Consider the following 277,890-nt stretch of genomic DNA (forward strand, 5'->3'; position numbering starts at 1 on the left):
GGAGAAGTAATACCCGTATTACACCAGCTGTGAGAAACAGGCAGGTATGATGGAGCTTGCCTATGTAAATTTATTGGAAGGTCTCACATAATATGTTGTCTCTCTCTAGAGGGCTTGAATTCCTTGTGTCCCTGTAAGGCACATTTAATCTTGCTTTTTAATTTCTTTACTTAGTTTCCTGAGAAGTCTACAGATTCCAAGAGCCCATTGGACCACAAGGCAAAAACAACTCTCTATGGCTGCTACTTGATGTTACAAGCTGTTTGCAATGCGATCCTATGGCACTTCACCAAAGTCTCTCAGATTCTCAGGTGGGACTTACATCAGACTTTAGGCTGGACAGTAAAGATCTAACTTGCCAGTGGTTTTATTCATCACCAGTTCTCAGAAAGCTCAGAGACTAAGATACCTCATCTCTACGTCAGATACCCTGGGTCCTTGCAGGTCAAATGAAACCCAGCAGTAGTTCCAGGTGACCAGCAGCTCTGGGAATCTGCTCACAAGTAACGCAAATTAGGCAGCAGTATCTTTGCAAACTCCTGAAAACTTTCTTACAGTCATAGTTTGAATTAACATTGTCCGTTAGGTAAGTTAGAGAAAATAATTCCTGTGGAGGGCTTCCAAAGGAACAATGAGAGAATGCGAGGACAAAAACCAGCTTGGCAACAACGGTCCCCGTGTACTCGGCCAAGGTAAAGCATATTACGGGGAACCTAGGCAAAACACACTTTGTTTAGAAGCATTAAATATGCTCTAAAAGATTCAATAGATCTACCAGACAATTCCAAAGTGGAAATAGAGCAGTAAGAAAAATGCTGAGGTGTAGTACAGCTAATTCTGCTTCCTCTCTTACAGAGTTATGCTGGTTATCAAAAAAACAAGTAGGAATATTTTAAAACTGTTTGAACTACTGTGATTTGCAAGGATATGAAAGTTAGCTGAGTTCCAATTGTTTTCTTCAATTAATAAGAAGAGAGCATTGTATTAGAATTGCTTTATCAACCCATCTCATAGATGCTGTTAACAGAATGGTTTCAAGGAGGAAGCTATTGTTGTCTACAGAACGGAGAGGAAAACCTGTGTGGGAGCAGAGCTAATGCCTGCGGTATTTAACTGGAGTTGGGGCCAACTCCATTCTGACTAGAACCTCAGTTCCATTTAAAGGAATTGCCAAGTAAGCTTGCTAGTCAGAAATGTATAACAAAGGGTTAATGACTTTACATAATTCTGACTGATGTATCATAATTTTATTTATGCCCATTTATTTCTAAATATCTGTTCTTATTTTTTTCTTAGGTAAGATGCATTCTGAGGCATACGAATAGTTTTTTTATATGCTGCAAGGTAAAAAAAAGATCTTGAAGTTGGGCAACTGTAACTTGCAGTACCAGTGCTCGTGTGGCAGATAACTTGAGATTCCATCAATCTTGGCAATGTTTCCTGGCCCTTCTTTATCTAAGAATGAACTGTTCTTGGATGGTTTCTCTAGGATGCCAGGCATAAACAGAGCTTCTTTTTCCCTCCCTTCAGTGTCTGGTTCATGGTCAAATTCAGGGTTGGGGCTGTTTTGGAGTCTGGGTTTTTTCCTCTCTCTTGAACAAAATGTATTGTAAAAAACAAAAGAAAAAATCTCCCTCCAAATTTCTGTTTTTTCTACATCTATTCCTCTAACATGCAATATCAACACGATGAAGCGTAATACTGTCATGTCCACACTGAGCAGAATTAACTGCCATCTAGGTAATACAGCTCCTAGTTTGAATAATTCTAAAGTTTCGGAGATTTATCTAGTATCCTAAGTAGGGTCAAAGCCCAGACCTACTTCCTTACCAAATACAAATCGCAGTCATCAGGTCAATGAAACAATGAGTTTTTCAACTTGCACAGCAGGCAGAAGCAAAAGTCAGCGTATACCATGAAAGGACAGATACAGGTCCAAGTGCTGATCAACAAAACAAGGAGCTTCCCAAATCAGACAGCAGATGGAACCAAACACCCTACCTTCCAAGGGGCAACATGTTTAAATACTTTCATCCCCCGGTGGCCCACAGAATTAAAATTTTCCTAACACGGAGATTCAGAAAGTAAATTAAATGCACTGCTTTCGATTTTATTTAACTAAATGTTCAGTAAAAGCAGCCTTCATCCACTGAAGCAGTGATATGAATCACCTGCCAAGCTACAATGCAGGATCAAGGTTGCACAATTACTCGCTTGTGTCAAGGGAACGATGATATTCTGACTGGGCATTGGTTTGTGTTCGTTTTGAAGGATGGTGAGGACACAATTTGCAGAGACAACTACTCAGACCCAAAACATCACTTCTGCTTTCTCACACCTGATACCGAGGAGCAGGCGACACCAGTGGTACTTAGCTGTGTTCCGGACTCCAGTTGCTCCATGTGAACACCCTATCGAGCAGATACATCAAGCTAGTGCTTCCTTCATCTTAAGTTTTACTTCACCAAAATTTCCATTGAAAAGAAGCCTGAATAAATAAGTCCACGCCTGGACACTTTTCTTTTTTGTGTTATAACAGTATCTTGCGGTTGCTGTTTCTGTGTTTTTTGGGGGCCAGGGGTTATTACCTGAATGGGAAAAGCCCATAATTCTGGTAATTTCTTCCCTTTTCTCCTCCTTTGAGTTTGGCACGATCGGAGTAAGGACTCCAAAAAGATACCGGCCCGTCAGGGTAGCGAAGATGCGGCCTCGGACAGGAGGAGCGAGGGCAGGGAAGGGCCGGCTGGATCCCAGCAGGCCAGCGCGGCACCTCTGGACCGGGTCTAAGGCAACGGCGAGGCTATTTTTTTCCAAAATTTCTGTGAAACCGTGTGCCAACGGAGCCGCCGCTGCAGCGGCCTGACCTGACCTGCTGCCGCCTCGGCGGGGAATGGCGGCCGGCGGAGCCGTCCTCGCCTCAGCTGCGCGGCGGCGCTCGCCATCGCCGGGCTCACACCACCACCTACCGTCGCAGGCGGGTGAGGAGCCGGCCGCCGCCGAGCTCCCTCAGTGAGGGCGGCAGCCGCGCCTCAGCTTCCCGCCCTCAGCCCCGCGCGCCCCTCCCTTCCTCCCGCCCGCCGGCCGCGTCCCGCCCCCTCCGCGCGCCGAGGCGGGCCGGCTCCTCCTCCTGCTCCTCCTCCTCCTGCTCCCCGCCGCCGCCGCGCCTCAGAGCCCGCCGTGCTGGAGCGCAGCCTGGCCCGATGGCCCGCGGGGAAGCGGCGGTGGCCGGCGACGAGGCGGCGGCGGCGGCCGAGGAGGGCGGCCTGCTGCTGGAGATCGTGAGCTCCCCGCTCAACCTGAGCCTGCTGGGCCTCTGCCTCTTCCTGCTCTACCAGATCCTGCGGGGCGAGCGGCCCGCGGCGCCGGCGGGCGAGGCGGACCCGCCGCCGCTGCCCAAGATGAAGCGCCGCGATTTCACGCTGGCGGAGCTGCGGCCCTACGACGGGGTGCGCGACCCCCGCATCCTCATGGCCATCAACGGCAAAGTCTTCGACGTGACCCGCGGCAGGAAGTTCTACGGGCCCGGTGAGGGCCGGGGCGGGCGGCGGGGCGGGCCCAGACCGGGAACCCGCGGCTCTTTGTGCCCGCGATCCGGCCGGGGCCGCTGGCCGCGGGGATCACGGGGGCCTCGGTGGCTCGGCCGCCGCTCGGGCAGGGCGGCCCGCACCGCCCTCCGCGGCCCCCGCTCGGGCGCCGGGCGGGGCGGGCCCGGTGCTGGCGGGGGAGTTGGTTCCCTGCGGCGCGGGGGTCGGCCTGCTGGGCGTTAGTGCCCAACCCGCCTCCCGGCCTGCGGGACGAACGCCCGGCTGAGCTGCCCGTGCCCTCTCGCCCCTGCTCACGGTCCGGAGATTTGGAAAGGATTCGGCTTAGAGCCGGGCAGGGTGCGCGCAGCTCGGCCTGGGAGAAGATGGCACAACCAGCCGCGCTGGGACACCGGCCTCCCCGCTGTTGCCTGGGCTCCAGAGTGGGCCTTGGTGTTGTAAAAACTCCGGCTTTGGTTCACTGTTCTCTTTATTTTCCCACGGCAGGTTACACATACCCCAAGGCCCGTAAGGGGTTGTGCCGCTGCTGGGTTGGGCGGCTTCATTGGCCGCGGGTGCCTTTGCCTGATGCCGGGCAGCAGAAGCGAAGTGTTCTCTCAGTGTTTACATTCCATTGCCAACTTTTAGTGGGCATCACTCTATTGCATAATATTTACACTAAATACTTAGAAATTTAGATTAAACCAGCTACTATCAAGAGCGTAGGCGGTTCAGACATCCAAAGACTGAATAAGCTATGCAGAGGCTTGTAGAGCAGCTAGTGATGAGGTGGGTGAGAGTACGTGCACCCCGGTATAAGAGTTTAATCACCTCCACTAGGCCATTTTTATTTTTAACTGAGGCCTCCGGCTCACTGAGGCTTGCTAATTTGTACCAGGGTCCATCTGGCATAACCACTCTTGAGCTGTCTAGAGAGCTGGTAGCTGCAGTAGGGAGCTGCCAGTGCTCCTCAGAGACAAGGAGAATGGTGCAGGAGACACCACATCTTTGGAAGCATGATGAGATTATTACTTTTGGTCCAAATGTAGACTGTTGCTGAATGATGCTGGACTGTAACTGTGCATTCTGCAGCAGTCAAGGTGATACGTACAGCTGAGTTTGATGTGCAGTTTTGTATTTATAGAAACAAAAACCCATTTGACTTAAAGACCGTGCTTTGGATGCTACCTTCCTTGACAACAGTAAAAGCTGCCCGTTGTATCTAATTTGGTAATTGCTGAATGGTTCATCACAGTGTCTAGCTAGTTTGGTTTTCATTTTAATGGAAAAGTAAGATTCTTTTGATGAATTTAGGAAAAAGCTCACTCTGGGAGGTGTGGAAGATGGCATACTTTCTAGGTAACCAGAGTTCACATCTAACTTTAAGCTCCCTTAAGAAGAACTTTCAATGTCTAGTTGCAACATGTGATATCTCCATTTTCGGCTTGTCATGTAAGCAAGTTAATCATTAAGTTAGAAGTTTAGCAAGAGTCTGTCTTGATAAGATCTCTCTGATCTACTGTGAGTTGCATGTTTTGATCATTTGGGTTCATCTTGCATTTTGAAAGTTTGAATAGATGTTTCTTCCAAGCTGGTAATTTCTAGTATCTCCACCACATATTCCATCAAGTCATCCTTTCAGCTCTTTACGTCAGGAGCATCTCTTAGAAAACTTCCATTTCACCTCAGACTTACAAATCCTTGCTCTGTTCCTCTTTCTGAGGATGTGCTTCCTAGTTTGTATGCTTATTCTTACCCTGTTTGTATGTTCTCTCCACATTGTCCTGCTGTTTGAGCAAATTCAGTATCTCTTCCCATGGTTTTGTTTCTTGTCCTCTTCCTCTGTTTTCCCTTATTACCAAGTAGAATAAAACTTAAAAACATTTCAGAAGTTTGAGGCACCTCTGACCCACAGGTCAGGGTAGAAACTCATCATCTGTTTCAGTCTGGGGACTCTGATCCATGAAGATCATACAGCATCCATTACCTCTGTGATAATGCTGCTTATGTTTTTATTTTAAAGACGGCCCGTATGGGATTTTTGCTGGAAGAGATGCATCCCGAGGACTTGCCACTTTATGCCTGGATAAGGAGGCTCTGAAGGATGACTATGATGACCTCTCTGATCTCAACGCTACGCAGCAAGAGACCTTGAGGGACTGGGAATCACAATTCACTTGTAAGCAATTTTAAACCTATTTACAAAGAAGTGGCTAACTAACTAGTGTGTAATAAGGGAAGCAATGGTTAAAAGGCTGTTACCAGCTGGAAGCATCAGTCTGGAAACTTACTTTGAGTTAATACCTGAGTTTACGAAGTATTACTAGAATTACTGTTACTCAAAAGAATTAAGAGAAATGTCAGGTTTTCTTTCTGTGTTCTCCCTCCCTCTGATCCTTACAGAACAGTAGGAGAGATGGAAGCACTCTGTCATAGGATAAGATCTATAAGACCACCCAAAAAGTTGACAGAAATTGGAAATTAAGAGCATGTTTTCGATACAGTTAAGACACCATCTATAGAGACAATTAGATTTTAATGTTCTGAAAAATGACGCTTATGTCCCATTCAGCTTCTTAGAAATAAGAGTAGCTTGAATTATTACTTCTTGGGTTTTTTTAGCTTTGAAGACTGTTTAAACTAGGCCTTTTCCCCTTGGAGCTCCTGATATAACTTTTTTTACTCTAAATAAGTTATTCTGCGTGGCTTTATCAGATTCATGAACAAGTGTATCCAGCTGACTTTCTCCCCCAGAAGGTGATCAGGAATGGGCAAATTGCCACCTCTGTGCTTGCAAAGCAGCCTGGTCATTACTGTGCCAGTGATGGCCAGAGTGGCAGAAGAAAAAAGGCAACTTGCACGCTTGAGATGTTTGTTCTAAAATTAACAGGAGGAAGTCACTTTCATAGTTGCCTTGTTTTTCTGTGCTTAGTATTAAAAGTTTAAAAAAGGCAATTCCAACTGTTTTGTGTCATGTGCCTCAACTTGCTGCTCAAAAAGGAGAATGTCAAACCACAGTTTTATGGAAATTGCTGTCTTGACCTTGTACCAGGGCATGCCCACTGGTATGATTTTTTTTCCTCCTACTGTGTATCTTGTTGATGAAAAATAATTCCTCCATATCCCATGATGCCTTTTAGGCAAGTGAACACCAAAGGGAGTATTTCTACTCAGATGATAAGACAAAAAATAAATGTATCAGTTGTTTGTCTTGATGTTTATATATATATATATAAAAATATATATAAATATATAATGGAAATTGCATATACAAAGAAGTAGCATAGTGGAAATCAGATGGGTTCTGTTTTTAAATCTACTGTTCGATATTAAAGATTTACTATCGCTAGCTAGAATGGAGCTTTCCTCCACATAATGTCATTAGAACGTCTCAGTCCTGACCTGATCTGCCCCTACTATTTTGGCGCTCTTCCTGTCTTAATCAAGGCTCTTAATCATGCCACGCTGAATGGCTGTTTTATTGTGCTAACAAGTATGTCGCAGAAACCAGAACTATGCTAACAAATATCTGACCTAAACTAGTGTTTAAATCTACCTTTTCAAGAGTTGGGCATCAGGACTGACGGTGAACTGCACTCTTTTTATTACTGTGTTTCTAGTGAATTTGGCAATTAGTTGCTTTAAATTCTTACTAATTATAACAACAATGCTAATCCAAAATACCTGTAGTCAGAGGCATCTTTTGCTTTGTTGAACTTGACAGATGGGCAACATAGCATAGCTTTCAGTTCTTACATGTGTACGATCGTGGCGTTTTTACATGTTCAAAAAGAGATATAAAATAAGGCAGAGGCTTAGCTGCATAATCAGACAACAGATTCGTCTTTATCTTTGGGAGAAAGGATCTCTCTTCTGTCCTATTGGATATTTTCAACATATATTAAAAAAATAAAAACCCTTGAACGCTGTGTACATGTGTGCACATATGTATGTGCATGCGTGTATAATACATAACGTAAATGTTCTAACAATGCCATTGGTTGAAAAACTAGCTTTGACATTGGCAAGAAAAATAATCCAGGATTCTGTTTCTTTAGCGGGATGAGTCCCTCAGTTTACATGTGTCTTTACATTGACTCATCTTTTGGCTTAGGCAATAGAAGAGTTATAGTTACATTCAATTTGCATGTTTCTTACACTTACTATAACATTAATAGTAGTTCAGGTAGTTGATTTCAGCTTTTCTCCTTCCCCCCAGTATTTGGAATAAGTTGCTGAAAGCTGCTTTGTTATAATATAGGCATTTTGTTAATTCAGGAAACAGACATAGGAGTTAAAAAAGGTACATCTTCAGGGCAGAATAATGACTTGGATTCTTTTTTTTTTTTCCCCAGTTAAGTATCACTATGTTGGTAAGCTGCTGAAGGAAGGGGAGGAACCCACTGTATACTCTGATGAAGAAGAAAAAGGTGCCCACGATGCAAAGAAAGACTAGAGGGTGCAGTGAGGAACCATCTATTTTTGAATCATCAAGGATCATTTGTAACATTCCGCTTCTGTTTTACAAGTTGCAACAGCAGCAATGCTTGCAAAAGGTCCAAAGTTACAGTGAACTGTCTCTTTTCAAAGGTTTCCTTTTCAAATTCAGTGGTAAACTACTAAAGGTTTAAGACCGGTCTTCCTTTAAACCTGCGTAATCTGAACTGTGCACGAAAAATGTCTGTGCTAAAGTAAATTTTGGCAATAAAGGACTACTACTGTTTTTCTTCTATCACCATTTAGTGCAGAGTAGGTTGAAATCCAGTTTTTCATTAACAGCCTAGCACTGTGGACACAAGCACAAGAGTAACTTCGCATATGCAACACAAATTCCATTAAATCTTGTTTTGTGTTAGCTTCTGCAGGATCTGGACCTTGGGTTGTAATTCCTTTAGAGAAGGGACTATATTTTATTTGTCCATGAAGCATCATACTCATTTGTGGTGCAATGTAATTCAGTAGTATGTAAGGTAATTTGGCTTTTAAGGAGTTACATAGTGGCTTACAGATGAAACACTAACTGCTTTAAAAAAAGATAAGAATTTTGGGGAGGTTAAATCACTTTTAGATACTTACAAAATTAATAAGGACTGATGAATACTTGATGTATTCGGTCATGCATAATTATGCATGGATTAATATTCTTTGTTTACTTCTAAAGCACATCTGAAGCATTACAAAGGTTTAGATATTGAGTGTAACTAGGTATCCCTAAAAACCAAGTGCACCATGAAGTGTGACTCGACTGGACTACTATTCATTCACTTTTCCTCTTAGTAAAACGCTTCTGTGAATTTTAATGAAATGATATTAAACGGGGAAGATCAGCTGCTCTTGATTCCTAGGCCTAAAACAGACTTGCCCGTATGGCACGATTAACAAATGCTCTTGGTACACGCAGCTTTAACTAGCAGAAAAGTGTTAGTGGTCAATGATGTAACTTACCCAAGTTTCCTATACAAAAGAAAATAACACGGCGTAAGCCGTTTCTGTGCTGAGGCCTTTGTTGCTTTGGAACGTTGCCATTAAAAGAAACGGCACAATCAATCATCTCATGCGTAACCAGCAATGCTATACCTGGGGGACCTGAGCTTTGAATTGCTTTTTACTTGTGTGCTCTCTTAGCTCCCATCTATGCTTAATTACTAGTTTTGTTCCGACGGTGTAACCTAGTCTCCTGCCAGAGGGGGCTGGGTAAACGGATTTGACCAAGGAAAAATGCAAACGTGCTCCTTCATCATCCAAAATACTTCTGCAAAACTTTCTCAGAAATTCCAAGGAGAGAACGAATGATTTGCTGATCACTCGTAAACGTGTTTCTTGTCCAGGTGATTCTGCTTGGGTGCCTCCCTGGTACAGTTCCCTGTATTTAATTTCTCTGGTTTGGCTGTTCAGCCGGCTTGTTTCAATTTGGCAACAGGACCAAAATGATGAACCAGAGTCCCGAGTGGGCAGGCGTAAACAAGGCGAAATTGTTTGGAAGTAGAGTGCATTGCACAACAGCAGCTTTCATAAACAAAGTGACATGACACGTTAAAGTGCCTGAGCCCATCTGTGGCGAGAGCAAATGGCTTTCCCTCAGTCCGAACACCTTCATGGCATTTTCTTTTGGTGGCACTGGGCCCTCAAATGAAGAGTGCGGTTGTTTCAGCCAGACAGCTTGCGTGAAGTGGTACCGTGTGAACTACCTAATGAAGGTCTAGAGACAAATGTACATCTTGTCATGACCTTTGTGTTGCTATTTTATTTTTAGAGACATTTATACTCTTTGCAAACTACTACTAATGGTTTACCTCAAATCGGAAATGCGCTTTTATTTGTTTAAGGCAGAAAATAAAATACTCTTGCATAACGGTGGTGTTTGTTTTTATTTACTGCAGCTAAATGTGACACTTAATCCTCCCCCAATGTTTCAAGTCTTATATTGCCTTTCTCCAATATCTTGCATTATCCAACGCATAGATTGAGTATATGTTCTCGCTGAATGCCTGTAAATGCGGTTCTGTATTATAACTTCAACAGAATATTAAATAGAGAACACGTTCATGTTGTATAATACTCTTTGCTGTTGCAAAAACAGAGTTAGGCATAAAAAGGCCCAGGTAATTGTTAACACGGAGCAAAAGCTGGAGCTTTGGAAGCCGGTCATGTAGCGGAACGAGGCGAGGCTGTAACCTGCCCTTCAGTGGACCCGACCTCTGACTCTTGATTAGTCCACAACGTATCCTGAGGAACTGAGCACGGTTTTAAGTATTAATCTGTATGTTAAAAAATGATGCATCACAAAGAATAATGATAATAAATAAAAACTACTCATAAAACTGGCAGTAACACAAGGCAAAGCTGCATGTTAAGCATCCACGCCTCTTGGGAAGGAAGTATTACACTTTGGTAAGGCCACTACTTTTTCAGAGAAAATAAAGGGATTTTTTTGTGAAAGGGGAAGAAGTGAATCACAAAAGCAGTGGTTTCATGAAGCAGCAGGCACCGATTTTATTTTATTCTAAAGTGCTGGGGAAAATGGACTGGTTTTAGCTTCTTTTTTTACTCTGTTCATTGCAACCTGATCCCTTCCTTCAACAGCAACTGGCTGCAATGACCAAGCAAAAAGAACCATGCCACGTAGCTTAACAGACTGTACATCGACCGAGTAGGACACGGTGACCAACTAAGAGCAGAGAGGGACAGCCGTCTCCCTCATCGGAAGCGTCCAAACACCCGTGACCGGTGCGTGCCACGAAGGCGTACGCGAGGAGCTCTGGGACAAATCCAAACAGTCGAGTAGCATCTCATTTCCAACTAGTTCTGGCATGCTGTCAGCTGCTTTGTAAAATCCCGATATTCTTTTATCTGGACTCTACCTGCCCTTAATCATCTTTATTGGCTCTTACTTGTGCTGTTTCAGTTAAACAAAAAAAGTTCAGTAATGAATGCCTGTGTCGTGAGTTATGTAAAGGGTTTTACAGAAGGTGAGGCATTTCTGCGCGCTGTCCGGAATCTCCGGATTAAGAAGAAAGGGCTTTATATCCTAATTGCTGTATTCTATTTCAAGCAGATGGACTGATGTAATAGCAGGCATCGTGTATTTCTGCTTTAAGAACCGCCTGTAGGACTTTTAACTTCAGCATTCAGCACGAGGCGCAACCAACTGGCCATGTGTGTCTGATAACAAGCTCAGTTCAGAGCGCTCCCCTGAGAAGACTCCTGGTCTCACCAGCTCTATTAGGAGGCATTTTCATTAGTTCCGTACGGCAAGTCAGACTTTATCGCAAGAGCTGCAGTCTCAGGGCCCTACTTCATGCGTGTCAGAGTAAACAGTGTTTCCATAAAAAAAAACAAGCCCTTGAAACACCAGCAGCGTACAACAGCACACGCCAGGCTCAAACAGAAAGGTGTGAAATTATGCCCGCAATATTATACATTTCCATTGCTGAACTATATAAATGCTGCTTTTAATGCATCTTTTCACCTATTAAATGTTCTAATTGTCTAAACATTCTGTAACTTTCATACTTGAGATGGACATCTATTCCTATAACTATTGAAATTTAATCTACAAAGCTGTGTATTTAAAAAGTTTTAAAGCAAGCTGTTATATGTATCTTTAAATTAGCCGATAATAAACAAAATTATACTGAACAGTCCAGCATATGAAAGGACGGGGCTCACATTAAGTGTGTCGATAGGAAAAGTAAAGAATTAAAACACCTGAAAACAGGTTCTAAATAACGCCACCTGTAAACAAACAGGAAACCCCAAGGTTCTGTTTCAGTATGAAGATTACAATGGTGTCTCACATTTTGAAGCGCACGCGTATTTTATTTCCTAACAATATTTTACACCGAACGAGGACTTGGAGATAGAGGATTTGCTTTATCAATTTCAATCAGTATCAGGGAACGCAAGAAGCGATTACAGAACCAGTGAATTTATTTGTTACTGAATATTGTGACAATATGTTGATAAGACACTGGAAATTTACACCGAAGGAAATCTTTAGCTCCTGCTCCCCCAGACTAACAAAAAGAAATACTTCCTCACCTGTCGCTGAAAGGCCTGTCTCATGGGAAACGGGGACTTACGCACACAGAACTGTCTATAGATTGACCGAGGGGGAAGCTTTGTCATCTTTAATCTGCAAATATTGCATAGAGAAAAACCAGCCTTGGTAGGTCCTATCAGTGCAACTGAAACATTTTACACAGTCAACAAATACAACAGTTGATCCTCATTATAACTGTATAAAATACTAAAAAGGAGACTTAAGAGGGGCATAAATGTTCTCCAAAATAGTCAGAAAATATTTACGTCAAGAAAATAAGTTTTTAGATAAAAGTAATAGATGAACAGTACTTTGAGTAGCAACCATTTGTCATTTATGACCCTGAAAAGGCACTCAACATCTGAACAGAGAAGACTGATAAAACCTGGCTTAGAAGCCTGCAGGAATCGCCAGTGTTGAACACTGGGAGAAAACCTATCTACCATGAACAATTACAATTTTTTTTATTACTATTTATTAGAGCATTAGTTACAAACATGGGTAAGATTCTATGTAATGAAGGCAACATCGTCACATTAACTTAGTATATTGACATGTAATAAATAAAGCATACCAAAATGAAAGCTGAAATAATCAGTGTATTGAACTTAGAACTGGTCCTCTATATCTTGCTAAGGGACTTTGTCCAAAAGCAGTTGTGGCTGTCTTCTAAATATAGCCAGCTGAATAAATATGGATATAACTCAAGCTCCTATACTGTGTTTTCACATTTTTACCTACATGCAGCACAAATCTGACAAAACTTGACAATTCCTCTGGAAATTATTTGTAAGCAAACTCATACTAAATAGCTACCTCACTGCACGTGCCTTCAAAAGGGCACATTTTGAAATCTTGTGAACAAATTTTCAGCCTGCCTATATATGGGGACTGTCAGCACGCTGACAAGCATTGCCCTTTCACTATCTAACATTCAGAGCTTTGCTAAAACAATCATTTGGATTCCTGGAAGCACTACATCTACCACAAGTTCAGTGAAATCCGTCCTCCCAAAGACCAGCAAGTTTTCAGAAACACCTCTAGAATTGTAAATAGAAAACGAGCATTTTTCCAGTGTGGGTTTTACAGAAGACAGGATTTTTTTCATATTTGGAAATCTATTACTTCCCACAACTGAGTATAAATGTCCCCCACACCTTCCAGTCCCATCATTGTAACAATCTGATTGAGGAGGCACTTCATACGCTTGCTCTAGGATTTACATAGCTGTGTTTTTTCCAATGACTCGTTATTACTAAATACTGTAACTTTGATATTTACATGGTTCCCTACATTTAATCAGAATATAACACTCTGAGATCTCAATCTGTAATCTTTCAAATTCTTAGCAACTGGTCCACAGAAGTTTGTCTGGCCCTGGGAAAAGTTTTGGTCCTCTGTCATCCAAAAGACAAACACAGCTTCTGGTTTTGCGGCTCACTACACCAGTTACATATTCTAACCGAAAGAATTACCTAAGCAAAAAACCCCCAGTTACTTCATACACCATTTAATGGTCGAAGGGCTTTCTTCTCCCACTTCCATATAAAAAGAGCTATTACATAGTAGCTGTTCAGCATCCTCTTCTGGGCTCTGCTCCACAGAAAGTATCTGAGCAGGGGTTTGTCTGAATTAACTCAAGAGGAAATAGAGGGCATCCTCTGACATCTGCATCCATCTCTCTTCTCAACATTAATTTCCTCTCATCTCCTGTAGATAAGTATATGAAAAAGTTACTTGAAATGCATTTGCTGGGGGGGCAAGGAGGGAAAGGGTATGGGGAGGTAGCCGTAAGGTATCTGCCAACGAACGGAAAGCATAGTAAATTGTGAAAGGGCTGTGACTAACAATAGCCAGAAACGTAGCAATCCTGTATGGAGATCAGATGACTACCTATATGTAAATTCACTTAATTCAGACAGTACTTCCCACCCAGATGTACATGTTGAGTTGCCTAACAACGTTTTAGTTGACTAAAGCATGTTGTTAGCATGCATGTTGTTATTCACAGAATAACCACCTATCTGCTAATGCCCATGACGGATAGTTTGCTATCCAATTAAGTAGGAAAATACTACTCTTCAACTGCAGCTGCCCATAGTGTTTCTGAGCTAAACTGAACAAACCTTTAACTGCAGAGAAGTCGCATTATTTTTTACGCCACGTTTATACTTTTTAAAATTCTTTTTTAAAAACACTTACCATTCATCGCTGTAAGAACTGTGGCAACTAACCTCACCTGCCAGAGACCTGTCAAATTCAGTCACCTTAGTTCTGGTGTCCCTCTTCCTCACCTGTCCTCTGGAGGGTCTCCTGAAGTGGCGAGCCATCATGAGGGGTAACATCTGGTCCTGCCACGGCGGTGTGAAGTGTCTTGAATTTCATTTTGTTGTGGAACATTTTCTTACATTTTCTTTGTATCTTTCTGAGCGACTCCAGCTGCATGCAACTGTCCGTCTCTGAAAAGCCACATTCATCAGATAAAAGATTAGAAGAAAGTTTTTTGCGCTTTTTCTTCATTTTGCAAGCATTTGTCTCCTCTTCCCTGGATCGTCTCTCACTTTTCTGTCCTTCATGTCTTAATTTACTACTAGACCTTTTACACGACTTTTTAAGCCTATGTTCACACTGCCTTGCCAAGCCCTCATGGACAGAATTAGAACAGAAGCTACATTTGCTGCTTTCCTTCTCTTGACCTTCCAGAGTTACATTTTTAAGGTAAACCAGTAATTTTCTTTCCCCAGCTCTTGCAGGCAAGCACCCTTTATTACAATTGCTGTAAATTTCTTCACACCTTCTTTCCGTTCCCTTCACTGGGCTGCTACGTGCCTCTCTAAAGTACTCGGAATCACTGATCTCTTCCAACAAATCCTTTAATCTGCAAGCAGATCTACATGTCTTGTATGGTACAGTACCTTCACTGCTACCACCTTCTTGTTTGAATTCCTTATCACGAGTAACAGCAGTGCAATCCAAAGCATGATTCAGTCCAGCATGTGGTAAGGTATCAACAGTGAGTGAGTTGCTCCTCTGCACTTGCAACTTTTTTGCAAACCTATCCCCACAGGCCTTGTTTTCTAACACTCTGTCTGTTGACTCGAGTTCCCCAACAGTGATCACCAGTCCATAATTGTCATCGCTACTACAGTTTCTCTGGTTGAGGTTTTGTAGAGGGCTCACTTCTCTGAAGTGCTGACCATGGTTGTTACTCAAGCTGATGCCAAGATCACCGTCATCATCAGATACCACCCTCTTCCACCAGCACGTGTTCGCAGTGGGTTTTGGCTCTAAGCAAACACGCGCATAGCGTGGTGTCTGATAGTAGTTTAGTAAATAATGGATGAATTCATCAGTCTCATAAACCTTTTGCTTTTTGCAACCGTCTTCATCAGACGCTGTCCGCGTGTGAACTACGTTCGATGTCGGGTAGCCCCTTCCATCGAGAGGTTCAACGACCCTGCAGTCTTGCGTAACAGTAATCAGTAAAGACCCACAGCCAAAGGAGTTGCTCGCTTCTCTGCCAGGCAGTCCGTCAGAACTCGGGGCTGTCGAGGGATCGTTTAAAATCGTCCTGACTACATGACAAGTCGATGCACGGAAGTTACTCACATCTCCTTCCTCACTACATAAGCCGCTACCTTTTTGAGTTAATGGGCACTTAAACTCTTCCTTATGTTTCACCTCTTTGTGCGCATGATAACAGGAGTTAATCAGTTCCTGACGTATGCCTTTTAACGCTGTTTCAGAAACGGAACTGTCCTTCCTTACGCCCAATGAAGGATCCAATTTTTGACTTGCCAACTGTGCAAAATCCTTCAAATAAAAAATCAGGAAAATTATTATGTACATTTATTGAGCGCTATAAAAAGAGTGCTAAACTGCAAACTCATAAGCAAGCAGCCTCACAGTCAGAAGAATTATACAGGTGAGGGGTAAGTTTGGCTTAGTTCAGAGCTCGATCGTACAATCTCACTATTCCTAAGTTAGAACTACAGCTATTTCATCATCTCAGAAAGCTGCATTCTCAATTAAATAAGAAAGTGGTCCTTTCAGCCAATTCATCTATCTCACTGCAACTACATAAGAAAATATTTATTTTTTGTTTGATCACAGCATCACAACTAGTATTGCATGCAACAGTAAAATTACTACACTTTTGTAGATTGAACAGTTTATTTAGAATAAATTGCTTTGTTATACATTGTTTTAAATGGGTCCAAATACAATGAATCTAAAGCTTTCCAAGTGATGCAACCAAGAAAACAGAAGTTTACTTAACACATCACCTTCATAACTCAAAAGGCCAGTGTCAGTTGTTATGAGGCCCTAAAAGTCACGCAGAATGGCAAGGGTAGCCTCTGACTTCAACTCTTAGTAAATTATAGTCCTTTAGAAATCTTTTAACATTAGGGATTGAGGAAAACAAACACTTGCTAAAAGCTGCAAGCAAATTTTTACTTAGCTAATAGTGAAGACAAAGCCATGTTAGCACTCCTGAGAAATGAAAACCCTTGTTTTCATTTAAAACTTCTTTTAGCCCAAAGCACTAAAATAAACCTCCAAACATTAATCTGCATGCAAAACATTCAAATTTTTATCACTCCTCTGCTGACTTTCTCAAGAGCTTAGCTGAATCAAACTGAAATAAAACTGATAGCTTAGTGTTGGCCACAGAAGAGAGGCTATTAGAAATGCAATGGGCACAATCCGTGTCAATTTAATTCTGTCACTTCCAGACCTGAGACCAAAATGAGCAGAGATAGCATCATCTGCATGCCCGCCCCGAAACTCCTTGTTTACACCGCTGGATCAAGTCTAACAGAGCTGATACAGCAGTTCCAGCCCAATTTTTACTCCGTAATGACAAGGCCTTGAACAAGCATCTAAGGCAAAGTTTCTGGGTGGAAATGCACTACCTTTGCTCTCAGGACAAGACTGAGAGCAGACTGTCATGAGACTTAGACCTCAGGCCTTCTCAGTGTTCAGTCAGTCCCAAGGCATTCTTCTGAATAGCATCAAGACATCAAACGTCTAGTGAATTATTCAAGCTCTAATAAATACCCTTCAAAATTTAAAATATGTTTTAAAATAGTCTTACTTTCACACGGTTTAACAGCACTGTAAGCAGTCTGACAGACTCCACTCTTCTCTGAGCTAGCAGGGATTTCCTTTCTTCCCATTCAGGCATATTCTCTGGCCACTGCTGTTCTTCAGGTGGTACCTTCTGCTGCTTTTGGGGATGTTTCTCATCTCCATCTATCTGCCTCTCTTCTCTCCTCTCGAGCTTAGCTTTCTTTTTTCTCTCTTGAACTTCTTTTCATCACCACGTCTTTTTCTAGGTAATTATCAATATGGGACAATTTAGATGACACTTGTTTTACATTTTGAGTCCTGGGGAATTGGATGAGAGTCTTTGAAGTGCTAATAACAAGCAACCAGTTGCCAAGAATCCACACGTGGCTAACAAATATCCTGTTTGTTGGAATAACATGTTTAAAAAAACGCGGCACATAGATGACATGCATCCAACTGATGCATACATTTAGAAAGTTCTTTGCCTCTTCAAATGTTTTTTGTTCTAGGGTTTTCTTTGTAAGCACTGCCAAGACGACAGATTCGCATCATTGTTTGTCTCCAAGGACACAACTAGAGACGGATCATTTGGATCTAATTCTTAAGTTAACAAATCTCCCCTACAGATTAGCATGAGGGTCCCATTTAAGACCTATTACAAGACAATTTCTGCTGTTCTAAAAATTAAAGTTGAAGCTGTGTGCTGGTTTTGGCTGGGGTACAGTTAATTTTCTCCACAGTAGCTGGTATGGGGCTGTGTTTTGGATTTGTGCTGGAAACGGTGTTGATAACACAGGGATGGTTTCGTTACTGCTGAGCAGTGCTCACACAGAGTCAAGGCCTTTTCTGCCTCTCACCCCACCCCACCAGCGAGGAGGCTGGGGGGCACAAGGAGCTGGGAGGGGACACGGCTGGGACAGCTGACCCAAGGGATATCCCACACCGTATGGGGTCATGCTCAGCATATAGAGCTGGGGGAAGAAGAAGGAAGGGGGGGGACATTGGGCGTGATGGCGTTTGTCTCCCCAAGTAACCGTTACACATGATGGAGCCCTGCTTTCCTGGGGATGGCTGAACACCTGCCTGCCCATGGGAAGGAGTGAATGAATTCCTTGCTTTGCTTACGTGTGCGGCTTTTGCTTTACCTATTGAACTGTCTTTATCTCAACCCACGAGTTTTCTCACTTTTACCCTTACAACGAAGTGTTCACAAAAATAAGTGTTTAAATTTTTTTTAAAGTAGTTGCATATGAAGGTATTAACAATGGAAGCATAGCAATGTTTCCGAGTCGCATTAGAGTTGCTATGCTCCGCAACTGGGAGGCACCTAGAAATGTACATCACATTAATTTTACTTCAAGGCATAAAGACATTAACTTGTGATGTTGCAGCACAGAGCAATGCAAAAAGCCCACATGCAGAATCTTAAGCCATCAAGCCTCAGAGCAATTTGAGAGCAAGAGCTCTCTGATTTCACTCCAGGCCCACAGAATCACAGAATAATCCACTCTGAAAGGGACCTCAGGATGTCTCTAGTCCAACCTTTCTCATAACCCAGACCCCTCCATCATCAGAGGATTCTCTGCCTTACACAGAGAATTATCATGATGCTTTTCTTTCCGACAGTAACACATATATTAAAAACGACATGGTATTGCTTCAAGTTCTCTGCCTCCTCGTTCCTCAAAGCCTGGATTTTTACAGTAGCCACTGCATTTTAGTTGGTATGAGATAGCGTAACAAGTCTCAAGAAAATGGGACATTCTCTAAAAATACACTCTCACCTTTCAACCCCCTCTCTTTTTTTCCCCCCTTTTTCGAACGTGCTCCTGTTCTTGCAGCTTTAGTCTTTCCAGGCTTCTCTTTCTTATGGCTCCTCCACTAAAATGTCTGGTTGTATCAAAAGTCACCTGTCACAGAAGAAGCAGAATCAGACTTAGCAGTCCAGTTTGCCGTGTATTTATACGAACGCAGACACCTTGCTGAGCAAATGAGAGACCCCAGGTGACTACCAAATACTACTACACTGGTAAGAATATCTCCCTCTACCCTGGCATACTAGAACATCTCTTCTGAAGCTCACGCTGGGTTGTCAGTCAAGCTCAAACACCCCGCTCCCAAGTGATTCGCCCTGCTGTGACATCAGGGGCTCACAATCTGACATCATACCTTTGGCCAAACCCGTTCCTGGCATGCTCTTCTGGGGACTCAAAGTTCAGTATGTTCGGCAGAGCATGCCTAGCTGCAGGATTCGTGCAGGTCTGCCAAAACTAGAATTCAGTGCCTCTCAGAGCAACACCTTTTAGAGCAAATGCTTGCTTGCTTAAAAATTGATGAATGTTGTTAATGTGTGCTGCATTTAATCAGCTCCAAATGCCCAGATGTGAGCACACGAAAAGAAAACACTCAAGCCGATTGCATCACGCTCTATCTACGCTGAAAAAATAAGTAATATGAAGCGTTATTTCCAGCATAGAGGTATATTTTAGGGTCACAGTTTAGAAATCACCTGGTGGGAAAAAATATCAAAACAGGGTACACCCTAGTAAGTACTTATGGAGGTAAGCTATTAGGCTGCTGAAATTAAGCTTACAGATTGCAAGTTTTCTTTTATAACGCCACACTAAGCATAGCACTTAAATGGATTCATCCCTCAACATACTTAAGTAAAAGAGTACAGAGGAGAGAAAGGGCACCCTTTACTAGCCAAGAAGGGACCTAAATTAGAGCAGCTGCTGCACCTACTTCATGCTTAACAATACGAAACCAAGTATCTTTCAGAGTCTCACCAGCTCCTGAGATCATCTCCCAATTTCAGTGCCAACCACACTGAAAATATTTACAACTTTTACTTTACTCACACCAATTTTTCAGGAAATCAAAACAGTTAAATGCCATTTTTTGATTAAAGGACTTAAGTTCAGATACATGAACTTCATGTATCAGTATCTCTATACTCAGTACAAACAGGATATTCATAAGGTTTTTTTTCCCCTCACATGCTTAAGTGTCCAAAAAGTTTACAGAGAGGCTTCCACTGGTCAGCAAGGACTTCTCAGGCCTAACTTCAAGGAAAAAAGAACAGAAGCTGGCAAACCACCATCTGTGCCAGTTTCTTCCACAAAATCTCAGCAGCTAGTAACAAATAAAGTTTCGTATATTTTAATGCTGTCCATATGCTTTATTTTTCTTTCTTTTTAGCCACCATTTTAACATAAATACAGACTAAACCAAAGGGGGGAGGGAGAAGATACATAGGCGCAGAGAACTGCCACATACACAGAGAGTGCCACATAAAAGCTTCCACTGAAGCAACATGAAAAAAGTCTGTAAGATGGTTGTCACAGGTTAAAAACTATACTGCCATTACTTGAGGAATGCCTGTTTGCCTTCAATCTAGGAATCTATAGGGGAAGACAAGTGCAGCACAAGAAGCTGTCTGGTCAAGAGGGTGAGTATACTTTATTCAGAATGATGAATACATACGTACTGAAGGAAAAGCTAGTCTAATTAAAAAAAAAAAAAACAAAAAAACAAAACAACAAAAAAACCCAGGAGTCTCTGGAAGCAGCAGCTACAGCACAGACTGCAGCACTGAATCGCTTCTGTTAAGGAACTGCTGCCAAATGCACTCAGAATTAACCACAACTTTGTCAGGCAAGGCTGAATATCTCAGGATTAACCTCTGAATATGGCCGTGTATATCTAGAGACACACCTTCAGTATCTCATACAAGCAAAGCAGATACACCCAAAGTACTTACTACAAAACTGAAAAAGCGAGTAGTCTCTGTAATCCTTTCTGCCTACGATGCATCAAGATAAAGAGCTTCCTAAAGCTATGATGTTAGTATCAACTAGACTTTTTCCATCACACTAAGATTTGAGGTGCAGCGGGTTAAAACATCCAGGACACTGCTGTTGAAATCTGTAGAGACATGAAAGTCAAGCCTGAAGAAGAGCTGGTGTACCCAAAAGCTTGTTTCGTTTTGCAAGTACATCTTCTGTTAAACCAACTGATATCATACTGCTCTTGCAAATCTTTCTTCACTTATACCCTTACACCATCATGGCTGCAACCATATTCCTAGTCTTCCAATAAATCACCTAAAAGTAAGCTCTGTGAAGAGATTTTTGGGCTGAGCAAGCTACAGTGGTTTACCAGCGCAGGCCATTACCCTTGCTCCTCCCCGCTCTTCTTTGTAGCCAGGAGCTCTTCAAGCATCAGAAATGTATTTCTCATCACATGACCGTGTACAAAGCACAGAAGTATTTACTGGCTGATCCACTGGCTTGCTGCTCAGCAGCATGGCCTTCTGGAATCAACCTTGCCATACCAATAAGCTGTTACCATAACTTGAGGTTTTAACTGTTCCAACTGGCAAATCACAAGGAATCTCACATTCAATCCCTTTACCAAATTATTACCTGTTAGCTGTTCTGCCACGGTTATAACATCAGGAACACATCTGCCCTTGCACTAGTGTTTACTATCATAACTGCAGGCTGAACTGTCCTTTGCTACCTGCATGCCTTTCTTCTGTGATCACGTGTTCTGATAACCCTGATAGATACTAAAAATAAAAAAAAATAAAAAAAGTCTTATTTAAACGTATAAAAAGGAACCAGGATACTGACCTGGGGCCCTGTGATCAATTCCCAGCTCTGCTGAGGAATTCCTGTAAAACCCAGCAACTTCCTATGTCTCAGGGGCCTAAAATAATACAGTATTTTAGAACAAATTCAAGCTGATCAGGACCACAACAGGCCATCAGATCACTTACTCTGGCCTGTGCGAACTGTATTTGGCTGAAGCATCTCTTCCAGGAAGGCACCTGGCTCTGGTTTGAAAACACGATGATATGAAAACCTGCCACTTCCCACGGGCAGTTTGTTCCATTCCTTACTCATTCGCCATTTGAAATGGAAATCACTTCCAGATATTGATTTTTCTTAAGCCTTCCTCTACTAGATTCACATCCTTTTAGCATCTAGGTGGTTTTGTAGCGTTCTTTTGTTTTGTTTTTCTCTTACATGCTATAACCCAGGTGCCTCTCAGTCATCTTTCTTATATGAAATACATAGCTTGAGCTCTTTGAGAGCTCTCTCACAGTCCCTCATTGTGAGGCACTTTCTCCAGCCCCCGAGTAATTTTCATTGCAATATTTTAACACTCTCCAATGAAAAACATATGAATCCCAAACCCACACACAGTATTAATTTGGTCAGTGCCATACATAGTGAATTAACTCCTTTAAGCCTACTTTCTATCCCCACTTAAACATACTCCCCACAACACTGCAATGGAAACCCAAACTGTTACCAATGTACTACAATAACCCTTTCATAGCCTTAAAGAAAGCCACGAGGATAAGTCAATAACTCCAAAATGATTTTTCTGAATAGCTGCACAATCCTTTTTACAGTGACTAAATTATCTTAGAACACCCCAAAACGTGTCACCCAACTTCATACTTTAAAACAAAATTAGACTTCAGGGAGGTATTAACAGCCTGGCAATCTCTAACCTGAAACACCCATATAGTCCATATGAGCAAAATGCAAGGAGTCAGAATAATTTGATCCAAAAGCGCCCCTCACATTTGCTCACAGCACCGCTAGCTCAAACAGCTCTTACCATCCCCAGTTTCCCAGCTGGTCACTCATGCCAGGCCCTGGGCCATCACAACTGTTTTTGAGACCATACCATCAACCGGGTCAGGAAAGAGATCTAGCTTGGAGAAAAAAAAAAAAAAAAAAAGAATAATCGTATTTTGCCAGGTTACTTCTCAGACAGTTGGTTTCCCTGCCCTCGTGCACAGCGTGGCCCCGGAGCAGTTCCACCAGCAGAGCCGACGGAGAGCTCGAGGCAGAGGAACTACCTGAATTCCGCAGAGGCGGGCATGCAAGAGCACCTACGAGCAAACGGCAATGGGGCAAGCCTATGTGTTGACCCATAGCAGCAAACAGTTTGTCACACAGGGAAAAGCGTTTACCGGAGTCATTTGGAGAAGTATAAACAAGAGGTTTAAACAGCTTTCCAACGGGCGGGACTAGTTTATTCAGCTTGCTCTGTGCAAAATTAACTGAAGAGCAGAGATGATCCCAAGTGCTGCTGCTCCTCACACAAATATCGCAGTAAGAGGGGCGTTTTGAAGCCAACGCTGCCGGCGTCGCTGCTTCACGCTGCGCGTTCCGAGGTGGGGATAAAGCCAACCGCGAGCCAACCCCGTCCCCGCGGAGGCAGCTGCCGTGAGGCCGCGGTCCCCCCGCTCAGCGGGAAGGTGCCCGAGCTCCAGCGGCATCAGCGGGCACCGCCAGCCGCATCACGGCACCGCCGGCCAAAAGCAGCCCGGCGGCCAGGGCCCAGCGGCCGCCAGCCCGGCGCCCACCCCCCGAGCGGCGGCTTCAGCGGGAACCGGGGGACGGAGGCAGCGGCGGGGCCCGACCCGCTCTCCCGCCCCGGGTCAGGGAACCCCCCCGGCCCAGCGACCCGCGGCGCCCGCCGCGCAGCCCGGCTGAGGGGGCGAGGGGCTGACGCTCCTCCGGCCGAGCCCGCCGCCGCCCCACCGGAGCTGCCGGGAACCGCTCCACCCCCCCGGTGCCCCGGCGGGCGCGGGCCAGGCCCGGCCGGCGCGGAGGGGAGCGGCAGCCCTCCGGCCGCGGCCCCTTCCCCACACGGGCAGCGCCGCGGCCGCTCCCCGGCGCCGGAGCCCCCCAGCGCCCTCCGCCAGCGGGGCGCCCGGCAGCCGCGGCCGCTTCCCCCGAAGGAGCGGGGCACCGAGCCCCGCCGCCCGCCCCGCCCCGGGAGCGCCTCCCGCAGCGACGGACGCCCTCCGCCGGCAGCGCCCCGCTCCCACAGCGGGCCGCCCCCCCTTACCCCTCCGGCCGCCGCCGCAGCCGCCGGCCGCCCACGCTTCCGGGCGCCCTTCCCGCCGCCACCCCGGGGCGGAGCGCGGCGCAGGCCGGGCAGCAGCGGGGGGACCCGCCTCTGGGGCGCGGCCCGGCACCGCCCGCTGCGCCCGCAGCCGGGCTGGCGGCGGCGGCCGGGCCCAGGTGCCCGCCTCGACCCCCGGCCGGGGGGCGCCGCGGCCGCGGGGGCCATTTTGTGGCGGCCAGACCCCGGGGGAAGGGCGGCCCGCGGTGGCGCGGCTGTGAGGGGTTCGGGGATTTCAGGCGTGGGTTTGAGGAGCGATTCGCATGGCGGAGCCCCGGGAGGCGCCCGCGGCTTCCCGCCACCTCACCTCTCGTCCCACACAGACTTGTGTGGGGAAACCCAGGTGTTGGAGAAAGATGTCTGATAGGGGAGGGACTGGGATGGGACCCCAAACCTGGAGGGGGTCGTCTGGGTACCCTTCTGAGGGGTCTGGTCTTGGGCAAACAAGGAAAAGCTGGGCACAAGGCAACGTTAGAAGCAGCCCGACACCCTTTTAAGGACCATGTGGAAGGAAAACATGCTGTCAGCTCATCTGAGGAGTCCTGTATATGCAACTGTTGAAAGCATGGAGACAGTACTACTTCAGGCACTATGCTGAAGCGTCACAAGCGAGCAGACCCGCAGGAGGGGAAGAACCGAATTCATGGCGTTCTTGGAGCCATCTCTCAACCAGAACTGATTCAAAAAGTTCTCACCTTTGCACTTTCAGAAGAGGTCCCTCCCCAGGACACGGTGTCTGTTACCGGTGGAGTAGCTGGAGGCAGCAAGCAGGGGAGGAACGCTGCTTGGAAATTTGTAAGGGATGATTGGGAGGAACTTTATAATCGATACCAAGGTGGATTCTTTATATCCTGATGACTATGCCAGATGCGTGAGCTGACACGGGCAGGACGCAGGAACAACCACAAAACCACGCGTGAAATGCAAAGAGTAAATTTATTTTTGTTACTTGCGGACTGGGGGATCCCCGACGCAGCAGCCGGGCGGAGGCACGCAAGCGGGAATGCAGGCACCGCAGGGCTCAGTCCTTCTGTTATCTTCCCACAGTAGACACACTTTCAGTATCTCATATAAGCAAAGTGGATACATCCAAAGTACTTATAACAAAACTGGAAAAGTGAGTAGTCTCTAGAATCCTTTCTGGCCACCGTGCATGCAGATCAGAGCCCCGGGAGGTGCTGGCGGCTGTCCGGGCCGCGGCTTCCCGCCCCGTGGTGCCTGACTGCTGCTGGGTGTCTTCGGCCTGCGGTCATCGTGTATGTGCATTATATTAAAAAAAAAAAGAGTTACTTCCTCAGCAGTTGCCTCGCTTAGGCGGTGCGAAGGCCTAGTTACAGGGGTGTGTCGCAATACCGTGTTTTTCTTTGTCCTATAACAAAGGTAGCTCATCCAGCACTGCTTCATCTGAGCGATATGTGTGTGAGGATTAATAGCGGCTTTTCTCTGGTTTTAGCTTGTATGTGTTTAACCAGTGGAAACACGGGGCCTGTGTCTCTTAGTACCGTATGGCAGTCAGCTCCCCGCAGCGGAGCAGCTCCCACGGGTGTCAGCACCCTGCCACCACGCTGTTGAAGGTACCATCCACACTTTCCAGCACTTGGTTCTTCTTTAAGGTCCTCACGGGAATTCAATTTAGGGCAGTCATTCACTCAAATACTCCCTCAGTTTTCAGTGGATTTTTGTCTCTTGTGATCTTTCAAATACAACTGTAAAACATGGTACGTTTTATAGCCTTTTCTCCCCCTTCTTAAGAACAGACACGATATTTCTTCCCTTGTGGTAGTACGGTTGTAACTGCAATGGTTGATGACGGTAGGACACGCACAAGGCTAGGGCTGCAGGCAGAGGCGTGCATGTCTTTTCTCACATGGTCTAATTGCTATGTATGCAACGGCAACCTGAGAACAACTCTTACGGGTATATTTAGTGTGGGAGTCTTATTTCTGTTACAACTTTGTGTGCCAAAAAGCGTGTCTGCGTTTTCTCACTATACAGGTTGATACGATAATGATACCTTTACCTATGAATGTTTCTTGGGTCTCGTTGCCTTCTCCACAGTTGGTTCTCCTTGCGTTAGGAAGGTTTTCTAGGAGTCTATTATATGCTGACATTTGTTTGCGTTTTTCTTTATCTTAAAAGATAAAATTGTGTTTTGATGGTACAAAAGGTTAAATATCAAAGGTACTGTCTCCAAGTTACGTGATTTTTTCCTTTCTACGTGTATTTTTCCAAACCCAAACAGGCAAACTGGAATTTGAGATCAGTATGCAGCTGCAGGGTCATTATATTCATCTACTCCATACCTGCTGCTTTTCCAAAGATGCAATAAGTTGAGAAACTTCAATGTTTTAACTCATAAATAAAAAGTTTAATGTAGCCATACAAAGCTGTTTCTTTCAAGATCTGAGAGTGGGGTACAGAAATAAGAGATAAGAACATATACACCTACTAATTTAGGAGACAAGGCTGTTAATATTTTGGTTTTCCTGTTGTGAGAGGGATTATACAAAAAGTACATTTCCATTTTCTAATTTCATTGGCAATTATTTTGTAACAATGAAATGACAAACAATGAATAGATTTTAAATTTTCTTTTATATTGAGCTCTATTAAACTCTGCCACAAATATCTAAAATTTCTTGTCACCAGCGCAGTGGTTTTGAGGCTTTTGATTTCATTTTCTTAGGCTTGTGACTGGCATAAGAATTCTGTCTTCCTTTTTAAGCAGAACGCATTCCAACCCAACATTGTCACATCTTAGCACCTCTGCTACCAGAGGTACTAACTCACACAAATAAGTAACAAATTCATACTATGCCTCCCGATTGCAGGAAAAAAAAAAACAGTTTCTTACCTGTAACTAAGCAAATTATATGTAAATATAATCTATGTTATATTCTGTATTTCAGGGAGCAAACTACTGGAAACTGTGGTCCTTTGCAATTGCGGAATATCCTGCCTACCAGGATCGCGCACGTTGCTGGAGCAGTATGGTGGGTTACTCTGTGCATAAACAGTAAGTTGTATTTCCTCTGGCAAAGGAGACGGGGAAAACTGGTGTTAAGGAAATCACTCTGGCAACATTCTCATGTTGAGAAGTGCCATGTCATATTAATTAAAAGTACCATATCCAAAACTGATAAAAGGATGATTCACTTTTACACAGTGAATAATAAAACTATGGAAATCATTGCTACAAAAAATAGGGGAGACTGAGCAGCTTGCTTCAGAAGTGGATTTAATGTTTCTAGAGGCAACAAGAAAATATGGAGTTGCTTTGCAGATACAATTTTGAACCTGTCTTGTTTTATGCAAAAGACAAAATGTCTGAGACATTATAAAGAGATCTTGAGTGGCATAATTATCCCCCATCTGCCGCTTGCAAAATAGTTACACTTTTCTCTGCAACCTGCAGTTTTCTAGGCTTTATCCCGTCTGTTACCTACCTAGATTGTGCAGACCCCAGATTTGCTCTACTTTTACAAAAACTTACTTCTTAAAACTGGACAGCAAGGAAAGGTGAAACCCTACCTGCACAAGTCGTGTGATGTCTTTGAAAATCAGTTTAGGCAAAACTGGTGCAAAGGACTGTGTAGAGACAGCTCTTTTTTTTTTTTCTGGGTTTCTTCTCATTTAGCTAAAGTAGATTTGAAGTAAATCAACTTTAATGCAGCGGAGCGTTCACACAGAGATTGCAACATCCTAACCTACTACATTTCAAATGGGTTTGATTTATAGCCTGGCAACCAGTGCATGTAGACAAGCTTTCTCTGGGAGCGTCAGGAATAGGCTGGGGAGGGAGATGGTTGGAAGAAGCTTCGGGAATGAAGCGTGTTTAAGTACGTGCAAGTAAGAATCTTGGCTATGGCTCTGGTTGTGGCTTGGTAACGTCATTCCAGGAATTACGTCTGGATGTTACATACTGCTCAAGTAATTTAAAAGCAAAGATAACTTTCCATGTTGAGACTATATATCTCCCTACCTTTAGGTTGTACAGTCTATAGGAAAAATCAAACCTCCATCTTGTATTTAATTTTGAAATAGAACACCGAGACCTCTTCCAAGGGACAGTAGGAAACTTGCATACTTTTGTTTCATAAATAACAATGATACAACCTTGCTTGTTGCAGATGGCTGTCATTGCAGGTTTGACTCATGAAACTAATTTGTGGACTGCTGAAATATTCTTTTCCTAGATACTGATGTGATCAGTTACTGAGTGAGAAGCAGCTCACCTACACAACCACTTTCTAGCCAGAGACAACTGAATGATGGGTTGCATACTGCCATCCACTGGATGGCTGCACAGAAAACTTGTTGAACTTAAATTTCTTTAAGGTAATATTAAAAAGTACCTGGTGGTGTTTTGTTTTGTTTTTTTAACATGTTTAATGTCCCTGTCAGGACTTTCCAAACAGCCTGTTTGATGATGGGTTTGATCTAAAACAAGGAAATACTGTATATATAAGTGGGTGATTTTGCTTAGAGGCTATTAAAAAAAAAAAGTTCTTAGCCCAACAGGTAAGTTTTGGCTGTAAGGAGAATTAGTTTTCTAGAACATTAGCTGTCCAGCCAGAGGAAATAAAATAATTTATACAGAAAGTCCAGAATATACAATCTTTCTTAATATAACTCTAACATTTCTGAGCTATGCTTAGAATGCGTATCAATGGCATTAATTCTAGCGTGAGCTTTTTGTTATAGACACAGAGACTGAAGAAGTTTCTTGGTTGCTTCCTTTTACTAAAGTCTGCTTTACAACCGACAAAGCCAGCTGGCACTGTGAGTCGCTCTTAGTACAGAAAGGCAGGCTTGCGATTAAGTCACAGGAGTGGGAGTGCGAGGTTCTGTTTCTGGCTCGGTCACAGACGTTATCATAGGCAAATCTGCTAATTTTCACTATCGGTCATATGGCCAACCCAGCTGCTTGCTGGAGTGGCTTCTTCTCCTGCCACCAATGAAGGAGTGGACCGAGAGCGTGCTGTGCTCTAGGAGTCTCCAGCAGACGTCCTGGAAAGCTGCGGTAACTGAACACCTCAGAGCAGCGCTGAATTTAGAGCTTTTCTAACTCGTATGTGGGGATGGCACAGGAAGAAAAGTGGGTTCTTTGACAGCTTTGTTCATTCTCCCTCCCTGATCTCAGAAGTTTCCCGTGAGACTTTAAACATATTCTTGTTAGGTACTGACGTGCCTGAGGAAGACAGTGTCAGGGTAGAATGGCATTTAGGAAATGACAGCAAGCTCCAGCACTACCTTTACTGATAAAACGAGTGTGTGACAGATTTCAGTGTTGTGCCTGATTCTGATGTCAGCCACAGCCGTATTATCCTGAAGCAACTTATCGATAGTGACCAAACTACTTGCAGAGTTAAAAAAACCAAAACAACCACCAAAACCAATCCAGAACTTGATGTTTTCACTGCAAGGGTGTCTGAGGCAAATTTCAAAGATGGCATGATTCTTTAAAAGGTGTATAGTAATACAGGATGATGTCAATGTAGGAATGATTAAAGAATGAACTAGTAGCTACTTTAAAGACAGTGTACGTTGTTCTTTTTTAACTACAACTGTGCAAGACAAAGTATAAAGAAATACACAGCAGTCTTCTAGGAAAGAAAAGTTATGTTCAGAATAGTTCTTACAAAGGACTCGACTGCATAAAATGCATGTTCAATGAAATTCAGTCTCCAACTGTAATAAACATGTATTTTTGTATGAATAACAAAAGAAAATCAGTTCCCTCAGAGGATTCACTTGCTCTGGTTGTTTTTGCGGTGATAGCTTGTGAGATACAGGAAACTAAGTAGGACATAAATAATATGAACTTGATTGGGCTGGCAGAAATGGTGAAAAGAAGGTGCAATTTAAAGTATTCATTTTTAGTAATCAGATCCTGCTAGTGTCATCCGTTTTTTAATTTTTTTTTTTTTTTTTTTTTTAATGACTGGTTTTATTTTGGTGGGTCCCTTTACACAGGAGAAAAAATAAAAACAGACAAACTCACACCAACCACCATCTTGATAGAATCATATAATACCAGGTTGGAAGGGACCTCAAGGATCATCTGGTCCAACCTTTCTCGGCAAAAGCATGGTCTAGACAAGATGGTCCAGCACCCCATCCAGCCAAATCTTAAAGGTATCCAATGTTGGGGAATCCACCACGTCCCTGGGGAGATTATTCCAATGGCTGATGGTTCTCATTGTGAAAAATTTTCTTCTTTTGTCCAATTGGAATCTCCCCAGGAGTAACTTGTACCCATTACCCCTCTTTTCCATGTGACTCCTTGTAAAAAGGGAGTCTCCATCTTCTTTGTAGCCACCCTTTAAATACTGGAACGTGGTTATCAGGTCTCCCCTAAGCCTTCTTTCCACAAGGCTGAACAAACACAGCTCCCTCAGCCTTTCCTCATACGGCAGGCGTCCCGGTCCTTTGCTCATCTTTGTGGCCCTTCTCTGGGCCCTCTCCAGCCTGGCCACATCTTTTTTTGCATAGCAGGGACCAAAACTGAACACCGTATTCCAGGTGTGGCCTGACAAGCGCTGCGTAGAGTGGGATAATGACTTCTTTGTCTCTGCTGGTGATGCCCTTGTTGATGCAACCCAGCGTCCTCTTGCCTTGCCTTGCCGCAGCAGCATGCCGTTCGCTCATATTGAGCTTGCTCTCCACCAGGACCCCAGGTCCCTTTCCACAGAGCTGTTCCCCAGCCGGGTAGATCCCAGCCTGTGGATTATGTTTTCCCAGGTGCAAGACCTTACATTTGTCTTTGTCGAACTTTGTTGAAATTCTCCATGGATTAGATTGTGCTGTGGAAGGCTGAGGTCATCTGCTGATTCATTTTATCAGCCAGAAGAAGTACGTAAAAACTCGACCAAAAATGAGTAATGGAAATGGGAAGACTGGATGGAAAAAAACTGTACTCAGGAAGAATCTTAAGCTGAGGTTTGCCTTGTGCAGACGAGCAAGAAAGGCAAACCCCTAGAAGAAATATCACCCTTTTATGGTTAGAAGTCTTCCATTTCCAAGCGGTATTAATGTAGAGCAAGTTTATACCCATTTATTCTTCTTCTGAATTTTTCCTTTAAATAGGTGAGTTTTTTCTCCTGCTTTGTGATTAAACACCAAGGAAATACAACACCATAAATAGTTGAGTTCCTGGCAACTAGAGAGATGTCTTTTAACCCTTTCATTGATTTGGGAATATTCTCTTGGATGATCAGCAGAGCATTCTTGCCAAAGGTGGGCTAAGGGGCTGCTGCTTATACTGTTTAGTTGGATGCACTGTAAAAAGGTACTGAATGTAGACTAAGTAAGGTTTCAATTTGGGTTTTTTGGTTGGTTGGTTGGTTGTTTTTTTTTTTTAATTAGCAGAAACAGAGCAGACATCCTGTTTTCAAGCAAATCACTGCTACTGCCTTCTTACTAGCTGTTATCTCCTCACTCCACAGATGCTGGTCACTACCTGCATCTCCTTTCCACTTTCTTCTCTCCCCTCCCCATGCCTTTTTCCCCTTTTCTCTGGCAGCACATCAACAAAGCCTGAACTAATGGACCTCGTAAATCTTATTAACGATGTTCACTCAGTTCCTCACTTTCAGCACCAACGCGCAGGGCTTCGGAAGCAGAAGTCACTATTTAGGAAGCAGTATGTTTGGATAGTAGTGCAGGAAGTAAACAGCGACCAGTGGATGCATTTGATCACTGTGGAAATATGTTTAATTTTAAAGGGAAGCGTGCTGAATGCACCTGGGTCACTGTTGAGAGGGCCTTTTTTTTTAACGCTACATAGAGTTACAGAATGGTTTGGGTTGGAGGGGACCTTAAAGATCATCTGTTTCCAACCCCCCCTGCCATGGGCAGGGACACCTTCCACCAGACCAGGTTGCTCACAGCCCCATCCAGCCTGGCCTTGAACGCTTCCAGGGAGGGGGCACCCACACCTTCCCTGGGCAACCTCTTCCAGTGCCTCTCCACCCTCATAATAGCAAACGTAAATGCATATAAACATAAATGCAAATAATGTGATGCAACGCGAATTTAAATGCGGGCAGGAGCAGGGAGCACTCCGCGTTCCCTGCCGTTCCGGCTGCCTCGCCGCAGACCCGTCGAGGCTCGCCGGCCTGCGGAGTTTGCGGGGGCACCGATGGCTGCAGGCCTCCCGGGCACAACGCGGAGCGCCCGCTGCCCCTCGCGGGGGCCTCGTGCGCCGAGGCGGCGCCGCCGGGCGGCCCCGGGCCCCGCTCCGCTCCCGCCGCCTGCAGGCACCGCAGCCGGGGCGGGGCGGGGCCGCCGGGGCGGGGCCGGGGGCGGGCCCGCGGGGCGGGGCCGGGGCGGGGCCGCGGGGGGCGGGGCGGGGCCCGCCTCGCAGCGCCCTCCGGCGGCCGGGGCCGTGGCGGCGCCGCCCCCCGCGTTGGCCGCGCCGCGCCGGGCCGGGCCGGGCCGGGCCGGGCCGAGCGGCGCCGCCGAGCCGGGCCGCTGCGCTGCGCTCCGCCGGCCGGGGCCATGGCCACCTGGCGGCGGGACGGCCGGGTGACCGCCCTGCAGCGGCTGGGCTGCGCCGGGCTGGCGGGCGCGCTGAGCCTCAGCCTGACGGCGCCGCTGGAGCTGCTGACGGTGCTGGCGCAGGTGGGCACCTGGCACTGCCGGCGGGGGCTGCGCGGCGCCGGGCGGAGCCTGTGCCGGGCCGAGGGGCTGCGGGCCCTCTGGAAGGGGAACCTCACCGCCTGCCTGCGCCTCTTCCCCTACAGCGCGCTGCAGCTCGCCGCCTCCCGCCGGTAAGCACCGGCCCCGGCCCCGGCCCGGGCGGGACAGGGCTCCGCGGGGGGGCTGCGCTGCCGCTCCGGCCGTTCGTGTCTGGTGCAACAGAGGAGGGGATGGAGAGGGGAGCGCTTGCTCCGTGGGGGCACTTCGGTGTCTCTGGCTAGCTGGTTGGGTCTCCCCTCGCCCCAAAGACGCGTACCCGGCTGGTAACTTCATTTATTTAGTTCATTCAGCGCGTAGCGACTCTTAGGGCCGGGTGGTGTGCCAGCAACTGCTTGTAAACTCACAGGCGTCCTTCAAAGGATGGAGGTTGGTAGTCTGTTAAATCTCTTCTGCTCAGCCAGATTCCTTTAGAAATGAAGTTACAGTGCTACCTACAAATGTGACTGTGACGTCTCTTCTTTGCAACCGACTTATCTTATTCATTTATATGCTTTCCAGTATTTATATTGTCTCTATCAAAGAAAATAACAAAATCATGATTCCAGTCTTTTACCCTATTATGCAGCGGTCATTATGCAAATTTCATCAGTTTTGAAGTCGATACGTGACATTATGTGTTTTAAGATCTTGTTTTCGATAATACACAGGCGTTAAATTAAGGTAAACGCTGGACAAACTGCAGCAGGATCAACGTGGAGCAGTGCTGGCTGGGCTCTGCGCACCCACGCTCCTTCCTAGGGTTCCCTTTTGCTGCCAGTATCTTTGAAAGGAGTGCCTGACTGTTTGCACGCACCAGCATGTTTTGCCTCTTTGAGGGTTGGGTTACTACTTTTTTTTTTTTTTTTTTTTTTCTGTTAAGGTCAGCTGTGTGCATGCTATGCGCTTGACATTTCCGCCAGCTGGGCGATGGAAGATGGGTTATTCCAGTTTGTGGGCCGTGCTGGGTGGGGAGAAGCATGGGCTCAGCCCGCGCTGGCCAATCCGGCCCGCTGTGGCTCTCGCCCGGGCTGACGCTGCGCAGCCTGCTGGGGTTCGTCATTCGTCTGGCTGAGCAAGAGTCATCCTCCCGGCTCTGCCTGCGCCTCGCAGCGCACGATAGATGGAATCGGGCCGCTTTGTTGTGTCCTTCTGCTCGTAATGCACGTGGTGGTCAAAGAAGGGGAGGGGTGGTGGCAGCGGGAAAGCAGAAACAGTGATCTAAATGTAATTTAGAGTTCCCAGAAGAGTCAATGTGTTACGCCAGTATAAACCAGTTGATTCTGAGCACAATAACTTCATTATTTGTTCAGCTTGAAGCGATGCGTTCCCTTTGCAAGGCTATAGTTTGTCTCTACTTTGCACAGAGTGTTCTTTTGAATTACAAGTGAAAGCAGGCTACCAGGAAAGTAAATAAAAGCTGCCTACACATATTTCTTGATACATTATTTGAGGATTTTTTAATGTATTTTCTAGTGAAAGAACAGTGTATATAAAAGCAAGAAACACAAAAAGAGAAGCGTTACACGGTACCTTAAGTAAATAGTAATGCCAGTTGCAGCAGGACCTGGGCTGAGCAGAGCCAGCAGCCCCAGGGCCGGCGGTGCAGGGGGAGCTGGCTGGGGAAGGGGGGTAAGCTGCCTCTGCGCTCCCTCTGCGGTTACTGCGCGCAGACTCCGTCTTTCCGTGGCAGTTTTAAATGTTATCTGGGTGGTGCCTAGAGACACCCCACCGCCCTCCCCATGTGTTCGTACACACACAGGAAAATCAGGCTGTGTTGCTTTAGGGACTGTACAAGACACGCAGGAAACAAGGTTTATGCCCTTTCGCTTCTGCTTGGCTAGTCCTTCTGCTCTGGGCTCTCTCCAGGGCACGAAACAAGTAGATGCAGGGATCTGCCATGCAGCAGAAAATGCACACTCATGTGAAAAAACATCAGCTGACCAAGCAGTGACTTGTAAACCTTTGAAAATTATTTTTGTTCTGGACCCCTTTGTAGGGGTGCCCTGCGTACATAGAAAAGTCCTTCTGTGCATCACAAGTGCATGAGTTGTAGGTTAACCTTTAAAACCCTGTGCTTCGATTTCAAAATTTCAATTTTAGACTTAACCTCCTGAGCATAATAGTGCCTGGACATAAGCCTTCTCTAGAGAAATGTTCCTGTGGACCTTTCTGTCCCAGCATAAGCAACAGAGGAAGGTTCAGTTGTTCTCAGAAGGCCTGTGATGATGTTATCTACGTATTTCTTCTTACATGATAACTTTGACTGCAGGGTTGGACCCACGTCTCTAAGCGATGACTGATGATCAGAGAATTTCTTGCAGACATGTTTTAAGTCATGGTAATTTTCATCCTGTAGATGGAAATATAAATGAGGATTCTGTGGTCAAAAATTACTTCAAAAGTCTCTTGCAAAGCAAACAAGTAAATCATTTGAACTATTAGTCTGTGTATCTTTGACGATTTTTTCATTGTTGAATTGGTGCTCTGGACCTCCAGCACGGTACTGCAACTCAAGCTATGTGAGCTTAGTCTGTGCTGGGAACTATGGTGCAGGTAGAGCTATGCAAGCTGCCGCTAAAAAAAGCTCTCTCAGGTACTGGAAGTATTTTAGCTCACTAACACTAAAATCAAAGCAAACTGCATTTGCAGAATTATATATTCCAGTCCCTGACTTAGTTGTTAACTATGACTTTTGCATTTCTGCACTTCTGTGCAGCGTGAATTTACCCAAAATCTCTTTGGGCTCCTAGGCATGTTTTTTGGACTCTGCTCACGTTTGCCTGTTCACATGTTCTGTTTCACAGAGGTTCTGATGCTTGTGTGGTGTTATATGTAGTAAGGTCTTGGGTGAAATACATGTTAAAAGTTTCAACTCCTGCTGCTGAAGGAGCTCGTGGGCAGAAGAGCAATTACATCGAGAATAATCTGCCTTAATTTTTCATGTGTTTTGTTCATACTGCCATAAATGGTACCTCTTCTATGTGTTTACTCTAGACTTGTTATACTTTTCACGGATGAGTTGGGTCATATTTCCCACTGGAGAGCCATCATGGCAGGAAGTCTGGCCGGCATGGTTGCGACCATCGTGACTTACCCCACTGACGTAATTAAAACACGGCTCATTGTGCAGAACCGACTGGAACCATCTTACGAAGGAATTCTCCATGCTTTTTACAAAATTTATCATCAAGAAGGACTCCTTGCACTCTACCGTGGTGTTTCACCAGCTATATTAGGTAAAATAATAATGGGGAAAAATCCCCTCATTGCACATTGTTTATTGCAGCTATGTACTGTGTTTGTTTGCTCACTTGATTTCAAAAGCAAATAATATTGTTGTTCTGTAGAAGGTATGTAGATTTATAGGGCACAACAATACTGATTACCTCTGCTGCAGTTTTATTGCTTAAAATTATGACCAAGTGTGTAGCATTTTATGTATGGCTAAGAGTTCCACAAAATACTCTTTTCGTTCTTTTATAGATGATCTAGTTGTGCTCGGATGCCACATTTCCACCGTTTAACTCTTTAAAAAAAAAAAAAACATATACACACAGTGTTCCTAATTCCTATCTAGGCATGAGAGTGTCTCTGTAGCTGTTCAGTGAAACCAGTGTGAGCAGTAATGTATAACTAGTGTGAAAAGTGAAGATTAGTGATATTCTGTCTTTACATGAAATGACTTTTTAATTACTTATTTACTCTCCATACCTTTTTAAAATGCCATTTAACTTCGGGTCCACTTTTTTCACAATATGACATTATAAAAAAATGCATCATAATAATAATGTGTAATCCCACTATAAATTGATAAGAGCATGAAACAAGCAAAAGAGGACAAAAGTATCCCTTATCAGCTTGACTGATGTGGCAACTCTGTTTACCTGTACAACTGCTAGGGTTGGGCTGGACTGGAGAAAGAGCTTGTCACGAAAGAGAGAACCTGGAGAAAGAGCTGACCTGTCATGAGACTGAAGCAGTTAATAATTCTGACAACATGCACATTTTAATATGTAAATATATGCCCCTATCAGCACATCTAGATGCTACAATATGGGTGTTTGGTGGTAAGCCAGTGACTAAAAAGTAAAGTTCTTAAAAATATTGATCTGGTCTGAGCAATGTGAGGTGTAAACTGGCAGCGGCTCATCCCATCTTTCTAGGTTATGTGATGAGCAGCTCTGTTTTCTCAGTGTACAGTGTGTTGATATCTACTTGTCTGGTTTGCTTTCTAGGTGCTATCCCATTTTCTGCGGGCTCATTCTTTGTTTACATCAATCTGGACAAAATCTGGCGAGAACCCATAGTTCATTTCACTCCTCTTCAGAACTTCATAAATGGCTGTGTAGCAGCTGGTGTGGCACAGACACTTTCTTTCCCCTTTGAGACTGTTAAGAGGAAGATGCAGGTACAGAGCATTTGTGTTACGAGTACTTTGTTAGAGGTGCTTGTTGCAGGAGCGTGGGACAAGGCTAGCCAGATGATCATGAGTGCCACTTTATTTCTCTTACCAGTAGGCTACAGAGGCCTTGTTTGAGGTTGGTTGGTTTTTGGGCTGGGTTTTTTGGTTTTTGTTTTGTTGTGTTTTTTAAGTCTGAAAACTATTGTTACAAGTGTACACTTTTAAAGTGGGTTTGAGTACTATTATGGGATATATGTATACTCTTAGACTCTGTGTCTTTAGCTTTATTTCTTTCTTTTTCATAGCAATTCCCACAATTCAGAATTGGCAAACCTTCTGTCAAGTACAGGCATTCAGTCCCCTTGGTGGTAGGCAGGATGAATGAGATCTGTGTCATTTTTCGGAGCATGTCTGTCTGCCATTTATGCCTGACCTGTGTACTAGCAACCACAAGAAACTTGCACAGCAGGTATTAAGTCTGAAGGGTCAGAACTGTCCTCATTCTTATTTTGGACTCCTCTGGTTAACAAGTGACTTCCCAGTTGCTGGTGCTGCTGCTTTCCTGGAGCATCAGCAACATGAGTGTTACTATTTCAAGTTACTATATCATTTTATATTATCGTGCTGATCCTTTCTCCTGAAAGTTTAGTAATAATGATTAAAAAAAAACCCCACAACACAAAACAACACCACCACCACCCCACAGCTTCCATCTCACTGACATAGTTCATTTGATGATGTTGACTTTTCATTAGAACTTCATCAGTAGAGTGACAATGAATAGCTGTCATCATCTGGTGGCTCTCTGGCTGGGGCATATGATTTTGTTCTTTCAGCCTAGTTCATGGGACTGCAGATTTATGGCAAGCTTTTGTGATCTTATGAAAAAAGCAGTCATTTGGTGTGGCAGCATTATATAGGTCCCAGTCCCCCTCATCAAGTGGTAGCCTGATTGGTAAGTCACAAGCTAGCAAAAGGTCAGTGAAACTGTGAATTCCCCTCTCCTGCTCCCCAGGTTCCCTTTTTCAGACAGGGCTGAGATCCAGTGGCACAGAAGCCTTTGTTGCCCTCGCTCCATCTCATAACAGAGGACCTCAGCAGAAGTAATGTCTTTTATTGGACCAGCTCACATAGCTGATGTGTCCAGAAGTCAAGCTTTAAGCTGAGCCCTTTCATCAGGTATCTCAAAACGTCTCAGGTGAGAAGGAGATTCTGAGCATGAAAACTTGATCACTTTTTCCAGCTGTATCAGTGGGTCTAAGAAAAGCAATTACTCCTTACAAGTCCTCTTTTTCTTTATATCCTTAGGCTCACAGCAATACTGTTGCCCTAAAGAAAAAAGAAAAGAAAGGCATTTACTGTGCTGTTTCCCTTTTAATATTTCTGTCGATACGTCAGTTACTTGAACATTCAGTTTTCGTAATCGGTTCAAAAGTAACTTTTAGTGGTAACTGGTGTGGTGTTAAGTTCTGTGTCAAGCTTTGTCTTGACAGGCAAGTAGAGAAGTGGAACAGGCTCACCTTTCATTTTCCTGCCACTAGGCTGTACTCTTTCACCAAAGGAATGCTTAAAACATCTGATTGGCTCTTCTAGAAATAAGAAGGGAACTGGATTTATTGCCTAGATATGTAGGAAGTGGATATGCTAAAAATACTTTGGACGGAAAAAAGGGTCAACAACAGAGAGGTGTTTTTTTTTCCTTATAGATGCATCGCAACAACTGAATAGTGATTTTCCAACCTTCGAGAAACACCTCCTGTTCAGGGAGAAGGCAAAGGTGTTTCAGAAGAAGTAGCTGCCTAGATGTGAAAGCCTGTAATTTGTTTGGTACTGGAAATGGCATAAGTCACAGAGACTTGTCCAGAAAAGAGACCTGTTGAAAATTACATCCAAGCTGATGCTAAGAGCTCACTGGAACTCATGTAAGGCCATCCAAGAAGTTTGTTTTTCACAGTTAGCACCAGGGTATGGCCCAGCTTTGCAGGTATCAACTCTGCTTTGTGCATACTTGCTGGCCTGTTCAGTTTGCCGGGTGGTGGTCAGAAGAGAGAAATGTCTAGGACAGCACCAGAAAAGGTATGATGCAAAGGGAGCTAGAAAGGGGGAGAATAAAGATAGGGCAAAAAAAGAGCTTCAAGACATTTCAGTGTTCTGTAGAAAACAGGGGAGCAGATACTCCTGATCCCAGTTTTTCTCAGACATCATATTCTGATCAGCCTCCAGGCAGTGATTCACCTTTCTAGCTGACAGAAAGAGGGGTGGACCAAAGCCTTCAGCTACCCCGGAGCCTGGTGTGAGTGCTCTGCAGTGCATGTAGGGGAATGCTGGCTTTGTTTTGAAGCAATGAACACTGGTTTTGTGTACCAAGAGGAACCCAGCACGTTGTGGAGGTCAGTATCAGATTACTCTTCCTTCTCTTCTGTCCCACTGATCTGACAGATGAAGGTAGTATATTGCCAGAGAAAACTTTTCTGGTGAACCTGTTGGTGATGGGGAACCAGGGAGTTGTAAGGCAGTCTCAGGAGCTTCAAAAACTGGGAAACTAGGACACAAGGCTGCCTTCTCTGATTCTGGGATGGAATACCAGCCTGAGACCAGAACATCCAGTTCAGATCTTTACCTGGCATGCTAGGCCGTCTTGGAAGAGTTAGCTCCATCCATCTCCTCATCTAGACAATGCTTGTATTATTTGCACAGACCAGAAAATGAATTCTGGTATGGGTGGAAGGATAAGGTGTTATTTTTAATCTTGGTTGTAATAATTTTCTTTCATCCTGTCTCATTTTACATAACTGAATCCTACACTTCTGACGTTGGCAGTTTCCGTCACTGATGTGTGTGGGAGTAGGAGCTGGCTGTCAGCGAACAATTACTCCTCTGTGTTTTGGTGATGATTTATGATGTCAGATTTGCTCTGTAACCATGGCTTCTCCCCCCTCCGCTATTAGAATTATCGCGTTTACTTTTTTTTAACAAAGATGCTGTTTTTGCTAAAAGTACTTGAATGTTTTTCTTAAAAGAAATGTTAATTAACATGAGTGAGTCTTACTGAATATGAGTCCTCTATGTTGTGTTTATCCTAATTTTATTCCTTTGTCTTCCTTTTTTCACTTTGCTCCTGATTGGCATGTTAGAGAATTAAGAGGTACTGTATGCATGTTTTGGCATGGAAATATGGCTTTTGTTGTGCATCTGTAGAAGGGGATTAGTGAAAGAGAGGGTTATTCAAAGGGATGTTCTATATCAAATGCTTTCCTGACTCACACTATGTCAGTTGCTGAACAAAAACTTACGGATCTTTATATCCTTCTGACTGTTATTCTTGGCTTTCCTTCCTTACCTCACAATACCATGTTCTTTGTTAAATCCAGTATCTAAGCAATACTCAAGTACTGACTTTTACCTTGCAGACTTGCATACAAGAAGACTTTTTTTCTCTTTCTAATTTTTTTTCTTACCTTAAGCAGGGAAATACCTGCCTATGAATGAGTCTGGGTCTAAGGGAAGCACTGGTAGTATGTTTCCACTTCCCCACATCATCTTTTTGCCTGCGATGACCTTCATAAGCGCATATTGGACTGAGGTCTGGCATTTCAGTAAGAGAAGATGAATTTAGAGCTGTTATATGCCATACAGAAGATTATTATTAGAATGACACCGATCCCAGGCTATATGTAGAACACATATCTACAAACACGCAAACGGTCAGTGCAAACCTAATACCTAAGTTTGGCACTTCGCTCTGTGCACATGACCCTCAGAGGTAGGCTCAGATACCCCTGGCTGGCATTGCTCAGCCTTCATTCCAAATTGACCTTGACTTTGCTAGTTTTGTTGGGCAAAATGCACAAAGATGGCCCTAAAGCTTCACAGATACTCCATCGACTGTACAGTTACTCCTCACCTGCTTACATGAACAAACTTCGCATGGTTTGCAGAAGCTCAGTCCTGTCCCCATATTTTGGTGGTATAATTTGTTTTAATTTCTGTGACTAAAACTTGTCTGAAACTTTGCCAGTAAATGCTACGCAGGTGTAGTTTTACCGTCAAAACTTTGTAATATAGAATAAGCCTGCTTTTAGTATACTGCAGGATTTGGCATATTTTTGGTGTTGACTGCACAGCATCCTCAAGTTGTGAGGACGTCTCTCCAGGGAAAGCATTGTTCAGCAGTGATCTTTCTGTTTTAAAATCCAGGCTTTGAATTCCCTCCACTGCCATAAACAAACGGGCTCACTGTTCTTCGTTAGCGTAGACTGTTGCCATGCATCACCCAAGAAGTGGCCTCTTTTCAGTGACAAAAGTGAATCAGTTAGGCCTTGGCTGCCTATAAATCTGCAGTGTGATTTTTATTTTTATTTTTTTCCCCGGGGTGGGGGGATGTTTGGTTCTTTGGAACACAAGATGCTCTGCAGGTGTGAAATCTGTTGTAAATTATGTAAATGTAACCTGGAGAAAACTAAGCAGTCATTCCCTTTGTGAGGCAGCCTGTTTAAAGTAAATGCTATCTTGTGCCCTGTTGGCACATTTCTAGTCTGAAGTCAGCTAAAGGAGATACTGAAGTCTCTCTTTAAAAAAAGTAGTACTGTTATTTAAGTATTTATTTAAAAATAGTCCCCTAGCTATGTTCCTTGCATGGTAAAAGTCAGTCTAGCAAGAACCCAGTGGCTGGGTTATAAACAAAGCTTTGGAAAAGAAAATGGTACATGCTCATTAGAAAAGCACCTTCTCCTTGCTGAAATGAGGAAACGGTGCTCCTGCCTTGCTTAAACGTGAGCAACTCGCAAAGAGCGCTCTGTCGCTGGAGATGGTCGCTGATGCTGGTGTGGCAGCCTCTGAAAGCTCTCAAGCTGTGGTCTCCCTGCTGTTTGTGAGATCTGTTTTCTTGTCAGCTGGGAATATGAAAGCTATTGGAGTCATGACCTGGTTTAAAAATAAGAAATCCTTTTTGGGTTATGTGGTTCACACGACATCTCAAAAGCATACGTGCTCTGAGACTTCGTGCAGGGAGACTCTTTAATAGTGAATGGCATGGGAGCCTGAGCCTTGAAAGTTTTCAGAGATGGAGCCATTTGATCACACAGAGTGGCAAATTCCATAGTGTGGAAGCAAATAAGGAGCAGCATTACTACTTTTAGTCTGATTTCCTGTGGAAGTAAGGTTTGTATGTTTGCTAGCTGTCTGTCCTTGCTCCCAATAACTTTTGATCCTGCGGTCCAACTTCAACTAAACTTGACAGAGGAGCGGAGGTTTCAGAGGTATTAACTTCCTTCAAGTTTTGTGAAAACAAGTGCACAGATAGAGACAAAACTCCAAAAATATTTCACCTGAGGGGGAGGCTGCAGTGTGAGTTCTTGCTTTTTTTCTCTCCATGATCTCACGCTCCTCTTCTCCTTGCTGCTGGGGTTCAGGCATCAGCCAGGACCCCATGCCCTGGGTGGTACTTGAACTTGGGACCAGCCTGGCTCCTCTGGTTATTAGCAAATAGGTAATAGGCTTCAGATTCTGGTTTTGGTAAAATCCCTTCCTTCCTTCTCTTTTTCCCTATGTCTAAATGCTTTGAGCTACCAGCATTTTTTTTATTGTTTCGTTGATGTTGCTATAAAGATATTTTATACCGCTTTCTCTGAGGCTGTTGCAGTAATAGCGCCATACTGCTTTGGGAAGTACTTGGTCCAGTAAATGGTTGAGACAATGCCTGAAAAAAGCTACCGAGCATAGCATGGGCTTTGCCTTTTGTAACAGCCTAGATTTCATGCATCTGAACAAACCTCAGAAGCATTTCTCTTAGATCCCCAGACTTCCACAGGAGAGAATCATGAAGACTGACTGCCTGTGAAGTTGAAACACTGAACAGTGCCAGTGGAAAAAGTAGATAAGAGGGAAAAGTCATGAATCAGGAATCAGAAGCAGGACTGGGCTGATCTAAGAGTCAGGTCTGCCTTGTGACAGCTCGTGCTATGTCTAGTGGTCTTTAACCCTGTTCATCCAAGGAGCTGTGGTGTGGTAAGTATGTAATACTTGCTCTGAGGTGGATTACAGCAGTAGCTTAGCACTGCATCACAGTGGTCTGCCGAAGAAAAGCAGGAAAACGCACAGTACGCATTTGAAATGCAGGAGGCCTGAGGGAGAGCAGAATGCAATTCTCTCTGACTGATTTTCCCAGACGCTGGAGTGGCCGCCACGCTCCCCATCCTAGATTTGGTAGTGCCAGCTGAGCATGGCCGCCGGCCTCTTCCAGCTCTGTGATCAGTGTGGTATGAGCGAGAGCTCTCTAATCTGCTTTGGGGCAAACCAGGTGGGTTAACTCAGCCCACCTTTGTAAGCTCACCCAGCTGACGGGGCCTGACACGGGTTAGGGTACGCTGCTGTGCGCACACAACTATTATAGCCATACTTTTCAGCGGGGAGACAGTCATGTCTCCAGAGTGACAGCTGTCACTGTTACCCCTAACATGAGTACTTTTGCATCAGTTACACAGGAGAGCCTTGTATCCATTTGTCTGTGCTTAGAATGACGTGCCTGTGACATGTAAGGTGATCAATTATGCAAAATACTCTGTAAACAGGAGCTAAAACTTTATGGACACTTTCTTCTTTTATATCTGATTGATTTTGATTTGGTATAATTGCTTACCTCATCCACATAAGGCCAATGGAAATATGTCCTCTGTAAAGCCCCAATCCTGTAAAACGTTAATTTTCTCCTCAGTTCCTACACAGCAGGAGATGCGGGAACTCGTGTTGCTGTTCACTGTGTGAAGCGTGGGACCAAGCTAGTCTGCCTAAGGGTTTGCACCATGAAATAAACTAGTGCTAATGTGCATGAAAATGGTGCACCCATTTGTAAGGATGGAGCTGAACCATCATGAGGTATGCGGAAACCACCCAGAGGTGTCCATGCAAGGGGTTTGCATTGCCTTGAGAACAAAAGACCTCTATATTCCATATCAAAGATTTCTTCATCCCGCAGGTGTTAAAAGCAGGGAAAGCTTAGGTTCCATAGCAAAGGAGGGATTCTGCAACAAACTGTGACACCTCAGGGTACAACACAGCCCTGGCGATAATGTATTTAAAGCTAGGAGTCAAACTTTTGAGCAAGCAGTAAACTGTTTTGCTCATTTGGTGCCATTGATCTCAGAAAGGCGAGATGATTTGGCCCCAGTTCAGGTCACAGAGGAAAGGACAACGTGTTCCTAGAGTGCAGGGAGCTGGAGGTCAGCTGCTCTGCTGAGCTGCTCTGGAACCCATTGCCTCCTGATAGCTTGTCATCGTTTACCTTCCTACGTGCCTGAATACCTTTGGTGGACGTTAGCCAGGGGTAGGTCAGCATTACCAAACCACTGACACAGAAAAGGCAATGACTGCCGAGTAAGGCTGTCCTCCAGGAGAAAGGTTTGATTAGCCCAAGAGAATGCATGCTTTTTTCCCCAGTATTAATACTTATTTACATTTTAAATCTTTCTTATTTGAGTGGAGTGAAATACTCTTTCAAGCATTCAGCCTTGCCTTGAGTGAAATTTCTGTTGACTGTAGTGGCATTAGCTTGAATGAAAACTGCAATCTTTGTCCTTCAGTTTCCTTTGAAATACAGTTACACTTGCCCGTTGCATGTGTCCTTATTAACCCAGACTGCAAAGACTTCTTATTTTAGCTTCCAGATTAAGAGCGTGAACTCTTGAGCTGTGTCGTAAAGTGCCTTCCTGTGCTTTTTTTTTTTTTAATTGATCAGAAGTGTAGGACACCTGAATCTGTTGAAAATATATAAATAACAAGCAATTTTACTGTATCTACTATCAGGATAGCATACCACCTATGGCAGCTATTCACTGTTAGTTGATCTTTCATACTCTGTGCCAACAGTACTGCGTACTCAAATAAATAGCAAATCTTTGTACTGACAAACTTTATGAACAGGGAAGGGGGAGAAAAAAAGTACATGAATTGAGAGGGAAGTATTTCCAAATGTCTCCGATACGTGTAAATTCAGATAGGTGCAACCCAAAATGTCCTAAAGTGCAAGCGGGAATTTTGTATCTGCGCAGTTCTGGGCACAGGCTCAAGCGGCCTAACCACCGCGCCTGCCATGTCCTGACCCGGTGGCCTCTGCGTGGTCCCTGTGTGGCTGCTGCGAGCCTTGGAAAGATTCAAGTGATCGATCTTTTGATGGGCACGGTTCCCACCGCCACTGCGGTGAACATCACACTGGGGATGGGGGAGGTCGTTGAAGGGGAAGCCTTTATAAGGGTCTGTGAAATTGGTTCCCGAAATGGGACTGTGTTGTTCTGGCAGTCACCTCGTGATGCAGGCAATGGGAGAGATGGTAGCTGAAGAGTCTTCAGGTAACAATTAACTTTAACAATTAACTTGAGTTTTGTCATGACACTTCAACCTTATTTCAATATTTTGTTTATATAAAAAAACGTGAGTGCAGGTAGTTTGGGTTTTGGGTTTTTTTTATACGTCTCTCTCTCAGGTTTAGATTGTCGAAATACAACAGAGTGCTAACTTTGGGGATGTATCACAGTGACTTGGTAGGCTTGGTGGCCTCTGGCTACTAAAAGACTGTGTTTGTGAGAGAGCAGATGGAGCCAATTCTGCATTTGATGTGCTTTCATCATTTAGAGAACCCATCACCCATCAGAGGTAAAAAGATCAGCAACTTAGCTCCGCTGCTACTATGACTAACAGCTTGGCACGCTGTTGTCAGCGCAGTGAGCTGTACTGTATCTCCAGCCTTCTGCGGTATGAGGCAGCCGTAACGGGGGGAAGGAAGTCTTTGGAAATGTTCATAGCAAACAGGTTTCCATGCAGCAGCCCGTCGTGTCAAGGGGTGTCAAACGAAAGGAATTCGAGCTGCTTTGAGGTGCATGGCGTGAAACGTCTCTGTCATAAACCTGATCTTTTTGGTATGAGATTAGCTGTTTGATTTGTATGTCATAGTAGGTTTCTGCAAAAAAAGGTAGAGAAACTAGTTTGATCTGTTTGGTTGCTTCCATTTTCTGGCTCTGGTGCCGTAGGGCAGTTGCGGTGTTGTAGATGTGCGTAGATGACCCAGAATCACCCAAAACCCACAGCTATTTTTTTCATCAAGAACAGTGCCAAATGAAACACTTTCCTGATTTTTTTCTTTTATTAATGCATTTTAACTTTGTTTAGCTGTGTCAAAGACACTGAAGTTTTAACTGCACATTGATATAGTTTTTAGTTTTCCTTTTGCAGTAGGTGATTCTGAGATTCTGTGGACAATTCTTATTTAAATACTGCGTCTAGGGTCCTAGAAACATACTGCTCCTGTAAAGCAGAAGGACTGGCAAAGCATACTTCACCCCACAGACTGAAATCTTGAAAATGGCTGTAACCGGGGTGAATGTTACTATAAATAATCTTTCAGTAAATCTCTTAGGAGGTCAATGTCTGGGGGCAAATTAGAAGTCTGGGGGTTTGACTTACCTGTTCCTTTTTAACTGTGTTCTGGGTGTGTGTACTGTGTGCAGAATCTTATCGAAACCTGCAGTGTGCTTGTCGCCTGTCCTGGTGTTGTAGGCAGGAGTACTGTAATCAAAACCTGTTGATATGTGCCCTTGCAATGTATACAGTAACAAAGGGGATTAAACTCATGCAGTTAATTCTGGCAGGTCACGCCCTGCCTACCGCAAAGGGACTTAAAAAGGAAGGGAATCGCATGTTAACAGCATTCCTGCTTTCTTGAAGTGTTTTAGAAAGCTGTCCCGCTTCACTGCTTGGCTGCCTATAACTGCCTTTACCAAAAAAGCTCGTGGAAACTGGCTGACAGTCCAGAAGGCAGAACAGCGTTTTAAGTCCAGCTCTCCTACGACTGCTGTTGTGTTTTTAAGGATATTTACATCATTTGGGTGCTCTTCTAAGTATCCCTGGTGCTAATATCACCATTCTTAGTGGAACTGGTCCCTAAAGTCTCAGTTGCAGCACTCAGCATCTTCTACAGTACAGTCAGGACAGTCTTTGTGCAGGAGTTTCTCAAGTACTGTGGATTAAGGCTTGAAAAGTTATTTCCCTTTTCCTTATTTGTGGATTTAGCTATTGTTTTTTAAACCCTCGCACCCCTTAAGTAACAGAGCCAAGCAGGCAGCTGAACTTCCTTGTAGCACATGAACATTAGTGAACATGTGGATGACGCTGGGCTACCAGACTGGCTCTGTTACCTTGAACTACCTGCAAAGGCAGGGCTGGAAATACGGTAAAATCACAGCAGTCTGCTCTCTCTCTGAGCCCTAAGCCAGGAGGCTGTGGGAGCTTGCACCACAGTTAGGAATTGTGGAAACAGCTGTAGCCCTGTGGAGTTAGCAAGGCCAAAGTAGACACAAAGGGGACGAGCAATTAGAACTGCTGAAATACTTTCTCTTGCACAAATGTGATCCCTCTCTTACAAATCAGGTACACTGTTGGAAGGTTTCGAGAGAAGCAAATGCTTCTGTTCTCTCCTCCTTAAAGTGTAAAAGATGGTGGATTAAATCCTCAGCCCTACTCTCGTCTGGGGTAAAAGAACCAGGACATGATAAAGGGGATCCAGAAGATAACAAATCAGGATGTGGTGGAAGCCTGTTGCCTTCTTTCTCAGTGCAGACAGCTGCTTTCCCAAAATCACCTCCCCAAGCCCTGTCCAAAGGAAAATCTATGGTTTTACCTGTTACCTGCCATCAGAAGTATTTCACATGCATTTTGAACATGCACAAAAAAGTGAGAATAAAATCATGCTATGTGATTTTTTTTGTAGATAAAGAAGACTATGCAGTTAGTGTGTGGAGTGATTAGGGTTTTTTTGTTAGCTTCTAAATTTTAGCAGTAGACTTGCCAGTAATGCAAAGGGATGCAACAGCATTAAAACTATTTTATTAGCAACTTCTCTTATAATACCTGGAGCATGAGTTTTGATCTGTTTCCATTTCCAGCATCTAAGCTGCCAAGTATTTGAAATGCTATAGCTGAGGCATCTAGAAAATGTCATCACCACTTGTCGGTTTATGAGAGGCTTGTCATAGGCTTAGCAGCTCTGAGAAGCTGTAGGTTAGTCTGGCCAAGGAGGGAAAAAATGCTACACCACGTGGTGTTTCAGATCAATGAGGGGGTAATGCTATCCATATTCACCCATCAATTCACTGTACAAGTCGCATTTTTATCAAACTTCTGCCCTGTGGTCATCAGCTTGCACACGCAAGTCATCAACCTGTGTCCTGGCGTCCCCCCACGCTCCTGACTGAGAAGCGTCGCTTGCCCTGTGTTTGAGTGAACCCCTGATTTGCCGATGCACAATAAACCCATGGCTGCATGTGCACAGATGGATGAGGATGGGATTATTCAAGGTCAGGTTATCCTGTCTGTGCTAACGCAGTAGGAGATTAATGAAGGAAGGATTTTGCTGTTAAAAATGACCCACTACGCTTCCTCCATGTGAACAGACACTGTCTGTACTGCAGTTGGAAATGTAGCTGCAGTCCAGCAGGATGCTCCCGAGCAACTTTCACCAGGCTGGATCAACTGACCGTATAGCAGAGATAGGGGAGCGCCAACTGCTCACCTACAGCCCTTGGTGAGCTTGTACAGCCTGGGCTGAAATCTCCGTTCTTCCGTTGCTGCTCAACCTGCAGTACAGTTCGCCCTTCTCATTGCAGTGCCGACACAGCCTCAGCAGCCAGAGCGAAGTCGGCGCGCTCTTCTTTTTGATTGGAATTACAGGAAGGCAGTGTGGCGTCTGGGGCCAGCCCCAAGCCTCCCGCTCATAGGTGCTCCGCTGCTGGTGACGTGAAATACCTCTCCCCAGCCCCGAGCAGCTGGCAGACATAGGGCTGATGCGTTATGCGGCTCTGGTTCGGATGGTTTTTTTTTCCCAAGGGTGGGATTTATTTCTAGTAGTGACAAGGCACAAAAGGAAGTGCTGTGTGAAATTACTGCTCTTTCTCTTTCGTACCTGTCAGAGGGTGAATTGCCCCCCTTTTTAGTTTGTATTTCAAGGCAAAATAGCTGATTCTTTTGGGTTGACGGAAGGATCCAGATCAGTCTGTTGAAACCTGGCGTTAAGTGTTCCTTATATACTAGAATGAAGAAAATAATTATCTTTAATTACTTTGGCTTTCCTTTGCTTGTTCTAAATCCCCCTGGGTGTCTCTTGAACAGGCACAGAGCCCTTGGCTTCCCCACTATGGAGCAGTGGATGTCCATTTTACTGGCATGGCTGACTGTTTCCGGCAAACTGTGAAGAGCAAAGGTGTGCTCGGTCTTTGGAGTGGACTCACACCCAGTCTGCTCAAGGTGAGGTTTTGCTTTTATCCCAATCAAAGACTATCCTGAAGTAATCAAGACACGCTTTTGGACATCTGGCATTACAAAGCTTATGACATGCCTCCGTACTTATTAGCAGCTTATAGATTGTTGACAGAGTCCACGACAGAAGAGGTATCGCCTCAGGCAGGTTATAAACCAGCTTTGGAACTTGGTTTGGTCATATTTCCCCAAATGTAAGCTCGGCTTCTAGATGTCACTACTTTCAAGTTCGTTTGAATGTCCTTAGAGAAGGGAGTGCTGCTAACACACAAGCCAGGGTACGGATGGAGGAGTGCAAGTGATCCGCTTATGCCAGCTAAACAAGTTCTACTTCTCAGCTGAGCTCCAGTAATTTGACATGTTGTACCAAGCTGTAAAGAAAACTGCACTTTTGTAAGCCACTTCCCCAGAAGTCAAAAGCAGTACTTTCGACCAGCTATTTAATGCATGCATATCAGTTACTACAGCCCTGGCTGAGCTGAAAGCATGAAATAAAACACAGTAGCTTAAATAGAAGGTAATTTAGTTTACATAAATACATTTTATAGTGCTGCAGTGAGGATTACCTACATGGAGTACTACAGGTCAGCTAATGAGTAGTAATTGAGTGACAACGTGATTAATTGCGATGGCCTGCCTGTGCCTGGCCCTACCTTGGCTGGCATAAAGCCACATGGCACCAGCGCCGCTGATTCTGCATGGGGCAAAAGAAGAAAATTGTTCAGTTTCTCTGCTGTATGTAGAATAAAACCTACATTTCCTACCGGGATTTGCTGCAGTTGCTGAGGATTTGCTTAGGTATTTGACGAGTTGTGATAATCTATAGGCTAGCACAGACCTTGTTCCTCACAATATTGTTACAATTAGTTATGTACCAATAATAAACTCCTACTTTTAGCATGCTGCAGGTGCCAGCCTAGTTTGAGGTGAGACTCTGATTTTATATAAATGAGCACAGCTCTATTAGCAGATCAGATCAGATTTGAAGTCCTAGAAGTTTCCTTTTTTAAAACATGTAAGCTAAGAATGCTGATAGTGAATTTAATACTGCTTTTTTATTTTATGTTGCTTTTTTTATTTTATTTTATCAGATTGTCCCATATTTCGGTGTTATGTTTTGCACCTTTGAATTCTGCAAGCGGGTCTGTCTGTACAGAAATGGTTATATTGAATCTCCTTTAAATTACAAGCTAACTCCTGGCGTGGACCAGAGTTTACAGCCACAAGAACTGAGAGAATTAAAGCTCCTCCGAAGGGAAAATTTTGAATCGAGGAAATCAGCTCTTGAAAACTGACATCAGAGTGTCCATTGCAGATATACACACTACATTTCTTGAGGAACTTTGCAGGAAAGGCATGCTGAACTACAGGTACCAGCATCTCAGCGGATTGCATGGTTTTAGTACTGAGACACCAGTGCCAGGAATGAATGAATCTTGTATCTCATTTGCTGAATGGATATAAACAATATGAATAGCAAGCATATACTGAAGAGGAGAGATGCAACTATTGCAACTTGAAATTACATTATCCTAGGTGCTTTTCAATACTGAATAGCCATTTTGAGATAAAACCACTTGCAGAAAGGCAAGAGAACTGAGATAAGCATATAAATTGTATCTTGAAAAATATTAAGAAAATTCAAATGGATATGTTTAAAGTAATCTGAGATACTGAGTCAGCCAAAAATTATAAACAGACTAGAATACATACAACATGCAAGAATTTCTACTGAAATCTTTTTTTTTTTTCAGTGATACTGTGTGGACGTGACATTCTGCGGATGCAGAATTAGTCTCAGTTCAGTCACACTCCAAAATCCACTCTTCAGTTTTTGAGACTTACTTGAGAATAATAATTTTGTATGAATCTTTGGCGTAAAGATGAAAATATGCTGCTGCAACTGTGCTTTTGCTAAGAGAGCATTGTAATGTGCAAAATGAACTGTAATACACTGGAATGACAATCTTGCCAACTTAAGTGCATACTAGAAAATCTTCCCCCCTTTCTCCTGTGTTGTTACTGCATGTACGTGAATTATTTCAGGCTTTGAAAAATAGTTTTCCTGAAGTTCTCTAACTAAAATACTTCCTGTAAAATGCAGTTCTTAAATGTGTTAGATATTTCAGAGCCACTAGCCTTGTCATGTTGTTTTGGTATTCTTAAAGCTCTATTTTTCTATTAAACTACTTTTTAGTTCCTGTGCACAGACCCAGGCCTACTGTGCTGCTCAGAACTTGCCAGCAGAACAGCACTGTGCACACAACCTGTGATTTTTCCACTTTAACTGCTGTGATCCAGGAGCCACAGATAGTTTCTGTAGATAGGAACCTCTCTGCGAGACCACTAGGTTATTGCCAGTGCAATTGATAGGCCTCTGACCAGTCTAGGGAGCTTTTGGACAATAAAAGATCATCTTGGTATTATACCTGAGGACCTGCGGTATTGCTCTGGTTCCTTTGTAGAAGAACAGCTATGGAACAGCCCCATCCTAGTGCCTTCTGATAGAAAACCTCAAACCCCGTGTCCGCGTGGGAAGGCGGCTCTGCCCGCTGCAGCTTGTCCCACCGGCCTCGGGCTGGGGCAATGCGTGAATCACAGCAGCTCGGCGAGGCGTGTGCGCACCAGCTACGCTCCTGCCCTCGCCGCAGCAGCCTGGGCTCAGCGCAGGATTTGCCTGCTGGTTTACACAGCATTTTGTGTGTGGTTTTTGTACCGTTTATGTCCCTGCTGGGTAGAAATAAGTAAATCTCAGAAACTGCTTGGTTAGGCCAGGTCACAGCGGGATGAGGCAATGGCAGATCGATGGAGGAACAGTTTTTGACTGTGGAGAGAGATTTGCAGAAAGATTTGGGATAATGTAAGGCCTGCCTTGCACCTAGAACTCGACATTGGCATGTCCTACAGCTGAGGTCTTGCAGTATCTCTCTTAATGGGCTGGTTCAGTTTTGCCGCAGTGGTGCTTCATACTGGTTTTCTTCTCAAAGAAGAAATGCAAGCATTGACAGCCAAAATTAAGATGGTAGAGAGCAGATCCGGTGGCTCGTGCATCACACTGATGCTGTAAGTGCTTTTGGCTCTCTAATCAACCTCCCTAGTGAACATGTTTCTCCGTGCCTCAGTTTCCCTATCTGCACAGTGCAGGTAATAATACTGAGACTTATTTGAGATGTATGAATAAGGAGCTGTGACTTGTGAGCGCGTTGGGGAGGAACAGATTTCTAACGAGTGCCCTTACCTTGTTCAGCATACCTGTATGTTTTTTACTAATGTTGAATTTCTAAATAGATTTTAAAGATTAAGTGGTGGATGCATATGAATGTGTGATCAGCTCTTCAAACCTGGTAAGAGTCAAGTGAGACAAAAAGTTACTTCTAACTTGTTTGTGATATGCTAATAACAGTTTTGTATTGTAATGTACTCCTACGACCTATAAATCACTTACTAACCTTTTATCAACCGAGCCTCTACTTTGCGTAATCACATCTATGCATGAGAAATCCCCTAAAAGGTTAACACTAAAATATTGAAGACAGCACCGTGGTTTCAACAAAATACTGAAATATTCAGTATTTGAACAAAATATTGAAGAAGCAAAGTGCTTCAGCGGTGGATCACTAACGTGTAAAATGGTGCATGGTCATGAAGAACCAGTTAATAGCAAGGCTAAATCGCAGAGACAGCTTAGGTAGGTGAGCTGTAACTCAGGTGACGTTGGATGGGGCCGTGCAGTGGAGGTGGTGGGTGGTACGTGGCAGGGCGTAGGTCTGTCCGAGCATCTCGTCGCAGCTGGGCCCAGCAGTGTGACTGGTGTAGGGAATCTGTAGGGTACCTGGGGCTCCGTGACTCCCGGGGCATCACGTAGGGGGGTAGTAATGTCTCTGAGCGGGGGTCCCAGCTGGGGTTCGGTGAGATGGGGCGGTCAGGCTGGATCCTAAACAGGCTCTGAGCCCCCCCACACCCCCATTCCTGCCTAAACCCCAGCCGTGCTCTGCCCTGCTGCCGTCCGTATTGCCGTCATGATGGCACCCGGACGGGGCAGGGGGCAGCCCCGACCCCGTTCCCGCCGGCGCGGCGGGATGCTGGCGGGGTGCCCCCCATCCCGGGGATGCTGGCCGGAGGCCGGGGATGCGGCGGTGTGTGCCCCCCGGGGGATGCCGGGCTGCGTCTGCCCCCCGGGGCCGCCGGCCGTGTGCCCCCCGCCGGCCGCCGCGGCGGCCCCGTCCCCCTGCGGCGGCCACGCCCCCTCCCCCCGCAGCCAATGGGCGAGCGGGACGCGGCGGCGCGGCGCGCCCCCGCCCGCGTGCCCGCCCCGCCCCTATATAAGGCGGCCATTTCAGGCGCCCGCCCCGCCGCCCGCAGCGCCGCCTCCCGCCGCGCCTCGCCCGGCCGCGCCTCGCCTCCTCTCGCCTTCCCTCGCCTCGCCCGCCGCCGCCTCCCGCCATGACCGATGCGGCCGTGTCCTTCCTCAAGGATTTCCTCGCCGGCGGGGTGGCGGCCGCCATCTCCAAGACGGCCGTCGCCCCCATCGAGAGGGTCAAGCTGCTGCTGCAGGTGAGCGCCGGGGGCCGGGGCCGCCCCAAGGTCGCCGCAAGGAGATGGGGGGGGGGGGGGGAGCGGCGGCCCCGGGGGGTCGCGGCGCTGACGGCGGCGTCTCGGCCCCCGCAGGTGCAGCACGCCAGCAAGCAGATCGCCGCCGACAAGCAGTACAAGGGCATCATCGACTGCGTGGTGCGCATCCCCCGCGAGCAGGGCGTCCTCTCCTTCTGGCGCGGCAACCTGGCCAATGTGATCCGCTACTTCCCCACCCAGGCCCTCAACTTCGCCTTCAAGGATAAGTACAAGCAGATCTTCCTGGGCGGCGTGGACAAGCGAACCCAGTTCTGGCGGTACTTCGCCGGTAACCTGGCGTCTGGGGGTGCCGCCGGCGCTACCTCCCTCTGCTTCGTCTACCCCCTTGACTTTGCCCGAACCCGCCTGGCAGCGGACGTGGGTAAAGCCGGGGCTGACCGGGAGTTCAGCGGGCTCGGTGACTGCCTGGTCAAAATCTTCCGGTCGGATGGCCTCAGGGGCCTGTACCAGGGCTTCAATGTCTCTGTCCAGGGCATCATCATCTACAGAGCCGCCTACTTTGGCATCTACGACACCGCGAAGGGTAGGTTGACCAAAACAGCACTCAAAGGGAGATGCTGGGCCGCGGCAGGCCTGTAGTGCATTTCGGCAGATGCTGGTGGCTCACCGGCCGTTCTCATCAAAACCTCTCTCCCGCAGGCATGCTTCCAGACCCAAAGAACACCCACATCGTTGTCAGCTGGATGATCGCTCAGACCGTCACCGCTGTCGCCGGTTTGACCTCCTACCCTTTTGATACGGTTCGTCGTCGCATGATGATGCAGTCTGGCCGTAAAGGAAGTAAGTTTCTACCTCCTTGCGTGGGAAGTGTCGGGCATCCCTGAATCAACGGTGGTGGAGCTGAGGTGAAGGCAGAGTGGCTTGGCTTTCACCAAGCCTTGTAGATATCCTCACCTCTTGTAAGCAGCGGGGCGCGAGAAGGGCTGCAGAAGTGGATGTCAGGCGGGGGGCACAGACGGGTCACTCTCCGCAGCACGCCTGTAAGGTGGTATGCGCGGGTCAGGTATCTGTCAGCAGGTAGGAACAGCACAACTTGCCCAAGGATGTTGCAAACTAGTGTCTCTGGGCCAAGAAGAGATATCCCTGGTAGCAGGCACGGCCTGGCTGACTGTGCAATAGGTTTTGGGTCGGGAAGTGTTGGTGTGAAAGCAAACAGTAGCTGCCTTCTGCTCCAACCGGTCCTTCCAGTGTCTCCTAGGGGTAATGCTGCAGCAGAAGCAGCAGCGTATCTCCTGGGCGGTCTTGTCCTCTGATGCACTAATACTGGAGAAAGTTAGTCAAGAAATGGGATGCGCTTGAGATTATGAAGCTGGGAGATACGTTAGGCCATTTCGGACCTGGATGTTGGGGGTCACAGGCATCTGATTCCTAACGCTGTCTGTCTCCCGCAGCTGACATAATGTACACCGGCACTATTGACTGCTGGCGGAAGATTGCTCGGGATGAGGGCTCCAAGGCGTTTTTCAAAGGTGCATGGTCGAATGTACTCCGAGGAATGGGTGGTGCTTTTGTCTTAGTCCTGTATGATGAAATCAAGAAGTACACATAAGTTGTTTCCTGTTGTGAACTGGCATGTTGTTATATGTAGTCTATGACCGCTCATGGACTTGTTTGAAAACCGTCTAGTTACTCCACAGTGACGGCTGATGTTTATACAGGTTGGCATGGGGCAGGGGCGACTGCCTGCCCTGTCTTTATCAAGTCATTCCCCCTGATGGGACTTACCATGGTTTCTATTTCAGTCACTCCTGCTTAAAGAGTACAAAGAAATAAAAATCTGAAACCAGCTTTCCTCATCTCATGTTTGTTCTTGCAGCAGCTGGAGCATGAGGGGGGTGGGGGTCTCTGCAGTGATTGTAGAGAAGGAGGAAGATGAACCATCTCTATCCTGCACGCCTTGCTACCTGCCAACTACCTGGGGCCTCCAGCAGGTAAACACAGCGCAGACAGCCGAGGAAGCTGGCAGCCAAGGAAGCTGTGCAGCGTTTCCTCCCCAGTGGAGGCCAGTGGTGTGGGCTGGAACGGGGACTGGAGCGCTAAAGGACTCCTGGCTCTGGCCTGTCTGCTTCCCAGAGCTGGTGAAATCTGGTTTTGAACGTGCCAAGTGCCTAAACCTTCTGCACAGCAGAGCCCTGCCCACGGCGCTGAATGCCTGGGAGGCTGGAGAAATGTCTAAGGGGTATTTGCTGCTGTCTGGAGGAGCAGAGCTGGCATCACGTACTCTGGCTTAGAAACTGAGCTGCCTACTCAGGCATGTTAAAACCCAGCCAGAAAATGTAAGTGCAGGTAATTGCTGCTCTTCTGTAGAGCCCCTGGCTGGCCTTGCCCTCGCATGAGGGGGTGTGCTGTGGGGATGTGGTAGCCGAGCAGAGACAGCTCCTGCGCCGGGGCTGTGCTTGCCAGTCAGGGAGCTGCATCCCCTGGCTCATCCCTTACCCCTGGAAATTAAGCTTGTCCCAGCCCCAAATTCTGGGGCAAGGGGGAAATTCCTTTATGCTGCCAGGGCAATTTAGGGAAAACACTGCAAGACTGGGCAATGTGTGTGGCTTGGCCTTTACCCAGACATCTCCGTGGGTCTGTGAGCCGCCCCAGTGAAGCTGCCTGGTTTCTGCCTGGGGAGCTGGGGCGGTGAGTGGATGCTCTCCTGGTCCTCTGCCCTTCAGATCAGCGAGTCTTCCCTCACTGCCCCCACGCCGTTGGTCCTTTCTGGCTGCCCAGGCCTGCTCAAAGCAGTTGACCTCAATCACTGAAACCAATCTCAACCACTGTCCGAGGCAGATAAGCAAGCCCTTGCGTTGCAAAGGGTGGTAGTTGTTTTTATTGCTGAAATCTAAGTGGGGCAGCTGGGCATGAGAGCGCAGCACCGTCCGGCCGCAGACAGCGTTGGCATGCTTGGGTCCCTGCAAATGGGTGTGTGCATTCATGACGGGAGATGGTCTCGTGCCATGCTGCTGAGCCAAGAGCCTTTGCTGGTGCTTTTCAGCTGCCCCTGGGCTCCTGCGGTGTGACATCTCTCACTGCCTGCCATGGAAACGAAGTGGGCTGAAAGTTTCCCTGTGAGACACAGAGCGATGCCACAAGTGGTGGGCAGCATGCTGGGGGCAGCCCACGGCAGCCTGGCAGGGGGCTGTACCCTGGGGCAGCCTTACCAGGGAGCCCTGTCCTGCTGCACAAATGCAAGCTAACTAATTAAGGGCTCTCAGCTCTTACTGCCTCCTGCTGCTAAGCTCTCCTGGATTTCAAGGGCTGTTGTGAAATGCTGTTGGTTGCTGAGTGTGGGGCATCCTTTCCTCTCCTTTACCCTGCAGGGGATGCATGGCCGGGCCTTTACACAGGGAGGTAAGTGCATCATTTCTTCTTCTGCACGGTGGTGGGTGAGCGAGGCGCTGTGCCGGGCTGCAAAGGAGCTGAGCTGGGGACCCGTAAGTCCTTAGACCTACCGCATTTTGCACTGGGCTTGGGGTGCAGGTCTGGCGCCGAGTGAAATGGGTTGTAGCTACCCCCACTAGTTACTGCCTTTGGAACTTGGGAAACAAGCATGTGTTTCACAGCTTTTTTTAGCTTTGGTGGATGGGAGACACAGGGCAGAGCCCACAATGGATTTTCCCTGTGCTCCGCCACCAAGGAGCACAGGCCGGCAGCCCCCTCTGACCCAGGGACACCTGGGGATTTAACCTCTCCCTCCTGGCAGCTCCCCTGGGAGCAGCTTTATCTGGGGAAGCAGGTTGGGGGGTTCAGCTGCTGGTTTTGCCTGCCACAGGAGCACGTTACAGAGCGATTGAGTGCTTTGTTCTTGCGGGGAAACTGAGGCACGGGAAAGGGACTGGGGCAAGGCAGCGAGCTGAGTGCAGTCCCTCCAACACAAGTGTTTTGTCCACCAGGCTGTGCTGCCCCAAGCACGGCAGGGACAGGGGTGGATTTTCCTTTTAAACACGATTCTCTTGTGAGGAGTACCGAACATCTTGTACGTCATAATTTCCACCACGGGAGCCGTGCCCAGCCCGGCGTATCGGCCCCTTTGCTGGCGGGGAAGGGTGGGCGAGCGCCTGTAACGCTGCTTTCATCTCGGCCTCTTGCCCGGCGGCCGTAAATCCCAGGCTTAGGAGCTGTTGACGCAGCACGGCTGCACACGGGATCATATGAAACACTTGGCGGCGGCCGGGGCAGGTGGCGAGTGGTGCTGGATGTTTGGAATGGCTCGGTGTGTGCCAGCCCCGCCGGGCTGGGCTGGCCGTGGTGCTGGGGGGCTGCGGGATGGGGCTGCCCTTGCCTCCCGCCGGCTCCGTGGGGCTGGGACCTCGCCAGCTGGGCTGGAGGCTGCAGGGACCACCCTTCGGCTGGAGGTTTGGGTGCCAGGCAAGGCAAGGCAGGGGCAGCTGCCCTCTTTCTAGGGGGATTTGGGAGGTGCTAATGGCAGCAGAGATGGGAGCAGGGCTCTGGGGCTCGCTCCGGGTGGCAGGAGGGAGGTGTGATGGCTGAGCTTCCCTGCTCTCTCCTCTGCTGGAGATGGATGCGGGGCCAGGCAGTGAGCGGGGAGGACAGCAGTGTCCTGCAGCCACCATCTCACCCCACACCCAGGCTGAGCGGTGGAGACTGCAGGGCAGCATCGTGGCACGTTAAAACCCAGCCAGAGAATATAAGTGCAGGTAATTGCTGCTCTTCTGTAGAGCCCCAGGCTCGCTCTGGCTGCATGAGGCCACATTCCTACCTCGTGTTTCCACCTTCACATCTCTGCCTTCAAAGTGCCGCTGAAGCCTGTCCTCCTCCAAGCCGTGCCCAGTGCTTGGCGCAGCTCGGTGTAGGGTCTGAGCATGGCAAAGCCAAGCCCCAGGGCCAAGACACCTCAGCTGGAGGAGGAGCAGCAGAAACTGTTTATGTTGCATGGAGTTAACGTGTTCCTGAGGAAATAAGGGCTCATCTGAAAGCTCTCTCCAGTGCACACACTGCACCTCTTGCTGCAGGGGCTGGTGCCTTTACCTTGCCAGGCCTTGCAATGGCGAGCGTCCCGCCTCAAGGACCTGACTCACAAAAGGCCAGCACAGCGCCAGCTCTGCCCTCCTGCCATCCCCTTCAGCAGTCGCTGGGCCGCCCAGGCTGTGTCTCTGGGCTCTGGATGGAGCCAGGAGTCCCTCTGCTCCCGTATCCTTGTCACCATGGGCCAGGCATGGCCCCAGTGTCCTCCCTGTGCTGCCTGCACTGCTCCGGCAGTGGCTGGCACAGAGGGGCAGGGGAAAATGTGATGTTTTGGGTAGCGCAGGGTAAAATCAGACGTTCCCAGTGGGGTGGGTGTGTTGAAACCACCTGTGGGACTGATCCTGCTGCTGCCCAGCCACGCAAGGTGTCCCCGTCGGCTGCCCAAAGCACATGGGTTGGGCTGCGGGGCAGGAGCTAAAGCCAGCGTGCCTGCAGGGACACGGCCCCGTTTCTGCACGCCCTGGCACTGTACTGAGCTGCTGGGGAGGGGGGACAGTTTCGGGCACTCTGAGCCCTCAGGAGCTGCCAAGACCCACACCAAGACCCACAGCATCAGGGAGGTTCTGGGGGGCGTTGTCCCACCAGGGGTTTGCCGGTTGTTGCTGTCTGATCCTCCTGGAGTTGACAGGAGTTACAGCCCCGGCTGCAGGGATGGGGCAGCGTTTTTCTGACCACTTGTGCCTGGAAATCCACCCAAAAAACCCCAGCATTCTATGGCCAGCTAGGTTCATAAGATCTCCCCAGTGGAGAGCTACAAGGCTTCCTCCCCCAGCCCTCGGAGCCCAGCTTTGCAGCCTTTTAAACAAGCCCATAATTTTTATCTTTTTAAATGCCTGGATGTGGCAGTGCCCCGTGGACCTCTGGGGCTCTTGAGGATAACACCAGCAAAAGCTGAGTCTAGTTTGATTTAGGCTGATCAGTCCGTGCTGTTCCCAAGCTGATCGCATTGTCATACACCAAAAAAAAGCTAGCGTGCATTTATTAATATTCATTGCAATCGTCTAGGGAGTCAGAGCGAGCCATCTGTGTGCCAGTCTAGCGGGTGAAATAGCAGAAACACAGAGCACAGCCCAAGGAGAGCTGTTATAGCTGACCAGAAATATTTGCCTTCGGGTTTTGAGGCTGAGCTCTGCACGTGGCCCAGCCCCCTGGTCACTGCCGGGCACCACGGTGCCATCGCCCCGCGGGGATGCGTGTGGAACTGGGGAGCTGAGGGCGTCCCAGCTGGGGCTTGCCGCCGCCGCGTCCCGCAGGCAGACCCTCGCTGTGGGGCGGTGGGCGCAGTGCCCCGCAGCACATCCCAGGGCGTGAGGCACCAGCTGTGGGCGCAAAGCAAGGGAACCGTCGGCGCTTGCTCCCTTGAAGGCAGCTTTCTGCCCTGTGGGAACATCTTCCTTGTGCCATGTGCAGGGTTACGGGGCCAGGACAGTGAAGCCGGGCAGCTCCGCAGGGCTCCCCAAAACACCCTGCAACCCTGCCCTGGGAGACAGCCCTTACCAGGCTCCCAGGGCCTGGCTCCCTCTGAGCTATTAACCTGCCTGGAGCCCAGGCAGATAAATGCCAGTAAAGCTGTATACCAGCTTCTGAACAAGCCCTGGTGTTATCCAGCACCCCGGCGCCGCTGCGATGGCACCAGCTGTGTGCGGGGAGGACCCCGCATTGCTCCCCAGGTACAGCTGCAATTAATGCCGACGAGGCTGCATGCACTGTTACTGCTTCTCTTCAGGGTTTACAAACTGCGTGTTGTTTTTTTTTTTTTACAGGTTACGAGGAACAAGGCAGCATTGCTACACGCGGAGCTATTCTAACATGGTAATTCAGACTAGATTCTTGCGAAGGCGCTTGGAAACTGGACTGGACTAAGCCATGAAACACACTAAGGTAAGTCTGGCCATGTGTGGCATTATTTTTGGAATAGATGCCCTCCTCCACTTTTATTTCACATGCTGCTTTGCTTTGCCTTACCTCTGCACGCGGACAAGTTCTTATGTACAATATAGTGCTCAGTTAAATAAACAAATCTATCATCTACCTATATTTAGATTTATATAAACTAATGATGTTAGCTTTTACGGTAAGAGAAAATCTGACTTTTCTTTGGTCTGAACACTGCTGTAGATTACCCAGTTGCTACCGTGGTGTGGGAAACCCTGCAGAACGGCTAGTTTTATCTATTATAATAGGACATTTAATCAAGCATTTGAACTAGGTGCCCCTGCTTCCTGTTGCTATAGTCAGCTAACATCTTTTTAATTCATTTAGATCTAGAAATTAAAAACCCAACTTGATTTAAATTGTTGTGAACTAGATCTAGTTAGGGTAAGAAATACACGCTTAATAATGTATTGGATCAGATTCTCCGTGTTGGAGTTGTTTCAGCCCTTGACTGCATAACTAGAGCCTATTAAAAGTGTCTCAGGGACTGCTAGCGTGACAAACTACATGCTCCTCTTTCTGACTGGGTCCGTGAGCAAGTCCTGAGCCGAACTAGGCAGATCTCCGATGGCAAGAATAAAAACCACTGACCGAACGCGGGCTGCTCTTCTAAAATCCAGAAAGGAGGAGTGCTTGTACTGTGAACACTGCCTCAAGGCTGGAGGTACGCAGCTGAGGAATCTGATGGCAGCGGGTAGCTGCTACTTTGGACAACTTGCACTGAGCTGTGCCCTCCCCAAATTTTCTTTGTGCCTCACCAAACTGCGAAGATGGTCCTAGGCCCACCTGGAAGCCCCTTCACAGCCCCCCGTCAGCTGAAGCCCTGCGTTTCGTCGCTCCCGCCCTTAACCCTAACTGTAAATCATGCTATCCCTGAGCTGGCTTTTGTTCGGGGTGGCACTTGAAGCAGGAGCGTACTTCATCCTTTATGATAACTGGGGACTAAGAAGTCTGCATCCCAGCAGACCTCACACGGTTCAAAACCTATTTTCAAATTTCAAAGTAATTTCCTAGTTTTTGTAGAGACCAGCCGGCGGTTACGCAGGGCTTGGGTGGCTCCCAGAGGAACCCTGAGGCCCTCGCCTGGCTGGACGGTGCTACCACACCTGGAAAAGGGGTTGGTGTAACACAGCCGTACCCACTCATCCCTCCTGCCCTTCCCAAGCGTTCCACACCACCTTATAATTCCTTAACTGAAGAGCCTCTGGACATAGGCTTCTGGAAACAGGCTTAGCAGATGATCAGCAAGGAGCAAGACCAGCGCTGCTCGAGTTAACCCGCACACGCGCTCACCCAGCCTGGCATTAAATTGGCACGCGACCGATGCATCCCAGCCTGCCCACTCTGGAGCAGAGTTCGCTCCATCCCTTACACCTCATGTTCCCAAAGAAAGGAAGGATGCATCCTTAGGCTAAGCAGACCTGAGTTTTCCCAGTCAGGGTTATAAAGCCAGATGGAAAAATCTTTATTGATTACAAGAAGTTTTCCATAATAATTGTGGGAGATGAAGCACCCTGTTCATTGCTCGCATTATTTTACGATACGTGGTAGAGTAAGAACACGCTGGGAAAAGTATCGTAGTTCAACTCCGTAACATGGTATTTAATCCCAAGTAGAGCAACAAAGACGTGGGCTATAGAGCACTGTTAGTACATCACGCGAGAGACACAAAATGTTATTTCCCAGACAAGGTACTTTACACACCAATTCTTGATGTTGTCTTTATCCAAGTCCTGAGTGGTCAGTGCATTCAAAACAATTTTTCCTTCTTCACATTTTACAACCCCAAATACCGATACTGTTTTGCAGAATGGGTTAGTTCAGACGCGCAGTTTAAATTTAATTATTCTACTTTAAATGATCACCAACCCTATCAGTAGCTTCCAACTCTATATTTGTAGTCATCGGTGGTATAATACGCAAGCAGTTTTTGTCTTCAGTAGTTTAAAACAGGGTTGGATTTCACGTTCTCGTATGGAGCAGTATCTGTCGGGACAGTGTAACTCTGTACAACCGTGGCTTTCCGATGTTCAACAGGAGCTGAGACTCAGCGCTGCAGCCGAGCCTGTGCCGGCTGCCGCTGACAGCCTGCCCGCTGGTCAGGGTGAGCAGCAGCACGATCCCCAAGCCTCGCATCCGAGTCGTTCCAGACTGTCGGAATGGCACGTTTGCCAGGCTGCTGCACGTTTTAGACACATTTAAAATAACAAAATGAACAACAGGCAGAGAGCTTACTTTTGCAATGATTTCTTTGTTGTACAGTTGACCTATATTGTTCTAATACATTTATGGAAATCTTACACATTTGAAAACTACCGAAATAAAAAGACAGGTATCTAAAGGTGCACTGAACTCAGGAAGGCACCTGGCGAAGACTTCCCCAAAAGCAAATATTCTGGCTGGAACAGCTTGCTTATAACACTAGGTCTGTAGAGAACTGCAGTTTCAGCAAAGTCTCCAGTGCTGGTGGAGTTTTAAGTTGGTACCAGAGTATCACTTATGACAGAGTCGTACTCGTCCTCCAAGATGGGTGCAGCACGTTGCCCTTGAACGTTGTCTGGTACTTCTGCTTTGTTGACAGATCTGCAACAGATCCTGGTAGCTTTCTCCTGTCTCCGAATACCCAGCAGATGTGCAGCATTTCATTTGAACTGGTTATCAATCAGGGTTCCCTTCATCTTGGCTTTCTTGGCTTCCAACTCAGCCTGATTAAGAAAATTAAGACAGAATGAAACAATGTCTGGACACGTTTCCCTTCAGTGCTCCAGTGAGTTTTGGTCTTCTTGTCTGAACACTGCGAGCTTTTCACACCAGGAGCAAGAGTAGCTCAAGTTCTTTGCTGACTCCCTCCTCCCCTGAGGTACAAAACGAGGACCGCCTTTAAAATTATAAAAAGCCCAAGACTAACTGCACAGGAGACAATTTCATACTTTCTCTCCTCAGGTGGAAGCTGCACATTGCCCCTCCTCCTATCTGCTACTCTCCTGTCACAGCAGGTAAGATCAGCTGTGATGTTCTGGCCATTAATTCTTCAAGTGAACCCTTGTGGTAGCAGCTGAGCTGGCAGGTCCTCCACAAGGGCCTTAGCTTGCCCTGATGCCTCATGGCAAAGATGTCCTCTGCCAAGCAGGCTTGAGAGCACAGCATTAGGGATGCTCTGGCTGGCAAAGCCATGGCCCGGTTTCCCCTTCCCTTGTTCCTTGTCCAACAGCTCACAGAAAGTCTCCCTGCAAAAGCTCTGCTGGCTGCTCTTCAGTTAGCTCTATAGGTAATTGCATAAGATTTGAAGTTCAGGAGGACTAGAAGAACATCTCTACAAAACCTGTAAAGGAAAAGTCATCCTCACAAAGCTACAAGTTACCTGTGACTGTACCAAGACCTCTCTATACTTGTAGTCTGATCTGCGAGATAGCTTTTGTGTACAAAGCCAACGGATCTCAGGGATTTGCATTCAACACCGAAGAAAACACTCACCAACTCCTGCAGCCTTCTTTTGCTCATGCCTTTGCGTTCCAGCTGTTTCTCAATCACTTTTGCATTCTGTGCATAGGAGTCTGCGATCTCCCTCTGAAACACATAGAACGTCACTTTGCAACAGCAACCCCCAAAGTAACAACACCTCATCCAAACGGGGAGACAATCGCTGGCTCTGATCAGCATCGGAGACAGCTGCTCAGTTCAGATGTGACTGCCACTAAGGGCAGACGAAACTCACTGCTTCAATCTCCTCCTCCTCTTCATCAATCGTGGAGACGGTGACAGAACTGAACTTGCCCATGTCTTTGGTCCGTTTGGTCATCATCACCTGGGTGAGAAGCAGAGTATTTTGTTAAACCTTGGCAACAGCTGTGCCACTAGGGATCACTTCCCCCTCCAAAGCTTTTAAGGCTTTTCATGCAAGTCATTAAGATTACCTGAACTCTGTGGGTGGCAAAGGAGAATTATCCCCAGTGATTTCTGGGCTTAGAGCTGTCATGACCAGAAGCAAACTCGCTGACACATAATAGGTGAGCCAGATTTTTGAGAATCACTGTGCAGACTACCAATCTGACCTACTTACAAGTGGAAGCTTTCTGATAACTGAGCCTAAACATCAGGCACAGTCTAGACTTCCAAGTTTATTTTGCTTTCCTTTAGTGCTAGGACTCCAAGCTGCAGTGACCTCTGTAAAGGAACACTTAAGGCAGGCAGGGAGAAGACACCAACCTGAGTTACTGTTTAGAGATCCTTTTCTTTCTTTTTTCTCCCCTCTGCCCCCATCATGAAGTGATTTTACTACCATACCTTTTTGAAAAGCAGAAATAGCCTTTTTACTTCTCTAAAGCCGATTACCTTTTTGGGAGGTTCTTGTTTCTGCGTATAGATGTTTGTTTTCCCAAAACCCTGGCCAAATTTCACCACGGCACCGTCGACAATGAACGTCACGGGGGCGTTTTTCTGCTGGTGTTGATAGAAGAGCAGCAGTCCGCACCTGGAAGCGGAAACACGACGTAGCTGTGAGGACACCCGGAGCCTGGATTCCTACGGTTACCTCACAAAACGATTCCAAAAGTCGCTGAAGGGCCGCCGCGGTCACCCACTTGCCACACTTCTTCCTGAACTGCCGCTCTATGCCTTCTGGTCTGGGGGAGAGAGGGAGAGCTTGAGGGGAGCGCGCAGGCAGCGGGCACCGCTGCGGGGCTGACGGGCCCCCGCCGGGTGAGGAGGCGAGGCCCGGCCCGGGCAGCCCGCTCCCGGCGGGACGGGGTGGGCAGAGGCCGGGGCCCGGCCGCGTCCCACCTGCGGAGGAAAACGCTCTCCTCCTCCTCGGCGTTGCAGAACTTGTGGGCGTGCTTGGCGGCGTCCATCACCCGGGCTCGGTCCCGCGGCCGCATCGGGAGTTTCTCCAGCTGGCAGTCTGCGGGGCAGCGGCGGGGAGAGGCTGGCGGCGGGGCCGGGCCGGGCACCCGCCTCCCGCCGCCGCCCGGGCCCTCCGCGCCGCCGGGCCCGCGGCCCGCCCGCCCGCCGCCGCCCCGGCCCGCGGCTCACCCAGCACCAGCACCATCTGCCCGCACAGGCAGTAGTAGACGTGAAGCGGCTTCTCCCCATCGTCGTACTCCTCGCGGTCACGGGTGTCGGAGCAGACGACGGAGCGGGACACCACCTTCGGCATGGCGGCGGCGGGGCGCGGCCTCCTCCCCGCCGGCCCGGCCCCTCAGCAGCGCGGCCCCGCCCGCCGAGCGTGCTCCAGCGGCGGCCTCCATTTCCCCTCTCTCCGCTGTTTTTCTGGCCCGTTCTCCAGAGGCGATCGTTTCCCCTGAAGCGGGGAGCGGGGGCTGTTGGTGGGCACGGAGGGGCCACAGGCACCCCGCTCCCGAGCCCGGGCTAGCGCAGCGCGTGAAACGCAAATGACGACGGCCACGTTTAGGCCTTACGTCATTTCTCTTAACGAACAAGCTAGGCTGGACTGGGCACGGAGCTGCTCCCGAGCGTGGGGAACCGGGAACCGGTCACGCCGTTCCCCTTCCCAGGCGTTTCCCTTCAGCTCCCTCCAACTCTGGCCGCGCCTCCATCCCTCGCTAGCGAACGCGGGTTCATTTCTTGCGTCCCTAAAGGCAAAGCACTGAACAAAGTCTCTTCCTGACACGCGCCAAGAGCTCACCCGTTTCTTACCGCGTAGGCTGGGTAAGAGCAGGAAAAGTCAAGAACAGGAGATTTTCAGTGCGGCCGTGAAAGCAATATTTTTATTATTTTCTTTCAGCTTCTGCGGGTCTTCCTCCCGTGTCTTTTTCCGAAGCCACCTCCCCACGTGGCTGTATGACATGAAGCTGCACGTGAGGACAAGCTGGAAACACAGGGCCTGTCCAGGCTGCTCTAGACAACAGCAGAGAGAAATTCTTTACTCCCAAAGGCAAATTAAAAAAAGGTAGAAAAAATAAAGATAGAAAAGAGGTTATTTTCCCTTGGAAAAAGCTCTCTGTGGAAGCAGAAAATGAAGGGTAGCAGGTTGTGCTGGTTCTGGCTGGGGTAGAGCTGATTTTCTCCACAGTAGCTGGTATGGGGCTGTGTTTTGGATTTGGGCTGGAAGCGGTGCTGATAACACAGGGATGGTTTCCTTACTGCTGAGCAGTGCTCACACAGAGTCAAGGCCTTTTCGGGGGGCAGAGGACAGCCGGGACAGCTGACCCCGGGGATATCCCACACCATATGACATCATGCTCAGCAATATAAAGCTGGGGACATTCAGAGTGATGACGTTTGTCTCCCCAAGTAACCGTTACGCGTGAGGGAGCCCTGCTTTCCTGGGGATGGCTGAACGCCTGCCTGCCCATGGGAAGGAGTGAACAAATTCCTTGCTCTGCTTGTGCGCGGCTGTCGCTTCGCCTACTGAACCGTCTTATCTCAACCCACGAGTTTCTCGCTTTTACCCCTCCGGTTCTCCCCCCGTCCCACCGGGGGCAGTGAGCGAGCGGATGGGTTAAACCACGACACGGGCGAAGGGACAAGAAGCCTCCTGCCGCTACCGCCCGGCTCCCGGGCCGCAGCTCCCCGTCCCCGTCCCCGCCGCCATTTCCGCGCCCGGGGGCGTGGCCACCCCCGCCCCGCCCTCCCCATGACGTCACACGCCACCCCCGCCGGCCGCAGCCGTTGGTACGGCCCCCTGCCGCAGGCGCCGCCCCTCGCCCCCGCGCCGCGGTGGTAGAGGCTGGGCCGAGGGCTCAGCGGCATCCGGCTCCGCCCCCCCCCCCCCCCCCGCGGCAGTTGGTACGTCCCGGGACCGCCCGGCGGCAGCGCAGGAGTCGGTGCAGCCCAGGGCCTCCCCCCGCGCCCGCCTCAGTGGTAGAGGCCGTGATCGCTCCTGTTCGTCAGCGCCGCCGTTGCCTCAGTTGGAGCCCGCCGCCGCCGCTGCCGCCGTCGCCGCCGTCCCTGGAGCCCCCTGCTCCCTCTGGCAGTGTATGAGTGATCTATAACCCGAGCCCGCCATGTCCACTCCGGCCCGTAGGCGCCTCATGCGGGACTTCAAGAGGTACCGAGGCCGCCGGCTGAGGGGAAAGGGGAGGGCGGGCGGGCGGGAGGAGGGCGAAGGGCCCGGCTCTACCGGGGGAGGAGGGGGGCAGCACAACATGGCGGCGGGGTAGGGCGCGCTCCGCTGATTGCGTAGCGCCGGTCGGCGCTGCCTGCCTGCGGGTTACGCTGTTTGCGCAGCGGCGTGTAGCTACCTGCCTGGGTTACGCTGTTTGCGCAGGGGCGGCCGCTGGCCCCGGCGGGGGGGGGGGGGCGGCGGCGGGGCCGGCGCCTCAGCTCTCTCAGCCCTCCCTGTGCCCCGCAGGCTGCAGGAGGATCCCCCGGCCGGGGTGAGCGGGGCCCCCTCCGAGAACAACATCATGGTGTGGAACGCCGTCATCTTCGGGTGAGTCGGGCGGCGGCGGGGGGCCGGGGGCGGCAGGCCGCGGGGGCCGGTACCGCTCCGCCTCGGCGGGCGGGGGGGGGCGGTCAGAGCCGGGCTGCCCGCGGGGTAACGCTGTGCTCTGCTTTTCCCTCCTCTAGGCCCGAGGGGACCCCTTTCGAGGACGGTAAGTGCGGCTACGTGCGGGCCTGGTGTTTGGCTTTCTGGGGGTAAACTGCTGCAGGTTGACACGGCCTTGGTGTGTCACCGCCGTGGACTTTGCAACAGGTGTGGGCCTGGGGATGGAGAAGGGGCATGGGCGCACGTTCACCTGACCACGCGTCCCTGTGCTGCATCCAGGGCTTATGTAGATATATTTTTTTTATTTTTTTTATTCTACACCAAGAAAGCGTTGTAGATTTAGATTGCTATGTTGATTTACAGAAACATACAAATTAACTTGTAGGGGCTTGCTTGTAATCGCTAAATCTGACTATCCTAAGCCTAATTTAACGTCCCATTTTAAGGAACTCCAGGCTTTCCTGTTGAACCCTGGATCATGTTTTTAGGGACACTCATATTTGGAGAACTGTCAAAAACCTGATATAGAACCGTTGTAACTTGTTTTGAGTACTGGTTTTTCTGATGCTGGAAGTGTTTTGCGAGTAAGTCCCAACGTGAGTCAGCTGAAGCAGGAAATGGGCTGAATGTTTGAGGAAGTTCAGAACGGATCTTTTGGGTTTTTTTTCTTGGCATCTACTTCACTCTGCTACAATCGGTACCATTCAGGGTTAAAGATTTGAAAGACTTTTTAACTTCAAAAGCTGACTAAATAGGTCCTTGTATATCTGTGTCCTGGTAGTTTCTGTCTGGTCTTATTGTCTTTTATAGCTTTGCTGTATGAATACTTCAGCATCTTTGTGAAAACTTGTTAGACATGAAATAGTGTCTAACTGAAATCAGTGATGTTTTGTTTTTTTTAAGATACTTTCAGTGCAGGCTATAATTAATCCTAGATCTCCATGACTCATGACAAAAGCATAGGAAGAATTCCTTAACTCTTATGTTGTTCTTGGCTAACTCCTTTGTCTCTGTTTATCCTCGGAGGTAGCACCTGTGGGCATGCCTGTAAATTGCAGATTTTTTTTTTTTTTCTGTGAAGATTTTGAAGATTTTAAATATTTCAGGCCTAAGAAAACTCCAAAGACTCCAGTTACTTTTTTTAACGTAGTCGATCAGTTAAGAAACTTGCTATAGTAGCAAGAAGTAGCTTCAGAAGTCTGATGTTTAGAACTGCAGTATTCCATAACATCGCATAATAGAGCAGGTAGACTAAATGTATTCTGTTACCTCATCTTGTAGACTTTAAAGAAGGGCTCCCTTAAACTTCTGTGAGGGTTGCTAGAGCTGCTTAGGTTCTTGGTGCGCCGCCACTAATAGTGTGATTCACTGTTTGGAGCAGAAAGCCGTCTCCTTGCAGTGTGCTAAAATGCAGGTTGTTTCCATGTTCAGGCTCTTCCAGCTCAGTGTGGGGTTAACAGATGCTATAAGGGCTTTTTTCCATATATTTCCATTTAGTTGCAGAAGGTTGGAGACTGCTTTTGAGAGCCCTGACATACTGATTTTGTCTGTGCTTTCCACTGTGGCAGCATTGTGTCTTTATCTCGAATACTTAGGACATGTTGCACTCGCAGCAGTTCGAAGCTCAAACAGATGCTTGAGTCTGCTACTGCTGTCTTTCTGCTTTGGTTGATGTAATAATCTCGGTGTGTGATGGATTGCTCTTTTCATAGCAAAGTGTGTGTTTTCACAGTATGCGCTCAGGAAAACAGATATGTCTTGTGTTGCAGGATAAGCTTATCTCCTTTTCTCTGGGACATATCTTACATTGTGCTAGATAACAAAATACTAAGTGGTGCCTAGAGATATGGTTGCATTGGTTCCTCGGCTGTGCTTTTGCATTAAATGAATTGAGTAGCACAGCTCAGATAATGGTAGCACAGTTCAGATGCAGTTTAGGTTAATGTAGGTACAATTAAGGGAATTTTTATTTAACAGCATTGAGCTGTTAGTTTGGGCTTGTTTTGTAACTGTGCAGGCCCTTGTGAGTCAAAGTTACACTGGAGCTCTGCAGTCTTTCTTGTGAAGCCTTTGCAGGCCGGTGTTTTTCAGAAGTAGCTTTGTATTTTCGTTTTTAGGCTCTGTCACTTCCTGGTGACACTGTAAGACTTCAGATACCTCAGCTCTTCTGAAAGTAGCCTGTGATTTTTTTGTTGTTGTTGTTGTTGAACTAAAGTTGTAATAATTTCAACATCGTGAGAATTACTGTTCTTTATCCTCATTCTGGATGAAGGACTGGAGTCCTTCTCCAGTCTCAGCTTCTGAGGTTTCTTAGCTTTGTCTGAACTGAAAACCTGAAGTTCAAACACGTTTGTTTACTTGCTGTGCAGCATAATGCAGCTAACAACCCTGCCTCCCCTCCGCCCCCAGACTTTAGAGGGTGTTTTCACAACTCGGTGCGCAGGCTGACTCGGCCTCGGAGCAACTACTAATTTAGATCAGCAGCATAACTTCCATCCTCTGGTTTAAGAGGATTCGATTGCAGGTGACTGCAGGAGGACCCCAGGGATATTTATCCTGCCCTTCACCATATTCCTAAGAATCTATATGTGTGTGGCGTCTAAAGTGGTAGTGCTGTCACAGTGATGGAAACCCGGGCTCTCCCAGTCCTTGAGACCTGTTTCTCTGAAACTGGATGATGATATTGTGGTTAGTGAAGGATTCCTGGCTTGGAAAGAGTTAAGTGACACAGCTATTGTAGTATCCTGCCTTGCTGTCATCGTGCAGGAGGCCTGAACAGAGAAAGCAAGGCATTTGCCTTCTGTATGGTTTGTTCCTTGCTTACGGAATATGGATTCTGCGTCCTTGTGTGGGAGAGGCAGAGATCGTCCCTGCTTTATGGGCAGTGGAATAGAGGGGGCTGCTCTTGCTCCTTGCAGCGAGGAGGGCCCGGCAGGGACATGGGTGCTGCTCTGGCGGGGGTTACTCGGGCCAGTACGGGGTCATGGAGAAGCCTGTGTTAGCCGTCTGAGAGTCCCGCATCCCGAGGCAGGAGAAACAGATCAACAAGGTAAGTACAAGAGAGAAAAGCGAATGTTCTAAGATCAGTGATGATCCTAATATCAATAATGACAGTGAATATGATAATTTGTTTTAAAATTGGCCGTCTAGGGCAAGTTGCAAGGAATACCAGTTGAAAGCTTTAAAATTAGTGACAGAAGAGACTGGACGCTGAAGGCCTCATCCCCAGCAGTGTGTATCGTGATACCCGTTTCACTTGTGTGGGCTTTCAGTGTGAGTGACCCTCAAACTTTGGTTCATCGAATCTCTGGATTTATCCTTTAATAAAGCTCAGCAACGAGGTGTTGGGTACTGTGGAGCTCTTTCAAAGACCCACTGCTACTCTGGGTCTTGACTTGGAAATGGGAGTAGGTAGATACTCCAGCTGGAAGCTGTCTAACTACTCACTCAGATTTGTGTTAAAAGCAATGCCATCCTGTCCCTGGTGGGACAGATAGCTTCCCCTTCTTTCAGTAGTTTTAAATGGATTCTAAGACCGAAGTGCCCTTGTTACTGCATTTTGGCCATCTTATCTGTCCCCTCTGCTCCCACTTCAGTCAGTGTTCTAGAATAGCATTCATTTTCTCAAGTGTGCTTGTTGAACTTTACTGTTTGATGGTTTGTGCTCAGTTTCCAACCTACTGCTTGCTTAGTCACTCTTCCACAGAAGAAAGTGCCTGCTTCCTACCTCATAAGGAGACTACTGAGAATCAGAACTGGGGCAGGGAGAGCTGGGAATCTCTTTAGGATTTAGAATCAAATCTCTAAGCATTTGATTCTAAGGGGTCAATATTGCTTTGGACTGTCACCGTGTAGGGAAGGAAAGGTAGTCCTGAGCTGATGTTTGCAGCTGGTAGAAGTTGTTTGTAACTTTCCAGTGCTGGCTTTCAGGCTGATCTCGGATCTGGCTCTGTGCCTCTGGATTAGCTGGAGTAAAGCTTGAAAGCCCCACTGCAGACTTCCGCGAATTTGAACAATCTTAACTGTACTGTTCTTGTTCTTTTGTTTTACAGTAAGATAGCATGCTGTTGGCTCTCTGCTCTTAGGCTGCTAATAAAAAACAAACATGCGAAAACTTATTTTTAGGATGTTGAGACTTCCCAGTGCTGTACAGAAGGCTCTGAAGCATCTGTACTTTGTCTTCGTATGCAAACTGGAACGTCAAAGCAATGACCTTCATTTCTTGCAACTCAATGTTATAGTTTATCTATCTCCTTATAAAGGAAGTAGTTCCTGGGAAATACTGCAGGTCCTTGCTGATCTGAAAAAAAGGAAAACGGGTTGAAAAAATCTGTTTTCTGGCTACCAGTTGTTGGCACATGTTTGCCAGCCAAACGAAGGAATACATGAATTATATTAGTGCTGGAAGGCTCCCTCACAGTAGGAAGCAAGGATGAGCTTTATATCTGAGCCCCTGAGATTTAATTTGGGCACTGAGTGTTGGGGGAGAACATGTCATTGATATGTAAGAATGCCTTTTCAAAAAAGGTAGTGTGTCTGCCCTGGCAGCTTGTAACAGCTCTTACTGCAAGGTGCGTTCCTTTTACAGGAGAGCTATATATTTATATGAAGGTGCTTCAGATATTTCTCCCTGGGCATACCCGGGAACTTCATAAACTGCCTCCCGGATTGGTTGGTCTGAGGCGATAGCATGGTAAAGAGAAGCTTGCATGTTTTGAAGTGGAGTATGTCGAGTTCCTTAGTTACTGATCTGAATCACTAGCAGTGCCTTGTCCCTTGGACCCGTATTTATGCAGCTTAGTTGACAGACTTATTCTCAGATTGTCATAGCCTAAGGAGAAGGGCTAAAATAACTTATGTTGGTGCAGGCTGTTAAAATGATTGGATTGGGACTTAGCTACACAGTTTTCTGTTTCTGCTTAATCAGCCTTTCTCAAAGGAAGACTAGTTAGTGTGAAGTAAATGATCAGATTTTTATTTTGAAGTGTCTGATTTGGATGCTGCTTTCAGTACTACTTTTCTGCAGTAAGACCTGATTACCTTACAGTTGTTGATAAAAATGTATTTACTTGAAATTTAAACAGGAAATAAATAAGGTGGTCGTTGTCATGATAGCATATTCCAGCCTCTAGGACTTACTAAATCATGGGCTGTTACACAGATGGTTATACACCCACTTGTGTTGTTTTTACAGTGCAGTGGGATTAGGCTTTGTGGAAGAAAACCTCAAGAGCAGATTTATTTCCTTACACAAACCTTTTGACTGGGGTGGTGGTTTTGGCAATAAAAGTAAGTCACAGGAGATACTCTCGTACCAGTACTGTCTGGGACTTCAGAGTTAACGATTAACTCCAAAGAGAGTAGAAGAATCGTCATAGGACCGAGCAATCTGTATTCCATATCCGACATGCATGTCTGAGCACAATAGTATCAGTTTGTGCTTGTGGAGGGATGCTACTTATTCATCCCTTGTGTAAATTCATTCTGAATAAAGGTTACTTATCTCTTTTTCAACTCCAGGAACTTTCAAACTTACAATAGAATTCACAGAAGAATATCCGAATAAACCACCTACTGTTAGATTTGTTTCTAAAATGTTTCATCCAAATGGTAAGTACTTACACAATGTTTCTTGGTTTGTGGGTTTTTTGTTTTTTTTTTTTTTTTTTTTTTTTTTTTAGTTATAGCTTGCTATAGTACTGTAGAAAAAGGTCTGTTTATTATAAGAGTTTCCACTATCTAATAAGCTAGCAAGATTCCAGTGCGGTTCTATGTAGTTTTGGTAAGGATAAATATGTGAGGAGTGCTCAGGCTTGAAATGAAAGGGGCAATAAAAGGCGCCCCTTGCCTTTCAGGTGTTACAGCACAGTTTTGATGAGACGCTCTTCTCTCTCAACTGCCTGTTGTTAAACCTTACAGAAGAATATTTTGTACTTAAATAGCAGTGCCTTGGACTTTTGTCTATACATATTGCATACATAGCATAATGACACTGCTGAATGCAGTTGTCTCTCATTGCTTTTCTTCCCCAAAATGCCTGTAAGAATGCTATACCTTGAAATGTAGTGCTAGTTTCTATAGCCAGTGATAGTAAGGTCATTTAATTCACCCCCTTCCTTGGTAATTAAAGGTTGGAGATGTATTCCTTGCCTCCAAACAAATACTAGCTTTGTGAAGAAATACTGGAAACTTTCAAATGTAGCAAGTAAGCATGTGTGGGTAAAGTGCATCGAGGGGAGGTTGTTCTAAAGCAGCTGTGAGAAAGGTGACTAGACACTGACTGTTGTAGCTACTTTCTGGGGAAACCTTATATGGAAACAGCCTTTTGCTTGTGTTCTTTATTTGGTTCACTTGTGGGTAGCTTAAATTTTTTTGCCTTAAAATCTGTTCATGGTTTTCTGTAGTGGTAGTTGCAATGTCACAGAGAAGCTTGTTGTTGAAGAATAAGCAGGGGCTGAGTTTAAATACATCAGGCAGCTGTTGGTGACGAGCTTCACCTCTTCCCACCTACAGGCTTGTTTGCTGGATTTAAGTCTGTCAGACAGTATTGACTTTTGTAGCGTTTGTCAGTATGTAGGTTTTTGGGATCAGGCAACGCTAGGAAAAAACTGAGTAGCTGTACAACTTCTGTTTTAAGCCATTCTTCTTGAACCTTTTCTAGTCTATGCAGATGGTAGTATATGTCTGGATATTCTTCAGAATCGTTGGAGTCCCACTTACGATGTCTCCTCCATCTTAACATCCATACAGGTAAAAAGAACTCTGCATGAAAAGGCAGAATGAAATTAGGATGCTTTGACAAAAACAACTCAGGCAACCCTTTTTCCCCCCCTCCTGATAGCCAGCGTAGCAGCTATGCCTTGGTATTTGCTGAAGTGTGAACGCCTCCCAGCCATAAATTGACCAGGCAGTGACAGCAGGTGGTGGCTGAAGGGACCCATCCAGTGGTGGCACTCCTTGGCTATCAGTTAAACAGCCACCTGCACTGCTATGAGTAAAACTGATAGCAAAAGCTTCCAATAACGTACAACCGGAATAACGCAGTGCACCTCTCCTGTATCTAGATGAACTCCTGCACTCCTATTAGTATGAGTAGCTCAAGGAATATGTTGGAAAACTATGCGTACTTTCAAGTGCCTAAGAATCTTTTTCTCTTTGCACAGTCTCTATTGGATGAGCCAAATCCTAACAGTCCAGCAAACAGCCAGGCAGCTCAGCTATACCAAGAGAATAAGCGGGAATATGAAAAACGGGTTTCTGCAATAGTAGAACAGAGCTGGCGTGACTGTTGACCCAGGATGATGCAAATGAACACTCTGTTGATGAGGAAAATAAACAAAGTGTCTCAGTCATCTTTTTCCTCCTAGCATTTACTTTGAAAGCAGAATAGCTGTTGTGCTGTTGCCACCCTCCCTTGCTGAAGCTTCTTCTCCTTGGACATCAGAAAGCACCCACTTTGAAGTCAAATGTTCTGTACTTGGGTTACTTGCAAAAGAGTTACTGATGCTGAATTCATTTTCTGTGGTCCCTCTCCAGTCTTAGGGCAGTATTGTGCATTTCTGTAGTGTACACTAAGCTTTTAATTGTAATTGTGTTATACACAGTGATGCTTATGTGTAGCTTGATAAAAGGGATGTTTATATACATACACATTTTTTAACTGATATTAACTAAAGTGCTGATCTGTCCAGGCTGGTCATTTACCTCTACTATTGGTTTAGACCCCACTGCATTTGTAAGTACTGAGTGAAGAAATAACCTTGTTTCCCTTTTGTATTGGTTTATCAAATCCTTACTCATAAGGGAAAAAAACAACTCTTCAACTGATTCCAATTCAAATATTTAGTAAGACCATGGAATGCTAGTTACTTCAGCACTTCACACGCAAGATTTATGTACAGATATACATAAATCGCTACAGTTGTGGTACTTTGATCTTTGCTGAGGGTGAGAAACAACCCCCCCCCCCCCCTTTTTTTTTTTAATTTTATTTTAAAGGACATGCCTACAGAGACTGCTTCAGTAGGTTTCTATAGTCCTGTCACTGAGGCATTACTGGACAAACCCAGGTAGAGCTGTGGTACTCTGAGCGAAAGACCTTCCACATTAAGGAAGAGGTAAAACCTGAAGTGCTCCAGCGGTGGAATTACGCTCCTCCAGTGTCTTTCTCCTGCCCCTTATCTTTAGCTGAGAAAGATAAGTTCCAACTTTGCCTTGTGGAAAGTTTGAATAAAGTACGGGGCAGGCACTTGAGTCTCTGCAGTTTCTGCTCTTTGTAGAGTACTGTGTGGTTTGTGTGAGCTGCTGCCGCACGCTCGAGTTAGTTTCCCTTCAGTTTTATGAAAGTATTTTTTCAACTCTGGAGAAACATTTGTAAGTCCAGACTCACTTTTTTGGTAAGGCTGAGTTTCTACATTTGGATACATACCTTAAGCAGCAGTGTGGGATGAAACCTACAGTTGTGTTGTCCACTGTTCCGGTGTCTTTTGTGTGCACATTGGTCTGTTAGTTGAGAAGTTTAACTTTGCACAAGTAACCCATGTAAGAAACTGTACATTTTTCAAAAGTTGTAAATAAAGTGTAACCTTAGTGCTTATTGTATAAATAGGCAAGAGGTGTACAACTGTGGTTCTTTTAACTGGGATGCAAGGATTCTGTTGCGGGATCAAGCTCGAGGTAGATGCTTGCAGCAGGATTGTGAAACACTTCCAGACCTCTGGGGGGATAGGTGCTGTGCCAGTTGTGGCGCAGGGGTAATTAATAAATCTGCCCTTCCAGCCAGGAAGAGGTGTGAGGGGCGAAGGAGGGGAGACAGGCCAGGATCAATGGGAGAAACAGAGACAAGTGTTGACAAAAACAGAGCCTAGGAGCCTGAGCAAGTGACACAACCTAATGAATTGTTATTTTCCTACTGTCTTATGAGAAAGAGAACAGGATTTTAAATAACACATCATAACAAAAGTGGGTACTGCTGCTGAGCTCTACAATTAAGACAGAAGCTGCCAGGCTCTTTCTTTCAAAAAATTAAATTGGGCTTTATACCTGCTGTGACACCAGCTCATGGCCCAAACAGCCTTCTACCATTGGAAGTCCTGCTGAAGTTAGACTGGCCCATTTTCCTAAAGGACAGTGTCTTACTGTCAAGAGACCAGCGGGGAAAAGAAAAAAACCAACCCAAAACACCCCCACCTGCAGTGACAGGGACGACTGATGCCAAGCAGGAGCGTCCAAACCCTTGCCCTGCACCAGCTGCAGCGACTTCTGCAAGCAGAACCCTGTCTGAATGGTCCGTGTCAGTCTAATGTCACAGAAGTCCTCCCATCAGTCCCGCCGTGTTTCTATTTGTCTTGCTAGTCACTAAAAAAAAAAGGATGGAGCAGACTCGTAAGGCAGGCAGAAGCAAGAGATGAAAAAAAAAAAATTTACTCTCACCGTCACACCCTCTGGGGTCAGGCCTTCGGCCACGCAGCAAAGGGGGGTGGCCGAGGGTCACAGCCCTGCCCAAGGCAGCGCCCTGCAGGGACTCGGGTGAGACAGCCACCCCTGCCGAGGTACCATCACGTTTAACCCCCAAAAGAGGGGTTTTTCACCCCAAATACCGCAGTGGTGCTCTTGCTGCCTTTCTCGGCATCACCAAGCTTTGAAGACCTGCCGCATCGCCAAGTTAGGGTGGGGGAGCCGCGCTCTGGCTTGCAGGAATATCTCCCTAGAAAGTACCAGGCTTCTTCCACTCCTACATCACCATCTGCTCAAGCCCAGCGTTCCTGAGAGCAGAATTCAGAAGCAGAGGGAATAACACACACAAAAAAAACCCCAAACAACAAAACCAACATACTTTCAGAATTAACCGCCAGATTTTTTCTACAAAGATAGCAGCAGCACGTTTTGCTTTCTGAAGTCCAAGCCAGCAGAAGCTGTCCCGCAGCCATCCAGGCAAAGAGGAGGGAATGCTCGCGCTCATCTTTCTTACCTGCCAGGGCAGCCTCTTCCCTGTCACACCGCGGGGATGAAAACGCCTCTACCGGCACATCAGCGGGGTGTTCGCTCCATCAGCAGAGGTCGGTCACCCTCTCCTCAGCCCTGAGAGGATTTAAAAAGAAAACAGAACAGGAGGTGGGAAAAAAGCTAGAGGATGATGTAAAGGGATGGCGAGGCAAATATAGGCAGCAGATAAACAAAAGCAATAGCTGAGACACAAAGCAATAGGAGGACAGACAAGAAAATATTTCGTTAGGACTGGCTTTGTGCTAAAGAATCACCAGCGGGCCCTACTGGTGACAGAAAAACCCCAGCACCTCCAGGCACGTCTCGCTCGTGGCTCTTCCGAGGTCAGTTCCTCACCTCCGTGTTTCCCAAGCACGAAGCCAGCGCTCCTCCGAGGCTCACAAAGCAGCCGGTACCGCCGGCACAACGGCACAGGCGGCGGTCGGGGCCTGCTTCCCCGGCAAGGAGAGGAGCGCTCCGGCCCCGGCAGCGCACACCCGTCCTGGAGCGACGCCGCACTCGCACCACGCCGCGGAGCGACACCGGAACGTTTACCTGTGACTCACCGTGACACACACAAGCACAGGTACAGTAACGGAGCAGAGAGATCATTAGGCGCAGCTTTGATTTTGCTCAGGATTAAAGAGCTTAAAGTAAAAAAAAAAAAAAAAAGTTATATAACAGTCCCCACAAGCTCCACGAGCATCTTTGAGCGTGGGCTCTGCGTTCACCTCCGGTTTTTCTCTTTCACACTTCCCCATGGTATTTGCACGTCAGGCAGCGCGCCGAGGTAAAAACGCGCTGGAATTACCTCAGTCCAATACGCTGACGATTTAGGTGCAGTCCGTCAGTCGCGGTACGGGAGACTCAAGGTAGACATCTATGAATAAAACTGTACTCCTAAACTGGTTAAGAACATCTCCCTACACACACACACAGCAGAGACAAGACCTCGCTATATATATTTCTCAAGAATAAATGCAGTTTTCACACTTTTTTTTTTTATACAAAGTGTGACAAATCCTGTTTTTTTCCAGAAATAAAACTTTATTTTTATTGTCATTAATACCAACTTTACATACAGGTTTATTCCCCCAGACTGCATTTCCTTTGCTTTTTATTTTTTATTTTTTATTTTTTTTTTTTAAAAAAAAAGGCATTTTTTTTCCTTCCTTGGTCAAGAAGAATAAGGGAACTATAATTTTAAATGGTGTCAAATTCCTTCTCGTTGGACATGTGGTTTTGCTATTACAAAACTATTAAAATGTGAAGGAACAAGTAATATCAAAGACACATACAGTAACAGCACTACTGCTTTTGGGCTGTGCTAATATACTTGAACAGAACTTGGTCAGTTCTAAACGTCTAACAACATTTTAGAAATTATATTAACGAAGTAGAAGACTTTTAACGTTAATATAACCCACAACAAGAAAAATGCAGCATCTTTCTTTAATCGAATACCTAGGAAGCTCAGTCTCTGGTAAAACGGGACTCCTAACCTCAGTTTGCCTGAGGCATAATAAGCTCGTAATGCCCGACCTGGCCTTCTTGCTTCAGCTGGTCTAGCAGATCCTCCTTGCGCCGCTTCCTGCTTACCACCAGGTACCTGTTGTGCCCCTGCCCGTGAGATTTACTTTTAAGACCATATTTTTGGGCGATCTGATGTATCTGCTTGCGCTCATCCATGGTCAGTTCTCTAGAGAAAGTCAAGTCAATGTGACTTTCGGAGCGTGCATAGTTTCGAATGATCTCTTCGATATCTCTTTTAGCGATTTTGTTCACCCTTTCTACGTCTAGCCCGAGTCCTTCCCTTTTAAACTGCTCCTTCACTGAAATAGGCTCCCTAATTCCTTCACCGTCTTTCCCTAGGCCGCCGCCCGTCCAGCCCATCTTTCTTAAAATTTGATTCCCGATGTTGTCTTCTTTGATCTTCTGTTTGAAAGCCTCTTCTGCTGATCGACCCCGAATCTCATTTCTGGAGATGACGTCTTCGACGGTGCCTTTCTTCAGGTTATTAACAACAGTTGGCTGAGTCTTTTTGAGGATTTTCACGGCTTCCTCTGCTGCCTCATGCTTGACAGATTTCTTCACTCCAACTGCTTCTGCAATGAATTCATCTTCAAGCAGCACCTTGCATTTCCATCGCATGCCAGTCATCCTTTCAAAGACATACTCCACCGTCATCTTGTTGAACTGGGCGGTGTCATTCAGCGTACACACCGGATTACTGGAGTTCTCATAAACCACGAGGTCCTTCAGGTCCTTCTTCCTTCCGGAGCCCCGCGACGAGCAGCCCACCTTCTGAACCTGGGTCACTTTGATGGCCGCTATATTTGACTGCATCTTCTGCAGAATTTTCAATGCCTCCTCAGCCGCCGCGTGCTTGCTGGTCTTTTTAGTGCCAAATCCCTCGGCTAGGCAGTGGTCTTGCAGATACACTTGACAACGCCACAGGCGGTTGGGCATTAATTCGTATTTATATTCAACAGACATTTTGTTATATGAGGCAGAATTGTTAAGTATTCCTATTGCGTTGCTGGCGTTCTCTGTGAGGACGAAACTAGTCCAGTGTTTGTTGGTATTAGTGGAACCTTTCGCGGATTCAGCACCAGGCTGCATCGGGACACAGTCCCTGTTGGCAACTACAAACTCCTCATGAGGTTTGAGAGCAGGAGGGAAATCTGGGCGACTCACGCCTGCCTCGCACACCACCAAGTCCTCGTGATACGTGTGCTTGAACTTCCGCTGAACAACCCTAACTTCCACAGACTTCTTCAGCAGCTTGACTGCCAGCTCCACGGCTCGATCCCTGGATCCGTTTTTGCTGCCGGCGTAACCGGTGCTCAGGTAGACGTTCTGACATCGCACTTCACAGGCGAAGCCATCTGTTAGGAGCTTCTTGCTCTTGGGGAGGTCAGCAGGGGCGATTTCTTTCAGAGGAACATAAATATATTCAGGATTTGTCTTGCATGCCTGAATTGAACGTGTCAAAAGATACGTATAGTTAATTTTATCAGTCCCAGTGTTTGCATCTGGGTTAGCAAGATTTTTCCAGACAGCTGCTGACAGTTTCTCGATAAAACTCTGCTTCAGCATTATAGCTGACGGAGGGAAAGTCTCTGATGCGGACTGGACAGTTGAAGGAGAAACGGAAACCTGCAACATGCTGCTTGTGGTAGAGTCCATACTGTTCACAGCCGCCTTGGCTGCTGCTGCCTGGCCTGCAAAGCCAAACCCAGCCGAGTTGGAGAGCTGGGGATCCACCTCCCGTGCACTCGCAAAAGAATCTGTGCAGTTTTCGGCTGGCTGCGCTATGCTGTTTGTATTCGCCTCCTGGTTCACCTCCTGCATTTGGTTATCCAGAGGATCTTCCTTCTTGCCATCCTTCTCAGCACTGGTGACAAAGTGTATGGGTTCAAAACGTGGTCGCACCCGGAACCTGGGGACCATCTTTTTGGGCGGCTCAGGAATCTCTTCCAGCTCTGGACCTACGGGGCAGAAGAAAATGACAAGATTACCAATGTGTGCCATGACAGGGAGACAATGTTTTCACAGAGTGATCTCTGGGAGGAGCCTGCAGGCTCTGAACACAGGATCCCCACTTCTTAGCCGCAAACCAAAAGGTTTCCTTCTGAAGATATTCACAATTGATCAAATACGACCATTCATTCTTGTGCGGGTCACTACAGTGGCATTTCCAGCTGCACAACTACCACACAAAAACCTCTACGTATTTAGTTACGTGGGTTTTAGGTCTGAATCACTTGCTCTGCCCCTCAACATTGCCCACTGAACCCATCCAGTCATTGCTGAAGTTAATCCATTCACAGCTACTAAAACAAGTAACAACGATGGCCAGTAAGACAGAGCACCGGAGCGGGACCGGAGCCTCAGCTCTGACTGCCGCAGGGTTGCAGGATGATCTCAGATAAGCTACTTCATCTTCAGGTCTTCTCATTTGCTGGAGGAACACAGTGATACTGAGCCCTCCTTTCCAAAACACCCAGCGCCGTTGATGACAGTGCAAACAGAAGCATATTTTCTGTAAATATAACTACCCTCGGCTAAAGGACACCAAACATGGAGAAATCTGCCCGAGCCTCAGGCGACAGCTGCAGAGGCTGGGGAAGCCCGTTACACATTACTGGTAGACCTCTGGTTTCTTAACCATAAGAAGTGCAAATGAGGCAGAATGTCCCGATATGCACAGCTACTGCGGAAAATGAGAATCAAACAGCTGATAAGCAAATATGTCACATCTAAAAGACGGTTATACAAGACTTCTCCTGTGGAAGATTTAGCCCCCACAGGCTGAAGTGGTACATGTGTGTAATTTCATCAGAGGAGCAAAAGACCGCCTTGGAATGGGCTGCCTAATCTGATGCCAGTGTGTGCAACCGTAATATAGGTCAGGCAACACATCTGTCTAGACGTCACGCTACCATAGCGTATTTATCATAGCCTAGTTCATTGCAGATGAAAAAACCCACTCTGCATACAGCATAAACAGGCCTTCATATTTAAACCAGGTGACAAAGCTCTTACACATGCGTGAAATCCTTCGGTCGTCAGTTTTGATGAATTATGGCACGGTTTACGTTTCTTGCTCAGTTTGGTATTTTGATGATTGCACTGCAGCAGCATCTAAAGGCTCTCACCAGCAGAGCAGCTCTCTATGCTGTGTAACGTGCAATAGAGAACCCTTCCCTTCAGAGCTGCTGCCTGAGAGACAAACAAAACATGGGAGAAAAGCTGCCTTTTTCTCAGTTTCGCAGCTGGCCCATGGAAGCACAGAAAGATCGCAGGGTGTCAAAGTAAGGGAAGAAACTCTGGCAGAGCCAGGGATTATATCCAAGCCTAGAGGACTCCTGCACTGTCTGACCATTTACTGACAGACGCTGCCTCAGAAAGCAAGGGCTGCCTGCTCCCATCTACAGCCTGCACACATGAACAATTCCCCCATCCCTCCCTCTGGGAGAGGGCAGGGAGCTCTGAAGGTGCTGGGGAGGAGCCAGCGGATGGTGCCATTGAACTGCCAGCCCTCTCTGCCTGCTGCATTTCCTCCGCTGGAAACGCTACAGCTGGAACATCGATCCCCGAGACCATGGGACTGGGCCGACACATGCAGGACACTTCCAGGCCCAGCAGGGAGGGGGGGAAAAAAAAAAAAAAATGAACCCCCCCCCAATGCTCCAGGCAGGCTGTAACTCACAATCAATGAGCTGAACTCCACACGTCCATGCGCACGTACAAACCCTTCTCAGGTCAGAACATCACCCCTCACCACCGGGAAGAAGGGCAGACAGATACTTAATCACATAGATTCGATTCCCTAACACTGCCACTAGGGAAAATCACTTACCTGGTAATTTCAATGAAAAATGATATTTTCTTAAGCAAAAAGAGAACTCTGCATGAATTATGTACGCCCCACAACATGGCAGCGGAGGGGAAACGGCTGCAGTCTAGCAGAGTACACCACGGTCGCTTCTCTTCAGTTTGCCGTGCTGGCTCTCTCGGAGGTGGCCCTGTGGCACGTTGCTCCCCCCACGTTCCCGCTAATGCCCACCAAATACCAACAGGGAGGGGTGTCTCCTTTGACACACAGGCAGATATACTCACTGTCAGATGGAGAGCGGTATCTTTTTAGCTTCCTGCTAGGGACCAACTCGTACGTCCTCATTTCTCCGATATCGATGCCTTCAGCCATCTTGAGAACCTTCTCCATGACCTGCAAGCCGTATCTGTGTGGATTCAACAGCAAACCACTTTAGAGCTGGTCCCACAGGGGCAACACACACACATGCACACACAAGCTTTTATGACGCAAAACAAGAACTAAAGCTGCCTGAGACGCAGTGCCTGGTGCAAGGGAGATGCTCCCCCTGATTCTGCTGGAGCGTTAACACGGGACCTGGCCACCGGCCCCGTGCCGTAGCTAGTTCAGTGCTGGCAGACCCAAGTGAACCCATTTGTGAATAACAAACTGTGCAGCCACCAAACTGATGGTGTTTTAAACTTAAATTTAAATACATTATCTGTCAAAATGTAACATCTGGCAGAGCCACTAGGAACGCTAAGGAGCACAGGGGTGTGAAGGAGTCTCCGTGGGCATCGCAGCTTCAGTGAACTAAGCACAGGAGCGACTGGCTGGCACTGAAGTCTTGTCTGGGTCAGCAGCCACGGACCGTACGTCACCAATACCGACATCGCGGACGTCAGATGACAAAGCACTGCTCAGCCTTTATCGACCGCTCTTTAAAAAGCCATACTAGTTTCTAGCTTGGTAGCTGTAACCGATACATTTGAAGTCCCTGAGCCACGACAGAGGTGAGGTGGCTGTAACCAGCTCTGTGCAAAGCCTGACCCTGCTGCAGCACGCTCGCAGTTCCACCCAGGCAGGACACACACTGTACAACCCCGTCCCTCTTGGCCTTACATTCCCGACCATGTAAGTTTTCCATTGCTCTGGGGATCTGTCACCTGCTTTCAAGCCATTTGCACGGCTGAAGCTGAACAAGAGAAAAACCCAAACCTTTCTAACCAAGGAGAACCTACAAACATGGCCTGAAACTGGCCTCTGACAGCTTCGCACTGTGGTTCAGAAAGGAGAAAAAGCAATCTCGCACCCGTTCCATGGTGTGCTCGCCTTCAAAAGACAAAAAGCATCAGGTCACTGCCCATGGACAGGGAGTCCACAACTGTCCTAACAGCAAGGGCTGCAACAACTTGCACCAGCTTTTAAATACTACTGTTCCAAGGGCTCTGGAAATCTACTCGCTCTCCACTCAAGAAATGCCCTTCCTTACTTAGAGGGCCAGGTAGAAATTACCATTTCAATTACTGGGCGAGAACTCTGAACACACAGCGCTGTGGTCCCTGCTGCACCTGCAGGTACCCAGCACAGCTCAGCCCCCGGCAGAGTGGCAGTGGAACCGTGCATGGGAGGAAAACGCCAAGAGGGATCAAAGGGATGTGGGCAGTGGTGATACCCTCATTCTCCCGCAGCCAGAAGGGAGAGGGATGAGAATCTCTATTCCTCTCTCTGGCTTGCAGGGAGAAGAGTACACTGCCTGTGATCACAGAATCGTTTAGGTTGGAAAAGACCCTTAAGATCATCAAGTCCAACCATTAACCTAGCACTGCCAAGTCCACCACTAAACCATGTCCCTAAGCACCACATCTACCTGTCTTTTAAACACCTCCAGGGATGGGGACTCAACCACTTCCCTGGGCAGCCTGTGCCAGTGCCTGACAGCCCTTTCACTGAAGGAATTTTTCCTAATATCCAATCTAAACCTCCCCTGGTGCAACTTGAGGCCGTTTCCTCTCGTCCTATCGCTTGTTACTGGGGAGAAGAGACCGACCCCCACCTCGCTACAGCCTCCTTTCAGGCAGTTGTAGAGAGCAATAAGGTCTCCCCTCAGCCTCCTCTTCTCCAGGCTAAACAACCCCAGCTCCCTCAGCCGCTCCTCACCAGCCTTGTGCTCCAGACCCTTCACCAGCTTCGTTGCCCTTCTCTGGCCACGCTCCAGCACCTCAATGTCCTTCTTGGAGTGAGGGGCCCAACACTGAACACAGGATTCGAGGTGCGGCCTCACCAGTGCCGAGTACAGGGGGACGATCACTGCCCTGGTCCTGCTGGCCACACTGTTCCTGATGCAAGCCAGGATGCTGTTGGCCTTCTTGGCCACCTGGGCACACTGCCGGCTCATATTCAGCCAGCTGTTGACCAGCACCCCCAGGTCCTTTTCCACCAGGCAGCTCTCCAGCCACTCCTCCCCAAGCCTGTAGCGTTGCATGGGGTTGTTGTGACCCAAGTGCAGGACCCGGCACTGAGCCTTGTTGAACCCCATACAGTTGGCCTCGGCCCATCGATCCAGCCTGTCCAGGTCCCTCTGCAGGGCCTTCCTACCCTCCAGCAGATCAACACTCCCACCCAACTTGGTGTCATCTGCAAACTCACTGAGGGTGCACTCGATCCCCTCGTCCACATCGTTGATAAAGGTATTAAACAGAACTGGCCCCAGTACTGAGCCCTGAGGAACACCACTTGTGACCGGCCACCAACTGGATGGGAACATGAAGGACGATGCCCTTTAGATGTGACGCGAGTGGGTCACTCTTCTTCACAAAGGATGAAGATATTTGGGGCTCAGATTTCTGCCTGGGGGAAGATCAACTAGTCGCAACATGTGTTTGTCTAACCTGGCCTTAGAAATCTGAACTTGTGGAGACTGCACATGGAGGCAGAGGAATCCCATGCCTCCAATGCCTAACTAAAGTCTCCCTGGTGTGACTTAAATATGTTACCTCTTATCCTGATCCCAGTAGCTCCGGAGCACAATGCTCTCCTCCCCCCTCCCAGTTTGCAGCCACCTTTAACATATCTGAGAACACATGCATCTTCTCTCATCCACCCCTAAACTAAACGAATCCCGCTATTTAACTCCTTCCTCACAGACCAAGGTTTCTAAGCCTTCTGGACACACTCCAGATCATCCCCCACCAGAACACTCCCTCAGGTGTCATCAGCAAAGACTTTGATTTGTATTCACTCTGACAAACAGGTTGCCTTCAGCTAGCAAGTGATCAACGTTAAAAAAAAAAAAAAACACCAAAAAAAAAAACCAAACAAGCAACGAACAAGCTTAAGAGAAAACAACAAAAATCCCCCAAACTTTGAAGTTATTCACTTGATACAGCAACAACAGCTCTTCCCGAGCAGCAAAAGGCAGTTCCAGAGAAAGCTGTGGGTCCCCTCCTTTCCCCAGACAACTCTAAGTAAAGCTGCCAATGGCTCTTCAACAGCGCAGTGTGTTGACCGTGCCTGTGCGGCGTGTTCACGCTCGTGCACAACATGAGCTTTGGGGAAACATCCTCGCTGATAATGGCTCTGCACCGCATCAGGCCTAAACCTATTGCTCACGTCTCCCCTGAGAGCTGCAGGTAGAGATGTTCATCACGGAAAGCATGTGCACTTGCAGGCTTAAATTGCATAATTTTTTTTAGGAATTTGGATCTTGCCACACAGTTCTTCACTTCTGTTATCAGCACCCTATAACGATACTATTGCATCGATTCCCAAAAGCACTATCACAAAGCAGGCCCTCTGTTAAGACAGCACACAAACACATAACACGAGCTAATGGACCAAAGAGACTATGTCTTAAAAACATACATTCAATTTTAACATACTACTCGAGCTTTAGAATTTGAAGCTGTTTTAAAACTCTGCTCAATTTTGGTGCTTGCAGAGCAGAACTGTTTAGTACTTGGACCAGAAAGAAATAAGAAAACACGCAGATCTACATTTAAAGACGTCGACTTGGCTCTGTACCAATGACACAAAATATTCCCCAACAAGGATAGTAACGTTAATAAAAGTCAAACTATACGCCCTTCAGCCTCTGTCACTGCACAATTTGCTGAAGCAAAGCAAATCGTTAAGCAGTTGCTTCTGTCTTTAAAGCCTTATGTCCAGTTAAAAATAATCACGACGTCGAAAGTGTCAGTCGGGAGGTGGGTGACGTTTCTGCAGATCTCCACAACCTCGCTAGTTACCGTACCGTAACAGCAACCCTGATGAAGGGAAACCTCGTCCATTCACCGGGCCTATTTCTCTCGGAAAAACCGAGCTTTAAGGGGGTGGTATAGGCAGCTTTATGCTCAGAGGGGCACTTTCTCCTCACTTAAATTACAAAGCACAACACCACATGCTTAACGAGTCCTCCGGGGCGGGACATCAAGAACGACTTTCAAAACACATACGTGCTGTTTCAGCAGCTCGCTCCCCTCCACGTACAAACACGGGCACATGCGAGCACGGGAAGCTGTCCGGGAGCCGGGGCTCCCTGCACCGGCCCCTTCCACCCCAGCTCTCCCGGGGCTACCGGTCCAAAGGCAGCTGGGGCCCAGATTCGGCCGAGCAGCAGCGGCCGCGGCGGGAGCCCCGGGGAGCGGGCGGAGGGAGCCGAGGCTCCTTCTCCCAGCCCGGCGGCGGCTTCAAACTTCCACCCCGGCTCCCGGCAGCCAGACCGGGCCGGCTCCGCGCTGCCTCGGCGGGGCCCTCCCGCGGCCGGCTGACACGGCGGGACGGCCAGGCCTGGCGGCGGGGCCGAGCGGCCGGGGCCCGCCACCGCCACCCCGGGCGGCCGCCTCAGGGCCCGGGCCCTCCCCGCAGCCCCGGGCCCGCCTCAAGGCGCCCCCCCCCCCCCGGTGCCGGGATGCCCCGGCGGGCCTCACCTGCAGCCCATGAAGACGTGGTTGGTCCAGAGGACGGAGAGCGAGAGGAGCTGGTCGATGGCGGCGCCGGGGTAGCCGTGGAGGTGGCGGAGGATGAAGCGGCGGCGCAGCCCCCATTGCCGCTCGGTCTCGTTGTACTGCCGCCACTGCTCCAGCACCGACTCGGGCACCGGCTCCGGCTCCGGCTCCGGCGGCGGCATGGCGGGCAGATCGTCCCTCGCCGAGGGGCCGTCCCCGCCGGTGGGCGCCGAGCCGGCGGGCACAGGCGCGCACACGGCGGCGGAAGCGGCCCGGGCGTGCCGGGGGGAGCGGGCCCCACGTGCGGAGCAGGCCGCGGCTCGCTGCGGGCCGCCGGGGAGCGCCGGTACGGGCCGGTACGGTACGGTACAGCAGGGTACGGCCCGGCCCGGCCCGGCCGCGCCGGTGTGGCGGGAGCTCGCCCCTCCCCTCCCCCCCCCCCCCCGCGCCGGTCTCTCCCGTCGCTCGCGCGGAACGGCCCGGCCGGCGCCGCGTCACGTGGCCGTCTCGTCACGAACGCGCGAGACGCCGCGAGAAAGCGCCGCCACCGCCGGCCCACCGCCGCGGCTCCCCAGCGCCCCCTGGCGGCGGCGGCCGAGGCCCCGGGAAGCCGCGGCGGGGCGGGGCGCACGGGCGGGCACCGGGCCGCAGGCGCCCCGCCGGGGCGGCCGGGCCCCGCCTGCCCTCAGCCGGCGCCCCCCGCGCCCCCGGGACCGGCTCTGGGCGCGCCCCCGCGGCTCCTCCCCGCCGGGCGCCGCGTTGGAGGAGCCGAGGCCTTTCCCCCCTCACCGAGGGCCCGGGGGTCTCCCCGCGGGGCTCGCCCCAGGCCCAGCCGCCCCCGGCCGCTTGCTGGAAACGGGCAGCCTGAGGCTCGGTGCGGAGCCTCGTTGGCGGGCGGGCGGCCCTCGCCCCGGCCGGCGGAGCAGCGCCCGGAGGGGGAGAGCGGCCGGCCGGCGGGGAGGCGGCTGCCCGGGGCGAGGACGTGGCTGCCCCGGGGCTGCACACCCGGCCCCAGCGCCTCGGTTTCCCCTTCTCGGTGACCCCCCGAAGCTCTCCTGCCACAGCAGCCCGGCGCCTGGCCGCCCCGAGCGGCCCTGGCCGCCTGCGAGTTCCTCAGCCCGGCCACGCCAGCGGCAAACACAACAGCAGACGCGCAGGCTTTCGTATTTTTTATTTAAAATTTACATTAAAGTTAGAAAGGTATCAGGCTAAACAGCGCTGCTTCTTCAGCGTTCGTCGTGTAAATATATAACTCGGTGCAGTTCTGGCGCACTTCCATTTGTAAAAAGGAAACAAAAGCAGGAGCGGGGAAGAGAAGATGGCAGCTCGGCAAAGCACGCGGCCAGCTCGGCAAAGCACGCGGCCAGCGGGCCGGAGGGCGAGGAGCCCCTGCGAGGGCTGGCCCCAGGCTCCAGCACGCGCTCAGGACGCTGCACCCTACTCGTGGGGGGCTGGATGGATCGCTGTCGTTATTACACCAGCCGTCAGCATCGCCTCTCCCTCCCGACGCTGCTAACTTTTTTCTAACTTTAAAGAACAAGAGGAGGTTTAGTTAGGGAAAAAATAAAGTACCACTCGACCCACCAGCCGATGGAGCTTGTTTAATAAGGTGGTGAGACACAGGAGGACACCAATGAAAACACACAGTTCTTCTTACTTTATTTCTTTGTTAAAATTAAATATTTCGTGGCTGCCGACAGAGCAAATTGCACCATGTTTATATTTCCTTTGACTCCGAATGCACAGTTTCCAAAACCAATCAAACAACAGCATATTGAAAATATTCCTTAGGCTTCACACCTCACGGAAGCCCATGACATTTATATTATTAAAGACAAAATTAGAAAAAAAAATATGCCCATAACAATGTTTGTTTGAAAATGTATTCGCTACATCGTTAGTCCGAACATCACATTTCTGTTGCTCTTCAAAATTCCAGGTAAACAATCAGTTCCCCCATATTACCCTGTCTTGTCACACAAATTACAAGACGCTTCAATTTTAGATACCATGCAAGTCAGTAAAAGAGCTTCTTTCCAAGACACTAACACCGAAGATTTGCTCCCCCCTCCCCGGACATAAGACCCTTAAACTCTTCTAGAAGTGGCAGTCTTCTCCCTCAGACCCAGTGCAGCTGGCGAAGACAGATTAAAAAAAGCTACAGAGAGAGAAAAGGGGAAAAAAAAGAGAAAAAACCAGAAGATTAGCAAAAAAGAGAAAGACATTCAAAAAGCAGGAAAAAGAGATGCAACATGAAAACAGCTGACAGAGGAGAGAGGGAACCTCCTTGTGGTACCTCAAGTACTTCAAGGGAATCACACAAGTAAACACCTTTTTTCTTTAAAGTTTTTAAAAAGACTTTACGTGACTTTAAATAACATTCTAATAAGGCAAATGGGCAAGAAGAACAGCCAGCGACCTGCAGTATGGTTAAAAAAAAAAAAAGCCACATCAAATGGTTCTTTTAGCAGATAATCTAGAAATCATTGACAGACTGATAGTGACTGGCTTCGGGAGCAGGCCGACATTCAACAGTAAAGGAAGAGGTAAATACTCAAATTATTTTAACTTGTTTAAAAAAAACCCCAAACAACAAAACAGTCGAAGACTTTTATGGGAAATAAAATTGTATTTATGGTGAAACAGAATACCTGAGAAAATACATTGCAATCAAGAGTTTTATCTGCCTTGACTGCTGGAAACGGAGGCCAGACCATCGCTTGATCTGGGTTACTGCATAACGCCTGCTGCTGCCGTGAGCAGCTAGCCAGACTAACACGTTGTATGCAGAAACCGTTCGTGAGGCTTCAGCATCATCCAGACTGCCATTCTAGTAAAATTCTCAGCAGCGGCTTGCGCTAAAACCAGCATTACCTATCACGGCTAGGTCTGAGGTGTGCTTATCTTCCAAAAACCCAGGATTTGCAGGGTTTTTGTTGAAACTGTTTGGCAGCATGCATCCTGATCTTTCAGCAGGGTCAGGACGTGCGGATTCAGCCACACACACAGAGAACTTAGCCTGCGCACAGTGCGACTGAAGGATCGGGGTCACGACAAGCAAGTCTGAAATGGAAATGAGGATTACATGCTAGTCTTCAGGTAGCATGAATTAGCAAAAGAAAAAATAAAAGCAAATAAAAAAAAAGATAGATGATGTCATGAAAATGACACCAAGTGTAAAGAGAAAAGAGGTTTTTATCTCTCAACTACGCGATAATTAAACTGAGGTGGTGGTGTCATTTTAACGTCACCAATAAATACATTTAAACTGCGTTGTTATTTCGCCAGCAAAAATAACTCACAGAACTTATTTCCACATCCCTTATTTATCTGGGTGGAGAGGGACCAGGAGAAAGGAGAATCCATTAATTGGAGGGGAAAAAAAATTGCAGGATTTAAAGTTGCAGCATCCAAAACCTTGTTAGGACTAATGTTACATTGTTTAATAAAAGCAATAACCACCAGTACATAGTAAAGACAGAATCACAATGAGGATGTAGGAGAGAGCAAGGGTAACACCATGGAAAGGTCACAGCTGAAATGCTGTCACGTTTTATTAGACCCTCCGATTTACAAGTAAATGAAGGTCCATTCCAGCCCATTGTATTCAGGGGTAATTACTCAGTACAGAGCCATGGGTTACTGTAAAAGAAGGGCAAAGAAAACAAAAAACAAAAGTAGTAAATGTTAACCAGAATTCACTGTCTGATGAAGTCTTTATTTAAAAACAAAACTCATCCAGAAATACACAGAGAAGACACCTGCAGGCAAACCACAGTTGCACTTGGCCAGAGTGAACTCCTGGCCCCAGTGAGCAAAACGCGCTCCTCTTTAGTGCAAATCTTGCAGTAAAACAAGGCTTTTGCTGCATAGAAAATAGAAGAAGCAATCTGCCAGCATCTGTACACTTCTAAACAGATGCCAAATAAAAAAAATAAAGGTAATACTTTTTGCATTAAAACCAGAAATTGTTGGAATCACTGAGAAGAAAGTCAAAGAAACATCATCGTCTTTCTTCACAAACACTGATATGTACAGCAAGGTGACCAGCCTTCCCTGAGATTGGATCCAGGATGTGCATCCAGGCCAGCACACTGAGAGGGAGACAAGGCAAGAGATCCTTCCTGACCCCTGCAGCATTCAGAGAACACTTAGTTGCAAACCATGGATCCAAGTTTGAGAATCCCCCAAGCCTGGGGACGAGAGGTTTGGACTCGGGCCCACGCCTGTGAGGATGTCAAGTTTTGCAAAAAGTCCTTTAAAATTATTTGAGGCACACGCGGCAGCACGGGGGGGTAGTGAGGGGTTAGCAAATTAAAAAGAGGAGAGGGCAGCCGGTCTCTTGAGACAGCACGTCCCACCCCAGGGCAGCATTGGGTTGCATTCACAGCGGTCCCACGATGGGGGCTAATGCGCAGCACCAAGCAGCCGCGCTCTCTTACCATGCAGCCCTCGCACAAAATGGAGGGAGAGACAAAAAGCCGAGCAACTGAGAAGAGGGGCCACTAGCCCTACGAGCGCTCGGCAGCCTGCTACTGCCCAAAGGGGAAGAGGGATCAGCAATGAGCATCTCTTGCCAGTTCCACGTAGGCTATTGCCGAGTTCTTCACGAGAACAACCATAACCCGGAACAGCCAAGGGTGCGGACTCTTGCTTAAAACAAAATGGTGAGCGCAGGAAGGGAGCAATGAGTAAAGGTGAGCAAACAGGCACAATGGCATAGCTGCATGTTAACCGAATGTGGGGGCATTCGCTTCTGGTGTGAAGGGAAAGGTTCTACAGGAAACCCGAACTGAAAATGAAAGAAAAAGGCAGATTAATGGTTTTATGGATTAATGACAAAAACCAAAATAAGAATATAAATGTTTCCTAACACACCACAAAAAAGAAATGTTGCTAAGTGTTAATACGGTTTAATTTGATTACAAAACATGCTTTATGCAGACACACGCATGCATACACGCACACACACTCAGCAGTGGGATGAATCGAATTTATTTTCTAAAACAATCCTTTCACAGTTTCGCAAGCTACAGGACTCATCAACTGTGACTTGTTTGTATCCTTCCAAAACAGTGGAGCCCTGCAACACTTTATGGATCAATATGGAGAGTATTTTTCTGAATTCTGAAAAAGTACCATATATACATATTTAATTTAGCAAGGACAAATGCCCATTGACAAAGGCACTGTCTGCATTTGTATAGTGGGAACAAAGAACTTCATTTGATTCAAAGCCAGCACACAACAGCGTACAGTTATGAGGACTGCCAAAAGCAATCCAAAACCAACAAAAATCAGTAATGTTCACTCTAACTGCACTTTAGCTGTGCCTTCGTACTCAGCACCAGAATAAACACTGTTATTCTTTGAGCTTATTTTTCCAAATTCGCAGCCTGATAAGCAGAGAATTGTTCTTTTCATTGTTTTACAGTTACCGTTGGCAGCAGAGACATTCATTCAACCGGACAGCTCAAGATGACTGCAAGCTCCAGTTCGAGTCAGTGCAAGACCCTTCTGAAGCTCTTCTGTTAAGTGGAACGTCCCATTGAAATTAAATTCAAATGCCTCTCACTGACAGCGTAATGTTTACTTGCTTTTCCATTTCCCTTGGTGGAGCTAAGAGGGAAGGAATCCTGGAATCAGCTTTTCCCTATTTAAGGGCAGACCGTACGTTAGTTTGGACTGTATCCTGGCGAGTACGTAAATCCTAGCTTTGTCTGCAGGGAAGGGTGGACTCGAGGCTGAGTTTTTAGGGTGTTTTATAGTTAAGTGCTGCTGTTCCAACAGGTCCCTTCTCCGAGAGACCTGCGCGCCTCAGCCTGGGGTGCTGTCGCCCTTGCCTTGGATAATAAGTATTGCTGCTCTGTCAAGAAGCAAGACATTCCTGTGGGAGCTTTCTTTTTCCTCTCACCAGAGAATCAACAGCAAACTAAAAAGGTTCAATTAAACACACTCAACCTAGCTATAAGTAGACCACTGTCATTAGCAGTTTAACTAATAACCTTAATGAGGATGCTGCTCTCCTCCAGGCAGGTGGATTTCTTACGCATCTTTGTTTGAATGAGCCTTCATTTTTTCATTTTACAACAGATTCTGGCACTTCGCGCTGCAGACACTTGCTTATGGCCAGGTTTGTTAACCCTTTCAGGCAACCTTATCTGTTCCACGAGCCTGCCTCTGACTACGTGGCCACCTTACATCCCTGCTCACATGAAGGCAGACACTGGACAGAGTCACAGCAACTGGAGCAGAGCAGACTGACAGCATAACACCACCGACAGGGCTCTGCTCCGGTGGGAACTCTCCACGCCTTGGCAAAACTCCTTGGAAACTCGGATGCTGGCCTTATTCAGGGGCAAAGTGCTCTGGCAGGCTTTCTGGACACATCTTCAATACAGCCCTCTTCTACCACTAGCCTTACCCTAACCATGGACACACTTGGCCTGGCTCCCAGGAGTGTGGGTCTCTGTCTGTCTGCTACAGCTGAACATCCAGTCCATGGGTGACCCATTTGACTGTTAAAAATGTCATAAAGTCCCTCAATCTATCTTCCGAACCTTCATTATCTGCTACATGTTCAGCCCATCATTTCTTGTGGTTTTGGACAATCAACTATAATCAGTCAGCAAGTGAATATTGGTTTGGTTACTCGGCAGTAGCTTCTTTAATGTCCCCTCGTACATACATACACACACACTCATACACACACAGGGTCTGGTGATTCTCTGGTGCTTTGGGACAAAGGAAAGCTCTAGGTTTGGCAGAATTTACCATCTGTTAGTATGTGAAGGGGGGGAATAGAAACTAGTCTTGCATCTACCTTCACCTGCACTGCAACCCCAAGTTAACAGTACAACTGGGAGGGGTGGGAGGGCAGGAGGAGAAAGGGAAAAGACGTTTTCATGGCTAGCTGGGTTCTATCATCAGCACCACATCTCCATAGCAATTGTTGCCATAGTATCAACATGGCCCACGTGATTAAAGTATATAATTTATTTCTAAGGGAGATGGAATAAAGAAAACGGAGCCAGTGAACTGCTGGGAAGATTTAAAAATGAAGAGGACCTAATCCTTTTTTTTCTACGTTTCATGTCCTAATACTGAGTCTCCCTGCATTTTACTTTGCAGGATCTTTAAAGACAAACTTCATTGGATGCTTTTTCTACAACTGCCTATGTAGAGAGAGACTGGTAGAGCATGTAAGGGTGGCAGCAGAGGAAAATAGAGATAATACTTCTAGGCTTCTGGACTTGCACAGGGTCTGCTTTTTTAGGAACTGTAACTGATCCCACTGTGAGGTCTATATTAGTTAATGACGCTTACCAGGACAATGTGCCTCATGCACCATGCAGCCAAACAGCAGCTAACTGTAAAACAGCATACATGTAAGAGCTAATAATGATGATAATGATATAACAACAACAACAAAAAAGAAATCAAGTCATGATTAGTGCAAATTATAGAGCTTGGGTTTAGAAGAGTCACCTGTGAAAGAAAAGGCTAGTGTACTGCCAGCCACTAGTAAACAAGACATAATCAAGCTACAGCTTGTGAAATTCATGGATTGTTAGAGGTATTTATGATCTAAATACTGTAATGAATTATTAAGAACAATTGGAGAAGTTACAGAGTAAAGAAAACAGCACCATTTCCAACACATCTATTTTCCTGGAGGAGAGAGAGGTCTCCTAAGATCTTCCCGAGCCTTACTCAAGCACTGACCTATCTCTTTCATGGAGTTTTCTGTGCCTTTCTGTGTCCTTAACTGACAATGACGGTACCAATGCTTTTCCATATGAGTGTGTCTGGTGTCAAGGAGCTCTTCTGCGATCAGAACTGCTTCTAGGAACACAAGTGTGACTTGGGCCTCAGCAACTAACTGCTCATACTACAGGGCACGTCGTCTCCCTTTTCTGCATTCCTGACCCTGACTGATCTCAGGGCTGAAGTCTGCAGTCCTCAGCGTGCAGATGTCTGAGGGCTCTAAGCATGAAAAAACTCAGTTGTGTATTCCTCACACACTCCAGGCTGGGGAGGGAAGTCTGTCCCCAGTCAGTCTCAGGCTCCTCAGTATGAAAAGATATTAACACCCCCTGAAGGTAACTCAAAAGAGCAAATCAAAATATGCAGTGGAAAAAGAAACGGACAAGCAAGAAAAGGGCAGGAGCACTAATTGCTCATCGCAAAAGAATGTTGACACCGAAGCAGCTCCAGCTCAAAACTAAAAAGACTAAACCACGATCTCGTTCTGGTTATTGGGATTTTCCTCTCCTGTCTCATTTGATTCCAAGCTTAACAGTCAAGGGCTATTTCCCCCGACAAACAGTCCTGTCAGCTTTTTCTTCATATTAACAGCACTTCTCCGTGTACTTAAGACTGCATAGCACAGGCCAGACTTACTCTGGATTTGCCCCAGGGGTGTGCAGAGAGGGGATTATGGCAGTGGTATAGAAACCAGACCCTTGTTTATCTGCATACCACTCTTTGTGCACATGCTAAGGTGGCACAGCACTCCGTTTTGGGAAACATACCCCAGTGAGAAGAAAAGGAACTGCTCATTGCTAGGTGAACCGGGAGGACAGTTTCAGCTGTACAGCCGGTTGCTTTTGAGCAACTGCAGAGCATTAGAAGCCTGGCACGGTCACCGCAGACGGCCCAGATCACAGGACCCTGACAAGGGGCTGAATCCTGTCTCACCAGTCCCTGGCATGGGGAACCCCTGCTAAAGCCATGCAGTATCTCTCACTGTTTCTGTGGAGAGCAAAAAGGTCATTTAGGGCTGGAGAGAGTGCTAGCATTAACAAGGAGCGATGACCTGTCCCTTCATTTTGCAGCCTTACATTTTGCAGATTCCAGAATTCAAGACTATTAGTCTCCCTGAATAATTTCCACAACCTAAACAAGTAAGACCCTGAGACAGGACAAGCTCCTCTCTGGTGGCAGCAGGACATCCCTGCTACCCACACCCTAGCCTTGGCAGGCAATATTGTTCCACTTCATTACAGGCACTGACAGACCAAGGGAGGAGCAGGGAATCTTGGGGAATAAAACCAAGTTCGTCCTCTCCCATGCTGTCAGCAAGCAATGAGGGAGGTTAGCACTGCTCCCTGCTCTTCAGGATGACAGCTAAAAGTAAAATGCTTCCAGCAACTGCTCAGCCTTACTAGGGACTGAATCTGGCTGCAAACCTTCCCCTGATAAGGACTGGCTAGGTTGGGAGAGAGATATGAATGCTCAGAAAAATGGTAAAGGAGAACCATTACCAAACACAAATACGACTGGGTATTGGCAACTTACTTTTTTCTTTCCTTATCTCTTTTAAGAGTTTGCGATCCTCCAGCCTGCTGAGCCTGAGATTGGAGCAATTCAGCTGCTGTCTTCCTTTGTTTAAATGCATTTACTTCATCATCCAGAGACTTCTTCTTATCCTCTAGCTTCTTTTTTTCATCCTGATGTAACTTCTTCAGGCGATCAAACTTTTCATGCAGCTAGAGGGAAAGGAGAGAGGTGAGCAGGGCCCAGACTACCAGATATTATGTTCACAGGAAAAGAGGAAGATGGAAGGATCCCATGAGATCTGAGCCTGCAAGTCTCCGTTGGTCTCTACATCACTTCTAGCTCCCTGAGCTGACACTGCGTAGGCAAAGGGCAGGGAACAGTCTCCTTCCACAACAGCTTACAAACCAGGCAGTGTTCTAGTGATGCACCATTGCACATACTAACAACAGAGGACTGGGAGAGTATAATCGTAAAAAAAACTTTAATCCATTTCTGGTGTCTCTGCCTTATTCCTCTTTAAAGGTCAGTAAATTAATGGACTTTTCACAATGCTAAGGAAGTTGTATGGGTATATTTTTTATATAACAAGCTTGCATCAGGGGCTGTTTCTCTCCTTGAATTTTGCCACACTGCAACTCTCCATCAGAATCAAGATTATGGCACTTTCATGGTGCAGTTGAGTTGTACACTACAAGCACTGTGATCTAGTTCTGTCCTACAGGATGAACACCTTAATGTCCCCATGACCCCCAGTTAAACTTTAGACTTCTTGATAAGAAAGTCCTAAACCACACTCTGCAGAAAGTGCTTTGGCAGCAGCAACCTACTTGAGAGTGGATCTATCACTCACAACCATGAAGAGACAAGTACTGCAGTCTTCACCTCTTTTTCAGCCTCCTTCAGCTCCGCTTCTTTTTCCTTGACCCTCTGGACAAACATCTGCCTCATCGCCTCTTCCTTTTTCTGCAGTTCCCCCAGAAACTCATTTCTTTTGGCTTCATAAGTTTCTTGTAAGCTAAAAAGAAACCAAAGTCCAGTGATATGACTTGGGACAAACTCTGCTTCCCCTGAGCCTCTGAAATCAGGCCCTCACCATGAATATTGCTTGCTCACAGCACATTTGCCACTCACCCACCCATGTGTGCCCAAGGTCATCGTCATCCAGCCATTTCTGGGGTCTGTAAGCTGTTGCACTTTTACGTATGTTGAATGTTCGGTAATTCAAAGAGACCAGCTGGCAACAAACACTAGTTCAGAGGGACACTGCTGTATCTCTGCAGCACAGATATTTCTACTCCTATACTTGCAGTTTCACAGTCAATCCTGCACACACACTCTGTGTTTTCACCTCCTCTCACTCAGCCAACACCTTTGCTGAAGTCTGGATTTATCTGACCTGGCAGGTTTTCTTGCTGCATTGGTTCTTTACGTGCTCTCTCAAGGACACAGACATACACACGTGCATGCAGCACATCCAACAATGCCTCTCTCGAGCTCTCCTGTCTCCTCCAGGGATCCCACCTGAAGGGTTTGCTGTCTGGATCGGTGTCCTTGAAACCCATCTCTTCCAGTTTACATCTTCGGTACAGCTCATAGTGGCGTGTGTGGGTCTGTTCGCGAAGGTCTTCCATGTTCACACGGATCAGCATCTCCCGCAGCTTCACAAAGTCACAGTGAGCTTCATTCTCCACTGTAAGAAGACACAATAAGGAGTAAAATGGGGGCAGTAACAAAGGTCTCTTCCCACATTCCCCACCTGTCTACTCCTCCAACAGGTTTAACAGCCCTTCTGAGCAGAGAAAACTGTCACTATAGGCCTGACACACGGATTTAACAAAGGATAATCCTCAGAGACATATTGAAGTCCAGCAGGCCCTTGCTTCTCTTATGAGAGCCCACTGCCTCCTGGCAGAAGTGTCACCATTCACGCCTTGAAAATCCCAGGGCTCAACTCACCCTGCACTGTGCCCCAGGGGTACTGACGAGCTTTCATCATTTTGTTTCCTATTTTCAGCTCCTCCGTGCTCCCGATCACTGCAAACGGCAAGTGGCCCTGGAACACATTTAATGATACCCACATTAGTCCCTCTCAACTCTGGCTGACTTGCCAGCACACAGAGATTAGCACAGCCACGGAGCAAGACGGTCGTTATGCACATGCTAATCTCGGGGAGTCTAGTCACTGGCCACTAGCCCAAGACAGGGGGGAGAAGGGAGGGTCCTTTTTGGAAACCTTGTTAGTGCTACCACTCTATATCCTCTACCTGGCTGATCCTCCCAGCCACAGGGTCTCAGGTGAGATGAGCCAGTGCAAGACTAGCATCAGAATGACAGCTCGAACAACGTGCTGCGCGGCTCTGACTGCGGTGCTGTCCCGGGGGCTTGCCGTGGCTGAGGAGAACATCTGCACAAGCACAGAAGCAATAAAAGAGGTCTTGGAGCCTTCTTGATTTTATTCCCCCACCACTCCCTCAGCTCACACTGGAGCACAAGACAACAAAATGTTATGATGTTGATACACAGCCACTGCTAGGTGGCTGCACAGCTAGACAACAAAGGAGGCCAAATCCAGGGATCACATCCATGAGGAGGGATCCTGGGGACAGCAGAGCTGTGCCGCTAGCTTAACTGTGCCTTGGTACGCTCTTCAAGCCAAGACACACACTCCACAGAGTACAGTTGTTACAAGTACCTGAAGGTTGACTAAGAACAAGATGGATTTGCTTGTCTAAAACTCAGAAACAAAAAATCATCACTTCTTAGTAAAGAAGATACTTTTTGCCTTCTGCAGAGATACTAAGAGAATCACCCAGTGCAAGCTCAGCAGAGTTGGAACAGAAACACTCCCGACACATATCTAGGCTCAGAAGACCTCACCTTATACTTCCCTCATTCCCCAAACTCAGGCAGCCAAGCGAGCCCCCCAGACACTGCCATCATACTTTGCTGCATTTATCTGTTGTGCAATAAGTGAGATCCCTCCCCACCTCCACTTGCTCCTGGGAACTACACTGCATTCTGCCAAGCTGCAAAGAAGTCAAGTGCAAGGTTTCAGCGCTTAAAAATAAAGTTGCCAGCTCCCTGCACCCACCCCTTCTGCTGAGTTTTGTGCAGTGACATTTGTTAGCTAGAGCTTTTAAAGTGTGCTGAGTTCTGGGCAATTAAAAGGGCCCCAGGAAGCCAATTATATGGAAGATCAGTGACTCTGGACTGATCTCAAGAGCAGGTAGTGAAGTTTTAATTCCACAGGTTATCTGAAAACTTGGACAAGTTCATGACAGCTGGTACAAACAAAAGATTTCAGAGATGATGTCTTCTGCTTTCAGAGTGTGGCTCATACAGTCAAACTGCAAATACAGCAGAACTGCCTGCAAGCACTCACAAAGATGGGCTCTTCGGCTTTTATTCCTCAGCCTCCCAGCTCTCACATGGGACGAATGCAGAGTTAGTGGGGCTGGTGGTCAGTCTGATGGGGCCGTCCTGGGCCACGCAGAGGCTCCCTGCCTCCTAGGTCACTCTCCATGCCGAGTTACCTTTGCAATCGCATTGACACGCCAGCGCCTGGAGGGACACAGGCCAGCACGGTGCTGTGCCTGCTCTGCGCAGGGTAAGTTCCCTGCAGGAGAGGCCAAGCAGCAGAAAAAGGAAAGTGGTCTCCCAGGTTGAAGGAATCTGATTTTCAGCAGAAGGCTGTCTAATCGCAAAGGGCAGGGGATACAAAACACTGGAGGGAAAGGAAATAAAGCTGTCTCAACAGCCTGCATACCGCAACATGTGGGAAACTCTCCTAGCCAGCTTTCAAGGGAATAATTTGCTGCCTCATTTCTACAAGCTGTAGTTTTTCCTGCCTTCAAGACAGACCACACACAAGCAGCAGCACTATCCACAAACACTTCTGCACATGGGGTCAAGAAGAATTGTCAGTGGCCTCTGTGGAGCAGGTCTCTGCCTCTCCACCGGCTCCAAACAGGCCTTGCATGTCCCACGGCGTCCCGTTGTGCAGCCACTGTCAGGCAGCCTGCTGGGGGAGAGGGCAAGCAGGGACTCCAGGGCTAAGCAAGGGCCACACGCCACCTTTGGCTGCTCCGGGAGGAACTGGAGACATCACACCACGGGGACATGCTGGCTATTGCCAGGCACTGGGTGGGCTCTTCACCTACTGCAGGTTGGGCTCCATACCACGGGACATGCTGGAACTGGTCTGTACCTGTGTCCAACTGCTGGAAACTCTGAAACGCCCCAGGTACTAAACCCCACAAAGGCTACACCCTCCTCTGCAGGCCTGCACAGTGCTATTTCCAGAGGAAAAGCCATCACAGTTCTGTGGTGCATGAGGTTTCAGGCCAGCCGCTCCCTGTCCAGGACACAGGATCAGGTGAATGTTTGCTAGTGACAGTGTGCTCCCCACTGGTGACACTCTCCTCCACAGTCCACCGGAGCTGCCCGCTTCTCTTCCCATCTTGCCACTTCTGGGTAAGAGCTTCTAGACCACTCTGTTGGCTTCTTCAGACTCTCCATGAGGAGCATCCCATGGTCGGCTTCTCCTACAGCTGTAAATGCTTTTTGTTTGCTTCATATCCAGATCTCCGGGAGAGTGAAGTAAGGGGATTTCCAAGGGACAAAGGAAGGGATGGGAGCAAGAGGAGCAACCTGATATAGTGGCAGAAACACCATGCTATGGCCACACAGGCACGGCCTGAACCTCGGCCGTCCATGGGCCCAGTTACTCTCAACAGCAGAGTTGCTTCCTCCGCTGGTGCCAACTGTTTGGCTGCTGTCTTTGCCAGGGAGAAAGTGCTGGTGATTTCCTTCTTCCACCAGCAAGGATGTTCCAGCTCCCACCACATGGGTCAACTCATGTGGCTACATGTGGTTTCATTTAACTAGCAGGTGCAGGGAGAATATTTTCTTCAGTAATTACACTAATTCATTCAAAATGGAAAAGCCAATAGGGAGTTGAAAGGAGAGCTTGTTTTTCTTATTTGATTTAAGAATAAAATCCAGATGAGAAGAGACCTAAGGAATTTTGGACAGTGTTTTCTCCAAACTTGTAAATGTATGCTTGGTCGGATTCTCAAAAAGATCAAATCAATTTCAAAGAAAATCAGGCATCTTGTTCTGAAGATTTGTTTAATCATCTGATTACTTTCTAAATACTTCACTTGATACCTTTGTTCATGGTTAAATACTTTTGTTTCTGATTATGACAGCACAGATTTTAAATCCTTCAGTTAATCAACTCCTGCCAGATCAGGCAATATTTTCTCTGTTTAGTGAGCCAATTTGGAATGCAAAATACTCTGGAAAAAAAATTCCTAATGCATCCAGCACAAGGGGATATAATAAAGTAAAATGCATATGAAATAGTGAATTTACATATTTTAAAGCCTAATTTTACTTCTCATGCAAAAGACAACTAATGCAGGTTATAAGCAAACTATTAAGTAATCAAAAGACTAGTCTCAATTTTCAAATTTTCAATTTTCTCAAAAAAAAAAGTAACTGATCCAGAGAAGTTGCTGGTCAGCAAAAAGCACTACTAAAGCATGAAGACTGCATTTACAACCTTTCAAAGATGTAGATCTGTAATAGGCAAAGACAACGAAGCTTTCTGTAGAGAAGTACAAACACAAAGCTTAAGGCAACTGATTTAAATCAAAGGTTCCCATTCCTCAATTTTAAACATGACTAAAATTGACAAGTTAAGTCACAAACCTAAATCAACCCATCCTGGCTCTTTTACTCGTCTCAGTCCCTCCACAAGCTCATCTCCTGACCTGAAGCATAAGCAGATTTGTCTTATGTTGCTAATAAAATCAGTCTTTGGGTACAAGTTTTCCAGGTCTGCAAAACTGCCTTGATCAGATTCAGATTCTGGCCTGCTTAGCCCCCATAAACCTGGTAATTATGATTTATGTCCGTTTAATGGAGGATTTAAAGAGTTGATCTCTCTGTGCAGCGACTGACATAACCCAGAATGTCTACGACCCGAGACAGCAATTCCCTCCCAGGAGACATGTAAATGGCTGAAAGGAAAGACGAGCAGAGGTTTACCTCCGCCCTCAGAAGGGCCAAGGGTAGAGGACTTCTCCCTTTGCCATCACACCTCTGGTTCCATGAGGATGGAGTGATGTTACATCTTCATTTCCAGGAGTAATGGTAGTCCTGCACAGTGAGAGCGCTAAGCACTGAGAAAGATGCCATCACAAAACTACTCTGACCAGGAAACCACCACTGATAGCTCTACGGTAGGACAAACTTCATGTTTCTTTCAGGCCTCTCCACAACACTCTGCAACTATTAATACTAGATCAAGAGATGACACAAAAACACATCAGCTAGACCTGCACTTCATCAACAGCAGTTAAGCAAGCAACTTCCCCTACTTGCTTTCCTGTAAAAAGCCTTCTGGAAAATAGGAGCATCGTCAGGATGTGTTGCCAGAGGGGCCAAGGGACAGCTTGCTCTGTCTTCAGGGAGCCACAGACAGGCACCCACGATGCCGGGAACACCAGAGCCAGAACGAGCACCTGCAGGCACCTCGAGGCACGCTTGGCCCCATTTATGTACTGCTTTTCACACGTTGCTGGTTAAGCTGTGTAACTCCTTGCCACAGGATCCTGGAAGTGCACTGGTAGCAGGGCATCAGGTGATGTGTGGGACAGAAACCTAGAGAAACCCTTGAGCTGAATGTGGTTAGAGGCTAGGGAAGTATTTGGAGGAAGTGAAGCACTGTACACATTCCCTCTCTTATATACTCCAAAAGTGACCAAAAGCAGACGTTTAGGGAAAAGAAGGGCCACTGGGCTGGATGGGCATCTGGTCCCACCCTTGTGTTTTATTTCTCACATCAGCACTTTGATGTAGCTCAAGGGAAGCCACTGCTCTAACCAGCCTCGTTGCATCCCTGTGTGCATCCGTTTTGGCTAACAGCACCAGAGCCAAAAGGCCAAACCAGACCAAGGACCCAGCTAAGTAACTTGATCAATAATAAAACAGCAACTCTGCAGACAGGAGTACCAGAGCCAGCCAGAAGAAGGGGCTCTGCTGCAAGGACAGCTACGGGGAAGAGGAGACACCCATGGAGGCAGGGCTTCGCAGGAAACACCAGCCCAGGAGAGCAAAACTGTTCGGTGCAAAAAACGCAGGGCGAGGAGCAGAGAGGTGTGTGTCTGCAGACAGCCTGCCCCTCACACCAGACGGATAATACCCATCTGATTAATTCATAACCCAGGACTGTCCTGCCCTGCACAGCCAGGCCTCACCATCTGTCCGATTTCCTACATGTCCCTCAACAGATATGCATTAGGACAAGAAAGGGGTTAAAAGAACATCTGTTTTCTGCCTAGAAAAGTCCACCAGAGAGGCAGTAGCCTACCACAAGGCTCTGCTAGCCTAGAATGACACTACAAGGATGGGATCCCTGTGAAATCCTCTGATTTTAAGACACAAAATAAAAGGGAAAGTGGATTTAAGAAACACCCCAATATGGGCCACCAACGCCTACAGTGACAGTGCTTTTCTGGGAGAGGAGGAAGCGCTGAGTCACTTACGTTCATTGTCCCATTTATCTCCGCCACTGATTCATCATCTGTTGGGAACTGGTAGATCTGAACCCCGTTACTGACCAGTTCGCTTGTGATTTTAATTTTAAATTTGGTCAGCTCACTCTTGGAAATGGCATCAGATTTGGCAATGATGGGAATGATGTTCACCTAGAAAGGAACAGAGCGGTAAGAAGTCCTCAGCTTTGCTCCAGGGAGTTTTTCCAAGTCTGCAATACAACTTACAAAAACTTAGAAGCACTCAATAAATCTACAGGATTTATCTGCCAACCCCGTTACCTCCACTAGCATAAGGGCTATTCAAGGTGGGGAGATGTGCCCTGGAAAAGCAGCAGCCTTCCCGCCACGTGCACGGTGAACCTGCCCAGTAAGAGTTAAACGCGCCTACCTTGCTGTCAAGCTTCTTCATTGTTACCAAGTCCAGGGATTTCAGTGAGTGGCCTGTCGGAGCAATGAAGTACAAGCAAGCGTGGATCCGGGTGTCATGGTAGTTGTGCAAGACCCTTTTTATCTTCAGTTCTTCTTGCAAGTAGGCTTCAAACTGAGCATCAATGAACTCAACGATGGGCTTATAGCTTTGGTGAAAGGAAAAAAAAAAACAGTTATATATCTCGCAGTCAGAGAGGTAAACAGACAGTGCTCCTTTACTTGCCTTTAAGAAACAAGCTGCTTGTTAGGTTTCCCTTCCCAAAACCAATTCTCTCAATCTCCCTTCCTCCCCACCCGTAAGAAATTTAAAAGTTGCACTACTGACAAGGAGATGTGGTCCTACATCAGACTCTAGCAGCCTGTTTAACAAAACACAGGACTGGAGATTCAGCAGAGGACAGGAGACACACCATCCCCTCCAGGGAAAGTGGACTCTCATACTTTGAAACGTGAGGGTGAGAGACTTTTAAAAGGAAGGATAATGTAGACTCATTCGCAGCAGTGTGTAACGCTTGCATTAAGGGAGCGAACGGCTTGCTGCGCACACAGCCCCGAGTCCTGCAGCTGGAAGACACATCTCTGTTCAGCACTGCCTTTGCCCAGTGCTCTGGGGCAGGAATCCCTGCAACTCCCTTGCAAGGCCATCTGAAATACAGAGCCTGTCAGACTCGCAACGTAAAGGACATCAGTGCATCTTAAACAAAACTAAAAAAATCTAACGGATCCGCAACAAAGCAAATCCCATCTGCAATGTCTCTGTGAAGATGCACCTTGGAGACAGTCTGGTGGAATCGCACACCCCTTAACCGCCACGCTCCAGCCACGCTGGGACGTGAGCTGCCAGAGATACTTCCCCAGGGTATCTCACTGCACATTTATCGTGATTCCTTTGGCAACATGGAAGAGCCCTGCCAGAAGTGGCTGTTAAGCCAAGCGGTCACTAGACCACGCTAGTGGTTTGGTCAGCAGCTTGCGGTCAGCACAGCACAAGGCAACAAGCACAGATGCCCTGGAGCTCTTCACTCTCCCCACCAGATGAATTTGGGCAGAAGGCTGCCAGCAGGGCAGATATTGCTCTGACAGCATGAAAAAAGCTGCTTTGATAGCTGGAGCAGTGCTGACACCCAACAGCCTCTGTCATCTCTTCTACCTGTCCCATCCCAAAGAAATTACAAGGACAGCCCAGAAGAAGGAAGGAGGAAAACCTTACAGCGCAGTCTGGCCCAACTAGGGCACAGGGAGAGACCCTGCGTGAGAAAACCAGGTCACGACACAGCCTCTCTCCCCCTTCACTCACCTGTCCTCTTTGTTGATCTGATCCCCAAAGCCCACTGTGCTCACAATAGTCAGTTTGAGGTTGACGTTGCTCTCCTGCAGATCGTAGGTATTGGATTTCAGCTGGACCCCGGGCTGTGAGTGAGATGCTGGATCACCTTCAAACTTGGTGTTGAAAAGTGTGTCCATGAGGGTGGACTTACCAAGGCCAGTTTCCCCTAGTGGAGAAAAAGAGAGCTGAAATGTTCTCTTGAATATTAATATGGCTTGGCCTTTCAGCTTCCAAATGTTAACAGGGGTGAAATTGTAGCAGATAAAAGCAGATCTCATGCTCCAAAGGGATCGTCTGGCAAGCAGAAAGCCATGTACAATGGGAGGTCTGTATTCCGGGCAAATTACATTTCACGGTCTAATGGCCATTAATATCGTTAGAAAGTAGAGATGAAAAGAAAGAGGTGAAAAGGCAAAGGGGAAAGCATCGTTCAGATCCTGCATAAACCCACAACTACACTACAGAAGATGCTGTTTTCATTAAAAGGTAGGAGGGGGAATGGGGCTCATTGCCATTTCCAAAAAAAGATGCCCCAGATCAATATGCTTCTAATAAGCAGCCACTGAAATAGCCTCCCTCTGTGCAGAAACACTGAGAGTTGGTTCCAGTCCTACAGCAAGTTGTGCAGTTGGTTTCTTGTACCCACAACAGACTGAGCTGGGAGATCAGCCTTCTAGACTGGGAGGGGACATTTTCTGTAATATCTGGTTTCCGTACCTTAGGGGCTACAGAAGCTATACAAGACTCCAAAATCTGCTTCCAAAAGTTCTGCAGCATTGAACTGCTATTTGGATTCCATCTATCAACTGAGAACTATTTCCTTGTCTGGAAGGAAGAGACAAATCCCAGAGGCCAGTCTTAAATTTGTTTTAGATACATCCCAGGAAGAAAAAAACAAATCCCTCTGTGCACTCATTCCACAGGGCAGCCTCCCTTACCACGCCCTGACAACGGAGCCAGCTTTCTGAGCTCAAAAGGATCTGACTTTGTGCTAAACCCATAAGCAGCCTGGTTTTCTGCCCTGCAAGGGCTGTTGTGTTTTGGGGAAACAGCGATTTCTGAGCTGCCCAGCTGGCTTTTGCTAAAGCTTCAGGAGCTGGCCGAACCCCAGCCACTGCGAAGGCTGCTCCTCCAGCCTGCTGTGGGACCACAGGGAGATTGTGTCTGGCTGAAGCAGCCTTTCCCTCCCTCCCCAAGCCCTCAACTCCCAACCAAGACAACTTCATCATTTTCCTACTTGCTCAGAAGAAAAGAACTTATTTTTGTAGGCTTAGAGCTCTGCAACAGATCCAAACTTGCATGAAATGCCCAGTTCAACAAGGGGAAACTCCTCCCCATCCTCCCCCGTCCAAATCTCTGCGCCTCACCCCTGTAAGCTGGCAAATTCCTCTCTCTTGGCCCCAGAAGGGACTTCTCTCACTCAGGGCTGTAATACATGACAGGCAGGGCAGGGCAAACATCCATTGCTCTGGGAACTGAGCAGGCTCTGATTGCCAGGATCATACATCAAGTATCTTTGCAGAGGCAGCAAGATTCATGAACGTTTGAAAGTCAATGTACACCTTGAGCTGCAGAGCTGCCTGGGAGCCAGCTAAGAGCTTGTGCTCCATCACCGATTGATGCCAGCTATGGCCAGAACAGCCACAAATCCAGTTGCTCTTCGCACCAATCTCATTTGCCATCCGAAGGGAAGAGCGAGTCAGCACTGGGAGTTGGTGTTGCTGCAATCCCTTGTGCTACGTTAATGCATCAGACGTATCTACAACACCGCCAACCAGCACACACCAGCAGGAGGAAGGGAGGGGGACCAATCTCTGTCGCTGCAGGAACGAGCTGGACCATCCAGAAGACTCAAGGCTGATCACAGCAAGCCTTTCATTGACCTGGAATCTCGTAGTCTGGGCTTTTTGGGTACCATTTGCCACAAATGAGGAGGAGGTGCACAAAGCAGAGCAGGCCAGAGCATCGCCACAGCTTGGATGGGGATTTTAAGAGTTAACAGCAGACAGCCTGCATGACCTGCCAGGCCTTTCTCAGGGATTCCAGGAAAACAGCAGCGTAAAAAAAGACAAAAATCTAAACAGCCTGAGAAAGCTGCAGCACTTCCAGAGCCCCTGCCAAGGGACGGGCGGGACAGAGCAGGGAGTTGGCTACTTGCTTGCAAATGCCAGGATCCCTGATGGGGCGTCTCAGGACAGGGGAGCTCGTCAGCCCCGGGGTTCCAGAGCATCGCCCACACACCAGGCTGCAAACCCGCTCCTGTGCTGCCATCCCACACCCTCCTTCCCACAGCCTGGCAGGCCCCAGAGCAGGGTCGGATCCAGCAACCCATGCCCTGAGCCTCCAGGGCTGCAGGACAGGGTGACAGGGGAGCAGCAGCGGCGACCAAGGCAGGGAGCTGCTCTCTGCAGCGGATACACAAGGTCACGTGTAAATCGCGCAGGCTTCCGGACAGACAAAACCCCCTGTAAGTGACTTTTCATTTCTGCCTCCCACCTTCCACTGAAAAGTGTTCACATGAGGCCAAGACTATTGTTTAAATGCATCCTGAACCTGCTAATCATTACCTACTTTAAATCAATCTAATGTGTTGTTTCCAGCAGGAGTGACTCTAACTGTCAGAGGGGCCAGGAGAAGCGTATAAGAGATGCAGGCAAATTTTTAAGACAGAACATGCTTTTGTACTCCATCTCATGCCAGCTACACAGGGCCAGCAAAGGCAACTTTGAATTCACACACCAAGGTTTTCCTTTTGGAAGGGGAAGATCCAAACTGGTAAGGCATTTTTCCATAGGTGGGAGTCGCCCATCTAAAAACCTACAACTTTTGCGTTTAAAACAAAAAACACCCAGTGACTAACACGGCATCTCAAACGTGAAGCCTGCACACCAGAAATGACATTCAGCCAGCAGATACACCCATCCCCGCACAGTGTAACCCCACTGACACGGCACGGCGTTAAAGCCTGCCAGGGAAAAGGAGGATGGAGAAGAGAGGAATGACTGTCACAGCTAAAAGAAACACAATGTTAACACTGATGGGAGTGACACGAGATGGTAAAGATTGAAGATGTTAATAAAGTGCTTCACTGTGTTAAATATGACCAGAGCTAGGCAGCAGTGCTACTCTGAAGGGCAAAATGACAGAAGGGAGGATTTCTGAACCTCCTAGGAGCTTCTGCCTTGCACAGAGGCAACTTTCTGCTGGCTGGAAGATGTAAGTGGTGCCAACCGCTTCTTATAAGGACAGGAGTCCAGATGGAACAGATGGTCTGATGAAAAGGACAAGTAGTCTGTGCTCGTTCCAGCCAACAGCGCTGGAATCTTCTCCAAAAAGCAGAAACGATGAATGGGGATTAAGGGAGGCAGAATTACTGTGGAAAAAGCAGTGGTGTATGCAAACCGAGTGAGAGGCGTCCTTGGCAGGGAGATTATTTCCTGATGTCAGGCTTATAGGCACACATGTGATTTGATCTCCAAAACTGTACTTAAGGATTACGCAACTCGGCAGTGGTCTGTTCTCCCAAAGCAGGGCTGACAAAGCGCTGTGGGGAGGACGGGGCAGGGAGGGTGACCTTTATTGTCAGAGTTCTGCACCAGGAAGCTCTGACAGCTACTGAAAAGCTGTCACATTGTACCTTTCATCATGGGATGGATTTTTGCTGTTAAGTCTGACAATTTTCAGAGATGTGGGAAAAAAAAAATGGCAAGAGACACCATACCAGTCAGGCTCTGGACACGCAGCAACACTACACCAGTGCCCAGAAGGCACCATCCATTCTTAACACCCAACACCACCCATTCTTAACACCCAACAGCCTGCCAGGCTAGAGACACTGTGCCGGGCTCCCCACACCTCCTCTCGGTCTCCTGAGACATGCTCCCTGCTCCAACTGCACATGTATGCGGTGTCTTTGGTGCTCGATGGAAATGGTTCACCAAATCCCTCATTGACAGAGCAGTGGCACCGCTTGCAAAAACACAGCTGGGACAAGTGCCACGCTCCTCCCTTCAGCTACTCCATGGAGATCCTCTGTTCTGGGACCAGACTGCGCTCCCTGGGCAGGACGTCGCTCACACTCTGGGGTTCTCCAGCTGGTGACCAGGCGGAGCCCATCCCAAAAACCAGCAAGCACCAGCACTGCAAGGAGTGAGCAACCCTGCCATCAGTAGTGCAAAGCGACACGTCACGCTGTGCAGGCAAGCACCAGCACCAGCTATCCTGGGTGAGATGGAGACGAAGTGCAGTGAGAGGTGGAGGTGAGGTGCTACCACACCTGCCTCTGACACTGGCCAGCAGCTAAGGCGGAGGAACAGAAGAAGCTGCGCCCACAGCAAATGCTCCTTCCTTTGGGAAGCTCCCAGCTTCCCAAACCAAAACGGGTATCTTTGCACTGAATGCACCTTCATGGCTTCTTCCTTCCACAGAAATTTTGGCACCCTAAGCACCCCGCAGCAGTAAGCTGAATTATACACCACAAAAGCTGTACTTCCTTTTTTGTGCCTGGCGATTTAATTTGCTTTTCCCTAGTACGTGTTAAGTGAAACAACAAACAGCTTCTTGCTGGCTCCCTTCTCCATACCACTCAGGATTTAAGAGGCCCCCATCATATTATCCTCAACTGACTCTGTGGGAGGACAGAGGAGCCCTTGGACTATTTCCCTCTTCAAAGACATGGAGCGGCTTTCATGAGAGCGCCCTTTCATGAGAGAGTAACACCTGTCCTTCATGAGATTAACAACCGTGGCTCCAGACATCAAATAATTCAATCTTAAAGAAAATGTATACGCATGCACAGCCCTTTCATGTGAAGAAATGGGAGCTAATCCAATGTAGCAGGTTTGTTGAGACAAGCCCTGAGGCCGCTCAGCCTGATAAGGCCATCTCTCATGGAGAGAGGAAAAAAATAGTTCTTTTTATCCGACAGGCGTGCAGCAACGCTGCACAATTCACCCATCGCAAGGCAAAGGCTGGGCTGCGGGGGAAAGAGGAGCAACACGGGCTCACAAAAGATACTGAAGCGCCTCAGAGGACTACCCAGCTCCCGGCCGCCGCTGGCCGCCCCAGGGGACCAGCGGTGAGGGGGCAGGAGAGGGCTGAGGAGACCGACAGCTTTTCGGTTGGATAAACCCTGTTCTCTCCTCAGCTGGTTGCACCAGTGACCACAAAACCAACCATTGGGCAACTTCCAGGCAGTACAGCTCATCACCCCACGGAAAGCTGCCCGATGGACAGCAGACGGCAGCTCTGCACGAGGAAACCTGTGCACATCCCTCCCTTCCCCAGCTGGTGAGAGCTCCCGCGTGCCAAGGGACTCGCTCATTTGGAGCAAGAGACCTCAAGCAGTTTTGGTACAGCCCTTGGGAAAAGAGAAGGTATTTCTGCCCCAAAATAGCTGTTTCTCATTGCACTGAACAGGCTGCTTAGAACAAATCCCCTGCAAATCCTGGGAGAGAGGAAGGGGGAAACTCCTGCTTATAACGGCACACTAGTCTAATGCAACTATAATCCATCCTGGCCAAAACTGAGAAAATTTGCATTAAAAAATGTCAGCCTATTCTTTCTCTCTCTTTCCCCCATCTCACTGAGAAATACAGTCAGCACAGAAGATCTCAGCCATTAAATACCTCTCCAGCCTTTGCACTGAACTAAGAGGCAACTAACGTTTTATCTCAGAAGCTTTAGTGAGAAAATGTTTGTGCTGAGGAATAAAACAGCAGAGAAACCATCCCCAACCCCCAACTCCTTAGGAGAGGTTTGCTCATTTACTCTGTCTTTGGCTCTAGTCTCAAAGGGGAGACAGCTTTCAGCAGGAGAAGAGCTAAAAATTGCTCCACTCTGGATGTGCTGCTGAGAGTCATTTCTGAAGCTTTCCGTGGCTCCTCCACCGGGAGCTGGAGGAATCGGTGGCTCAGATCCAGTATGGCGCAGACCAAAATTGTCATTGGATTTTTCCTCCAACAGATGCCACACACAGCTGAAAAATGGGGGGCAATGAAGTGGCCTATGGGATCAGTTCACCTGTTTGTTGTTTTGTTGGCTCCAATCCTCAGTTGCTCCCTGTTCTTTCAATTTTTCAGCCTAAACTCCTGCTGTACAAGTGAGACCCAACAGAATAAATGACAGAGGGACTCTGGCACTTTCTGTTTTCTTTCTCCTGGATGTTTAAGAGTTTAACTTTGCTATCACAAGTTAACAGAGGCACCAGACAAGACATTTTAAAGCCTGACCTCCTCAACTTAAGATTTGCAGATCCTTTTCTAAGGAAGCTTATTAAATTTTTCTATAAAGTTTCTTTATTTCAAGATTGACCATGTCTGTGTTATTACTATTCATAGCAGACTGACATTAATAACTAATGCGCATTGATCTTGGCGAGACCTTGTTATTCAGATCAACAAGCAATTAATGCATTCCATTTCTGTCCTGCAAAGAGGAAAGCAGAGGCATTCAACTCCTCTTCACACACCAAAGTGAATGTACAACCACAGAAGGCATCCACTGCTGCACCTATAACTTGCAGAAAAAAACACAGCAGCTCGATAAATGCAAAAGGAAATACTATAAGACTTCAGTCTTTGGGATAAGAGTTTCACTAGGTCATATCACATTCACGTACTGTGGAAATCACCTAGCGACTCAGCCTGACAGTGACCTCCACTTGTCAGCAAAGTTTATCATCTCACAGGAATGCCATTGTCAGGGAAAGTTTTCTTCTCAGCTCCATTTAACAGGGCTCTGCTCCCCTCTCCTCACTCTCCTCCTCTCGTCTCAGACTTAACCCTGTCCTGGGCAAACACCAGGTCCATTCCATGAGTGGGTCTCTCACAGGAGAGGACAGACAACCTTTGTGTGGGCGCAGAGCTGACCACCAGCTGAGTCCCCAGGAGGTATCCACAGCTGCAGCTCTCCCCTCTGCCATGCCAGCCACTGCTGGGAGCATCTGCAGACAGGGCTTACTCTGAGCAGCCACGGCCACACAATAACCTCCTGCTCCCAAAGGCAGGGCACCGGCATCAGCAAACCAAACTAACTGTCCTATCAGACAATCATTAATTCCCTATTATTAATTTCCTTATCCACCTTACCACACTACCGTACCAAAGCCATACAAGATATTACTTCTGTTACCTGGGAGCGCCTCTGAGGAGGGACCATTTGGGATCCTAACCCTGGGGAAGACCTGCGAGACAGGCAGACACTGTAAGACAGACACCAAGTCCTACCACAGCGCCAGAGCCCAGCTGAGATCCATACCACATGGCAGCCTGAATAATGGTCTGATCAGCTAAGGTTTGGCCAGACGCTATTTTAATCCAAGTACGCACAGAAGGGCAGAGGAAAAAAATAGCTTTTAGTGATTTAAGAGGAGCATGACTGGTATTTTGTTAAAATAATAATAATAATAATAATAATAATAATAATAATAATAATAATAACAACAACAACAACAACAACAATAATAACAATAATAATAATTCAATACCTAACCAAACAAGACCTCAGAACAAAGTTCTCTGGCATGAGTACATATTTTCTTTTAAAAACATTAAATTGAAACATACTAGGAAAATAAAGATCATAATAAAAGCCTGGGATTTTAGGCATTTTATTTCTATGGTTCACTGCTTGGTAGACAGCCATACTGCATAACCTCAGCAGGGATTTCCCAGGGCACCAGTAAATCGTGTTACTGAAAATAGACAGAACAGTGGGGGAAATTTAAATCAAAGCTACCTTGTTAACTCTGTCACCTACAAGCTACATCCAGCTGCAGAGAAGCCCTTTTCAGCAAGAGAACTTCCCAAAATGGAAATACTCACCCACACACAGGATGTTGAAACAAAACCCATGATTAACTGACTTATTAACCAGCTGGTCAGGCAAACTGTCAAATCCTACGTGTCCGGAAAGCGGGACAGTGCGACAGCCTTCACCCTGAAATCCAATGAAATAACAGTTGTGTCATTTTCAAGCAAAATACACTTATTTGTATAAATCCTTAAGACCTCCCAAGTAGAATCAACTGCACAGACCGAGCAGAGATTTGCACGTATACTGTAAGTCATATATCATACATTGTGTCAGCGTGCTTCCCTCTTCTCCAAAACAAATCCAGACGGCACAAACAGAACATTTCGTTTGCCACACATTAGAAGGTAGCCCTGTCAGAAAAATATTCAACTGTGCAAAGCACATACCCAAACACAGCTGCTGAAATAAAGAGGCGGCAAAACATTTGTTTCTTGAGTAATTAGGTAGACATTCAAGTATCACCTTATACTGAAAACAAAAAGAATCCCCTGTGCAAAGGAATGTATTAATGATGCCTCTTCCTATAAGCCTATTACAATTCACATTAAGTGAATGAATGAAACTCACAAGTAATTCACATTCACAGCTGCAATTACAGAAACTAGCTAGAAATAATTAGGAAAACTGTACCTACATCTAGTAATTGAACAACCCAAACACACTGCCTCTGCAAAGCTCAAGTGCTGTAGCACAGAAACAGCAGAGAATACAGCCTTTGAGCTGTCAAACACAGCAGTATCTTCCATATTGTTGCAAAGATGAAAATCTCAGCCTGCAAGCAGGAGTCTGTCCAAATCTATAAAATGGCCATTAGCACCAGAAAATCAGGAATCATTGAAGGAAGCTGCAAGGAAGATGCTCGCATGGGCAAGTGGCCAGACCATGCAAGGCAGCAGGTCTTCTCCAGCTCTGAGTGTTGCTACCCAACCTTCAGAGCCTATCTTTCAAAGCTAGGAATGGAACAGGAAAAAAAAGCTGAGAAAAGGTGTCCAGGACTGAGCTGCTCGTAACCATGCAGCCCGGTCAGAAGGGAGCCTGCTTGCTTCTGGAGGGGGGTGCAGAAATTTTCACCTGGCCATGGCACACATGCCTATGCACACCAAGGCACTCCGGGTTCCAAACCTGCACAGCAGACAGTAATAAACTGCACGCAGAGGCTCAACCTCAGAAATGGCATCATGCAAAATGGAGAGTCAGTGCTAACACTGTGTATTTGTGTGTACTGGAAAGTTCCCCTCCTGCAGCCCCCCAGAAAGGTATTTCCGTCTCTGGAGCAAAGGCTTTTCTTAAGAATGTATTTTAGTGTCAAATACAGAAAATTCCCCTCTGGCCTTTCAGGGACATCATCAGTTTGCAAGAAATACTACAGCCAAAAGGCAACAGTTTATAGGGTGTAATTTCTAACTTATTCTTTCCGAATCATGTTTCCACATACCTTGAGAGACTGTTTATAGGGGCAGGCACACTGGTTTTCCCTCTTCTGTTAATGGTACTGGTATTTTAGGCTAGGAAAACATCCCCAAGGACTGCATTTACTACAGTAGCCTGTCAGAGTAAGATTACTTGCCTTGTTAATGTTTTGGTGGTGTGGGTTTTTTTCCCAAATGTGAGGTTCCAAATACACTTCAGCCATTAACCATATTTACCACCCTGTGATGTGTAAATATGTTTCCCCTTAGCCATATTTCGTGTATTAGTCTGACTCTTCCTGCCAAGATGTTCACCAAATATGGTGCTTTATTAATGCCGGAGCACCTTGCCTCCAAATGACATGTTCATCAGGAAGGCACTGGAGTTCCCCAGCAGATTCTGTTTGTGCCTTCTGAGGATGCAGCTCCAAGGACCAATAATTCTCAAACAAACAGCTAAAGCAGAAGAAAGGGAGACCGTCAGGCAGGCAGATTTTGTGACGACACACCTAAACTCTCCTCAACTGCTTTCACCAAAACAAAAACCCAGCGCTGTGGCAATGCTTGATCTGCAGCAAGAGAGCACCATGGCCCCGGTGAAGAACAGATGGGTGGACAGAGTCCGCAAAGGCGCGAGAGAGAACCACAGGCAGACTCCTCCTGGGGATGGAGAAATATCAAGTGTATTTTTAATACTCAGCCTGAAAACTGCACCGTTGGAAGACTGTTTGAACACTACTCTCCCCAGGAAGCGTGGGAGGGAGTGTAGGCTCTCATTAAGAACAAATCTTCTCCTCATCCCTAAATATAAGTGTGATCCAGATGGAACAAAATAAACGGTAGAAGTTAAGCCACTCTCAGCTGAGAGGAGGCATTTACTGTCGCACAGAATTCAGCCTGCAAGCCGTTTCCTGTAGCCTCTTTTTCTAGTCACCTGTGGTTTTATAATGCAGTTAAACCACACTTCACAGCTGCTACAGGCCAGGAAACAAGTACTGCAAAATCTGACTTCCAGTCACAGCAGCTGAGCCTTCATATTAAGCACACAGCCATGAGGTACATTGTGCTACTCTGGCTAAAAATCCAAAGCCTGCTTGGCCAAGGCATCAAGAGATCAGATGTGGTGGGGAAAAAAAAAAAAAAGAAATAATGTTTTAAGGTCAGACTTGTTTTGACACACATCAGAAAGTTGTCAGCAATTACCGTATCTGCGGAGAGAAAAGAAACATTTTCTATCTGATCCACCAAGAAACAGTGCAAGTCACCAGTCTTCACGCACCAAGTGGTGTCTCTGTATCCAGAATGCTGCTATATATAAACAGTATCATCATAAACAACATATGAACACAGCCATTAGTCATCCTGCCTGTACATTAAATGTACATTTAGACTACCTTGTTCAAAACTGAGGGAGAATATCTGAAGCTTATAACTTTTTGCTGAAAAAGCGTTCAAGAGCTATCTTCAATTATTTATCTTCAAAAACAATCTTTCAGGTCAAATTTAAAACATATAAAGAGGTACCAACAAGGTAAGCACGGTTTAACTATTGTCAGTGTGAAGGCTTTTTCCACAAGCATCAGCGTGCACTGGATGGCCAAGAGCCCTTCCGTACTCTCTATTTTAAAGTTAGCATCTTCTGGGAACCAAGACAAAGACGGGATCTCTGGGAAGCCAGTGCGAACACTGGCACCACACCAAGATACCAGATGCCTTTTTTTTCCCCATATACACAGAGTGACCGCCCCTGCGATAGAATGGGCTGTTGTTGCTCGGGAGGAAGCAAAGCGTGTTTGCCACAAACAAGACTGAAAGAACAAAAAGAGCAACACGCTCTCTTGCTGCATTACCAGGCGGGACTATTGCAGAGTGAAAGTAAGGAGTAGCCACTTGGAGAGGTTATTTTTTTTCCCCCCGTCTTTGGAGGATTTACAGACCTTTTGGTTAGGGCTTCTCCATGCCATAGAAACCACTGCTACCAGCTCTAATTCTTACAGAGAACTATCAGAAATCTATGGAAAATACAACATTATAATAAACGACCCCAAGCCTGAAAGCACTGCACATTAAATATTAGTTTACATAAAATGGGCAAGATATAGACTCCAGGTGTTTGAATCACTCCAGGGTCCTCGGAATGAAAAAAACAATTAGAGGAAAATCTTGCTGAATGTGCATCTCTGCCTTGATCTGCTTTACACGACAAGTAGGTACAGTGCTGTCAGCTCCTGACGTCCTCGGAGCCCCAACGGGCTGTTACTGCTTTGTGAATAAAGAGCAGAGCATCCTCCCCGAGACACGCAATGGTGCTGCTCATTGCAAATGTCAACGCTCCATATTCAGGATGATTTCTGGTGGCCTGGACTAAAGGAACAATTAAAAAGGACACGATGGCAAAGGAAAAGCCTGCACTTGGCGATATTCAGGCAGAGCACAGCAAATAAAGAATGCTACAGCTCTAAACCCAAGGGACTCAGTGTCCAAACGAGGCCTGCACAACAAGAAAACACTACAGAAGACTGCAGTACAATACTTCTTCTGCATCTAATTGAAAAGAGTGTTTCTGTTTAGGACACTGACAGCTGATATTTAGTACTTCAGACACAATTTCCCACCTCTCCCCAGACGAGAATCACTTCAAATGCCGAGGCCTCGGAGACTCCCTTCGGAGGATTTCCAAACGGCTGGAACAAACACAACAGCACCATCCCTCAACGAAAACAAATCAACCAACACTCACAGAGCTCCACCACTGCTGCTGATGCTCACAGCAGCCGTCCCCCTGCCCCTCTGCCACCTGGTAACACTGAGACCCAGGGAGGGTTAACCCCTATACCTGAGACAACTCCTGCACAAGAAGTCAACTGTCAAATCGCAAAGTAAGGCAGAACCTGAATTCAGGTTTCCGCACCACAGTTCTTCACATCATCTTTAAGCCAGAACATCATCAGATCCCTTCTCATGACCTCGGCATTATGTCATCCATCTCCCCAGACTGCATTTGGTTCGGATTAAACAGCAAATTAGAGCAACACTTGTACCAACTACTTCTCACTTGTACAAGTGTGTAATTCTCTTATGCAATAAGAGAACCATCCAGCAGACAGTATAAGCATCCTCCACGAGATAAATGCAAAGCAGGAATGTAAAGCATAGATAAAGACTGTATTTCTTTTCCTTGCTTGGCTGATAACAAATCATCAGGATGCATATAAAAGAAAAACAACAGAGAAGTGGGAGAGAAATAGTTCTGAATCAACCACCACGGAAAGCAAGAAACATCTCACCAAAGCTCCTGACCATGGACCACCCTCTTCAGGCGCATTGCATCATTCAGCCATTCAACATTCACAAACGGTCAAGTGCTTCCGAAATCTCAAATTCTGACAGTTCTTAAGATTACATTTCTTTATGCCCTTGCCAAAGGGCTGCAGAAACGCCACGCTGTTTGGATACGTTCCCAGAAGAAGTCTCCTCCAGCAATCAAAAAAAAAAAACCAAACATATCTATATCAGCAGTCTTAATGATTTTTCTGACCTGTACTACAGAGATTGACAGTTAGACAGTGCCCAGCAAGCCGGTCCTCGGCACCCGTCCTCCACCCACAGGGAGCAGGGCGGACACATCCCCTGTGGGTCTTGGCATTTAAAACCTGTCCCCTCCACGCTGGCAGAGGACCGGACAGGGGCCTCAGCTTGGCGGTGATGGGGCCGCCCTGCCTGCCCCGGGGGGGAAGGGGTTTCACCGACCATCTCCAAGATCAAGGGTTCGCTGGGACAGAGGCAGGGTGGTGACCCCAACTCCCCCACGTACCCAGCCCCAACTCTCACGTGTTCAACCTTGTTGGCACACACGGAGCAGCCCTCTGCATCACCAGGACGTTACGGCTGACTGCTCCACGAACCACAGCCACGACCAGATGCCCAAGACCTGGGCTGACAAGTCGCCTGTCTGGACAAAGACATTTTGGATTTGCAGCACACTAATTTCATGTCCGTCTCACAGCTAGCTTTCCCTTTTGCCTCCAAAGAGAGGCTGTGCTGTATCACAATTCATTCCAGGCCACTAGCAGATGTCTGAAACTCCTGTACATTATCTTAGGAAATCCTAACGCTCAATTTCTTTAAAAGACAGGGGAGCAAATGAGTCACTTTACATACCTTGGCAGTCACGTACAAGGCAATGGGTATGTCCAGGAGGAAATAACATCATGAACTGGCAAGGAATGGCTACATCTACCCATTCAACAAGATCGCATCCATGCTAAAACCTACTGCTTTGAAGACGAAACGGCAAGCGTTCATCCCAAGTATTATTTCTGTACTAACACACAGGCACGAAAGTTGGAAACCCATCAAATGACAGACAAAACGCTTCCGCATGCAAACACGTTACAGATGCCTCCTTAGCATTTCTCTGACAAACGCAGAGGTGGCTCAACTCCCTCCGCTCCTCTTCTGGATAATTCTCTGCAGGCACACAGAGAGCTTTGCGCCGTGCTAGGATGGCGGGCGAGCGGCGGTGGCAGCCGGCGTGCCCGCGGGCAGCCGGGGCCGACGCCGCGGGGGGACCCTCGGGGACAGAGCGCAGCGGGGATGAGGTGCCCATATCGGGCTCCTCCGCGGCAGACGGTGCCGGACTGACGACCTTCCCTGCGTCGTGCGCTGACGAGTGCGGGGTGACGGTTTCTTTGGGAGGGGAACAGCATCCCCGGAGAGACGGGGATGCCAAGGAGCGCTTCGCCCATCACCACACCCTGGCCTGGCGAGGGGCCCCCAGCCCAGGGTAAGGGTGCAGGACGAGGCCTCCCCAGCACGGCAGTCCGGCCAGCCCCGGGCCGCGCTGCGGGTCCCTCTGCGGCCGCGGCGGGGCCCGGGGACGGAGGGGCCGGCAGGGCAGGACCCCCGGGCCCACCCCGCCGCGGGCAGCCCAAGGTCGCCGGGCCGGGCTGCCGCCCCGCCGCCAGCGGGGGAGACCCCAAACCTCCCCTCCCCCAGGTAACCCCGGCTCCCCTCAGAGCGGCCCCCACACCCCCATTCCCCGGGAGGCCGCCGCCGCCCCGGGGACCACGGGAGGCCCCAGGCCGGTGCTCTCGCAGCCCGCGCCCCGCCCGGCGCACCCTGACCCACTCCGCCCCGGCCCGGCCCGGCCCGGCCCGCCGCCCCGGCCATGCCCGGCGCTCCCGCCCGCCGCCCCGGCCATGCCCGGCCCGCCCGAGGCCGGCGGCGGCGGCTCCCGGCGCCCGCTCCCACCTGCCGCGCCACCTCGGCCGCCGCCATCGCTGCGAGCCCGCCACAGGGCCCGCCCCGGCCGGGCGGGCGGCTCCGGGCGCGCCCACCGCCACGCCGTGCGGGGGGGGGCACCCGCCGCGCCCACGGCCCCGGCCCCGCCCCGAGCCCCGTCGCCCCCCGCTTCGCCCCGCCGCTCCCCCGCCCGCCCCGGTCCCGCGGGTCCCGCCGCCGGTCCCGCTCCGGGAGGCGCGGGGCTGCCAGTCCGTCCCCCCCCGCGGCCGCCCGCGATGGTGCAGCCCGGGCTGCGGGCGGGGCCGCGGCCACGGTGTGGCGGGCACGGCGGGCTGAGGGGCCCGCGGGCGGTGGCGACCGGCGCCCGGGCGCGGGAGCCCCCGCCCAGCGGCTCCGCAGCCCCCAGACCCCCTGCCAGGCCCGGGGGGCCGCTGCCTGCAGCCCGGCCCTGCCCGCCACCGCAGCCCCTGCCCGCTCCCAGCCCGGCGATGGGCTCCCCCGCACCGACTCCCCGGGCGGGCCCGGGGGGACCCAGCCCGGCTGCCCCGCGGCCCCTCCGCTAGGGCGGGCCGCTCCCCTGGCCGGGGCCAGGGCAGAGCCGTGCAGCACTGGGGCTGGGCCGGGGTTTGTGGTTTGGGTCTAAGGGCCCGAGGTCTCCCAGCCTCAGTAAATCACTTGCTATTTAAAATAAAATGTCTGTGCGCTTTGTGCACCCCGGGGTCTGTGGGGACGCTTGGCGCTCGCCTAGGACCCGGATTGATGGCGGCTGTGCCGATTTCCCTCCCAGTGGCAGTGCAGCCCCTTCCCCGGCGCCTCTGGGCCCTGGGTGCAGGGGCTGGGTGAGCCCGTCTGCTGCTCTGAGGGGGCAGCTGGTGCCATGCGGGGGTCCCTTCACTTGCTGCCAGCACAAGCATCAAACAAAGGCTGAGAGAGGAAACTCGGTCCTTACCCAGAGCAAACAACTCCCCCAGCCCCTGGGACCCCCCCAAGGTTGGCACCCCGGTTTTAGCCCGGTCAGAGCTTGCCAGTGCGACCAGTCCCTAACGCAGGCACAACCAGGGTGGCCCTAAACGGGTGCTTTGCTTTGCACTGTCGGTGCCCTCATTCCCCCAAAGCAGCACTTTGTTTCCTGCCTTGTTTTCCCCAGCTGCAACCCAACAAGTGCTTTACACCGCTCCCCAGGATCCCAGGCCGTGTGGGTCAAGCTCTCTTGTCGCTCTCTACAACCACCTGAAAGGAGGCTGTAGCGAGGTGGGGGTCGGTCTCTTCTCCCCAGTAACAAGCGATAGGACAAGAGGAAACAGCCTCAAGTTGCGCCAGGGGAAGTTTAGATTGGATATTAGGAAAAACTTCTTCACCGAAAGGGCAGTCAGGCACTGGCACAGGCTGCCCAGGGAAGTGGTTGAGTCCCCATCCCTGGAAGTATTTAAAGGATGGGTAGATGTGGTGCTCGAGGACATGGTTTAGTAGTGGACTTGGCAGTGATAGGTTAAGGTTGGACTCGATGATCTTAAAGGCCTTTTCCAACCTTAACGATTCTATGATTCTATGATTCTCTCTGCCTCCCTGAGCCTGCAGAAGCCACCAACAGCCAGTGACAAAACCAGGCAGCGCCAGAAGGGGAGCAAGGGGACAATTACGTTTTCACCACCAGACAATTATGTTTTCACCACCAGGGATGACGCTGGCTCCCCACACATCCCAGAAAAACTGGTCCAAGTGGTTGGAGAAAGGCAAAGCTCCCTTGAGGGCTGATGACCAGCCTGGGGCACGTCGGAGCAGGGCTAAAGCTTAGGGAAGGCAAAGAAAAAGGGTTGAAGGGGCTGGCGTGGCTCTGAGCTGCCTGGCCAGCCGCAAAACCACCCGGTGACAGTTCAGCCATGCTGTGGGTGTCTGAGGAGTCACGGATAAGAAAGGCCTTGGGAGAAAGAGGACTGGGGGCTTTTGGGGCAGAGGAATTTGTCCTGATTCCTAACAAAATTAGGGTACAAACTGCTGGTGGCTGCAGCTGCCAACAACGCTGGGCATGGGGCCTTGCTGGGAAGTGAAACAGCAAGAGAGGAAGGCCAAAATGCTGCCGGGCTGAAACATTGGGTGGCAAGGGACCCAAAACACCGCCCCGGGCTGGGACTCCGTCACAGCACGGAGACCCACCAGCCACCGGGAAAGCGGCCCCTTGGGGCAATAACCTCGGCCCTCCTGGGCACAGCACCAAGGAGAAGCACTGCAATGGTGGGGGGCAACCGGGGGGGCTGTAAGGCAGGGGCTTCAGCAAGGCACCCGGGGCTCTGGGGTGAGGCCGGGGCCAGAGGTCCCTAGGACCAGCGTTATGGATTTACCCACACTGACCACCGTAACAGGGTCCGACCCTAGGGTCCCGCTGAGAATGCCAAGTCCGAGTGAAGGTTTCCACTTCTTTGGTTACAGCTCGAGCTGGGTGCCTCTGGAGAGGGACCCCTTCCCCAGATCGTGTACATATATATATTATACCCGCACCACCCATCACCGATCCCCGAGTCTAGTCATTTAATTCTGGTCGGGTCTCTTGATTTCTTACTGGTTTTCACTGTCGCTGGGCTGGCCTTCTGAAGCGACTGCATTCTCCTGGAATTGTCTCCTTGGTCCTTATCTTCTTCGTTCCTCTCATATCTGCTGAATTCAGTGAGTTCTTTGTTAGCAGCATTAGTTTTATCAAAACTTTACGTTCAGTCAGCTCTTGCGGCCTAAGGCTTCAGGTACTTTAGCTGCTAATGCTAGGCCGCTAACGCTAAACAAGACTATTCAGAGAGAATAAAGTGAATCACATTTCTTCTATCACACCGGCATCGGGCTGTCCAGGACCCCGCGCCTCCGCCTGCCCCACGGCCCCTGCCTGCCCGCCCGCTCTCCCTCCGTGCCGTCACAGGCGAGCAGGGCCCGGGGGGGGCGGACGGCCCATGGCCACGGCCGTGCCCGGCACCGGCGGCAGCCACAGACGCAGCGTGACCAAAGGTCGCCTGCACCGCCCCGGCAGCACGGCAGTGCCGCAGATCCGCCGCCATGCCCGCCGTGCCCTCCCGCCGTGCAGAGTCGGTTCCTCCTTTGCCTAACGCCGGGGCAGGAAGTGTGGGGTGAGAGCTGGGGAGCGCGAGCGGCGAGCTGTGCCCTGCTGGAGAGCGGGCTGCCGGCCGGCCCCGCGGGACGCACCGCCATGGCCCGGCGGGAGCAGGAACGGGAGCGGGAGCAGGGCTCGGCGGAGCAGAGGGTAGCTGGCATCGCCCGGATGTTCGCCCGCCGGGAAGCCACCCAGCCCCAAGCAGGGAGCCTAGCCCGCAGCTCCCATCTCTGGCCGGCCGCCACGGGGAGCAGGGAGCGCTTCCATCCACTGCAGAAGATGGACACCAGCAGGAGTGTCAGCCGGGGCAGCCAGGGCCCGGGGAGCTGGGGTAGGACTTCAGGCAGGCTGTCCATCAGCCCCGGCAGTACCCGGAGGAAGGAGCTGAAGGAAATCCTCCTGCAGAGCAATAGCCCTGGCAGCACCGCGCGGTTTGCCACTGCTCAGAAGACATCCAACAGTAGCCGTCTCCTTGCAGGGCCGCACCAAGAGCAGAAGCCCGAGCAGAGCCTTGAGGTGCTGTCCCTTGCCCTGGATCCCCTGGAGCACGAGTGGCTGCTGACGGTGGCCCAGGGCGACGCGGACAACATCGTCAGGCTGCTGGACCTGGATCCCAGCCTGCTGACCAGGAAAGACTTTGTGACGGGCTTCACTGCTCTCCACTGGCTTGCCAAGCATGGCCACCATGAGAACTTCATCCAGGTCATCTCTCACGCCCAGAAGAAGGGCTATCCCGTCGATGTGAACATCCCCACAGCCAGCGGTGGGCTCACCCCCTTGCACCTGGCCGCCCTGCAGGGACACGAGCTGCTCATCAAAGTGCTGGTGGGAGCTTACGGGGCGGACACCAGCCGCAGGGACCACAACGGGCGCAAGGCTTGGCAGTACCTGAGGGCAGACACCTCCAGGGAGCTGAAGGAGCTGGCGGGGGCCTTGGAGGAGGATTTGGTCCAGCTGCGCTCTCACAACACCAACAACAACTGTAAGTCATCCAGAGAGGCCAGGGCAGGGCGGGATTGCGTGGACTCCAGGGCTGAGGGGAAAGCCCAGCGCTCCTGGAGCCTGTCGACCCTCCGGTACTTTGTCAGACAGACTTTTGCTTTCTTCCAAGAGCGCTGAAGCTCTCCTGGCCCATTCACCTGCAAACCCACGCTGAGTAGCAGCTGGAAGAGCCTGCAGGGAGCTGGGAACTTGGCAAGGGCCAGTGCTTGAAATCCCGACCCAGCGAGGATTAACCCCTCTGCGGCCACCCTGGGTCTTGGTGGTCTTTTGGGGCTGTGCTGGCATGAGCATGTGTGGGGCAACCACGTCCATCGGGAGCACCGCCTGGGGACAGCCCTTCCAAAAAAACTGCCTGTCCCTGGAGGGGGTTTTGCCCCCTGCCCCTGCTGATGGAGACTCCTTGCCACAGCCTAGCCGAGCCCCATGGCGGGGGCTCACGTGCCAGCCCTGCTGCGGGCAGCTGCTTCTCTGACACCCCGCGTATCCGTGGGGGGATGCGGACCCACCACGGGAGGTGGTGTCCCGTGCTGGGGGCCGGGGGTGGGTGTTCGGGCTGCCCGTCCCGGGCTGCCGGCAGACTTTGCGTGTGACTGTAGGTGGGTCACGCAGCAACTCGGTGACTTGGTTCTCCCACCTGTAAAATGAAGCCATCGGCACTGCCCTGGCTCCCAGCAACGCTGTGAGGTTGGACTGGTCATGGCGCCTCGGGTGCCTGGATGGAGACACTGGCAGAATGTAATTAAATATTTCACAACCATACTCTGAGATGCCAGAGGCCGGGCACTGGGCTGATGGTGGAGAAGCAACTATGGCTTCACAAACAACGCCCCTCCAAACACTTTTTTATGTACACTTCTCTGCTGGCAGGGAGAGCGGGTACAGACAAGCAGACCATGCCACCGAGCTGCAAACGCTTTCCAGCTCCCTGTGAGATCCCTGGATCTCCGCCACATGCGCCTCCTCTGGGTTGCTGTTTGTTTATGACAGACAGAGCTGTTTCTCAGTAAAGTAAGAGCTGGAGTGCCTGGTTTGCCAGAGGCTGGGTCCAGAGAAGTCTTTCAAAGTGCAAGACAAGTCCCCCCAGCAGCCCTTCCCTGGGGACCCCTGTCCAGGGGAGCCTGAGACGCTCAGCCCCGCTGGGGACAGGGGCCGGAGCAGAGGAGGCAGGAGGGATGCCCAGTGGGGTGGCATGCAGTGGCTCCCGTGGGGACCGGAGTCCAGGAGCAGCTCTGGAAAGATGATTCATTGCTCAAAACCATGGGAAAAGTATGAAGGCTGTGAGATTATCTTTGCTGCTACTGAGGTCATGCTCAAAAATGAAACGAAACACCCCTACAGCAGCATAACCCCACGTGTATGTACCGGTAACTGCATTAAAAGCGCAAAGCCTCTGCTTGCCTCTTTGTGTTTTGTTCACCAAATGGAGCTCTGCCCAGCTGATTTCAACTTCCTTTTCACATTCTCGAAGGCCAGGGCTGCTTCAAAATATCTTCAGAAAAACAACTGCCCCTTCCTCTTTTTCATCAGCATGAGACCATTTCCATCCCCTTAAATAGCAGTCCCATTTGAGAAGTGACAGCAACCGGGGAGTTTCTCTTCCCCATCGCGGAGCGGCAGCCCTTGCGGAGACACCTTGCTTCGGAGGGGAGTCGCAGTTCCTTTCCAGCTGCCTTTCCGTGGGTCTGCGGAGGTGACCGAGGGACTCGAGATGATCTCTGGCCTGGCTGCATGGGTGAATCTGCACCTTGATGCAGAAAGATACACGGGTTCCCTTGGGGGAACTTGAGCCTGTGGATTTCAGAGACCCTGAGCAAACCCCGTTTATATTCAGATTGTGCTCTGAAATGCTGCTCAAAACACTGGAATAACCCAGTCTGCAGTCGACGATACATGGAAGAACAGCGTCCAGATGAGCGCATAGTGATCCAGTGACTGGATCGTGTCCAGTCCAGGTGACTGGCTGGACACATAGATGTGTCTGTACATCTTTTTAATCACCGAGGTCAGCAGCGGAGACATACGAAACATACTAGGAATGGATTTAGTGCCTGATCTACACCGTTTTTGTAATGCTTTAACTGTAATAAATTAAAGACTCTGGCAACATAGCTCCTTCCAGAACTTCTCCGGCCACATCCATGCCACGGGATAGCAGGCTGGCTTCTAACGAGGCTGGTCACACCAGCACAAACTCCTTGAAACGCGCTGATGTCAGAACACCTGCGATCTTTAGTTCTGGTAACCAAAGTGTGTTGATAAGACAGGTGGCTGTGTCTGATGAAATATTTTTAGTCCTCCGTCACCCTTTCGCAGCAGCGTGCTGTTGGGGAGAGGGTGTGGGACTGCTCTTGCATCCTCCTCTGAGTAAGGCACAGAGTAAACAGTGGAATTAGTGAGAATTTCCTTGAAGGAGCTGTTTCTTTGGCATTTGTACCTGCAGCTTAGTCACCAGGAAACCTGGATTTCCATGTTCCATTCAAAAGTAAAATTTAACTGGCAAATGCCACACTTAAATACGACAAAGTGATTTTTAGTACTTGCCTCCCCTTGACAGCTAACCAAAACCCCCTAAAGGCAGCTTTTTCCACCCATCTTTTGGTCGTGGGTTTGAAGCTGTATTCTGCTATGAGGCAAATTAGGCAGGCACTCCAGAAGGAGCAAGACCAGACCCCCGCTTCTCTGGGTGGTGTTCATCACATGCTCATCAACGCCACCCCCTGCCTCGCCTGCCCTGCAAGGGTTCCTCTCCACAGAGCAAAAAAAGGATCTTCCTCAAACGGCAGTGCCCTTTCTGCTGCTGTAGGCTGCGTTTGCCCCAACCACCACGCCGCTTCAGTGACCCACCCCGCTGTCCCGCGCGAGTCATTTTCATACCCACAGAGGGGCAGGTGGTTTGGAAATACAGACACGTTTAAATAATAGTCCTCAAGTATACAATCACCTCTAACTTTGCTTCTCACTCGGAAAACAAAAGTATATCCACCAAAATTAATGGACTAGAATATCCAAGTTATTTAGATTTTTTCTTTAAAACTTCTGTTGATGTCTCGGTTACCGTGTGTTAGCCCAGTTCTGCAGAGATCCCTGATCCCCCCCTGCAATTCTCACAGGGAAGGAGAGGGCAAAGAGAGCTGCCACAGGAAAAACAGAAATCAATCAAACCCAGAGGTATTTGTATTGGTTAAGGTTCTGCTGAAGATGGATTTTAACCCCATTTTAATTTGTACCATATTTACTTTGTGCTATCCCTTAAGGTCCAATTGGAAAAGCAGATTCAGTCAAATGGAGAAAAATAATACAAGGGGTTATTTTCCAAAGCAGTTTCTTGGTAGAAGCTGCTTCCATCTAATAAAAATAGCACAGTAATGATAGTAATAGGGAGACTATCTAATAAATAGTAATAAATAGTTCAACCTATTGCTCAGGAAAACTTTCCCACAAATGCCATGGAGGAAACTGTCTCTTTCCATTTCCTCAGTCCATAAAATTACTTTTTTCCTCCTCAGCCAGGTCCTCACAGACACAATTAAAGGGGAACTGTGCGAGCAGCTTTGCCTGCCAGCAGTGGTGATGGGGAGAGGCAAGGGGCGGTTCGCAGGGCCTCAAGGCTGATCTTTGATCCTCAGCAGTGCTGTTATTTCCTAAACACTTGCTTCAAAGAGAAGAGCACAGGAGAGATTTCAAAAACAGTGGGGCAAAAGTGTTTGCAGCACATGGGCCTCTGTTGAAACATCTCTGGCAATGCTTTCGCTGCTTTGCTGTTGCAGTGGCTTACTGCTTCCCCCGATAACAAAGTAGACTCCTACCAGACAGGAAAAGAAGGTAGAAGATACCTCTGAAGTGCCCCGAAGCTGGTAAAAATCCCAGCCTTGCTCTCCTGTGCTCACAGAAACCTCCAGCACACGTTAGGAGGGAGACACTGTCACGAGCTTTGAGCGAGGCATGTCTTTGTTATGCATTTACACGTGCTTGGCATATGCTGCTGCCCGGCATTATTTGCTATGAATTGTAACACAAAAGAGATAAATCTATTTACCTTCAACATGAAAAGCAGCAACAGAGAAGGTGTGGCAGCCTGAAGCTTCCTCAGGAAGCTGCCACCCAGGAATCGAGCCACCGCAGCAGGCTGAACCCAGAAAACAGCAGCAGAGCACTTCGCAGCCCTCAGCGTCAGGATGGGCTTTGCCGCAGCCGAGAACAGGCGCGCACCTTCGGTTACTTGCTGCTGACCAGAGCATCTCTCCCAGGTCGGCACTGCAGAAGGGAGCAGCAGCCACACCGGGCTTACTGCTGACCCACAGCTGCCGCCTCCACATCCCTGCGGCAAATAGGTGGTGTTTTGCAGGCCCCAGCAGAGAATGCCGGTGTTGGGGAGCTGGAGCGCCAGCTACTCTGAGCAGTTTAATCCCTTCTTTCCTCTCTCCCCTTTTCTAAATAGCTAACTCTTCCTTTGAGCAACATCTTGTCTTACTACCCTTTTGCGGAGAATGCTTTAAATTAAGCTGCTCCTGTGGCTGGCATCAAGACCAACTTGATCAAGCCAACAGAGAGCTCCAAACAAAACTCAGGTTATTACACATTCTAGGGAACACGCAGGCATTGTGTACTACGGTCTATAGCATTGCATTTTGTAGGAGATACATCTATCCACTGCCCTTGCTGTATTCTTCCCTTTCCTCCTCCTGCCTTACCTCCTAAGTGAAACTTTCCTTCATCTGATTCTTCCGCTGCACCCACTCCCCAGCCAGGATCTTAACCCCAGGCTCCGAGGGCTGCCCTGCCCCACCTCCCACCCGGGAGCAGCGCCCAGCGCTGCAGGCGCAGGCACCAGACACAAGCCGGGTACCGAGCTGCCGTCCTTGGCTGGCCGCAGGCGCGAGGCTCCTGCGGAGCCACCTGCAGCCTCGCCGGTAGGCTGCTGAGGCGCAGGACAGGTCATCTTGGTATTCAAGTATTGATTATTCTCAGCTCCATGTTCTCGCTCCCTGGGCAAGTATTTGTATAGTACTTCTGGGCACGTAACATTTCAGCATTTTGCCATCATTCGCACTGTTCCAACACTTGCAGTTCAGCCATGCTCTGCCATTAATAAAAAAAAGGTTATCTGACCGACCAACAGGCCTACTTTACTACATGGTCTACCCTGGATGTTCAGAAGGGTCACGTGGGAGGTGATGGGGGAGACGAGAATCTGCAGCTGCGACAGAAGCCAGCCATAGGGAACATCCATGCACCCAACGTGTAAGCATAACGCAAGAGAGGGTGGTAACTGGAGATGGACTTGGTTTAGCAAAAGGTTTTGTTAGCGCGCATCGCCCTCACCTACCGCAGCACACCTCGCACGGGAAGCGACCTTACCCAGAGGAGCATTTTCAGTGTGCTTTGCTTTCCAGCCCCATAAAATGCATCCAGCGGCTATACAGACACAGCTTTAGCAAATTCTGACAACGCTGCTTACTTTTCGTAGTAACATTTTGTAAATCTACCAGAAATGCAATCCAGAGTCTTCCCTGGGGTTAAGTAGTAGGACGCTGACACTCCGAACAGTTACTGTAGCCACAGTGGTCTATGGACCATAAAGTGAAGTCTGCCTTTTTCTAACCTGCCCCTAAAAGACTTTTTTTAAAACTATTTCAGTTTGTCTAATAAAAGATTTTCTTCAAATTAACTCCTCTAAAATCAGTTCTGATCTTTCCCCCTTTTCTTTAAAAACTTGGTACGCTTTGCTCTCAAAGGTGTACAGTAAGTGCAAAGGAAGGCACAGCCTACCCTACCTGAAAAGAGCTGGCAAGGTTTCCCACGCTAAGTGAGTTTATATTCACAGTAATGTTAGTTTTCATTCTCTGTTACTATCCCACCATATATATGAAATAATTTCAACCAAGTCATTCAGGTCCATATTTATTAGTAAGCCTGTACACTGTCAATACTCATGATGATGCCTGAAAGAAAGAACACTAATAGAACACAGTCTTCGTGTTTCAGATGCAAATTATTTCAAGATTTTCCCAGTTAACACCAATATCCCAGACTAGCTTACAAAAAGACCCAAAACATTGGGGATTGCAGTCCAACACAACAGAAGGAATCACTTGGGGGTCGCCGAAGAGTGTACATGGTGTATCAATCTGATGCAGAAAGACAAGTGTTTAATTAGAGTTCCCAGGAGACAGTCTCTCTTACAAGCCCAGTTTGGTCCTTCTCCAGTGTCTCCTTTTGGAGTTGTACCTAAGACAAAAGCAGTGTCAGTTAGCAAAGTGCACACACACATTTGGGGATCCAGGCGGACTGAAACCACCTTGAATTAGCTCAACAGTAAAGGACCAACATCTTTCTTGCGTGCTACAGTGGCAAGCTGCCAACAATAACCAGCTGTGTACTTACTTTTTAAAATTCCCACCTCTGTTTATTTTCTTCATTCACTAACCAACTAGCACGTTACTGCAACAGAATCTAAACCTCAAAGAGAGAGCCTGCAGAGAGATGCATCGGCACTGGCATGGGAATATCCTACCTCCTCGTTCGGAGACAAGACCTGTGATCTTGTATTGATTGTCCAACGATAACAAAAACTACCTCTTGAATGTAGTTCATAGTCTAACACAAAAAGTTACCATTTTCATTCAAAGTATGAAAGCAGAGCAGCGTATGGAAAAGGTCCTCTTCCAGGACAGTATATTCATTTATGAGTATGTACTTGTACATGTTAAAAACAAATGGTTTCACCACCGTATAGGTAAAACCAAAGACAGCATTAACAGAGTTAATCTCAGCAGGAAAATGGCAGTACTCCCACAGAATGAAGCACTGTAATTGCAGCCTGCTTTAGCACACAGCTTGGATAAAACTGATGACCGAGGTACTGAAGCGCCACAAGACAAAAATTCATGATTTTGCCCCATGATGAAGTATTCCAAAGTACGGCAATATAGCTAAACCAGAACGCCGCTGTAAGTCGGTATCTGGAAGACAAGAGTACAGTCTCGGGCACACAACACTGATTTTTCCTAGAAAGAAACATGCTAGGAGAAGTAACAGGAGCAGAACCTGGCCATTCTGTGCCATTTCACTGCCTGAGGCAGCCACTGCTACTGTCACTCTCCTCACTACTTAAGACCAAAAAAAACCATCTGGAAAAAGAATCCTGTTCCCTTAAAAAGTCTAGACAAGGGAGTATGTGACATAAAAAGCTAGCTGCACAGCGCAAGTGACCGAACTAGACTGGTTGAAGCTTTTAAACCAGAGGGCTCAGATATGCACCAGCTTCTGCATGCCTCGCATTTACCTAGTATTCTACAGTACTCTCTTACTGCATTTTACTAAATACAATGCTTGAAAACAAACACTATAGGCAAACAAAAAGGAACTGTTGCAAATTAATTCTGCAGTCACGCGCCAAGGATCTTATACTATCAATTTTATCTCCCACAGACCCAACAAGCCATTTGCTCCTTACACACAATCTTCTGTATCTCAGAACACCCACGCCCAGTAAGGTACTGTTCGTTAAAATGCAGGAACTCGGAGGGACAGCTATGAGAGAGGGCAAAGGTGTTGGGAAGGGGAACGTCAGAAGCACAGGGGTTACCAGGGTACAAATTCTAGAATAAATTATCCACACGCTTGCAGTTTCAACGTGCCATGACTGAGCATCTGTGTATACTTACAGAGCACTGGAGCGACCTGAACTGCTACAGGAGGAAATGGCACGGAAGCCCCACACGCCCTCAGGAGAACACAAAGGGCCGACAGTGAAGAAGCGTGTCTGCAGTAGCATGCTTGTATGGTATTCACAGCCACAAAACTACACTTTTGCTTACATAAACGCTTTTACACAACCAGCTTCTGACTTCAGTCCATACGACACAGGCAACCCGGTGTACAGCCTCTGCGGCTGCAGATCCTCAGAGAGCAACGGCCGATCTTATTACCTGATCTTATTGCCCGTTTTCATGCGAATCCATTGCGGGATAGGCCGGTTCTGCTTCTGCTTCTTCGCAAGGAAGCGTTTGATCTTGAACGTCTTGTGAGACGACTGGAAGAGAGAGCAGCCGTTAGTCCCACACGGCAGCCCCGCACAGCCCCCGGCGGAGGGCAGCTCCGCCGGGCCCCGGCCAGCCCCACCGCAGGAGCTCAGCCGCGCCAGCACGGGCGGGAAGCCCCGCAGAACAAGGCACCGGCACCGCCCCCGCGGTGAGGCGGCCGGTGGGCCGCAAGGCCTCGGCGAGGCGGGGACGGCAAAGTTGCACCCGGGGCCCTCCCGCCCCGCCTCCCTGCCTGCCGGGACTCCCAAGCCAGCCTGCGGCGGCGAGAGGACTCGGGGTATCGCGGCACGGCGGCAGATGGCGGCTGATGGTCTCACCATGGCGCGGAGCTGCCTGGCGTCCCGGCGATGGCGGCGGCGGAAGAGGCGGAAGGGAGGGGCGGGGGGGAAGTGGCGAGAGAGGGACGGGTGGAGGGCGAGGGCTCCGCGGGCACAGCGCCCCCTGGCGGCCCGGGGGACCCGCCCCGGCACAGGCGCGGCGCAGTGAGGGACGGCGGCGGCAAGAGTTTCTGCGAGTTTATTGGTTTTAGTACAAAATAGCTATGGCTAAAATTCGCTAGCTTAGGAGGAGCTGCTACTGGTGAAGTCTCTTTCTGGGCTGTAAAACAATACTTCAAGTTATGAGGGAAGATGAAGCAGTACCGAGAGGGCAGGAGTTAGGAAATGTTTCACTCTAAAGAAGGGAGAATGCTGGAAAAGAACAGGATGCTCAAACCAGCCACATTTGATTAAAAATAAGCATTTTGATGTAGGTAGACTTTACATGAGAATTTGTCAAGGATTATTCCAATATTAAGCCAGCTTATTCATACACTCCAACTTAGTTACTTTATCCAGAGAACGACTGAAGAGGAAGGTCTCTCCCTCCCTAGCGCCATTCCTGCAATGCCGGATCTTCTCCTCCTCACGTGCCAGAGGGCTCCTGTTCACTGCTGCCTCAACAACCCCAGCCTGCGTACCTGTCTCGGTGCTAGACTGACACAATTTTGCTATCGCTGCCTCAGGCAGGGGCACCACATGACACAGCAACACCTGCGTTGACGCCGGGCAACTTCACGCCTTGCTCTGCGTAAGCGCATCACGCGCTGGCTCCGATCGCTTTACAGTAAAGCTCTGGCTTTCGATGCAGGTGTCATCTCCTCCTGTCCGCATGACTCATTTATTATCGTACTTAAGGCCATAAAGTCTTTCTACTTTGCAAAGATTCTCTTCTCGGTTGTAGTTAGACGCTGGGAAAATAAATTCAAATAACTGAAAATACAATGAGAACACATTTCAAATTCTGAATCTACAACTGAGGTTCTTTAACCAGAAACATCCAACAGCACAATGCCCCCTTTTCTTCCTGTGTTCCTTCTTCGCTTCGAAGGCACTTCTGGATTGCGTAGTACATGCTCTTTGGCTGCACAGACAGTCAGAACACATAAGGCTTGCATGCTAGTCACTCCTCTTCCTTCGCATTACTGGGCTCACTCTCTTGCTTCTTATCCGCTCCCTGATCTGTGGGCTTTGCAGCACTGTCTTCATACTGACACAATCTGCTTCGGCTTCGGGCTCCTGGCTGGTACAGCTGCATTGCTGGACGATCCTGAAATAAATCAAAACTATTTAGACTCTTTCATAGCTCCATGCTATCGTGGTTATTATGGCATCAGTGATACTAGAAATGGCTCAAATTCAAACTTTTCAGGGTGTTCTAAGTTAAATTATTCCACCATGGTGGCAATGTAACTTCAACTGTCTCAAATCGAGGTTGTCTCTGTTGTAAGGCAACATCCCTGTTCAAGCCACAAAGAACACTGCACATAGTTGAAGTTATCTGTAAAGAGTTTCCTCTTGAGACGAGTTCGGCTCACCCTCCCTCAGAACAGAGGCCAACTTCAAAGCTTCCTCAAAACCTTGAGTTTCATTTGTACCCGATAATGCCTTAAGTGACATGGAACACTTGCACACTGATGCTGCAAAACCAGATTTGCAGAGTATACAAAACTAAACTCAGGACATTATTTCTCGAGTCTACAGGAGATCTTCTGTCATATTCTGCATGTAGCAGTCTCGTCCCTGTTTTGGAGGAACCTGTTCAATCCCTCTCCCACTTCAAGATGTATTTTCAGGCACGTACAGCATCAGCAGAGATACAGGTAGATCACTGATGCTCTACCAACACCTTAAAGGTACAGCCTATGGCATAAATCAGCAAATGAAAAGGGATCAGCATCTTTACAATTTAGCCCATGGTATCTTGGCTTAATTCCTATACAGTGACAAGAAATATCACAAGCAGTTTAGCAAAGTTTAGTGGACAAACGGGCAAGCTTCCTAGCAATGGCAGAATTTGTTACCAGAACAGGGAGAAGTTTCAACAGAGAAACCACACGGTTCTTTCCTTAAAGTGCTTTTATCCTAAACCCCACAAACTGGTCCTATGAATCAACACATGAATTTAAAGAAATCCAGCACCTTGTTTCTGATACGATCCCTCTTAATTGTATCCTCTTTTTTATCGTCTTTGGTTACTTTCTCAGATTTGTCCGTGCTGCTGGTAAAGTCCATAAGATCACTTTTCTTTCCCTTTTCTCTGAGTAAGTCTCTCTCCTTTTTCACCTCTTCCTCTTTTCTTCTAAAAACCTTCTCTTTCTCAAAGCGCTCTTTCTGCCTCCGACGCTCCTCTTCTTGGCGTCTCAGTTTCTCCCTCTGTGCTCTCTCATATTCTCTGTCTCTTTCAAAATCTCTATCTCGGTCCCTGTAGTCCTTTACACACTCATCTTCTGATCTGTATGAAAACAAAACTGAAAATTAAGCTCAAAAAATTCATCAAACAGAGCTGGGAGATCAATGTAATACTGGTGTAAATTTGCAACACGAAGAAGACAGACTGGCAGGTTCTAGGGAGCTTTTGGGAAGCTGTAATAACCTGAGTCACGCATGATAACCAGAGATGACACTGGCTGCTCGCGTTTCCGAGCCTGCTACTCACAGAGCTGGCTGAGTCTCCTCTGGCTTTGGAAAACACCTAAATTTCTCTCTCTCATCTCTATTTCTCACATGGCAGAACTGAACCTTGCCCAGACCACGGAGCTGTCGAGAATGACACTTTCCACTTTGACCTTTTACAAGACTTAAAGGGATCAGTAACCGGAGTACACCTCTCCTCTTGCCATGGTTATAATTCTCTCATTGCAAGGACAGCGCTCGCAGCCTGTTGCAGGTCACCTACACCTGGGCTTCTTTTGCCAAGTTCCTACAGTGAGTTGCAAAAATATTAAAATTTGTCCACTAGTGAAGAATTGTCAGGTAATTCACACGGCTTTCTGTAATCACGGGGATGTGCGCTGCCACAGAGGACACATCCCATGCCTTGTACCAGAAAAATAACTTGAAAGGAACTTCAAAACATGGTCATGGCAGAGCTGCCTAAGCCTCAGTACGATCAGGAAACAAGGTATATATACATATATATATATTTATAGCAAGTACTAGAATACTTTTTTGCCTTCTCTTCTTTTGTCTCCCCATCAGATCGTTTGGCAGATGCACTACTCGCATTTTTTTCCTCCCTCAGAGTCTCTTTTTCCAGTTTCTTGGATTTTTCTTTTTTCTCCAAGTCTTTTTCATCTTTTTCAGGCTTCTTAAGTAGCTACAAAGAAAACAGAAGTCTCAACTAAAAAGCTCACTCTAATACATATTGTCTGGCACAACACCGAAATTGCATCAAAGTAACCATAGTCCAGTAATAAACAAACATTAAAGTAATGTTACTGCAAATCGTAGTATTTCTAAAAGCTGGAGTGTATGAGTAAGCATAATCCACACAGCAGACTAGGATTTTTCTCCTAAAACAGGCCATTTTAGAAAGCTTAAAAATAGTCTCCATTCCATAGTGAATTCACGATTCTGTTCACCACAGCATGTACAACAGTCACATGACAAAAGCTTGAAATATTACTATGAAGCATTACAGTATGTAAACCTTTACAATGCCTAATATTACAAAAAAGTGGTAATTTACTAACATCAAACTCATGTGATTCTTCACACAATACTCAAAACACATTTTGAGAGACTGATATACAAATAATAGGGGAAAGGGAGTGTAACAGTTTATAATAAAGAACTGTTCTAGACCTTAATCTTTGGTTCTTCTTTTGATCTGTCTCTTTCTTTTTCTGGGCATCTGTCTACTTTCTTCAGTTTTTCTGCTTCTTTTCTCTTCCTTCTCTCCTCCTCTTTCCATTTTCTTCTTTCTTCTTCTCTTTGTCTTTTTCTTTCCAATTCTCTCCTCCTCCTCTCCTCTCTTTTTTCTTCTCTCAGTCTCTGTGTGTGTACAAGCAAAGAGAAATAATGTATCTCCACACTAGAAAACATCCCTTTAAGCCCAACGAGATACCCTGCCGCAAAGTAATAAAGTATTTCATCACCAAATAACTCGCCTCAAACCCCCCATTATAAAAGGAGGGGGAAAAAAAAAAAAAAAAGTCCTGCCATCTCTATTGTTCTGTTGTGAACCTCAACACGTTACAGCAGCATTTCATTTTTCTTCCTCTCTCATAAGCCTTGATTTGTATTGTTTTTCAAAAAAACCCCGAACAACCAAACACATACAACACTAGCCTCAGCCTTTATCATTCTAATTTTAATTCAATCTGCCCCATCTGTGATTTTCCTCCATTGCTAAAGGCTAAAATGAGATTATGTGCTAGGGGAAAGATCATCTACAAGGACCTCAGCCATAACTGCATTACAAATGAAAGCATTAAAATGGAATCTGGTTTGGCAGTGCCACGGAGATGTTCAGCTCTGACCAGAATGCACATAAAGCACCGCCATTCCTACAAAGGCCAGCATTCTAGTAGTTTAAAACACATGAACCAGATATTAACAAGGAAATTGGGTCAAAAGTTTCTTCTTCAAAAGAAAAGGCAGAAACATATCAATATACATATTGCAATATACACACCCATGCTTTAAATAAGCAAGTTGCAGTTGTAAGCAACAGAAGATTCTGGAGATAAGTCTTACCTGTTTATTTTTCAAGAAGTTCAATAAAGGAGTAGTCTTTTTAGCTACAGAATATATAAAAACAAACATAAACAATTTGCCTTATCCAATACTGCAATACCTACAACAAAACCCTATATGACATGAAGAAGCTTTATGGATTACCCAGCCTATCTCCTTTCACATACAGCAATACAGCAGTGAAACAAGTATCCCAATCCTATCCCTGAACAGTGGCAACTATTAGGATTCTATAAGCTTCTTCAGGACACTAACACAATATCCAGCACACCTATCTGTAAAAGGATATTCAGTCTGCATTAGGCTTTTCCCAGATTCTCTCGCTTTGAAAGAAACACCTGTAACATGCTTAAAAAGAGAGTCTTCTGGCCATTTTTGTGGTATTTTACCCAACCACAGTATCTCTTAACTTGTGCCTGCACGGAACATCACTGCTCACAGCATTTTGCATTACACATCACTGCATCTCGCTGAAACGCAGCCGCTCTGCAGCCTGGTCTGGCTAACAAACATCTGATCAGCAGCTTAAAACAGGGAGGAAGGTTACCATAAAAAACTTAAACCTAGACAAGATTTTAGAGCATGGGAGCAAAATAAAATACAGTGAATAACATTAGCCTAAAGGTGTAACAAATACCAAGCACGCAAAAGAATTCAGTCTCCTCAAGGCTGAGAAATCACAGCTTCAAATTACACCATATACATTTCTTTCTTCTCTAGGAAAATGTAACTATAGCACATAGACTTCCATACCTATTAGCTCTTTGTTTCTCGCCTCTATTTCCTCCAACAAAGTTTCAGGAGTGGACGTTAGTTTTTCATCATCTGCACTGTAACTTTCCAAAAACTTCTTGTACTCTGGATCTACAGAGGAGAGGAAGCGAGGGGGCAGGAGAAGGAGAAAAAAAAAAAAAAAAAAAAAGATATATACTGTAGCATGAAAAGAATTTGTATTGCGCACTGCTGGAAGTCTGGGTTAGATTTGCAGAAGTTGCATTGTTTATATGTCACCTTTTCATAAGCTGGCAGCTCTCAAATGAGCTGCTGCATTATGTTTGTCTAGGACAATCATTTAATAGATTTGCAGCTGACAAAGCAGTGCTAATAAGCTTCACATATAATTAAGCAAACATTCTATTGATAAACTACAGTGTCACAGTAAAAACATATTCAAATTACTGCTAGGACTTTCAAGTCTACACATGCAAAACAAACTAGCTAGCTGTTTTACCATCTTCGATAGTTCCAGTTTTGGCATCCTTTTTCTTACTCTTCTTTTTTGCAGCTTTCTGGAAAGGTGCAAACTCAACTATGGCAGCATATTCCTGACCTGTTAAGACAAGAAGGAAAAATACATTAAAATAGAGATGAAACATATAAAATGGAGTATATTGTCCATGTCTAAAGCAGGAGGATAAGCCTCACAAGAAACATGCAATACTAGAAGAGACTACTTGGATAGCATTAAAAAATTCTTGTATTTTGAAAGCCATTTAATAAAAAAAACCAAAACAAAACATGTTAGGGACAGCAGAATTCATGAACTAAACACTCTCACTATGTTAACAAAACAGTAAATTCACAGACTCACAACAAGAAGGAAATGCTAGATTTAAGGCTGCTCATAACTGTCAGTTCAGCCACCTCAGCTACACCATACCATGTAATATCCTCATCCTACAGACGACACATTCATTGTGTGAGCAGAAGAGAATATTTTAAGTTAATGCAACTGAGGCAAATCTCAATTTTTGGCAAAATACAACAGAATGCAACACATTACAGGCAGGCTTTGAAGTTTTATCCTCCGACAAGAATGCTATGCTTATGGCTGCATAAATCCAAGAGCTCTTGGGTATGGCAAATACAGTACGCTGCTACACTGCAAGCCAGCTTATTTAAAAGATCTAGGTGTTTGTTATTAGAACCTTGTCACGCAACGCTCCTAAACAAGGAAGAATCTTGTAGACAGAGTTTTGCGTCACACAAAACACCTGGCTGGATGAAATGTAAAACACACATACTTGAAACAAAGTTCAATGTTTGGCCTACTGAAGCTGACAGGAAGACTCTTGTTAAAGCTTTTGCTAAATATGTAAATTTAAGGGTCTATCAATGAGAAACTAACAACTTTTAGTGCTACCCAATGTAAGCATTCTGAAAAGTGAAATTTAAAAACATGAGATGTACTGAATACCTAACGTGTATTTAGAAAAAAGATAAGCCGCAATTAAATACTTGGATACTTAACCAATGAATTAAACAAAGGATTTGTTTCCTACAGATTAACGTCTCCAGAGAGCAGTCACTTCCACAACTTTGACTGCAAGGAACAAGCTGTTCCTTTGAGTGAACCAATATGACTCACTCGGTTGTAAACTGGAACAAGTAAGAATCTGAATTAAAAACTGACCAAAAAATAAGCCATGCTGTTAGAAGCGTACAGAACAGGTGAGGGGAGTAGCAGAGGGTGGCACCATTGACCTCAGCTTCATTTAGTTTGGACAGCGACACCACCTACTCACTTTCACTTTTCAGACTTCATACTCGGGTATGACAACGCAAGTGTTAACCTCAGTAACACAGCAACTGGGTTTATGTTGATGCCACTACTGCCTTGATGCACACCTAACTGGGTTTTACACATAAAATACAACATAGAAATGTATAAAATCATCTTAGATTAGTTTCCACAAAGCACAAGACGCTTTCTTTATTCTTTGAAACAGCACATGATACCCACTTAAGGCACTGAAAACAAACCAACCAGAAGGGGCACGTTAGGCTGCTCACACCCCTGCCTCTGAAGCAGAGCTAGCACACCGCGCACACACCGGGGAAGGCGTCGACACCCAGCCGAGCGCCCTGCACTTGCCTTTGTGATCGACAAAAACATAGCCGTCAAAGCGATCCCTGAAGAGGACTATGTCTTCCTGGTTCTTAAAGTTGATATAGGCCCTCGAGAACATGTGCGGGTAGAGGCTGCAGGGAGACAAGAGCGAGAGGGCAGGGCTGACCGGGCGGCGGGGCCTCTGGGGGCCCGGCCGGCGGCGGTGGCGGCTCCCGGGAGGCGCCCGGGCGGGGCGGGCGGCCCTACCTGGAGTCGTTGGCGAAGAACTCGAAGTAGTCGTGCTCGGGCAGGGGCTGGAGGTGCTCCTCCAGCTGCTCCTTCGTCAGGCTGGGCGGCAGCCGGCGGATCACCACCTGCGGCACGGCGGTCAGGGCGGTTAGTCACTCCTTGCCGCCGCCCCCCCCCCCCCGGGGCGGCCCCGGCCCTCCCCGCCGCGGCCGGCCCGTTACCGCGGGCAGGGGAGGGCCCGCGCCCAGCGGCGCGCAGGCCCCACCTTGCTGAGCGTCTCCTTCTTGTCCTTGGGCCGCTCCAGGCGGTCGAGCTCGGCGCCGCCGGCCCTGCCATCCGTGCCGGCGGCGGTCCCGGCGGCGGCGGTCCCCAGCAGGGCCCCCGGCGCGGCCGCGGGCCCCCGCCGCTCCTTGGGCCTGGCGTTTTCCTTGTCCTCCTTCATCCCGGGCCGCGGGACAGCGCCGCGCGCCCCCGCCCGCCCATTGGCCGCCGCGCCTCTCGCGCGACTGCGCCTTAAAGGGCCACGAACCGCGCCCTCGGCCGAGGCCTCCCCGCCCCGGCCCCGCCGGACTACGGCTCCCGGCAGGCCCCGGCCCCGCCGGACTACGGCTCCCGGCAGGCCCCCGCGGGGCGCCGGTCGCTCCCGCCCCCCTTCCGGGCCTGCCTCGGCAGTGACGGCGGGGCGCGGGGCAGGCCGGGAGTGCCCGCGGGGAGCCCGGGTCGGCGGAGCGCGGTACCGGCGGGATGTGGTACGAGATCCTGCCCGGCATGGCCATCATGGGCATCTGCCTCAGCATCCCCGGCCTCTCCACCGTCTACATGCACCGCTGGTGCAACGGCGGCAAGGTCAGCGCGGGGCGGGGACACCGGGCCGCCTTCCCCCCCCCCCCCAACGGCGGCGGCCCGGGATCCCGGGATCCCGGGGCTCCGCTTCCCCTCAGCCCCCTCCTTCCCCCGGGGTCCCTTCCCTCCCGGTACCGCCCTTCCCATGGGATCCCTTCCCTCCCGGGACCCTTTCCCTCTGAGACCCCCCCTTCCCTCCCGGGACCCCCCTTTCCCCGGGATTCCTTTCCCCGGGGCCCCCCTTCCCCCGGGATCCCCTCTTCCCTCTGAGATTCCCTTTTCCCTCCCGGCACCCCCCCTTCCCCCGGGATCCCTTCCCTCCCGGCACCCCCCTTCCCCCGGGGGCCGTGACAGGCAGCCCGGTGCCTGCCCGCAGGAGAAGAGGATCGCCCGCTACCCCTACCAGTGGACCCTGATGGAAAGAGACCGGCGGGTGTCGGGGGTCAACAAGTACTACGTCTCCAAGGCAGGTGCTGGGGGCGCCGGGCCGGTACCGCCGGGAGGGCTGCGGTGGGCACTGGTCGCTCCTGGGGCTGGCGGAGCTCGCTCTCGCCTGCGGCTGGCCTTCCTGTGGGGATGGGCATTTTAAATGTTTTTTTTTTTTTTAATTAAACCTTGCATCTTGCAAGTTAGCGATGAGAATGGTGCAGATACAGCTGTTGCTTTTTCTTTTTCAGGGCCTGGAGAACATAGACTAAGGTGGCAGCACGTTGAAACATCCATGTATCTATATAAAATGATTTAGCTCTTTAATAAAGATAGACATGTATTCAACCCGTGTATCTGTGTTGCTGTGGTGGGTTGACCCTGGCTGGACACCAGGTGCCCACCAAAGCCACTCTATCACTGCCCTCCTCAGCTGGACAGGGGAGAGAAAATATAAAGAAAGGCTCATGGGTCGAGATAAGGGCAGGGAGATCACTCAGCAATTACCGTCACGAGCAAAACAGACTCGACTTGGGGAAATTAGTTTAATTTATTACCAATCAAATCAGAGTAGGGTAATGAGAAAATAAAAACTAAATCTTAAAACACCTTCCCCCCACCCCTGCCTTCTTCCCGGGCTCAACTTCACTCCCGATTTCTCTACCTCCTCCCTTCCAGCAGCACAGGGGGACGGGGGATGGGGGTTGCGGTTGAGAGGAAGAAAAGGAATGCCAAGAGAACTACCACACAACTACCCTTACGGATGCATCTGTAGTGATAAGTACTAGCAAAATGCAGAAAGGCAGCAGGACTGATGCTATTCTTGCACGCACTTCTGCTGACCTGGAGTTCCCTGCAGCAACCCCGCTGGCTGTGCAGCACTCTGCCTGAATAGCCGGTGTCACCTCCTGCAGCTTGCGATTCTTCTCTCCCGGCGCAGTAATATTCAGCAGTTTTAACTTACAATACAGCCAAAACCTGCTTCTGCTACCTCCTAAATCCGCTATAAACAATGACTCTTACTTGTCTGCTTGTTGAAGTACAGCAAATGGGAGAGTGAAAACACAGCTCTTGTGCCGTTATCATTAACACTGATTCACTGTGAGGCACGGGGCGGGGAACAGCCACAAATAACCACAGGGTGGACAAGGTGCAGAGCCACATAAGTCAGAGAAATTCAGAGAAAGTTAGGCTTAGGACAGAGCCTACCGCAAGAGCAGCCAGGCCAGCAGCAAAACACCCTTTTACTGCTCCGCAGCCAGTGAGAGCCGAGGATGCCCAGCAGCACTAGAAGTTGCTTTCTGCTGACTTCAACCAAGCCTCTCTGCTTTGTGCGAGTGTCTCTGTAATATAATTCCCTCTATTTGCTTGTAGCCATATTGAGAAAGTAATAATATTGCAGAAAAAGAAAATACACTGGCGTAAACAGAATTCTTCTGGATTTATATCAGCACGACTAACAGCAAGTTCAGACACAGAAATTTGCATCTGAATTCCTCTGGTGATTAGTTGGCTTGGCATGAAGCATTTCCGAGAGTCTATCAGTAGTCCTGAAGCCCAACTCATAGCCTGTGTCACCGAGCAGGGACAGATACGCCTGACACGTCTCTGTGGCACTCTGTGTCCATGCTCGTGCTTCCTAGATGTCAGCCTCGGGTTTGGCTCCTGTCTCAGTTTTCTGAAGGGCTGAAAAGAGCTTGGTAATCAATGAAATACCAGCCTAAAGCACTTCCCACCAGCTAGGCAGCTACAGCGCTGGCTGGAGAGACAGAACTGGCAAGCTGGCCAAATGTGGATTCAATATTATTCTTACCATTTACCCTCTTTTTATTCCATCCTCCAGGCCTGAACGTGTCAGTTTAAGAGAAAAGTGGCTTAAGGGCATCATTGAAAAATAAAATAATGCTTGCGGAAAGAGTTACTTTCTAACGAACAGCTCCAATTCACCATCACTGACGCTCTGTTGGTATTTTGTGGAGAATCAAATAAACACAGTGAAGAAAGAATGGCTCTTCCGTACTAGCATTTCTACTTTGTGGATACATAAAAAGCACTAAATCTGTGCAAAAATCAATTACGGCCTGACCTGGCAGCTGGCTTTCCGTGACGGCCCCTTGCAGCACAGAACCAGGTTCCAGAGTGTAAAGGGGGAGGCAGCTGGGCTGGACTTGCTGTTTGCGAACACCAGCTCTGCAGAACTCCAGGGCAAACGTTATAGGACTTTTATTTTCTTTATACAAATGTACAAGAGATCTCTGCTGCCAAAACCACAACACAGAGATTTCGGGGAACAAAAAAAACCCTCTAGAAAACACTTTGTTTTTAAAAGGACTTGAGAAAAAGGCGGCGAAGGGGGGTACGTTTGGAAACATGCAGGTGAATCGGAGATAACCAGCACAGACGCACTACCTGAAGCAGGACTCTGAGTACAGAGTTTAAAGAGAGCCATTGTAATATTGCTGAAACGGACCAAATTAAAACACCACAGGAGTTAAAATAAGGTTTTAATCTAGAACACTTCCATAGACAAAAAAAAAATTTCAAATAAATTGAAAGATACATCCTTGTCACCACCTGCGTACATCCAGGGGTTCCAACCACTGCACCCCACTGCGCCGATACCTATGTATAACATAGGAGAAAAAGAAGCAAGCAACTTTGTTCTTCGCCACGGGCTTCGGTGGATTGAATATCAGATCCCCCTACTACCATTACTGTTACTTTACACCCCCAATTGCAATCTGCTTGCTTTAAAGTAACTGAAGCCAGTCTGTATTAAATTACAAACTCATTTCTATTTACAAGTCTAGTTTGAACCACAAACCAAACTCAACTGTTTTGAGGGGGGGAAAAAAAAAAAATCTAAAAGACTTATGAAAGAATACCGAAGTGGACAGTCTTAGATCTTAAAGAGGAACTTAGGAGTTCCTTCATTTTTGCTACTGTCACTAGTAGCTTGCTTCTGATGGCCAGTCTACTCTCATTAATCAAAATAAATGGAAAATCGCATTTATCAGCATCAGGTAAGAAAGCCCTCCCACGGAATCCTCCTGCTTGTCCGATGCAAAGCGAGCACAGAACATTGCCACCTCTAATCCTCCCTGCCTGTTCCTGCCTTCCCTGCCTTGTAGCCTTTCACTTTACAGGGATTCTTTGTAGACAGTGAACAAATCATCCCAGAAAATCTGACAAAAGTAACTCCGTTTCCTTGATACAAGTAATCCACACCCGAGGCTTGGCCCTGCTGGTGAAAGGCACTGCAGCACCTGCAGCTTTTTTCAAATCATGCCTGGAACAGGTTAGCTGCTGCTTGGTAGAGTCTATGGTGTACGGTTCAAATAGCAAGCTATTTTTCCTCTTTGCCCTTAGTCTTTCTGTAGACCATCTCTCGAAAGCTCGCAAGGATCTTATTCTCTCGTTTCCTCCTCTCCTCCTGGTTGAAGGATGCCAGAGCTCTCTTCTCATCTGCGCTGTAAATCTGGTTCTCTTTACGCAGACGCACAGCTTCCATTCGGCGATGTCTGCAGGGGAGAACATTGTGTACATCAGCACGGGCAGAGGGATGTAATGCCCCATCACGGCTTCCATCTAGCAACTGGCCTCAATGTTTTGAGGGGCTTATAAATAAGGACACCTACACTAGAGAATCCAAAATGCACGCAAACCTTCCCAGGAAGGAGCGTGGCAGAGATAGAAACTGACTTTCTGGGGGTGTCTGCTCTCAGGCAGTCAGCCGGAAGCCCCACCTACCCCCAGGGTGTCAGCAGGTGGCTCACCAGAATTTAAGTGAAATTCCTGTTGGACTCACAGAGGAAAAAAAAGTGCAGCCAACCTCTCACACTTTGATTTGTCTCCTACTGAAGAGCCAGCACATCACCACTGCTGTCCAAGCACACCAGCTTTGAGCCACCTGACACAAGCATCTCCTCCTTTGAGATACAAGATAACTAGAAGTATATTTCCTGGAAGGAATTTTTGCTCTTGAGGAGAAAGCGTCCTTAAAAAACTCACCATCTATCCATAGCAATAGGGAGTTTAGCACAGATTATTTCAAGCACACAGAGCACCTTCTCTTCCGTGCTTTCAACTAGAGCTTGGAAGCAGTCTTCCAACCAGCCAACAGAAGAAGCACCTCTTGAAAATTTCACTGAACCATAACCATCATCAGAACCATACCTGCTGCCACTCATGACATAACCAGAGCTCTCAAACGATGCGATCTCTTCACTGGTCAAGCCGATTTCACCTCTCCGGGGTATACGTTTTCCTGCTTTTACGTACTCTGCCATCGCTGCGCCTTCACCGGGCAAGAGGGCATGTCCGTAGCTTAAAAAAATAAATTAAAAAAGTGGTGATTTCAATCAGTCTCAAACAGAGAGAGCCTGAGGTAAACATCCAGCTTCCCTGTTCACAACATGCTACCGCTGCATTTTTAAGCACTTTCTTCTTCTTTCCCACATATTGGCCTGTTTCTTCCTTATGGCTAACACCAGCAACAACATATTAAATTAGCAGTTGAATCCATTCTGATTAAACAGTAATGAAAACACTATAAAGTCACAATACCGCAGAGCATTAGAATAAAGGCATTTTACAATTGATTTTCTAGGAGTCAAGGCTAAAAAGCATAAACCAGACTCTTCTACCTCAATTCAGGCCAGGGTAAAGGCTAGCACCACTACCACTTCTGCCTGTGAGCTTCTGGCACAGCATTTCTCCCCGATGCGTGCCATATTGTTATAACAATATTGTTGTAACTTTTGAACAGTAACCTTCAGGCTTGATTTACTTGATTTGATCAAAGTACCGTTAAAGCCGGCTACTCACTTCAAAGGCCTGTCATCCTGAGACGCATGAGTTTTGGGAGCTTCTGGTCCAATCAAGCTATCTGCTTCTGTATTTTCTGCAACAATCAAGTAACGAGGAAGATTAATATTGTGCCCATTGTTCTTTGGTATCAGAACAGTTACACAGGTCACCAACACCTAACAAAAGAATTCACGAAAAGGACACCAAGAAGTTTCAATCCAAGTTTAAAGTCAGGTGAACCTACTTGATCTTTCAATCCAGAGATCTTCCCCTTGAAATGTTTCATCATCAGAATCTTCACTACTTGAATCACTGGATTCCTTCCTGCTCTTCTTATTTTTCTTTTTCTTATACTTCTTCCTGTGAATCAAAGACAGGCATGCTATTTACCAAAATTTAAGATGAAAGAAAGCGCTTGGACTCATACTCAAGTCATTAGTTTCTTAAGGCAACTTCCACCTATGGGTAGACTGGCTGTCTGCATACAGATTGTTGTTGTTTCATAAAAAACACCTTACAGCAAAACAAAGACGATACATACATGGTTATGCCTTTCATATAGTGTTAGAAAGCGGCTCCCTACGTTTGCAGCAACTCCTCTACACTGCATGGTTCTGTAGATTTAAAGAAAATCCATCAAATTAAGATTATTCGACAGCATTTATAGTCCTAATTACGAGAGTGCCCAGCCTTCCTCACGACCTGCTAAGAAAGTGGTGCTGCCCTCTAGTCAAAAACAGGTAGAATTACACACAACAACCTGAAAACTTACTTTCTGTTCTTCTTTTTCTTCTTCTTGCTTTTCTTTTTATCTTCATCTGAAAAAAGGAAAGTATATGTATTATCAGAAAGAGATGATTAGCTATAACCAAGTAGTTTACTGCACTGTGAATAACTAACTGCCTCCACCAGAACACCTTAGTACACAGCTTCTCAGACGTGACTTGTTTAGGTACCAAACACCACTGAAGAAGTACGAGTAGAAAGCTACCTGCAGCGTTGTTCGCTACGAGAACGTATCGAACTGATCTGGCATGAGACGCCCAGTGGATACTAAATTCAGAAATCCCATTTCCTGAGGCCAGACTGCAAGCGCTCAAGGAAAAGGCGCTGCAAACCCAGCAAGACGGTGAAAGGAAAGAATATCGGAGTGATGCTGCAGGTCTGTCATTTCAGAACACTGCAAATGTGCAACAAAAGCCAGCAGCACCGCTTTGCGCTCAGAGGAGCAGGAGAGCTCTCGCACCACGCACATTAGCCAAACCCTCTTTTCTTACCACTGGAGTCCTGCTCAGACTCCGACTCGCTGTCGCTGTCCTCAGAATGTTTTCTGCGTTTTCTTTTAGATGCCTTCCGCTTTTTCTTCTTTCTTTTCTTCTTCTTTTTCTTTTTTTCCTCTAGAATGTTTTTAAAAGATAACATTAGAAAACAGACAACGATCATCTAGCTCCAAATGTATTCCCCGACCTTCCCAAAGCAACGCTCTCCTTTGAACGGGAGCGCACCACACGCACTTCCACCTGGCAAAGTCAGTGAACCTCTTGCACGCAACAACAGCAGATTCTAGACTTCGGTAGCTTCCCATTTTCAAAACAAGCTGTGTAAGCAAAGCAAAATACCTTCTGAACTGGAATCCGAAGAACTACTCTTGGATTTCGCCTCTTCATCTTCTACCGGTGTATGCTCATCAGAACTGAATGCAAATAAAAGTTTGCTATTTAAAATCTATTTTGTAATATTCAAGATCAAAGGCACGCAGATGACCAAACACAGGCTTACAGATTTTGAGTCAATACCTGCAGTAAACTATTAAACAGCTAATTTGCAGCACGGGAACTGCTTTCAGAACCACAACACAAAGGTCACCTGAGCTACAACAAATCGTATCTTGCATAATCGGTATGTTGGAATTATTTGGGGGGAAAAAAAAGAAAGAGTAAAGTAATAATCTTGTTGTGTTGATTCAGAAATGAATGCACACAACATGAATCGTGGCAAAGAGACTAGCACAGGGATAAGACATTTTTGTAAATTAAACGGACATATCATCATTATCATAGAAAATGGAAGGAAAGAAGGAGGAATATGCCTTACTCGGGGTCGGGAACCTTTGGTGACAGTCCCCAGACTTCAGGTGCCCCGAGTTCTCCAATTCTCTCTCTCTCATTGAGCCTCCTGTAACGGAAAACATCTTCAGTGAAGCCCGGTGTGCTACGCCCAGCACGTAAACATTTCACCTCTGACATCTGTCTCCATCGCCGGCAGCAGCGACAGTAAGGAGAAGAAACACGCAGCGGCCTGGGGGGCGGGAAGGGGACCTCGGCGCACGGCAGGGGACGGCCGGGGGCCGGCACCCCTCCAGCCGAGCCCCGTCCCGCCCCGCCCCACCGGCCCCACGCCGCGTCCGCGGCACGGAGAGGCCGAAGGGGCTGAAGGCGCCGGGCAGCGCCGGCAGGCGGGGAGAGGGCCGTGCCGACGCAGGCCCAGCCGGGCCCTTCCCGGGAACGGCAGCCCGGCCCTTCCCGGGAACGGCAGCCCGGCCCTCCCCGGGAACGGCAGCCCGGCCCTCCCCGGGAACGGCAGCCCGGCCCTCCCCGGGAACGGCAGCCCGGCCCTCCCCGGGAACGGCAGCCCGGCCCTCCCCGGGAACGGCAGCCCGGCCCTCCCCGGGAACGGCAGCCCGGCCCTCCCCGGGAACGGCAGCCCGGCCCTCCCCGGGAACGGCAGCCCGGCCCTCCCCGGTTCCTCCGGGCGGAGGGGAGGAACCGGCCCAAGACCCCGCGGCGAGCCCCGGGCAGGGGCGGCCCGGGGCGGGCACTCGCCTCTGCCGCAGGATCTCCTCCTTCTCCTTCTCGTAGTACTCGGGCCAGGCCTTGCCGTGGTGGTGCCCGTGGTGCGCGGCGGAGCGCGGCCCGCCGGGGGTGCGTTCGCGGGAGCGGGACCAGCTGCGGCTCCGCCGGTGGCTCGGACGCTTCAGACCGTTGCGATCGCGGGAGCGGGAGCGCGACCTGCGGCCGCGGCGCTCGGGGCTGGCGGCCGACGGGCTGCGAGACCGGGACGCCGGCGCCATAGCGGCGGGGCGGCGCACGCGTCACTTCCGGGCGGCGCGCGGCTTCCGGCGCCCTCCCGCCCGGGCGGTGGCGGCGGCGGGGCGGAAGCGGGGCGGCCCCGCCCGCGGGGCGCAGCGCCCCACCCGCCCGTGCGGCAACACGGCGCCGCGGCGGCGTTCCCGGCGGCGGCGGTTCCCTTTGTGCGGCCGGGCGGCCCCGCGGCGGCCCCCGCGGCAGCATGGACCTGCGGGCAGCGGCGGTGCCAGGTAGGGCGGCGCGGGGGGCGGCGGCGGCGCGGGGGGCGCCGCGCCCCGGGGGCGGGGGGGCAGCGGCGGGCGGCGGCGCAGGCCCGTCCTCGCCCCGCTGGCACCGGCGGGGAGCCGGGCGCGGGGCCGCGGCCGGGAGCTGTCCAGGGCGGCCCGGGAGCACCGCCGCCCGGCGGACAGCTCACGGCCGGGCCCGGCGCCCCGCCGCGGGGGAAGCGGGGAGTCTCCGGTAGTCGCCCTCCCCCGGGGCCCGCGGGGCTCCCCCTTCGCGGCCTCCGCGGCCGGTGCGAAGCAGGGCAGCTCCCGGCCCGGCCTGCCGCGGCTCTGGCCGCCGGTCCCGGGGGCAGCACGTAAGGAGCAGCCGAAACGGCAGCGATCTGGGGAGCAAAAGGCACGGATCGCCCGTTACCGCGAGGCGCTCGCTGTCCTCCTGCCAGCGGCCCCCCCTCGGGGCGCCAGGTCCCAGCACCTCGCAGCGCTGCTTTCTTAAGAAAAACCCCGGGTTTCTGCTCAGCCCCGGGACGTGCGGCGTTTCGGGCGCTGCTCCGTCCCGGCAGGGCCGTGCTGGTTTATGCTGTCTAGAAAAGATGTCCGAGTGTGTCAGTCTCTTTATCACAAATGAGCCACTATTTCAGTTCCCAAACCTCTCCTAAGCAGCATAAAAAAAAAAAAAAAAAATCTGTGAGGAGGAGGAAGCCTGTTTAAATTGTGTGTTATCTTGGGCGCGTGTAACCACAGGCAGAACGGGGACGGGAAAGATGTTACCGGAGGTTTGCCTGTGTGTGTGGTGGTACCGTGCCCTGCGTCTGTCCAAGGACAGCCCGGCATCTCCCTGCTGTGGGGCTTTGTGAGTGTTTTGAACATCAGGGACTACTGCTTGCCTAATTAAACTAGATAAGGCGTCTTTTAAAAGGCTGTTGTTTTGATCGGCGGTAGGGTCATTTGAATGAGACAGCTGGAAGCCTGCAGTGGCTGTATTTTTGCCAGCTGAATCCGTACTGCGTGAATTAAGGCTCAGTGACTTTGTCTCTCCGAGCTTCCAGTCTCGGGAAGAAGCTGAAGCCTGGGGTGATCCCAAGACTTAGCAGCCCCTACCCCCGCTCTCCTCACAGGCTGCCCCAGTTCGTTTACCCCTGTGGTGTGTGAAGCCAGATGTCCCCGCGAAGCCATCCAGGCCACCACGTGTTCCCAGCACTGGTTACGTGAGGCCATGTCACCAACCCATGAGAGAGATGGAAGCTGCTGGGCCAGACACCTAACGTAGGGACCCATCCGTGTGGCAAGTAAATGTACCCCTGAGGCCTCCACGAGGGCACGTGGCCCTCCCTGGCTTCTCCCCCGGGATCCCCCACAGCCAGGGCTTGGGGCCAGCCCCGCAAAGGCGATGCAAGACCCTGAAACGTGGCCGGCAGCAGCGTGCTGTGCGCTGGAGCCCGGGTTTAGCGTGTGCGGACACGGCTGGCCATGGGTGTGGTAGCCAGCCAGGGGGGTTCAGAGGCACCGAGCACTGCAACGCTCGGCACAGCTGGCCACCAGCCTTCGGCCGCGCTGAGGAAGCTCTCATGATGAGGCCACTCACGTCTGCACCCGAGGGTCTGTCTTGGCAAAATGGTGACTAAAACATCTACCTCTCAGGAGCGCTCTGCACCTCTGTTACTTGAAGTCATTTGAAGCATTTTTATACACAGGTTATACAATGCACATATATACAGTACGTAACAGCATCTACAACAACTACTAATGTCAATAAAAAGTACCACTGGACTTTAAATTCAGTTATATGAGGCTTAATATAATGGAATTGACAGGAAAAATACTTTCTGAAAATTCCTCAAAGCACGAACGGTGGAAATTAGTATTTCAGAGTCCTTCAGAAGAAGTGTGTCACGGATAGAGTGAGACTGCGCTTCACTTGTAAGAGAGAAGCAAAAATATACTTTATTGATGTAAAACAGCGAGTTAACTAAGTTCAACGGTAAATGCGGCAGTGGTTTAACAAGGTTCGATGGCAAGGTACACTTGATTACTTACTGCATAGGGGACAGGGTCAGACAACTGTCAGGGAGCCCCTCCCGTTGCGGGCTGAGGTTCAGAGAGGACCCCCTTGCGTTCTCAACTCCGGAACCCCCAGTCACGACTCCCATGGGTGGTTATGGCCTACGGGGAGGGGGTGGAAAGCACACTCCCACACTCCACTCGGTGACTGCAGTCAATTCATCTTACCTTCTGTCCTGGTTTTGGCTGGGATAGAGTTAATTTTCTTCCTGGCAGCTGGTATAGTGCTGTGTTTTGGATTTAGGATTAGAACAATGTTGATAACACGCTGATGGTTTACTTGTTGCTAGGTAGTGCTTACACCAGTCAACGACTTTTCAGCTTCCCATGCTCTGCCTGGTGCACAAGAAGCCGGGAGGAGACACAGCCAGGACAGTGACCCAGGCTGGCCACAGGGCTATTCCATACCGTATGGCGTCATGCCCAGTACAGAAACTGGGGGGGAGTGATCACTGCTTGGGGACGGGCTGGGCGTCGGTCAGTGGGTGGTGAGCAATTGCATCGTGCATCACTTGTTTTGAATATTCTTTTGTCATTGTTATTTTTTTTCTTCCTCTGCTGTCCCATTAAACTGTCTTTATCTCAACCCACAGGTTTTACTTTTTTTTTTTTTTCCCCACTGGTGGCGGGGCGGGTGAGCGAGCAGCTGTGCGGTGCTTAGTTGCTGACTGGGGTTAAACCATGACACCTTCACAGAGTGGTGGTACAGTCACCTCTTGCCTCTGTGCCATAAATAACATATTGATAGTTTGTGCGCTTATAGATCTATGGTAAGTAGATAGTGAAACACTGCTATTTGTTATGCATTAATTTGTATGTTTTGGGTGGTTGAAGTTGGGTTATTTGTTTTATCATGTACCAAACCTTTACATACAATAGAATTATAAGCAATAGACGTATTAGAGTTAGTAAAATCACAACTGGGTGAAGTATAAGATTAAACACTCACGTTGCTGCTGGTGACCATCCAAGAAGAGTTTCCCACCAATGGTGTTCTCCATCCTTCTTCACTCTTTCCAAGACACGGTGTCTCTCTTCTGTATCTTCTGTATGAATGGTGATTAGAGCTTTGTGTCTGTTGTTTTGAACGCATTCTAGCAGTTGACACAGGTCATCGTGCTGTAGTAGTTTCTTCACCAATGTAAGATTCATTCTGATGGGGGCAGGCAATAAATCTTGACTCAATGTATAAGTAGATTGTAACAATTGATAAGACATAACAGGAGCTGAATAACTAAAGTCATCCCACAACTTTAGCAAACACAAATATTTGAGTGATTGCTTGTATCTACAGTAATGTTACCTAGAAATATAAAATCACACATCCTTTTCCAATTTATACAAGTACGGTTTCAGGGCCTTCATCGGGATGTATTTCAAAATGACAAACATTTTGTTCAGTGTCAAGACAAATGTCTTGGGCTTTGATGGTGTTACTCTCACAAATAAATCCTCATTGTTCCCGTACAACGCATGCGTTAACATCAACAGTTTGCCATTTGTCTCCGTTTCGTTGGGCCCGCACTCTGTGTTCTAATGGACAGGGTATAGTTCCATTGTGATTTAATCCCAACGCAACAATTGGCTATGCGGTGCGTACTGAAGCATCGCGTATTGTTCAAGAAAAAAGCTGTGGCCTTATTGTGGATGGGGTCATAAGTGAAACCAACTAAATGCCAGCAGGATTGGAATTTGGTTTCAAATTTGGTTGCATTATCCCAAATTACCTTTCGAATTTCAGCAGGTAAGGTGCTCTCTTCACCTTCTCTTATAATTGCTGCTACCATAGGTTGCATCCACAATTGAGCTTGGATACAACTAAGAGCTAGAGAAACATTATTTTCAGCTGCACCAAGTGCATCCACAAGCAATTGCTGATCCCTTTCATTAATTCTTTCCCACTGAGGCAATATATCAGATAAGAGCCATTGGTTAGTTCCCAATGCTAACAGAGAAGACCGCGATGGGTGTAAGCAGCATTGTTAGGGTTTGAGGTAGTAACATGAACACAGGATTTCTGTTTGTCATCCTGCGGGGTGCTGTAAGAGAAAATAGACTCCTTTCGGTAGGGAGAGCCCGAACAGGTTATCCCGTTAAAAAGAAGGAAAAGTCCATCATGCACTAACTCTGTGTTCTGCACCACTGCTATCAGTAGTTTCCCAGACAAGTGGGCCACGAGGTTTAACTGAAGTCATAGGCAAAGGACCGATGGATGGTAAATTGACCATCACAGGCTGTCCTGGCTGTAACGTCTGATACTCTCTTTTCCTACTAAGTGTAGCACTAAACTCTGTATTTACAAAGAATGCTTGGCTTACAGGGCTTCCAGTAGGCCCGTATTGATTATTTAATTGATGGAGTACTTTGGGAAGTCGCGCATCCCATTGAGCCCCCTGTGGTTTGAGATTCCTTTTCAATAAGCCATTAGCTCTTTCTGCCATCCCATTTGATTGAGGTGGGTGTGGAATACCCATTTAATTCCCTCTCCTTTTGCCCAATCTTGCACTTCCTTATGCGGAAAATGTGAGCCATTATCACTTTGGGTATCATCAGGAGTAGGTAGACTTGAGAACCAAAACGATAGCCCTCGCACTGTATTTCACCCGTCGGCTTTCCAACACTTAGTCGCCCTAAACAAGCCAGAGACTACTTCCACTCCTGTGAGGATGTATCGATATTCCGTCAAGGATTTGAATGGTCCGATATAATCAATTGGCCACGTAGACCATAAAGTTTTCCCTTTGTTGATATGCAGAGGTGGTGCTTTAGCAGGATGATCTGCTTGTAATTTCAATCTACACTGGGGACATTCTGTAAGAATAGTTTCACATGTTTTTCTGTCTATAGGCCAGCCTTTACTCTGTGCAGCAAAGTGCTTCTTTACCTGTGTGGCCTAGGTTTTGATGTAACCATTCTCCCAATCAATACCATGCTGGATTTAAGGTGATTTTCCTAATTTTAGCTAGCTCATCTACCTTTCGATTCCACTTTGTGACCGGTTGATTATCCTTAGCATGAGCTTTTACCCATCCCATCTTGAAAGGTGTTTTCCTGGCTGTATCTAGCAATAATTGCCAATCTTTGTTTCTCCAAACTGGGGATCTATTTACTTCCCAATTCAAGGTTTCCCATTGACAGAATCACTGTGTGGCACCAGCCCACACAGCATAAGAGTCTACATATATAATTTTTGCTCCATTCTGTGCTGCCAAAACAACTCCTCTTATTTCTCTTACTTGTGCACTGCCTTCACCTTCCTCTGTTACTTGTTTGCCGGGATAATATCCGATGCAACGGCCTTATATTGCCATTAACGGTTTACCCTTTTTGCTGAAGCATGCGTAAACCGCATGTTTTCTGTTGGTGTACCCTCAGTGAGGGGCGGTGCATCCAGAACGGGCGAAGGTTTAAAAGGTTGTTGTAACGCTAAAGGGTCTGTGTTTATGGGCATCTGCAATTTGGAAACCTCAGTGTGTCCTTCAGTTAATTGCGTATTTTCTGCAACTCCTGTTAGGCAAGCATACTATTTTCTGATGGTGGGGTTTTGTGCAATTCCTTCTGGAGGAGGAGTCCCCTTTAGGATTGCTTCTAGTAAATTAAATGCTCCTCTAGTTTGCATAGGTTGTCCCTGATGTATTTTGTCAACTTGTTTAACTGCTTGGACTGAAGATAAAAGTCTCTTTTCCCAGAGTATCGTTCTGTTTCTTTAAATGCAGTAGAGCCAAACAATAAAGGTCTTTTTGGTCCATTGGGGCCAGTTTGGAACAGGTTACACTAAGTAGCATGTTGGACGAAACCCCATCTGGCTATAATAGGGTTGCGGGGGTGTACTGGTCCCAGTGACTGATAGCTTTTTAATTCCTCAGTTAAGAGTTTTGACTGCTTGTTTATGTTCTAATTTCCACTCCCAGGGTTTGCCTTTCCGTGAGTATAACGGGCGGGAAATGATAGAAAATCCAGGTACATGCTTCCTCCAGTATCCTAAAGTTCCAATTAATTGTTGTAGCTCCTTCCTTGACTGGCACGTTTGCAGCTCTTCGATTTTTCTTAAGCTATCTGGAGCAATCACTGCACTGCCTGCTATCCACCAAGCGCTTAAAAATTTTACTTCTTTACTTGATCCCTAACGTTTTCCGTGTGGAATCTCAATTTCTGCTTTATTTAGTGCTTGCCATGCTGCTGCTGCCGCTTCCCCCACCTTCTCAGGGGAAGTTCCTCCAATCAGAATATCATCTATGTACTGGTACAGTTTCACATCTTGGGGGAGTGAGACCGCCTGTAAAAGTTCAGCAAGTGCAGCATGACCAATCGTGGGTGAATGTTTATACCCCTGTGGGAGTCTGTTAAAGGTATATTGTATTACCTCCCAAATGATGGCAAACTTCTCTTTACCCTCCTCCTTTAAGGGAACCACAAAGAACGTATCTTTTACACCTAACGCTGCCACCCATGGGTGTGCAGCTGCTTTGCAAAGTAGCTGTTAAGTTTGCAGTGTTTGGCACAGCAGCTGTTAGCGGGGCTGCATCGGCACTCGGGGGCCGATAATCGCCTGTTAAATGCCACCTCCCCTCTGGTTTCCGACCTGGCCAAACAAGATGAGTTATACGGGGAGTGGGTTCTGGGGATAATTCATTTCATTTTCTGGAGATAATGTCGTTTCTCCAAATCACCTATGACGTCAGAAATGCCATTTCGTGCCGCAGCAGAAACCGGATATTGTGGCACGTTAGTGATTTTTGACACACGCTGCCATTCGGCAGCCGCCAGCTTCTTCCATTTAAGATGTCAAAATCTTTTCATGATGATCTTTAATTGCAAAGCGAGTAGTCGCCATGCGCTTCTCGCCCAGGAGCCATGAATTGGCCTCGCCAGTTCGGCAGCCACACTCGCTCCAGTTCACACCGGCAATTGTAACTCTTCGCCGCCTGGATCGCACGCCCAATTTATAAGCATCTTGTGTTAGCACTGAAATTTGTGCTCCCGCATCTATTAAAAACTTCACCAATTGTCCCCGAGGACCGACTGGAATTAAAACGTATGGGCCATCATCACCGATAAGCCTCCACTTTCTTGACAGGCAGGCCCCATTGCATTCCCAACACTCCTCCTTTTTTGACTTCATGCCCTGCGATTCCTCCGTACGGGGGAGGCAGGGGTTGTCTCCCTTTCTGGGGCCTGGCACAGGAGGAGCTGAAATAGGCTCCTTCCTTTCGCCCTTATCTCGTTTCTGGAATGCTTCAATCAGACTCAAGATAAGGACAGCAGGCAGACCTTGAGCTAAGGACTAATGCATTCCTCATGTGCAGCTCTTCAACAGCTTCGCAGTTACGCCAATTGTCACCAGCCCGTTCTTCTGAGAAGCTGGGGCTCAGATTCACTCCATGCCTCTGTAAATAATCGGTGATGCTACCGGCCATCCTGCTGACTACACCAATTTGTCACCCATAGAGTGAGAGTGCACTTAACTCGTAAGAGAGAAGCAAAAATATATTTTACTGATATAAAACAGTGAGTTAGCAAAGTTCAATGGTAAACGCAGCAGTGGTTTAACATGGTTCAATGGCAAGGTACACTTGATTATTTACTGCATAGAGGACAGGGTCAGACAAAACGGTCAGGGAGCCCCTCCCGTTGCGGGCTGAGGTTCAGAGAGGACCCCCTGGCTTTTCAAACTCCTTCCCTTAGAGGAGTCTAGGTGCGGCTGGAGCCAAACTTAGTCCCGGACTTGGTCAACAGTTTATGTCTAAAGGATTATACATTCACAGTCAATCCTTTATATCACTTAGCTAAGATTACAAAGTTTAGCACGCTGTTAGTCACTTACCGAGGATCTGTTGTGCCAAGGAATCCCTCAGCCTCTAGGAGCAGCCTTGAGAGGTGTCCCTGCTCAAGGGAGATCCCGGCGTGCAGCCCGCTGCCGTGCAGGAGAGCTCAGCGGGCCCTGGGCTGCCCGCTATTCATGCAGTAAGATGACTGACTTACAGGCGTACTTGCATGCCAGCAAGACGTTTGGGTCACTGCTCCAGACAGTCCCTGGTGACTGTTTCCATCCGTCCCCCAAAGCCCAGCACAAGCTGGCTGCAGCCATCACGATTCCCACTGGTGGTCCTGGCTTACGCAGGGGGGAGCACACCGCCACACAGGGGTGTTTTATTTGGAATTCCACAGTGGAATAATATTTCTGTCCCTAAAAGTAGTCTTAGCTAGGATAACTGTTGAATTTTGATTTTGCTGAAGGCCCTAAGGGAAATTCACTGTCCTGTTTATCAAATTTAATTTATTTTAATGTAAAACACGTTTTTTCATGACAGAGAACGCTTCTTTGTCTCTCAGATTTGTCAGGTCTTTAAAAGAATTTTCTGTTCCCACAAACTGTATTTTTAAAAAAGAAGAGAGCTCTTAAAATGGCTTAACTGAAAACTTGTTACTGAATTGCATATTTTTTTTTCTTCTCACAAAAGCTTACACATCACTTCTTTAAATTTGTAGTTCGTATTTTCAGAGCCTCCATCCCAGAGTTTTTTTGGATCACCTCTATGCATCAAAATAAAAGTTGCCATTGTGTCTCTTACCTATTTTTTCAGTTTCAAGAACACCACATTTAGTGTTATGTTCTGGATGTTTCTTGTCAATGTCTTAGATAAAATGGTTCTTTTAATTTGTCACTATGTGTTTTTATGTGAGTCAAATCACCAAACACTTTCTAGGCTTATCTAAAAATAAAAGAGGAGAAAAAAAACCCCAAAACTAAAAGAGGTGCATGCTAGACAAAAAAATATTCACGTTGAAATTCTGCATTCAGGTGCAGGAGGACTGAGTGGCAGCTTCAGTAATTTTTTTTAAGCTGGTCATAGCATTAGCTCTGCCCTGACCATAGGAAGGTGAGTGGGATTCAGATTTCATATCTGATATAAGAAGTTCCCATAGAGAGAAGCATCTGCAAAAAGGTAAAAGTCAAGGAGATGGTGCAACTCTCGCAGCTCGATCAGCATCTTTTAAATTAGCCAGCAGTTCTGTACCTAAGGGTAAGCAGTTCAAACCTGACTTTTGAGAACTCATGATGCTTCAGGAGCAGGGCTCCTTCCAAATCAGTGCTCAGCTTTATCTGTAAATTTTCCTGTTACTTATTTAGAAATGAGATAGGCAATGAAGAGAAGAAAACTGCTTAAAGCTGAAGGATGAAAGGCTAAAAAATGGTTTAATTTGGACCATCAGGCATTTCTGGAGGAGAAAAAAAGAGCACTGGATTATACGTTAAAAATTAAAACGATTACAGTGTTATTTTCATTTAATATAACCTCCTATGTAAAAATGATTAAGAACCTATATAAAAGGAGAAAAATTAATTGAAGGGTTATCTGAGGAAGAAAAGCCTACCTTTTCCCTTGATTATTCTTTTCTATTATTGTTCTTCACTCAACTCTCTGGAAAAACCTATAAATAAACAGAAACCAGCTTTGTAACATTTCAGATCTGAAGGCTCGCTTCAAAAAGGCACTTCTGCTACTGGCTGTACAAATGCAGGGAGCATGGCAGGTGATTTTCTTGCTAGCAGGACTCATAAAGCTGGGCAGGACCATTTCGTTGCTGATACATGCAGTGAGGGATTGCAGTCGTTTGTGCCAGTGACTGTGGCCTGTTAATATTGTTGGTCAAACTTGACAGAGGGACATTTGTTCTTGGCAAAGTTTTTGAATCTTAAGAAAAATCAAAAACCCCCGTGGTTCCAGTCCACAAAATCCACAGAAAAAAAAAAAGGAACAGATCAGTAACTGAAGATGAAAAATATCTCTTATGATCTTGGTGCTCTTTGAGCGTTCATGAACAGTGACAGTTTCCAAGAGACCGCATTGTGGCTATGTCACTTTGATGACCACATGTCGAACGTGCCAAGAGCTGCATTTTTGTCAAACCACTTATGTCTGTACAGCTCCTCGCGGAGCCTAACACGTGCCACTGTGGTGCCAAGAATACGAAATGAATGATCCTGCAGCGCGAGCGTGGGTGTTCAGGTTTAGGTTACAGGAGATTTCCTCGCTGTTGGGCGGAGGTGCCAGCTGCGTCAGCGGTTGGCAGAGCAGCGCCAGCCAGGTCTCTGCCCCTGGGAAGGAAGCGAGCCGCCGTGGGAAATAACCTGCTGCCATCACATCTCCACAGCTTTATCCAGCACGGTCAGGCATACGGCAGGCGTCGGGGGGTTACTGCAGGCTCCGCCTGCGGCAGGGAGAGCAGGATAGCTGGGAGCCAGGCAGGGATTGTCAAGGCCGAAGCGAGGCCCGTGTGCTCGGCCTTCGGCTGCCCAAGGCCTCCGGTGGAGCAGGGCCGGGGACTGCCCAGGCGCCGAGCTCCCTCCCGGCAGCGGCCGGCACACGGGGCCTCGGCGCCTGTAACCGGCCTTGCGTGTACCTGAAGGCGCCGACACGAAGGGGCGGGGGGGCGGCGACCCAGGCGGCGTCCGGGGGCTCCCGGGAGCCGCCAGCCACCTCAGCCCGCTACACCGCTACCGCGGCCGAGGGCTCCCGGCGCCACGGGGGAGGGCTGCGCGGGAGGCCGGGCCGGGGGAGCCGACGGCAGGCAGGGGCACGGCCCAGGCAGGGGCACGGCCCAGCCCGGCCGGCCCCGCCCGAGGCCCCCGCCTGAGGCGGCTGAAGGGCCGCCCGCCCCGCCCCGCCCCGCCCCGCCCCGCCCCGCCCCGCCGCCGGCCGGCCCCGAGCGCGCCCGAAGGTTCCCGAGGCCGCTCGGGTCGGGGAGCCGAAGGGTGACGAGCGCGCTCGGGCGGAGCACGGCGGCCCGCAGGGGAGGGCAGCGCGGCGCAGCGCCCCCTGGCGGTCGCGCAGCGGGGGCGGTGCCCGAGCCCGAGAAGCGGCGGCGGCGGCGGCCGCCGGTGCCCGTTGTGCGGCGGAGGGCAGCGGGTGTTGGCGGCCGGAGCGCAGGTAACGCGGGCCCTCGCCTTCCTCCGCCGCGCCGCGGGCTGCCTTCCCCCTCCCGCCGCCGGAGGGGGCCGGCCCCGCTCGCCTCGCCTTGAGCAGGAAGCGGCGGCGGCGGGCACGGCCTGGCCGCGCGGAGGCGGCGGAGGGGGCCGCCCGTCATCTCCGGCTGCCGCCGCCGGGCCGCTCCCCGGGGCCCCCCGCCTGTCAGCGCCGCCGCTCCGTCCTCGCCGAGGCGGGGCCGCCCGGCCGCTGTTGCTCCGCCCGGGGAGCCCGCGGCGGGGCCCGGCGGCCGCCCGCGAAACATCTCCCGCGACGGTGCCCTCCCCGCCGCGGCGGCGGCGTCCCTGGCTCGAAACGCTCGTTTTCATGGTAAACTTCACCGGGGGGAAGCCGAGCGGTGGCCGCGGAGCAGAGCGAGGCGCGGTGCAGCCGCGGCTGGCGGCCCGCGGGCGGGGGGGGGGGGGGGGTCCCGGCCTCCCCGTCCCGTCCGCCCCGCCCCGCCCCGCCCGGCGTGCGGGGGCGAAGTGCCGCCCGCGGAGCGGGGGGCTCGCAGCCTCTCCCTCGCCGCTCTTACATTTCCATGTTGGTTTTTTTATTTGCATCTCGTTGGGGGGGTATCGAATCGGAAGTGCCGATCGATGGATTCGTTTGGCTTTACAGATCTTGTTTGTTACCGTGCTGCCTCGGTGCCTGGGTTTCAAACACAAAGCAACCTTGCAAATAGATGAGGTGGGGGGGGGAAAAAAAAAAAGTTTCTTTTTCTGGGCAAGAAAGTGAAGTATCAATAGCATTTTCATTAACCTCAGTTGACTGGTAATACACGGATGGACAGGTTTTGTTTTCGCCCGTAAACAACCTGGATGTTACCGGGCTTTCTCATAACAATTCATGGAATATTTTCACAATTAAAAGAAATCTTTTGAGGGACCCAAATGTTTAAAGCCTGTTGAGGGACCCGAATCTTGCATCTTCTTGGTTTTCAAATTTACCTTATTTGCTGTTGAATCAGATAAGCAGTTGTTTCTCTGTTCCTCACGCTGTAAGATTAGAGGGTATATTCAGAATTGCACAGCCCTTGTGTAGAAGGTGAGGGGACAAATAACAACAGGAAACAAATCTGCGAGACTGCTATAGCACATTAGCTTATGAATAGTATCTCAGATTTGTTTTTTCAAAAGAAGGAATAAACAGTAAAAGTGGGAATGTGGTCATGCAGTTAAAACCGTAACTCTGTATTTTTACTAATTCGATGCATTTCACTTTCTCTTTGTAGGAATGGAGGGGAAAAAACTGATTTCTGCAACAGACACGCAGTATTCTAGTGTGCTCCTTCAGTCTTTGAATGAACAGCGTGGCCACGGACTCTTTTGTGATGTTACTGTCATCGTAGAGGATCGGAAATTTCGAGCTCACAGAAACATCCTTTCGGCCTCAAGCACATATTTTCACCAGCTTTTCTCAGTGGCTGGGCAAGTGGTTGAACTGAGCTTTGTAAGAGCAGAAATTTTTGCAGAAATTCTTAACTATATTTATAGTTCCAAAATAATCAGCGTTCGATCTGATTTACTTGATGAACTGATTAAATCAGGGCAACAGCTGGGTGTTAAATTCATAGCTGATCTGGGCATACCTCCGTCTGAAGGAAAAAACATGCCAAGCAAGGTCAAAGACGGTGCTTCAGAAACTTCAGCTTCTACTCCAGGTCAAAAGGATGCTGAAACACAAGTACCTGTAATAAGGCCGGAGAGTCAAGAGGTGATGGATGGGATGCCGGTTATAACACAGTCGTTCTCCTTACACGGCATAGAATATGAGACTACAAAAATTACAGTGAGTGATTCAGATGATGAGGATGACGATGATGTAATTTTTTGCTCTGAGATTGTTCCTCCGAAAGAATGTACTAAAGATACAAATGCTGCAACCCAGAACCAGCCTTGCCCAAGTCCAGCTGGAGTTTCTGACCAAAAATCGTGCGGCAGCAGTGGCTCTCCCCATTTGACGAGCACCACAGCAGCTCAAAAACTCGCGTCCTCTGCCAGTCAGCTAAGCCCAAACAAAACACAATCAAGTGCCGAATCACTTGTCTCTGCAACACCGCAACATTTGACTCCTAATATCATTGTGCTAAATAAGCCTCTACTTAACTCGTCGCTCAGCGCCAGCTCCTCGCATCAAACACATGTGACCCCTACAATTAATTTACTTGAGGAGAACCAGCAGCCATCTAATAATGGCTCCTTAACTGAAGTGGAAACAACTGCTGTTGATGATGAAGAGGTTGTTGAAGATGATGTCGATATCATTAGCTCCTCTAGTCCTGGTTCAGTCAGCAGTAGCTCTTTGGTTCAGCAACCTTCTATACCCAAGGCAGCAACCACCGAAGGATCAGGTGTACAGAAAAAACAGGTTGTTACATTTTCACAAGAGCCATCTGCTAAACCCGGAGAATTTAAAATAAAAATCTCAGATGTCCTTACTGGAAACAACAAGGAATTCGGTTCAGGTATAGCATCAAAGCATGTGGCAGAAGGGCAGAAAATCATAACATTAGATACAGCAACTGAAATAGAAGGCCTGTCCACAGGCTGCAAGGTTTATGCAAATATCGGTGAGGATACATATGACATAGTCATTCCTGTAAAGGGTGATTCTGAGGAAGGCGAAGCCAAGCTTGACGAAACACCTAGAACATCTGGTGATGATTCTCCGAACAGGAAGCGCATGAAAGTAAAGCACGATGACCATTACGAGCTCATAGTGGACGGAAGAGTCTACTACATTTGCATTGTGTGTAAGAGATCATACGCATGTCTGACGAGTTTACGGAGACATTTTAACGTTCATTCCTGGAAGAAGAAGTATCCGTGTCGCTATTGTGACAAAGTTTTTCCTCTTGCAGAATACCGTACAAAGCATGAAATTCACCACACCGGCGAGCGAAGGTACCAGTGCTTGACGTGTGGCAAATCTTTCATCAACTACCAAATTACGATCTCCCACATAAGATCAGTTCACAGCCAAGACCCTTCTGGAGATACCAAGCTTTATCGGTTGCATCCTTGCAGGTCTTTGCAGATCAGACAGTATGCATACATTACTGATCACTCAAGCAGTATACCGGTAATAAACGAGGGTGGAATTGTTTATCGTGTTGGCACAGGGAAGGATGGCACTGAAGGAACAACATCTAACCCTCCAGCCAAACAAATTACCTGGGATGACATTTTCATTCCGCAGGGAAATGAAGCAATTTTTAAACAAAATCCATCAGAGGGAAGTACTGAATTTGAGTTTGTAATACCGGAATCTTACTGAAACGCATTAAATGCTGGAAAAAGGATTCGGTGCAGAAATATTGCAGCTGTTTTAAATGAATTGTTAAAATTGCTGTAAAATCAAAGTGAAAACAAGTTAACTTGTTCTACCAAGTCATCAAATGGTAGCTCCTAGGTGGATCATTAGTAGCTGCAAGTGATTTGTGCAAGCGATTCATCTGAAAGTTTACTTGGATAGAGAATAAGACATTTCCAAGGAGCTGGCAGTGTTTTCTGGTATATTAGTTTTGATCAAAATGTGGGGATTTGTAGCTTGAAAAGGTACAATTTCTTCTGAAGAGCTAGAAATCTTTCTTCTAAAGGAATTGAGGTATTTCCTGTACCCATACTTACTATGTAAACCCTTTCTTTCATGTTAGCACTTTAATGCTGAATTGTGTTTAGACATTAACCAAGAAAACAGTAAGATTTTTCATCGTAGTCTCTTGAATATGGAACCATTTAAAAAAAAAAAAAATCCCACAACTCATATTTATTTTTGTGAACAATGCATTACTGGAGAGGTTCAAAATAACTGATCCAGTACTTTGGAGTAGTGTATTTTTGAACTAGCATCTTAGTTCTGCTTTTATAAGCACTATGAATCATCTGTCTTCATGCAAATAGTCTTGCCAACAAGAGACACTCAGTTAGGGCTAACTTGAACAAACTTTATTTATACTTGGCAGTATGGTGAGCAGAGTATTCAGTGTCTGGACCATTATATTTTACTCTTTTTGCAACGGGGGGGGGGTGGGGTGGAACAAGCCAAAACCCACAAAGCTCAATAGTGAAGAAGCTTAGAACACTTAGGAAGGAGATAATTTTGCCTTTTCAAGGCTTGAGGAATAACGTTCGGATTTCTTACTACTGGAAAAGATGCCAGTAGTTAGTTTGGAATAAAGTGCTGTTCCTTTTTTTGCTCTTCAAGAAGGGCTTCAGTCTGATATTTTAAAAAAAGTAATACTTATGATAAAGGGAACACTTTTTATTTTTTTTTTTTTTTTAGCTGAAGGCTTTGAAATTTATGTCTCAAAACTATGAAATAATCAAAGTGCTGTATCGGTTTAGCACTGAGACTGCTGAGAATCTCATATGCCTCTTTGGCTAGATCTTTAAGTGAAACGGGGATTTGGATCCCCCCCCCCCATTTATAGGGTGTGGAAGCATGAGGACTAAACCAACAATCAAAAAACATCCTCCATCCACCATAATCCAAAGTATCATTTCTCTGCAGTTGCCTAGTTTTCATCTGTTTTCAGTTATGGGTTTATTGTATTGTCCTTTTTTGATCCTTGCAATTGGTACATGTTTCGGCACTTAGAAGAGAAATTAGATGTCCAACTGGAACAGGAAACAGTAGATCTGAGAAAAACAAACAGCTGTTTACTGGAGTCATAGTTTAGCATTTCAGATTTAGTGACTTGTTGAATTTTTGTAAATGGTAATATGAAAACTGCTCAAGTTCTAGAGGTGACTGAGAAAGATTGTCGTGCATAGTACTACTTAGTTATCGTAACCTTTCATTGCTTAAATTACAGTTAAAGTTTTTTTTTTTCTTTTTCAAGTTTTAAGTAAGCATCTTGATCCCATGACCTTCAAGGTTAAGGTTTTAGACATATAGTACTCTAGACAGAAAGCCATTTAAATGGTAAATGGTTCAAATACAACTTGAGCTGTAAAAAAGGGTACCAGAAATCTATATAAGTAACGATGGGAGAAAGAGGAGGATTTGTTTACCTTATGCATGTAATGCTCAGCACTTGTTTTGTAGGCCAAGAACACGATATACATGGTTATTTTCAAATCATATTGCAGACCCCTTTGAATATAATGGGGTATGCTTTCAAATGTTACAGGTTGGATGTTATCTGAGATGGCATTTCAGCAGTCAAACATAATCCTCACAAGACATAGGTATGGATTGCCTGTTTTAGCGCAGGTAGCGCTGCTGTAGCTGGCTGCGTGCTATATTGAGACTTCCTGAACTTTTTGGCAAGAAAAAGACAATGTTATTTTTGTTATTGACGTGACACATTTGGAATTAAGCATACATTGCAAAGTGTACATTCACTAATAATTAAACATAATGGCTATCGATATTTGCTGCTGATATATTTAAAACCTTAAATTAAACTGTGCCTACTAAAGGTCTCTTTATGGAGGAAAACTGGAAAACTAGGGCTTTGTAACTATTTTTGCTAGAAGACTCGTGCTTGCATGTGTCTCAGGGTCTTCAGTTTTCCTTGGAAGTGATTTTTGATATCCAAAGTCCAGAGGTCATGTAAAGCATTTTTTAATTTCACTTCCAGTATTTATTGGTTTGGAAACATGTTAAATCCATTGTTTTAAAACTTTTTATGGGGCCATGAGCTTTTATATTTAGATTTCTGGCTATTGCACTTATATTTGTTTTTTGTTTGTTTTTGTAAACACTTAGCTTCCAGTTTAACTTAATGAAAAACCTTATGTAAATATTAAGAAATTGGCTTTGGGGTCATGGAAGAAAAAGATTGAATCTGAAAAAGCATTTATATAAAAATGGAAAATTTCAATAGAGTATGGTAGCAAACCTCACAGTCACTTATGCGTATAAAAACATTAACGGATCTGCTGCAAAATATGATAATGGTGGGTGCATCCTCACGGTATGGTTTCTTTGGGGATTCATACCATAGCATTCCAGTATGTGAATTAAACCAATATCGACAATTGACTGCTTATTTATTTTGTACTGTTAAGGCATGCAGCTTATAAAAAGATGCAGAAGCTGACGACTATATACATTGAACATTGGGTTCTACAGCTATTGCCTAGGAACTGTTCTGTGTGAAACATTTATCGTTTTTGCCAGATCTGTAATGTATATAGTTGTACAGTCTTTCCTTAACATACTTTTTAAAGTTGTGTTCTACTTTTCATTAACCAATACTTGATATTAGTTCTTAGAGCTTTCTATGGCAAAAATAAAAAAATTTAATTCTGACGATGGGTGTAGCATGTTTCTTTTTAATGACAACTCAGCTTCTACAGTCTAACATGTTAGATTACCAACAGTTTGTAGCTTCCTTTTCCGGGTCTCTAGGAACCTCCTGGGTAGGGGGAGGTGTTTGTATTTGGGGCTTAGGGTTTTTTTGTGTTTTGTTTTGTTGTTTTTTGTAGGGTTTTTTATGGTTGAGCACTTTCCAAGAAAGCAAATTAGCTGCAAAACTCCACTGTGTATTGTGAGCTGAATGTTGTGATACCTGCTTACGCTCAGAATAGGCAGAGCTGCTGTGGAACAGCCTGTCCAGCTACTCCTGTCATTGCAGATGAGCTAGAAATCAAGAAAAGCACACACAGTGACCATGGCAATGCATTCCAGCTAACTCAGGGATAGGGCTCCTCTTCTTAACAGGTTGCTGACTAGTTATGATTTGCAAGAGTTAGATTGTTGGCGAACTGTGGCCAACATGGAGAAAATTAGTTACTTTATGTAGACTTCTTGTTACAGGTAAGGAATGCAATTTAATAAGTAACAAATCACCTTTTAGATGCATTTATCTCCTGAGCATAGGGCTTCCACCTACTGCTGCTAACATCAAAGAGCAGCTGACATCACCGTGACAGAATTAGGCCTGAAGTAACGTAAGCATGAAAGTAAGTAAAGGAGACACTGACACTGCACTGGCTGGACTCTTCGCCTCTGTGTTAAGCAAAAAAAAAAATCAGCAGTAATGACTTCACAGTGATTGCAGTCAGGGCACCCTCTTACGTGGGAAGAGCTACAGAATTATTAAGTGTGGGGGCATCTGGGGCTTTTAAAAACGGAACTTAAAGATGGCTCTGGCTAATCCTGGTAGAAACTCCAGTTTCCAATATAGCAAATACAGATTTTTTTTTTTTTTTTTTTTTTTTAATGCATGATGCTATTATACTGGAATTATACTAACATTAAAGATGCTTGTGAAACAGGAAAGTCGCTAAAATGTAAAATGCAATTTATAAATGTTTACAAAAGTCACACAATTTTATTTAACTTTGGTAAAGTAATAAAAGAGTACATATGAGTCACAATCTTGACATTCTCATAAGAAATGATGGATACAGTGCAGAATGTTGCATTTACATTAAACGCTTAGTTTTACTCAAGCAGAAGGAAACAGGTAATTCAACAGAAAATCCCACTGGTAATTTTTTAAATGTGAAAATGGACCTGTCCTTTTATAGTGAATTTAAAGCAGCAATGCAATTTTTGCTTAAATATTCCTTAGAAAAAAATGAGAATTTGGATAGTTTCCTAAGTTTAGTATTTGTCAACTCAAAACCAATGACACACTCATTTCCTAGTTGTTTCTCTGCCACTAAGTGTTGTTCCCCTCATGAGTTTCTTAGTCCCGTCCTGTAGGGTCCCCTAGTCCTTCTAGCCCTATTTAGTTGACAGGCACAAATGGTAGAGTATGTTTGTCAGAAGTGGGACAGGACTGTTAGCTTTTATTTCAAAGACAGAGCAATAAAATGTTTTCTGATATTAAGTTAACGTGCCCTTCTGATTCTAGTTTTGTGGGGAGTTTTATCAGGAGAAGTGCTGTCTATTTTGAAATAACCCATGATCTCTTTATCAAGATTTAATTCAGGAAAATGTAATATAAAATGGATGACGCCCTAGTATATAAATTTATATTTCCAGTACGCAAATTTATAGGAGCTGCACTTCAACAATCTGTAGTAAAACAAAATGTCACCAGGATATGTTCTGCATACACTACTGCTTTAAATCCCATAAATTGTGTTCCTTTCTCCAGCCATTTATTTTTCTTTGTTACTGGAGAAAAGTTACACTTCCTTCTGGATAACCAGTGTCATCCTCTAGCTTATTAATACACTGATTAGTATTTGATAGTGGAAATGATAAGGTTAACACATAGCCTAGCCTAAAGGCTTTGCAAATGCATAGGATTAAAAACAGCATTATAAAGTGTGGATATACTTTGAAAAGTGAGATCAGAGACTTCAGTGTTTGTTTTCCATGTTGACAGTATTTCTTTTTTTTTTTTTTTTTTTTTTTTTTAGATTAAAAGTAGAGAGATGCTACAGTTTAAAATCCAGCTGGATTTTTTTTCCCCTCTAGCATGCATTCCACTTTTAGATTCTGAAAGCCAGATTTAGCTTTAAGCTACCTTTTTATCTGCATCAGTTAAAAGTAAAGGTAGACAATTGAGGATTAGGGTCAACAATCTGATGCCAAAGAAATTAAATCTTTAGGAAATAAGGAGTAAAATGTCAATACCTTATTTTTATCCCTGAAGTAAGCAGTTGAGACGCTCAGGTTGAGCAGCTCAGATCTGAACGCTGTCATCTGAAATCACTTCCTGGAGCAGAACCACACTTTACAGGACAGTGTGTCACGTAACAAAGCTGACCTCCTTTTGGTATGCAGGATGCATGCAAAATCTGTTGGAATCTAGATCAATCAGCACAGTCATCAGCTGAAGATTAAATGAAAGTCACAACAATAATTGCAAATTCCTATCAGTTTCATCCTATATTACAGGGTGTTGAATTGTATCCATGTGAGACTTACATCTTGGAGAACTAGTAGTGGATATTCCTTATGTGCAGCCCATAATACAGCTACTAAAACAGTGCTTTTTCAGGGTGCTGATTCAGTCCATTAAAAAAGTTAAAAGTACAAGCTTAAAAAAAAAAAAAAATCACAACCAAATAGAAGGGGGGAAAAAAAAAGTTTTCACTGCACTGTTTCAGTGACTTGGGGACAGTTCCCGATGCTCTTCATAGGAATACAAGAAAGATTTAGGCAGTGCAACCACCCAAACTGTGTGAGTTCAGCATTACTTACACAGAGGGAGACAACTCCATTTCACCTTCTATCTTAAGAAGCTTCCTGAAATAAAAATGGCTTGCCTATTAAAGCTTTTCCTCTCAAAAAAGCAATATTCCAATTGTTTTGCTAGACATACATGAAAATATCCTATGACGTTTTCTCTTTTTATCAGTGTTAAAGTTTGAGACGCTGTCACGGTTCCCCCCAAGATTTTTCCAGAGCATAGGCTGTAACCAGCAAGTGATGTGAGCTAGGTTCTGTGGCCCCAAAAAATCCCAGCAACTGGAGCCCCAAGGCCAAACAAAACAAGCGTCAAGTTGAGCTGTCTGCAAGCACCCACACCTTAAACAGGTTGATACTCTCCGGCAACTATCCATCTTGGCTACCCTTACTTCAGCTTGGCACAAGATGGAGTAAGGTAGACCAGAATCTATCATCTGTGTTGTATCGCTTTATTAAAAACCAAGGACTACATGAACCTTGCGGTAAAACAAGGAGGCTGGAATTTAGGCCACCCGCTAGTCCCCAACACTGCCAAACATCAGCAGTATGTCCCCTTCCTCATACTCCGTTGTTAAACCTCTGCAATAAGTCTCGCAAGAAAGAACAGTCCAATCAAATATTTGTATTTGCAATTATCTTCTGTATCTATCCTCCCGCTCCCTCCCACAGTAAAATATAAATACAAAATGTTCACAATTATTTCAATGGCAAATATTTTTTTCTTCCTTCCCACATTCTTTACGGTGTATAAGGTGGTGGCTTTTCAAAAGGTGGAAAATACGGTGGCGAGTAACGAGGCGGTGCATTAGAGGACCACATATAGCTGGGAGATGGCGACACTGACTGGGGGTCATCGGAGAGGCCAGAAGGAGTGGAGGCTGGAAACACGCTGGAATGCTGCAGGGAGACAGCAAGAAGGCTGTAATGTAAACACCTCTTAATGTAAAGGATCCTGGCAAAGCGATACTTCATTACCACGCAGTGCAAAATTAACATTTCAAGGCTCTGCAAAACATACGTACATACAAATAAGTTATTCAAATAACTTGTTGCATTCAAGGTAAGCACAGCCTGTAAGTAACAGTTTTGCATAATGAGACAACTCAGACCTAAAACTGAAGAAGGCGTTAAAAAAAAAACAAAACACGTTCTTTCTCATCACTTCTGTGTACCTGCTGCATTTCACAGAGGCTGGACAACTGAACACTGATGAATCTCTCTCAAATCTTGGGTTTCACACATCAGCCAGTAGCAACAATGAACAGGCTGCAGATAGTATCTTCTTACACCACTTTTTCTCTTCATCACAAATAAAAAACCCCCAGAAATTAATGGTAACAAAATAATTTAATCCTTCAGTAAGTAAAAAGCTTGAAAAGGTGGAGAAACAAAATTTGTGCATGCCTGAAGATTAATTTCTGCTCTTCAAAATACCTTCGTTATCAAAAATACTTGAGGTCTAAAGCCTCGTTATGCAGCGCTGGCGCTGTCAGAGACCTGCGCACAGGCTGTGTTCTGTCCAGAAACAGGCGCTCAGGCACCACGCACCCCTTCACCACCCCGCAAATCCCGAATGTGCCCGGCTTAAGGTCCCAGCAGAGACAGAAGCGCGAGGAGGATTTGCGCTGTGCTGCAAGGGACCCGCGCCAGGGGCAGCGAGGCCGAGCTGTACGCAGCGGTGACCGTGGACAAGGTCGGAGGCGACCTTGTGATTTTACCTTGGTGGGATGACAGACTCTGCAGTAATAGCAGGTTGTTTTCAAACAGCATCTTTTTTGTGTCACGCCCCTAACAGCAACCTGTGACGGTTTATTAAGCGGATGCATAGACCGTGAAAGCCCAGCCTGCTCACCGAGGACCTCACAGAAAGCCATACAAACCACTCCCGTTTCAAACAACACGACAGCTCTTCCATCACACCCCAGTTCACCTAAAGCCCAATGGGTGGGAGCCCCCGGACTGCAAAGACATTTGCCAGGGCACTCCCGCGGCGACACGGCACCGGCGCTCGTCAGCAAACGCAGCCCTGGGTTTTCACCATTACAAAGCGCCTGCGCCCGGCTGCCTCAGCCGCAGCCACGAGTCCTGGAGGAGAGCTGCTGTGGCTGCAGGCAGGCCTGGCTTGTGCCGACTGCAGGCAGCAGCCCGGCTTTGTTAATGAAGCCGGCGGCTGGGAAGATGGCACTAATGCCTCTTTCAACAGGGGGTGAAAGGCAGAGAAGGCCACCGCTCGCCTATGTTCTCTCATCAGAGCCAAACGTGGCTCAGGACCTGCAAAAGTCAGAACGCTGCAGGATTGAGACTTTCTGACCCCATTGCCCCCAGCCAAGCCCAGAGTGAGGAGCAGGACACAGGCTCTACTCCCACCAGGGCCCTTTCCTCCTGCCTGGTTCCCATCATGGCCCACTGCAAAGGCCTTCCTCACCACGACCAGCTGGCTGGAGTGTCATTAGCCATGGCACAAGTCGTGGCTGCTGCAACACCCATCAGCTTGTGCTCCTCCAAAAACCAGAGAGCTGGGTCTGCCCTTTTAGAGTTGTGTGCGAAAGCCAGCCTCTTGCAGGGGCACAGGCTTCCTTCGAAATTCTGGAGCATTGGGTTTTTTTCATGTGAAAGATGTGTGGGATGAGTGGGAAGCACTGACTTGGCCAATTCTTGCACCAGAGGGAGTGCAGCCTTCGAAAGGAATTTGAGAGGCAAGGCTGGGCTTGCTCCGTGTGCTGTAGGATGGCAGGGGAGATGGTGTCAGGATGGAACAGACACTGCTTGGGTCAGAGCAGGGCTTGATAGAGTCTCCTCAGCTAATGCTTTCCCGCAGGCCCTCAGGTTCCCTGGAAGATAAGCAAGGCTCAGACTTGGAACTGCATTTGAAAGAGAGACTTGGCTATTTTAAATTTAGATTACCTCAGTATATGCCCAGCTTTTGTGCTGGCTCCTAAGCCAACACCTGTGCTTGCAACAGTGAGACAGAGGGACTTTAATCCGTCCAGCTGAGATATAAGCACTAGCAGAGCCCCAGCAGTACTTCTAGTCGAAAAGCAGGGCAAATCCACCTGTGGTGAGCTCTCTGCTGGTACTGTGGCTGCAGTACAGACAAACCCCGAGTTAAACAGCGCTTGGTACCAGCCGAGTGGCTGTGAAGAGGACTTTGCAGCAGAGCTTGGTTTGGTATGCACCGAGGTTGGCATTTTTGTAACTGTAGGAAGTTATACAACACTAGTGACTGTCCCGGGTTGCATTAATCTCAAAAATGAGTCACAAATCTGTATAAATATGTCCTAGAAATACTGATGTAAGTGTTCAAATATTTCTAGGAAGCCTGACAACAGTGTTGTCTAGTGGCACTAGCAGTAAAACCAGAAAGGTTTACATTCACGTTACCTCTAATGCATGGCTCTGATGGGGGAGATGGTGGCTATCACAGAGCACACCTCTTAGCTGATGTCCAAGACTTTAAGCTCTTGTTAACAAAAAAAGTCTCCAGCCCTGATGGTGGCAAAGGAAACGTATGATGTGTTAAGTTAACATCATCACTGCGGTAACATCCACCTGACAGAAGAGCTGAGGAGGAAATGTCCTCGTCTGCTTCAACAAGTGAAAGCTGATGTTGGCAGCAAGGTTCACATGAAATCACTGTTTCCAACAGCACAGCTCCATAACTCAGAAGAGGAAGGGATGCATTACAGCAGAGGTGATGTTTGCAGGGACCGTTCTTAGACCAGCGGAAGCACGTGGGAAAAAAAGCACAACAGAAGAGCTTTTCAGTCAGTATGTGTCTTCAGGAGCTCAAATAGCTTGTTTCCAAAAGCTCACCTGTTTCTCTCAGACACAGCAGTTGGCCTAATAAAAACTAGCACCTGAACACCTCACTGTGCCTCAGAGCACTGCAGGTGCCAGAGGCAATGCCTACTTTCAATGTGGCCTCTACCAGGGAACGACGGGGGAGGCAGGCAGCAGGTTCTGTTGCCTTCTCTTCAAGAACAGCTTTCAGGAAAACACTGCCTTAGTAAGAGAGAGCACTGCCAAGGACCAATGCCTGGTCAGAAAGATCTGGTATTCTCTGAAAGAACAGGAAAATTAAACTGTGTGAATGAAGGGAAGACAGCCCTCCAGGGTCCCACGGACCGGCTGGATTTAACCTTGCCGCTAAACAAGAAAACATCCTGTAACGTTCCTTACCTGAAAGTCGTATGCAGAGTAGGGAGGCAGGTGAGGAGTGCTGTGGTAGTAGGTGTTGTAAGATGTCACTTGTGGCCTTGAGTAGTAGGACACTGAAGGGTGTGCGTTTTCAACCGTGCAGTTCAGAGTAGGGAGGGAAGGAGTCTGTTAAAACAAAAAGGAGAGAATCTCAGGCTGCTAACCAAGTCACAGAAAGCTGACAGCTGAATGAAAGCAGAAATTATTTAAAGGAGCACTGTGTGTCTTTAGAGCTCAACTCTGCTGAATTAGCAACTGGCAACCCGGTTCCCTCTTAGGCAGCCCGTGAGTCCCGAGGTCATTTCATTCCTCAGCCACCTATTGTTTCCTCTCAGATTCCACAGAACAAGCTGGCAACAGCCCAGTGCACACCAGCACTCAAACAAAACAACCGTTCAGATTGCATCTTCACAAGTAGGAGGAAGAATCCATTAATTTTGATTACTCCGTTATTCAGTGCATTTTGAGATCAGCATATTTCAACTCCTCTTGTACTGCTGTTCACAGACACTTCGATGCATCTTTTTTTGCAGAGGTTTACAGGCTGTCTGGTATGGATCGAATCTCAAAAGGCCACGATGCACAGCTGGGAATGTGTCTCCTGTTTTGTTTGGGAAGATCTTGGTGAGCCTGAAAAGAGCGTAGGGAAGTTCAGGGTTCTGAAATAAGGCACCCTTAGTGCAGGGCCCAAGATTTGTTTGTAAGAAAAACGTATTGCCAGGACAACAAATGGTCTTTTCTGGGTGCCTCATTTTGTATCACTCTGAATGAGTCACAAGAGACTGAAAAAAACCCCAAATTTATCTGTTGAATGCTCAGTTCTCCCCATTGGTTTGTCCTCTGTGGAACAAAACTGTATGGAAGGTAACAGGCAGCCTGGTCAAGTGAGGGTATTTCAAAGCTCACACTGTCAGAACAGCATTTTTTTCATTATCTGAAGTTTGCAGTCTTTCAGCTAGTTTTGGTCCCCAGTTCACCCTCTCAGATTCTGCACCATGAAGAAACTAGATGGAGAGTTTCAGCCTAACAGAGCTGCTTAAACAGTCTGTAAAGCTCAGAACTCTACTGCTGCTATAAAATCAACAATTCATGAGCAACCACCACACATTTCCTTGTAGAAGGTCAATGCTATGAAAAGGAAGATCAATTTTTAAGAAAGAGCTTGTTTTTATTCATCCCGGTATTGCCAACACCTCCGAGAAGGTTCCTTTTGAAAATACAATCTCCCAATTCTGTTCATCTTTTCTAATTGCGTTCAGTGGTGACACCAGATCAGAAAGGTGAATCATTTCCACTTTCTCCTTACAGTTATTTCATGCTCTTCTTTCCAGCCTGATTGCAGTGATGCATAGATCATTTGCATTGAAATACCAATAGCTGTTTTCATGATTATCTTTAAAAGGCAATTTGCCCGATTTGTTTCATTTAATGCACAGAGAAATTGATACCAACTTACCATGTCTTTAAAGCCTCCAAGTATCGCTGCTGTAATGATCCCTAGGAATAGCCCCACTATGTTCAGAATCGTCGCCGACCAAAGCAAGTGGTAAAGGTGGATGATGTCCTGGCAGCTGCTGACATCAATGTATTCATAGTAGCCTCCAGAAATCTCTACTCTGCTAGATTAGAAAAAAAACCCCCAACAATAATGATTAAAAAATGTACCACACATCATAAAACCTAAGCACTTCTGCTAGACAGTAAAGTGCATTCTGCAATTTAATGATAGCCTGGACCTAACTACCAAGGGAGTGGGGATAAAGCCTGCGAGATCCTGTGCTTGTGGCATCCGAGATCTCCCTGCAGGACAACGGCAGAAGACGGCTTGATCTGTTGTGAAACAAACAAGTTCTGCAAGTCCTGCAAATACCCAAATGACCTCGAGTCTGAATCTTATTTCTATCATCTGAAATCTCCACAGAGATCCTGGAGGCTTCCCAAGGACAAACCAGTCTTGGAATTACGCAGGGAAAGCAGTCCGTGCCCCGAGGAGCGGCAGCTGCCCCTCAGGGCAGCACTGGCTGCTCCTCACAGCCCCAAGAGCAGCTGGGTGGGACGTGGGACAGCACAGGACAGCACAGCTGGCCTCCTGGCACCGCAAGGCTCGGCCACGAAGGACATCCACCCCAGCTGCTCTGCTCCAGCTGCCTGCCCTTTGCAGCCCTACAGTGGCATGGGCTGGCAGGACTCCTGGGACCCTGGCAGAGAGAGGTCTTTCTGCTCACATTTTTAAGCTTTTCCACATGCAGAAAAGAGATGGAGAAAACTCGGTCAAATCCACTTAGGTCATTATTTTGGAAAGGGAAGAGAGGCTCCTGCAACATACGGGCTGGAGTCTCGCAGGCAGGATTCTTCAGTAATGACTTCTCTCTGATTGCCGCCTAGGGGAACAGGCTGGCCTTCGGCGTAGCTTACCAGATGTAGTGGGCTACAGCAAATTCCCCTAAGAAAACATATTTACTGGAGGCAAACAATACTAAGGGCTTATGAATGACTTACCTCCTAGCTCACATATGGGGTTAGGCTCAAACTGCACAAGGGCTTTGAGGAAATGGGGAAGAACAGGCTCATATTTAAGGCCAAGAAGCAGGAGATCCAGGCTCAGCATCCCAGCAGAGTCTGCAAGGCCTGCAGGAACCTGCCCCCTTTCACAAGAGCCACCCTCCTTCCCCTCATTACTCAATTTCGGTTTCTTCTTTTCCTTTTTTCCGTATCCTGTTGCAGCGGGCCACTGCAGAAAACATTGCAACAAGGAGACAGCGATTCCAAGCAGAATTGAGGCAGAACGTAACCACAGGTTGTAAAAACCTGTATGTTAGCCTGCACGACCTCTGCATAACCTGAGCGCGTACCGTGACTGCCTTTAACGCTACAACCTGTATGTACTGTTTGCAAGAGCTCGTTCCTATGGAGATGTGTGAGAGTGTAAAGCTCTCAGCAAACCTTGGTGTACCACTGAGAACATTCAGCACTGTACAGATAAGTACAGCATGTACTTATCAATGGGAAGGGGCTCATCTGATGCTGGCACAGCCAGGGCTCCCAGTATCAGGAGGGATGCAAGATTGCTGTCATTTTTTTTATCATTTCCATCCTTTACACGATACGTGAGCTAACCAGCCTTGACTGTCCGTGCCTTTCTTACTGAGATCCCAAAAGAACCAGCACCTCCCTCAGTGCAGAACACCTGTGTGGCACTAAGCAAGATTGAGATGGTAATGACTGATATCTCGTATCAGAGAGGGGAAAATGGGTCAGAAGCAGGACCCTGAACCAGCCTGACTGGAGAAAAAAACAAACAAACAAACCAACCAAACCAACCATAAAAGTTACAAGTTTTTCTATTCCAATAACTTCTCTGTGTATCGCTCTCTTCAGCTAGTAAAAAGGGATCGTGTTCTGTAAACTGTCAAAGGAAAGTGTGAGCTTCACCCTTCCGCAATGGCTTCCACAGAAACAAGGTCCTACAGAGACCAGGGACTACCCTTCCCAGCACGCGGAACCACCCTCTCCCAGCAGCAGCTTTTGATCTTCCTCCACCACAGCCAATGATTTAAGTGGGGGCCAGCCCAACTAAGTACTGTGAGAAATGCTAAGCCTGAAACAGCCCCAGGCAAGAGCCAGCACTAAAAAAAAAAAAAAAAAAAAAAATCAATGTATTAATTGCTTGCTGACACACATTAGACACTCCAAATGATATAAGCAGCACATGCTGTAAATGAAGTTGGCTTAGGCACAGTAGTCAGATGTAATGATGGTGTGATCACTGCACAGTGGTGCTCGATTGGTAACCACCCTTCTGACTCATCTTTGCACAGAGCTGGTACACCTTCCAACCTCTTGTGATCATGAAGGATATTCAGTAGGCAGAGAGGACACTGATTTATGAAAACGCAGGTGGCACCAGCCTGTGAACTCTCCTCCCTGTTAGCAGGGTGGGGAATGAAACAGTGAGAAGGCGAGGAAGAAGAGCGTCCCAGTTTTTACATCTTCAATCTTCTAAAACAAAATAAAACCCAGTGAACAAGCAGTGCCAACAGAGGAGGAAGGTGTTAGGGGACACTCAATAGGGGAAAAACTGGGGAAGGCACCAAGCATGGAAGTAATGGAAACTCCCGCCCTCTTCATTTTTCCAGCCAGGCTGGCCCGGAGCATCCTCACCCGTAACTGGGATGGCTTTGGTGTATTTCATACACCCCTTTACTTGGTTACCTTTTGCCTGGGAGCCCCTGTGGCTAGCAACCACAGCTTAAGATCCCTTCCCACAACAGATGTCATTAACCGATACTTTCCTCCTGCCCTATCCTGGCCCTTCAGATACCTGCAAACCAGCATGACCACTGCTCGCCCTTCCCACGGTCAGGAATGGTATTTTTAGCTTACTCACTTTCCACAGTTGTACAGGTCACAGCAGAAGCAGGTGTTGGTTTTTATTTTCGGCGTGCAGGGTGCACGGCGCTGTGGGTGACAGATTGCCTGTGTGAATCCAGAAAAAATACATAAAGCACATAAGGACATAATCACCAAACACAGTTTCTGCTGCTATTTGGCCTGCTCTACATGTAGGTTTTGTGCTGATCTCCAGATTAGCCCCAGGCAGATTTTTCTTTCCTTATCTTGCAGCACAGCTTGTACAAAGTACACAGTTATACTGGAATAAAGACGCACTAGACTAGAGCAGACCAGCGTTTCCTTCCACCATGGGGAAGTCATAGATAAGCATGAGCCTGCATAGGAAGAGGGTTGTGCAACTCTTGCAAGCAGCCAAGACCCTGCTGAACTAACACTCCTCACCACACAGCAACTTAGAGCAAAGAGTTGTCAATAGGATGATACAAACTGAGAGCAAGATTCCCATATTGGTGAATAACTGACTAAAGCAATCAATTGTCTGCCTGTGGGTAGTAACACCCAAGCTCACATGGACAGTCTTTGGGCTGAAAAGAGAATGGACCCCACCAATGCCACTAGATAGTACTTACTTTGCACCTCAAGCAGGCTTTTTAATTTGGAATATAGTGGTTATTCAAAACTACTCGGGAACTTGTGAGGAAATCTCAGAGAGACTCTCAGTGCACAGCAAAGGCAGCTGAAGAGGTCCACACACACTATCAATACACGGCAGGAACATCCATCCCCAACGGGCTTCTCTTTGGAGAAGACAACAGACAGCAGAGGTGCAGAGGCTGGCATATGTCGCTCGTATCCACCGAAATTACTGCTGTCTGAACTCTTAACCCACCACCCTGCTCTTGTAACAAATGCGCAGCTGAAGTTCTAAAGAAACTGCTATCTTTTCCTCTCCCTCATCCCCTCCTCTCCACCTGCTCCTTCACTAACGTGGCAGTACCAAGCATGGAGGAATTCACTCCCTGAGTCCTCCCAGCACCCCGCTCCCACCCCAGGCCCAGCCTCCCACCCACTCCTCGCTTCGCAGACCTCCAGTACACCGGAGCATCAGCCTGGCAGCAGGTTCCTCCACCTGCACCATGAAGCCTGCCCCTTCACGGAGACAGCACAGCCGAACCCACTCTTACCTCCGGTGGGGTCGTGCTCTTGGAGTAGTACTGACATCGCCCCGCATACAGTGGCCTCAGATCCTGCCGACGAAAAAGCACCAGGCTTAGTGTTGCAGCGAAATCAAAATCAGCTAGCTGCTCCGGGGAAAGGGGCCAGGCTTTAGAGAGACCCTGCTCTCGCATCAGCACCTCAATACAGTGGCTGTTCTGCAACATCCCCACCCACGGCAGCCCCCCACCTCAGCCCCCCTGAGCCCCAGGTGATGTTTAACCCCGGTTCTTGGAGGCTTGTATTTCTTGCAGGTAGCACGGGAGGAGCAGGCTCTTAAGCCGGGCTCCTTAGGGTGAGGGCGGCCACCCTGAACTGAATGATTCATTCCTCATCCCCCCAGACACATTGCACGGCTGCCTGATGTGTTTCCCAGGGTTCTTCATGCTGAATCATAACAATTTCTTATTAAATTGTTGGCAAATTTGTCTTTCTGGGCTCTTGAGTGACTTGTGGGAAAGCTCTGGAGGACTTCCAATGGCTCAGCCTGCAAACAACCTGCATTAACATCTCACTTCAGGGCAGCCTGGTCCCCAGGGCAAAACTCAGGGAAAGCAACGCTGGATGCGTATCCGCTCCAGTGAGCCCTTCCCAGGAGCAGCTGGACTCGCTCTCTGGGCCTCTGATCCAAAGCTCGGGGTGGCAGGGCAGCGGCAGCAGCAGGCGACAGGGGGAACGCTATGTGCTAGCATGGCAGGAGCACGTCTCCAGCAAGATTACATTCTTGGACGGTTAGGGGGTGAAGCGAGGCCAAAAGCACGTCCGTTCATCAAGAGGCAGAAACCAGAGCTCTCGGCATCCCAACATTCTCAGCTCTGGCTGCCTCAGACACGCAGACATGCCCACGGCCGGCTGGGAGGAGGTGCCAGCTCATGCCATCACCCAGCCTGTGAGGTCGGCACCTAAAAATCACAGAGCACGGCTGCGGGGCTCCAACACACATGGCCAGGATCAGCAGTCGAAGGAGCTTCACCTTTTTATCAAAGCTAATGCTTCACATGCCCTCACAAGGGGGCCAGAGATAGCCAAGACTTGCCAGCTGCATCCAGACAGAGACCTATCACGCAGCTGAGCGGAGCTGCCCTTTGCTCTGTCAGCAAATCCTGCCGTCCAGCCGTCTTCCTCCCCTTGGAACGCTCAGGGCAGGAAAGGGAAGCCGGCTTTACAAGGAGAACAACGAGCCAGCTGACATGGGGAGTTTCCACTTCATGGACAATTCTGACCTTCTGAAATCCCTTTCCATTCTGACCACAAATAAACCCCAAATCTGTCTTTTCAATCCCATTTTGCCAAAAGTTTCAAAAAAAGTCGTCAAACTGCAGAGTTGCAGGACAAAAATCTGTTTGCAGTTAAAAATTTCAATTAAAAAATTGAAATGGAATTCTATTTTTTCATTTCTGTACTAATAACTGAAGCTTTTGCACATCCCACTGTACTAGAGTTTGGTCATGACAGCAGTAGCTCGTATTTTTTTAAGTCATTGACTGGAAACTGAGAACCTGCTGCAAGTGCTTCCTGTTTCTACTGTAACGCTTTAATGAGCTTCGGATCAAATTGCTTCATTCTACTACAACATCCAGTGGTTCAAACAGCATTAAGAACTACCTCTGCTAATATTTAAAATACAATAGATGTCACTGCTCATATATTGTCCCTCGGCAATAGCTGTAATTCACATCACACCTTATAGTTTTGAGACTCAGTAAACGCATAAAGCATACACAAAAAAACTAAAGCCAAGTTTTGAGATCTTAATGCTTGCTGCTCATTTCAAAATATTTTTGCAAAACTGATATATTTTTCTAAAGTTTATGATTTAAAACAGCATTCACCACATGACATGTATTTACAGGGTTTGATGTGGCCTGATACAGGATTATGGACACCATCACTTGCTTTCCTAGAGTAAAAGCATTGCAGGACCTGTGTTTTCCTGGAAGCACTTACTATGTGTCTGGCAGCAAAAACACCGTCTACTATGGCACAGCAGAACGCAGCAATGACGCCAAAGCTGATGAAGACGATCGATGCAACCAGCTGAGAAAGGAAAACAAAGCAAAGTATCATCTGCCTCTCCACAACCAAGCGTTTTGTGCCCTCTCCACAAGGATACGTAAGCCACAGTCAATAAGCCCTCAAGCAATCAATGACCCAAACGTTTGCCCAGGCTGCACAGACTGGTCTCATTGAAGGCAATGGGATGCACATCTCAAAGGAGAGCGTCTGCTCCTGCAAGGCGGCAGGAGTAGCAGTGTTGTGCCAGACTGGTTCTCTGGGGACTTGATATTGTAATGCAAGTTTTTCCATGACTCCAAAGTGCTAAACTTAGGCTGAGGATACACCTCCCCTTCTGGCTGCTGCTGTCCTTAACTCTTCCTGGGAGAGAAAGGAGGGGATTTCTTCTCTCCCCACCCTGGAGCGCTGCGGGGAGCTGCTCCTGTGAACACCTCCCTGTAAGGACACAGGAGACCGCTGTATGCAAACCTCTCTGGTGGGGCTGCGCCTTCAGGAGACAACGCTTTCACACGGGCATAAGCACAAAGCCACGAGATCAGAAGACAGGTGACCAGCCTACGCCACGGGTGTTGTGCACCCTCGCAGCAGCCTGGCTGCTCGGTGCCGGGTTGCGGCAAGCACAGCCCACGGGGCCTTCCCCTGGCTCCCGGGAGCTGCAAGGAGAGAGGTCTCCACCTTTGGCTCAAGGAGGGAAGTCAGACAGGTCTGATCCTCTCCCACTGGCCCCACCCTGCCCATTCTTAAAATTAGGGTGAAAGCATTCAGAAGTTAAACCAGCAATACTCAAACCCCAGCCCAGGTATGAGAAATAAAGTCTCTACTCCCACTACGCCACTTTAACCACCACCTCTGCCAAAATGCCAGTGCTCAGCTGTGGGAACCGCGCATGAGTGCCGACACAACCCCTCCTCGCTCCCGAGCAGCGGCTCAGCCGCTGCCAGCGGGCTCCAGACCAACTCATCACACACAGAGCTCCCAATACCGACCCCAATCCCCCTTGCCAACGCACATCGGGGATATCGACAGGGCTGTGGAAGGAGGGCAAGCGCAGCATTCAAGCAGACAGGTTCACAAAGACGTAGCTTGGGGAACTGCAGTATTTCCATTTAAAGAACTGAAAGCTTTAGTGGGTTTTTCCCTGATGGTTTTCCACTCCAGTGATCACAGCCTTTAAGTGTCAGTTGCTGGCGGCTATTAAAAATTGCTTCTCCACAAGTACCAAGGTGACTCTGGTCATCAGGAGCTTTGAGCAATAGTAAAATTCACTAATACCACAAATACAAAAATAACAGTTAGCTTGGCCAGCACTGACAGATATCCTGGGTCTCCTGGCACGAGGATGTTTGTTTTAAAGCTCCAGGTGCTAAGTTTGCTCGAAAACCTTGGTTCCTGCCACTGCACGAGAATCCAGTTCTCGGAAAGACAAGCCAAACCCCTTGACAAACACAAGCCAGAAGGATCCCATATGCATTTTTAAAGTATCTTGGGATTTTTATGTTCATCACACTATTTTTACCTGAACCTCCCTCAGTGAAAACAGACCTTCCTCCAGCAACATCCACGTGCAGACCAGGTCAGCTTGAGCAATGAGTGGAGGTGCAGGAGGGCTCACGTGGGACAGCCGAAATGGCTCCTGTACCATTGCTTACTTCAGTTCATTTCAAAATGAGAGAAAATGAAGTAGTTTTCTAGATGAGGCAAGTATTCAAGGCGTACACTGTCCCACTGCAAATAGAAACTGCAGCAGCAGACAGAGCAGGCTGTGAGATTAACCCAATGACCATACAAACCAGTCATGGTCACTAGTAACAAGCTGTTACTAGAATATTAGATGCTGTGCCACAAAGTACTTGCAGGTGGCAGCAGGTGACAAGTTTTCCAGAATCAGGTCCCAGGCTGGGACCTTGTTTCTGTCAGCTGCAAACAGCAGCATGTCCTCCCCACTCAGACCCCCACCATCGCCACATCTGGACCACACCTCGCACCAGCCATTACAGCAGCCACACTGCGTCACTGCCACCACCAGTGAAGCCACACAAGGGGAGAAAGCACAGCTTCTTACAGTCTCGGTGGAAGAAATGGCTTTTTTGGCTTTGGTTATTTTGTAGCAAGTTTAGTTTTTCTCTGGACTGTCCTTTCTTTCACACATACACGAAAGAGGATATTCTCCCTAATAGCATGACCCTTGGAGATGGGAAGCAAGCCAAACACTAAATATATACAATTAGGGTATTTATCGGTCACCCCTGCTTGCAGAGAGGAGCTGCTAATATGGTTACTTAAAATAATACAAGGTTAATAATGATACTTTCATAACAGCCCTAATAGGATATAAGGATCTGGTGTTAGAAATGGGTTTGCTCGCTGTATGTACAGTTTTCTCTCCCTCAGCTGGAGAAAGAAAAGCCTGAAAACCAACCACTGAGAACTTATGATAAAGAAAATCAAACAGCAAATAAAAACATACAAATTCATTTTAACAATCCCACGGTTTTCAACTAATCTCATGAGTTGCCAGCAAGATTTTTGATTTGGGGTTGACAATATTGTTACTGTCGCACGCAGAAGTCCCTCTCAAGAGCCGTGTGATATTAGTGATTGGTCTTTGCTCGTTTAACTCCTGCCAAAGACAGCCACACTGAGCAACATTCGGACAAGAAAATACAAACTGGGTTCGGATAGTGCAGGAACCATGAAGCAGGCGTGCTCTGGGCTGAGGTTCCCTTTAGGCCACAGCCTGGCGACACATGGGCTGTGAAGCTGTTGGTTATTACCCTTCCGTGGCATGGATGACTGTCACAAAGCCACATGAAACGCTGACTCCTCACTTGAAAACTGCTGAGCGGGCAGCTCGGGTGTACGTCAGAGCCGCCCGCGGCGCTGGCAGGCAGGCAGGCAGCGCTGGCAGGCAGGCAGCGCTGGCAGGCAGGCGGGCAGCGCCGCTGGGCAGCTGGCCCTCCCTGGGGGGACGAAAGCTCTCCCTTACTTTGACAAGCGGGAAGTGCAGATGCACAGCGTGAAAGCCAAGACGCTCGGGTGGGAAAAATGAGAGAGGTCTATTCCTGTCGGCAGCCTGGAGAGAAGCAATGAGTGCTGCTTCAGGTTAGCTCTCCCCGTCAGCCACACTGGCTTGCTTGACTCCTCATGCTCCCCAGCCAGCTTATGGGCAGAAACACGCACAAGAACACGGCAGCAGAAGTTGCTTTTAGCTCTTCCTGCCATCACTGAGGAGCAACTGCGTAACAAGCAACACCAAGACTGCCTTTTAGCAAACTAGGACACGGGGGAAGTTCGCAGAAGATTTTAAAAAAAAAAATCCTGCACTGCCAGTGGTATTATGGAAACATGTAATGGCCAAAGTTGCCACTGTAAAGTGCTCCTGGGCAAGGAGGAGATGTGACTAAAGCACAGGGACAATAAGTGACAGCTACCGCATGTCCTCTCTGCGGTCGGAGCAGAGACACGCTAGCTGCCAACCGAGGCAGCAGTGACGCAATCCCTCCAAAGCTGGGTCATGAGTGCTTTTTAGGACACAAAACGATAGAGAGATGAAAAAAATAAACACGGGCTACCCAGGGCTCTTCAGAATAAACAAACAAGTCATGTCAGAGCCACGCTGTCACTCACGGGCACTCCTGTGAAAAACGCAGGACTGGCATAACATGGTATTGCTCAACCAGACCCTGACATGCTGCTAATGCATGATGAGCAAGAGGCTTGGAAACCCTGCTAGGACAGAAGGAACAGGACATGTTGCTCTTGCAGAGCCAGGGTGAGAACAGCAAAAAATATCCATTGGGAAACCCACCTCCCCTGCGCTCTGTCTGACTGTGGGAAAGGCAGTTGTCCTCTCCTACAGGGTCTGCCTCACCCTCCCTCCCCTGCTCTGCAGGGAGCACGCCATTTGCAAAGCAAAGGGCAAGGCAGCCAAGCCCAGCCTCTGGATTAGGACAATCAGGAATTTCTCCCAACTCCCTCTGCAGCTTGGCAAACGTGCCTTAGCCTTGGTCAGCAGCACACCCTGCTAATCTGATCCCTGAGCCCCCCCTGCAGAGGCAGCTCCATTCCTGCAAAAGCAGGCAGCAGCGCTGGGCCAGCCGGACAGGCTGCAGGGACAGCACGATCCCCCCTTGGCCCTGTGCAACCTCATACGAGGAAGGCTGGAGGGATCGCACTGCCAGAGCATGGGGCAGCCTCCGGGGAGGGGGATCTGCAGCCGCTCTCCCAGGGGAGCCAAGCGGAGGCAGGAGGCAGGCATGCCCACAGGGCGCTCCAGCAGCTGAACTGTACCTCCCCACATGCTACCTCTAGCCACCCACATGTGGCAAGCAGAGAAAACAGGCTAGGAAAGACTGAGCCCGACAGCCTGCCGGGACCACATCAGGTACCAACTTCTTTTGATCTCTCTCTGAATTCTCCCATAAGACTTCCCTCCACCCTAAGCCGTGTTACTGACGCCTCCAAGCACTACAGCCCCTACCTTCAGGCACAGGCAGGAAGATGAGGGGTTTGTGAAACAGCGCCTGCAAGACATGTTTAGGGGCCATCAGAGACCCAGCCAAGTCCACACAAGTCTCCTGTGCGTGCCAAAGGGGGCAAATCTGGGCCAGCTCTGTCCCCGCTGCACAGCGAGACCCTCTCCCACCCCAGCACAAGCTCAGTTGTGATCGTATCAGCAGCACTGGACTCATCTGGTTTGTGCTATCTGCACGTTCACTGCCCACCTGCTCTCTTCTGAACGTTGCTCCCACGGGATGGGACACCAGAGACCTGCCTAGACAGCGGCTGCCCAGCCCCAGCACGTAAAAGCCTCCTTGCAGCGCGAGGAGGGAACCAGAGAGCGCTGTGGTCTGCACATCTGATCCAGCCAGCGCCTTCTGTGCTTCTCAGGTCCCCAACTGCTGCTCTACAGCATGCAAAGTTTCTTGGTTTTCCTTCCTACTTGAAGAGGTGTTTGGAAACAAGGACCAGCAACACGCATGTTAATCAGCAACACTGGAGAAGTTGGTTGCTTTTCAATTAGACCAGTCTTCATGCTTTTCGTCATGTCGATATCTCGAGTGACTTATTCTCTAGACATATCTATCGCAGGGAGCTCTGAGCACTCCTGTCCTCAGGAAGGACCTTCTGCTGGGCCCTCTAAGGGCTTTCACCTCCCGTCTCCAGGCTGGCTGTTACACCACCTGCTTGATCTTCTCTATCGTTTGCTTAGAATAGAAAGTGGCCAAAAGCAAGTTTTGCAGACCCCCAAGCCTCTAAGAATTTATTTTAAAAGATTTAAAACAAATGTATTATGTTTATGTTATTTACCATATTATGCATCACATACTGTGACAGCTCAACAGAAAAAACGCCGGGCATGAGTCTGTGAAGCACTGACCATCCTGAAAACTCCAAATGCTCAATTTTCAAGCCCTTTAAAAAAATCCCACTGAGTTCAATGAGACTGTGTATAGTCACTTTGTGCTTCCTTCAGCATTTTTTTTTTTTTAATTTAAAAATATCAGGGTTAACAGCCTTGTTCTCCTGGGCTGCCAGAAACCATCTCTAGTTCTCAAGAGGCATGCAACACTACCCTGGAAGAGTTAGGAAAACCAATAATACTCTTTACATACAAAATTTGAGTTACTGACATTTTTTTAAAAAAAGTTTTTATAATGAACTTACCATTTGCCTTTTGTTTTCTATCAAGTTTGATCCAATTATTCCAAGAAACGACCCAAAACCAAGCTGAAAAACAACATATTGTTAGCATTTAGATCAAGACGATATCCAACGTATCTCACATACAGACAGAACACAATTAAATCCAAAAGCAGCAAAAGAACATACTGTGGATGCGTGAGCACTCTTCCTTCAGTAAGGAATTAGTGGAGTCTCTCACTAGTAGGAACTACCAGGCGTATCCTGTATATGACACTAAAAGCGTGCGTAGAAACCAAAAGGATGAGTTCTAAATTCCATCCCCTCCCCAGTGATGCTGAGAAATGGCTGGTGGATGAGGATATGCATTGCTGTCTTGGAACAACCCTACGAACACTCAGGAGCCTCCAGATGCAAACCTAGCAGGACCACATCATCGCTAGCATCTGCAGAACCAGGCTTCTGTAACCTCACCAAGGGTGGGAACAATCACCTAAGCTTTCAACTCAAGAGAGTTTCTTGATGTGAAGTATGAAATAAGGGAGAATTATATTTGGGAAGATTTAGCAGTTTTCTGCCTTCTTCTACTCCTCCCTCATTTCCAGGGGTGAGGATGCATCAACCAGGGTCTTCTACCAGAAGAACTCAAGCCAGCCCAGCCAAGAGAACCAGCTACTCCAGCAAAAGCATCTTTTCTTGCTGCCATAACTGACAACACCATTCTTATTTCAGCTCAGTGAAGTCAGCCAGGAGTGCAATTTCCCACCTCCTGTCTCCACAGCTTTAAGCCATTTAGCTATACTCAATAGAGTTTCTAGGACAGAGCACACCTCCGCCAGGCCAGAAACAGGGACTTCAACCAGGAACCATGGACTGGGGGGAGAGATGCAGAAATACTTCTGTGTCACACCGAGAAAGGTCTTTGGTTGGTGTAGAGCATATACATCTCCACTTCTATGGGTCGGCAAAATGCGAAATGCCGGTAAAGTCCTACAGTTGGACTGGTCATATTAAGCAGGCACATATCCAGTCAATAGACTAGGGGGGCAGTGAAGATCTGGCTGAGAATGCCAAATAACCGGCCAGCTCCTCAGGAAGCAGCATAAGGCACGAGACATGCTGCAGTGATTCAAGAATGAGTCAACTAATCTGGAATCGATATTTTAAGATCCAGGAATAGAAAACAAAGGTCTAATATATCCGATAGAAACAAGTAGAGGCACGTGCAGAGATTAGCAGACACAAACATAACGAAAAGTTGGGCTTAAATCTTCCCCCGCTCTGCTTAAGCCCAGTAACATTTGGTGCAGTGCCACAGGCAGCAAGGGCTGCTGGCTCAAACGGCAGGGATTAAAGCAGAGCAGCCGATCAGGCTGCTGCTTCCCGGCTGCCTGCCTTGCACTCCGAGTTCTCGGAGACCGTTGTCCCCACACCAGGGACTAAATATCATGGTGGGAAGCACAGCAACAAAGCCAGGTGCTGCTTAACACCGGGGCAGCAGGCAGGGCAGAGAGCCAGGGGCACTGCTGAACTGCCCCAAACTGATCTGCCAGTGCTTCTGGGCTTATTGTTTTGCTCAGCTTGGGCAAGCAACAACCCCCAGCTTCCCCAAGTAACAGGAGTTTTATAACTCAACTCCAAGCCCAAAACCTGGGAGATCCAGGCATTAACAGTGACATGGGTCCAGGCATTATTTTCAGTCTGGTGATATTTTGCAGCAAGGAAGTTGTGAGGCAACACACACCTAAGGCAAACACTCAAGAAAAACATTTTGTGCCCTTTGAGCTTGATCCAACACGTTGAAGAGAAATGTCCACATGGTGTTTCAGAGCAGCCTCAAAGCAAAAGGTGAAATACTTAAGATAATTTAAGAAAGAAGAAATTCGAGCAAGTCTGTACATACAACAAGTGAAGACCAAATAAATCAGTGGATTCTCACTAATTATTGGGAATTCTCATTGCACTAATGGGAAAACCACTCGTTCTACGGATGGGACAAAAAGATCTTAGTAATCTGCATCAATTGCATCACTTATTTGCTGGTGGAAATGATCCCCTGCGATGTCTGTCTGAAAGGAGGACAGGACACAAAATGAATGTGATTTTTCAGAGTAAAGCCCCAAGCCAACGTGCTTGACAAGGAACCATTACAGAAGAGGTTTGCCAGTCAAAGCCTAAGAAAGGTCAGCCATTTACACAGATGCTAGAAGCCGGTATGACTTGGAGACCACACACGTATCTCACAGAGCCTCACTTCCATAAGGGTGCTTGCCCTCTGCACCTGATCGTTACTCTTGCCTGCTGAGCATCACTGTTACACTCTGGGCTTCCCAGGCCCAGGTCAGTCACCCCGCCACGGGTGAGGATATTTCCCACAGAGGCACAGCCGGGGTGTTCACAGATGTAGCTGCGAAGGTGTCGGTGGTCATGGAGGAAGACGAAGGCAGCCTGGCTACAGGACATGTCATTGCACCCTCTGCTTCAGCTCCGCCACTTGTGTCAATGAGGAACGGTACTGTCGGGGGAAAAAGCCCCAAAATCCCCAAAAAACCCAACCAAACAAAATCCCACTGATGCGTATAAGGTCTCCAGTGTCCGGTTCTGTCCTTCCTTGTGAGCCTGGGAAGATAATCCCCCGCATCAGACAGCCACTGTGCATGTCTCCTTGCACAAGAGGTATTTGCACAAGACACACAAGTTAAAGGAGGAAAGAACGGTGCATTAGGCATGGCAGCGATGAGATATCTGATGTCCCATGAGATGGCGACATCCATGGATCTGGTCCACACACGGAGAAGTCACCCAGCACACGAAGAGACTGCTGGCTCTATCTCTTCCTTACCAATGCAGGGTTCTCAGGGTATGACTAATGGTGGTGCACAGAAACTCCTGATGGAGATGCACGCAGGCCTAACATTCGTGTGAAGGTCTGGATGACAAAACCTGCAAGGAGCTGCTTCTTCGGGGCTGTGGAAGCCACCTGCTCAGAGACAACTCACCAAGTACTCATGTGCCACAGCAAGCCCTTTTTCCACAGTAAAGGGAGAAATCCCAGCTTGTTACGAAACAGCGGCTATTTTAAGCACCTGCTGAAGCATCCAGCAGCACACTGAAATGTTTTTCTGTGCAGGGAGACAGGCGAGGTCGTCACACATTTCCCCACGGCAGATTAATGAACTGAGCGGAGGAATTTGGTGACAAACACAAACTGTAAGGGTGCCTCTGAATAAAATAACTCAGCGCCATTCCCAAGTCCAGGAATTCATTAATTCCTTGAGTAGACTGAGTCTTACAAAAGCATAAGCGATGCTGACGTTCCCAGAGCATAAATAGCACGGGAGATGTCAAGGGGACATAAACAGGCTCTACCCGTCTGCATCAGTCTGCAGGACCTGCTCCGAAGCACGAGGTTCAACGCAGGCTGACAGAGCGTAGGCTAAGTGCAGAGAGTTTGAAGCCAGCCTGCCACCTTTCTCAACACCCTCCTTCTGTAGTTCTCTTTAAAAGAGATCAGGACTAAATGCAGGAGTCACAAGCCAGAAAACCAATCCTAAACCGAAGAGGCCCAACACAGTCTGTAACAGTTCTACACTAATGGCTGTAAAGGGGCTTTCTTCAGTCACAGAAGAGCTTGTCCACGGAGAAATATAAACCTCCCTGAGATCAGCAACGTGTGGCAAATAAATCAAACTGCAATAAGGCAAGAATAAGTCTCCACCTGGTTATCGGGACTGGCTTTAAGCCTCCAACTTTGAGGCTCCAAACATAAATGCACAGCGCTCCACAGCTGTTACACCAGGAGCCTCCAGCTGGGGGGCTGCAGCTACACTCAACCTGCTAAGACACTTAATTTGGCTGCCGCTCAGTCCTTTTTGTGCTTCTTTTTGAGCACGTCTCAGACATGCACAGGAACAAATGAGGACTTGCTTTCCAGCTTGTGTTAGACCTCTGCTCATGCTGGGAGGGGCATGATGTACTCGCCCCTTATGCTTTTGCAGGAGGTTATACATCTACTGGCAAGAAGGCTGGGCACCAGTGGTCTTCTCTAAATTAAGCCATTTGAACCTACAAGATTGTCCTTTCCCATTTTCATCTGTTGATAAGAAAAAAGAAAAAATGGATGTGCTAGCTGCTTTGATGTGCACGCTCCCCTGGCAAGCTGCCACAGCTATTGCTGGCATGCTTCTCCTCATTCGGGGACTCCAAATCGTTAAACACTTCTGCCAGTGAACTTCATGACCAGGAGTTCACGTGAACAGTATTTCAAGACCTGGTCTCTCTACTGTTCTTGGCACCTATGCTCCTTCTTTGCCTTACTTCTGCCTGGGGTTAATGTGATGTATGCAAACAAAGAAGTTCTAGGGTTGCTTTGACTGACATAAGACCTATTTATCTGTCTCACCGTTAGCTCAAAAGCATGTTATTACCTAAGCTCAGAGGAAGCTGCCACTTGGATGGGATTTTTGCATGGGAATGAGCAGCAGGTGCAAAATAATAATAAAACAAATAAATCAAATGGCAATGAAGTAGCTGAGCATAATATTCAGGACAAGATCACCCTTTATAACATTTGCAGCATTACAAGGGACTTTGTAGGCAATAAGTTTTCTAGACCTACCTAGGAGTTCTATACTTACAATAACCCCTGGGTAATAACCTCCAACAGTCACATTTTGGGTTCTTGTTGTAGCAGCTAGGCCCACCGTTAGAATTAATACTGACACAATGAGGAGAGTCACAGTTACGTAGAGGGAATTTCTTTTTCTTCTATTGAACGACCCTAAAAACACACATACACAACAGAATTTGCTGATTCCACCTGGGGACAGTCACGGTACCACAAATTTCTCCTCCCACCGCCAACCGCATTGTGGTGAATTTTCTTTCTTCTACCTTGAGAATATTTTTGGGTTTGGCTGTCACTTTTCACCTTCACTAACATGCTTTATCAAGCGTTACTAGGGCACCTGAATTCACATTTACTTATCTTATCATTGCTCTGACGTAGATGAAGAAAGCCTTAAGAACTGTAACTTAGCAAAGCTCATTTGGATACATCGGAGCCTCCCAGCCCCTCTGGCCTGGGGCAATTGAGCTAATAAGAAATATTACCATCAGGCATTTATTTATTTTCTGATCTGTCTACTTACATCAAGCTAAATAACCACACTGTATGTCACTTGTTTTGAGGGGCGAAATCTTGGCTGTAATCATATCATAAGGCATCCACAATTTTCCATGTAAATGAGACATCACCAGTAACAGCCACTTCTCCTCCTGTAGTATCATCCTCTGCTTTCAGCAAGGACCAGGTATTTTTAGATGCTTGAATAATGAATTTGTGGATTAGTAAAACTCATCTACAGCTGCCTATGTTTTTTTTCTTTTATATATTTATAGATCTCCCAAATGAGCATAAATATAAAATAGTGATTCCATCAGCCAAAAGGAAAGCTGGCTGCGACATTAGGCTCAGCAACATCTTTAGGCATGTTTGTTCCGCGTGTGCTCTGCCATCTTTACATCACTTTGTGGAACAATCCTTTTGATTATATTTCATACATTATGTAGACATAACCCAGCACCCGCGAGAGCGGCTGGTAGGATAACGGACCGTAACGGTCCCTTCCCGCGCTCCCTGGGGGCTGCTGGGGCCACCCCGAATCCCATCACCGCAGCCTGGGGCTCTCCAACGCACCCCAGGCGCAGGCAAAGGTATTTCTCACCCCAGAGGCTCCCAAGTGATGTGCACGCTACCGGCACTCCTCAGAGTGTTTCAGAGAAGGGCAGGGACGTGTCCCAAGAGCAAGGAGCTGTTTCTGCCATCGCTGAGCATATTCCCTAAAGCAAACCATGCTGGGAACCCCCATCTGAAGTGTTCAGGGGCTCCCTGACAGCCTGTACGTGGCGAGATAAAACACCCGCAGAAAGGCCAGGAGGGAAGACTCAGCCAAGCCAAGCACAACCTCCTTGTCCAAATTCTCCAGAGCAGCACACCAGGCCTTGCTGGGCAACTTTCTGTCTTGAAGATGTACGCCCCAGGTGCCCACAGGCTCTTCTTTAGGGTCTGCGCATATTTGCAGCACAGCTAGAGAGATCTTTTCACCTTAACAGCTATACCCATGCAGCCATATGGCTGCCACGGGCACGGGGCTGGATCATTTCACCCACACCAGCCAGATGAGCTTGAAGTCACAGACAAGTCCTAAATCGGGGCTTAAAAGCCCAACACAAGGAGATGAAAGGCAAGAGAGGTTTATAAACAAAAGCAACATCCTTTCTGACTGACCAGTGTCTCTGGAAGGAAAGCTCTCCACCCACAAACCTTCTGCTCATGTCCCAGAGCACAGCTGTGACCACACCACTGGGACATCACCAGGTCTAAGAGCAAGGAGCCTGACAACTAGTTAGTCCTTAGCTGGAATAGCTAGACACTTACTGATTTCAAACAAAATAAAATTAAGTAACTGCTAGAGAACCCTAAGACCCAGGCTAGATCTTTTATCAGTGATACTTAGTTTTTCATGCCATTTTTTACAGGATGGAGATAAAGGTACACAGCTGTTTGCTGCAGGTTGCATTTGGGGTTAATCTTTTTATTCTCCTAAATCTGCCAAATAAGTTAATAATATAAAATCTAGACTTCTAAAGCATTCAATATTCATCACGATATTAGGCCATTCTGTATGTATTGCCTCCCAAATACTACAGTTTGTGCCACGCTCCAGTTCCAATGTAATTATTTAAACGCGTCACATAAACGTATTAAAATTCCAAAGTACTGAGACCAAAGGTTTAGCTGAACAAAACTTCAGAAACTGGAGAAAAAAATTGCTACTTCTTACATAGATTACTTTGGAAAGGAGAGAAAGAATGAACCTGTCTTGCTTACACGTATGGTAGATTACCAACTTCTGATTACTGCTACAGTTCGGCTGGCAAATGAGCAGCAGATACGTAAAACCAGCCATAAGTTCCTTACACAGCTTAAACTCTACGTTTAGGCTGTGTGGGTGTGCAGATGTTTGCGTGCCACGCAAAACCATCCTGCAGAGCACGTCTGAGTGAGCGTCGTGGGTGCGCGAGCACGACGTTTACACACACAAACCGGTATTCCTGCGTTTTCATCAGAGATGCTTCAAGGAGTTACAATGAAAAAACCTGCAAAATGTGCTATTTTCCTCAAAACCAGAGTATTTTGTAATAGCATTTCTGCAGGAAAACACTCTAGAAGAAGCAGCTTGAAACACTGTTTATGGATTCTGAACTTGTTTCAGAACCACCATGTTTTCCACTCGTATTTCTACATCGTTTCCCAGCTCACAACTGGCACACACCAACATGCAACACACAACTGAAGCAAAAGGTTTCCAACTGGAAAAATCTCTGAAAGCTTTTCAATATTCCTCATAGGATTAAAAAAAAAAAAAACAAAACAAACAAAAACAACACAACAAACTCCCCCAAACCACAAAATGCTTTTGTTCCAAGTCCTGACAAAACCAACCATAACCCTTTAACTTGATATTAGAAAGAGATGCGAATTGAAGAGCTAATGTGATCACCTCCACTTCAGCTCTGTACTGGGACACTAATTCCATTTTTTCTTTCTCTGAAAACACGTTTTGTTTTGCGTATATTGATTAAGTGGTTTTGTACTTCTGTAAGGATGCCTGCAGCTGCTTCAGCATCCATGGACTCAGTATCTCCACTGATAGCTGCTGAAGGGCTGCCCTGGCCAAATCCTCTCTCTCAACATTAATTTTTGCTGAAAGTATTCCCCATTAGATCGTTTTCCTCTTTGCTACTGAGCTTGGTACAGCTTTACATACAGAAGCGGAGCTACGACAGCTTTGCTAGCTCTGCTTTCCAGAGACAGTAATAGCCTTTTATCTGTGATTTATCCAAATTAGATATCTCAAAACTTGCAGCGTTTACCTCAACGTGAGTACACAAGGTGGTCTGAAACACTGTGCTTAACTCTGCGAGGAAGATGTGAAGAAATTCATGCTATCTACAGTCTGGCTATTTCTTTTGCTAAAATGGTACTCAGAATGTGGACAGGCATCAGAAAGATCATTTTTATTTTAAGGCTCAGAAACATCCTCTTATTATAGTTGCCATATATAAGCCCACTCTAAAAACAAGGTTGTAGCAGGTTTTTCCAGATGACTTTAAAAGTTTGCAATAATACTTATCTTCGTACTGCCCCTGATTTACTTTTTTCCCTGATTATCAGAAGAAAACAGACAAGATGGCACAGAAACAGCACCGACTTCTCCATCTTCTTCTTTGCGGGGGGAGAAGTCACGAGCCAAGAATAAGCGCAAAGTAATCCAGGGAAGCCAGCTTTAACTTCTACCCTAGGAGAACCGGGGGCAAACGGCACCCAGCCCTCCTCCTTCCCAGCCCTTCGCCTTTTGCTCCGCTGCTCCGCTAGAACAGCCCCGGTGTGCGCGCCGTGACCCGCGCCGCGCTCTCGTTAAGGGCCCCGCCGGCGGGAGGGGGTCTGCGGGCGGCTCATCTGCTTGGACGGCTGGGAAACCGCAATTAGCAGCCGGCGCGGAGCGCGACAGGGGTTCCCTGGGATAACGAGGGGGTGAGGGAGCGCTGCGGGGGGGCGCGCTCCGGCCCGAAGGACGGGGGCTGCCCCCGCCCGGGCACCGAGCCGCCCCGGGGGGGCTCTGCCGCAGCCCCGCACCGGGCCCCGCGGGCGGGCGGGCCGTGCCCTGCGGCCGGCGGGGGCGGGCGGGTCCGGCCCGGCCCTGGCGGCGGCGGGGTCCCACCGCCCAAAATGGCCGCGCGCCCCCGGCCCCCGCGCACCGCCCCGCATCCTCCCGGTCCGGCCGGGCCTCCCTGCCCCCGCTCCCCGCGGCACTCACCCACGGAGTCGGGCAGCGCCACGCCGCCCGGGCGCTGCTGAGTCAGGGACTGCCGCATGCTGCCGCCGCCGGCCCCCGCTCCCCGCCGCAGCCCGCCGGGCCACGGCGGCGGACAGAGCCCCGGCAGCGGCTCCGCCGCGCCTGCGCGCTGGGGCGGGAGCGGCGGCAGCGGCGGGGCCGGACCGCACCGCGCCGCACCGCCCGCTGCCCCCGCCCGCCGCCGGGGCCGGGGCCGGGGGCGGGCCCGCGGCGGCGCCTCCGGGCCTCGGCGGGAGGGGCTGGGGGCCGGGGCCGGGGGCGGGCCCGCGGCGGCGCCTCCGGGCCTCGGCGGGAGGGGCTGGGGGCCGGGGCCGTTCCTTCCGAAATGGCTGCGTGCCCCCGGGCGTGCGGGGGTCTGGTGCCGTGCCGCTGGGGACCAGCGGAGCGGCCGTGCCCTACGAGGGCTTTTGGGGAAGGGTGGGGGTCCTGCCCCAGCTCCAGGAGGTTCCCGGCCTTGGACCCCCCGCACTCGGCAGCCGCCCGGCGGGGGGGGCTCAGCACCGCCCTGGTGTTCGGTCTCCTCTGCCTTCCCCCCGTCTTTCCCCCAGCCCCGTTGCACCCCAGCAGCTCCCACCCCACCTCCAGCCCGTTCCGTCCCTTGCCAAATGTCTCCTCTGTCCCCCCATCTCCCTCCTCCCTGCAGTGGTGCTGGTGGCACTCCTGGGTAGCCACCCCGCCATGGCCACTGGCCCATTTTTTTACTTCTCGGGGCTGCGAGATCTCTGCTCCGGTGGTGATGCCTGTTGCTGCCTGTGCCCCGTCCCACGGAGGCAGCGCTCCCAGGAGACCCTGCAAGCTCCCTGCATCTCCGGCCAAGGAGCCGGAGCAGGCCCTCAACCTCTGTTTTCCATATCATGTCTGTAAAATGGGGATAAAAGCATCTTCCCAGCAGGCTTCATAATTGCTTGTAAATCACTTTAATGCCCTGGGCTGAGAGGTGCTAAGTGCAAATCATGTAATTATTTCAAGCCAAAGCATATTTCATCCAGTTAAAAGAAACTAATCCTATCTCTGCTTCAAAAACCCCCACACTTTTATTGGATAAGAGCCTAATTACCAGCTTCTCCCAGGAGAAAAGAGAAAGTGTACACTGACAGCGGTGCAAGAGGCAAGTTACAAATGCCCAGATCAATTAATGGCAAAGAATGCATCACCTCCAGAGAAAACAGTGGTTATTTACCTCGGATGAACTAGACGAGCCCTGTGCTCACTGCCTGTGCCCCACCGGGCAGTGGGTCCGACACCGGCCCCCTCCTGCTCAGTCGCCCCCACTCCGTGCCAGTGATGGAGGGGACGGGTCTTGGCTCCCTCCTCCGCTCCGTGCCAGGGCCGGGCTGTGCGGCAGCACAACCGCTGTGACGGGGTGCCTGTGCCCCCGGGGAGCTGCTGGTGCTCCACAATTGCCCAGGCCAGGTTAAATCCCTGCACCCCATCCCAGCTTCCGAGCTTTGGGCAGGCAACTCTTGGGCCCCGAGGCCCCAGCGCGGCCAGGGAGAGCCAGCTGTGAGCATGGCTGCCCGCACGCCCTCCTGCCGGCCTGGCTGCGGGCAGGCACCAGTGCCGAGCCAGCCCTGCCTGCGTACCTGGCAGCAGGCATGCGGCAGCCCCGGCCAACTCGGCGCAGACCGGGGCAGCTGCCAGACCTCTTTCTTTCCCGCTGTGCCCATTTATTAGCACAGCCGGTGAGTGGCTTTCGGCCATGCTCAGGAGAGGAAAGGGAGAAATGGTGCTTTGCCTGCTTGGATGGCGTGATGCAGTCCTGCGGGACCCCAGGACGGACGTCCCTGTACCTCTGGGCAAAGCCCCAGCCTGGGGCAAGGCAGCCTTTCCCCACCGTTGAACGGGGCCTGGCTCTGTTGTGAAGGGAAGAGTCACCTGCCCCACTGGAAATGTGCTGAGGGAACGAGCTGGTGGATGGTGCCGAGCTCCTGCTGGGACAGACAGTGTAAAACAAGCCCCACTGTTCCTCGAGAGCTGCATGGGACAGCCTTCGCACGCTGCCATCACACCACTGGAGTTGTTCCAGGTGCTGCCGCATGTGCAGCAGCAGCCAGGGTTTAGTTGAGGCTGTCCTGACACCAGTGCCCCGTCCCCCCGCTGTCCCCCAGCACTCCCACCATGCCGGCCCCTTGCAGCAGCGGGACTCCAGCACACTCCCCCCCTGCCTCTAATGCACCATCTTGTGCCCGTAATTCACTGATGGGGGAAAATCTGATGCTCCCTGGCCCCGGTCTGCAGGGTGTCACAGCAAGGTGCCCCTCTGGATTTGTCTCGGTGGCTGTGGCCAGCTCTTACAGCTGGGTCAGGGAAGCCGACACTGTGTGCTCCCAGCTGCTGTCTCAATTCGAAGGGATAAATATAGACCTGCCCCTCGCACTACCCCTTCATTGCAAAAGAGATTTTGCAAGCATTAAACACAGCCCTGCCATGACTGACAAGCACATATTGACGGACACATGTGGCCATCAAAAGCCCTAGTGATTTGCTAATGTTTATTAACAGCTACACGGTCGCCCCGGGGCGGAGAGCCCGGCTTCCCCATGTAGGGCGCTGGCTGGCGTTGATGGGGGCCTGGGCGCGGGGCAGGATGCTGTGAAGGTGCTGCAAAGGGCACCAGATGCCAGGGGGCTCAGGACGGGATCCTGTTGCGTTGAGCTCACCCCTGTTAGGAAAGCAAGTTATTTTTTGATCCACTCCCGAACGCTGAAGTCCTGTGGGGTAGGGAGGGAAAGCAGTGTGGCTCCCCGCAGACAGGCACAGGTCTTGGTGCAGCCGCGCTCACTCAGCCTTTTTGGGGGGTGCCGGGGGGCTGAGGAGCTGTGCTGGGGAGGGGGCTGTGCCTGTGGGTCCCTGAGAGCCGGGGCGACATGGCACCCATGATGGGACCAGTGCCGCTGGGCTCAGCCCCGGGCTCCTGCAGTGCTAACGCTCACGTTTCTCTGCGTTTCCCACCCAGGGATGGATGGGAACGCCAGCGCCGGGGGCACGGAGGGCCAGCACAGGAGCCCCCACCAGAAGACGGTGAGTCTTTTGGGGCTGTTGGCCACCCTCTGAGAGGCGAGGTGGGGGCTGCTGCTAAGGACCTGCTTTGTGGCTGATAAATATAGCTACTTTGCTTTAGGAAATGCTGCTTCGTCCTTTAGGCAAAGCGTAAGCACTTTGCACTGAGAGGGGAAGGGGCAGCAGGGGCTCTGGCTGGTGGTCCTGGGCAGCGAGGGGGGCTAGGAGGGACGGGTCTGGGCAAGGGCCACCTTCTGCACACCTGGCTTTCAGCAGGAACCTGCTGTTGAGAGCTGACCTGATCCAGGGTGAGGATGGGGAAAGCCCCCGGCCTCTCTCAGGGCACGCACGACCATCAGCACAGCGTGATCCCACCACGAATGAACCCCAGCTTTGCTTTGCTGCCTGGAGTCACCCCAGCTGCCACCACGGGCAGCAGCCTGGGACTGTCCAGTGCCCTGACAGGTCCCACCATGGCTGTGCCCCCTCCCTGCCCTGGCACGCTCCTACTCCAGCTCCTGCCGCTCCTCCTGCCCCTTGTCCAGGTGCAAGGGACTGCTCTGAGACCATCTCTCGTCCTGGGCTGCAAAGATAAAACACCTGGGAGGTGTTGCAATCCAGACCTAACCCAGCTCCCTAGCTCAGGGACCTGCAGCAGGGACCTGGCAGCGTCGTCGTCCCATCCTGTCTGGCTGCCCCACACAGACCTCCCTGCCCGTGGGGAGAGCCCGGTCCCCCCAGCCTTCCCGCACTGCCGTGGAGCCCCTGTGGCCTCTCCCAGCTGGCAGAATGGGATCCTTCACCGAGTGCTGGATATGCAGCACGGAGTCACGAGAGCCAGAAACTTTTCCCTCCTTGCAAAAGGCTTCTGCAGGGCAGAATTGGAGTTCCCTGGGTGAGAGCCCATGGGGGGGCCATCCCTGTGTCCCCTCGCAGCTCTAAGCATCAGTAGCAGCTTCTGGGCGAGGGCTCTGCATACAGCCCACGCGCTGCCCTCACTGCCTCTGAGCTGCAGCTGGTATGAAATCCAAAGGGCTTTTCCCAAAGCAGCACTAAGCATCGGTGCAGAGTCCCTCCAAGCAGTCCCGCTACTCTGGCAGTCTGTGAAATTGTTTCCAGAACAGCTGCCGGTAGCTCTTTTATTTAACAGGGAGGAGAGCGGGAGGAAGGAGAACTCCTCCTCCTCCTCTTCTTCCATCACTTGCTCCTCCATGGGTGTCCTGGCAGCCGGCAGCCCCCACACCTCCTCTCCCATGTCCCTGCCGGCGACTCGTGTTGGGGCTGCTGCTTCCCTGCTCCGAAATCGTCTGGTTTCATCAGCCCTGCATGGTACAGGGCTGTGGCTGTGCAGGAGCTTGCTTAGGAAAGGCTCCAGCCCACGGTGCGGGACCAGGGCCAAGCAATGCCTTCGCTGTACAGACGGCCGTGGGCATTTTGCCGGCAGCAGCACTCTGACGCAGGCATGCCTCCAGAAGAGCCCCGCTGGAGCTTTAACCGGGTCCGATTGGGGCAATCAATGCAACGGTGATGGTTTACAGCTCCCTGGGTCTGGCCCAGGCTCTCCAAGGCATGAATTCGGGCTCTGGAGTCTGTACTCTCCCCTCATTCTCACTGTTTGCAGTGTGTCTGAGCAGAGCTTAATCCCCCCTGATTCGAAGGCATTTCCAAGCCAGACTTTCTGCCAAGCTGTCGGCCGCTTCCCAGCTCCCCCGGGGCGACCCACGGGGTGTGAATATCTTGCTTGTCGGCCCTGGCTCCAGCAGGTGCTCACAGCCAGCGGGTTTCCATGGCCCACAGCACAGACACGGGGTGATCATACCGGTGCAGCTGCTGCGGAGCCACGCTCTCAGTGGGCACGGCAGCCTCGGAGAGATGTGGCCGGGGCGGGCGAGCGTGGCCCTGACCCATCCAGGAGCAGGTTTGCATTAAAGCACTGGGAGGCGATGAACCCATCCAGATCTCAGCATCACCCCGTCTCCCCGGCGGCACCTGGGCCAGCCCTGCCCCGAGCTCAAAGCGAGGTCTGCACCCTCTCCCACCTTGCTGCTTGCTTTTGGAGACGTAGAGCCTGCCCAGGTTCAAGGGGGGTTAGGGATGGCTGCCGTGTCTCGTCTCAAGCGATTCTCGGCCAGGTGCAGGTACAGAAAAATTTGTCTTCCCAAGCTCCAGACAAATGAGTTTTCACCACCAAGGCAAAAAGCGAACTCTTGCTGCCTGGGGAGATGCTTTTCCCTGAAACTTAGTGTAATTAAAAAATAACAATACAGGGATTTCTCCAAAGGCTAAACACTTGCTCACATGCCAAGAAAAACAAACTGGATGACCTCTTAAATAATGCCGCCTGCTGTCATCTGTGGTAACACAGAAAACATGCACTTGAGCTCAGAGACGTTGCAGAAGCGTGGGAACAGCCCCGGCCCCCTCAGATCACAGATTTTCTTTGGTCATGTTCACGCAGGTGGAAAAAGATGAGTTTCTGTAAATGCCAGGACAAGGAGACAGTACCCAGTATGACGGCAGTGACGTACGTGTCATGGAAAAATGGATGCTGGGATCTAAGCAATCTTAAGTCAGAACAGCCAAAACTGCGTCTCTTTAACTCAAGAGTGATGATGGGAAAATGGAAATTTGAAACATTTCCAGCTATTAAGTGCTTTTCCATTTATTTTTGGCCAATGAGATGTTCAGCTTGCGTGTGGGGGTTGTGTTCTGTAACTCTTCCAGGAAAATAAGCATGAGGAGAAGGTCCAGGATCCTGACAGAAGGGAGGACGAGACCAAGAGAGAGATGGGGAGCAAAACCTGGGCAGACCTGGCTGGGGAGATGAAGATGTTCCTGTGGAACCCGGAGGAGAGAACATGCCTGGGGAGAACGGCCAAGAGCTGGGGTAGGTCCTTGCTCAAGCCCCGCTTTCAGGGATCGTTGCCTTTTCTGCTTCATGACGGATGCACTTGCCTGCGAACGTCCTTGATAGCTTGGACTGACACCCCCGTCCCACATTTTCAGGGTAGATGTTTCTAACCAGTGCAATAAAGAACTAGTGAGGAGGACAAGCAGAAAACCTTGGGAAAGTTACCTTTGGTCTGGATGTTAATGTTTACTGAGAATGCAAAAGCAAATATTTTGGGCTGCCCAGACCATGTACCGGGAAGAAATTAAGAGCCCAAGCAAGCGCAGGGGCTGCAGGTGGCTCTGCCGCAGCCACGCACCCCTGCTACTGCCAGCGACCCGGCTCCTGCCTGTATAAGGCAGGAGCCCATGGGGAGGTGGCTTTGGGGTCATCAGTGTTGGTTGGGGAAGAGCACCCGAGTCACGGGGCAGGCGTTTCGGGGAGGGTGCACACCGCAGGGCCGAGCAGCCCTCCTCGCCTGCGTGCACCCTGGCTCTGGGGCGGGAAGGGCTGGTCATCGCCGTCACCCTGCAGCTTCACAGGGCATGACACGGTGCCCACAGCAAAGCCCGCGTGTGCTGTCGGGGCTGGTGGGCTGGGATGTGCCAGTGAGGGTTTGGAGCGCTCTATTTTATCTGTATCCATATTGCCTTCAAAAATTATCGCTGAGCCTGGAGGTGCCCCGGGTGGTTAAGAGCAGCCCACAGCTGCGGGGTGAGCACTGCTGCAAGCTCAGTCCGAAACCAAGGTGCCACAGCACACACGATGCCGTCCACTTTTGCAGCTCTGTTCTCCTGACAGCACATAGCTCCCGCAGCGGAGTGAAAATCCCCAGCCTTAGCCCAGCGTTATGTGCACATCTGCACCGGTGTAGGGCTGCGAATTATCGGGGGCTGCTGCTCAACATTTGCAGTCCTTGGCAGCTGGTACTGGCAGCGTGCTCGCAAGCCCCGCAGCCTGCCCATGACCCCGCCAAGCGCTCTGGGTCTCCTGCAAAGCCTGTGGGGACAGCCAGGAGCCACAAAGGAAACTGTCCACGAGCACCAGAGGAGTCTGAAAACTCGCAAGCACGAGTCTGGGGCAGGCCTTGAAATCCACGTTTGCTCCCCCGTGCCCTTTGCCGGCCACAGGCTGGATGGGAAGGCGCAGACTGGAGCGCGGGAGCGGTACGGGGGTGACAGTCCTTAGGGACGTGGGTTTGGGTTTCTGGAGGCTCAGCCCGGTGCTGAGAAAAGCCCTGTGAGAGGGCTTGCTCAGGCTGGTGTGCATGTGGCCCTGGCTGGCTACTGCTGGAAGTTATTTATTTACAGCCTCGGGGAGGGTGCAGTGTCCTCCTGCGCCCTGGGAGCATCATGGTGTGCTATACGGCCCCGCTGCCCTATGGACACACATACCCCCGGCTGCACACGCGTGTGTGCTCACATGCCCATACAGGGGGGCAGGAAAGAGGCATTGAAGCTACCGTGAAAATCAATTTTTCTTTTAAAATGAGAGCATTTGGAGGTGAATGGAGCTGAACTTCCCTGCTCTCATCTCATGGGTGAGGAGGATGGAGTTTGCCCAGCCAGGGGCTGCTTCCCCGCGCTGGCCCTGAAGGTGTTCCCCAGGGATGGGGGGGCTCAGGGGACTTGCGCTGCCAAAATGCAGGGAGCCGGCTGGCCACAGGGTCGGCACTGGAGGCCCCAGCCCCTGGGAAAGGCTGCACCCCCGGCTCTGCTGCTGACAACGCTCCCTGCTGCTTTGCAGGAAACCTAAGAACGGGAACGGCAGCAGCACCACGTCCCAACAAACATCAGCTTGGCACCCCAGCGGCAGCTCCAGCCCTGCCAGGCTGGTGCAGAGGCACTGTCCCAACATCCTTGTGGCAGGGCTGGACATTGTCCCTGTTGTGCCACCAGCAGCAGTGATGGTCCCATCCGCCCTGTCTCGGCCCGCAGCAGGACACGGCCCCGCAGCGGTTCCCAGCACCGTGGCCCCGGCAGAAGCACGGCAGGAGCGCACATCTGCGTTCCCAGGGCTCCTTCCGAGCTGCCGGCACGTTTCTCCTGGGAAATGTTTGGGTTAAGGCTTCACTTTGCTTTCAGAGCCGCTGGGTTTTATTCATAGGCCATGGCCTCTTGAGACATCCTCAGCCATCAGCCTGGTCCAGAGGAAAAACAAACCCATTCCCTGGACGTCAGGGCTATGAAACAGCCCGCGGTGCCGCAGCCCCCGAGCGATGCCGCTTGCTTCAGTCCCAGTGCTGGTGTCCCTCCCGCGCAGGCAACAGGAGTCGGGGCAGGGGCATCGCCCCGCAGCCCCCGTCGGGAATTTGGACATGCTGAAGCCACTGGGTACCTTCGTGTGTAACCATGCCAAGAGGGGGTGGGAAGGGCAAGAGCCAAGGTCGGGTCTGTCTGTCAGACAGAGCTGAGGCAGGTAGACACACGGACTTGGTCCTGACCCAGCTCTGGGAAGGGCCACGCAGCAAAAGGCGTACAGAACCAAGCGGCAGCTGCCCCGGCCCCGGGGCTGGGCAGGGAGTGTGTCTGGCTGAGAGTCCTGCACCCAAAAATGCCAGGGTCTGTGTGCAGAGGAGAGCTGAGAGCTCCCACCTCCACGACGGACTCAGAGCTGCGGAGGACGCCATGCTGAGCACGGCTGTGCAGCCCTGCGGGACACAGCCCATGGGACGTGCTCTGGTTGCGCTAACAGCAACATCCCCTCCCTCTTTTGCAGGCTTGATCCTACTGTTTTACTTCATTTTCTACACGTGCCTGGCGGGAATGTTTGCCTTTTGCATGTACGTGATGCTGCTCACGCTGAGCCCCTACACGCCCACGTACCGGGACCGCGTGTCTCCGCCAGGTACGTACCCCAGCCAGCCCGGCCTCGGCCGCCTCTGCTGGCACTTGCCCAGCAAAGTGCTACCGAAATGGCGCGGCAGGGACCTCGGGTAAAGCTCTGCTGGAGCTGTATGCTCCGACGGTCCACCAGCCCTCCATAAGACGGGCTGTTATCACTTAACCTCAGGGCACTGACTGCTGCAGGTTCTCTGCAGAGGATCAGGTGTCTTAAATAGCCCCATCTGAAGCATTCATTCTAATTATACTAATTGTTATTCTCATTATGCTAACTATTATGCTGTTATTTATTCTCAAGGTAAATGAGCTCGTTTAGGCATTTCATAGGTGATGCCCATTCATTTCAGTTGCTGCCCTTTTATACCTCATATCTTCAAAATAAAACGCAAATCAAGAGTAGCTTTTATGCATTATTATTTGGGGGAGTCCTGGCAAGATAATGTTCAAAAACTCCTTTCCCTATGATCGAAGCAGCATTTTCCCTGTGTTTTCGTGTCAGTGGGGAACATGAGGCCCCCTCGCCCTGCTCCCTGCCCGGAGCTGGCTGCGTGCCTGTGAGCATGGGGGACCCCTCAGCCTCTCTGTGCAACCCCAAGCCCATCTCTTCCCTGCAGCACTGCTTGAGACCCTCCAGGTCTCCCATGTTTCCCAGGACATTTTGATGTGCATGGTGTTCTCTGGCTGTGAAATGGAGGTGAGGGATCAGCAGGTTGAGGAGAGAGTTTATTTGTGAGCTGGTGCTGCTGCTCTCGTGCCTGTGCCCAGCCCCAAGCCCAGTCGCAGTGCAGCCAGCCCCTGCAACACGTGCCCCAAGCCTGTGGCCAGTCCACCCATGTCTGCTCTAACAGGGTCCGTTTCCTTCTCCAGGAGTCATGATCAGACCGTACTTGAATGGGTTCACTATTGCCTTCAACGTCTCTCAGCCCAGCACGTGGCAGCCCTATGTGGACAGCATGCACCACTTCCTAGCAGGTAAGCTCTCAGGCACCCCAGGAGTCATGCCCGCAAGTTGTTTGCATCCATGCACACACGCACACAGTGCATGGGTGTCCTCCTGGGGAGGAGATCAGCTCTCGGCCTCTCACGACCACCATCTAGAAAGGGAGGCTCATAAGGTGGTCACGGGAGCTTCTGTGGGAGGGAGCCTTGCCCTCCCAGGTGGGACTTTAACTCCCTTTGACATGTGGATGTACTCTGAGAGCGTGGGTCTGTGCAGGTCTCAAGAAACGTTAACAAGTCTCTTCGTCCCCACCAGCTTATGACGACAAAGTTCAAGAGGAGAAGAATATCGAGTGTGTCTCAGGACAGTACTTCATCCAAGGAGGCAATGAAAGCGAGGAGAAAAAGGCCTGCCAGTTCAAGCGCTCGCTGCTGCAGAACTGCTCTGGCATTCAGGACCCAACGTTTGGCTACTCTAAAGGCCAGCCCTGCATCCTGCTGAAGATGAACCGGGTACAGAGAAAGCCAGTCGTCTTAATTGCTTCCTTCAGTGATCCCAGGGCGATAAAGACCATGCAGGGACTGAAACTCCTCCACTTCTCAGGCCCAGGGAAAAAGGGCACTAGAATCCCAAAACCTGCTGGCTCATACCCGCTAGAAAACATGAAAAAGACACACGACAAAACTTGCTCGATTTGATTTGCTGAGGCCTGAGTGCTTGGGGGGGTCTTGTGCCAGGCCCCTGTGTGGGAGGAACTGAGCTTTAGGACTACACCTCAGACCCCACTCTCTTTACAATGGGAATTTTCATAGACTCGAGTTTATTTGAAATCTTCTCATCGCATGGCGGCTCAGTGCACGCTGCTGGGGAAATAACGGTGGGGGGTGTGTGAGCTGTGTGGGGAAGTGGCTGCATTGCTCCAGGGAGCCCGGGCTCTCGGGATGCTCTGCTCTGCCTCCGCTCTCAGGCACGGGCAAGCTGCTCTGCACGGCGTGGCAGACCCCGCTTCTAGGGGCTCATAACTCCGGTCCTGAGCAACGTGACTGGGACGTAGAAGAGCTTAAGCCCTGGAGAAGGGAGGCAGCACACGCTTGGCACTGCATTTCATACAAGCATGGATGTCTTTTGTTTTTGCAGATCATAGGCTACCGCCCTGGTGCTGGGGTCCCCGTGAGCGTGGACTGCAAAGTGCAGGTACTGCTTTCATTCGTGCTCGGCAGCGTGGTGCGTAGAAGGCCAAATGCCTCCCTCTGATGGACCTCACCAATATCTGCCCTCATTTTAGCCCCAAACACTCATGGGACCCCGTGCTGCTGATGCCTCTGGGTGCAAGTGGGGGCCCGTCTGCTGAGAACGACAGAGGCCACCAGTCTCCTGCTTCCCACCCTGGCCCTCACCCTCCGAGCGCTGCGAGCTCCTGCCAGCCTCAGCGGCAGCGCTCTGCTCAGCCCCCGAGGGCAGGCCCGCAGGGCTGGGTGCCGGGGTGCTAGCTAGAGCCTGGGGCTGGCGGGGAAAAGGCAGGAGCTGCTCACATCCATCCTCACCGGCTCCGCAGGACCCTCGGTCCTGGGGAGCACCCTGCAAGCCAACAGCAATAGGGTGAATGAAGGGGTCCCACCGCCCCGGGCAGCAGCTGGATCATACCCTTGGGGAGCAATAAAGCGGTAGGCAAGCACAGGGAGGGATCGACAAGGAGCAAATTCTGTAATCCTCGCCGGTGCCTTCATAGCAGCGTTATGCTCTGGCTGGCTGCAGCAGCAGCTGGCTCTCGCAGCAAACACGCTGCGTGCAGGCAGGCAGGCGCAGCCGAGCCCTGACGTGGATTTGCAAGAGATGTCTGTATTAAAGCTCCTTCACCTTGCTCTGAAGGGAGCTGTATTTTGCGTCCCACGTGCTACGTGTGTACCTTTATTTTTTTTCCAATCACAGAAAGGCAATGAGAGCGATCTCGGATCGGTGGATTTCTACCCTGGAAACGGGACGTTTGATCTCATGTATTATCCCTACTACGGCAAGATCACTCACGTAAGTAAGGACTCTGGCATCTTTGTTATGTCTCCTTGGGAAGGAGAGGGCAGGAGCTGCTGCACAGAGTACAGATGTGCTTTCTGGCTATTTCGGGCAGATGCAGGCAGGAGGGAGGCTGCGGGCACTGGGATTACAGTGCTCTATTTCTGTCTCCGACAAACTGCAGGAAATCCTTGGGGACTCCGGTTCCCCCTTGCCAGCAACGGGAATGATTACATTTATCATCTGGAGACTAAGGCTGGCTTTGCTAACTCCCAGAGAAGGTCTCAACACCAGCATTTTCCCAGGGCGTTAGGGAAGTCAGGGGTTAGGTGACACAAGGGGAAAAGGATGGGGCTTCTGTCAAAGCTATGACAAAACCACTTCAGGCTGGGTGGCTCAAAACAGAGCACTCCAACATGGGTGGCTATTTCTGAACACGGTGGCCAGCCCTGCTTTGATCTGGGCTGGGCTGTACAGCGTTAGGCGGTAACGCACCTCCACAACCAAAGCTGAAATGGAGGATGAGGCAGGCACTAGGCTGCTGCTGGCTGAGGATGAGTAACAGCCCCAGACGCCAGGTCTGCATGTCCTTTGAGCACACAGACCTGGGGAACACCACAGATTTCTTATTACAAGCCATAGGTTGGTTTTTAGAACAGCAGAAAATATTTGAGAGTCCCATCCCTGGTGTTACTTGTCCTGGCTAATCAACCCAGGAGGCACGGTGCAGTGCAAAGCTCCGATGTGACCCCGTCCCTCTGGGGCACAGGCACAGAAAGGCTCAGCTTCAGCATCCCAAGGGACTATGATGGACATCAGGCAAACGCACTCGGATGCCTTGGGAACCGTGAACCAATTACTAATGATTTTTACTGAACATGAAAGCACTGCTGGCTTTTCTGCTCCCTCAAAAATTACACCTAAATCTCCCTTCTTTTCAGGTCAACTATACGTCCCCACTGGTGGCTATGCACTTTACAGATGTGAAGAAGAATTATTTGGTCCCTATTCAGTGCAGTCTGAATGGGAAAGGTATCATCAACAACGTTAACAGCGACCGCTTCCTGGGCCGAATCATCTTCACGCTCAGCATCGGGAAGTAGCCACCGCAAACACTGGGCACTTAGGTTGAGTCAATCAGAGGCTTTTTCCTTTTTAAAGCATAAAGCTAGCATTTTTTCTGCTAGGAAAAACAGGCACATGGAGATTTTTGTTAATTTATTTTTGTTCATAGTTAGGAAACAAATGAGATGCAATGGAGTGTGGAACCACGTTTTTTATCATCTGATGCAAATCATTGTTAGTAAAAATTAAAAGTTATCTTCTGGGCAGAGAACCTGCAAAAGCATTTCAGTTTTGATTAAAAAAACCTCTGGTATCTGAACACTATTTTCATAAGGTCTTTTATGAGCGAGCCCTGTGGAATGCATTTTTCCTGGCTTTAAACTTTAATCTTTACCATAGTTTTATGTGCATTTCTCAGGCAAAAACTAACAAGAGAGTAATTTATTAGCACTATTCTTGTTAAAATAATAAACAGCAAAAATTCTGGACTATGGCTGCAATGACACAGTTAAAAAGGATCTTCAGCACCAGGAGCATCTTGGCTGCAGCATTTTACACAGCTTGTTCAGCACACCCGAGCCGTTGGAGCAGAGGCCATGTAGAAAATCATTTGCCCTTGAACCTTTCCAACTGTTCCTTTCTGAAGTGGGAAGATTAATGCGTTTCTCCCTCCTCCTCCTCACTCCAGTACTTCTCTCTGCCCCGGGAACCCTCACCCAGTCCATCAGGCAGGGATGAGTGGAAGGAGCCCTCCCCTCCCAGTCATGGTTCACGGGCTGACGGTGCCTCCTTCCCCTGATCAGGCACAGAAGCGCCAGAGAAACATGTTAGACCCCCCCCAAATATTTCAGGCCTGTTCTTCCCTGTCCCAGAGAGGTCACAGCTACAGAAAACTGCAGGGAAACGCTTCATCGTTTCATCGCGAAGGGGTCAATGCTGGTCTTAGTGAAGTCATCAATTTATCATCCTCAAAGACCGACGAAGCACACTCGCCCTTGTCAGCGCGGCGTGCTGCCAACCTGAGCACCCCCTGCTGCGCAGGCAGCCTGGCCCTCCCGGGCCCCCGCGCGTACAGCCTTCGCGTTTGACAGAGACGAACTACGCTCTGCACGTTACCAGCTAGGAGAACACAGCAGGACAGGACACCTTAGGATAATGTACTAGTTGGAAAGCACACTTACTAAAATTACTGACGGAACAAGAGCATTATGGTATGTTTGTCCTACATACTAGTCCAGGTACTTCGTCTGCCATCATTTCCTGATCTATATAAGTCTCTAAGAAGTAATTTTTTGTATTAAAAATAAAGCAACTACAGTAAAATTAACTCTATGGTACCATTCTTAAAACACTGGTGTAAGAGATACAGTTTGTGACTTCAGCTCCCGGTGCTGGCCAGTTCGGGACTGAATTTCAAAGCAGCGTGTAATGTGATGCTTGAATTTTGATCACTTGATTAACTTTCTAGGGCCAAAGAGTTCAGAAGTGCGGTACGATAAGACTCACTATACGCTAAGTATCACAACCAACCATCAGGCAAAAACTATTTATTAAGAACTGTTAAAAACCTGAACCAGAGGTAGTCTAGGAACTAATTTTTGCTCAGATGTGGTTATTCATATGACACCGATAGAGTGAGGGCAACACAATGATTCTGCCTGCAGGACTTACCTGAAAGAGCACGTTCTGATCAACAGACACCAGCGTCTGCCGAGGATGATGCTGCCGTGGCAGCGGCTCTTCCTTTGACATCAGAAATAAGTTAAACCCCCAAATGCTTCCCCACCTGCCAATTGCTTTAGCTCTTTTAAAACATTTATATTTCTGTAGGATCCTGAAAGGAAACCAAACCCTTCGTGCTTCAGGCCATGAAATTAACAGCTCGCCAGCTAGCAACAGGACAAAACTTTATTTATATCTATTCCCTACCTGCCTATTGGAAGGATTCATGAAGCAGCTGGTCCTTTAGCAGATGCTGAACCCCTGCTTTGATCCAATCAACAACGATCAACTAATTGGGATGTAAATATACAAACAGCTTAGAAGCAAAAGTTTCTGCTTCCCCACCAACATCCAGATCCAGGCATACTGACAATCCCCTTGGAAAAGCTCTCAGAAATGGCATGCGTGTCTACTTACACTATAACAAAGTTTTATAAACACTGTAGTTTACTTTATTGTCCATACACATATTCTGCTTTCAGCATATTTGTACAGTCATTTCAAGATTTGGAGAATTGTATATACCACTCTTCATGCTACACCAACCTTGAAGTGCTGGCTCAATTTTTGACTTCTATTGAAGCCCAAAATAATACTTTATATGTATATATATAAAAAAATATATATTTGTGCATCTAGGAAATTGCCATATTTTACTAAAATAACCTAGCAAAAGTGATGCAAAATACTTTGATTTGCAATCTGAGCATGAAACTGTAGATGGAATCCATCTGCTGGCAGCAGAGAAGCAACACACTCTGACAAGCAGGTGTTACTCAGAAATTGCCAGTCTCAAAATAACTCGCCATTTACCACTGTGGCAGGGAAATCGAGTATTGCGAGAGCAAAGGTACAGCACAAAAGACCAAGACAACCAAAACCAAAGCACACAGTCCAACTCAGCAGCGTTAAATCACATTCTTAAAAAAAAGACAACTTGGTTCAAGAGCCCATTTGCGGTACAAAAATCAGTTTTATCAGATTCAGGTAAAGCTTTTCTTTGGTCACAGTGAGGACAAGAATAATTGAACGTACAGGTATTTATCAAACATCAAAACTAACTCTTTAGAAATCTCCCTTCCCTGAATATATAGCTATCGAGAGTTACTTAAACATCAGTGTTGACTGTCTCCCCTGTGCATGTGAATTACTGAAGGTGCTTTTCCTACAACGTAGATACAGGCTCAATGCACAAAGAGATTAAATATTAAAGTGGCTTTAGTAAACACTTGCTGCAGAGGACAGAAACTTTGTGTGCTGTCAGTAGCTCTCTGCAGACCTGGCAGCTCTTCAGCTGTCCCACAGCTGGAAATCAGGGCTCACTAGCTGCAAAAGGCTTTTACCAAGATGGACCAAAGAGGCTGAAAGAGCAAGAGGCTTCTTTCATCCCATCGATGTGAACCTGATGGGAATGAAGCAGAACACAACCACAAATGACTAGTTTCTATTTTAGTACAGTTTAGGTATGGAACATAGAATTGCAAAAGGTATGGTGTTAATAACAAAGAGAGCATCTTTAAACAAGTCAGATACTCTTATTCCTTTGGAAGTCACTTTCTTTACTATATATATACATACATATATATATATTAGTTTCTGCTTTATGATCAACATTCCTCATAGAAGAAATTTTGTGCTCTTACACTATTCAAGATTTTTGAGAGAGCAATAATGAGGAGGTTAAAAGCAGATGAATCCTATCAAAACAGACTGTTTTTCTATCTTCACTTGCATTCCTAGATCACAGCTTTTCAGTGATCCCCTGGTAACCCATGAAAGCCGTCCAAAGGAACTGAAGGAATCTCTGAACAATCTGTGTTCTCAGTCATTGAGAGCTCTGAAAATACTCTCGAGCCTCATGCGGACCAGTGCTGAAACGCTGTGTATTTCTTTTATGTGCGCAGAATCAAAGCTGAGACAAAGTACAGCCAGTGAAATTCCAGCCTCCCGCCCTCATTTCACAATTGAGCTCAGAACAAAAAGGAAAACACAGTCAAACAAAACAGCACAGGACACATTTCCTTTAGCAGACTGTTGGCTTTCCTGAGTCGTTAAAGTTCTCCAGGACCGAGCCTTATCTTAGTGAATAAAGACATTAAAGACATCATGCCAGTGCAAAGCTATTTAACATACATTAGCGGTCAACTTCTCCATACTGATGTTGAACAAATTAATTTACTAGAAGAATCAGATGTTCTTCTCATATTATGTCAGTTTATTAGTGAGATCAGATACTACCTTTACATTCGGAAGGAACAGGAAATTCAGACTGATTCACAAGAACAAGCTGCTAAGGAAAAAAGACAAGAGCCATATGCCAAGTTCCCAAGAGAAGTCTGTTAAGAGCTTGGTATTCATTTTCCCATAGCATGTACAGTCCCTTTCGACACAGCATTCACACCTTTAATTACGGTTTTAGCTTTAGCATTATCTGAGATAAGCTGTACGCAACTAGAAATCTTCTTGTATAAAAAGATTAAACAACAGAAATGAAGTTTCACAGATGTCTTCTTTACTCAAAATAATCATATTTCTCACGTGGACACACATCAACCCTACTCAATTCTATGGTCCGCAGAACACTCACTTTCTCCAAAATCACACAGTAGCTTCAAGTAATTCTGCAACTCATCGTCAGACTCATGGCACGTTATTCTGTCGTGAAGTGGGCTTTTTAAATTTTTTTTTTAAATAAAGAAACTATGAATTCATTTGTTTTTCTTCTTTTTAAAGGGGCAGATCAGGGAGTCTGGGAAAAGGAGAAGAGCAGGGAAGGTTGTAACAGAGACGGAATTAAGAGATTATACAGACTGATAGCCAGTACGACTTTTTCTTCTTCCAATGATATAAGATATAAAGACAAGAATGATAAGGAAGCCAAGCGCCATGCCCACTGCGATGGGAATAAGAAAGTTCAGGTCAGAATCAGCAAAGCATTCTTCGGCTGCAGAAAGAAGAAAAACAAAAAAAGCAAGGGAGAATAAATTAGTAAAGGAAATCAAGCATTAGAAACCAAATAAAGCAAGGAGCAAACAGATGTTTTTGAGAACTTACACTGCATTAGATACAATAACAACCTAAAGTAAAATCAGTATTAAGAATCAATAGAAAGATTGATTTCTTCAGACATATATACTACACGTCATTTGTTTCGGTAATATACTTTTTCTGATTTGTACATTTAATTTCATCTTTCTCTAGCGAGCAGTCCACTTCGATTAGAAATGCGAGGACAGAACAGCAGTCTGAGCACGCATTGCTGATCACACCTCAGGGTTAACAAGCAACATAGCAACACCAAAAGACAGGCTGCTATATTACTGCCTTGTCCAAGTGACTTCCCAAAGCCTCAAGTCACCAGCACTTCTCTAGGTTCTAGACACGAAGAGAAATAACAGACGGCAAACCAAGTAACGAAGTAGAAACCTACTGAAAACTGCAAGAGACAGCCAGGACACATATGCTGAAAGCACTGAATGGAAAACACTGAAAGACTCTCTTTGGGTGGGCAACTTTCTTTATTTTCAATCCAAATACAAGAACAGGGTTATCAGTTTAAGCTGAGAACTATGCAGACCATACCGAAATCAACATAGGAGGGAAAAAAAAAAAAAAAAAAAAAAAAAGAAGAGACAGCTGTGATGCTACAGTGGTTTTTAATATACAGGTTGTAAAATACGTAAGGAACTCCTTGCTGATACAAACACTCACGCAAGGATTAGCAAACAACAGTGGGAACTGATTTCAGACTCAGCGATACGCCTGAGAGAGGGAGGCAGGGCTTGGCATTCTTCCCCTGTTCGTAAAGAGAGCAGAGCTCCACTTGCACGGTGCCAAGGTGAGATGGTTGGTAAGATACAATACCCTGTCCGTGTACCGCTTCCAAACTGTAAGGGTGCTCAACTTACATGCTTTTCATAAAGCAGAACTCCTTTTAAAACAACTTTGCTTGTGTTAATATTAGAGCAGAGCGTCACACACACATGCAGTGCTTTATCAAAAGTTCGCTGTTGTTTTAAGTGAATATTGAAACCATTTGAGCCTCTAACTGAATCAACCTCAGTTACGGGGTAAATTACTGTCTTGCTTTAGCTCACTACAGTCCAGTACAGGCTTGCCACTACCCTTTCACGAAAGGCTATCCAAAGCCTTTGGCCAAGAGGAAAGAAACCACCACATGGAGGTTCAGCACCTGAAAATACTGAACACTGACAAGCTAAAAGCACCTACTGCCAAGTAGAGCAACACCTGGAAGGGAAAAAAAGAGGAAAGGAAATATGTACCTTATACAGTGAGCCATTTCAAAATGTTCTGGTATTTAAACATCTTAAAAAGAGAACTGCATCTGATGTTTAGTCATCTTCGTTTACTGAAGATCAGCATACACAATTTAACTACTACATGCTGGATAACAGGTCATTAGTACCAAACATGAATCAATTTGCTAAGGATGAAAAGTGCCCAGCAGGCAGCGACAGAATTTCCCCGTCTCTCTTCTTTAAAGGCAGGCGATCGCTGCAGTACGCATCACACTACGGCACTGTTATAAGGAATTCCCAGGATAAAAAGGATTTAAAGTTTCATACCAGGAACGTTCCATCCTTTACCTCTCTCCAGTTTGCCACTGTTGTTGGCACACCTCTCTCCATGTATTGTTACTGTACAATTGTTAGAAGCAAGTTTCTTCAAATGCAGAACCTGGTAACTGTACACCACGGCAAACTGTACACCTCCACGTTCAGGCCAGGAGGAACAGCTTTTTCAACATATGTAGTTGAATGTGTCTCCATTCAAAATAATCAGAAATTTTGGCCCCCAAGATTTTTAGTCCCAGTATGAAAGCTATCTTCCTTTTTAATTCCAATCATGAGATGCAACTGATAGCCCAAAATTCTGTGGTTTCATTGGCATATGCTACACAATAGAGAACGCTGTGGTAAATTTAAAAATTAAAAAAAAGGCCTTCATTGGCTGGAAAAGCTTCTTTTGAGGACTACTAGCATGGCATCTTTAAGCTAAAATATCAGAAATCTTGGTATCTTAGAGCACAATTTTAATATTTAGTAAACTGTATATAAGGCACAGCCAATAGTAATCACAACAAACTGCAGTCTATAATAGATTATACACATTAATATTCAACATCCACAAACACACCCAAGTTAAATGCTGTTTCCACTGACCAGAACAAAACTATTTTTATTCACATAATGCCACTCCATGTCTTTAATATTCTGAAATTAAAAGTGTAGTATTTTGGAGGAACTGAAATTAATTCATCAATTATGAACCAGAACATATTCTGCCTAAGTTGTTAGGTTCAAACAAACCATGACAACACATTCTGCATCATTTCTTAACCAGGTTTGTTTTTAGCAAACCCTGTTTGCCTGACTTTGCAAGCAAGCCATCTTTTGAGTTCAGATTTTTTTTTTTTTTTAAATAAACTTAAGCTTTCCCATTTTAAAACTACTTGTATCCAGCATTACAGCATTTCTTGTAATCAACAAAGTAAGCCAGTAAGTACTAGGACAACTAATCCTCCCAAAGCTGCTCCTACTGCTATGGCTACAATGAAGTTGCCCACCTCTGGGCTGGTCTTCAGCTAAATAGAACAAGGGAAAGTCTGAAAAAGAAATGCATTTAAATAGAAGTATTTAACACTATAATCTCCCTCTAATTATTTAAAACTGTTACGCCTTTCCCCAGAAGGATATCAGACGGTCATCCACAAACCCGACCTCCTCCCCCTCCCCAAACATCACAGAGTCATAATTCCATGACATACTTTCTTGAAAAGCATGTATCTGCATATTACTGTAGATTTATCATTATCGTACACCACAAAGTCCAGTCTTCCAGTGTCTAGATATTCACTGCAAGTCTCCAGAAGAGACAGAATTACAGTAAAAATAGTAATGCTCTGACAAAAAAACAAACCAAAAAAAAGGCTTTACACTTATTACAGGACAGCAGTAACTCCTGCGTGTTCCAAGTTTTGTCACAGACTCTTGCAGACTGGCTTGTACTGATAACTTGACGGCAATTTGATGCCTGCAGTCCCAGTGTAGTTTAAATTCACTTTGACCAATTTACATCCTTAGGAACCCCACTGTTATGCTCTTTAACAAGAGCCTATTAAAATATTTGTGTTTTTCTTCACATTGAAAAAGCTTCAGCTGACTTCAGCTTACGCTTCAGAAAGGTGCTAATGTTATTTTGACACTGTGTAGCAGATGAGAAGGTAGCTTTAACATAATGATTATACAAGCAGTGCAGGCTAGAATGAAGAAGAAAGGGTATAGGATTAGACTGCACTTTTTTCTCTTGTCATATAACCATAGAATTCACAAGATAGGCTAGAAAGAGGTATGGTAACGGGAAGACCAGTGTCTCTCTTGATGCAGAAAAAAGTATACAGTGGTACTGTTACCAGAAGAACTGGCAGCACAGACAGGATCAACACAGCTTCCACCTTAGAGGATGAAGCTACTAACCGATTCCCAGAAGGCTCCCTAATGCTTTCCCACTTTTGCTGAATGCAGAGGCCAACTTCATTTTCCAGGATGACTGCAAGAAGAAACTGAACTGTTCACAGCTGTACACCAATTTAAAGATGGCTAGCAAAATCAATCATAACAACATCTTGTCTGGATGGAGTTACAATTGACAAAAAAGTTTACGAGCAAATTTCTAATGACGAACCAGACATACAGTGTCTCAATTAGTTCCCAAGCTGTCTTCTGCTAGAGGATTGTACCCAAGCACACTTCAGAATGTGCTGCAAAACAAAGCGTTGAGACACAGACAACAGGGGACCTTCACCGGCTATGTAACAGAATCTCAGATATAGACTGATTGAAGTTGACCTTACTCATTTAGTTTATTTTCTTTAAAAAAAAGACAGTACAAGATGTCTGTTTTCAAATCAGTTAAAAAATGTGAACAAGTTTCCTTAAGAAATAGAACAATCTTTATTATTTAGAGCACATGTTGAACAGGTTGACAGTTCCCTATGGAGTAATACATACAGGAAAACTAGTGGTTTTATAACAACAGGCAGTCAGGTGAAACTTAGATGTTTATTGCACCAGTTATCTGCACATCAGTCTAGGAGTACTTTAATCTCAGAGCCACTATACTTGCAAATAAAGATTAAGTTGCAGGTTTTTATCGTTGAATTTTGAGAGCAGTTTGCACTAATCTTCTGTATTGTCACTTGGAAACCGTGCACAGTTCAAAAATTTGTGTGGTGAGATGAATACAGCTTGGTAACTACTCCTTAACCAAAATGCACATATAACTGGTGCCACTGAACATCAGTCACAAAACTGCTACAAATCTATATGAACATCTGCATTTGAGGATATATTAATATGAAAGTTATTAGATCCACCTTTTTTTTTTTTTAATTAAAACGGAAAGTCTTGAAGCCTGTTTCAGGATTAAACTTATAGTAGTTCCCCACTTTCATTAAAATGAATTTCAGTAACTGATGCAAAATTCAAGCTGTAGACTACAAGCTAGAGTAAGCATTATCCACCCATACTTGCTTCCTTGGCTAGTGTCAAGAGTAAACTGTTTTTACAAAAAAAAAAATTACTGAAAGAAGTGTGTTTTATGATTTGTATACAAACATGCCACAGACATCTGTACAACCCTAGAAAACACTAATAAAACACTAAACCAGGTTTGATGCAGGCTGAACTCATTCTAAAGGGGGAGACGTTATGTTCATTAAATAACTAGTTTAGGCAGCTCATGTTATGACATATGCAAAAAAGCCACACTTATCTACAAGTCAAAAAGACTTTTTTTTCCATGCAGTAAAACCTATGTATTACAGCACAAGGAGGCCAGAGAAAAGTTGTGCAGCAAGGGTTAGTCTCTACAGAGCTGCAGTTTAAGAACAGTCCAGTTGCACTGCATTTTTTAAGCTAGTTATTCTTTCCGCACAGCAAGGAAAAACGGGTGTTGTGGGTCCATCTCAGACTTGTTTGGCTTTTGCATTCTTAACATTAATAAATGCTACACAGCAAACAATCAAACACAAAGTACATTAAACATTCAGAATGCCAATGGCGGGCAGTTATAATGTGAATTTTGATTGGCAGAGAACCATTCAAGATGAAGATTTAAAGACAGCTCAAGCTGCAACAACAGATACTGGCTCATTAAATGAAAGCATCTTTAAACAATGGTCATTCAAAGCAACAAGACAGACCAGTTCTGTGCAGAGTATGATATAAAGTTAAGTGCACTTTAAAGTTCTGGAATATTTAGAGAGGTTATTCCCTTTAAACTGATGCCAGCAAAAAAGCTTGCATTAATTTAGCAGAACTCTGCCTCAGCTGAGTATTTCAGATGATTGCCAAGGTATAATAAGTGATGAAGAGTTCAGTGCCTAACAGTAATTTTTTTTTTTTTTTTTGAAAGCATTTGGAAACGGCACTGAAGTCTTCCTATATATCCACCATTTGGCAAGTATAGGTTACCCATTTTGTCTGTACAGCCAGGGTACAGGAACGATTCCTGAAACTACACCAAGGCAGGAGTAAACTACTCAAATTCCGTCAAAGCCAAGTAATTTACTGCTGCCACTTCAAAAGATCACTTAATCACCAGCCTGAAGTTCAATTCTATGAAAAACAAAGTTGTTACTGGGCATCATACAATCCTTGTTAAATACTATACGAGTCAACATAGTGACTAACGCTGCCAGCTTAACCCACAATTATGACAACAACTAAGGAACGCAGAGGAGAGAAGCAAGTACAAATTCTATGCTATTCTGGGAGTTGCCCAATGCACATCAGTTTAGAATGTGTTCTTGTTTCAGGCTACAATTTGTAAAAAGCAGAAGTAAATCCTAAACACTTCAGGGTTTTTGCAAGATAAAGTCCTTAGCCTAGCAATTCATCCAATATTTGACATCTTCAATACAGCTATGAAACCCACGTCGTCTTCTTAGAGCAGGAAAACTAAAAACGTAGTTCTGCTTCATCTGAGAAACATTCTCTTTGTTTCTCAACTCCAATTAGCTGTGGCTAGTAATTACTCCTAAGTTTTGGGTCTTTTTTGGACGTCAGAACTTGCACTTGCTTTGTTTAGAGTGAAATCAGAACAGGAATCACATTTAGATTCACAAAGTTTGATATCCCGCATAGCTTTTTCTTCTGCCAATTATGTAAGCAACCACTATAATGGCAATCAAGCCAGCAAGTGCAGCACCAACTACAATTGGGATTAGAATGCTGTCATCATCCAACGAACACTCCTGGGCTGTAGATGAGAAAAAGGTTGCAACAAGGAATAAATAAAGACATAATACTTGCCAAGTGTTTTCCTTAATATGAAGGTGTTAAAAAAATCAAGTATTATTACATCTTTGAACTAAGAGAGAAAGAACTGCAGAGGTCTCATGGATACATCTAGCATATATTAAGCATTATAATCACTTGGAACATTTGATAAGACTATAGTAAGCTAACAGAAGTGCCCCGGTGTACAAGTTTTCATGTGCACAAGATCTGTACTAGACAAGGGAGCAGCCATTCTTCTACTTTTAAGACAGAACCAGGCTTATCTGTTTCATGCTTAAGGCAAGTCTGGTGCTTTTACTCATTAAGAATGGAGTGACCTAGATTTGGTATCAAGAACCTATCCAGAATGGAGACATGTTACAGAGAGATGAAATAACTGTAATTAGGAGAAGAAGGAAGCTAGCTGCAACTTGAACTACTGAGTGAAACGGGATCGTAACTCTTTAGAATGTGTCACGATAAATACTGCTTACCCTACGTTCATTTGGGGAGTTAACTTACCTCTGCCTAAAAAAGGAAGTTCAAAAATCTGCACCCAATCTATTTGTCTACAGATTAGTGTAGTCTAATAAGACTGTGCTGCAAGTATTATCATGAAGTACAAAGACCAGGTTACACTAAAGATTAAGAAAGAGGTCATTTAAGCCATTTCAGTTTTCCCCAGACAAGACCAGGATAATGCAGCAAACAAACGTTTTAGAATCTTTCTTTAGTTCTGGATATTCAAGACTGCTTCTGAAAGAAGCTCTGTCAGTTCATTTTTTTCCCCCAGCACTCCTATTCCTTAGACTGACAGGTTAAAAGAAACAAAACACCTAACGCTATTACCAAAGTCCACTTCTGCTAAAGTTTTGTCTCATTTTCTTATATATTCGAGCTACAAAAAGCTGTATGTCAAGATGATGTCAGGTAACTTCCAACCTACTCTGCAAGGCAATGCTTAAGTCCCTCTTCATCGTCTCTAGCTCCTTCAAGTCTTATGAAGGAGAACCAACATACCTAGCAGACATTTTTTAAGTGAGAACAAAGCTTTCCTTGAACTTGAGTGTCAGGCTCAGAACTTCCCTTCATTCCACATGTTAAAAAAAAAAAAACCAACAAAACAAAACAAGAGCTTCAAAAACAAAGTGCTTGTGCCCAACGCTGGTGCTTTTTAGCAAGTAAGAATTCTGCAAGCATTGCAAGAATTAACAAAAAAAGAACTCTTACCTGTAGAGAACTTATTTGCCTTCACAAGAAATGGCTGAATCCATAGATTAAAAGTATGCATTTGGAAATCTTCATTAATCTGAAGAGTTTGCTCTTTTCGGCACATATAAGAACTACCAAGGAAAGCATCCCACTCGCTGAAATTGTTGTTATCTGCATTTGAAATGACTAAACAAAGGGGGGGAAAAAAAATAAAGGAAATTTGCACGCCCACTTTAAATGCAAAAGAGTTGCTAAGACAATCCTAGGACTAAGGAGCTGAACCTAGAGGGGCCAACTTTTCAACACTGACTACTGTGAAAAACAAGGTAGTCTGAAGTGCGACTGATCTGCTTAACCAAAAGCAGTCAGGCACTGAAATTATTACAGTACTTAGCAGTAACCTATCCTCCATATAGACATGACATCAGGCTTTCCTTGTGCCTCCACTCATCCCAGCATTGCAAAGTTGCGAGCATTTTAGCTTTAGTGCCCTTTTAACTGCAGCAGCTGTGACAAGCAACTTTAAAAAACAAAACAAAACATACTTTTGATTTGGAAAAAAGTATGCTTTAGGTTTTGAAGGACTGGTCTCTTTTCCCAGTGAGAGTTAAAGTAGAAGTGGTTGGAAGATACAGCAGCATCTTCAATCAAAGACAACAGCTGGTTTAGGAAAAACAAAAAGCTTCAGAGTTGGTACAACTGTATTTCACACCTCAAAAAATTATGTTACTGAAAACAGTTACAAAGAAGCCCTCTTAATTTATATACGTTTATCACAAAGTAAGAGACCCCATTAGCAGAAGGTTCAGGAAAAGACAATGATCCCACACTGCTGTTTAAAGTAACTCTTATAGCCATTTCTGCTTATTACTTGTGTTCCTACCACCTTAAAGACTTAAAGTAGGAAGTAACAGTAAGCATGAACAGCATTGGAAAGAAGTCAGAAGTATTTGATAAATACAGACGTTGAATAAAAGCTTACACTTGCTTTAAGGCAGATACTACTTCTTACCAGAACCATTCAGCCGGTTGAGCAGTGTAACATTCACCTCTTTCAGATAAAATCTTTGTACACTTGCACTGGTATTTTTCTGTTTAAGAAGCAAGAACCAACTGTCAGTGTGCAATTCTGCATTTGTAACTTTAAGAACACACGCTTTACGAAGGCGAACACATTTACCACGCTCTTTTCTACAACTTTAACCCAATTCTCCATTTGTCTTGAGGCAGTCAGCTAGCCAGTTCCACTTCCTATATGGGAACAGGCTACCACCAGCAAGTGACAGAAGGATTTTACTATGAGTGATCATCATGCATGGAAACAATTTAAAATAAAAGAAGTTACTCACGACAACAAATGTGAAACCAATCAATGTGCTATTTCCATCATTCAGTTTCAGAGTAGCTGTTGTGTTACCACATGCACCGTCTGCGGTAGTTGTCTTTGGATTGATGTTGATCAGAAGAGGCTGGAATACAGAGATACCACGTCACGGACGTTCAGCTGCCATTAGAAATACATTGCTTCAGTCAGTAGTAGTCTTAGGCTAGAAGAGCTTGTCACGAACATGACAGCAGGAAGATTGAGCCTGGTTACTATCGAACCAAGGCTACTACAGTTAAGTTTACACGCTGGTAATACTGAAGCAAACAAATTGCCCAGTGAAGTCTTATTTTGTTGACCCAACACAAGAGGTTAGCTTTGGCTCCCTCTGTGGGGAAAGACAGTATCTGCAGGGACCAACAGCCTTAAAAGCTAAGAAAGTTCCAGGCTTTTAATGACGTTAGAGGTACTCCCAGTAACGAGTTATATTGAATCTACGTAAGGTTTTGAAGCTAGATATTATGTCACAAAACTATTCTGATGTCACAGAGGTGCTACGTACAATACTTAGAGGCAATTCTGGACAGCCAGCAGTGCACAAAGCAAATACCCTGCACTCACATTTCATACCAAATAACTACAGCAACCTTTCTACTCTTCTAAAATAGAAGAGAAGCACCTTGTCTTGGGAAACATTCAGCTGCAGCCCCACAGTAGCCAGAAGACAAGTTTTATTTCCACTTTTAAGAGAATAGTTTCCTGTGTCTGGATTCTCCACAGGTTTGGGAGCAGTGGTTGGAGCAGGTGACAAGGTGGTGGTAGATGGAGTAGTTACATTGGCAATAGTAGGCGGAACAGTAGGTGCAGAAGTAGGTGTATCAGCACGACATCTAGACTCTGAAAAGAAATTTTAACCACCATTTCAGCGCTGAAATTTTATTAAAGTCTTATGCTTCAGAGGTCAGTTGAATACAGATACCAATTTCTCTGTTGAAATCTAGGCTCATGGGGAGTCTGCTCATCACCAAGTCAGAAGTCTCAAACTCAGCACTATGGCACGGTATTCCAAACAACTTACAGCTACCATTTATTCTCAGAAATTCTGTAATGCCCACAGTTTGAAATCCATGTGGCATGTGCAATACTACTTACCTCCGACACAGAAGTGAAACACAGACAAAGACAGCTAAGTGATTATAAAAGTGTGATAGGTATTTGCTGTAGACAAAGTAAGCAACCCGATCAAGCTGAGTAGTTGAGCTATGAGATGAGACAACAGGCTCTGGACTATTTAAACGAAAAAGCAGAGGCTACCACTGAAAACGGAGGGCAGCCAGTTAAAAACCTTGAAGCTCAAATGTAGCAACAGTAGTTCTGAAGTGATTATTTTTAATACTTGAATACACACTTTATTAGACTACCACCTTGGCATGGGAACAATCTATACTACTATATATTACTAAACCTGTTCGGCTCATCTATTTTTCCAGGAACAAGGAAAGACGCACTGAAGGATATTTACATGAATATTATTCAACACAGCACATCTCAGAACTGGTGGATTTTTTATTATGGGACTTTGCTCCCTGCACTAAAGTACAATACAAAAACGCTCATTCACATACTGAAATGCTCACCTTTTTTACCGATTGTGCCATTCTGAACAAAAGCTTGCACAGTAACATTCCAGAAAATCTGTGTTACGTTTTCTGCTTCCAAAAAGTCAGTGTTATGACACACAAAGACGTTATTCAGTTGAACTGGACGCATAGTATCCTTTACAACAATAGTAACTGGTCCTACAAATAAGCACAAATATTTTAATGCCTTATGAACTACAAGAACATTTATAGGTAGCATTAGGTTTTATATAATTCCATAAGACAAAGAGTAAGAGAGAATTAATTAAGTTTAATGATCCTAACCTCTCTTCAATATTTTACCTGTGCCCTGACCTGAAGCGATGCAGAGAAGTAACCAAGCTTCCAGAACGAGACAAGCCATTAGAAAGGTGAACCCTTTTACTTAAGATTTTATTTAAGGAAAAAAATCCTATTATTAGTAGGTATTAGTACACAGAAAGCTAACACTGTATTGCTTTGCTAGGCGGAAGGTCAAGCAGCGCACACTAAAATGAATGTTCCGTATGCCTGTTGTCTACTAGCAGCACTTCACTGATCAAGTCCATTCAAACAGTTAACCTTCTCTTTCCGTTCCACTTAAAGGAATTATACATTCAGTGATGCTAACTAGCCTGTATCTTCATCCAGCAGGCAGGTATGATGAACAATAGCTAGGCAGTATATGGCACAGAAGTCATCGGATACATTATTAGTCCTTCTAACTTTGAAAAAACCAACCAGGTTTTTCGTCAGGTACACGAGATGTGACACTTGTGGCCGAGACTGTTTTGTGAGTAGGATTCTGCACTGAACATTACCTTTTCTTTTAGCGTCAGGAAATACAGCAGGATCACTGGTGTTGTAGGTAAATGTGATGAAGTCCCCCTGGTAAGTTTCGTTGGTTTTTGTAAAGTTAATGCTCCAAGAGTGACCTTCTCCAAACTGCACTGCCAGAACTGCAGCTTGTGTGTCATTGCCACAGACGCTTCCATTGTGTGTCACACCGGATGACAAATTCAAGGTTGCGTTTTTCTAGAAGAAAAGGGTAATTTTATATGTTTTCACAGATCGCAGTTCTTCCCCGTGACAAAGTTATAAACCTGCTGGAGTTAAATGAAACCTTGCACAAGATTAGTGAGATTATTTTAGGTTATTCTACAAAATTATGAAGAAGGCTCCCTGACATCTGACCTAGAAAGGAGCCATATCAGATTCAAGTACAAAGGTAGAAATCTAACTTAGCTGTAAATCTTGACCGCGCTGAGCTGTGATTTACATTTACTATTTGGGCTAAGAACATGACTGCACTGATACACAAAAACCACCAAGTTTGACCAGTGTGCCATTTAAGTAAGTGTAATAGAGCACCTTCAGTTATTTGTATTATTGAGAACTTATGCTCTGTTTTAGAATGAGTATTTAGGAATACTCTTAACACCTGACTCAGTTAAAAAAAAAAAAAAAAAGGTAAAAACCAAACACCCTAGGTAAAAGAATGTACTTAAACTTTTACCCAGGACAAAATACAGTTCTCAACAAAAGTTCCCTCCAAATACTTACATAATCACTACTGTTAGTTTCATATTTTATCAAGAATCTCATCATCCATTTTGCATACAGGCACGTAGCATTAGAATCATCCTTTACATCTACTTCCACTGCATAGGACTGGAAAAAACCTGTAAGATAGGATTATTACCTATTAAGACATTGCTTTTACTTCATTTTTCTAGAACCACTTAAGAGGACAGCTCATTACGAAGTAGTAAATTATTTCAGGACTGGATTCAATTTGCCAGACACTGAAAGAGTAGCTAGATTTCTAAGAAGTATTAAAACTAGGAAGCACGCCATGAAGTTATCAAAGCTAGACAAAAACTGAGAGTATTTTATAGCCTATTTACCTGACAAAGACTAATAATCTAAACGAGCGTTAGCCTTGTGGGGACAAGCTGAGCAAACTGAAGTGCATGAACACAGCACTTAACAATGTACTGCTTGCAGATCAGGGTTTTCCTATCATCTTATCGGTTTCATCGGTGGTGTGACTCAAGTTGACCTCTGAGAAATGAGATCGGGATGCCTTACATCGTGTTTCCACAATTTCTGTCTCAAAAGAGACGGTTGTTAGATTCCCTTTAGATTTCTAGGGAACTTTTTGTCGTTGCTGGACTTTTAACCCCGTGAATCCCCGCAGACGCATCCCCCCACCGTCAGTGTTGCTTCGCCCCGCCGTGGCCGCTGACCCCCGGCTCCGAGGGGCCGCTGGCGAGGCGGGCTGACAGGATCCACCCGCGCAGGTAGCCACGGGCCGGGAGCCTGCCCCGGCCGACGGGCCCCCGGGTCGAACACACGGGTTAGCCGCCCGGCTTCCACCCCGGCCCGGAAGGGCTCCGGCGGGGCCGGCGCCCCCCCGCCGCCACCAGCGACAGGGACCCGCTAGGCCAGCGCGACGCGCCTCGGCCCCCCGCTCCCCTTCCGCGGGTGACAGCGCAGCGGGGAGGCAGCCCGGCACCGCCTCCGCTCCGGGGCCGAGTGCGGGGCCGCCCCGGGGAAGCCGCCGCCGGGCTGAGGCGGCCCCGGGCCTGCCAGGGCCGCGGCTCCCCCCGCCGCTGCCCGCCGCCGCGTCACGGGCGCGACGGGGCGGGGGGGAGCGGGACGCGCCCGCGGGGACACCTGCCCTGCCCCCCCCCCGCCGCCGGCGGCAGGCCCGGCGCCCGCCCGCCGCCCCGCTCACCGGCGGTGCCGAGCAGCAGGAGGAAGAGGAGGCAGGAGGAGCAGCGCGGCTCCATGCTGGCGGCGGCGAGAGGCGGCGAGCGGGCGAGGCGAGCGGGCGCGATGCGAACCTCGCCACCGGTCATGTGAGGGGAGGGAGGGGCGGCGCCGCCCGCCCGCCGCCAATCGCCGCGCCGGGGCTCGATTCGATGGTTGGCGGACAGAACGCTCGCCGAGCGTCCTTGCGGGCGGGCGGCGGGCGGTGCTGGTCCGCACCCTGCGCCTGCCCCGGCCCTGCGCGGCCGCGGTGGGCTTCTGCAGGAGGAGGCTACCAGCCCTTTGCTTTGGCAGCCTTTGCTGTCTCCACTGGGGCTGCTGTAGGTGGAGAAGAGAAAGCTGAGAGGAGATGCGCATTCAATGAAGTTTAATATAGAGGCTTTTACTGCAAAAAATAAAGAATTAAGATATTTTCCATGTTTGCAATAAATAAAAAGGGGGAGAAATGGGCTAAATTGACCTAAATATTTAAGTCGGTGGTGCAGTGCTGCACTGGGTGACCACGCAGGGCCGTGGGGGCTAGGCAGGCCTGCCTTGGGGAGAGGGCTCTGCTGTAGGGCCGGGGCACCCCTGGGTGGTCTGTGGGTGTCCCTGGGGGCTGACAGGGCTGGCATTGCTGTCCGTCCTCCAGGGATGCCACCCAGGGCCGACCAGGGATGGTGTCGGGCTCCCTGGGGGACTCTGCCTCCACCATGACTGGGCAGAAACCTTTCCAGTAATGGCCTCTGTAATGCAGGGAGAGGGCTGGCACCAGCGCCGAGGCTGGGATGCTTTGCTGTGTTTTTGCTGACGCCGAAATGCAAAACGTGGGGCGGAAAGAAGTTGGGAGAAAGCAGCTGCCTGGTGCAAATGCGAGAGAAAAGAGCCAGCGGGGTGGAGGGGGGGAGAAGACAGGAGTGGACAAGAAACCTGGTGGATTTGAGGCTGGAAGGAGGTATAAAATGTGATGGATGTTGGCTTGCAGCCTGGAGAGTATTGATTTGGGGGGAAAAAAAAAAAAAAGGCTAGCTTGGCAAAGAAAGGGAAGATGGGGAAGAAGAGATTGAGGCTGGGAGACAGCAAGGAAAATGGCAGGCTGATGCTCAGCTGCCTGAGCAGGCAGGAGCTCTAGGCTCAGCGAGGAATGGCCCTCCTGGAATAATGTATTCCTGGTTCTGATGCTGTGGGAGAACTGCAAATAGTATTTTGAATAATCAGGCACTAAGAGACATGCCCAGTCATGGGGGAAGAAAATGAAAGCTCTTGAAGAAGACAATAAAACACATTGACCTGATATAGTGAGACAGCGGGAGTATAGATGGTGTTGATAGGAAAGCTGTTATGAAGTCTTGAGGAAGTTGAAATAACGCAATTTGTGATTAAATGTCCGTTAAATACTCTCACTTGTATACTTGCAATACCGTACTTTTCCAGAGAGTATCACAAAACCAAACCTGGCAAGTCAGGACCACCGCTGAAACCAGTGCATCGTACAAATGGGGGTTCCACGCACACATGCTTGCGTGGTCGGACACGTTCACTGCTTCTTTGCATTTCTTTTTGTGCTTAATAACTGCACCTAGAGCTGACTTATCGTGCGTATCACATACTTGCACATGCATCTGTCTAAGCATCGTTGCATGTGAATATCAAAATTCATGTCATTTCAAAATACTTAGAATAATTTTTTATTTAGCCTTTGGGCTTAATGTACTGAAAACTTATCTGAAGAAATAAACTTTATATTTAATAACTGAGCCAGCACTTGCTCTAGGCTGTGGGGGAGCGTCCGGTAACAGCAGCACTGACGAAACCACGAATTCTGAAAGCAGCAAGCCTTCCGTCTTTCTCAGCTCCACCGCAAAGAATGGCGCATTTCAGAGGCCAGGGAGAGTCCTGCTGCTGGGGCTTTTGCATTTCCTCAGGCTTCACCATTTTGGTGCAAAGTCCTGTTTTTAAAAAGTGATCTCTCGGGGAGTTAGGAGCAATTACATTAAGAGGATTTCACTATTAGGAGAGAGACTTTGAATTAGGCTTTAATTAATTGGAGGAGGAGAAAATGGTTGTTATGTTCCAAGCAGTTTGTGTGGTGGAATGTCACCTTTTGTATCAGCTGGAACATTTATTTCAAGACATGTAGCTTTATGAATAAACATTGGTATGTTCAAACACCCCCTTGTTCTGAGTGAAGAATCCTGAATATTTTGACCTCTTGCTTGCACATAGGAAATAGACTGTAAAATGAGTAGATGTCTGCAGACATAAAAGGAAGACTGATTACCTTATTTTCTTTACGCCGATTTCGTGAAGCTTGACATGAAATCAAATGGTAGCTATCATAACAAGCAAACCTCTGTTTGATAACACAGAATAAAAGTAGCAACTGGTGTGGGATTAAAAGAACAGTATAGTTTATATAATTTAGCATAGTGCAAAATATATTGTTTGGCACCAGAAATATCATTAATATCAGAACACAGATTATTCTCTTTCTTTCTTTGCACCTGGTTGCTTTGCCCTCCCTGTATCTCCATCCCTGCATCTCCATCCCTGCCATATAACTGCCTTCCGTGGGCACTTTGGGGTATTACATAGTTTTACTGTCATCTTAGCAGGCACACTTTTTATTCAGAGCCTTACTTCTTGCTTGCTGTATCAGTCAAGGTAAATGAGAGGACAGTTCCTCCCTCAGAGCTATGGAAAAACGAAGTATGGGCTAATCCTGCTTTCAGTTAAGTCAATGTGAAACTGGCTATAGGAGTAGCTTAATAGAAAGATGAAGTATGAATTCAGAGCCTGTGCACTGGTGGTTTATTTTCATTACCACGGAATATCACGGGAGAGACTGATGTGTCTGTGGCGTGTGTACGACAAGGCTGACCCTAGTGACAATGCGGGAAGCGATGAGGCAGCCCCGAAGGCTGCCCAAAGGGTTTCTGCCCTCGCGTGGAGTCCCTGGGGAGGCCGAAGGATCAAATTCCACCTGCCGGGACTTGGTACAGGCACCTCGCGTTCACCTACAGGATGAAGTTTGCCCAGCAAAGCCCACATGTTCCAGCCATCTGAATGTGTAAAAAGGTTGTTAAAAACAATGTGCTCTTGCATTAGCACAGGGATAGTCTCCTCTTGCCCAGCCAACTGACAGAAGCTTGGGTTTGGCACTATTCTCCCTAAAGAGAGAATTTTTGGGTAGTTCCCAAAGCCTGTCTCCTGTTTGTAGCTCTGGAGGGAGCAAAATGAAACTCTGGTCCTTTCTCGTTTAACAAATCCTCCAGCTTTCCTTAGAAAAAAAAATTAGTGGTTGGGATCAGATGTTGTCCGGTTCCTCTTAAATTCCATGGAAAGCTGCTATATTCAGTACTTGTAGGATTCAACCTCTAACAAATATCCACTGCATCTTATTTATCATGAGTAATTTCTTTGTTGATTGTGACAGTCTTAAAGAACGGTAAAATTTATGTGATAGTCAGACTTCAGTAACTGTCGTGGTTTCGGCTGGTATAGAGATAATTTTCTTCCTAGTGCTGTGGTTTGGATTTAGGATGAGAATAATGTTGATAACCCACTGATGTTTTAGTTGTTGCTAAGCCGTGCTTACACTAAATCAAGGACTTTTCAGCTTCCCACACTCTGCCCGGTGCACAAGAAGCTGGGAGGGGGCACAGCCAGGACAGCTGACCCAGACTGGCCACAGGGCTATCCCGTACCACATCACGTCATGCCCAGTATAGAAACTGGGGGCAGTTGGCCAGGGGGCAGTGACCGCTGCTCGGGGACGGGCTGGGCGTCAGTTGGCGGGTGGTGAGCAATTGCATCACTTGTTTTTCCTGAGTTTTGTTCCTCCTTTTTTTTTTTGTTGTTTTCCTTTTCACTTTTATTTATTTTATTTTATTTTATTTTATTTTATTTTATTTTATTTTATTTTATTTTATTTTATTTTATTTCAATTATTAAACTGTTCTTATCTCAGTCCACAAGTTTTCTCACTTTTGCCCTTCCGATTCTCTCCCCCATCCCACTGGGATGTGTGGGGCTTCGTTGCCGGCTGGGGTTAAACCATGACAGTAACAAAAGATCAAACTGCTATGATCAGCTATTTTCCTTTAATGACAGAAATGTGAATGATTGTTACCATGATGCAGAGAAAATGCCTTACCCTTTCGCTTACTAGAGAGAAATGATTTTGCATTTGACATGATTTTGGGAGCCGCTGATGGATAGCAAGCTGATCCTGGTTTTCTAAGACATTCCTTATGTTTATTGCTGGATGTGAAAATGAAGACTGTAATGTTTCTGTATGGCATTAAATTTTTACTGCATGTTATACTTAGTCTGATGTCAGTAGTTTTAAGAAAGTATTGATGTGTACTGAGAACAAATATGCCAGACCTTATGATTTCTTTTTAGAGCTTTGGTTCATCAAGGAATATAAATTCATGCCTAATTTCAAATCTATAGGCTGTTCTCTGACTTGATTCACATCATATTCTTGATGTCCAGCATATGCTTAATCCTTTGCAAATCCTTTAGCAGTTTCAGCTGGTTAGATAGTATATCTGTAATCAAACTTTTCTTAGCCCTGGGACTTGCAAAAATAGATGGATGTGCATGGACAGAAGCAAAGTCTCTGGTGTTTAATGAAGCACTGAGTAACTTAATGTTTCTGATCTGTGGTGGAGAAGAGTACAGCTTGTGATAAAAAGAAGAAAGAGATAATACCTAGAACATGCAGTAATCACTACTTCATTCTAATGCATTTCTATTCATTCTGTTAGATGTCTCTTTAAACAACAGGGCATTTTCTGTATTTTTTCCAGGGACAAGATTACCGCAGAACCAATTATTCCTTTCCAGGAGGCAGAGGAAGGATTTGGTACCATTTCATGTGGGAGGGATGGAAAGAGGAAGAGATTAATGCTGGCCAGAGAGGTCACAGATTCACTGGGCAGAGGGGAATGAACCACAGGGACCTTCTTGGGACTGTGCCAACAGCTGTGGGAGTTACCGCTATTCACCAAAGTTTTCCTTCTCACGCAGCCCCAGTTTGTAGCCTGGGGAATAAGGATTTGCTGGGATCCGGACACCGTAATGAAGACCGTGCTTTGCCCAGCACAGTGTGACATCTGCAGCGCTTCAGCTGCGTGTGCTCGCCTGCTCAGCGGCAGGAAAGGGGTGACTCCCGATAGCTCTGCTGTGCTAGCTCTGAAAAAATCGCTTATTATCTAAAACGTGCGAGAGCTGTGGTTCACTATTGCTCCGAGCAGATGGCAGTGTTTCTGAGCTGTTGGGTTTCTGGAGGAGGTGGTGGTAGGAAACCAAACCATTAAATGCTGCTGCAGGAAAGTGCTGAGTCAAGACGGGGGCAATCGAGTGAAATGCCAAAAAAAGAAACCTTGGGGGGGAGGTGAAGAGATCAGAGAGCAGGTTGCAGCAGACAGCTGCAAAACTTCCTGCAAAAGCGCTCTGAAATCTCGTGTCCTGACACAGCTGGAAAAACACATTCCCAGCTTAGCAGGAAGAGGCGAAGGCAGAGGCGGCGGTATTTCGTCACGAGCCTCTTCTACAAGCATAACTCACATACAGGCGACTTGGTTCAATCCCACGCCGCTGCCTGGGGAGGTGAGAGGAGGCAGGCGCTGGGCTTTGGCGTGGTGCTGGTAGAGCAGGTCCTCCTTCGCTGCCCCGCTGCAGGCATCCTCGGTGCTGCGGGATGCAGGGTGAGCTGGTGCCCTTGGTGCTGGGGTACCCTGTGGTGCTCCGAGGCGTTTCCAGCTGCGGCTGGATGGGACGTGTACTACAGCGCTCGGCAGCCGGGCTAACGCGGCAGCAGATGAGATTTATGCATTTTGTGAGTCACGCCAAACTACTTCTAGATGTGAATCTGTTTAACGTGAAAAAAACTTGTTTGACTGACAGCTCGACATATTCTTTGCACTTGTAACAGCAAAGTAGAAAAATGTCAATGCTCTCAATTTTGTGTTTTTATCGACATACATCACTAACTTGCTGGAGAGAGATCTCGTCAGCTTCAGAGCAGAAATTATTTTGTGAAAATGACTGGCTGTGCACACGAGGCACCTCCCACTTCCAAGTCTTATGAAAGATGTGTTGACTGTAGCTTTTTCTGAGAAATTGAAAAGGAAGTTGTATCTAAAATATAGGGTTGGAAAGGCGACTGTATTATACAGTCATTTTCATATCTGGATGTTTTAACTGCAGGACATCAGTGCTACAGGATCCCTTGTGACCTAGAATAACATTACATCCCTTTTACAGAGAGCACATCAGGGCAGATGATATATGTAATAATTATATATAATTCGCGTACGGTTTGCAGTTCTGACAGAGGTAGGAAATGAGGTCTGGCAAACCCTGAGCTAATGCCTGTTCACTGCATTGTCCTGAGCAACAAAACTCTTCCGGGGAATAATCTCTCTCCAGTTTGAGGTTGTGTGTCTGCTTTGTGCTTCTGGAGCCAGGATTTGAAGCAGCAGCTGCTGCTGTAGGAATAAAAAGAAGAAACTGAAGGGATACACAGATGGTGCCAGTTCTGCAAGCAGCAGAATCGCAGCCCTTTGGTTGCAGAACCAGTTCTCCAGAGGAGTGAGCCTGACCTACTCCCTGGCCACAGCCTACAAGCAAGCTTTACCTGCACGGTGACAAGGTTCCAGCTCACCTCTGCAGAGGCTGTATTTTGTAATCTTCATTCCCACCTCATGCCTGAAAGCTGTACCTCCTCCCGAGCATGCACCTGGCAGCACTTGGTCTGCACAGCGTCTTGCCCAGCCTTTAGTGAAAATTAGTAGAGCAGCCTTGCGTTGAGCCTCAAACTAGCACCAACTGAAAGATTTTCTTGCTAGAGTTACGGGACTGCTTTTGAAAAAGGTACAGCAATGTGCGCTCACAGCCCAGAAAGCCAACCGCATCCTGGGCTGCATCACAAGAAGCGTGGCCAGCAGCTCGAGGGAGGTGATTCTGCCCCTCTGCTGTGCTCTTATGAGACCCCCCCTGGGGTACTGCGTCCAGCCCTGGGGCCCCCAACATAAGAAGGACACGGACCTGTCGGAGCGAGTCCAGAGGAGGCCGCAAAGATGCTCAGAGGGCTGGAGCACCTCTGCTGTGAGGACAGGCTGAGAGAGCTGGGGTTGTTCAGCCTGGAGAAGAGGAGGCTCCAGGGAGACCTCAGCAGCCTTCCAGTACCTGAAGGGGGCCTACAAGAAAGCTGGAGAGGGACTTTTTACAAGGGCACACAGTGATAGGACAGGGGGTAATGGCTTTAAACTGAAAGAGGGTAGGTTTAGATTAGATATAAGGAAGACATTCTTCACCAGGAGGGTGGTGAGGTGCTGGAAGGGGTTGCCCAGAGAAGCTGTGGGTGCCCCCTCCCTGGAAGCGTTCAAGGCCAGGCTGGATGGGGCTGTGAGCAACCTGGTCTGGTGGAAGGTGTCCCTGCCCATGGTGGGGGGGCTGGAACCAGATGATCTTTAAGGTCCCCTCCAACCGCAACCATTCTGTGATTCTATGATCTGTTTTTGACTGATAACAAATTGTTCTCAGATATACTTCAAGCTTCAGAAACTATACAAGGGTAAAGCAGAACATGCATTGTGATAATTTCACATGAGGTTTAGTCTGGGAGGGAAAAAAAGCTACATGTTAAGTGAACATCTTGCTAATAATCCAGCACTGATATTTCATGCTGTATTAAAATTACTTACCACTCCAAATGGTAAAAAGAAACTCGTTCCATATAATCTTAGATGCAATTTACTCGCACACTAGCCCCTCCCTATTTGCAAAGTCATAGTGACTAAGCTTTGCAAAGAAGCATTGCAGCCCTTGAGCCCTGCAATGGCCTGGGCATTATCAGAGTCCCATGCCTGGCCCGCCGTGTGCCTTAATTGCATAAAGCATCTAAATGTTGGATTTACTGGAAAAGCAGTTACTGCAAGTTCCTTATTACTGAAAATATCATTAGATGAAGCAGAACCTCTAGGCTTACACTTTTGTGAAAAGACAAAATTTTGTAGCAAAAGCAAGTTAGGATTACTTAGGCATTTTAAGACCGAAGTACCTAGTGACATCCCTGTTTTCCTCCTGCTCTAAAATAGAGAGTTTTCGAGCTGACAAACAACTGATGGTTTTAAGGAGTAAGCTAAAGAACTATCATCAATATTATAGAAGAAATATGTTTAACTGTATTCTTCTCTCTGAATAGTCTCGTTTAGCATTAGCGGCCTAGCATTAGCAGCTAAAGTACCTGAAGCCTTAGGCCGCAAGAGCTGACTGAACGTAAAGTTTTGATAAAACTAATGCTGCTAACAAAGAACTCACTGAATTCAGCAGATATGAGAGGAACGAAGAAGATAAGGACCAAGGAGACAATTCCAGGAGAATGCAGTCACTTCAGAAGGCCAGCCCAGCGACAGTGAAAACCAGTAAGAAATCAAGAGACCCGACCAGAATTAAATGACTAGACGCGGGGATCGGTGATGGGTGGTGCGGGTATAATATATATATGTACATGATCTGGGGAAGGGGTCCCTCTCCAGAGGCACCCAGCTCGAGCTGTAACCAAAGAAGTGGAAACCTTCACTCAGACTTGGCATTCTCAGCGGGACCCTAGGGTCGGACCCTGTTACGGTGGTCGATGTGCATGAATCCATAACAATAAAAATTTAGTATTTGCTGGATGTGAACTACTTTTCCTAAGCTTAAGAAAAGGTGTCTATCTACGGTGCTGCAATGTCTTACTGATTTTAGAAAATTAACTTTCAAAGTTACTTTTCTTCTTTTGTTTATATCCTAATGCTTATTTCCCCCGAGCAGCAACAACACAAGTTATAAGAGTCATTTTAAAGATGACCTTGTGTCAGGAAGGATTTAATTAACCAGAAGAAAAACCTGCTCTGCTGTAGGTTGATCAACATCCATTGCTCCTCTTCCCAGTTAACTCCATATTTTACAAGATACCCTCTGCACAAAGTCCAATGTCTCTCAAACCCTCAAGTAAGTTTTGAGGTGTTAATTTTCTAAATACCACAGTATGTCCACAAGCCCTTGCCTCTTTAAGGGGGGGGATGAATCCAAAACTACCATCCTGAAATTTGATTTGGCACCAGTTTATCTCAAAATCAGGAGAAAGTACAGTAACATATATCGCACTTCATACAGTAACAAAAATGAAAAGTATTTACTGCTCTCTGGTATTTTTCTCAGAGTCGATAGAGATCTATAAATCTCCAAAAATCCATCTGCTTCTGTAAGATTTTTTTTTTTTTAACAACAAAATTCTGTACGATTAAGTAGGAAACATTCTCTTTAAGGAGAAATTGTTAGTGGAAAAACCACTCCACACATTTAGATGCCTCCAAGCTATAACAGAGAAAGAAGCACCTGAGCAGTGTTACTGGAAGACATTTGCCATACCTGTTTAAAACCACCACGCACTGGGAACGCTTTGGGATTACAGCAGCGCCGTGGCAGGTCAGCCTCCCTGCGGAGATCCGTTTGGAGGCTCAGCACTTGCTTTGCTACAGCCACCCGTTTCCAAACCACCCCTCCAGAGCTCAGAAAGTACAATTAAAACACTCCGCCTCCCCTCTCCACCAAGTCCTCAGAGCGCCTGCACCGGGAAAGGCCGGGCTGCAGATATTCCTGATAAATTCTGCTCAGATTTAGTCCAGAGGTTCCAAATGGCTGAAGAAACATTAAGAAACGGCCCAGCTGGCCATCATCAGTAACAGAAGCAAGCTCCCTCTCCAGCCCTGTCCTTTGTACTTTAGTAACTGTACCAGAGCCATTAAAAAAATTACTAACTGTACTGAGAGACAAGGAATAATCGTCCAGCAGGAGAGCAGCCTCCTCTACTAGCAACAAGCCACCACCTTTGGTATTTTTGTACCATTTCTGGCACTTCTACACATTCTAATCCTGATTCAGAGTTTGCGAGGATGCTTATTTCCTTCCCCTCCAATAACCTTGTAGAAGACTTATTTAAAAAAAATTCAGGAATGGAAGCCACTTAGAAAACTCAAGGGATTTTAATGACTGAATGAAGAAGGAACTACTTATTATATTTAAGTAGCAAACACGTATTTTGCTATCAAAGCACAAGCTAAAGAATTTGAAGAAGCCACAAACATTAGTAAGCCCAACATACAGAACTTTGAGTAAGAAGGCATTTTACACACAAGAGTTTATCAACACAAAACTGTTTAATATTTATTAAATGACACAAAATACCTAGATAACAGACTCACTCTCTGAAAGGACATGTATTTACATTATTTACCAACTTAAGAAAGACTCTCTGTACCCATATCAGACTTATGAAACATAAAAAAGGTTTTGCTGCTTTTTGCATCGAAGGATGCAACGGTGATACATGCCCTGTTTGCAAGTCTGCATAAACTGTAACTTTTTGATGCAGTGAAAAAGCACAATTTTATATTCTGGTAGCCGAGTGAAGAGGCTTCTGAAAAGTAACAGGGTTAGTTTTTTTCCCCCACTCCAGACATACTCTGAAGAACTGTTATACAAAAAGTATATTACATTTTTGAATGCTGCTGTACTCTTACAATTTTAGTGTAACGTTTCAAATAAAATATTCTTCCTACTATATGAAATCACTAAAAAAGTGGTATTTGAACATTTCTTTAGATGCACTTTTTTTTTTTTAAAGAAAGCATTAGGGCAAATGATATGTCTAGGAAAAAAATGAAAGACTGACAAAAAAAAAAAAGCAGAGACCAAAATATGAAGAACAGCTAAAGCAACTTAACAATTTGCTAGGGTTTGTTTTTTTTTTTTATTAACTATTTACTTTGGCACCTTTGTGTAAACTATAGAACAAAACGACGTTTACAACACATTTGCAATTACAGCATTTAAACAAAATGGTCACTTTTTAAACCAGCCAAGACAAAAAAATAGTCCATTTATGGGTATAAAGATTAAAAAACCTAAAATATATATTTCTAAGAATAAACTGCAATTTCTTATGAACAAGGTGCTATAAACTGCATGCAAGAGTCAAGATTAAAAATGTGTGGCCAAACAGACAAGCTGTGTTATAGCCAGATGAGTTGTGGTCCAAGCCCACTTTAATTTTTTTTCTTACAGAGATATATATGGCTCAATAGGCAGGCACATGATCCCAGCAAGAAGTTGCAGAGTTGTACGGCTGGACGATAAATCTTGGCTGCAGCTTTGTCATTAACCAGGAATGAGCAAGACCTTAGCAGAAGAGATGAACAAGTTCTTGGGGAAAACCCATGAAGATACAAGGTGCCTTCCACCCTCCCCTCTCTCACCCCCTCTCTCGGCCTAGCCAGGGTTCTCAAAGTCCATTCTTTGGGTTGCTTTAACTAGATTGCCACTTAGGGTCTGCCTCAGATCGTGGAAGTCCGATGAGGTTTGAGGACATTTTCTACATAATATTTTCTGCATTTAAGTTACTGAAATGGATGGGATAAAAATTAAATAAGCCTTCAGACCTTTCCAGTTAGTTTGACTGAATGCAACACACCTGTCTAACGAGGGAGGATTTTACTAGAACAGGTATTTCAAACATGTAGTGGTGTTAGATTTATATGCTACAACAGACTGAATGGAACCAGTTCCATACTGATACTCATCATCTCCTGTCTCCCAAAGAGTTAGGTTTTATGCTCCTTCTCCAAAACACCTTTTTAAAAAGGAATCTTTTATTGGCTAAAGATACAAAACACATACAAGAAAAAGGAACATTGAATGCAAAATACAGAAGGTTTTTGGGGGGGGCATTCTTTCCTCCCCAGTGGATCTCTATTTGAACTAATACTTAAAGATTTGCAGGAGCAGTCTTCAAGTTTCTTACCAGATAACTCTACTGTTAGTATTTTTCTTACAGAGGCAAGGGTGGTCCTGGATGTCTACCAGTGGTTATGCTGCAATAGTGTCAAAGGATAAGGCAGATTTTCTGCAGATCACAAAGAGCTGTATGACAGTTAGTAGAGGGTGACAGCAAATAATTTAGTAGAAGAAAAAAACATCTGCTTCATCTGTCAGCTGAGGACTGCATATAAAAGAGCCTGAGAGAAAACACAGCTGGAGAAAATGCGGAATTAAGCGGTAGATCAAAAAAGCAATAAGGATGGGATGTGTCAGATACAAAATACACACACATACACACACTCTCACTGTCTCGCACATACACACCCCTGAATGTGGGATCACAGTGATAAGTTATAGATCATAGAGAGCCAAGTTACACACTGCCATTAAAAAAAAAGTAACATCTTGCTTTCAAGAAATATCTGGTATTCCCCAGGACTATCAGTGCCTGAAAGAGGATGAGGTTTTTCATTGTGCTCTGCAACACAGCTGATGGTAGGTCTAAAGCCTGGCTGGGTAAGGAAGAACTGTTATGTGGAGGAGTTACCTTTTCTGCTGACACTTTGTTTACCATATATTCCTGGCACATGCTGCTATAGCAATAAAAAATGCATTTTGTTGAAACAAAGCTCTACATTCAAGTGACTTATTCTCCCATGTCTTATAAAGATGCAAAGAATGCTCTCTGGTCATCTAAGAAAATATATTTTAGATGCCTTGTAGCAATACTTAACTTTCTATATGAGAGGTAGGCTTCTGGGTTCTAGGAGGCCTGCCACATCTAGGGCTGAGTTCTTAAAGCTTTAAGTTAAAGCAATCCAAAGCAGGGCAGTCTTAGAAGAGATGCCCTGTCTAAACCTTGAGGTTAGTTCAAGTTTAGAATGTTGCAAAGCAAAACAAGTATTAAAATCCATTTGTAATTTTTGTTCTTACAGCTTTACCACAAGAACAGTGTGGCTTTTCATAGATACCTGTAAATAGATTCTCTTGCTAGAGTATTGCTGCCAAGAGGTGAAGGCCTCCTACCCACGACTAGTAAAAACTGTCACTTTTTCCATTATGGCTGTTTTATGCTTATTATCCCAAAGGTGAACACTAAGTCTTATAGGCAAGCCATATAAATCTAATTCGAACTTGTTTTGTTGTAGCAGTTATTTAAGAATGGTGTTTGTATATACAGTATACATGCCCACACTGCAAACTTTATACATCATTTTATATTGGTACCATTTTGTCTTAATTGCAACCAAGAATATTTTCCATTATATCAGCAATAAGCATAGCTTGGCTTATTCCCCATTTTCCCCTCCCTCAAGGGAAAAATCCAAGTGTGGGCATCAACCAAACCAATGGTATGTTACTAACTGAAATGCATTCTGTACAGTAAATTAAAAGTTTGCATGCAGTTTAAGCATTTTAAAGGCTATTTTCTTATATTAATTAACCTTCTGTTTCCATTTAAAGGTGTGAAAGACATCTGTCATATATCAAGGGACTCCTCTTCAGACCCAGAGACAAATGGAATCACAAAGACCAGGTACTTTCTTTCAGCTTTCTGCACATCTTACTAAATAACATGCAAAGAGTTCAACAGCATTCTTCTTAAAATGTAAATAGTACTCTTTAAATGGGCATGTTAACCACTGAAAGAAGTCCACTCTACTATACTTTTCCATTACACTGCTTTCATTCAATCATCGGTAGTATAAAAAGTCAATTAACGGGATCAACAGGCTAGTTTATCCACTGGCAACTCTGTATGACACCAAGTGTGCAGAAAAACAAAGGCCAACATATGTTTATGCAATATAGTTGTACTGATTCGGGTTTTCTTTATCTCTTTCCATGTAGTCCCTGTCAATTAAGGATTCTATTCTCTTCTTAAGGTCAGCAGGCTGTAAAATAAAGCAGATGTCAGCATTATTACTTTGCAGTCAATGTTTCTCAGTTCTTTCTTTCTACTTAAGGCAACTATCCATACTGTTTAAGATGGTCGAGGAAACAGAAATCACAGGTTACAAAAAAAAAAAAAAAATCCCTTAAAGCATCAAAGCTTCCAAAGTCTGCAATGTATAATTGACTGAAGAGAAAGTTACAAAATAGGCTTGTCACTTGCAGCTAAGCATAGACTTTTTACAGCAGGAAAAGATATTTGCTGCTGTTTAAACTGAACTCTACTTTAAAGAACTGCAATTCATGTATTACATACCAAAGTGTTTCTATTTCTGACTTTTACCTGGTAAAAGATGGTACAAGTTTCATTTTATCTTGATGCAAGTGAGTTTTGCAACAGTTTGGGTGCCCTATGATTTTGCTGGGTGGACTTCATATGCCTCATAATAAAGAGTGAGGAAAAGCACTCAAATCATCTGTTATAACCCTGCAAAGCCCAACTAGAGTTTATGCAATACTTACAGGCCTGCCTGCAGGAACTTAACATGGTAACAAAACAGAATAAGATGGCAGTACCTTTTATTTTACCTTTCCATTGATAAAAACCACTGTATATTTGCATTCAAATAGATGCATCGCTGTCTATTTGAAAATCCATTTCCATTAGTACACAATAAGTAAGCTATTCATTTTATATTGCAACTGTGGGCTTCTTTAGCTTTGAGACATTCACCAATATCTAATTTTTATTCCATGTATGTGTGTGTGTATGTGTATATATACACACATGTGTATGTGTGTATGTGTATATATACACACACACATACATGTATTGACCAATATAATCTGTCTGGAAAAAACACTGTACATTTGTTGGTGTCCTGGTTTCAGCTGGGATAGAGTTAATTTTCTTCTTAGTAGCTGGTAGAGTGCTGTGTTTTGGATTTAGGATGAGAATAATGTTGATAAGACACTGATGTTTTGGTTGTTGCTGAGCAGAGTTTACACTAGTCAAGGACTTTTTAGCTTCTTGTGCTCTGCCAGGTGCATAAGAAGCTGGGAGGGAGCATAGCTAGGACAGCTGACCCAGGCTGGCCCAAGGGCTATTCCATACCATATGACATCATGCTCAGTATATAAGCTGGGGGAGGAAGGAGGGACTTTGGGCATGATGGCATTTGTCTTCCCAAGTAACCGTTACGCGCGATGGAGCCCTGCTTTCCTGAGGATGGCTGAACACCTGCCTGCCCATGGGAAGGAGTGAATGAATTCCTTGCTTTGCTTTGCTTGTGCACGCGGCTTTTGCTTTACCCATTAAACTGTCTTTATCTCAACCCATGAGTTTTCTCACTTTTACTCTTCCGATTCTCTGCCCCATCCCACCGGGGGGGGAGTGAGCGAGCGGCTGGGTGGTGCTTAGTTGCTGGCTGGGGTTAAACCACGACAGTTGGTTACTAATTTATTAAAAATGATCAACCAAATTAAGGATCAAAACCAATTCTGCATTACGTTATCTGAAAAATTTTCCCCTCATCCCCAAAAACGCATTGCCAGAACACTTAAATGCAAGAAGAACAGCGTACAAGGAGAGCCAGCTTCACAGTTACCGCTAACAGACACTGGTTCTGAAAGCCTTTAGTAATAGCTTTTATTAACTTACTAAAAGCTTTAGGTAATATTCAGATAAATGAACGCAATTGGCACTTTAAAAATTCCTGAAAGTGAGTATTTGTCCTTCCCAATAGTAAAAAAATGGATGTTTTAGACAGAAGCACTCTAACTGAGGACAGGCCAGGGAATATAAAAAGAAGTAATAAAGTTTTAGAAGAAGAAAAATCAGTACTACACCTTTACTGGGAATTTAAGCTGGTTGTAGACCTCTGATACAAGCAGGTTATGACTCAGTGTCTTGCGCATCTTCATGATTCGTACAATTGCAGCGTCAATCTGGTATTGCCGGTCCTGGAATACTCTCTCTGTAGTGCTTGCCTGTTCCTCTACCTGAAGGATCCATTTAGAGAAGTTTTAAAAAGAACACTAGAAAACAATTCTTCTTTGTACCTCTAAGACAATTCTCAGTGTGAGACAGTAAAATGTCTGTTGTCAAATATCTGACATAAACCCTTTACAAATGTGAAGACCGATTATGAAAAACCACTTGTACAAGTAATTAAAATCTTTGCACAGATTTTACACTGGATGGCTATCAGGGAAAATTCACTGTGAACTTGTTTCTATGTTCACAAACCATTCAGTAAAACTCCAGGGAATGATCAAGGGCAAGAAGAACGTTCACTAACTGGAACTTTTTTCCTAACCAACCTTATTTAGAGACATCTAGCATCACTAGCGTCTAAGTTAGCATGGAAGCACACATTTAAGTCTGCATTGTTAGGTAAGTGCTATCATTCAAATTATACGTGTAGCTTTTACAAAGATATCAGTACATACGTTACAACCAAGAGGAAAAAAGCTTGTTGCCTGCCCATTTACAAGATACTTAACCCAAGGATCTAGACCCCAGAGGATTAAAAAGAATATACCGTTTCTTTCATCTGAATTTGGTTGATCTTTATCCTGAAGAGCTTATGTCTGAAATCATCATTACATGTGAATTTATCACCATCTTCCACATCTTTGCCTTTGGGGCTTTTAGTCAGTACTCTGGCTTTGCCACAAGCCAGAGATTGAAGTGTCCTTCTCAGCTCTCCATCCTCTAAAGCAGAAACAAGTTGTTTAGTTTTTTTTTTTTTTTTTCAGTAAGAACACTTGGAAGTAGTCAGCTGTTTTCAATACCAACCTATCCCAGTGGCTTGCTTTATCTCCTCTAAACTGAATTCCTCTCCTTCATTAAACATGAGCAACACCAGTGTCTGGAACAAGGAGACCTGAAGTTCTTTTTTGCCCTGTCACAAGAGAAATTAACAGACATCACTATGCTGGTTTTATTTTTTGGGGGGGGGTAGTGGGAGGAGGAATAAGTCACTCTTGTATGTCAATTATTTCACTTAAAGGATGTAATTGTTATTTTATTCATTTGGGAATATGAAAGAATAAAAGTTACTGGTCACCTTGTGTTTGCTATGAAATGCAGAACAAACTAGAGGTCAGAAGGTCAGACTATTATATCCAGTGACAAAACTCACCCAAGATATGCATCAACTTACTCAAGACAAATCTTGAAGCACTGAGTGCTTAAAATTACAATTTGAAAGATCTTTAAGTCAAAGTGTAACATTAGTTTAAGAAACACAGTATTAAGAACTACAGGATCTTTGAAATAACCAAGTTTGATAATACTTGTTTTACCATTAACATTTTTCTGAAAAATAGAACTGGTAAGCATTCCTATTCCAAGAGAATTTTTCTTGAAATATATTTGTGCCCATGAAGAAATACTGAAGGGGAGTAAGTTGAAGCCCTTTAAGAACAGTTGTGTTCTTGTACCATCCAAAACTTTTCTTTATTTCAGTAGTGAAAAGCTTACTGTAAAGATGCTTAATGCTGTCAGATGAAGTAAGGTCATCTATGGAACATGGCCCCCTTCCCCCCCCCCCCCCCCCCCAATATAAAAATTAATGCCATTTTTAATATGGAACTAAACCCACTGGATATTTTCCCCAAGCAGTAACCACCAACTTTTTTTTTTTCCACCAATACAGAAAACAGATGCATCTTCTTAGACCTTAATAGATCTATTTCAGAAACTACCAACTCCGTAAATAATAGCAAGAGGTTAAAAGTAATTGCAAAAACAGTGCTAAGTTTTCCATCACAGTACAAAAAAGCTTCCCAATACATCCCTAAGGTACAACCCAGACTTGGAATCAGCAAAGCAACAGGAGTAAGAGGAACAATACACTCACCTCTTTAAATTCTGCTTTTAGTACACAGTGTCCTAGTGTTGACTGCCACTGAAGTTTCCTACCACTGTGTTTTCCTAAATAAAAGGTCTTGAAAATCTCCTGCAGTTTTACCATCTAAAAAGAAAAGAAACCCAACACACTAAAACACAATTTCTATTTTAAAAACATCTTTTCCTCCTCCACAATCAAATAAGCCTTAAATAAAGGCTTAGAAAGATGAAGGGAACTGCAAGAAAAGAAAACAAACTTTATTTAAAAAAAAACAAACAAAACCACTTGTGCATTTCTTTCTAGAAATTAAATGCATATTTAAAACCAAGTTGCAGGTGATATCATGAAGCATTACTGATACTTGGTATGCTACATCTATATTCATTACCTCTGGGGGCAAATGGACCTCCATAGGCACGTAGGTTGGCCAATAACCCATAGTCAGAATATTCACTGTTAGTTCAATGTTGCCAGGTACATTCTGATTTTGCATATACTGCAGAAAGAAACAAAGGAAACTGAAATAAAGCAATGTTTATGAAACACATTTCAGGTAGAACTGAAAAGTTAGTTAAAACTGGCATTATGAGAGCACAGACAGATGACCTTATGATGTCTTTACTGTATAAATGGCGCGTTACATACATGAAAATTAGGATAAGAAACAGCACTTTTCAGAAGTTCTAAAGGCACTTTCATACAGGAAGAAAATGGCAAAAGTGTTTTAGCAGGCTGATGTGAAGACATACCTAATTATCTGTGAATGGAGGAAAGAATGTTAAAATTAGCTTGTAATCAAAACATTACAGAAGCACCAGAACTAATGGGCAAAAATTTACAAGCCAGTCCATCAGAATATAGCAGTGTTAAAAATGTTTTATAACTGGTGTTAAAATGTTTTATAAGTTTACAATTCTTCTTTTATTACTCTGCGTGTGTGGTGGTTTTTTTTTTTTTTAAGCTGCTGCTTCTTTCAGGTTTTTTTGCTTTGTTGTTCAGGAAAAGCATTAATAAATCCAGTAAAATTTTCAAAAGCACAGACAGCACAGAATTAAGAAATAGGTTCCGACTGATTTTCAGTAGAGCCTGTTTTCCCAGTTGGGCTTTTGTCCACTCCTTTTGAAAGCAATCACCTACAAAGTCCTTTTCTCTGTAGCGAAAGAACATTACAGACAACTGGAATAATTCAAACAGAGTTCAACTCAATTACAATAGAAATGTTCACAACTGAAGACATCCTGCACCCTCTCATTAGGCTTTCTGAGAAAAACTCATTCAAAAAGCAAGTAAATGATGGAGCCAGGGCAGGCTTTCCCACCATACCTGTTTAAATTGTATCATTATGTCTTTTGAAAGCTCCATATCTTTAAACATTCCTTCAAGTTTGCTGGTGAAAGCAGCTCCACATTCTATAAAAAAGGAAACGTAAATCTTAAAAATTAAGCTTGTTTATTTTCAACACCATAGAGTAGTTATTCTTAAGTATCAGAATGTACTTTGAAGCAAGACGACCTATTTCAGCATACGTTCTTACATAAAGACCTGGATTCTAATTAAGATACAGGATAAGGTTATGAACAAGAAGGGGGAGAATGTTTTAATGTGGCAGCTGTTTTGCAACCCAGTTGTTTTTCCACGTGGACACGACTGTTCATGCTAGGACTCCACTGGCAACCTGTCACTCAGATCACAATTCTAATCTCTATCAGCTGCCTACCAAACTGTCTCTTGATGATAAAATAAGATCAAGTTCTAAATATCTTACTCTTACCACCCAAAGGCTCCATCCTATGAAACAATGAAGACCAGACTAGAAGACTGCTAGCTGGCAGCTTCATGTTTCAGACCTTATATGGAGTGAATAACAAGCATCAGTCATCCTCAAGTTCTCTGAGCACATCACTGATTTATTCAGCAGGGCACCTCAACTCTATCCTGCAGGCCAAGATACACCATGCGCTTTAAGCTCCTGGTTTTTGGCTATTGCTGCTATAATTACAAAACTAAAAGCAAATGAGACTCTTCAAAACCCACCAGTCTTTCAAGACTTGCACACGAGGGTTTTGCCCTCAGGTAAAAGGGAAATACAAACAGCACTTCTGGGAAGGCATGTTAAAACAACTTATTTTTAAAAGAAAGCAAGCCGATAGACAGACAGACAGACATTTACCATGTTTGAGTTTGGAAAGCATAGATTTTTCAGCATCTACTGATGCACTCTTCCCAACTAGTAGTCTCTTTGCTAGATCTTTTTTATAAAAGGCCTCAAAGACATCTTTTCCTGTAAGAGATGAAATTTGACAGTGATCACAAATCATTGTTTGTTTTAAACAAGCATTACCTACAAGAGGCCCAATTCAAAGCTCAGTAAAGCTAACAAGATCCTTCACATTAAGATTTCCACAGATTTTGAGTCAGGTTTTGTTGTTGGCATTTTAACATGCAAACTAGTTAAACAGCACTACACCAGCAAACTGCATCTACAGAGCATGCACACTTGAAAACGCAGACAGACTGCAAAAATTATCTCAAAGTACCTTTATGTTACTGATTAAACAACTGCATCTCGACAAAAAACCCAATACTTACCATATATGAATCTAAATATGATCATAATTTTATCCAGCATTTTTTCAAGTTCTTCATCAGTAGCTTCTTTGTTGCCTGCACGAAGCTTTGAATCTACATATTTAGCTAAAAGAACATTAAGGAATAAAAAGTTTAACATATGCTTAGTATCACAATGAAACAACAATTTTTTTTTTTTTTTAATCGAATCTTGTGACATCTTTTGGAAATGTAAAGGATCCTGAAATTATCTTCAAATCAGTTTCATCACAGCTGGCTTGATATATTTTCATAGAGGCTATGAAGTTATAAAAACATTATAGCCTAATCTCTTTTTTCAGATAAGCAATTACTGCATCTTAACTTTATTAGCATACATAATGTTAAAAAAAGATTTTTGCATATGTAAAAAATTCTGGTCCATATTATGAACTCAAAGTAAAAAGTCACTATTGCTCTAGATTGACATGCTATAACAGAAGCAAAAAGACCAGAAGAAAAATACGTAAACCAGTTATTTACATGTGTTGACTATGCTGCTGAATTTCTCTAGCAGATTACTGTTTGTTTTAATTTCAAATGGTTTGGTAAGCACATTACAGTTAGTGAATTAATTTAAAAAAGGGAGGTAGAAGGCATTGCTCCAGAAGCCTAACAGCGCAACAGACTGCAAAGCAGGTATTATTCACTATGTGGGGAAATGATTAAGGTATTCAAAAGTGCAGAGAGCCAGGCGTGTAATGCACAAATCTGTAAACAACGTTCTTCGCAAACTAGAGAGGCTCTGTCCCCACAACATGAGAGGTACAGTGCATCCTCATCTCTCTTCACTTTTATATATTAAAATATAGATATCTATGTAGAGCCCCTAATAGCTCTGTGCACATGTGTTGTTGGCACAGTTATGTAAGCTTTTGAAGTCAAATTATTAGCGGTATTCTCACATCTGGGCACCAGTCAATTGCTGGAATGCCTAAGTTCTAATGCTGTTCACTTTTCTATAGCCTAGCCAGTGAACTGATGAACAGAGCTTGTTCTTAATTTTTAATGCTATACTACCAAATAATTCACTTGCATAGTAAGGCACAGTAGATCCCCAGTTTGACAACGTATTGTGCATAATGCCTTTTAACACACAGTTCCATCATATCCCATCTGTAAGCTGCACCAGCAACTCCCTCTTGTCCCCCACCCAAATTCTCACATGGGAAGAAACTGAAGAAAAAAATACCTATGAGTTCAGCTGGCTTATTTGGTCTTTTGTTAATGAATGTTTCAAAGGCTTCTTTCATGGCATTTACAAACTTCTCATTCTTGAGAAAGCAAACATCAATAATATGGTCAACTTTGTCTTTAAAATCAAGTAGTTCTTGGACCATGGTTTTGTCTTTTTCTGGATTAATTACTATGGTGCTACCAAATGCCTGCAAAATAAATCAAAAATCAAAATAAATCAAAAATAATCATTCCCAGACCTTGTATGTTGATTCAAAACCAGTCTATGAATAAGTGAACAGATTCAGAACTTTTGTCTGAAGAAATAAACTTAAGCATGACAAAATTAACACACCCTTTTTAAACATCTATACCCTCAGGTTTTACACAGGTAAAGCTCCCACTAAACTCAATTTTATTTAACGGTACTCCTATACCATTATGAAGCCTTCCTTCACAACAACCATACTTTCTATAACAAAATTTTCACTGAGTAATAAGATGAAACATGCTAAGTGATATTCAAGTGCTTTTTGAACTTCAATTGGTTGGTAACTTAAGCTATCACTCATTCTGACAAGAGGTTTTCGCAGGGGGAAGACAGAAACATTGTCATTACCACATGTCTATTGGAGAAATATAGTTGTCACCCAGAACTAACTATAAGCAAGATTATTAAAAGCCAAATTTATTTGGAGTTTAATAATTCAATGGAATGTTCAATATTTGCTTCAATAGGGCTAGAACAGTGACTGTACTTTTCCTAGTACAGTTTCAAAAGCTGCCCATTAAATACATGCTTATAAGGAAGTAGTCTTTAATTCTTAGAAAAATGCAATAGTTTATAGAGATTACTCAAATATCTGTGTATAAACCCCATCGATACAATAGTGGTATCTGTTCCAGAGTTCTAGAAACATTACCTTTATGTACTCAATCCAGTGTTGCAAGAGAACCTGTACTCCGCCTCTCACACGACTGAACAACTGATACAGAAGAGACAGGTCTTGAATTCGGTTTTCATCGAGAAGGTGGTTTAAACCTGCAAATGAGAGAATTTCAATAGAAATTAAAACCAGAGTAATCCAAAGAAAGCGCAGCATATTATTACAGTAAGGGACCTCTTCAAAGCTAGCATTTTTTATCAAGCAATTAGTGGTGGTGTTTGTTTTTTTTTTTTTTTTAAAGCCACCTAATTTAACACTGAAACACGGAATGGCTACCTTAACTGGCTCAAACCTTAAAAACCTTGTTATTGCAATGGCTATCTTAGGCTACATGTACTTTACATAACATACTTATCACAACACCTTTGCTTACTTCCGCTTTACTATTCCCTAAAGATTTGAAAAGTTTACACTCTGCTGATCTGCAGGAAAGGCTCCTTGGCAAGACAGAGCTCTGAGTCTCAATTCCAGCTGTAAAATAAATTTTACAGACGTTTGAAGGCAAGCAGCTTCAAGAAATATCTTCACCTTTCACTTTTTAACTTTTTGGCAGAGAAGGCCTGATGCTCCACAGCAAGGTTCTCAGAAAGTAGATGGGTAAATATTGCAAGCTTGATACTCCTCTCAGCAGAGTCTGTTCCAGATGTGCACGAAGATGCTCACATACCCGTTTCATCCAGAACCTGGCTAGTAAGGACTTGATCACTTTCTTTTATTATCCAACTCTTGCTGCACCCGTATCTATTTCCAGACTATCCCTCAGAGCAACAGAGGGTCACTTGACACCACAGAGACTATTGCAGAACTGAGGCAATGTACTTCATTACTCAAATTGTACTAAATTTTTAAAACAAGCTGCTTTTTGTGAGCAGCGAGTAATCAATGTTTCCCCTTTCTGGCACAGCCATAATTTGAAGGCTACTCCTTTACCTCTGAGTCTTCAAAATGCTATTTAATACACTGAACTCAAGAGTCCCCTATTCTAGTTTTCCTTTTGCTTTGGTGTGCATCTGAAGACAGCGTTGCGTCTCCTTACCCCTGACAAGGAGAATGGTACTTGCCCTCTTGCAAAATGGCCAATGCTCTATTATGAACTGAGTAGCAAAGGGTGTTAAAGAATGATGTAGCTTGTGTCCTCCCCCAGCACCTGAATCTGTCACTTTCTTTTTCAGCACAGGAATTGAAAGCCCCGAAGCAGTAATTAGAAACATTTCTATAAAGAAGAAAGATTACCTTTCTGAAGAATGGCTGTTAAATGTTCACCTAGAAGTTGCTTTTCTACAGTAGCAATTAGTGGCTTCCTATAGAAAAAACGTTTAGAATTACTTTTCCTTTTTCCATTATTGACAGTTTTAAATCCTTTTTTTGAGATTATGTTAACTACACTTGCCATTGGGAGTGCTCTAATTATCTGTGGCCAAGGACCTAAAATGATTATACACATATTTATCCTTTTGCCTCCCCAGTAAGCAATCTTTTTTTCTGTTTGCTGACTGAGGATTTAATTCACACAATAAGCCTGTTGTACATGACCTCTATGCAGCCAGACAATGATTCCATCAGTGAGGAACCTGGGCAAAAGTTTGTCAAACCATATACCTTCTCTTGCTTTGGGAGAGGAGAGACAAACCAAAGAGAAGAAAAAACACATCTCACAAGTGAAGAGGTATTAAAACAAAATAGGGAGTTGGCCACTAATAATGGTGTGGAAGAAGGAAGCCACTAAACAAGCTAAATGTTTTTAACAGCTGAAGGAGGAAGGAAATAAAAATGTATGATGGTAGCAATAAAACACCTTCCTCTCAGAGAGATCCTCTGTACTTGCTCTTTAAAAAGTTGCTGCCACTTGCTTGAAGAGTTTTGTTAAATTAGTGACCTACATTTTCTCTCAGACACGACAGCTGTGGCTTTATGTTAGGAGAACATTTCTCCTGTCCTACCAGTCATGACCTCCACTTGATAGTATTTGAGGAAATCCTGCCTCTAAGTAGAAAGGACTGAAGAGTGACATTAGTCAATAATCTCCCAGACTCCATAAAGAATATGCAAGTATTTTAATGTAAATATTCAGAGCCTTTAGCTTAAGAATCCTTTGTCCCGGGTCCTATCTCTTTTCAGGTAGGACAACAGCTGATTAATTGCATTTCAGCAAGAAAGAGACATTTAGACTGGGGGTAGCAGCCTATTTTTCTCTGACCAAATGCCAACAACGTTTATGTCAAAATAACTAGTGGCTTAAAAGAAAAGGATATTAGCTGTGTGAGCCAAGACAGTGCTTCATTGTAAACAAGGAATTGTGGGAAGTAAGAAGCATTTGATGGTCAGTCAATAACTGAAATAAATTGTAGCTATTAGATAGCCCTCAACAGAAGAAGAGCCAAACAGCTAGCAATACCAAGCAAAGAGAGAGTGCACTTACTGCGTGCTCTGATCTAAATAAGTGATTATCCTGTCTGCTTCTTCTTCCAAGCGCTTGTTGACATGGTGAAGATATTCTGGAACCTGAAAATGCCAGAGTAGTTTTGTATGTTTTAAAAAAATCAAGAGGGGAAAAAAAAAAAAAAGACAATACTGGTCTGACAGCAGCAGCAGCTCCAGTTTTAAGCAGAAAACATTAGCACTGTGACTGAAGGCAACTGCATGTGAATTTGCTTTGTCAGAGTACTATAAAACATAAAGGCCACATTATTGCCTTGTACACTGGCTAAGGCAGCAGAATAGCTCCTGACAAATGCTTTGTCATCATCAGGTGTAACAAATACTGTTAAACATTCAAAATACCTCTCGTTCCTGCATAAGCCTCTGTCCCTCTGCTGCATACAGGCGGTTAGTCTCTTCCAAGAATCTATGCTCAAAAGAGTCCTGATAAATCTAGGGAAACAACACAATAGCAGTCCAGGGTAAAGCTTACTGATCACTAAATAAGAATCTGAGCTGTTTATTGGTTTAAAGGTTAAACAAGTTCACTCACCTGCAAGTCAGAAAGCATGCTTAGAAGGCTTCGCAGTAAACTTCTATCAATAGCCTCACCATTTCTTTCCCTCTCAATCAGCAGAAGAATGCCATCAATAGTTTTGTTCTGAACCTTCTGATCACTGATTATATGAGTTCTAAACAATTCTAGCCCCATATCCCTGAAAAGAAAATAAAGACTGTTCAATAAATTGCGTAAGAATCAACCCCAAATATTCTCTATTAATAAAATTTGATCTAGATCAAAAAGAGAGGCCAATAAATACTAGCATTCTTTAAATTCCTCACTCCTCTGCCCCCAAATCACTCACGATGAACAAACACATAAACACTAAAATAAACCATGACAAACCATCAACAGTAAGCTGCAGATTTTAAAGACCAAAGCACATATTTTTTCCCAAATAACCACCTAACTTTTGCAGCATCTTTATTTTCCACTTGTTTGGCAGGATGATAGAAACTGAATGAACAGCAGTCTTCACGAGAAAAGGATAATTTCATCCTGGGTCCCAATTCCACAGTTAAGCTGTTGGACAGTATTCTTTTTTGTACATCACTTTCTAATCTCTGATTCTTAGGCAGAGCTTAGAAGAACTCAGTGATGTGAAAGACAAGGATCTCTGCTTTGGCCAGTTAAAACCTTCCATGAATTTGAAAACTGTGGGTCTAGACACTTTTAGGAAAAGCCAGGACCTCCATCCACCACTCCTTCAAAGTAATTCAGGTAGTGCCGAAGGCACTGTAGGGCATTTGCAAATTATTAAAATATTGGGGGAGAGTGGGGGTGTTGAAGTCCAAAAGAGAGTAACTTGCTTTTATTTTAGTAACTTTTTCCTTCAAAAATACTTATAGACGTTTGAATACTATGCAATGTTAAAGCCAGTAACTGGGCAGCCCAAACCCTTGCACTTCAGTTATTGAACAGGCCCTTTCCTTTTAGTGTGCAAACCAGAGTCCGAGATCTACTTAGCTGAAATTTGCTGTCACAGCTATTCTAGAAGAATCCTGTAATTCATGGCAAATAAATTAAAAGTGAAATCTCCCTTTGCAACAAGCATGTATGCATTCACCATCTAATTTACAGGTCACTACAAAGTTTGTATTAAACCCCCTGAAAATCAGCAAGATATATGTGATAATTTAAGTATACTCCCCAATAATTTTATTCTTTGTGCCCTTACCAAATAGACGGCAGCATTGAATTCTGAAGTACATAAGTTCGATCCAAGAACAAAAAGATACTTCTAATCATAATCTGTTATGAGAAAGAATAAAAAAGCCACAATCATTTTACTCTTGAAATTGAAGAGCAACACAAATTCTGTTCAGCAACAAAAAAAATCCCACTGACAGGTTTCAGGTAGTGCTTTCTTAGACAGTGTTGATTTGTTTAAAATATTCTGCCAATCTGAGTGAGATGATCAATGTGACATTTAGCATCTTTCTGTATAAAAGAATAGGTCCTTTCATAATAGGTATAAAAGAAGAAAGGTTTGCACAGAAACAACAGTTAGGAGTTGGGTGTGTTTGTGGGGGTGCGTGTGTGTCGAAGATCAGACCAATGTGTCAAGAGACACACTACAGACAAGTATTTTCAAGGCTCGATTTATAACAAACTAGATACAGTTGTATTTCACAAAGAAGCCTTATATAAATTTAAGACAACATTTCAGGAGCACAGTGTGTTTGTAAAGGAAAAAGTTAAGCAAAACATAGGCTGAGTAGGCAACTGGTTTTCTTTAAAAAGATAAAAAAACTTACCATTTGTCTGCAGTGATCTTGCCAACATTTGTCTATTTTCTTTAGAAAAAGGACACTATCCAATGAATCCATGAAGAAATCATTAAGAAAATTATGATTAATAGGTAGCGTTAGCAATGAAATGAACGAACATTACTATTTTTTTTTTAAAGACACTTAACAGAGCACAACAAACTCACCTACTCCCCAAAAGGACCAGTTAACTTCTTGCAACTTGCTTATTTTTAAACGAGGATCCTTGTGTTAATAATGAGAAATCAAAATTATCTGAATGATTTTTTTAAAAGTATCTAAATACTTTTGAATGTTTTGTCTAATCTCCCATCCCTGGGGATCAGAACAAACATACATATCCCCACACTTCAAAAACAAATGATCCACAATACATGTAAGAGCCCACCACTACACAGCTACTTTAATTTCAGCTCACCTTAAGAGAGAACCTTACAAGAGAAATTTTTTCTTGAAATTTAACTTGTATTCAGTTTACTGCATAGTTCTAGTACTAATTAATATCCACTTAACAGGATCTTGATCTGATGCAACTCAAAAACTTCTGAAAATAAAACATTTTGATCCTCTGAACCACTAACATCGTATGCTGCCAGACCACTAGCACTTTTCAAAAAGAAAACAAGAACTACTTGTTGGAAGACTTTTCTGTTTACCTGAGCACGGCAAGATCAGCACATCAAAAAGCCTGAAGTGATACAGCCAATAAAGCCTTTTAAGCCTTGCTGTAAGTCTAATACGAGCTTTTGTAAGATGCCAAAGTGTTTCACAAATACCAATGAAACTTTCTCACAAACTTTTCAAATGGTTACAGACATGAAGGAACTAGTAGTGTTCTCTGAGATCCCACAAAAAAAATGAAAAGACCCAATGATGCAAAAACTAGGAATTCAGATTACCATGGCCTACTGTCATGAACTAAAGAAATCCATCACCACACACTGGCAGGTAAAAATGTTTTGGCTTGTCAACAGCTAAAAAAAGGATATTCTCTGAATTGGTGAATTTGTGCTTTAATGTGGTCTTCACAGATCTGTCTCAATTGTTTGTACAAGTTTGCAGAAATCTTGTAGGAGCAGAGATTTTCAACAGCCTGAAGCAAAGAGAAACAGATACTAAGAAATCTGTTTATATTCTTATATGTGGTTTTACAAGGAAAGGCGGCGGGGAACACAAAACCAACCATGGAATTCTTCTGCTTCTCACTCAAAAATCTACCATCTTTTCATTGTAACATAGTTAATAGCTGCATGCAAAACACCAGAGAGACATGGCACTATATATGGCACTATAATGGTAGTAAGAGACAAAGGAAGGCCATGCCCTTAACTGCTTACGGTTTATTAATTTCAGTTGGAGTACCGATATCTCATAAGGAACTGCAGGACTTGCATCTCTGAGAACAAGGATGTTAGTTTAATATGTTCCAGCAGCTTGCTGGGTTTCATACTTCAAAGCAGACACTTAAGGTCTTAACTTTATTAACTGCTGCGCTCTGCAAGTCACACTGATATTAGTAGAAAAGCACTGCTAGTGTTATTTCCTTTTGCAGTCCTTCCCTTGATTAAGCTTCCCTCATCCCCAAAAGTACATACATATACCTATTTTTTATATACATATCTCTCCATCCATCAACCCCTTGCCTGAATAGGTTTAGTTATAATCCTCAACAATTTTTAATAGTATGACTACATTCCAGATGTTTACAGTGACAAATCTCAGATTTCTAGATTATATCAAGTATTAGAAGAATTGCTGCTGTGTTTCACAGCAAGAAGGGAGAAGAGGGACATGTCTTGGAGACTGATCAAGCAAACAAGCATTCTTAAGTCCGTAAGTGTAACTCAAGACTTTTCCAAAGTTTATACCAATTGCCCAGATTTGGAAAGCAACCGAGCAACTTTAACTCTTTGTGGATTGGTGAAAGACACAATATGTGATTATTCTGTAAAACATCTGTAGAAGCTAGACAGGAGAGGTATATATGATTTTCCACTAATGCCTCTCAATTTTATTTATTTTTTTAATGGCAAATAATTCAGTTGTCAGTACAACCAACTCATAGGAAAAAAAGGACTGGAAGATCAAGTTTGTTCCCCAGCAACTGCAGGCAACCATGCACGGACTGCGTAGTTCAGAAGCATGCAGAGCAGATCTACTCCATTACACTGAAGTCCCCCAGAATATTTCCCAACCATCCAAATAGAAGCCACCAGCAAACAGTAAGCAGCCACCACTAAAAGTACAATAATCAAAATAGCTAAACAAGGAGTTCCTCAGCTTATCCTAGAATATCAACAGTAATCATTCTCAGTATCAACAGTAAACAACTTCTAGAGCAAGTACACTACAGCTAATACTGGCTCCAGGACATAGAGGAGTTAAAAAAAAACCAACAACAAAACAAAAACACACCACAATAACTGAAACCCCACAACAAAACCATCCCACACAAGAATAACAACAAAAGAAAACCAAACCTGCATAAGCTTACTGTCAGAAACAAACAGGTATAGCGAGCGAGTGTGCCAATTAAGACTAACGCAGGCCTGAATGAGGATTATTAGGAAAGCCAGAATTATCACTGAAGTGTACATATCTTAATATTTGGAAATAGCAACAAATTCAACTCTCAACCTTAACACTTAAGAAACCCCAAACAAATACAATGATGTGACAGGAAAACATATAAAACAGTTGTTCAGAGCAGGTTATGGACACTGCTCAACTCTATTCTGCTACCTCTATCCTGCTCTACAGGAAACAGCTACTTGGACTTCAGAAGAAAACAGGATGGAAAACACTAAGCTTGAAGAGCCGGATTAGACCTTCAGCAAGTGCAATAAATGAGTTGTTTCTTTTCTCCCACTTACTTTGTAGAAGCCAACTGAGAGCTGGGAAGATGAATGTTTTAGATAGAACTTGCTAGTCACCTGCATAACCACAGTTAGTCTCGCTCCTACCTACCAGCCTAGGACACCAGCGGCCATTTTGCTGTACTTCTGGTCAGTTCATCCATCTCAACTACCAACATTTTCATAACTGCTATCAAAACAAGTACTATTTAACCACGCTGCTCCAAAATCCTTAAAAGAATCATCCTCTGCACTGCAGATGGACAAACGCATACCATTATCTCTTAGTGAAATAAGTTAACGTGTATTAATATACACTTACTTTTATGTAGTGCTCATATAAAGCTGTGCTTTTGCATCTGTGTATCAGAAATTCCAAAGTGTTAAACACGTCTGCTAGTATTGAGTGTTTGAACATCAAGTGCAAAACTTCTACATCTTCACTGATAAAATCAAAACATTTCTCTGGATGTTAATTTGTGAATTCTGCCCAAGTGAACTTTCTAAGGACACGAATACAAAAACTTTTACTAAGGTTTGCTCTGTGGAGCATAACACGACTACTGCAATATTATGCTTTGCAAATTTAATTACTGGTGTTACACAACAGTAATTGTAACGTATCAAAAATTCCCCAGGAGCTTTAGGGGCTCTAGTTCACAAAAATTATCTTGCTCTGAATTACTGGAATAAAGCTTTCTGATCGGAGAATCTGTGCCCTGAAGATGGTCAGAACATCTGAAGGCAAAGCAGCATATATTCTGTGGTTTTTTTCTTTTTCCTTTTTTTTTTTTTTTTCCACTGCAGCATCCACACCTGGGTTTGTGTGCTGGGGAGAAGTAGGAAAAAGAACTGAACACAGCTCTGATGAGAGAAAAATCAGAACTTTCCAGAAGTACTTAACTATGTGATTGATTTAAAAAAAAATTAACTAGGGACCTGGTACCAAAGATCTACATCTCTATTTTCTGGTACTAAGCTAAGGAAAATTATTCTAATAAAGCAGCTTTCAATTCTGCAGCACTTCAGCTACTCAAAGATATGTATAATTTCTCTTGCTGGGGAGGAACAAAACAAGTACGAAGCTAGTGTCCCAGAAAGAAATAAAGCCTCAAAACGTTTGCTCCGTGGGATTTTCCAACACAGACAAGAGTTAAACCAAATAACTCCATTAAAAAAAGAAGTATCCTGTTTTGAGGTGTGTAGCAGAACTTTTGCAGACTCTTTTGCAATTCCCCTCTATGCTTGGATAATGGTGTCTGCCAAGGCATATTTGGCATCAGATCCATTTACCAAGCAGCTGTTCAGAAATGACATTAGTTTAGTTAGCACTTAAAAACACTAGTGATTCCTATTACTATTTTTAAATCAAGACATTTATTTTTAGATTTATGAAAAAAAGAGGAAAAATTTCATACTTGATTGCACTCTATTTCATTGAAAAGTATCTAAAGTTATTACAATGTTAAAACTGAGATTTAAAAGAAAAAAAGCGTGTTTTTGGTTTTCTGAGCACAAGCAACATTAAGTTAAGCCTGTGGTAAAAGTGAGCAGAAATCTAAGTGATAACTGTGAAGCAGAAGCAAGGCTTTCAATAGAACTTTGTATTTTTAAACAATTTTGGATATCCTTCAAGTATTTAATTAACACTTACTTGCTCTGTTGTTCAGTCTAGAGTAAGTAATTTACAATACCAGCCAATACAGTGGATTGCAATTTGTTATTAGTTTCACCAAGTTTTGCAACAGTAATAATACTGCTGTTACTTTATCAATACTATATATTATCCTGACAAACTGTTAAAAAAGCTATTTTTAGATTAATTGAACATTATAAAAGATTATATAATGAGCTTAAGAATGCACTGGACTGAGGAACTTGGCCCATGATGTTCTTGGTTCCACAAAGAATGGCAATTTATCCTTCCCTAAATCAGTCCCCAAACCTTGTGCAAACAGGATTTTTCGCTCTACTTTTCACAGAAATCAGTTATTTCCAAGTGCAACTTTTATTGAACAGGGGAGGGCAGGGGAAGAAGAGACACTAAAAACAGATGGAGAGAAGGCTATATACACACATAGGGACAAATCAAAGAACTAACCAGGAAATGAAGGCTTTAAAAGTAGAGCAAAAGGTGTAAGTGCTTATTAATACCTAGCTAAAGCAGTACTGTTGCTAGGCCGCTAAAACCACAAGTAGCACGATGTTAGTAGGGAAAAGGTGAGGAGAGGGAGAAGTATCCCTAACACATTCAGCTGAAAAAGCAGAAGCGGAGCATATAAAAAAAGTTAGGAAATGCAGTTCAAGTCTGATGATTTCCTAAAACATTTAGGGCAAAACAATCAGAGCTGTTGCTGGGAATAAATTTTCATTCTCAGTTGTTAGAATAGACAGAATGCTGAATGATAAAAAATTACAATCAAACCAAAATAATACAATTCATGAAGAAAAATTGTATTCTACTTACTTTTAAGAAGTCAAATAAAAAGTTTCAGTTTTTAAATGATTTATGAACCTTAATCATGAACAGATACTGTCTTCAGAAAAAGGAGTGTATTTTAATATAAATCGTCTTTTTCTTACCTAAACACCACCGTTTTAGGATTTCACATTTCTCCTTTAGCAGCTACACACCATAAACCCCAAAACAGTAAAAGGAATACAGCTCCTTGCCTTATTTAATTCTTGTCAACTGTTACAAGGGAAACCATACCTTGGATTATGTTGTGGCAAGTAAAAAAATTTCTGAGTTCAATGTTAGGTCTTGTGAAATTTTTACTGATGATTTTAAAATTGGAGAAACTATTTGATGAAAAGCTTTCCAATGACAAAAAGCAGCTATCAAGCAAAATGTCATATTCTTACCACTGATTCAAAGGCGTTTTAAGCAAAAAAAATCCAATGACAAAACAAAAAACCCTACCCCGTTGCTTTTACTTAAAGCACTTACCTGATAGAGCTCCTCTAAATTGTACTTAATTGAAGTACTGTTCTGGATAGCTTCTACAGCTTCTTTCAGTTTTTGCCAGGTTTCATCTGTGTAGTTTTCAGGCAATTTGGGTTTATCTTTGAAAGAAATTACATAGAGTTTGAGAAAGTATTTAGAAAAAGCAGAACATTTTGCCTTTTACAGAAATGAAAATAGCTTTGAAAGGAAAGAGGTATGGGCTGGTGCTCTAGATTTTAATTTATACTTACATGAAAAGAAAGCATTAGTGTAAAAGCAGTATCTTATTTAAATTTGAAATAGTAACGCATTGTAAAAATTCAGCATTGCTCTTCACATGCTCTTCACATGCACATCACAGTATCTGTAGCCCAAACAGTATGTGTGATTTATAAAAATCACAATACTGTGTCTGAGCAGCTCAAGATGGGATAAAAAGCTAAAAACCAGCAAGAATGATCTACATCTTCATTACACTCTTTTTCACTACCAGGACAGCACAGCTAAAAGAAAGTGAACATAAAAGCCGAAAAAAATGGATTAAAAGATACAGAATTGCGTATAGCTTATTTTTTTAATTTACTGCTCATTAATTCTACTCTGTATTAACAGTTGGAAAGAAACCCTCAAGAAACATGCATGGAAATACTGTAATTATAATACTGGCTTTATGGTCGCAAGGAAAACCTTCCTATTTTAAAGTAATCCATTTACATCTGTCTTGGGTTTGGCCAGTGGGTATTTGTTAGTTAAACCCTCTTTTAATGTTCAAATATCTCAAGCTTTGAAGATTTGACGTTATTTTTTTCAGCCTCCTTTCTAGAGATGTGCCTGCTATGCAGCATCTTCAGCAGCACTAAAGCATTTACAACAGGCTAAAAGAGATTCCCCAAGTCACACCGTCAGAATACCAGGACTATTTTAAAATTCTGTGTATTCTCATAACTAGCCAAAATGACCATTTTTGTTCTAATAAGCAGGTTCCCGAATGGAGAAGGAAGGAGAAGAAAATTTAGGGAGGAAGTCACACGCACATCCATGCCACCAACAGGTGAAACTGGCCCAGAGTTTATTAAAATGGACTTTTACATACCTAAAGGTAAAAAACAAATTATGTTATTTTAAATGTATGATTTCTCTAGAAATAACAAACAGAGAGAAGTAATTTTTTTGTCCTCCCAAGCATTTCCCTACAATATTCCAACATTAGCTGTATTGTAAGAATCTAGAGAGACAACTAACTACAAGTGGACTTGCCTGTTTTCACTAGCAACTAATGAGTATCCTAGTCAGCAGTAAATACAAGATTCTGGATTTTAGGAAGTTATTTAAGTTGTAAAGGATGTTATTGCTATCACGCTAAGATAAAGACAATAATCTCTAAGATTATTATTCAGTTTAGCATCTGAGAGTAAATAAAAAGCAAAGCTAGCAGATTCTTGAAACATCCTTTTTAGGCAAGTGATTCAAATACCAATTCATAAGCAATGATGATCACAGCACCATGCAATCCATGACATCTAACAAATATTTTAAACATGAAAAGTTGACTTCCCTTAAAGATAACAGCGTACAAGCAACAGAAAAGTAGCACTTATTTCTCACTATCAGTCATCATAAGTATAAATTTTAAAATATTCAAATAAATTGATGATGACACAATGGGCGGAGGACATTTTTGAGAATTAGGAGGACCTTAAAGCAAGAAGTTACACTGTGATCATGAATTGCTGTAAACCATCACAGTGGCTAAAATAATCCTAATCCTTACCTTCTGCGATATCTCTGTAGAATATTTGTATCAATTGCGTAGTTAGAAATTAATTTTAACGTTAGCAATATCTTTTACCCCCCCAACCCCAAACACATGGGGAAAAAGAAAAACAACCCAAGAAAGCAAGCTATCAAGACTATTTTAGAAGGTAGCAAAAGGCAGGAAATAAGAAAAGCCCACAATTTCCCCATCTTCATAGGGAAAAAAATGTCAGAATTTTAGCTAAGCTTTCTGCCCACATCTATTTGTATTTTTGTTTACTAGAAAATGAAGCAGCATCACAGCAGAAAAGTTTCATTTCTCTGCTTCAGTTGGTCTCTAGTAACAATACTCGAGAATCTCAAATACCTCTTTTGAGAGAATTTATAAAATAATGTAAGCTTGTAAAGTGAGAGTATGTTAAGACAGAGAAAAGACATTAAAGAGTTAAATAATAAAAATTACGTCAAAGATATTGCAAGAAAAACACTCAGCAAAAATCTGAACTACCTACTTTAAAGGCAAGTGGGGAAACCAGAAAGGAAATCCGTCATAATAGCCTGATAATCACCTTAGTTTCAACATTTAAAACTAAGCACAGGCAGATTAACCTATAAACAGATGTAGATAGAGGCAAGACATACAGATTCAGGCCTAATTAAAAAAAATCAACACATTCTTTGCAAAGACTTATCATGAACTGGGCTAAAAAAATATACCAAGCCCTGAATCAGGATTACTAGGAAAGACATACCAAACATTAAAGTTTGAAGAAAGGCGATTTACACACTTATATAGTAAAACCTTTCGTCTAACATACAAGTTAAAGCCTTCTCAACAGATAGAGCGAAAGGAGTCTGAAAAATAATCCCAAGCAGCGAAGTGTGGCTCAGGATGTGTACATGACTAGGCAAGTATGCATCAGAAAACATTATTCCCCCTTTACAGAAGTATAGAAACGTTCACCACAGAAAAGCATTTCCTGTAAAACTTGCAGCTATTTGAAAGCCAACCAGTTTTCATGTTGAAAACAAAACACAAAGTTGAGCGTCAGCTCCCCATAGGTTGTGACAAATTATGGCCTGTTACCTTTAAAGTTCTTGATCACTAATTTCTTAGCAGAGCCAGGTTTACTGTTGGCGAAACTGGAAACAGTAGAGGAGGCAGCTTTGGTCAGGCCATTTGCATGGTGCCCCACAGCCACTGACGAAATTAAAAGGCTTTTATTTTTGAGCTGTTGTTGGTGCTGCTGTTGAGAAGAGGCAGCAGGAGAGGAGGAGGAAGAAGACTCTTCAGCCATCTTCACATCGAGTCCAATAAAATCCACGGAGTCCTCAAAGCGCAGCTTCTTCTGGAGGTGATGGTTAGAGGAGGCAACCCCTGAGGAGGAGCACGAGGAGGTGGTGATGACGGAGGAAGATGATGAGGAGGTGTTTTTGGAAGGAGAAGAGGCGCAGGAAGAAATGGAATCAAATTCTTCTCTTTCAGAATTGCTGTTGCTGCTGTTATTTAACTTTCTCTTCTTGCAGGAGGAGCTGCTGCTGGTATTACCATCAGTGGCAGGTCTGACCTCCTGGGCTGCAGCTGGGGGGTTGGGGGAAGAGAAACCTGTGGGAAACATGAACACACAGAAGTGAACAGGCTGAGGGGCATCAAATCCTTGTGGTGTGACAAAGAGAGAGAGAGAGAGTTTGGGAGTCAGTCTCTGTGTGGTGTCTCTCGGGGGGAGGGTCTTTCAACTCCTCTCTCTCATCAGTGGAGTCCTTCCGTATTCCCTCTCCTTCGCTTTCTTCTTTCTCGGAGGAATCACTTTATCTCCTCTCTTCCCCTTTTCTTTATTACTTTGCTTCTTCTCGTAGTTTGTCTTTCCTGCTTTTACTCCTTTCTCAGCGGAGCGCCTCCGTTCCTGCCTCTCGCCACCCACTAGCTTCTTTCAATTCTTCTCTCCAACACCAGTATCTCCCCACGGCTGCCCGCTCCCCCAGCTTTTCCTTCCGCTCCCCTCCTGCTCCGGCCGCCTCGTCTCCGCCGAGCAGCAGCGGGGAAGGCAGAGCGCGGCTCCCTCACGCCTCGGCTCCAGCCCCTCGCCCCACAGGCCTCCCGCTCCCTCGCCGCCGCCCGGCCCGCTCTCCCCCCGCGGCCCGCTCTCCTCGGGCTCCCGCCTCCCCCCTCTCTGCCTCCTGCTCGCTCTTCCTGAGGGGGGGACGGCCCGGCCCGGGGCTTGTTATTGTCAATACACGGCAGAGAGGGAGCCTAAAGATGGCGGCACATCCGGTCGCCGTGCATGCTGGGGCGCGGCCGCCCGGAAGCGCGGCCGGGCAGCCCGGGTAGGCGGCGGGCCCCACCTCCGGCCCGGCGGCCCTGCCCGCACGCCCTGCTCCCGCCGGCTCCCCCCGCTCCTTTCCGCTGCCCTCTGACCTACCGGAAGTGATCATCGTTGCCGGCCGCTCGTAACGGGCGCGCTCGTTAACCCCCCTGGCGCGCCGGCGCAGGCCGCGTCGTGCGGCGAGGGGGCGTGGCCGCCGCCCTTCGCGTGGCGGGAGCGCCGAGGGGCGGGGAGAGGGGCGGGGCGAGGGGCGGGGCCTGCCCGCCCCGCCCCGCCCCGCCGCGTCCCCCGTCCCCTCAGCCCGGCCGGCACCGGGCGGCCTCGGCGGCTGCCGCCCGCCCTCCCGCCGGGGCAGGGCCCGCAGGGGCGGGTACGAAGCCGAAGTCCGGCTTGTCGCTGGCCGCGGGGGCTTCTGGCTGAGGTAAATGTGGCACCAAATTTGGCTTAATTAGACCCGGGGGCTCTGCTGGCAGCCGGCGGTCAAGCTGAAGGCTTCGGCCTGTTCGCGTATTTTGGAAAGGATTTTTCTTAGCGTTTATTTATAAACAATCATTTAGTGTCAACTTTTTCATTAAAAAAATTAATATATATGAATTTTAATATATGTGAATTTTAATATATATGAATTTTAATATACATGAATTTTAACACAGATGAATTTTAATATATACCGACTTGCATTGGGCTAAAGCCGAGGGTTGGGGGGTTTTTTTGGTTTTTTTTGGGTTTTTTTAAACGTTTGGAAGCAAAATCAGCAATCACGGACCTGTAGTGGCTCTTTTTTGATGCTGGTGTATCCGTTACCAAAGGAAAAGTGAACTTCTCCAAGAGCGTCGTTGGGATTCAATCACTGTTGAAAAAATAGCTGGAGAAAACGTCACAAAGCAAGCGATGTGGTTTTGTTCCAGAAGAGATTTCGCCAAGGGCTTCAGCCGAGAGCTTACACCTGCCTTCCTGACAGCAGAGCTCCTCGGGGGAAGGCTGTTGGCAGTTCTGTGTTTGATAGAAAAAGATAGGCTAACTTGTCTTGACAGAAACTGTGATTCAGAGAGAGACGAACGTAATTTTACTGAGGTTTTTCTGGAGCGTGTTTTCTGTCTGAGTAACTGCCAGACAGCTCCTGAGGCCTGAAACCTAATGCTAGTGATGTGTAGAAAAGTACTTTTTCCCGATTAAAAAAACCACAAAGCTTCAGTCTGTTTTTGACTGGCTTTAGAACAGGTTGTATAGTTTCCAAGTGCTAATAAGTTACATTCTAAGTCAGATGTAACAGAAATAAACAGGTTTGCTAAGTAAATAAAACTTGTGTGAATATGCTGTCATGTTTTCCTCTGTTCCCAGTAACTGTCATGTTCACTTAAGCCAAATTAAGTAAGAGGTGTAGAGATGTAAGAGATCTTGAATTTCTACAGATTCTTCATTTGTGAAAACAATTGGATCTGTAAAAGAGGAGACATGAGTAAGTGTCCCTTTTCCTGCAGAAGCAGGAGGGTTATCCTGTCTGTGCAGTCATTCAGGTGGGGAAAAGTCAGTGACTGTGTCCCATCAGAATAGGCAGGTCCTGACCAGTCACGGTCTGGGATTCGTGAGAGAGCGGGTGAAGGCAAGGTAAAGTGTTAGGGACCCAGGAGAAAGCCAGGTGCAATGGATTTTGCCCTTTTCCCACTGAAACATATGGGGGGAGAGATTCTAAACCTTTCTATTTAGCACATGATCGTGAAGGGTGGTTTGTCTCAGAGTTGGAGGGGTTGTAAAGGCATTGATGGATGCACTTCTTGCCTTGTCAGTCTTATCCGGGTACCATGCTTTTAAAATTCTGTTACTTAAAAGTGACGCTGCAACCGGAGCAAAGGTCTCCCGCTTTTTGGTGGTGAGGCTGAACAATGAGAGCTGTATTACAGAATTCCAGCCTAGGTGCTCAGAGCCTTCTTCAAAAATCCTTTGTACAAGCAAATTTAGATTGGGCAAGCAGTTAGCTGGCCTTGAAGTCGTTGCAGCTACACCAACAAAAAGCATTTGGAAGAGAAGATGGAGATGTTGAGACCAGACTCGAGGTTAGCTCAGCCCTGAAGGGAGCCAGTGGTGCCGGTGCTTTAAGGTAGCAGAAGAATGATGAGATAATAGCAGATAAGAGCTTCCTGTTGACACAAAGCCATTTTTGAAAATTAGGAATGCATCTTGCTGTTTTAGGCTAGCATGAAACCAGTGGTTTGGATGGTTTCAGTGAGATGTGCTATATTTATCAGGGGTCATTAAGGGTAAAAGTTTAACTTGCGTTTCATTTAAGTACATTTCAGTTAACTTATGGTAACATTTGAGGTGGGTGTATGATGAATTTTTCACTACAGTTTTTAAAAATGTGAGCACACCTGCAAGGATCGCTTACTTGGCAAAGTATTATTTAATAGAAGTTATTCTGAGGAGCACAAAAAAATGTATGGAATAGTTTGTCAGTGTGATAACCTCCCGTTCTCACTTTCTAATCTGGGCATGAGCAATGTCGCTATGTTTCAGTTAAAACTGAATTCTTGGGTTATAGCTTAGTATTTTTAGTGATGCTACAAAGTAGGTGGAGGTGGCGTTCATGAGTTAAATGCCTGAATATTTATATAATGCCATAGTTCATTCCTATCCTTTAAAAAAGTTACTAGTGTGTTCCTGACTCTGTATTTCATTATTTGAATAAATGATACCACGTATAAAGGCTTGATTTTACTTTGTATGACTGATGTAACTCTTTAGGTTTTAATTAGTTGTTATAGTATCTAAGCTGATTAATTTGTTTTGCATGGAAAAAAGAACTTGGTAGTTAGCATAAATGATGACCTGGTCTTTTATGTCCTCTCCCTTCTCCCCTTTATGCCAGCGGTAACATTTCCATTACTCTAAAAAGAAATAGGACGGTCGCCTGCACGTGTGCTTCTATAGCAGCTGCCTGCCTAAGGAACAGAAAGGTGCATGTCTGCTCTTCAAAGAGTTAAAAAGCAGTGTGGGAAGTTCACTCTGTCTACATTTTTCTATTAATATTCATGATGGCTGCAGCCATCACCAAGCAAAACCTAATTTGATTCTAGTAAACGCTATGTAGCGTAATGGCCTTCACCAGCACCCATCTCTCTGTCTGGCGGTCGAGATCTTCGCTGGGAGCCAGGTTTCTTCTGCTCCTTCTCCGCCTTGAAGGACGTGGCACCGTCACCTCCCACCGGTTCCCTGGCCGGCTCCAGCGTCCGCCGTTGGACAAGAAATGCACCCTTTTTTCAGCACCCTGTAGGCAGGATCTCGTGCCCTGTTCCGGAACGGGGGGACGACAGCTTCTCCATTGCTTTTTCGAAGGTGGCCGCGTTTTTTCCTGTTAAACACCTTTCGTGTTTAAATGATGTCAGTAGTTATTAGCAGCTTGGTTTTCTTTTGAAGGCTTTATTTTAATGAAAAGCGGGAAAACGGCGCCGTGTCTGCAGGTATCGGGCACGGAAGCTCGCGCGCCAGCCTCACGCGGCCGCTCTCGCGCGAGGCGCGGCGCTTTGGCCAAGGGTCTGAAAACGAGGGGAATTCGCGCCCCGCGCCTCGTCCGTACGCAGTTCTGAACGCGACGGGCAAAGCGTCTGTCCGCAATGCGACCCCTTTAAACCGCTGGGCTGATTTTTAAGAAACGATCGCTTTTAGGGCTGGCGTTTGCCCCTCCCGGCAGCGTCGTGCTCAGGAGCGGGAGGGGACGGGGGCCGAGTGCGCATGCGCCGCCCGCCGCGCCGCCCGCCGGGAATTGTAGTCCCCGCCCGCCCCCGTGACGCCAGGCGCGTTCCGTTGTTATGGAGCGGCGCGACAGGCCGTAAAGCGGGGCGGCGCTTCCGGCTGGCGCGGAGGGGTGGGCCGGGAGCCTCGTGTGAGGGAGCGCGGAGGCTGTGGGTGCCCGCGCCGCCGCCCGCCGGCCCCACGCCCGGCCCCACGCCCGGCCCCAGGCACTCGCCCGCCCGGCGCCCACCGCCCCCAGGATGTTCAAGAAGTGAGTGGGGCCGGACCCGCCGCCACCACCAGGCCGGGGTTCGGGGGCGGCGGGAGGGTGGGAGAAGGGGGGGCCGGGGCGGGCCCGGCGCCCCTCTCTGCCCCGGGGCTCGGCCCGGGCTCAGCGCTGCGCCTGCGGGACCGGCACGGCCAGGCCCTGCTCGGGGGCTGGGGCAGCGCGGGAGCGGCCGGCCCCGCTCCCCGCCGGCCCCCGCCGCCGCCTCGGCCTCCCCGGGGCGCGGGGCGCGCCCTCAGCCCTCAGCGTCGCCCTCGGGCGCGCTGGCCTGGGCCGCTTGGGCACTTGCTTGTTAAAAGAAAGAAAACTGAAAAGTGAGCTGAGTCATTAACTTGTCTGGAGTTTGGGGTGGTACGAAGCGCAGTTCGTACATCTGTAGTGAAGGTGAAGGACTTTTATAAATACATCTGAACAGAGCTGTAGGGGTTGGTGTCACCAGCAAAGTCTGCTCTGTGAGTTGGATGAAATAACGCTGTGTGCCAGGGTGTATCTGTGAGGCTAAAAACATGTTTCATGGATGTACGTGAAGTTTAGGGATGAAGGCAGCCTGCTAGTGGGAACTTCCCTGCCTTCTGGCCCAGTGTTCCCAGGGGACAAATTTAAGCCTCATGAAATTCTAGATTTGGGAGTTGGACAGATGCGGTACTGCTAAGGTGTTACAGAAAATTTATAAACGTTTCTGAAGAATGCTGCTGAGATATGGCAGCTCTGGGGCAGCAAATTGTGCATTTCTGAAATACTTTCACTTGCTTGACAGATTTGATGAAAAGGAGAATGTATCAAACTGCATCCAGCTGAAGACTTCAGTTATTAAAGGTATTAAAAATCAGCTGATAGACCAGTTTCCTGTTATTGAACCATGGCTAAACCAAATTATGCCAAAGAAAGACCCAGTCAAAATAGTGAGATGGTAAGTTTCTTTTCTCTTATCCTTTGCTTCCAAGGTGATAGGATTGCTTCCTTTATATGTTTATTTTGTATAGTAGATGGACCTAGTGTTTTAGAAAAGCATCTATCATTTCTTAATAGATAGTAGTCCATGTTATGGTCAAACCAGAAAGTTTGCATGTGCTCATCACGCTCTTGAAGGCATGCTAGTAGGATGTTTGAGGAAAACAAAAATGCTGCTTAGTAGTGAATGTGCAACGTATTCAGGGACTCTCCAGGGATTGGCCTGTTGTTGAAGGGAAGCATTCAGCTTTATGGATATGGAAGCTCAAAGTTGTTTGGATAGCTTCCAGTAGCTTTTTTTTTACTATTTTTGGGCTTCCATATATTGTCTGGATTATTTTCTTTTTTTTTTTTTTTTTTGAAATAGAGGGTAATATATTTTTGATGATTCCTTCTCCTTGTCCACTCTTTGTATTGCATTTAAAAAAACCCAAAGAAATGCAGTTTGTGAACAGCTGGATGTTTGTAGATTTTTTTTTTTCTTTCTTTTTTTAAAGGGGAAGGAAGTGCGCAGGAGGCCAGTGTTGAAGAACAAACCATTAAAAAAAAGATAATATTTTTAGTTTTAAATTTTCTTGCTAATTGACTGTCTTAATTCTCAGATACCAAGATAGACCAGACTCTGTGAAGTGAAATATTTTATTGAAACTATAAAAGGGTTAAGTAGCTATTGGAATAATATTTTTTTTTTTTTTAAATCTTGCAGTCATGAACATATAGAAATCCTCACTGTGAATGGGGAGTTGCTGTTCTTCAGACAAAGAGAAGGGATTTTTTACCCGACACTAAGGTTGCTTCACAAATGTAAGTTTCCTGAGGATGGCAGTGGTGGAGAGAGAGGGGTGAGCGCATGATTCCGCAGGACTTCTGTAGAACCGAATTAAAAAGAACTTACTACTTACATGCATACATATATTCCAGAATAGATCTTAAAGACATAGTATACCTTCTCAACTGTAATTTATTGCTTTGCTGTTTCAGGTGCCTATATGGATTGCTTCCCCGTAATTATTGTAATGCTATATGTTAAGCAATCAAAACTTTGATTTCTAAGAATTAAATTGTGCAAAGCTGTGCAAAAAAGTCTTGAGAGAGGTTTCCCTGGGACAGAGATCTAAATTCCCTGTTCTTAGTCCCTATCTTTGTTCTTTCAAGTCTTCCTTTAAACCCTTTTTGCTTCCTTCCAAATGCTTGTAGGTTCTTACAAGAAAAATATTCTTTAATTATGAGTTTAATGATGTAACATATGCTTGTCTCCTGTAAGAATTTATGATGCATGCTTTTTACTTTTTACAATTTACTCTCTTGTGTTATTTTTCTTGCTGTTCTCACTGTTCTACTTGATTGTGTTACGCTGATTTGGATGAGCATAGGTGTCCCTAAAAATGTTATTCAGTCGAATCTCAGTGTTTGAAATACTTCAAGAAGGCGCGTGCACTTAAGGATGGGTTGGAGAGCTGATGGCTTTCATCAATTTTGTCCATCTCTGCCTTTTTTGTCCTGTTAATGTTAAACCGTTTCTTTCTTCGTGTAAGAGGTTATACATGTAATTTGAGGGATTTAAGACCCCTTGGTTTTGAGACCTCGGTAGTATGTGGCACTTGCATGATTGTTTTTATTGGGGGAACTTGTTAAAATTGTTACTCGGTATATGGGTATATGAGTACGCAGGAGGCATAGGCCTAGTGTTGGATTATCCTTTGATTCTCAGATAAAAGCTGTGGTCTGGGAGAACAGTACTTGTGTCCTTTCAGGACAGTACAGCCCAGCAGGAGCTCCGGTAATTGTTTCTCAAATTTCCTACCCTTGCAGCGCACTATATATCTAATCGCCCCATCTAAACTGACTTGATAATGAGTTATTCATGTTGTCATCTTACTGTATTAATTGTAATGCTGTATCTTTCCCTTCCTAGACCCATTTATTCTACCACATCAGCAGGTTGATAAAGGCGCCATTAAATTTGTACTAAGTGGAGCTAATATAATGTGCCCTGGCCTGACGTCTCCTGGAGCAAAACTTTACCCTGCTGCCGTTGATACTGTTGTTGTATCCTTCTTTAACTATGAATTACTGCTTGCTGTGAGATGAGTTAAATTTCTGTTTTTGTGTTCTCAGCTGATCATAATCTGAATGACTTTGGATTTTAATGGTATTTCATGCAATAACTAGTAATCCGAAAAGAGCTGCAGAGGTTCAGATGTTATTTGACAAGGTTAAAATTGTTCTTAATTTTTTTTACTTACTGTGACATTCCGAACCAAATAATTATTCCTGCTGTGCTGTTGGGTGGGGTGCTGTTCCATTAATCTAACTGATAAGTGGAGCTCCACTTTTGTGATTTTATGCAGAACTGTAAAAACGGATAGATGAGGTACAGTGTAATGTGTCCCCTGCCTCCTTAATCAATCTTGTATCTCCTTCAGTTATGGAAGAATTTGTTCCTCTTCCTAGGGAATTTGGAAAGATCTTTAGGATCAGCTTTGCTGTAGTCAGGACTTGCTCTATGTGTCTGATGAAATTAGCATATGTAAAATGAGGAAAGTATGCTAATTCACTCCTGCTTATTATATTACTGAGAAAGGAACCCTGAGCAAATACAGCATTAATAATACCAAGCTGGGCTGCTTTTGTTGTTAGTTAGATGCTGTAGGAAAAGATCAGCAGTTAGCATCACGTGTTGCTAAGCTTTGGAAAGGACACGTCTGATTTCAGTACTTCTGGTTTTTTTAGATTTGTCTCTCAATTCTTCTGTAACTTGGAATCTAAAATGGCCCCACGAACACGTGCAGCCCTGTTCCAGAAAGGGCGAGAGTATCATCTCTCAGTGTTAGGCACAAAGGAAGAAATGGAGTGTAGTGCTGGGAGATCTTTTTCTGTAGTTGCTGTTGGAAGTTTGTAAATACATGCTTTGTTCTACACACTGTGATTCAGTTGTTAAATGCAGTGCATTGTTTTGCTTATCTTTAAGAGGTAGAGCTCTAGAATTACTAAAAGGGTGAAAGTTCAACATGGGATTTTGAAACTTTTTGGAAAGTTGTTTCCTCATATTGCCTTTGCTTTTCTGAAATAGTTTTGAAAAAATCTGTTTTCCTTAGCGGTAATTTGTAGGCAATAATGGCAGAGGGAAAACAACATGCGTTATGTGTGGGAGTAATGAAGATGTCAGCTGAGGACATGTAAGTGTTTTAAAAATTGAAATATACCCTGTCCCATGTCATTATTCCTATGTTAGTTTGGAAAATAAGCACCACTGTCAAGGTTACTGCATCACTGTTGCAGCATATGTTGTTCAAGTACAGAATTTTTTAGGGTTTCATTTTGTTGATTAATATTCAGGGAAAGAGGAGGAGGCAGGGAGTATCTTCCCTACTTTTTTACCAAATGGAATGAAAATAGTTCTTTTCATGTGACCATGGATTTTAAGATGCACATTAGGACTACCGCTGAATGTTACTATTTCTTGCTCTCTGTTCATACTTTCTCAAAGATGTGGCTGAACAAAGAATTATTTGTATAGAGTACTTACTACCTGGGCTGGGCAAGAGATGTAATTTGGATTTGAGGGGGTTGAAAACGTTGAAGTGTGTTTTTTGTCTGCAGGGACAGCAGAGACTAAAGTCATGCTGATACTTGGTTGACCAGCTGGGCTTTCCTCTGGCCTTCGCCTTTTTTTCGCCTGGTACCCATACGCAGCATTCCTGCTTGATGTGCTTACTACCTTAGCTGAGCTGCTTGTGAAATGTAGAGGACTGTTCAGGGGATAAACATCAACTGAAAACTATTTGAGAGGGAAAAGAGACAAAAAATAGAAATGGATGTTAGTTGTTCTTAGCATTCAGATAGTGCTAAATTATAAGTAGCTAAACCAGTTTGTCATTTTAAGTTCTATAACGTCTTGCAGCAGGATGTAAGATGCACCCAGGAGGTTTGGGCTGTGTTGGTTCCAGCCCTGCCTAGCACTTGCGTGGGTGAGGATGCTGATTTTGATGAAAACAAGTCACTCCTTGTTGTGGGGATGATTCTCAGCAGGGTCATCGTCTGTACTGGGTCCCTCTGCGGTCCTAAATCGGAATGGTAGCACAAGGCAGAGAGGTGGGAATGTGTTACAGAGGACAGGGATAGAGTGGAACTGCAACAACCTGGATTTGGACCTGCTGTAGCTGTTGAGGAATTATGTTCCTCAGGATTCTTTGTAGTGCCTTCAAAAGACTCCAAGAGCAGGTGGAAAGAATAGCTACTTTTGTCCCAGTCCTACATGTGCAGTCATCTGCTGTGATAACTGCAAACCAAGGTTATCTGTATTCCTAACCCTAACTTTGAATTCAGCAGCCTTGCAGCCGAATATCCTGTTCCTGTGAGAAGCAACATGAACTGGAGAGGAAAATGAAACGCTAGTGATCTGTGCAGCCCCTTAGCATGCTTTTTTGTGTGATATTGTTTAAACCAGAAAATTATGAAACTATGATTTCAGTCACTTGGTGTGATTATGATACATGATGTGTTAATGCAACATGGCAGTATTTTCTTCCCTGATTACTTTTAGACAAGTTGTATAAGTAATGGAACGCTTAGTGTAAATACAGTAAATGATATTCTCCAGGGGAATGGAACTTGTTCTCAGTCCTAGAATGATGAGATTTGTCTTGTTTTTTGGGACAAAACTAGATTTTTCCATGGAATAATGTACTGGAAAAAAGATGAACACAAATCCAATGCAGACACACAAAACAATCATTTTTAAAGGATGATGTGACTCAAAAGATACAGAAGGATAGTATGTCTGTAACATGCTGCAAGGCCCTGGCACATAAGTTTAGCAGTTATAATTCTTTATTAAGTGGGCAGATGTCCTGCAACTAGCAGCGAAGCAGCTCACCTGCATTTGATTGTGTCAGTGGTACACTTGGAACCAGAAGTTGTCACATTCCACATTTCAGTCATGTTACACCACCTCCTGTGCTAGGAGGGCGAGAGTCACAAACAACCGCTGTGCTACTTTGATAGAGAAGTGCTAAAATTAAGAAAAGTAGCAGAAGTGTTGTCTGAAGAGCTCCCTCCCACAAAGAAGTAGTTAAAAAATATTGCGGAAGGTTGTTGACAAAACGTGGAAGGCAAATATTGTTGTCTTATCATTGAGCAATGTGGGTACATGTAATAACAAATATTGTTTCTTTTCCACCTGCTCTTAGAGATTATGACTGTGTGGATGATAGCTTCTCCCCTTCAGTTGACACATGTTGCATTGTCTACTTCAAATGTTGTATTTTGTACTGCTCTAATATTTAACCTAGCTAATACTCTATACCTTTTTCCTCCTTCTACAGTGAGAAGGTCAACAAAGGGATTGGTATTGAAAATATCCACTATTTAAATGATGGCCTTTGGCATATGAAGACATACAAGTGAAACAAAAGGAACTGTGTTACTCCAAAGGAATGCACTTAGATTAAATGTGGACTGCTTTGTAATTCCTTGTTTTTAATGTGACTGAATGTACAAATTATTATGTTCTGTGGCTATGCTAAATAAATCAAGTGAATGCGAAAGTACTGTTAGGCTACAATAGTTTTCTAGATTTCTTTTTATTACAGTTCTTTTGTTTTGTCTTAAACTCAAGTCTTCAGTGACGGAAGATATCTGATGGAAAGATCCTGCATGGACTGTGAGTAGACTATTTCAAACAAAAAGGAGGAAAAAGCCAAGAAATGTTTACATTTTTATGCTCTTCTAAGAGAGTAATATAAAGCGTATGTGAAATATAATTAATATGGTTTATAAAACCTCTGAAACATTTCAGATTTTTTTTTCTTCTGATTAACATCTTGTTAGTCTACCTGTTTCTTGAATGTGGAGAAATCAGGTTTTTTTGACGTTTATTTTTTAACTTAATTTATTAACAGCATTAACTTCAGTGTTTTACTTAAGGATTTTCTCTTTAATATGCATTTATCTGTATAGGATTTACGAACTTAAACTGGTATGTGGACTAGAAATTCCTTTATGCTAGTTCATATCTGAAGAACATATATACGTATATATGTTCGAATTTCTACCTGCCAACACTGTTTGATATCGCTCTCCTTATAGTGGAGTTTATAGTAATGGTGGGCATACTCCAAATGGAGTGCGTGCCACCTTGGTGCCTGATGCTCTACTCCCCGTTTGCCGCCTTATTTTAGGAGCAGAAACAAAATCACTGTTTAACAAAGGCATGATAGCAAAACACGGTTATCAGTGTAGCCAGGAGCAGCTTCTTCAGGTGGGACTTCAGAAGAGATCTCAGCTTGTGCACACTGCCACATGTATGTACATCTGCAGAACGGGTTAAAGAGCACTGTGTATTTGTCTGGATAATCTCACTCTGTTCAGCGACTGCATACCCAAAGCTATGCCTATGGAAAACAGCCTGTGCCATGGAATCATTTAATAAACTAAGGAAACTTCAAGGTCTACCACTCATAACTCTGTCTCTGGAAGCATTTATTAATATCTCAAGTCTCTGTTCTAACACTCGTATTTTATAATGGCAGAACGCAATTTTGTATGCAAGTGCCTTGTCTCGGTGCTGTTCTGCATGTTTGGTTTCCCCGCCCTAGGGCCTTTACAGAAGATAGTGGCAGAGGTGTTCTCCATCCGATTCTAAAGTCAAATTAAGACATGGGAGATGGAATGTGTTACCTAATATGTGCTACTTGTAAAGAATTTTAGCAGAGAAATTTAAAAGATTGTACTTTTGAAAGTACAGGGTAAACCTGAAGCTATTTATTAGTGTTGGAAGACAAAAATTAAGATGATCATTACAGCAGTGGTGCAGGAAAAAGTTTGGTCAAACCTCAGACCTTCCCTTCAGAATGCTAATGGACATTTTTATGCATCTTAAAGACTGCTGTAAATGTACTAATTTCTTGTTAGTGCTATGGGGAATCAGTTTGTGCTTCAGTGGTTCTTTTTTGCATGAAATGAGCTATTGAGTTCTGTGGTTTGCTTTTTCCCCTTCCATCTTGCCTCCTGTTGTGTTAGAGTACCTCTCAAATCTGTGATAAATGAGATTTATTCTGAATTGTTAACTCCCATTCTTTTTCCTTGACTTGCCCTAGGAGTGCTGTTGTTGCAGTGGGGTCGGAACCGTCTTTAATATCAGAAACACCACTGAAATCAAAGTTTTACTTTCTTCATCTGGCTTTGTCAGAGTATTCCCAACTGTGGCTCTAACCTTTTAAAAATGATTCTGTAAGAAGATACAAATTAAATCATGCTTAAATTAATTTGTATACCAGTTTAGCAAAACGTTGTCAAAAATGCTAACGTAAGTTTTACCTAGGTTTTGGCAGCAATCAGGTCCATGTTTGTCTTGCTGTGTCAGCTGAGCTCTGACTGACATG

General features: G+C 46.6%; 19 protein-coding genes across 37 annotated transcripts; 9 read left to right on the forward strand and 10 right to left on the reverse strand.

The window, feature by feature from the left end:
• The first annotated feature begins 3,172 nt into the window (after positions 1-3,172).
• Positions 3,173-9,865, forward strand: PGRMC1 (progesterone receptor membrane component 1). Its single transcript, XM_082323449.1, has 3 exons — positions 3,173-3,525; positions 5,545-5,700; positions 7,877-9,865. The coding sequence occupies exons 1-3, from the start codon at positions 3,201-3,203 to the stop codon at positions 7,975-7,977; spliced, it is 582 nt and encodes a 193-aa protein (XP_082179575.1). The 5' UTR covers positions 3,173-3,200; the 3' UTR covers positions 7,978-9,865.
• A 3,771-nt stretch (positions 9,866-13,636) lies between these two features.
• On the reverse strand, positions 13,637-22,787 carry LOC309595709 (A-kinase anchor protein 17B-like; the record flags this gene model as incomplete). Its single annotated transcript, XM_082322967.1, has 6 exons — positions 22,774-22,787; positions 18,921-19,046; positions 17,162-17,398; positions 14,979-15,876; positions 14,358-14,522; positions 13,637-13,773 (listed from the first exon to the last, which is right to left on the reverse strand). Exons 3-6 carry the CDS (start codon positions 17,249-17,251, stop codon positions 13,637-13,639), a joined length of 1,290 nt encoding a protein of 429 aa, XP_082179093.1. The 5' UTR covers positions 17,252-17,398; positions 18,921-19,046; positions 22,774-22,787.
• Positions 22,788-32,548: 9,761 nt separating this feature from the next.
• Positions 32,549-51,456, forward strand: SLC25A43 (solute carrier family 25 member 43). Of its 2 annotated transcripts, XR_014229408.1 has the most exons (6): positions 32,549-32,846; positions 35,749-35,990; positions 36,990-37,162; positions 49,310-49,444; positions 50,548-50,826; positions 51,211-51,456. XR_014229408.1 is itself a non-coding variant. In XM_082323439.1 (5 exons), exons 1-5 carry the CDS (start codon positions 32,575-32,577, stop codon positions 50,749-50,751), a joined length of 1,026 nt encoding a protein of 341 aa, XP_082179565.1. In that variant the 5' UTR covers positions 32,549-32,574; the 3' UTR covers positions 50,752-51,456. The 2 variants fall into 2 exon arrangements, 1 of the variants encoding a protein (XP_082179565.1); XM_082323439.1 differs by having other exon boundaries at positions 50,548-51,456.
• Positions 51,457-53,818: 2,362 nt separating this feature from the next.
• Positions 53,819-55,849, forward strand: SLC25A5 (solute carrier family 25 member 5). Its single transcript, XM_082323445.1, has 4 exons — positions 53,819-54,010; positions 54,125-54,611; positions 54,728-54,868; positions 55,480-55,849. Exons 1-4 carry the CDS (start codon positions 53,900-53,902, stop codon positions 55,635-55,637), a joined length of 897 nt encoding a protein of 298 aa, XP_082179571.1. The 5' UTR covers positions 53,819-53,899; the 3' UTR covers positions 55,638-55,849.
• A 6,652-nt stretch (positions 55,850-62,501) lies between these two features.
• On the reverse strand, positions 62,502-66,282 carry STEEP1 (STING1 ER exit protein 1). Its single transcript, XM_082323447.1, has 7 exons — positions 66,026-66,282; positions 65,777-65,894; positions 65,578-65,619; positions 65,330-65,468; positions 64,713-64,802; positions 64,472-64,564; positions 62,502-63,702 (listed from the first exon to the last, which is right to left on the reverse strand). Exons 1-7 carry the CDS (start codon positions 66,147-66,149, stop codon positions 63,640-63,642), a joined length of 669 nt encoding a protein of 222 aa, XP_082179573.1. The 5' UTR covers positions 66,150-66,282; the 3' UTR covers positions 62,502-63,639.
• A 1,446-nt stretch (positions 66,283-67,728) lies between these two features.
• Positions 67,729-75,743, forward strand: UBE2A (ubiquitin conjugating enzyme E2 A). Its single transcript, XM_082323450.1, has 6 exons — positions 67,729-68,003; positions 68,307-68,387; positions 68,525-68,550; positions 73,965-74,054; positions 75,106-75,194; positions 75,608-75,743. Exons 1-6 carry the CDS (start codon positions 67,960-67,962, stop codon positions 75,734-75,736), a joined length of 459 nt encoding a protein of 152 aa, XP_082179576.1. The 5' UTR covers positions 67,729-67,959; the 3' UTR covers positions 75,737-75,743.
• Positions 75,744-75,798: 55 nt separating this feature from the next.
• On the reverse strand, positions 75,799-88,979 carry NKRF (NFKB repressing factor). 8 transcript variants are annotated; one of them, XR_014229401.1, is made up of 6 exons: positions 88,677-88,979; positions 84,054-84,175; positions 79,893-81,919; positions 79,240-79,308; positions 78,786-79,075; positions 75,799-78,524 (listed from the first exon to the last, which is right to left on the reverse strand). XR_014229401.1 is itself a non-coding variant. In XM_082323423.1 (4 exons), the coding sequence occupies exons 1-3, from the start codon at positions 88,874-88,876 to the stop codon at positions 79,932-79,934; spliced, it is 2,310 nt and encodes a 769-aa protein (XP_082179549.1). In that variant the 5' UTR covers positions 88,877-88,979; the 3' UTR covers positions 75,799-79,075; positions 79,893-79,931. The 8 variants fall into 8 exon arrangements, 1 of the variants encoding a protein (XP_082179549.1); XR_014229402.1 differs by having other exon boundaries at positions 75,799-78,631; XR_014229403.1 differs by having other exon boundaries at positions 75,799-77,801; positions 78,415-79,075.
• An 879-nt stretch (positions 88,980-89,858) lies between these two features.
• Positions 89,859-121,837, reverse strand: SEPTIN6 (septin 6). Of its 5 annotated transcripts, XM_082323436.1 has the most exons (11): positions 121,775-121,837; positions 115,121-115,235; positions 107,268-107,463; positions 105,930-106,116; positions 105,530-105,691; positions 99,933-100,029; positions 99,498-99,666; positions 98,859-98,991; positions 97,995-98,185; positions 96,021-96,064; positions 89,859-93,486 (listed from the first exon to the last, which is right to left on the reverse strand). In XM_082323436.1, the coding sequence occupies exons 1-10, from the start codon at positions 121,799-121,801 to the stop codon at positions 96,061-96,063; spliced, it is 1,281 nt and encodes a 426-aa protein (XP_082179562.1). In that variant the 5' UTR covers positions 121,802-121,837; the 3' UTR covers positions 89,859-93,486; positions 96,021-96,060. The 5 variants fall into 5 exon arrangements, with proteins under 5 accessions (XP_082179562.1, XP_082179559.1, XP_082179560.1 ...); XM_082323433.1 differs by lacking the exon at positions 96,021-96,064 and having other exon boundaries at positions 89,859-91,757; XM_082323434.1 differs by lacking the exon at positions 96,021-96,064 and having other exon boundaries at positions 89,859-92,336.
• Positions 121,838-124,862: 3,025 nt separating this feature from the next.
• SOWAHD (sosondowah ankyrin repeat domain family member D) lies at positions 124,863-127,183 on the forward strand. Its single transcript, XM_082323454.1, has 2 exons — positions 124,863-125,841; positions 126,729-127,183. The coding sequence occupies exons 1-2, from the start codon at positions 124,956-124,958 to the stop codon at positions 126,866-126,868; spliced, it is 1,026 nt and encodes a 341-aa protein (XP_082179580.1). The 5' UTR covers positions 124,863-124,955; the 3' UTR covers positions 126,869-127,183.
• A 4,563-nt stretch (positions 127,184-131,746) lies between these two features.
• Positions 131,747-134,365, reverse strand: RPL39 (ribosomal protein L39). Its single transcript, XM_082323453.1, has 3 exons — positions 134,224-134,365; positions 133,793-133,896; positions 131,747-132,089 (listed from the first exon to the last, which is right to left on the reverse strand). Exons 1-3 carry the CDS (start codon positions 134,224-134,226, stop codon positions 132,041-132,043), a joined length of 156 nt encoding a protein of 51 aa, XP_082179579.1. The 5' UTR covers positions 134,227-134,365; the 3' UTR covers positions 131,747-132,040.
• A 99-nt stretch (positions 134,366-134,464) lies between these two features.
• UPF3B (UPF3B regulator of nonsense mediated mRNA decay) lies at positions 134,465-142,517 on the reverse strand. The gene is made up of 10 exons (XM_082323432.1): positions 142,269-142,517; positions 142,022-142,128; positions 141,800-141,906; positions 140,156-140,254; positions 139,678-139,788; positions 138,925-138,968; positions 138,031-138,219; positions 137,391-137,542; positions 136,366-136,678; positions 134,465-135,493 (listed from the first exon to the last, which is right to left on the reverse strand). The coding sequence occupies exons 1-10, from the start codon at positions 142,443-142,445 to the stop codon at positions 135,347-135,349; spliced, it is 1,446 nt and encodes a 481-aa protein (XP_082179558.1). The 5' UTR covers positions 142,446-142,517; the 3' UTR covers positions 134,465-135,346.
• A 125-nt stretch (positions 142,518-142,642) lies between these two features.
• Positions 142,643-143,620, forward strand: NDUFA1 (NADH:ubiquinone oxidoreductase subunit A1). The gene is made up of 3 exons (XM_082323452.1): positions 142,643-142,849; positions 143,223-143,312; positions 143,524-143,620. The coding sequence occupies exons 1-3, from the start codon at positions 142,748-142,750 to the stop codon at positions 143,542-143,544; spliced, it is 213 nt and encodes a 70-aa protein (XP_082179578.1). The 5' UTR covers positions 142,643-142,747; the 3' UTR covers positions 143,545-143,620.
• A 2,854-nt stretch (positions 143,621-146,474) lies between these two features.
• NKAP (NFKB activating protein) lies at positions 146,475-151,160 on the reverse strand. Its single transcript, XM_082323438.1, has 9 exons — positions 150,904-151,160; positions 150,176-150,256; positions 149,701-149,774; positions 149,359-149,478; positions 148,854-148,899; positions 148,326-148,441; positions 148,100-148,175; positions 147,449-147,598; positions 146,475-146,793 (listed from the first exon to the last, which is right to left on the reverse strand). Exons 1-9 carry the CDS (start codon positions 151,149-151,151, stop codon positions 146,619-146,621), a joined length of 1,086 nt encoding a protein of 361 aa, XP_082179564.1. The 5' UTR covers positions 151,152-151,160; the 3' UTR covers positions 146,475-146,618.
• Positions 151,161-151,287: 127 nt separating this feature from the next.
• Positions 151,288-168,656, forward strand: ZBTB33 (zinc finger and BTB domain containing 33). 3 transcript variants are annotated; one of them, XM_082323429.1, is made up of 2 exons: positions 151,288-151,397; positions 163,656-168,656. In XM_082323429.1, the coding sequence occupies exons 1-2, from the start codon at positions 151,370-151,372 to the stop codon at positions 165,698-165,700; spliced, it is 2,073 nt and encodes a 690-aa protein (XP_082179555.1). In that variant the 5' UTR covers positions 151,288-151,369; the 3' UTR covers positions 165,701-168,656. The 3 variants fall into 3 exon arrangements, with proteins under 3 accessions (XP_082179555.1, XP_082179557.1, XP_082179556.1); XM_082323431.1 differs by lacking the exon at positions 151,288-151,397 and adding an exon at positions 162,324-162,385; XM_082323430.1 differs by lacking the exon at positions 151,288-151,397 and adding an exon at positions 162,622-162,751.
• Positions 168,657-169,685: 1,029 nt separating this feature from the next.
• Positions 169,686-197,938, reverse strand: TMEM255A (transmembrane protein 255A). Its single transcript, XM_082323455.1, has 9 exons — positions 197,833-197,938; positions 193,588-193,730; positions 188,975-189,037; positions 183,239-183,328; positions 181,261-181,323; positions 180,111-180,199; positions 177,180-177,342; positions 175,706-175,849; positions 169,686-172,423 (listed from the first exon to the last, which is right to left on the reverse strand). Exons 1-9 carry the CDS (start codon positions 197,888-197,890, stop codon positions 172,265-172,267), a joined length of 972 nt encoding a protein of 323 aa, XP_082179581.1. The 5' UTR covers positions 197,891-197,938; the 3' UTR covers positions 169,686-172,264.
• Positions 197,939-203,619: 5,681 nt separating this feature from the next.
• On the forward strand, positions 203,620-211,922 carry ATP1B4 (ATPase Na+/K+ transporting family member beta 4). Its single transcript, XM_082323451.1, has 7 exons — positions 203,620-203,758; positions 206,480-206,608; positions 207,472-207,576; positions 207,860-208,056; positions 208,682-208,738; positions 209,474-209,569; positions 210,496-211,922. Exons 1-7 carry the CDS (start codon positions 203,659-203,661, stop codon positions 210,655-210,657), a joined length of 846 nt encoding a protein of 281 aa, XP_082179577.1. The 5' UTR covers positions 203,620-203,658; the 3' UTR covers positions 210,658-211,922.
• Positions 211,923-215,753: 3,831 nt separating this feature from the next.
• Positions 215,754-228,670, reverse strand: LAMP2 (lysosomal associated membrane protein 2). The gene is made up of 9 exons (XM_082323543.1): positions 228,539-228,670; positions 227,362-227,480; positions 226,620-226,833; positions 225,817-225,978; positions 224,859-225,076; positions 224,205-224,324; positions 223,868-223,946; positions 222,874-223,041; positions 215,754-221,623 (listed from the first exon to the last, which is right to left on the reverse strand). The coding sequence occupies exons 1-9, from the start codon at positions 228,660-228,662 to the stop codon at positions 221,484-221,486; spliced, it is 1,344 nt and encodes a 447-aa protein (XP_082179669.1). The 5' UTR covers positions 228,663-228,670; the 3' UTR covers positions 215,754-221,483.
• Positions 228,671-238,750: 10,080 nt separating this feature from the next.
• CUL4B (cullin 4B) lies at positions 238,751-265,732 on the reverse strand. Of its 5 annotated transcripts, XM_082323375.1 has the most exons (21): positions 265,636-265,732; positions 264,303-264,821; positions 261,464-261,579; positions 256,648-256,751; positions 255,647-255,716; positions 255,067-255,140; positions 253,881-254,043; positions 253,691-253,780; positions 253,329-253,411; positions 252,143-252,210; positions 250,886-251,004; positions 249,979-250,171; positions 248,769-248,873; positions 248,350-248,460; positions 247,503-247,588; positions 246,568-246,675; positions 246,189-246,302; positions 245,123-245,228; positions 244,866-245,038; positions 244,171-244,323; positions 238,751-242,324 (listed from the first exon to the last, which is right to left on the reverse strand). In XM_082323375.1, the coding sequence occupies exons 1-21, from the start codon at positions 265,646-265,648 to the stop codon at positions 242,229-242,231; spliced, it is 2,664 nt and encodes an 887-aa protein (XP_082179501.1). In that variant the 5' UTR covers positions 265,649-265,732; the 3' UTR covers positions 238,751-242,228. The 5 variants fall into 5 exon arrangements, 4 of the variants coding, with proteins under 4 accessions (XP_082179501.1, XP_082179504.1, XP_082179503.1 ...); XM_082323378.1 differs by lacking the exons at positions 256,648-256,751; positions 261,464-261,579; positions 264,303-264,821; positions 265,636-265,732 and adding an exon at positions 256,558-256,576 and having other exon boundaries at positions 255,647-255,701; XM_082323377.1 differs by lacking the exons at positions 256,648-256,751; positions 261,464-261,579; positions 264,303-264,821; positions 265,636-265,732 and adding an exon at positions 255,826-256,299 and having other exon boundaries at positions 255,647-255,701.
• A 3,665-nt stretch (positions 265,733-269,397) lies between these two features.
• Positions 269,398-277,095, forward strand: MCTS1 (MCTS1 re-initiation and release factor). The gene is made up of 6 exons (XM_082323379.1): positions 269,398-269,539; positions 270,312-270,464; positions 271,212-271,309; positions 272,421-272,554; positions 273,617-273,684; positions 275,833-277,095. Exons 1-6 carry the CDS (start codon positions 269,529-269,531, stop codon positions 275,912-275,914), a joined length of 546 nt encoding a protein of 181 aa, XP_082179505.1. The 5' UTR covers positions 269,398-269,528; the 3' UTR covers positions 275,915-277,095.
• The last annotated feature ends 795 nt before the right edge of the window (positions 277,096-277,890 follow it).

This window comes from Platalea leucorodia (assembly GCF_965183815.1).
Source record: "Platalea leucorodia genome assembly, chromosome: 10".
Lineage (NCBI taxonomy): Eukaryota > Metazoa > Chordata > Aves > Pelecaniformes > Threskiornithidae > Platalea > Platalea leucorodia.

What these genes read in the sequence shown, in the direction of transcription:
- PGRMC1 (XM_082323449.1), top strand. Translation starts at nt 3,201, where the DNA reads ATGGCCCGCGGGGAAGCGGCGGTGGCCGGCGACGAGGCGGCGGCGGCG. An exon ending in CAGGAAGTTCTACGGGCCCG is followed by an intron (nt 3,526 to 5,544) that starts GTGAGGGCCGGG and finishes TTTATTTTAAAG; the next exon opens with ACGGCCCGTATGGGATTTTT. An exon ending in CTGGGAATCACAATTCACTT is followed by an intron (nt 5,701 to 7,876) that starts GTAAGCAATTTT and finishes TTTTTTCCCCAG; the next exon opens with TTAAGTATCACTATGTTGGT.
- SLC25A43 (XM_082323439.1), top strand. Translation starts at nt 32,575, where the DNA reads ATGGCCACCTGGCGGCGGGACGGCCGGGTGACCGCCCTGCAGCGGCTG. An exon ending in CTGTTAAGAGGAAGATGCAG is followed by an intron (nt 37,163 to 49,309) that starts GTACAGAGCATT and finishes TCTCTTGAACAG; the next exon opens with GCACAGAGCCCTTGGCTTCC. An exon ending in TCACACCCAGTCTGCTCAAG is followed by an intron (nt 49,445 to 50,547) that starts GTGAGGTTTTGC and finishes TTATTTTATCAG; the next exon opens with ATTGTCCCATATTTCGGTGT.
- SLC25A5 (XM_082323445.1), top strand. Translation starts at nt 53,900, where the DNA reads ATGACCGATGCGGCCGTGTCCTTCCTCAAGGATTTCCTCGCCGGCGGG. An exon ending in GGGTCAAGCTGCTGCTGCAG is followed by an intron (nt 54,011 to 54,124) that starts GTGAGCGCCGGG and finishes CGGCCCCCGCAG; the next exon opens with GTGCAGCACGCCAGCAAGCA. An exon ending in GCAGTCTGGCCGTAAAGGAA is followed by an intron (nt 54,869 to 55,479) that starts GTAAGTTTCTAC and finishes TGTCTCCCGCAG; the next exon opens with CTGACATAATGTACACCGGC.
- STEEP1 (XM_082323447.1), bottom strand. Translation starts at nt 66,149, where the DNA reads ATGCCGAAGGTGGTGTCCCGCTCCGTCGTCTGCTCCGACACCCGTGAC. An exon ending in GCAGATGGTGCTGGTGCTGG is followed by an intron (nt 65,895 to 66,025) that starts GTGAGCCGCGGG and finishes GCTGCCCCGCAG; the next exon opens with ACTGCCAGCTGGAGAAACTC. An exon ending in AACAAGAACCTCCCAAAAAG is followed by an intron (nt 64,803 to 65,329) that starts GTAATCGGCTTT and finishes CTTCTCACCCAG; the next exon opens with GTGATGATGACCAAACGGAC.
- UBE2A (XM_082323450.1), top strand. Translation starts at nt 67,960, where the DNA reads ATGTCCACTCCGGCCCGTAGGCGCCTCATGCGGGACTTCAAGAG. An exon ending in CTCATGCGGGACTTCAAGAG is followed by an intron (nt 68,004 to 68,306) that starts GTACCGAGGCCG and finishes TGTGCCCCGCAG; the next exon opens with GCTGCAGGAGGATCCCCCGG. An exon ending in GGGGACCCCTTTCGAGGACG is followed by an intron (nt 68,551 to 73,964) that starts GTAAGTGCGGCT and finishes TTTCAACTCCAG; the next exon opens with GAACTTTCAAACTTACAATA.
- NKRF (XM_082323423.1), bottom strand. Translation starts at nt 88,876, where the DNA reads ATGCCGCCGCCGGAGCCGGAGCCGGAGCCGGTGCCCGAGTCGGTGCTG. An exon ending in CACGTCTTCATGGGCTGCAG is followed by an intron (nt 84,176 to 88,676) that starts GTGAGGCCCGCC and finishes GAATCCACACAG; the next exon opens with ATACGGCTTGCAGGTCATGG. An exon ending in ATACCGCTCTCCATCTGACA is followed by an intron (nt 81,920 to 84,053) that starts GTGAGTATATCT and finishes TCTGCCCCGTAG; the next exon opens with GTCCAGAGCTGGAAGAGATT.
- SEPTIN6 (XM_082323433.1), bottom strand. Translation starts at nt 121,801, where the DNA reads ATGGCGGCGGCCGAGGTGGCGCGGCAG. An exon ending in AGATAAATGGGACAATGAAC is followed by an intron (nt 100,030 to 105,529) that starts GTAAGTGACTCA and finishes AATGTGTTCCAG; the next exon opens with GGCCACTTGCCGTTTGCAGT. An exon ending in CCAGACAGCAAACCCTTCAG is followed by an intron (nt 98,992 to 99,497) that starts GTGGGATCCCTG and finishes GTTTCTTTTTAG; the next exon opens with CTTACAAGAAACTTATGAAG.
- SOWAHD (XM_082323454.1), top strand. Translation starts at nt 124,956, where the DNA reads ATGGCCCGGCGGGAGCAGGAACGGGAGCGGGAGCAGGGCTCGGCGGAG. An exon ending in TCACAACACCAACAACAACT is followed by an intron (nt 125,842 to 126,728) that starts GTAAGTCATCCA and finishes CTCTGCTGGCAG; the next exon opens with GGAGAGCGGGTACAGACAAG.
- RPL39 (XM_082323453.1), bottom strand. An exon ending in AAAACGGGCAATAAGATCAG is followed by an intron (nt 132,090 to 133,792) that starts GTAATAAGATCG and finishes CTTTTGTCTTAG; the next exon opens with GTACAACTCCAAAAGGAGAC.
- UPF3B (XM_082323432.1), bottom strand. Translation starts at nt 142,445, where the DNA reads ATGAAGGAGGACAAGGAAAACGCCAGGCCCAAGGAGCGGCGGGGGCCC. An exon ending in TTCTTCGCCAACGACTCCAG is followed by an intron (nt 141,907 to 142,021) that starts GTAGGGCCGCCC and finishes GTCTCCCTGCAG; the next exon opens with CCTCTACCCGCACATGTTCT. An exon ending in GAGAAACAAAGAGCTAATAG is followed by an intron (nt 138,969 to 139,677) that starts GTATGGAAGTCT and finishes TATATTCTGTAG; the next exon opens with CTAAAAAGACTACTCCTTTA.
- NDUFA1 (XM_082323452.1), top strand. Translation starts at nt 142,748, where the DNA reads ATGTGGTACGAGATCCTGCCCGGCATGGCCATCATGGGCATCTGCCTC. An exon ending in GCTGGTGCAACGGCGGCAAG is followed by an intron (nt 142,850 to 143,222) that starts GTCAGCGCGGGG and finishes GCCTGCCCGCAG; the next exon opens with GAGAAGAGGATCGCCCGCTA. An exon ending in ACAAGTACTACGTCTCCAAG is followed by an intron (nt 143,313 to 143,523) that starts GCAGGTGCTGGG and finishes TTTCTTTTTCAG; the next exon opens with GGCCTGGAGAACATAGACTA.
- NKAP (XM_082323438.1), bottom strand. Translation starts at nt 151,151, where the DNA reads ATGGCGCCGGCGTCCCGGTCTCGCAGCCCGTCGGCCGCCAGCCCCGAG. An exon ending in AAGAAAAAGAAGAACAGAAA is followed by an intron (nt 148,442 to 148,853) that starts GTAAGTTTTCAG and finishes TTTGATTCACAG; the next exon opens with GAAGAAGTATAAGAAAAAGA. An exon ending in TATGTCATGAGTGGCAGCAG is followed by an intron (nt 146,794 to 147,448) that starts GTATGGTTCTGA and finishes TCTCCCCTGCAG; the next exon opens with ACATCGCCGAATGGAAGCTG.
- ZBTB33 (XM_082323429.1), top strand. Translation starts at nt 151,370, where the DNA reads ATGGACCTGCGGGCAGCGGCGGTGCCAG. An exon ending in GCGGGCAGCGGCGGTGCCAG is followed by an intron (nt 151,398 to 163,655) that starts GTAGGGCGGCGC and finishes TTCTCTTTGTAG; the next exon opens with GAATGGAGGGGAAAAAACTG.
- TMEM255A (XM_082323455.1), bottom strand. Translation starts at nt 197,890, where the DNA reads ATGCGGCAGTCCCTGACTCAGCAGCGCCCGGGCGGCGTGGCGCTGCCC. An exon ending in GTTATTACCCAGGGGTTATT is followed by an intron (nt 189,038 to 193,587) that starts GTAAGTATAGAA and finishes GTTGTTTTTCAG; the next exon opens with CTTGGTTTTGGGTCGTTTCT. An exon ending in GACCTGTACAACTGTGGAAA is followed by an intron (nt 177,343 to 180,110) that starts GTGAGTAAGCTA and finishes TTTCTAATCTAG; the next exon opens with CAGAGTAGAGATTTCTGGAG.
- ATP1B4 (XM_082323451.1), top strand. Translation starts at nt 203,659, where the DNA reads ATGGGGAGCAAAACCTGGGCAGACCTGGCTGGGGAGATGAAGATGTTC. An exon ending in GGACCGCGTGTCTCCGCCAG is followed by an intron (nt 206,609 to 207,471) that starts GTACGTACCCCA and finishes TTCCTTCTCCAG; the next exon opens with GAGTCATGATCAGACCGTAC. An exon ending in TCCTGCTGAAGATGAACCGG is followed by an intron (nt 208,057 to 208,681) that starts GTACAGAGAAAG and finishes TTGTTTTTGCAG; the next exon opens with ATCATAGGCTACCGCCCTGG.
- LAMP2 (XM_082323543.1), bottom strand. Translation starts at nt 228,662, where the DNA reads ATGACCGGTGGCGAGGTTCGCATCGCGCCCGCTCGCCTCGCCCGCTCG. An exon ending in CAACCGGCTGAATGGTTCTG is followed by an intron (nt 223,042 to 223,867) that starts GTAAGAAGTAGT and finishes CCCTTTGTTTAG; the next exon opens with TCATTTCAAATGCAGATAAC. An exon ending in GGCAAATAAGTTCTCTACAG is followed by an intron (nt 221,624 to 222,873) that starts GTAAGAGTTCTT and finishes TCTCATCTACAG; the next exon opens with CCCAGGAGTGTTCGTTGGAT.
- CUL4B (XM_082323375.1), bottom strand. An exon ending in AACAGCCATTCTTCAGAAAG is followed by an intron (nt 251,005 to 252,142) that starts GTAATCTTTCTT and finishes TCTCATTTGCAG; the next exon opens with GTTTAAACCACCTTCTCGAT. An exon ending in ACTGGATTGAGTACATAAAG is followed by an intron (nt 250,172 to 250,885) that starts GTAATGTTTCTA and finishes TTTATTTTGCAG; the next exon opens with GCATTTGGTAGCACCATAGT.
- MCTS1 (XM_082323379.1), top strand. An exon ending in CTGCCGTTGATACTGTTGTT is followed by an intron (nt 272,555 to 273,616) that starts GTATCCTTCTTT and finishes GGTAATTTGTAG; the next exon opens with GCAATAATGGCAGAGGGAAA. An exon ending in AAGATGTCAGCTGAGGACAT is followed by an intron (nt 273,685 to 275,832) that starts GTAAGTGTTTTA and finishes CTCCTTCTACAG; the next exon opens with TGAGAAGGTCAACAAAGGGA.